This window comes from Pleurodeles waltl, chromosome 1_2 (assembly GCF_031143425.1).
Source record: "Pleurodeles waltl isolate 20211129_DDA chromosome 1_2, aPleWal1.hap1.20221129, whole genome shotgun sequence".
NCBI classification, from domain to species: Eukaryota; Metazoa; Chordata; class Amphibia; order Caudata; family Salamandridae; genus Pleurodeles; species Pleurodeles waltl.
Window position 1 is genome coordinate 737,495,341 of NC_090437.1, and position 288,358 is coordinate 737,783,698.

Genomic DNA, 288,358 nt, shown 5'->3' on the forward strand with positions numbered 1-288,358 from the left:
GCATTGAAGCAGTGGCGTAAAGCATAGTGGTGCAGAGCAGAGTTCAGTGGGGTACAGTGCAGTTGCATGGAGTGGTGTGGGGCAGGGCAGAGTGGCATAGAGTGCAGTGGAGTAGACTGGCAAACAATAGAGTGGCAGAGAGTGCAGTAGGGTAGAGTGGTGCAGTGGCACTGAGTGCAGAGTAGGCTCACATGGCATAGAGTGTAGTCGTAGAGTGGTGCAGACTGGTGTAGTGTAGAGTGATGCAGTGCAGAGTAGAGTATAGTGCTGAAGAGTGCAGTGGCATAGAGTGGAGTGATGCAGATGGCATAGAGTGCAGTGGCGTACAATGCAGTAGGACAGAGTAGAGTGGTGTACAGTACAGTGGTGGAGAGTGCAATGTTGCAGAGTAGAGTGTCAGTGCAGTGGTGCAGAGTGGCACAGAGAGCAGTAGCGCAGAGTAAAGTGGTGCAGAGTAGAGGGCAGTGGTGTACACTGCAGCTAAGAGTGCATTGACATAGAGTGCAGTGGCATGGAGTGGCATGGGGCAGAGTAGAGTGGCATAGAGTGCGGTGGAGTAGAGTGGCATACAATAGAGTGACAGAGTGCAGTAGTGCATAGTGGTGCAGTGGCATAGTGTGCAGAATAGACCTGTGTGACTTAGAGTGCAGTGACGTGGAGTGGTGTAGAGTGGATTGGTGTAGAGTGGTGCAGGGCAGAGTAGAGTATAGTGCTGTAGTGTGCAGTGGCGTAGCATGCAGTAGTACAGAGTAGAGTGGTGTAGAGTGTCAGTGCAGTGGTGTAGAGTGGTGTAGAGTGGTACAGAGAGCAGTGGCGTAGAGTACAGTGTTGTAGAATAAAGGGCAGTGGCATACAGTGCAGTTGTTTAGAGTGCATTGGCATAGAGTGCAGTAGCACAGAGTGCCATCTGGCAGAGTAGAGTGGCATAGAGTGCAGTGGAGTAGAGTGGCATACAATAGAGTGGCAGAGAGTACAGTAGTGTAGAGTGGTGCAGTGGCATAGAGTGCAGAGTAGACTCGAGTGGCATAGGGTGCAGTGGCATAGAGTGGTGCAGATTGGAGTAGTGTAGCGTGGTGCAGAGCAGAGTATAGTGCAGTAAAGGGCAGTGATGTAGAATGGAGTTATGCAGAGTAGAGTGGTATAGAGTGCAGTGGAATACAGTGTATTGGTGCAGAATGCAGTAGTACACAGTAGAGTGGTGTAGAGTATAGGGGTGGCCAGTGCAGTATTGCAGAGTAGAGTGTCAAGAGTGCAGTGGAGTATAGTGCAGTTGTTTAGAGTGCATTGGTGTAGAGTGCATTGGAGTGCAGTGGTTTAGAGTGCAGTGGGGCAGAGAGGCGTAGAGTGCAGTGGCGTAGAATAGATTGTTTCAGAGTACAGTGCAGTGGCATAGAATGCAGTGCTGCAGAGTGCAGTGGCATAAAGTAGATTGTTTCACAGTAGAGTGAAGTGGAGAAGAGTGGAGAGGTGCAGGGTAGAGTGGAGTTGCATTGAATGGCATAGAGTGTCATGGTATAAAATAAAGTTGTGTAGAGTGCTGTGGCACAGGGTAGATTAGAGTGATGTACAGTGTACTGAGGTAAAGTGCATGGGCATAGAGTTGAGTGATGCAGAGTAAAGTACACTAGCATAGAATGTATTAGCATACAGTGTAGTGGTGTACAGTGCAGTCTTGCAGAGTGGCATAGAGTGGAGTTGTGCAGACTAGATTGGTGTTGCTTAGACTGGAGCGGTATAGCGTGCAGAGCACAGTGGTGTCTGAAGGCGTAAAGTGCATTGGCATAAAGTAGAGTGGTACAGAGTGGAGAGGCATAGTGTGAAGTAGCATAGAGTGCAGTGGCGTACAGTGGATAAGAGTGCAGTGTCCCACAATGCAGTGACATGGAGTGGTGTAAAGTGGAATGATGCAGAGTAGGGTGCAGTGGTGTGGAGTGGTGTATAGCAAAATGGAGTGGAGTATGCATGGTGTGGCCACAAACTGCCATTACAGACAACACGTTTTGATTGAAATGACCATTACACTGCACAGACAAACAGTTTTTCAAATTAAACTATAGAGTGCATAATGATGTGTGGAAATTGCATCACCTAATGCAATGATTTGTTTTAATCATATAAAGCTATTTGTTTCCAGCACAGTTCAGAATTAGTAAAAATGTGCTTGATTTGTACTCCTAATTCTGATATGTTCTGAAGTTTATTTAAATGTCATGTGATATAAAAAAAAACTCTCTACTAACCCCAGTATCCAGCAAGAGTGTCACATAAATCCTTTCACTTTAACGTCAGAGAAAGCAAAGTAAACACTAAGGTGGTCATTATGAACATGGCGGTAAACACCGCCCCACCGGCGGTGGTGGGAACTACCGTCAACATGCTGGCGGTCCGGACCGCCAAATAATGAAGCACATGAGAAACAAGCAGTGGTCCATCCACACACCGCCATCTTTGTAGTACCGACGACGACGGAGGAGGCTGCCCACAGGCCGGCGGAAAGGTCCTACCGACCCACCAAATAATGAAACACAAGACCGCCGGCAGTTCCGGGGCGGGAACCACCACCAGGCAAAGCGTGGCGGAAATGAACAATATAAAAGGAAATACTCACCGGAGACACACACAACACGCCAATGCAGACATGGAGAGAGAGTTGGAAATAATGCCAGTGCTGCTCCTTGCCACATACCTCTACGACCGTGACTGCCGACGGTAAGTACCGCAACCTAGTAGACATGGGAAAAAAGGGCACAGTTACACACCCACCCACACTGTAACCCGCTCCCAACCCCTCCCACCATCCCAAGCCATACATACCTGTAGGAAGTTGGCTCTGTATGTGCTATTTCAAAGTAAGGAATAGCATGCACAGAGTCCAAGGGTTCCCCTTAGAGGTAAAATAGTGGTAAAAAGAGATAATACTAATGCTCTATTTTGTGGTAGTGTGGTCGAGCAGTAGGCTTATCCAAGGAGTAGTGTTAAGCATTTGTTGTACATACACATAGACAATAAATGAGGTACACACACTCAGAGACAAATCCAGCCAATAGGTTTTGTTATAGAAAAATATCTTTTCTTAGTTTATTTTAAGAACCACAGGTTCAAATTTAACATGTAATATCTTGTTTGAAAGGTATTGCAGGTAAGTACATTAGGAACTTTAAATCATTTCAATTGCATGTATACTTTTCAAGTTATTCACAAATAGCTATTTCAAAAGTGGACACAGTGCAATTTTCACAGTTCCTGGGGGAGGTAAGTTTTTGTTAGTTTTACCAGGTAAGTAAGACACTTACAGGGTTCAGTTCTTGGTCCAAGGTAGCCCACCGTTGGGGGTTCAGAGCAACCCCAAAGTTACCACACCAGCAGCTCAGGGCCGGTCAGGTGCAGAGTTCAAAGTGGTGCCCAAAACGCATAGGCTATAATGGAGAGAAGGGGGTGCCCCGGTTCCGGTCTGCTTGCAGGTAAGTACCCGCGTCTTCGGAGGGCAGACCAGGGGGGTTTTGTAGGGCACCGGGGGGGACACAAGCCCACACAGAAATTTCACCCTCAGCGGCGCGGGGGCAGCCGGGTGCAGTGTTAGAACAAGCGTCGGGTTCGCAATGTAAGTCAATGAGAGATCAAGGGATCTCTTCAGCGCTGCAGGCAGGCAAGGGGGGGCTTCCTCGGGGAAACCTCCACTTGGGCAAGGGAGAGGGACTCCTGGGGGTCACTTCTGCAGTGAAAGTCCGGTCCTTCAGGTCCTGGGGGCTGCGGGTGCAGGGTCTTTTCCAGGCGTCGGGACTTAGGTTTCAGAGAGTCGCGGTCAGGGGAAGCCTCGGGATTCCCTCTGCAGGCGGCGCTGTGGGGGCTCAGGGGGGACAGGTTTAGGTACTCACAGTCGTAGAGTAGTCCGGGGGTCCTCCCTGAGGTGTTGGTTCTCCACCAGCCGAGTCGGGGTCGCCGGGTGCAGTGTTGCAAGTCTCACGCTTCTTGCGGGGAGTTGCAGGGTTCTTTAAAGCTGCTTCTTGAAACAAAGTTGCAGTCTTTTTGGAGCAGGTCCGCTGTCCTCGGGAGTTTCTTGTCTTTTTTGAAGCAGGGCAGTCCTCAGAGGATTCAGAGGTCGCTGGTCCCTTTGGAAGGCGTCGCTGGAGCAGAGTTCTTTGGAAGGCAGGAGACAGGCCGGTGAGTTTCTGGAGCCAAGGCAGTTGTTGTCTTCTGGTCTTCCTCTGCAGGGGTTTTCAGCTAGGCAATCCTTCTTCTTGTTGTTGCAGGAATCTAATTTTCTAGGGTTCAGGGTAGCCCTTAAATACTAAATTTAAGGGCGTGTTTAGGTCTGGGGGTTAGTAGCCAATGGCTACTAGCCCTGAGGGTGGGTACACCCTCTTTGTGCCTCCTCCCAAGGGGAGGGGGTCACAATCCTAACCCTATTGGGGGAATCCTCCATCTGCAAGATGGAGGATTTCTAAAAGTTAGAGTCACCTCAGCTCAGGACACCTTAGGGGCTGTCCTGACTGGCCAGTGACTCCTCCTTGTTGCTTTCTTTGTTCCCTCCAGCCTTGCCGCCAAAAGTGGGGGCCGTGGCCGGAGGGGGCGGGCAACTCCACTAAGCTGGAGTGCCCTGCTGGGCTGTGACAAAGGGGTGAGCCTTTGAGGCTCACCGCCAGGTGTTACAGCTCCTGCCTGGGGGAGGTGTTAGCATCTCCACCCAGTGCAGGCTTTGTTACTGGCCTCAGAGTGACAAAGGCACTCTCCCCATGGGGCCAGCAACATGTCTCTAGTGTGGCAGGCTGCTGGAACTAGTCAGCCTACACAGACAGTCGGTTAAGTTTCAGGGGGCACCTCTAAGGTGCCCTCTGGGGTGTACTTTGCAATAAAATGTACACTGGCATCAGTGTGCATTTATTGTGCTGAGAAGTTTGATACCAAACTTCCCAGTTTTCAGTGTAGCCATTATGGTGCTGTGGAGTTCGTGTTTGACAAACTCCCAGACCATATACTCTTATGGCTACCCTGCACTTACAATGTCTAAGGTTTTGTTTAGACACTGTAGGGGTACCATGCTCATGCACTGGTGCCCTCACCTATGGTATAGTGCACCCTGCCTTAGGGCTGTAAGGCCTGCTAGAGGGGTGACTGACCTATACTTGCATAGGCAGTGAGAGGCTGGCATGGCACCCTGAGGGGAGTGCCATGTCGACTTACTCGTTTTGTTCTCACTAGCACACACAAGCTGGCAAGCAGTGTGTCTGTGCTTAGTGAGAGGTCTCCAGGGTGGCATAAGACATGCTGCAGCCCTTAGAGACCTTCCTTGGCATCAGGGCCCTTGGTACTAGAAGTACCAGTTACAAGGGACTTATCTGGATGCCAGGGTCTGCCAATTGTGGATACAAAAGTACAGGTTAGGGAAAGAACACTGGTGCTGGGGCCTGGTTAGCAGGCCTCAGCACACTTTCAATTGTAAACATAGCATCAGCAAAGGCAAAAAGTCAGGGGGCAACCATGCCAAGGAGGCATTTCCTTACACAACCCCCCCCCAAACGAAAGAGGATGAGACTAACCTTTCCCAAGAGAGTCTTCATTTTCTAAGTGGAAGAACCTGGAAAGGCCATCTGCATTGGCATTGGCAGTCCCAGGTCTGTGTTCCACTATAAAGTCCATTCCCTGTAGGGAGATGGACCACCTCAACAGTTTAGGATTTTCACCTTTCATTTGCATCAGCCATTTGAGAGGTCTGTGGTCAGTTTGAACTAGGAAGTGAGTCCCAAAGAGGTATGGTCTCAGCTTCTTCAGGGACCAAACCACAGCAAAGGCCTCCCTCTCAATGGCACTCCAACGCTGCTCCCTGGGGAGTAACCTCCTGCTAATGAAAGCAACAGGCTGGTCAAGGCCATCATCATTTGTTTGGGACAAAACTGCCCCTATCCCATGTTCAGAGGCATCTGTCTGCACAATGAACTGCTTAGAATAATCTGGAGCTTTTAGAACTGGTGCTGAGCACATTGCTTGTTTCAGGGTGTCAAAGGCCTGTTGGCATGCCACAGTCCAGTTCACTTTCTTGGGCATTTTCTTGGAGGTGAGTTCAGTGAGGGCTGTCACAATGGATCCATATCCCTTCACAAACCTCCTGTAATACCCAGTCAAGCCAAGGAATGCCCTGACTTGAGTCTGGGTTTTTGGAGCTACCCAGTCCAGAATAGTCTGGATCTTGGGTTGGAGTGGCTGAACTTGGCCTCCACCTACAAGGTGGCCTAAGTAAACCACAGTTCCCTGCCCTATCTGGCATTTGGATGCCTTGATAGAGAGGCCTGCAGATTGCAGAGCCTTCAAAACCTTCTTCAGGTGGACCAGGTGATCCTGCCAGGTGGAGCTAAAGACAGCAATATCATCAAGATAAGCTGTGCTAAAGGACTCCAAGCCAGCAAGGACTTGATTCACCAACCTTTGGAAGGTGGCAGGGGCATTCTTTAAACCAAAGGGCATAACAGTAAACTGATAATGCCCATCAGGTGTGGAGAATGCTGTTTTCTCTTTTGCTCCAGGTGCCATTTTTATTTGCCAGTACCCTGCTGTCAAGTCAAAGGTACTTAAGAATTTGGCAGCACCTAATTTGTCTATGAGCTCATCAGCTCTAGGAATTGGATGAGCATCTGTCTTGGTGACAGAGTTGAGCCCTCTGTAGTCCACACAAAACCTCATCTCTTTATTTCCATCTTTGGTGTGAGGTTTGGGGACTAAGACCACTGGGCTAGCCCAGGGGCTGTCAGAGCGCTCAATTACTCCCAATTCCAGCATCTTGTGGACTTCCACCTTGATGCTTTCCTTAACATGGTCAGACTGTCTAAAAATGTTGTTTTTGACAGGCATGCTGTCTCCTGTGTCCACATCATGGGTACACAGGTGTGTCTGACCAGGGGTTAGGGAGAAGAGTTCAGGAAACTGTTGTAGGACTCTCCTACAATCAGCTTGCTGTTGGCCAGAGAGGGTGTCTGAGTAGATCACTCCATCTACTGAGCCATCTTTTGGGTCTGATGACAGAAGATCAGGGAGAGGTTCACTCTCTGCCTCCTGATCCTCATCTGTTACCATCAACAGATTTACATCAGCCCTGTCATGGAAGAGCTTAAGGCGGTTCACATGGATCACCCTCTTGGGGCTCCTGCTTGTGCCCAGGTCCACCAGGTAGGTGACCTGACTCTTCCTTTCTAGCACTGGGTAAGGGCCGCTCCATTTGTCCTGGAGTGCCCTGGGAGCCACAGGCTCCAGAACCCAGACTTTCTGCCCTGGTTGGAACTCAACCATTGCAGCCTTTTGGTCATACCAAAACTTCTGGAGCGGTTGGCTGGCCTCAAGGTTTTTGCTTGCCTTTTCCATGTACTCTGCCATTCTAGAGCGAAGGCCAAGTACATAGTCCACTATGTCCTGTTTAGGCTCATGAAGAGGTCTCTCCCAGCCTTCTTTAACAAGAGCAAGTGGTCCCCTTACAGGGTGACCAAACAGAAGTTCAAAGGGTGAGAATCCTACTCCCTTCTGTGGCACCTCTCTGTAAGCGAAAAGCAGACATGGCAAGAGGACATCCCATCTCCTTTTGAGCTTTTCTGGGAGCCCTATGATCATGCCTTTTAATGTCTTGTTGAATCTCTCAACTAAGCCATTAGTTTGTGGATGGTATGGTGTAGTGAATTTGTAAGTCACCCCACACTCATTCCACATGTGTTTTAGGTATGCTGACATGAAGTTGGTACCTCTGTCAGACACCACCTCCTTAGGGAAACCCACTCTGGTAAAGATACCAATGAGGGCCTTGGCTACTGCAGGGGCAGTAGTCGACCTAAGGGGAATAGCTTCAGGATACCTAGTAGCATGATCCACTACTACTAGGATGTACATATTTCCTGAGGCTGTGGGAGGTTCTAGTGGACCAACTATGTCCACACCCACTCTTTCAAAGGGGACCCCCACCACTGGAAGTGGAATGAGGGGGGCCTTTGGGTGCCCACCTGTCTTACCACTGGATTGACAGGTGGGGCAGGAGAGGCAAAACTCCTTAACCTTCTGGGACATATTGGGCCAGTAGAAGTGGTTGACTAACCTCTCCCACGTCTTGGTTTGTCCCAAATGCCCAGCAAGGGGAATATCATGGGCTAAGGTCAGAATAAACTCTCTGAACGACTGAGGCACTACCACTCTCCTAGTGGCACCAGGTTTGGGGTCTCTGGCCTCAGTGTACAGGAGTCCATCTTCCCAATAGACCCTATGTGTTCCATTTTTCTTGCCCTTGGACTCTTCAGCAGCTTGCTGCCTAAGGCCTTCAAGAGAGGGACAGGTTTCTTGTCCCTTACACAGCTCTTCCCTTGAGGGTCCCCCTGGGCCTAAGAGCTCAACCTGATAAGGTTCAAGTTCCAAAGGCTCAGTTCCCTCAGAGGGCAGAACTTCTTCCTGAGAAGAGAGGTTCTCTTTTTCTGACTGTGTTGCAGTTGGTTTCCCAACTGACTTTCCTTTTCTCTTGGTAGGCTGGGCCATTTTTCCAGACTCCAGCTCTACTTTTTCACCCTGTGCCTTGCATTGTGCTCTTGTTTTTACACACACCAGTTCAGGGATACCCAGCATGGCTGCATGGGTTTTTAGTTCTACCTCAGCCCATGCTGAGGACTCCAGGTCATTTCCAAGCAGACAGTCTACTGGGATGTTTGAGGAGACCACCACCTGTTTCAGGCCATTGATCCCTCCCCATTCTAAAGTTACCATTGCCATGGGATGTGCTTTAGTCTGATTGTCAGCGTTGGTGACTGTATAAGTTTTTCCAGTCAGGTATTGGCCAGGGGAAACCAGTTTATCTGTCACCATGGTGACACTGGCACCTGTATCCCTCAGGCCCTCTACACTTGTCCCATTAATAAAGAGCTGCTGCCTGTATTTTTGCATGTTAGGCGGCCAGGCAGCTAGTGTGGCTAAATCCACCCCACCCTCAGAGACTAGAGTAGCTTCAGTGTGGACCCTGATTTGCTCTGGGCACACTGTTGATCCCACTTGGAGACTAGCCATTCCAGTGTTACCTGGATTGGAGTTTGGAGTGGAACTTTTCTTGGGACAGGCCTTGTCTCCAGTTTGGTGTCCAGACTGACTACAGTTTCGACACCAGGCCTTTTTGGGATCAAAGTTTTTACCCTTGTACCCAGGATTGTTTTGTGAAGAGGCTCTGGGCCCACCCTCCTGTGCAGGTTTTTGGGGGCCTGTAGAAGACTCTTTACTATTTTTATTTTTGGCTGTCTCACCACCTTTCCCCTGGGGAGGTTTTGTGACCCCTTTCTTTTGGTCACCCCCTGTGGAAGTTTTGGACACCCTTGTCTTGACCCAATGGTCCGCCTTCTTTCCCAATTCTTGGGGAGAAATTGGTCCTAGGTCTACCAGATGCTGATGCAGTTTATCATTGAAACAATTACTTAACAGGTGTTCTTTCACAAATAAATTGTACAGCCCATCATAATTACTTACACCACTGCCTTGAATCCAACCATCTAGTGTTTTTACTGAGTAGTCTACAAAGTCAACCCAGGTCTGGCTCGAGGATTTTTGAGCCCCCCTGAATATAATCCTATACTCCTCAGTGGAGAATCCAAAGCCCTCAATCAGGGTACCCTTCATGAGGTCATAAGATTCTGCATCTTTTCCAGAGAGTGTGAGGAGTCTATCCCTACACTTTCCTGTGAACATTTCCCAAAGGAGAGCACCCCAGTGAGATCTGTTCACTTTTCTGGTTACACAAGCCCTCTCAAAAGCTGTGAACCATTTGGTGATGTCATCACCATCTTCATATTTAGTTACAATCCCTTTAGGGATTTTCAACATGTCAGGAGAATCTCTGACCCTATTTATGTTGCTGCCACCATTGATGGGTCCTAGGCCCATCTCTTGTCTTTCCCTTTCTATGGCTAGGATCTGTCTTTCCAAAGCCAATCTTTTGGCCATCCTGGCTAACTGGATGTCCTCTTCACTGGAGTTATCCTCAGTGATTTCAGAGTTGTTGGTCCCTCCTGTGAGGGAACCAGCATCTCTGACTATTATTTGTGGAGTCAGGGCTTGAGAAGCCCTGCTCTCCCTAAGTAGGACTGGAGGGGGGGAATTTCCCTCCAAGTCACTATCTTCATCCTCTGTGTTGCCATCCTCAGAGGGGTTGGCCTTTTCAAACTCTGCCAAAAGCTCCTGGAGCTGTACTTTGGTAGGTTTGGGGCCCATTGCTATTTTCTTTAGTTTACAGAGTGACCTTAGCTCTCTCATCTGTAGATGGAGGTAAGGTGTGGTGTCGAGTTCCACCACATTCACATCTGTGCTAGACATTTTGCTTCTAAAAGTTGGAATACTTTTTAAGAATCTAAAACTGGTTCTAGAATCTAATTCAAACTTTTACCAAACTTTTAAACTCTAAAAGAATTGCTAAACAGGATCTAACACAAGGCCCTAGCAGGTCTTTTAAAGAATTTAGAAAACTTTTCAAATTGCAAAAATCTATTTCTAATGACAATTTTGGAATTTGTCGTGTGATCAGGTATTGGCTGAGTAGTCCAGCAAATGCAAAGTCTTGTACCCCACCGCTGATCCACCAATGTAGGAAGTTGGCTCTGTATGTGCTATTTCAAAGTAAGGAATAGCATGCACAGAGTCCAAGGGTTCCCCTTAGAGGTAAAATAGTGGTAAAAAGAGATAATACTAATGCTCTATTTTGTGGTAGTGTGGTCGAGCAGTAGGCTTATCCAAGGAGTAGTGTTAAGCATTTGTTGTACATACACATAGACAATAAATGAGGTACACACACTCAGAGACAAATCCAGCCAATAGGTTTTGTTATAGAAAAATATCTTTTCTTAGTTTATTTTAAGAACCACAGGTTCAAATTTAACATGTAATATCTTGTTTGAAAGGTATTGCAGGTAAGTACATTAGGAACTTTAAATCATTTCAATTGCATGTATACTTTTCAAGTTATTCACAAATAGCTATTTCAAAAGTGGACACACTGCAATTTTCACAGTTCCTGGGGGAGGTAAGTTTTTGTTAGTTTTACCAGGTAAGTAAGACACTTACAGGGTTCAGTTCTTGGTCCAAGGTAGCCCACCGTTGGGGGTTCAGAGCAACCCCAAAGTTACCACACCAGCAGCTCAGGGCCGGTCAGGTGCAGAGTTCAAAGTGGTGCCCAAAACGCATAGGCTATAATGGAGAGAAGGGGGTGCCCCGGTTCCGGTCTGCTTGCAGGTAAGTACCCGCGTCTTCGGAGGGCAGACCAGGGGGGTTTTGTAGGGCACCGGGGGGGACACAAGCCCACACAGAAATTTCACCCTCAGCGGCGCGGGGGCAGCCGGGTGCAGTGTTAGAACAAGCGTCGGGTTCGCAATGTAAGTCAATGAGAGATCAAGGGATCTCTTCAGCGCTGCAGGCAGGCAAGGGGGGGCTTCCTCGGGGAAACCTCCACTTGGGCAAGGGAGAGGGACTCCTGGGGGTCACTTCTGCAGTGAAAGTCCGGTCCTTCAGGTCCTGGGGGCTGCGGGTGCAGGGTCTTTTCCAGGCGTCGGGACTTAGGTTTCAGAGAGTCGCGGTCAGGGGAAGCCTCGGGATTCCCTCTGCAGGCGGCGCTGTGGGGGCTCAGGGGGGACAGGTTTTGGTACTCACAGTCGTAGAGTAGTCCGGGGGTTCTCCCTGAGGTGTTGGTTCTCCACCAGCCGAGTCGGGGTCGCCGGGTGCAGTGTTGCAAGTCTCACGCTTCTTGCGGGGAGTTGCAGGGTTCTTTAAAGCTGCTTCTTGAAACAAAGTTGCAGTCTTTTTGGAGCAGGTCCGCTGTCCTCGGGAGTTTCTTGTCTTTTTCGAAGCAGGGCAGTCCTCAGAGGATTCAGAGGTCGCTGGTCCCTTTGGAAGGCGTCGCTGGAGCAGAGTTCTTTGGAAGGCAGGAGACAGGCCGGTGAGTTTCTGGAGCCAAGGCAGTTGTTGTCTTCTGGTCTTCCTCTGCAGGGGTTTTCAGCTAGGCAGTCCTTCTTCTTGTTGTTGCAGGAATCTAATTTTCTAGGGTTCAGGGTAGCCCTTAAATACTAAATTTAAGGGCGTGTTTAGGTCTGGGGGGTTAGTAGCCAATGGCTACTAGCCCTGAGGGTGGGTACACCCTCTTTGTGCCTCCTCCCAAGGGGAGGGGGTCACAATCCTAACCCTATTGGGGGAATCCTCCATCTGCAAGATGGAGGATTTCTAAAAGTTAGAGTCACCTCAGCTCAGGACACCTTAGGGGCTGTCCTGACTGGCCAGTGACTCCTCCTTGTTGCTTTCTTTGTTCCCTCCAGCCTTGCCGCCAAAAGTGGGGGCCGTGGCCGGAGGGGGCGGGCAACTCCACTAAGCTGGAGTGCCCTGCTGGGCTGTGACAAAGGGGTGAGCCTTTGAGGCTCACCGCCAGGTGTTACAGCTCCTGCCTGGGGGAGGTGTTAGCATCTCCACCCAGTGCAGGCTTTGTTACTGGCCTCAGAGTGACAAAGGCACTCTCCCCATGGGGCCAGCAACATGTCTCTAGTGTGGCAGGCTGCTGGAACTAGTCAGCCTACACAGACAGTCGGTTAAGTTTCAGGGGGCACCTCTAAGGTGCCCTCTGGGGTGTACTTTGCAATAAAATGTACACTGGCATCTGTGTGCATTTATTGTGCTGAGAAGTTTGATACCAAACTTCCCAGTTTTCAGTGTAGCCATTATGGTGCTGTGGAGTTCGTGTTTGACAAACTCCCAGACCATATACTCTTATGGCTACCCTGCACTTACAATGTCTAAGGTTTTGTTTAGACACTGTAGGGGTACCATGCTCATGCACTGGTGCCCTCACCTATGGTATAGTGCACCCTGCCTTAGGGCTGTAAGGCCTGCTAGAGGGGTGACTGACCTATACTTGCATAGGCAGTGAGAGGCTGGCATGGCACCCTGAGGGGAGTGCCATGTCGACTTACTCGTTTTGTTCTCACTAGCACACACAAGCTGGCAAGCAGTGTGTCTGTGCTGAGTGAGAGGTCTCCAGGGTGGCATAAGACATGCTGCAGCCCTTAGAGACCTTCCTTGGCATCAGGGCCCTTGGTACTAGAAGTACCAGTTACAAGGGACTTATCTGGATGCCAGGGTCTGCCAATTGTGGATACAAAAGTACAGGTTAGGGAAAGAACACTGGTGCTGGGGCCTGGTTAGCAGGCCTCAGCACACTTTCAATTGTAAACATAGCATCAGCAAAGGCAAAAAGTCAGGGGGGCAACCATGCCAAGGAGGCATTTCCTTACAATACCATAACAAGATGTACTTACCTGACACAAGGCAACAAAGATCTGCACCAAAGTACACACATATGCACACCAAACCCCCACAGTGAAACGCTGAACAACGTCACTATATTGTGCCAACAGCACTACCGGGCACTCAAAGTTTATTTGAACCAAAAAACAGTATTGTCCAAATAAGGCCATTAGCCAGTCCTTGAAGGGCCTATATAGGCTGAACTTGACTCCCACATGTGCAAAGGGTACTCCACTTGAAAGGGGCATCAATGGGGCAGCCAGGCACCTCAGGGAACAGGGGCGGGGGGCGGGGGTGCGGACTTATGTCTGGAAGGGGGGGCTTGGGCTTAGGTTTGGGAGGGGGTTTGGGCTTGCCCTTGGAAGGAGGGGGAGTGGGCTTGGACGGGGGGTGGCAGTGGGACCTGCAGCAACACAGGCCTCCCTGGGGAAGGGGCACAGGAATGGGAAGGGCGGACTGGGGTGGACTTGGACGTAGAAGGAGTGGACTGGGCAAGGAGATGGGCATGTTTAGGGACGAGACAGGGTGGGCCAGTGGGTTTGAATAGGTCAATATGGGAGAGGAAAACCTTCTTAAGGGCAGTTGGGGGGGATTTGGAGGTAGGTCTGGGAGTGGAGGTTGAGGGAATGCTTGTACCAGGTGTAGATGTGCCGGACATGGATGCAGGTGCCTGTAAAGTATGCTGATGTGTGGTGGATGTGTGTGGTGTGGATGTCTGCGAATGTTTGAGTGTTTTGGGAGGAAGGGGGCTGGATACAGTGGGACAAGACAGGCTGCCAGTGTACATGGATGTTGTCTGGATGTCTGCAGGTCTGGTGATTGTGCTGCAAGTGTCTGTCAATGTAGTTGTGTTGAGTGCAGGTGTGGTGTCTGGGGTGCATGTCTAGATGTCAGATGTTGTGGTGACTGCACGAATGGGGCAGCAGCAGTGACTGAGGGTGCAGTGTGTATGGGTGTGCATGGTGAGGTGACAGACAGGGTGGCAGAGGGGGATGACACACTGGGGGAAGTGGATGTTGTTTTGTGTGCTATTGTATGTTGGGTGTGTGCATGCCTGTGGTGGGAAGTGTGGTGCTTGTGTTTGTCTGTGTGCTTCTTGTGTGCTGATGTGTGTGCATGGCTGTCGGCATGTGTTCTTGGGATGGGTGAAGGGAGTGGGGTGCTGGAATGGGTAGAGGTGGTGGGAGGGGGGACGGAAAGACCAGGGACACTGGCTGCCGTCAAAGAGGAGGCCAGAGCCTGAAAAGATCTCTGTAGGCCAGACATGGCACCGTGAATGCCCTCCATGTATACATTGCATTGCTGCATCTAGGATGCTAGCCCATAGATGGCATTCACAATGGTTCTCTGCCCTACCGAGGTGTTTCTCAGGAGGTCAATAGCCTTCTCTGTGAAGGCAGAAGGGCTGACTGGCGCAGGTGATGAGGTGCCTGGGGCGAAGGAGATGCCAACCCTACTGGATGAGCGGGCATGGGCAACTGGGTGGGGAGCAACTGGGAGGGCGGTGATGGCATGGTGGGTGGCATAGAATGGGTGTGCCCAAGAGTGTCCGCCACCACCAGGGAGCTCCCATCGGAGGAGGTATCAGAGTCACTACCTCCAGTGGTAGTTGCCTCCCCCGTGGTACACCCCTCGCCCTCCAACCCACTGATACCCTTGGCGTCCGCTGACTCTGCCTCCTTGGAACCGTGGGCGGCTGCATCCCCACTCGCCGGTGCCACTGCTCCCTCGCCAGATGATGCTGATGTACAAAAAGGACACAAGAGCACAGGGGTGGAGAGACAAAACATGGGAGAACTTTGTCAAAACCTGAATATATGTACATCTCTGGCTCACAAACACTCCCATCCATGTCACACACCTACACGCAGCACCTACAACATCCGTCATGACTGTGCCCCTGACTACTGGCCATTACCCCAGAATACACAACATTACCCACAGGAAACATGGACCTGATAAACTGTGTGGCGTTCACCCATGGGAGACCACGGCCAGCCAATGCACTTACTAGTCAATGAGGCCCTAAAGCATACCAGATGACAGAAAGGGGACCACCCATCGGCCTATTGGGTTCGCCCAAACTTGCCCTCACACCATTACATGGACTTTGAGGGGGCAGGACTGCAGGAACACACCTGTCCAAGTGCCTGGTACTAGACAGCATACATACCACATCACCAACATACATCCATCAAAACAGTATAACATCAGTGTTGGTACTCACCCCCTTGTGGCTGCTGTGCCGGCTTCAGCGCCCATCCAAATCCGGATAGGCCACCGCCAGAATGCGGGCCACTGGGGGGGGTCAGGGTCCAACGGGCACCACTTCCTCGTTGGGAGGCGTTCCCCAGCTGGGCCTCTCCGGTCTTCCTGGCCCAGAGCCTCAGGTCTCCCACCGATTCCTGCTGTGGGTGCTCCACCGGTTGTAGACCTTCAGAGTGCATACCTCCTTGGTGATGGCTTGCCACAGGCCTTTCTTTTGACAGGCACTGACCTGCATGGGACACACAGAGCAAAGAAACAGACGTCAGTATGTGTGCACCAAATACAGATGACATGTCGTTCCCTATGGAACGGCCGTTCTTGAAAGGCATGTTATCAACTCACATACAGTACATGCCAGACAGTCAATGGCTGGGCAGTCACAAATCGAACCCACATGCATACAGGCATCCGCCACATTCACACACATCTAAGGATGACAGATGCCAACTCACCTGCACCTCTGGTCACCCATACAACTTGGCATCAGGAGTCAAGTGTCAAGGGTCTGACGACATGGCATAGGTACTGCGGCGATGTGCTCTGTCACCGTCGGTGGCGATCATGATTGGCCCAGGTTCCCCATTGACAACCATGTCATCCAATGATGGGGTGCACGGCCTTGAAACCACCTTCCTCCATGACAAATAACGCCAGCGGAATGAAGTCACTTCCACTCCCTCATACCTGGATGGCAGGAGGCTGCCATTTTGCTACAACCACGTCACCATGGCCTGGCCAGGGGCCTCATCCGGGCCCTAAAAATCAACCACTGTAGTCGTTTGCTGACATGAGTTTAGGATCCTCACATGCATCCATCTTTCCAATTGTGTCCACAATAGGATGCAATTATAACAGAGTTGACTCAGCACACATATGCCTGATGGTGTACTTCATACTTTGAGTCTGTGTGTGTTACCTACGTGTCGCACTTACATTGATACAGTGACATCATGTGATGCAGGTGTGTGTTTACATTCAATAAGTGTTCTTTCCTCCACCATAGGTACAGACCCATGTGGCAAGGGAGAGCCCCATCTGTTTACAGACCCCTGGTTGATTTGGAAACTATGGAGGAACGTCACATCATTGTCACCTACAGACTCAATAGAGCTACTGTCCATGACCTCTGTGCATTAATGGATCCTATACTGAAACCGGCTAATCGGAATCAGCATCCCATCCATACAACTGTGCAAGTGCTATCTGTAGTCCATTTTTGGGCTACAGGCTTATTTCAGGTGACAGTGGGCATGGGTGCAGGGGTTTCACAGCCAATGTTCAACCTCATCCTGTCAAAATTCCTGGATGCATCTGTCCAACACCTGCAAACATATGACCAGTTTGCCCAAAGGGCTGAACTTCCTGCCATCAAATCTGGATGTTATGCCTTTGCCAACATCCCACATGTGATTGGTGCCATTGATGGAACCCATATAGGTCTCATACCCCCAAGAGTGAATGAACAGGTGTACAGGAATCAAAAGAACTATCACTCTATGAATATACAATTGGTGTGTACTACTGACCAGTACATTTCACATGTCAATGCCAGGTTCCCAGGCTCAGTCCAGGATTCCTTTTTCCGGACAAACAGCAGTGCACCATACTTGATGGGACAACTACAAGGGGACAAAGGGTGGGTCATAGGTGAGTGTGTATGACACTGGATCTGTACATAGCTGACAGCCAGCCAATATGCATGTAAAGTTAGTTTCTGAAGTTCCTGTTTCACTCACTTTTGCAGGTGATTCTGGCTACCCCAACTTGCAATGGCTGCTGACACCTGTGAGGAATCCCAGGACAGATGCCGAGAGGAATTATAATGAGGCCCATGGACATACTAGGAGGGTGACTGAGCGCACTATAGGTCTCCTGAAGGCTAGATTTAGTTGCCTCCATCTCCCGGGGGAATCCCTGTGCTATGTCCCTGACAAGGTGTGTAAGATAGTGGTGGCCCGCTGCAGGCTGCACAACTTGGCTGTGAGGGAAGCTATCCCCCTTCTGGAAGAGGGGGGTGCTGTACAACCAGCCCTGCAACCTCTGGGAGTTGATGAGAGTGATGGTGAAGAAGAAGAGGGTGAAGATCTCAACTCCAGGAACCAGCTGATCCACCTATACGTCCAGTGACTATGAGGTACTGTTCACTGATGCTGATGTCTTCACTGCATTGTTTCAGTCTGACTCATGTAATTGGTAATGTGGTGTATATACGTAGACACTGTTAGCTGATGACTGAAGTGGCATGTGCCAGGGAACCCAATAGTAGGTACAGTGTGACATACTTCAGACACTACAGTGCATTGGATCCCCTCCTGCAATAAAGGTATGATTATGATATTGACTGGCTAATGCATACACACTTACAATTGATATCTCATATTGACGAGGGACATATGATTTGGGTGCATTGTTGTATTTATTAAGTGACAAAATATACATATTTCGTGGAACAGTGATGGGAGTGGGCATATGGTGCATATCCATACCCAGGTACATATGCTCAGCTGTTGGTAGCACTGGGTTTTGTTCCATGTGGCCATTGGTAGATGGTGTGATGGCAGTGGCAAGTCAACAAGGGAGCACAGTGGCCCACAAAGGAGACAGTTCAGGGCAGAGTCACTTCCTAGCAGTGGGCTTGGTCTTGGCTGGTGTTTCAGTGGCATGTCTGAGTCTGAGGGCATGTTTGCGTGACTGGAGCTGGGCTGCAGGGGTAGGGGTGCTGGTTTCCTTGGTGTCCTCTGGCAGTGCCACCTGTCCAGTAGCTGCTGCAGATGTAGATGGCAGGGCAGTGTCCTGGCTAGTGGTAGGGGCTTGCAGGTGGGTGGAGGTCTCAGACTGGCTGTGGCAATGGTGCTGCAGCACCCATGCAATGGTGGTCATGGTGGCATTGAGCTGTTTCCATTTCTCCATGGCCTACTGGTGGTGTGCTATCTGCAGCCTCTGATTCTGCTCCAAGGTGGCCAGGATCTAGCCCATCCAGTCCTGGGTATGGTGGTATGCTCCCAGGATCTCAGATATCACCTCCTGGGCTGCTGCATCTATCCTTTGGCTACCCCCCCCCAAGCCACTGATGCCCTCCCACTGGGCCTAGCCCCCTGTGCATGTGTCCCCTGCACAGGTCTGGCAGTACCACTTGCACAGGGCCCTTCATCATCCTGCCTGTTGGTGGGTGAAGACTGTTGCCTCTGTACACATGGGCCGCCAGTCTGTGGCCGGGGGGCACTGGTATGGGGTCGTTTGGCCAGAGCTGATGATGGTGGCTGGGTAGTAGGGCTGTCAGTGGTATCCTGGGTGGGGCTGCTGGAGGCTGACAGTTCAGGACTGTGTGATGGGTCAGGGTACTCCTCAATTTCCATACATCCCTCCCCACTCTCCTTAGTGGGGCCTCTGTCTCCGTGTGGTGCGCTGGCACTCCTTGGCTTTTCTGTCCGGGTGGCATGTGTGGTGGTGCCTGTGGGGGAGGGGGAATGGACATGTGGGTGTCAGGTACTTTTTTGGCAATTGATGGACAGCTCTGCCCTGTTTTGTGCTTACATTCCCCTGTTGTGGCATGCAAGGTCCATTTGTGTACATATCTTTGCATTTTATGTGGGGGTGGAGGTGCATTGTGGGTGCTGTAGTGCCACTGGGAATCCATGCAGGGGCATGTGACTGTGCCCAGGGTGCAGGATGGAGGTCTGTTTGTGGGATTGTGGGCATGCAGGGTAGTTGGATGTGGGTGTTGTGTAATGGCTGGGGATGGGGTCCTGATGGTAGTGAGTGGGGTGGGGTGATGCATGTATTATAGGTGGGGTGACTGTTAAGGTATTGTAATTGACTTACCCGAGTCCTGTCCTCCAGTGAGTCCAGTGAGGCCCTCTGGGTGCAGGATAGCCAGGACCTTCTCCTTCCAGTTGGTGTAATCGCGGGGTGTAGGTGGGGGACCTCCACCAGTCTTTTGTACGGCGATGTTGTGCCTGGATGCAATTGACCGAACCTTCCTGCGCAGGTCGTTCCATCTCTTCCGGATGTCATCCCTTGTGCATGGATGGTTTCCCACTGCGATGACCTTGTTGACAATCGTCTGCCTTAGCTTCATCTTTCTTGCCGCAGGTGTCTGCTGCACCTGTGCCCCGAATAGTTGTGGCTAGACCCTGAGTATTTCGTCCACCTTGGTTCTTAGCTCCCTAACTGTGAAGCAGGGGTGTTTAGGGGTGCCATGGTGTGTGTTGTGGGTGTATTGGTGAGGGTGCTGCCGTGTGGTTATGTGTGTGGCTTATAAAGGTGTTTGGTGGTTGTATGTTTTTTGGTGGTGTATTTGTGCTTGTGACTTGTGTTTTGTTGTGTTCAATGTATGCGTGTTGTGTTGTCAATCTCAGTTGTGCTATTGGCGTTCCAAAGGATTGTGGGGTGTGTATGTGTATGTTTTATAGTGTTGTGGATGTGTGTTAGGTGTATGGGTTTCAAAGTTGCCAATGTGTGCATTTGTTGTTGGTGGGTCCCATTGCTGGCTGCGGCGGTCCGTACTGCCAATGGTTGTTCGGCATCCACTATCCGCCACGCTGATTTGTGCTTCATTATTTGGTGGGCGGAGGATTTGTCTGCATGGGGGTGGCAGAGTGGGGTGTACTGCCTTTCCGCCGTTGTAGGTCCTGATGGTGGGTGGAGGTTGCAGGATTTTTGGACGTTTGACTTTTTGGCATCATAATTCGGCAGTGTCCTGTCTTCCGCCACTGGCGGTCTTCTGTTCACCGTTGCCACAGCGGTTGGTGGTAATTACTGCCAAGTTCATAATGAGGGCCTAAGTTCCCACCGAAGACAGAGCCTGACATTTGACCTTGTTCTTTGAATGCACAGCAAATATGATGAGATAAGAACACAATTTACAGTCCTCTTTACAGAAAGGAAGCACTCTGAAGGATATTGTAAATAAGGTTTGGGCAAGGGAAGGGACAAACTCAGGCTACATAGCCTAAACCAAATAAAGCCAGCAAACTGAAAGCAATGAAATGTCAATGGCAAGCAAAGGGCTGAATGCATTCCCAAGGAAGCTTTATGAATGTACTTAAAATGACAGCTGTGGAATACTTCCTGGGGAAAGTCCAGTATTTTAGTCCAGTCCATATCAATCAGAGGTATGGCCACATCAATCACCCAGGTAGTATGACGAGAAGACTTGGAGTGGTCTCAATTTTGTAGAAAAGGTCTGTACATCCATTCTATCAGTTTGCCACCAGTCCCTATGGTGTAGAGCTTCCGGCACACCTCATGTAGGGTTAGGGCTAGCTGGTAGGCAGGCATGAAATAGGGCATTTAATGATTGTTTAAGGAGGCTGTAAGTAAGGAGTTGCCTGGGGTGAAGATGGTAGTCTGCCACAAGAGTTTGGAAATTTAGTAGCTTGCCGTTCAGAAACAAATTCCCCAATTTTAAGACACCCGCAGCATGCCAATGATGCAGTTGCTTTGAGCACAGCCGTCCTGTGCAAGTAATAATGCTTAGCAAAGGTAGTGCAGGAGTACCTGGTTTCTTCGTGTCAGTGAGTTTACAGGTTCTAGCAAGGCAAGACAAAGCTGTGCATGATAACCCCGGGTGGTGATCAGTAGAATGGTCAGTATGAAACAATGACCAGTGCAGTAAGCCCTCCTTAAAAGTCTTTACAAATAAACTGCATCTCATGCAGGGGTGTGGGCAGAAACCGAGCGAGCCACCCATTGGACCCATGCTTCTAAGTCGAGAAGGTCTAATCCACCCACAGTCACGGGTAGCTTTAGAGTGGAAAGAGTTACCTGATGGCACCCCAACGACCAAATCAGATGTGTGGCATGTCTGAAGAAGGAAAGCAGGACGAGCAGATGAAGGTTTGCAAAATAATACTATCATCGGGGTAGCACACCATCCTCATTAGTGCCACATGGCCCACTACAGAAAGCAGAAGAGAAGACCAAAAAGCAAACTGGGCTCGGAGGGACCGTGACGCTCTGCCGAGATTTCCATCCGGCAAATCAGTGGGAGAATGGGAGATATTAATCACTAGGTATCGAAAGGTAACTGGTTCCCAGTTCAGTCTGAGGTCTAATTGTACATAAAGGGGAAAACAGTGCCATATGTTAAAGAAACACTAATTACATTTTAAAATGTTTACATTTTGTTTGTGCAATTTACATCCCAAATATTTTGAAGATTCTATGTGTACTTGACACTTAGGGGTAACCCAGATCTCTAGTTTGCCTTTTGCTCAATTTCAAAACTATTTTAAGACATGGCCAAAGCGGGCAATTGCCTTGCACGACCTTGCAAGGGGTCAGGCCCCTGCTCACCCTTCACAAGCACGAACAGCGGACCATTGCATCAGAAGAGTTTGCCAAGGTGGGTGGGTGGGTGCTGCTTGTTCAACCACTTGACAGAGCCTCTTCTGTTTCTCTCCTGTCTACAGAGACAACTCCCTGGATACCCAATACCTTCCGATAGTCTTGGTGGACCCATCTTGTCTGATTTTAGGAACTGTCCCACCGTTTTCTTCTCTTCCTATATTTATCCGGTTCTTAGCAACAACCTCCCATTTGATCTCAATTTCATCCTCCTCTTTTATTAGCTTTGATTGGTGGTCTGGGCTCTCAGTTCTGAGATAAATGTAGAGTCCCAGACATACACTCTAGTGCTGTGAGACAACAGACAAGTTGTGGGTACCTAACACCCTGACATTAGGTGTGAGACTGTCGCCCACAACATCCGTGCTGCCTCATTAAATCGTGTTTAGTTTGAAAGTCCATGCACGATTGGTGTCAGCCATATGTTTTTGTTCAATTTGTTTAAACTAGCACAAGGTTAATTACCTTAATGTTTCCCAAACCATTTGCCTGGGGTTTTTAAATGTTCAGAAACATAATCAAAATGTTGTTGTTACATTCTTTTTAAGAAAGATTGAGTAGATTAGGGTAGGGGTGATAGCCTTGACACACTGGCATTAATTTACTACTGAACAAGGATTTAATGTGACATCTGAATGTAGCATACCAGGAAGCAATCACAAAAAGACCACAGTGAATAAATAGTGCTATGTTAAAAAAAAAAAGAGTAAATAAATGCACTGATAACATAGTGATGCATGGCCTCTCTTGGGAGTGTCTGTAAAACTGACGTTTCTTCTTGAATTTCTGTCCTAAATTTTTGTCCTGAATTTTGCCCCTTTGTCCTGATTTTTTTCACAGTCATGTCCAGAACTTGGCTCAATACCAGGTGGTCACCCTAGCCACCATTGGTTGGCATGTTGGACCATCGCCCCAGCCCCACCAGCCGGACCGTTCCTGAAAACGGTGCACCTACCCAATATACACAAATGTACTAGGACAGAGGTTGAAAACCGATACACCAGTCAACACACTATTTACGGCGAATAATAAACGGAAGCATGCTGCAGCAGGACATGGACACCAATTGGGTAGAGTGAAATGTATTATATTGGTAATCAAACGTATAGTCACCTAGGATTGGTTAGAAAGCCGTTGTCATTGAATTGTTTTTGTGGGCGTCGCCTGTTACTCAATAACCGTGAGATTCAGACACCATATCATTGGTTGCATGATCTCTTATCAATTGTTTATTGGCTGCGGCGATTCTACCGTGGGTTTGATTGGTTGGAACTCTATTGCCGCTCGTTGATTGGTCGAGGTGCAGCTGACACTGCACATGCACCTAACGCACTGTTTGCTGCTACGCGTTTCAATATCTGTCTCCCTGCCAGTGGGCGGGCACCTGCAAAACCGGTGCAGAAATGCTGACTCTTTAGTAAGGGATTGTGAAGAAACCTTCGGCATATAGTGTGCCAGTTGACAAGACGGACGACCAAGTGGCTCTCGCTAATAAGATTTAACGCTGGTAGGTAGATTCATCGGCAAGATAGAGTCAATGTTGGTGGATTCCCTATTTTCTTTTCCGTTCCGCAGTGTTAAAGCCACCCGGTCAGTACCTTCCTCGCAAGCGCGTCATCTCCTGCCCCCCCTCTTTCCCGGTGCATCCTACCTCCGCGACTTCAGGCCCGGTCCCTAGCTCTGTACCAATAGTGTTTCCAGCCCGTGCGCGATTCTCCTGTGAGGGGCCCCTTGGTCACCGGCCGACCTCTACGACTCCGTGCTTAAACGGCCCCTTTTCTCTTCGTTTCAAATAACCACCCTATCCCTCGTTTCAGGCTTGCGTCTTCATCCGGCCCCTACCAGCTGGGTGAGTGCGGCATCCTCATGTCACCTGCGGAAGGGTTTCTGGTCGTGTCCGTAGCCGCCACGGTTGGGGAAAAACTCCCTCAATTGTGATTTTAAAAAGCTGGGCTGGATGGAAGGTCAGAGGTGCATAATCCATTCACAAGACACCCCTAGGCAGTAATGACAGTGTGCCCTGGAGTTTGGCAGGCTGGGAATGGGACGGCCTTATGGATCAGCAGGGTTAGGGTGACATTTGGTGCGACGTTTTTTTCTTCCTTGCCCTGCGGCTCTTCCAGCACTGCATTGCAATGTTAGTGCATTTGAGGTTCCGTGAGCAGGCGCACACTAGGAATAGGTTGTTTCACTCCAATTACCAATATGCGCATAAACGTAGGTTCTCTTGCGCCGGGCCCTGTCTCTTATATACCTTATGTTACTCCTCTTAGCAGACAGAACATGAAGTCTTAAAAAATGCTAGGCTGTATATGTGATGTGACTGTAAATTGTAGATACCCTAAAGCACTATCAGGGCAACTTTCACCTACTAAAGGAAACACACGCTTGTAGGAGGAATTTAATGCCTTTAGACCAGTGATTCTTAAACATTTGAATCTGTGGACCCCAACCTAATCACTACTGGTAACTGGGGACCCTCACTGTGTCATTACTAGAAGCCAGGGACCCCAGCCTAAACACTTTTGATAATTTGAAAAGTAAACAAAAAATACAGAAACAAGCATCTATAAAAATAGACACATGATGTAATATTTTATTTATGGAGTTTTCCTAAATTCAAAGCGACGCATCCCAACTATATTTTGTTTGGTGCACTGCTTCTCCAAATCGCTATTGATTCATTTTCTTAATTCACGGACCTTTCTGAGTAGGCTTCGCGGACCCACAGGGTGTCCCCGCTCCACAGTTTAAAGAACACAGCTCTACAGATTTAAATGCCAGAGATCACACAGGGGGACATGCCAAAGAAAACAGAGGCAGGTCCATATAAGTCAGGTTGAAAACATTTTGGTAGGTCACGTATCACACAACCCAATTTTGAATATGCATTTGCAAGAACTGCAGGTGGGTGCTGGAGTATTTTGTTCCTTAACCACTTGTGACATCTGCAGTTTGATCCACTTTGTTTGAGCAGTGCTGTCATTTCATTGCGAAATCTCTGCTCCTGCCTCCTGGACTCACACACTGTGCCCTCAGTTCTGTACTCATACACTGTCCCTCAGTTTGCAATACTCCCACTGCTCAGAAAATGCCCCCCCAGCCTGCAAACTCTTAAGTGCCAAGTGTCCTCACTGCTCCTACTTATCACGCAATACCACATATGCTCCTTATCTGTTCACAGTATTCTCTCTGCGTCCCTACCCATTCTTCTCTCACCCAGGCCCTCTGGTCGCACATTGGCAGTGTTCCTTTACACTTTAAACGAGTGGAGACCTTTGAAGGCAAATGGGCAGTGATGAAAACCTATGAGACCTCCAGTAACAGTAACAGAGACCAATTGGATGGGAGAGAGGATCAATAACACCACAGAAGTGAGGATTCATCTGAGTTAAACTTTGTAGAAGCGCAGCACGACAGTGGAGACATATTATCCGTTGAGGCCTCTTGGTAACACTAGGAAAACTGATGAAGGGAAAACAAATAACACTGTATGTCCAGGATGAATGATATCCAACAAGAATATGGTATATACAGATGTGAGAGGGGATTGTGGTAAAGAGGGAAATGTCCTTGCAAGAAAAGTTAAGTTGGATTTAAAGAAAACTACTGCTGAAATCAACATTGGAGTTGGTAAAGTGTCCAGTGGAAAGATGATGTTGCTTTAAATCTATCAAACCATTGGGTGTGGGAAATAAAACGTATGAATGCTTTGAAACATTGTGATGGATGAGTATGGGATCTTAGTTATGAATTACATTTTAGGAGACTGAACATGTTGGTAACTGTGAGCTACGTTATGTGCAAGGTTGTGGTAATTGTGATACTAGCAGTTGTGCTTTATGAGACAGAGGAGGGTGTTGAATAATGTGGATTGGCTAGCCAAAGAAGATTGTTGAAGAAAACAGTTCATCTCAAGACTGTGTAATAGCCATATAGTTGTCATGAACAGATAGTTCTTGGTTCTTTATGAGCTGTATTGACTGTGCAGCTGGTACAAGCCAATTATGTGAGAACCACCAGTGAAGGGGCTTTGGCTCCGCCTATATGTTGGGAACCAGGAGTACATATTTTCATTTGGCAGACAAAGTGTATTTCCACAAAAAAATGCTTGCCCTCCACAAAGCTGTGATCACTTTTTTATTTATTCAGATGCCTGAGCATGAATGTTCAGAGGCACACATGTGACATTGTAATTCTATTAGTTCTTTAGATAACTAGATAATTTACAGTCTTTTGTCTATCAGCAACACAGTTAGGAGGAGGGCAGTCATTAACTTACATGAATAACAGCTATAGGCTTAATTGGTGTGTAGGGAAATGTTATGCCTGATGCCATAGGTCTCACCTGTTTATTATGAAAGTTATTACAAGGGCAGTAGAGCTGGAATATTTATTGTGAAAAGCATATGGGAAAGCCAGTAGGCCTCAAACAGTAGATTGTTGTTACAGGCCATAGAAAAGTATTTGGTTACATGTAATGTCAGATTACCAATGTAAAGAAGGGTTGCGGTATTGGTCACCCAGTCTGATAAACCTTGGGAGTAGAATTTCACTGTGATGATTCTTTTTAGACCCTATTGAGAGGGGCCGTATATTGTTTTGCCAACTGTAATTTTGTACATATTGGTCATTGTATACCTAATGGTTGCTAGCTTCTGCACGCTTCTTTGACAGCTTCTACACGCTTCCGTAGGGCAGGTAGTACAGTGTTAATTCATTGGTAAAAACTTTGATATAACCTTTAGGCAAGTATTTTGTTGCAAAGTATCTCGCATATTACTGTAGTAGACAATAGTTTTGGTGCTGGTGAACCACCTGAAAAAACCATGGGGATAGACGATTTGTACTATAGTGACCTTATTAGAATATACTAGTAGGGATTCCAAAGTGTTTTGACAACCTCATTGTGTAAACATTTGTAATTTTACTGTATACCTAATGGTTTCCTTGTGTTGTTCACGGTGACAAGCCAATGCTAAACGTTATAGGTGTAATTGTTTATATTGAAAAGTTACGATAAAGGCAGTAGGGGTGACCTTGATTGTGAAAAGCATATATCAATCAATAGCCCGTGCTTCCCAAACCTTTTAGGCCCACTCTGTAGAAAAAGTGATGTGTGTGTGTGTGTGTTTTTTTTTTTTGTTTGTTAATAACCCAACTAGCATTGTATGGGAGGACACTATAATGTATAGACAGCATATTTTCCTTTGCAATCGTCACTAAATTTGCACAGACATACAGTGTAAGGAAATGCCTCCTTGGCATGGTTACCCCCTGACTTTTTGCCTTTGCTGATGCTATGTTTTGAATTGAAAGTGTGCTGAGGCCTGCTCACCAGTGTTCTTTCCCTAACCTGTACTTTTGATTCCACAATTGGCACACCCTGGCATCCAGGTAAGTCCCTTGTAACTGGTACCCCTGGGGCCCTGATGCCAGGGAAGGTCTCTAAGGGCTGCAGCATATCTTATGCCACCCTGGGGACCCCTCACTCAGCACAGACACACTGCTTACCAGCTTGTGTGTGCTGGTGAGAACAAAACGAGTAAGTCGACATGGCACTCCCCTCAGGGTGCCATGCCAACCTCACACTGCCTATGCAGTATAGATAAGTCACCCCTCTAGTAGGCCTTACAGCCCTAAGGCAGGGTGCACTATACCATAGGTGAGGGCACCAGTACATGAGTACTGTGCCCCTTCAGTGTCTAAGCCAAACCTTAGACATTGTAAGTGCAGGGTAGCCATAAGAGTATATGGTCTAGGAGTGGGTCAAACACGGACTCCACAGCACCATAATGGCTACACTGAAAACTTGGAAGTTTGGTATCAAACTTCTCAGCACAATAAATGCACACTGATGCCAGTGTACATTTTATTGTAAAATACACCCCAGAGGGCACCTTAGAGGTGTCCCCTGAAACCTTAACCGACTATCTGTGTAGGCTGACTAGTTCCAGCAGCCTGCCACAACCGAGACATGTTGCTGGCCCCATGGGGAGAGTGCCTTTGTCACTCTGAGGCCAGTAACAAAGCCTGCACTGGGTGGAGATGCTAACACCTCCCCCAGGCAGGAGCTGTCACACCTGGCGGTGAGCCTCAAAGGCTCACCCCTTTGTGCCAGCACCGCAGGACACTCCAGCTAGTGGAGTTGCCCGCCCCCTCCGGCCACGGCCCCCACTTTTGGCGGCAAGGCCGGAGGAAATAATGAGAATAACAAGGAGGAGTCACTGGCCAGTCAGGACAGCCCCTAAGGTGTCCTGAGCTGAGGTGACTCTAACTTTTAGAAATCCTCCATCTTGCAGATGGAGGATTCCCCAATAGGATTAGGGATGTGACCCCCTCCCCTTGGGAGGAGGCACAACGAGGGTGTACCCACCCTCAGGGCTAGTAGCCATTGGCTACTAACCCCCCAGACCTAAACACGCCCTTAAATTTAGTATTTAAGGGCTTCCCTGAACCTAAGAATTTAGATTCCTGAAACCTACAAGAAGAAGAAGACTGCTGAGCTGAAAAAACCCCTGCAGAGGAAGAACAGAAGACAACAACTGCTTTGGCCCCAGTCCTACCGGCCTGTCTCCTGCCTTCCAAAGAACCCTGCTCCAGCGACGCTTTCCAAAGGACCAGCGACCTCTGAATCCTCAGAGGACTGCCCTGCTTCAAGCAAAACAAGGAACTCCAGAGGACAGCGGCCCTGCTCCAAAAGAACTGCAACTTTGTTTCAAGGAGCAGACTTAAAGACCCCTGCAACTCCCCGCAAGAAGCGTGAGACTTGCAACACTGCACCCGGCGACCCCGACTCGACTGGTGGAGAACCAACACCTCAGGGAGGACCCTCCGGCGACTCCGAGTCCGTGAGTAACCAAAGCTGTCCCCCCTGAGCCCCCACAGCGACGCCTGCAGAGGGAATCCCGAGGCTCCCCCTGACCGCGACTGCCTGAAACTCCATTTCCCGACGGTTGGAAAAGACCCTGCACCCGCAGCCCCCAGCACCTAAAGGAACGGAACTCCTGTGCAGGAGTGACCCCCAGGAGGCCCTCTCCCTTGCCCAGGTGGTGGCTACCCCGAGGCCCCCCCTTGCCTGCCTGCACCGCTGAAGAGACCCCTTGGTCTCCCATTGATTTACATTGCGAACCCGACGCTTGTTTGCACACTGCACCCGGCCGCCCCAGTGCTGCTGAGGGTGTACTTTTTGTGTGAGCTTGTGTGTCCCCCCCGGTGCCCTATAAAACCCCCCTGGTCTGCCCTACGAAGATGCGGGTACTTACCTGCTGGCAGACTGGAACCGGGGCACCCCCTTCTCTCCATTGAAGCCTATGCATTTTGGGCACCACTTTGAACTCTGCACCTGACCGGCCCTGAGCTGCTGGTGTGGTGACTTTGGGGTTGCTCTGAACCCCCAACGGTGGGCTACCTTGGACCCCAATCTTAACCCCGTAGGTGGTTTACTTACCTGCAAAAACTAACATTACTTTACCTCCCCCAGGAACTGTGAAAATTGCACTGTGTCCACTTTTAAAACAGCTTATTGTGTTTTATGTGAAAAGTATACATGCTGATGTAATGATTCAAAGTTCCTAAAGTACTTACCTGCAATACCTTTCTAATGAGATATTACATGTAGAAATTGAACCTGTGGTTCTTAAAATAAACTAAGAAAATATATTTTTCTATAACAAAACCTATTGGCTGGATTTGTCTCTGAGTGTGTGTTCCTCATTTATTGCCTGTGTGTATGTACAACAAATGCTTAACACTACTCCTTTGATAAGCCTACTGCTCGACCACACTACCACAAAATAGATCATTAGTATTATCTCTTTTTGCCACTATCTTACCTCTAAGGGGAACCCTTGGACTCTGTGCATACTATTCCTTACTTTGAAATAGTGCATACAGAGCCAACTTCCTACATACAGTTTTACTGATAAAACCATATTGCTCATAAGTGATAATGTGTGGAAATCGGGTTTCAGTGAATATTTATCAGTTGTGCATCACCAAGTGAAGTGTCTCGATATGTTTTGATTCTTTTACAATCTTTGTTTCCAACACACTTCATAATTACAAAAAAGTGCTTCATCTTTGTTTCCCCAACTGCTGAATGTGTACAATTCATTTACAGGTATTTACATTATGTTGTGTTATATATAAAAAAAAGACAGCCTACGGCTTTAGCTTTCACACTCTATGTACCCGTCAAGATTGTCACATAATTCACTTTTTTTCTGTGACCACAAAGTGAGAAGGATTTGTAAACACCACTCCTCATGTTAAAAAAACATAAGCAGCAATTTGTCGGAAGACATAGATTGATTTAAATTTGTCCTCAGGACAGCAAATGTGACAAGATAAACACAGAATTTAAATCCATCTTTATTTATTGCATGAACTGTCATGACCCACCAGAAATTGGCTTGCGACCCACTATACTAGGCAATTTTAGAATTATATACCTGATGGTTTAATTATGGGAAAGCTTATGATTTGTAAAGGATGTTTCATTTGGTTATGGTGATAAACCATCAATAACAGCTACAGGCCTTTGGGACCACTCTGTTCAGCCATTGGGCTTTCTGATTGTCACTAACACTTTGCTTTCATCCATGACAGTGAACTGCATAGGGTAATGGTTTAGTCAGCATCAGTCATTGGTTCTTTTTTCTATGATTGATATCATTTACTTACCAGAGCTGTGCATCCACTGAAAATGAAGGGACATCAATATAAGGTTGGTGGGCCATTCATTTAGTTTAGAATTGTCTCCTTTTTATAGTTCACCTTTCTTTTCTTTGCTTGCTATCTTTATATTTTAATTTTTAAGAGGATACTACGGCACTTCAGGTAGTGCTAATGGGTTGCTTGCTGCTGTTTTAATTTGCAGTGTACCTTGTTAAATGTGGCACTTCCACTCAGAGCCAGGCGATCATTATGGAATGCAGTCACCAATAGTGTATACTTATTTTACTATTCTATGAAGGACAAAATGTTGATTCTAAATGTGTCAGCCAGGTTTGAACTTTAATTTAATTATAGACCATTTACACTACTTTTGGAAGATAGACATCATTTTGTTAGTGCAAACATATGCCCATCGTGTTTGGAAGGCAGCGTGTTTTTTTGGTACATGTGTTCTTTTAGTTTATTTTTCATATGTCGTTTGAGTGTATTTTTGGAGTGTCAATGGATTGATGAATTGCTTACTAAGTGCAAATATAAGTTTTTGTTAAAAAGGGTGAGTTGTGATCAGTATGCTAGTTCACTATATTGTGTTCCTCTTGAGCTATGTACAGAATGGGCACTTGTAAAAGTTCCGAGTTGAAGTTTGTTTTCTGGCAATGTTCTGTTTGTATTGTTTATTCTGTGTTTGTTGTGCTTGTCCATTAAGTGAGCTTCCTGACATCTTGGGAATTTGTTTCTTTTAATTTCACATTGTTCCTTCTAGTTCTGGCCTAGAGGTGTCTTGGCAGCCTCAAGGTTCCCCCCCCCCCCCCCCCCAAAAAAAAAAAATATATATGTACACAAAAGGCCTTTGATCCATTGGTCTCTTCGAGTGTCATTCAGATTTAGCTTCTGCTCACCACACTACAGAATGTCGCTATGGGTCAGTCCACTTCAGTCATTGGCTCTCTTCCCTGTGAGTGCTGCCATTTAGTTTGTACACATATCGACATCCTTCTAGAAAATAATCCACAAAGTAGTTCCCTTCAGTGCCAGGGCTGCTGGGCCAGTCTCTGACTTGATTTCTGATTTCATCATTTTTAAGGTCAAGCCAGCTTGTTCGATGTCTGTTGGGGCGCATATTGTAGTTTACGAAGAACATAGAGGGGCTTGGAGCCTGTCCTTTGCTTACCATTGGTTGGCTCTCCTGTAACACTCATTTACCTGCTTCTTATTGTGTCTCAGCTTGTTATTCTTGTAGGTGTCCCTCCAATAGAGCACAGCCATCACTTTGATTGGCTGGCATATCTGCTTCTACCGCTCAGGCCTCTCAAAATCATTAAAATGTTGCTAGGCCTGCAGGTCGAGTAACTTGAATAATCTACTCAACCTAACTGTAATGTTCTTGACCCGTAAACTGGTCTCAAATTGTGTGATCTTAGGCAAATATTTTATTTTCCAGTGTCACCTCTTCCTTCATTCTTATGAGTGCACCTTCAAGTATGCGAGTTCAGCATTTCCATCGTACAAAAAACCCTCCTTTGTTTGATTAAATAGACTAGACCTTTGCTCCATGTATAATTAGAATCTAGCCCACATATGGGATACACCTGGTCCATGACTTGCCTCTTAGTTTTTACATAGCCATAAGGGCAGGAGTGTGTGTATATGTGTATGTATGTATATATTTATATATAATTAAAGCATGATGTGGTAGCTGACTCATTTACACACAATACATTTCCAAGAAATGTCCAAAAACCTTCCCACTAACTTGCAGCTTTACTGATAAAACTTTACAGCATACTAAAAATCTGTGTAAATTGGGTTTCCGAAAATATATTTACCATTTGCACATCACCAGGTAGAGTGTTCTAATTTCTTTTCGTCCTATGAAATTATTTTTGTCATCACACAAAAGTGCAAAAATGAGCTTTCACAATTACTGAAATACATTTTAAAATGTTTGTACAGTTGACTTAGTTATTTAAATGTTTTGTGTTAGGAAACACCTGATAAACCCCACAGCCTTCCATTTCACTCACTTTGTACAGCAGGTCAGACAGTTCTCCTTACAAAATCCTGGAACTCTTCAGTCAGGAGGAAAAATAATTGTTAGAAGACAAACTGACTTTATCTCTGTCTCTGAATACAGAGTAAATGTGACAGGATAAGATTTTAAAGGTAATAGAGTGATAAAGAAATAGAATGAATTTATAAAAAAGGGAAAGAAGCAGCTAGAGCTAAAAAAAAAACAGCCATAAGTGGCGGAAAATGAGTAGAGGGAGGAAAGAAGACGGGAACGGCATTAGGAAAAAGGCAAAAGAACTGTGAAAGGAAGGAGGGAACAAAATACAACGAAACAAGGAACTAAGTAAAGATGCAATAGAGAAAGGAAAGAAGCAATGGACAAAGGAAGGAAAGAAAATGGGTACTGAAGGAAGAATGGAAAACGGTAAGAAAGGAAGCTAGGCAATGAGTAATAGATAACGACGGGAATAATGGAAGGGAATTATGAAAAGGGTAAGAAAGAGAGCGACAGAGAAGCTGAGCAAACAGTGCAGTGGACATGAAACTGGGGAGATGATGCAATAGAATAAGAAAGAGACTGTATAGAAAGGTGCCTGTGAATGCCGTGCTCGTGCCGCTGCCAAGACAATGAAAGGAATATTTTCAGAGCGATGGGTTACATGACGCTTGAGAAGGTGGTCCTTACATCACAAGGCCACATACTTCTTCGTAGCTGGAGAGAAATGAAATGTCTTGGCGGCTTAAGCCGCATACAGAGCGGTGGGGTTCTGGGAGTGCCAGCAGAGGATCTCTTCCGTTAGCAAAGCTTCCTGGAGAAGCTGCACTTAGGAAGTCATGGAGCTGCTAGCTGAAGATCATGCCATGACACCTCCCCTCCTCCGCCAGAGGTGGCAACAGCTAGAACAAGCAACAACGTGGGAGAGGTGTAAGGGATGGGCAGACACGAAAAGAAAAATGAGGGCAGGTGGAGGTGCTGGGTGACGGCAGTGCAAGCTGATTCAAAACGCCATGAGCGCGAAGGAGAGACACAAAAGAAAAAAAGTAGTTCGCTCACGGTAAAGCATATTAGCACTCGTGCAGTAATCCATGTAACAGGGTCAGTCTGCAAGGTGGGCGTTGTTAAAAGCCCACAGTACTTAGAACAGGTCAGAAGCGCTTGTACGCTCGACCTAAGAAGCGTTTTTACATGTCCTTATAATAAGAACTACAAATTGTTGTTTTTGATGTATACAGGCTAGTAGCACCAATGGCAAGTATAGGGTTACATGCTGACAACTCAGCTATGTTAACTGGATGGGGGTTCTAAAGTTGGAACTTCAGTGTATCAAAAGAATCATTACAGTAAACCATACTTACTTCCCAAGTCTTATTTAATGTAACTTTTAAGTAAATGGCAGCATTAGAAAGTTGCCACTGTTTTGCCCAAGTTTTTCAATGACCGTTTACGGTAGCTGGCCACAAGACAGCCTTCTGCCCTCTTGGGTATGAGTGAGATTCAGAAAGGAACACGTCCTGCCAGTGGAAGAGGATATCTCTTCCTGGCAGGAAGGTTAAGTGGGGTGTGAGCTCAAAAGAAAAGCTTCGAAGGGGAAGCTGCCTTTGGAGGGCAAACAAAGGACATGTGCAAGAGGGGCTGCTCTTTTGTTCTGGTGGACAGGACCGTGTCGGGGCCAGAGGGTGGAAACAGTTGCCAAACCACTTTTCCTGTGGGCATGTGGTCTTTAGGTAGCCACACCTCTATAGTGGTATACTGAGCTCCACCCACCGAGAAAGGGGTTCTGCAGCTTGAGACTAAAGAGAATATTGACAGGAAGTTACCAGACGAGAGGGGACCTGTGTGAGAGAGTCCTCTTTTTGCATGGTTAGCACTCTACGTTTTGCCTGAGAAATGGTGTGGTTTCAAACTGTAAGTGCCCTGGGCCCCTGCTGAACAGGTTCCCAGGGCCAGATCTCTTTCCCCAAAACTGTACTATGTTTGGTACTTCAGCCCCCCTTGTAAATAGTACCTCTGGGATGTAGGGCCTGGGTACTGAAGATGGTCCCCCTCGGAGCAGAGGCACCAATTGTGCAACTCTGAGAGACCCCCACACCAGCTCATGCAGACTGCCAATGCAAGTGCATGACCTGGTGCATTTAAAAGTTACAAACTCGACATGGCACTCACCAAGAGTCCCTCGTCCATGACCACTGCATGCACTATATGTTAGTTGCCCCTCTTGCAGGCCTTATAGCCCTAAAGCAGGGTGCACTATAATGCATGTGAGGGTATATGGTTGCATGCGCAAATATGTCCCTACAATGTCTTTATAAAACCTAAAAGCATAGTAAGTGTACAGGGGAGCCATAGCAAGCACATGTGCAGGACAGTGGTCATTACGAGTTTCCCAGCTACATGGTGGTTACTCTGATTCCTGGGTTGTTTGGTTTCAAGCAACTCAGAAAAATAAATCCTCACTGGCACCAGTGCTGGATTTATTATCCTGTGTACTCTGGGGCTGCCGTAGAGGTGCCCCTGCAAAACATACACCACCCTGGTATGGTTGCTGGCCAAACTAGTCTGCCACCACCAGACACGATTCTGGATCCCTGGGGTGAGAGCTCCTGCTTTCTGGGACCAGGAGACAGTCTTTCCTGGGCGGAGGTGTCACACCTCCTTCCCCAAGAATGTGCCCTGCTCTGCCAGGCAGCATCAAAGGCCATATCGCCTTTGAAGCTCTGTTCCGGCCATTTGCTAGCAGCAGATAGCCATCCTCTGTCCCATACCCCACTTTTGGTGGGAGGAACGACAGGAAAATACAAGAAGGAATGGGGGGAGTGACCACCCTTAGCCTGCATCACCCCTCACGTGTGGCAGACGAGGTGACCACTCCATTTCATTTTCCTTCATCTTGGATGTCAGGAAAAAAGTGAACCAAGGCTAAGGATGTGACCCCTTTCCACAGTAAGTGGTTACATAGTGGGTGAAGCCACCCAAAGGTAAGTGACCTATTGGCCACTACCAGACGCTCCCTCTGACTCCCACTAAATACAGTATTTAGTGGTCATTCCTAGACCCGCAGATCAGATTCAATGGACACAAGAAGGCCAGTGACAAAGAGCCAAGGCCCATGAACAGAAGTCCTGCTGCTAGCAGAAAAAGGTGCCAGGCACTGCCTGCTGCACCCAGGACTCAACAGTTGCCCGTGAGGGGTCGACTGGACACCGTATGGACTCTAAGAAACCCCAGAGGACCTCCAACTTTCTAAAAAGTGCCAAGAATCTCCCTCCAGAGTAAAGGCACCACTCCCTGCACCTGGCAGACCAGAAACTGTGAAGTCTACTTTGCTGACCAGTGCATTAGACCAAGGAGCCGGTGCAGATTTCACCCATCGGACCTGGAGGACAAACCCTGCCAGTGTGGCAAGTTTGGTGGCACTGCGACTTCTGGTGGCTGACATGCCATAGCCCTGGGTACTGGACACCCAGAACAGAAGTCCCCTCCGTGGACCAGAAGCAAGCTCCAGTAGAGGGACATAAGGACACCCAAGAACCACCCCTCAGAGTGGCCCTGCTGACCAGCAATCCACCCTCAAAATGACCTGCACCTGGCTCCAAAGGTTTCTTAATGCATGACCCTTGGCTGACCTATCTGCTCTGCGCCTGGCCTCCCTAGCCCCTGCCTAGGAGAAACAGCTGTGCTCTAGGGGTCCCTAACCCCTTGCGACCTCGACCCTCCAAGGGGACCCACTGGACTTACCTCTAAGTCCCCCTGTGCAGTGTGTTTCCAAGTGGTCCCCTTCCCTGTGGCGCATCAGCTCCAAGACTTTCAGCCGCTGTTCCCGCCGTAACTGGGAGGCTATCAAACTTCTCCAGCTGGCCCTCAGGGCATCTCAACGACCTCGAACTGGAAACAAAAGGTGACACTTGTGAGAGCATTGCCTGATTTTTATATGCAATTTTAAAGTTTTCCCCCATTGATTCCTATGGTGCGTATTTACACACAGAAGCAGGACATTTTCTTAAATTTAAAAAATCATAACTTAAAAACTACTTACCTGATTTTGTTGATCTTGGGCTTAAATGTTTTAAAATCTGAAATATTTTTGTTAATTTTTCTCGTTATTATTCAGAGTGTGTGTGCACATTTATTGATACTGTGAGTATAACAAATGCTTAGCACGTCTCCTGGATTAGCCTAACTGCTTGACCAAGCTACCCCAAAATAGAGCATATATATAATATATAGAGAGCCAGCCTCCTGCAACCTGATAACCCATTGGCTAGTAGCTACTGCATTCAGAGGGCATGTTCCGGACATAAAAGTGCCAATCCTGGCACCTAGACCTTGGATCATATCTGCACTGGAGAAAAGTCTGAGGAAGGACTCCTCTGCTTGTTTCCTTGACTCGGCAAAGAGAGTCTGCTAGAAAGACTGTACTGCACCTGCTAATCCTTGGGCTGGCAAAGAGAGGATTGTGTCTGTGGTGCCCTACTCGAGGAAGGATTGTCTGCAAGCCCAAGTCAGAAGAAACTTTATTCAACTGAAAACCAGCCATGAAAGCTCCAGCCATATAAAAGACAGGATAACACTTCATATGGAAATGCATACAAGGAAAAAAGGGGAAAAAAGCTCAAATCTTCATCCATACTCTAAAAGGCTCCCATTGCATATTTAATAATCTAGTGCAGGCAAGTTGCTGAGCCATAGCTCTTCTTTGTGGCTAAAGAACTTCGAATAAAATTACTCACTGCATATCAAGAATTTTCAAGAACGTTTTTGTGATGGAACCTTCCGGAATCTGCAGGAATCCACAAAATTCCTACCACCCAGCATTGTCTCATCTATACCGATAAAAATTCTGCTGCACTTGTCAGCCTAAAAATGTTTTTTTTTTTTTTCTAACTGCCCTTTTGAACCTGCTTTGGTTCCCCCTCAATTTAAACATGTTTTTGGCTCTTTCTTGTAACAGGCACTTGGCCCACCTACACAAGTGATGTATGATTTTTACCGGGAGAATGAGGGGAACGTTGGGTGGTAGGAAATTTGTCCTGGCGCAGTGATCCCACACAGAAATGTGGGGATAAATGTGATTGTTTAGCTAAATTTGAGGTTTGCTGAGTATTCTGGGTAAGAAAACATTGGGGGATCCACGCAAGTCAGTCACCTCCCAATACTCCCTCGGGTGTCTAGTTTTCAGAATTGTCTGAGTTTGGTAGGTTTCCCTAGATGGCTGCTGAGCCCAGGTCCAAAAGCGCAGTTGTCCCCCGCAAAATTAGACAGTTTTGTATTTGATAATTTTGATGTGTCCAGATAGTGTTTTTTCCTTTTGCGGGCACCAGGCCTACCCACACAAGTGTGGTACCATTTTTATCGGGAGACTTGGGGGAACACTGGTTGGAAGGAAATTTATGGCTCCAGTCAGATTCCAGAACTTTCTGTCACCGAAATGAGAGAAAAAAGGATTCTGGGTAATAGGGTAACAAAACCTCGTGAGAGCCCCACAAGTCACCCCATCATGGATTCCCCCTAGGTGTCTACCTTTCAAAAATGCGCAGGTTTGATAGGTTTCCCCAGGTGCCGGCTGTGCTAGAGGCCAAAATCTACAGCTAGGCACTTTAAAAAAACACATCAGATTTCAATGTAAAAATGTGATGTGTCATGTTGTGTTTCCTGTCGCAGGCTTTAGGCCTACCCATGCAAGTGTGAGGTACCATTTTTATCGGGAGACTTGGGGGAACACACAATAGCAAAACAAGCGTTATTGCCCCTCGTCTTTCTCTAAATTTTTTCCTTCCAAATGTAAGACAGTATGAAAAAAAATGTTATGTCTATTTGAACAATGCCCTGTAATTCACATGCTAGCATGGGCACCCCGGAATTCAGAGATGTGCAAATAACCACTGCATCTCAACACCTTATCTTGTGCCCATTTTGGAAATACAAAGGTTTTCTTGATACCTATTTTTCACTCTTCATATTTCAGCAAATGAATTGCTGTATACCAGGTATAGAATGAAAACCCAATGCAAGGTGCAGCTCATTTATTGGCTCTGGGTACCTAGGGTTCTTGATGAACCTACAAGCCCTATATATCCCCGCAACCAGAAGAGTCCAGCAGACATAACGGTATATTGCTTGAAAAAATCGGACATTGCAGGAAAAAGTTAGAGAGTAAAATGTGGAGAAAAATTGCTGTTTTTATTTTTTTACCTCAATTTCAACATTTTTTTTATTTCAGCTGTTTATTTTCTGTAGGAACCCCTTGTACGATCTACACAAATTACCCCTTGCTGAATTCAGAATTTTGTCTACTTTTCAGAAATGTTTCGCTTTCTGGGGTCCGGCATTGGTTTCACACCCATTTCTGTCACTGAGTGGAAAGAGGCTGAAAGCACTCAAAAATAGTAAAAATGGGGTATGTCCAAGTAAAATGCCAAAATTGAGTTGAAAAATTGGGTTTTCTGATTCAAGTCTGCCTGTTCCTGAAAGCTGGTGATTTTAGCACCACAAACCCTTTGTTGATGATATTTTCAGGGGGAAAAAAACACAAGCCTTCTTCTGCAGCCCCTTTTTCCCATTTTTTTTTTTTTATTTTTTTTATTTTTTTTAAACAATGTGTTCGCTGTATTTTGGCTAATTTATTGGTTTCTTTCAGGGGAACCCACAAAGTCTGGGTACCTCTAGAATCCCTAGGATGTTGGGGGAAAAAAAGGCTGCAAATTTGATGTCCGTAGTTTATGTGGACAAAAAGTTATGAGGGCCTAAGCTCAAACTGCCCCAAACAGCCAAAAAAAGGCTTGCCACCTGAGGGGGAAAAGGCATGGCAGAGAAGGGGTTAACAAAACAACTTAATTGACCTCTTGGCTTGGCTACGCACAACCACTCCACACAATTTCCATTGCTGAAGGTTAGTACATCATATTCCCATTGTTGAGGTGTAGGCATGAGGGGCATCGCGATAGATAAGTTAGTTAGGAGCAACCAACAGTCTCAGTTATGTGTCTAGAGTCCCTCTCAATCGGTAATGTTATCATTGGAGTTGTGTATTCAATTAGACTCCAGGTCAGATAGAACAGTAGCCCAGTAACTGGCGATGGGCTATTTTCTCAGTCCTAGTGTGTCTTCTCTGTGTAAGTCTGCGCTTTTGGCTTGTGTCCAGTTAAGCATTGAGTGTTGTGAAGCTGTGAAACAGTGGGGGGTTCAGAAGATTTCGTTCTCCCTGTGATGAGACAGTTGGCCACTATAACTCCAAGCCTAAGAAACGGAAGGGCACCATGTGCTTCTTGTGTCTACTGTGCAACCTCGGGAGACAGACATACTTCCCTCTTGTGCAAATACCGACGCTCTGTGCATGCAGCCGGCTGGAGGTGACACTTGTCCAGTAGTTATGCAGCCTGGGGCAGATCCACAACATATTCAGTAAGTCAGAATCTACTACAGCACGTCATGGGCAGGCTGCATCTACTGTGATAAAACCGGTTCACATTAGCAGGAGTAAGATAAACTATGTATTATTTAGAGCTGGATGAGCTTAAACCGGGCATTGCGCAGCACATGTTTTGGGCCTGCAAGTAAAGATGCCTATATCGATGTTAAGTCAACTTTCCTGCATTGCTGTAAAGGGAGGAACTGTGGAACAGTGTGGGAGCATAGTGAATCAGCAAACCACTGTATGAGGTGTCTACCCCTACCCATTACATGTGAATATTGAATAGTGAGGAGCATGGATTTTTCAGCAGTCAGATTTCCCCAGTGGTTCCATAGGGTGGCGAGCAAGGAATTGTGAAGTTAAAATTGACCTAATGGTAGGCCGCCCTCCTCCATCAGCATCTCCGATGTCGCCAAGATACCATCTCTATCCAAATCTCCCAAATCACCTGCAGTGTGCTATGTAGTCAATTCAGCTGTAGTTAGAGGCCCACTAGACCTGGGAGTTCCCAACAGGGCCGACCCCGGCACATAAGGGAGCACATGCTTAGTAATGCAAAGGCATCTACGATAAAAAATGTTTTTGCTACCCCTAGCAACAGGGAATCATGCGCTCACTTGCAAGGGTGAAATCGGTGGAGAATGGCTGACATTCTCCAACAAGAAGAATTTGTGACTATGTCAGACAGTTGGAAGCCCGCCAGCCACCTAGCAATCCACTGCACTTGGGAAGCAAGGTAATATTGTTTGAAATGCAGAGCTGACAGTCTTCCCCCACCCCATCTGTGGGCAAACAGATTTTCGCCAACTCCACCCTGCATCACAATTTGTTCCAAATAAATTCAAAAATCTGTTCATCAAGCGCCCAAAAGAACGCAGCTAGAATGTAAATAGGAATGCTAGAAAAGAAATACAAAAGGCAGGGCAAGACCACCATTTTGAGCAATGCCACTCTCCCCGCTACTGCCAACTGCAGCGTGTGCCAGAAAGCCACCTGAGATCATAGTGACATTAATGTGCATGTGATATTGCGATGAAAAAGTTCAGTCAGAGTGGTATACCCGCACCGCTAGATACCTAAATGTGTGGGGGCTGCCAGGCCAAGTGTGCTCCTTTGAGTGTGAATCCTGGGTTGGGGACATCAGGGAGAAAGGGAAATAGGCACGATTTTGCCCAATTAACCCTCAGCCCTGTAACTATTTCAGGCTGTTATTTGTGTCGATGGCCAAGATGTCTGCACTTTGTTGGCCAGTGTTGACAGGCCTACTGATCTTGTCATTGGTAGTGGTTTTTAAGATTGGCACGTGTGAAGGTGAAAACTGATGTTTAGTTTGATTCCTCATGGTCTGCTTGTAATGTGGCTTTTCTGTTTTAATAATGTCTTGATGGATTTTTTGTCTGAGGATGGTTGAATGTTTGTCAAGGTATTGTCAACATTGATCCACTGTTGACAGAGATGTTTTAAGGCATGGGCAAAATGGTCTGTGGCCCAGGGTCCCCGCCTTTCGGGCAGAGTCTTGCCCTGATGACCTTGAATACTTCTCAAACCTGTTGTGTTAAATACTGTTTTCCTTTAATTTTGTGAAATGTTGTGTTTGTTACATGCACTATCCCTAAAAAAATTGTTTCTTTTAGATCAAAACAGGACGTCACTAATGAGAAATGGTATGGTGTCACAGAGATTATTTTCATTAATATTAGTGAGCAGCTGCTGTTACAATATTGAAAACGCACATCATTATCCCTGAATATTAGATGTACACACATTTAGTATTTGGTCAAGTGTGCCTGTGCACTGTCAGTGACCTTGCCAAAGAGGGCATGAAAGAACTGAATTTGGATCATAAATTCAAAACTTTTCTGAACATGGGCCCCCAAAATATTAAGCTTTATTTTAAAAATTCTGTGGGATTGATTGTGATTTTAGTGAATTGTGCATGTAACTGGAGACCCTACCAATGCAGGCTGATTCAAGTCTTCTGTATATGCGCCCTGTAGTTTACTTATTTTTTAAAATCAGTACATAGGTGCACGGTTAAGGAGTTAAAAACTGTGCAAGACAATATTCCGCTTCTTCCAATGAACTTAAAAAAAAAGCTATGAATGTATCTACATAGCCTGCTTATGGTGAGAAAAGTCTTACATATGAAAGTGTTTCTATTTGCTATGTCTACAGGAAGAATGGTCTTAACAATGTCTTAGAAACTCGTACAGTAACTTGAAACCTTTAGTTCTGCATTCATACTGGATTGCTTTTGCTTGTTTCAAAGTTCCACATGTATAAAGTGTACAGACAAATGCTGCTGGCATGTGGATTTAGAATGGTGTTGAATAACACCTCGAATAATGCTACTTGTTGAACAAACATAGATCTGTAGAATTAATTTCATTACCAGTTTAGACAATGGTAAGCTAGTAACTTGGCCTATTGGCCATCTTTAAAAAAACTGTAATTTTTCAGCTGCAACAGATTGAGTGTTCCCTTTTCACAATCTAATGGATGTTTGCCCTGTTAAAATGTTCCTACTGGTTTATTGTCCCAAAGAATGCTTGAAGAGAAAGAGATCCGGGAACACCATTGACAGCATGCTAAAAATCATATGACCTCCACTTTCAATGTAGGCTTTTTATGATTTGGCAGCTTGATTGACCTTTTCTGCTTGTGCTTCCTCAAAGGGATGTATTGTGGTTTTATGAACTGGAAATTATTTTGTATCTTGGTCTACTCATTTCATGGATTGTAACTTTTTTACATGTTTGTTTTCATTTGTACTTTATGATTAAATAATTTGGTATATTCATTTTTACTTTCATCAGTTTTTTCATTTTTGTGCTGGTCACATTTGGTACTGTGTTGGAAATGTTTGTTACCAGTTTACTAAAGGTTTGTGTCAAAAGGCACTCAAGTTTTTGCACACTGATTTCTTTGCCATCTGAACTTCATTTTGTACTGTGGCATATTGTTACTCATTTCTAGAACAAAATGTCCATTTCTTAGCATATACAGAATGATCGAAGTCTCAAAGTGGATGAAAGCCAGCTGTCTCAAGCTAAACACAGACAATACAGAAGTAGTGATCTTTGTCAAAAACACCTTGGCGTGAGACTCCAACTAGAGGCTGGTGAAATGCACACCCAGCACTCGCACCAGGAACCTCTGCATCCTCATGGACAGCAAACTAGACATGACCCCACAAGTCAGTACTACCACCACATTCTGTTTCCACACCTTGAAGAGGCTGAGGAAGATCTTCAGATGGCTCCCACGCCTCACCAGTAAAAGGATTACTCGCACCCTAGTCACCAGCATGTTTGTCTAGGAGAATACCCTCCACACCAAGATTACCAAGCAATTCACCAGAAGACTACAAAGCATCCTGAACTCTCTCTGCAGACAGACTCATCCTTCACCTCCCACACAAAACTCATGTCAAACCACAACTCTGGTAGCTCCACTGACTCCAGATACATAAATGTAGCCATTTAAAACCCCTCACATACATTCAAGGTACTAGGCAACTTAGGCCCCAATTACCTGAACAGTCACATCTCCTTTTCAACCTCCACTCTTTATTACTCATGCTTGCACACATCCCATGCATACACATGACCAAAGGACGAGGAAGGGCGTTCTGTTACATCACTCCTAAAGCATGGAACAACCTCCTATTATACATCAGAGCCTCCTCCTCTCTTATTTAATTCTGCAAGAACCTGAAGACCTGTCTTTTTAATTATCCATCCCACACAACTGCTCAGCCAGGATACCCTTGTGGGTGATAGTGCGTTTTATTAATACACATAATGTAACAGAAGTGTTTCTTCTCAGTGCATCAGATTATATCACCCATGAAGTTAGAGCATGGTGGCAGGCAGAAACCACCTGCATGAAAAGCTTGTTTTCGGCTAGAGGGTCCAAGAAAATATCGAGCTGAGTCCGGAGAAAGGCACGCCTCGTGGCCCAGGCCGCCGCCCAAGCCGCTCCGCGACCCCGATCATGTTTCGGGGCCGGCCGCTTCTCGCTCCCTGGGAGCAGTGTCGAGCGCGGCTCAGCCTCTGCCGGGCGGCCACCAGCCCACGCCAGCACCCGCTGGGCCAGGCGACGGTTTTCCGGGCCAGGGCGGCGGAGCTCAGACGGGCACGTCCTAGCACGCCGCCATCTTGGACACGCCCCCACATCCCCTTGTAAATACATTTAATGGAGGAACACCATTGTTTTATGCAGTTGATCAAACCTGGTGGCTGTTTTTCTGTCGGATTTCTGTACTCGCTGTATCAGTAAACCTGATTGAATGTTTAAGAAAAGTTGTAAGGGTGCTGTAAGCCCTCCGTGTTCAAAATCTTTCTGCTTGATTAAACCAAATTCTGTTTAGTTTGCCTCCATATCTTGTTCCATATCCTGAAAGCATTAACCTGTTGAGTGTTATGGACAAGATGGTCTCATCTGCTGCTCAGTACTAAATTGTGCGGAGGAATGGACCATCTTGTCTGTGCACCCACTGCAGAGAATCACTCTAGTGTGTGTGCCAAAGTGATTCCCTCTTACCATTTTCTGTACTGGCTGATGGGGAAGACTATTTTTTTTGTGACAGTTATTGTTAGAAATGGAGTCTCTAGTTGGCATTTGGTTTACACCCTGTCCAAATAGGGACCCTCACTCTAGTCAGGGTAAGGGAGATACCCAGCTCAGAAAACCCCTACTCACCCCTTGGTAGCTTGGCACGCGCAGTCAGGCTTATCTCAGAAGCAATGTATAAAGCCTTTGCACATAACCTACAGTAATAGAGTGAAAACACTACTACAAAAGGACACCACACCAGTTTTAGAAAAATAGCCAATATTTATTTGTGTAAAAAAACCAAATCCAACATACAGTAATAAAGATATGAATTACTTAAAAATACAGTTCCTTGTAGTCGATAGCGCCATCTAGGGCTATGACAGCGTCATGAACAACAAATCCAACAGTTCAGGCCGACTGCTGGGTCTCGGGCGCGCTGCGGTGTCAGGAAGACCCGCAAGCAGTACTTTGGAAATGTAGGGTGTTGTGATCCTTGCAGTGAGATCTGGAGTGTGGCTTTGCTGGTGTCCGTTCCGGAGGTGGGTGCAGGGGTTGTCGAGCCCTTGAAGTCACTTGCGTTGCAGATCAAATTTCGGGCTGATGAAGTCAGGAGCGCTGGCATTGATGGCTGCGGTGCAAAGTGGGACGATGCAATGTGCGGCGCCCACAGGTGGCTGTGCAGGCAGTGGCTCGGTGCATCGTCTGTGGAGTGTGAGACCAGGACTGCGGTGTGAAGTGCAACGGTGCAACGTACAGTGTCTCCTGGTCGCAGTGCAGGCAGTGGCATTATCGTTGCTGAAGCGCTGTTGTCAGTAGGCCCAAAGCGGCAGTACGATGCTGGGCGGGCTCCATGCAGCGCCCATGGGTCGCGGTGCAGACGGGGGCGTCTATTAATGATGCTGGAGTCGAAGGCGTCAGTGGGCTGGGGTTGTGGTGCTTTGTGTGCCTCACGAGCGGTGTCCTCAGGCCACGGTGCAGGCAGTGGCGTCTGTGTCAGCGCAGGGCGTCTTCGTTGGGGATACCAAGTCTGCAGTGTGAGTGAGGTGATGGAGACTGCGGGGCCCACAGGTCATGGTGCAAGCAGTGGCACAGTGACGGTGTCGGATGGTGGCATCAGTGAGACCAGGGTTGTGATGTGAAGCTGGGCAGGCAACAGCGTTGTTGACTGCGTGCTGGTGATTTTTCTTCTGTTCAGCACAAAACACACAGTTCTCGGTGCTGTAGGCAGATGCACCTGAAGTCTTAGATATCCCAGAGACTTCCAACAGGAAGCAAGCTCTACTTCAAGCCCTTGTAGAAACTTTACAAGCAGGGCAAAAGGTGACAAGTTCCTAAACTCAGTATCTTGTATACATTCTAGAAATGCATAGGTTTCCTTCTTACCTATTTTTCATTGTTTATAATTTACTATATAAATTGCTGTATAGTCCCTGCACAATGAAAAATCATTGTGCGGTGCAGCTCAGTTGTTTGGCTCTGGATATAGTATGTTTTTGGGGAATCGAGAAACCCCTTATACCGCCATGACCAGAAGGGTCAGTTAGACGTAACAGCATATTGCATATGTAAATCAGCCATTGTGACAAGAAGTTACACATGCAAATGTTGTCACATACTTTCTCTATTCGTTTTCACTATTTTTATTTCAACAGTTTCTTTGGGAAAACTGTGAGGGATCTACACAAATTGTAAATGGGCTGAAACCTCAAAAAATAGGAAAATGGACTACCTCTTAGAATTTTTTTATACACCTGTACTTGATATGCTTTCTTGAGCAGCACTTTCCACCCCTTTTTTCACAAAAAAAAATATTTTCTGAGTCCCCTCCAGGGGACTCCACAAACCCTAACTAAGCACCTTAGAATCTCCAGTATGTTGGAAAAAAAAAATACCTGCAAATTTGGCTGGGATACCATATGTGTTGTAAAAAGTTATGAAGGCCTAAGTATGACATACCCCAAATTCCATAAAAGGGTTTAGCATTCTAAGTGGAAAAGGCTTAGCAGCCAAGTGCTTAAGTATATGCTCCCTGCGATGTTTGAGCAGTAGGTCTTGAATTTAATTTAATAGAAAGCCATGCTCATTAACACCAATATTTAAAAATACCAAGAACAACAACATTTATGCAAGTGACGCCATCATATCAAAGAAATCTGCAGCTCACATTTACCAGTTGATTTGTGCTTTCGTCTGTCCATGGTCGATAAAATAAGCGATGAGTTCTGCAGCCTCAGCCCTTATTTAAAAGCGCTAAGAATCAATTCGGTTTGAGAAGACTCCTAGAAATGAGCCAATATAAAGATTTTGCCTTATTCTAGCTTTTCGGGCATACTTTGACCAAAATCGCATAGCTGCCAGCACAAAAGAAACGTAAAACCGTTTGTGTCGCAAATTTTTATTTTAATTTGGATGAAATAAAATGAGTTTACCTAAAGGAATGCTACAATCTAAGGCTAGTTGTGGTGTTTGTACCAAATATATAAAGCCAGCGTGTGTGTAAACGGAATGCTGCATGAATTAAACCTTGACTCGCAAACAGATAACACCAACAAAATCCCTTTTTGAAGTGCAAGGGAGGTGAAAATAAATTTAATGTAAGGCAGGTCATCCTAGGCTTTTTCTCCTCTCTCAATAGAACTGTAAGAATCGTGACGGGGTTGGCAAACTGGATCAGTTAAGCTAGTGTACTTTAAAATCGGCCATGACAGCCATTATCCCTTCTGCAAGAAATCAGTCAGAAAGTGAATTACTTCTGTCTTGAAAGAATAATAGGCAGTCTGTTGTTCAACAAAGATTTAATTTTTGTAAATTTAACATTATCCTTACTACACGCAAAAAATGTTACTGACTCTATGAGAATCTCTATTAGTACCTATCCCTAAGCCTCACTGTGACCCAACTGACGCAGCTTCTTAAGGCCCCATTGCAACTTTAGGACAGATTATAAAATCATATGTAAGATAATGTCCGCTCGTTACTCCCAGATCATGCCAGAAACTGATCCACCCAGACCAAAAGGGGTTTATCCTCGGGTGCAGCACCTCCCTCAACCTTAGATGACTTTTCCATGTTGAAGATCAGGTGTGGGAACTTTATCCATAAACAGCTTTCCTGATGTTGGATCTAGAGAAGGCATTCAACACCGTGGACTGGACTTACTTCTTTTCCATACTTGCATGAATGAGCAAAGGTGACCGTCTATTGGCCTAAACTAGATTCTTGTACAAGAACTCAACCTCCAGAGTCAGAATGGGATGTCTCATAGCAAAAGCTTTTCCAATGGAACGTGACACACGTCTGGGGTGTACTCTCTCACACACTCTTTTCACACTGGCCATGAAACCACTGGCTATTACTCTCTGCTGAGATGGTACTCACTGGGGTATCCCCCTCGGGCACATGAAACCCTCCCAATGATAAGTTAGTTGGAAGGTTAATTGGGGTAAATCCTCTACCCATTACATTATAACTTGCCCCCTTTAAATGTTTAAATAGATGATGTTTCTCTTACTTGGCAGAACTTGCAGTACATTACTATCCTTATGTATCACACTCTAGAAGACCCCTCTGACTGCAATTTACACCCCGTTCTGACATTTACATTTTTAGTATCTTTCTGGACCAAATTACCCCTGGCCACCACGGGAAGAATTGCATTATCAAAATGGTAATCTTGCCCCGCCTCTTTTACTACTTTGCTAATATCCCAGTGATTCCACCGAGTAACTTACTTTGAGATCTTGATTCCTTACTTACTGAACTTATTTGGAGGAGCAGATGCCGTTGAGTTGCACTGCGGACACTGCAGTTGCCTACGACAGTGGTTCCCAACCTTTTGACTTCTGTGGACCCCCACTTTATCATTACTGGATTCTGGGAATACCTTCCTCCTGGACCCCCACCCCAACCCACTACTGAGTCATTACTGAAACCTGGGGACCTAATTTGTTAATATTATTTAATATTCTAAGCAGCTGCGGACCCCCTGAGGAGGCTTCATGGACCCCCAGGGGTACCCGGACCACAGGTTGGGAGCCACTGGCCTATGGGAGAAGGAGAACTGAGTAATTTCTGGCAGCCCAACTTCAATGGGTGACTAGATGGATTGTCCACTGGAATGTAGGCAAAACCTACCACCATTGCTGCCCCCCCCACAAGCTGGAATCACTTCTCCCTTGGAAGACACCTGACCAACCTCTTTCGCTCCAAGTCTTTGTTGCCTCCAAATGCATAAACAGCTCCTGTGCTCACACATCAAGTCCTTCTCTATGTTCCAGGGTTGCCCTTGGTAGGACTTCCAAAATACCCAGGCCCTTTTTCTTCCCTGGCATTGCGAAGCTGGCACAACTGCTCTATTACTGCAATCAGAGATATTTTCTCAGAAGGATATCTTCTTGCATTTGTGCAGCACCAGGAAGACTGTGAGCTCCCAGCAGGCAGTTTCTCACTTACCGCCAACTCCACAACACATGTCTCCAGTTATGGCGAACCTGAGATGCAGAACCCCCAGCACATTCAGTAATCCATACTGACCTTACCATAGATGAGTGACACCGATTTAGCACTATACAAAGCTCTCTGAGCCCACACAGGCATTTTCTTGTCCTCCCTACACACCAAATGGGAAGATGATATTGGGAGGGTATTCCATGACAAGGAATAAATGCAGACATTTGCCTTTCCACACAAGGTGTCAGGGAACTCAAGATTTAAAAACGCACAGTTTCATATCTTGCAGTGGTTCCCAACCTGTTGTCCAGGGACCCATGGGGATCTGCGAAGCCTCCAAAGGGTGGGGTCTGCGAATGCCCAGGAAATAAATAAATAATAACAGATTAATATAGTTTATATAAAGTGGCTAAATGTACAATTAAAAAATTGTAAAACATACTGTAAATGTTTAGGAAGTTGAAACTGGAGGCTTAAAATTAAAATAGTATCCTCAGATTGATTCATCAGAGCAGTTTAGGTTCATGAAACTGAATATAGTATGGATGATGTGTGGCTTCAGTTAAATTTAGAAAAGCTCCAACCTTCCTATTAAATTTATTTTTTTAATTTCTATTCACAAATGATAGTGTTATCATTTGTGTATGTGTTTGCTGAATGTTTGTTTCTGTATTTTTTGTGTATTGTTTTTACATTTCAAATCAACAATTATAGGCTGGGGTCCCAGGCTTCCAATCATGACTCTGTGGGTGGTACCTGGATCCCAATAATGATTCAGTTGGGGGTCTCTGAGTTCCAGTGATGATAAAGTGGGGGTCCGCAGAAGTGAAAAGGTTGGAAACCACTGCCTTACCTCACATGCAACACCACTTGCATTTAACAGCAGTGAACCTGACATGCCCCAGATGTCAGTCGAACACCTCGGACCTATGACATATGTTATGGTCTTGCCCGACCCTTCACGATTACTGATGAGGCATACATACCATCCTGCAGGAGGTCACCAAACTCAGATTTAACTTCCTTGGAAGCCTGCGCCCCTCGGCATTTTTAAACGCAGGCAACAGCTTGTCATTCGCTCACTCTTTGCATGTCTGGCACTCTTATCAGCTGAAAGAACTCGCTATACACTGAAGGACCCACAGTTCCCATCACTGAAGACATGGGAGAGCTTGGTGAAGAAGTGTGGAATTGCAAGGGCACTGCTCTTGATTATGAGGAAGCCTGTCTCCTCTGTAGACTCCCCATCTCTCCTGAATCGGACACCTTAATGTTGCAGATTATTCATCTCACACTCCAAATGACCTCCCCCCCCACCCCCCCCATACTCTCCAGTTCCGATGTCCACTGCCTGACCCTCTGTTAATTACACTCCTTCACACTCTGCCTGGCTCTCCTGCAAGTGAGAAGTTATTATACCCCTTCACCTGTGTATTTTTATTTTTTTAAGCAACTCATCGACTTCCCACTAACGTTCAACTTTACCATATTGTACGTTAGACATGCTCCCCTGCCTGTGGTGCTGATTTTTCTTCAGTCACCCCCTTCCCCCCCAACCCTTTGCGTCATTTATTAGCTCTCCAGCCCTACCCATTATGTCCCCACTGTCGTAGTTTTCCCCACATTGTAATTGTTTCCTTGTTATTCCATTGGGGAGACCCAGCCAGCCATTTATTTTATGTGCAAATGTTACTACTGTTTATACTACTTTTTATTTTCTCATACGTTTTGCCATACAATGCTGTGTTTCTCTATATGTTATGAAACACCCCCCATAAATATAATCTTTAATAAGAGACATTTTTAAATTCATGATATGTGGGGGTGGGGGGGGAGTGACCTCTGACGAATCTTCATTCAAATAATTTTGCTCCAAATGTTGTCTTTTATGCGCCACACAGGTCAATGGTTGTATGATCTCTATATGCTTATCAGAATGGCGATGTTCAGTATAGTGAGTGAAGGGGAATAAAATAGGTGTCAATTAATCTATGGGTTTTGTGCCTGAATCCAAGTACTATCAAGTACCTTTTGGTGAAGGTAGTGGCATCAGTAATGTCAAATTAGTGATATTCTAAATACCCATTCATGAAAGCATGGTAATGGGCTGTGTATCGCTAAACACCACTCCCGACATGAGGTTTCATCAATACCTTGGCCTTTTTCAGTCTTTACCTTTTTCTGGACGGGAATATATGGCTTTCAATTGAAAGGCACGGTTTAGTAAGCACCCTGAGCTCTTCTGAATCAACTAAGTCAAATACGGGTGGAGGCCCCTTAACGTATAGTAAAGATCATTGGAATATACCAATGAGACATACTGACCACTGACAAATAACTTGTAAGCTCCACCTTCTTCTTAAGGTCTTTCTTATTTCCTGACAAATTTGGGAATTGCTTTACATAGCGACTGGCTTTTCCACAATAGAAGCAGAGATTGACTTTACACCACCTTTCTTTTCCTCTGCAGTCAGTACTTTGTTTTTACCCCCTTAATGGCATGGTTTCTTCAACAGTAGGAGATGTGGTTTCAACAATTTCAGACGGAGTTGAATAACACATATGAGATGATCACCTCCACTGCCTTTCTGTTCACTAGCTATTGTGATATTTTTAATGTTGTGATTGTAACTGATCTATTCATGACCAAAGATAAAGCATTTTTCAATTCTTCTTTAAAACGTTTTTTGTTTTTTTTGTTTTAACAAACACAGCAGCCCCAGCTTCATCACTTCTAGCAGTTTTGGCACTTAAATGTTGAAAATGATTAATAAATGAAACCAATTGCTCATTTTCTTGTTTTAATGTAAGGAGACCCATATGTGAGGCATGAATACTCTGTCTTTTTCCAAAGATAGCTTTGGAATGGGCAAGGAAATGGTTTCAGTTTAGACACCCACGAACCCTGGTTTGACATAATGGGCATAGCCCAGGTGGCAGCGTTCTCTGTAAAATGGATAAAAAAAAGGTCACCTTGATAGTGTATGTTGAAAAGTGCTTTGGTCCTGATAAAAAGTCTAATTGAAATGGAGCTAGACCTGACAAAATCAACATAAGGTCCCTTGTGAACTTGTCCAATTGGAGCCAAGACATTGGGCATGCACATGGGGATTCCTATCACCAGTGTTAGATTCATTTAGAGAACTTGTTTATCATGTCCTGCTTATTAGTGTCACAGCTACGTGAGGAGCTACATCTATCGTGAGCAGGAGTTTTTGACTAATTCTGGTAGGCAAAATGCACTCTCCTGGAGGACTGTTTAAATTGGCTTGAATGTTAGGAATCGTCTGAGCCGCGACATGATGGTAATCTGCTCAATCCATGGTGGAAAGGCAATATATACGCCTGGTGATCTGTCATGAATGGCAAGTAGGTTCTATAAAACAAAAATGGGCCCCTCCCAAAATTCCCACTTGTCCTATTGCTCCAGTGAAACATAAAAGACCGATCTCAGTTGTGAACTAAGCAAAAATAGGGCTAGGAGGAGACACTAGATACGGATAAGCACAGGATAACTGCTAAGGACCGTCAAGGAACAATTGCTCTGCACCCTTTGAAAAAAGAAACCAACAGATATATTCAGCATGAAAATATTACTTTCACAATATGTTGGTTATAAAGCATTCTGTAAGGAGCTCACATTTCTTTTGTGTTATGCTTCGTATTGTGGTGCAAGGAAGGGTGGCGGGTAACTTATCCAGTGTGTAAAGGTCATTCCGCAAGTAAGTCTACCTGTGCAGATATTCAAATTAAGTATCAATGAAAGATAAGGGAATCAAAAAAGAACAACAAAACATAAGTGTTGGTACAGAAAAGCCTGGTGACAAACTAATCTGCAGCAAAGGATGTGAAATACTGTTGAATGTTGCCTTGATGACCTGAATTAGCATAGGAGGTAGGTTGTACTGCCACTTCTCCATGGGTTGTGGAAATCCCGCTTATGAAACCTGGAAGTGATTTGCTGTAAGCCTAACCCTAGCTATGGGGATAACCTCCAACTATCTCTTTTGCATAGCTCACCACCTGACCTCTCTGGACTGTAATAGATGGTGAAAACCCTCTAGTGAACTAGTTGTGCATGAACAGTTCCTCTTTTGTCAAATTTCATGCGTACCTGTGTTCTTACAAAAACAGAATTGCAGTGTCAGATCATGCAAATATGTGGGACGTTAATACAGTAATATGTAGTCAAAATAATATCTTACACTGATTATATATTTTTTTCATCAGTAACATTATGTTCAAAGTTGCTGGAAGTTGTGCATGTGCTTACATGTTTAACAACTTAAAACCTTTGGAGATGGCTAGCTTTGACGTTGCTCATATATAAACACTTGGTAGAAGATCTCTCTCAGAAGATTTTTAGCTGAGACAGCAAGATCTTCTACCACTTTATCTTCTACCACTTACTAAACTCTATTTGATAATATCGCCAATTATTTTAAAGGAAAAAACTCCTAACATGCAGATGATAATATCCTTTATAGGACTGTAACTCCTCCCCAAACCCCCCAATGTTCCGGACTGTACTTTTGCTGGCAAAGTCTGCTGTGGCCACTTTTCACTTTTCAGCAGCATATCCCTCTTCAGCAATCAGAAATATATATATATATATATATATGTGTGTATATATATATATATATATATTATTTCTTCAACAGATGGACTGATAGCCATCTGACGGCTGCACCGATCCCATCACGTATCTCCCAAGTGTCGAAGTCAATTGAGTCCAAAGCGCTCGTATTTAGTTCATAAATTTATTTAGCTTATACAGGTAATTCAGAGTCCCGAATGAGATGTCTGTCAACGCGTTTCGGCAAAACGCCTTCTACTGGACATATATATTTTATTTTTCTTCATTTATTTTTCTTCATTCTCAAGCTCAGACCCAACCGATACATTTCCGGTGTACAGATATTGGATTTACCTAACGATTATATAATTATATTGGTACTCTCTAACCATTATTATTGGGTAGTTCTGTACAAAATGGTACAAATCTGCATTATCCTTCCCCATCTAGGCCATGGATTTGGGACTTCATTTGAATAATCTTCTTGGTGCCTGGTATGTTTGATGCCTGTAATTAAACTTTATCCATTTAAAGCTGATGTTCCCTGTGAGAATTCTCAAAACTGACTCCTATTCGTCAGTGAAATCTCAGCTTTTTCCTATTTGAATTTGAGGTGGTTTAAACCAGGAGTTGCCAGCCTTTTATATAATATAAGAGCTACTTATGTTCAATGAAAGTGTTCCTAAGCTACTGATATGAGTGTTGTAATCACAACAAAATCCGGTATGATTATATAAGTGGCCACATTTGTCAAGATTTTTTACAGTAGTGATCACCTAAGTGCGTCAGGCAGGGCTGTCCGAAGTATATAAAAAAAAGTTAAAGACAACTTTAACAATTAGAAATGTATTTACTTGGGTCCTGCATACGTGCCATCACTGGAATTTCAACTATTTGTTTCTACAGTCATCAGCTTATGATATCTGAAAATACACATATTTTTGTCTTGGGCATACTCTTTTCAATTTTGATATGCATCTGTTAATTCAACAAAAACAAAAGCTAATTTAGTCGGCTGGACTTTCCATTCTTAAATAACACAGAAGCAAAATTATCAGCTGGAATATTGCATGTTTGCATAATGTTTTTGTGTTAGAAATGGGGCCTGTGGTTGGCAGTCAGTCTGTGCTCTGCCTGAGCAGGGACCCTGACTCTAGTCAGGATAAAGGAGTTACACTACAAAGACAACCCATGCTCACCCCCTTGGTAGCTTGGCACATGCAGTCAGGCTTCTCTCAAAGGCATTGTGTAAAGTATGTGTTCCAACCCACACAGTAATACAGTGAAAACACCACCAAAGTGATACAACACCAGTTTAGAAAAATAGCCAATATTTCTCTAAATCAAACAAGACCAAAACAACAAAAATCCAACATAAACAAGCAAAGTTATGAAAGAGTCTTAATCCATAGAAAACAATGGATGCCTTGTTTTTACACAAAGTACCTAGTTTGTGTAAAAAAAAAAAAAAAAAAAAAATGAAAAAAATTAATAAATAAATTTAAAAAATAGAGCCGCACGGGCGATGCGCTGATTCCTTACTCGCCAGTGACGCTGTGGATAGTTTCTCTCTCCCGAAGAAGATCAGTGCATTGATTTCCGGACGGGCAGTGAGGCCTGCCTTCTGCAGAGCCTTCAACACTTCACAGAGGTGTTGCAGGTGTTCCTCCCAGCTGGAGCTGAACACTGCAATGTCAGCCAGGTAGGCTGCGGTGAAATCCTCTAGCCCAGCCAACACATGGTTGACCAACCTCTGAAAGGTGTCAGGGATATATTTCATTCCAAAGAGTGTAAGGCCAGAAGTTAAGTCAAAGATGCTGAGAAATCTGGCAACTCCCAGCCGATCTATGAGCTCATCAGCTCTAGGGATGGTGTGAGCTTCAGTCTTAGTGACGGCGTTGAGTCTCTGGTAGTCTACACAGAACCGCAGTTCTGCACCGGAGGGAGCAGCCTTTGGGATCAAGACTTCTGGGCTGGCAACATCTTGGAAACCACATCCTTGATGCTGTACCTGACCTTGTCGGTCACCCTTGGAACCTTGTGTTTCACAGGTGGACTGTCCCCAGTGTCCACATCATGGGTACACAGATCAGTGACCCAGGGGTCAAAGAAAACAAGGAGGCAAAATGTCCCAGCAACTGGTGACAGTCCCTCTGTTGCTCTGGGGTCAGTGTTGGGGAGAGGTTCACATCCTCTACAGACCCATTTTTTTCCTGAGCGGACAGGAGGTCAGGAAGAGGCTCACTCTCCTCCTCCACCCCATCAGCTGTGGCCAAGAGCATAGTTAATTCAGACCTCTCAAAGTGAGATTTGAGGCGGTTCCCTTGCAGGACCCTCAAAGGGTTCATGGGAGTCTACAAGTTCACCAGATAGGTGACATCACTCTTGCGCGCCACCACCTCAAAAGGCCTAGTCCACTTGTTTTGGAGAGCGCGAGGCTCCACTGGGGCCGTGACCCACACTTTCTGGCCACGCTGAAACACGACCAGAGTGGCATTCTGGGCGGGCACACCAGCATTTCATTTCCTCCTGGCTTAATTCTAGGTTCTCCTGAGCGAGTTTCCTGAAGGTGGCATTCTGGTTTCTAAAGGCCAATACGTAGCTAAACACATCCTGAGGGGAGGCTTACTGGAGATCTTTTCCAAGCCCTCCTTCACCAGACGGGGAGGTCCCCTCACAGGATGGCCATACAGCAGCTCAAAGGAGTTAAAACCAAGTCCCTTCCGTGGTACGGCCCTGTAAGCAAAGAGAAGACATGGCAAGAGGATGTCCCACTTATTACTCAGGGGGTCTGATAGACCCATAATCATGCAGTTTGGGGTACAGTTAAATCTCCCAACCAAACCGTTTCCTTGGAGGTGGTAAGGTGTGGTGAACTTGTAGGTTACCACTCACTTGTTCCACCGAGACTTTATATATTTAGATATGAAGTTTGTACCCCTGTCAGATACCACCTCCTTGGGGAACCCCATGTGGGTAAAACCCCCCATCAATGCCCTGCCTACCACATGGGCTGTAATTGACCTTAGAGGGATGGCTGCTGGGTCCAGGTGGCAAGGTCCACCAAGACCAGGATAAACCTGTTGCCCATGGCTGTCTTAGGATCCAGAGGCCCCATAATGTCAATGCCCACTCGCTCAAAGGGTGTGCTGATAAAAGGGAAAGGTTGGAAGGGAGCCTTGCACTTCCCCACATTCTTGCCACTTGCCTGACAAGTTTGGCAAGACCCGCAATGTGCGTCAAAGTGCCTGCACATTTGGGGCCAGTAAAAGGGGGTGACAAGCCTCTCAAAGGTCTTGTCCTGCCCCAAATGCCCTCCTAAAGGCGCATCATGAGCCAGACCCAGTAGGAAGGCTCTGAAGCATTGGTGTACCACCAGCACAGATGCTGCCCCAGGCTCAGCAACCTTAGGCTTAGGCTCACAACAGGAGGCAATCCTCCCAATAGATCCAGTGTGATCCAGACTCCTTGCCAGTTGCCTAATCTAAATCGTACAGGACCAAAACAACAAGAATCCAACATACACAAGCACAGTTATGAATTTTCAAAGTAAAAAGAGTCTTAATAGAAATCAGTGGATGGCTTGTTTTCACACAAAGTACCTGATTTGCATAAAAAATCAAGAGTTACAGGTGAGCGTGCTTTGGAAAAGTTAGCGATGCGTCGATTCCTTACTCGCAGGTGAGGCTGCATGTCATTTCTTCTCTGGTCGGGTAGGTGATGCGTCTGTTTTCTCTCCTGCAGAAAAGTGGTATGTTGATTTTCGGACAGGCAACCTTGGGTCTGCGTAGGTTCTGTGGTTTTGACGCCCAGCGAGGATGCGTGCGAAATTCCATCTCACGTTGGTGAAGAGCCGTGCAGCGTGGGTCATGCATTGATTTTTGGCAGCCGCACACGGATCGTGCGCTGATTTCCCAGCCACAATACAGTTGGTGCGTTGATTTTTTTTTTTTTCTTTTCTTAATTCCCCCCACCCACCCCCACTGCATCCAGGTTTTTTTTTTTTTTTTTAAACTTTTTTATTTTTTATTTTCTCCTGCACGGATTCTGCGCATGAATTTTAGTCTTGGTTCCACCAGCTTCTCCTTTCAAGGGTCAAATGACTGGATTAGGCACCACTTGGCGGGGTGGAGTCTCAGCCAGGGAGTCTAGGTGCTGTCAGAGGAAGTATTTGATGGCCCAGAGACTTCAGAACAGCGGGCAAGCTCAGTCCAAGCCCTTGGAGATACTTCACAAGCAGTAAAACACAATCCAGTCTTTGTCCTCTCAAAGGCTAGAAGCAGCAAATGCAGGCCAGTCCAGCAAAGCACACTCACAGGCAAAGTGGCAGTACTCCTCCATCTCTTTAGCTCTTCTCCTTGGCAGAGGTTCCTCTTGATACAGAAGTAAAGTAAAAGTCTGGGGCTTTGGGTCTACTACTTTTACGCCTTTCTGCCTTTTGAAGTAGGCAAACTTGAAAGGAAAGTCTCTGTTGTTCACAAGATCCTGCCTTGCACAGGCCTAGCCCCAGACACACACCAGGGGGTTGGAGGCTACATTATGTGAGGACAGACACATCCCTTTCATGTCTAAGTGTCTGCTCCTCCCTCCCCACTTTAGCCCAGGAGACTCATCAGGATATGCAGTCTACACACCTGCTCCATTTATCTCACTGTCTAGAGGGAATTCACAAACAGCCCAATTATCAGTCTGAACCAGACGTGGATTTCTCAAGCAGGCAGAGGCACAGAATGGTTAAGCAAGAAAATGCCCAATTTCTAAAAGTGGCATTTTCAAACTGGCAATCTAAACCCCAACTTTACCAAAAGGTGAATTTTTAAACTGCAAGTTCAGAGACGCCAAACTCTAAATCTCCCGATGTGAAACTGCACTTAAAAGATATTTAAAGGCTGTCCCCATGATACCCGATGTGAGAGATAGGCCTTGGAATAGTGAAAAATGACTTTGGCAGTATTTCACTATCAGGCCATGTAAAACACGTAAGTATATATCCTACCTTTTAAAATACACCGCACCCTGCCAATGGGGCTACCTAAAGCCTACCTTAAGGGTGACTTACATGTACAAAAAGGGAAGGTTTGGGCCTGGCAAGTGGGTAGACCTGCCAGGTTGAATTGCCAGTGCAAAGCTGCACACACGGACACTGCAATGGCAAGTCTGAGACATGTTTACCGAGCTACTTATGTGGGTGTAACGATCAGTGCTGCAAACCCACTATTAGCATTTGATTTACAGGCTCTGGGCACCTCTGGTGCACTTTACTAGGAAGTGTTAAATCAAAAATGGCAATCATGGAAAAGCCAATTACACATAAAGTTTAGGCAGAGAGCTCTTGCACCTTATCACTAGTCAGCAGTGGTAAAGTGGCCAGAGTATCAAAAACAAAGGCCAGCACAAAGTCGAAACATAGGAAGCAGAGGCAAAAAGACAGGGGAGACTACGCCAAGGATGCCAGGTCTAACTGTTGGACTCCCTGTAGGAAAGTACCATCTTGCCTGGCATGTTACCCCCATATTTCACTGTATATATGTTGTTTTAGTTGTATGTGTCACTGGGACCCTGCTAGCCAGGGCCCCAGTGCTCATAAGTGTGCCCTGTATGCGTTACCTGTGTTATGACTAACTGTCTCACTGAGGCTCTGCTATCCAGAACCTCCGTGGTTATGCTCTCTCATTTCTTTCCAAATTGTCACTAACAGGCTAGTGACCAATTGCACCAATTTACATTGGAATACTGGAACACCCTTATAATTCCCTAGTATATGGTACTGAGGTACCCAGGGTATTGGGGTTCCAGGAGATCCCTATGGGCTGCAGCATTTCTTGTGCCACCCATAAGGAGATCTGACAATTCTTAGACAGGCCTGCCAGTGCAGCCTGAGTGAAATAACGTCCACGTTATTTCACAGCCATTTACCACTGCACTTAAGTAACTTATAAGTCACCTATATGTCTAACCTTTACCTGGTAAAGGTTGGGTGCTAAGTTACTTAGTGTGTGGGCACCCTGGCACTAGCCAAGGTGCTCCCACATTGTTCAGGGCAAATTCTCCGGACTTTGTGTGTGCGGGGACACCATTACACGCGTGCACTATACATATGTCACAACATATGTATAGCGTCACAATGCTAACTCCGAACATGGCCATGTAACATGTCTAAGATCATGGAATTGTCACCCCAATGCCATTCTGGCATTGGGGAGACAATTCCATGATCCCCTGAGTCTCTAGCTCAGACCCGGGTACTGCCAAACTACCTTTCCCGGGGTTTCACTGCAGCTGCTGCTGCTGCCAACCCCTCAGACAGGTTTCTGCCCTCCTGGGGTCCAGCCAGGCCTGGCCCAGGAAGGCAGAACAAAGGACTTCCTCAGAGAGAGGGTGTTACACCCTCTCCCTTTGGAAAAAGGTGTCAGGGCTGGGGAGGAGTAGCCTCCCCCAGCCTCTGGAAATGCTTTGATGGGCACAGATGGTGCCCATCTCTGCATAAGCCAGTCTGAACCGGTTCAGGTATCCCTCAGCCCTGCTCTGGCGCGAAACTGGACTAAGGAAAGGGGAGTGACCACTCCCCTGACCTACACCTCCCCTGGGAGGTGCCCAGAGCTCCTCCAGTGTGCTCCAGACCTCTGCCATCTTGGAAACAGAGGTGCTGCTGGCATACTGGACTGCTCTGAGTGGCCAGGGCCAGCAGGTGACGTCAGAGACTCCTTCTGATAGGCTAGCAACACCTGAAGGAGCCTATCCTCTCTCCTAAGTAGCCAAACCTCCTTTTCTGGCTATTTAGGGTCTCTGCTTTGGGGAATTCCTTAGATAACGAATGCAAGAGCTCATCAGAGTTCCTCTGCATTTCTCTCTTCACCTTCTGCCAAGGAATCGACTGCTGACCGCGCTGGAAGCCTGCAAAACTGCAACAAAGTAGCAAAGACGACTACTGCGACCTTGTAACGCTGATCCTGCCGCCTTCTCGACTGTTTTCCTGGTGGTGCATGCTGTGGGGGTAGTCTGCCTCCTCTCTGTACTAGAAGCTCCGAAGAAATCTCCCGTGGGTCGACGGAATCTTCCCCCTGCAACCACAGGCACCAAAGAACTGCATCACCGGTCCTCTGGGTCTCCTCTCAGCACGACGAGCGAGGTCCCTTGAACTCAGCAACTCTGTCCAAGTGACTCCCATAGTCCATTGACTCTTCAGTCCAAGTTTGGTGGAGGTAAGTCCTTGCCTCCCCACGCTAGACTGCATTGCTGGGAACCGCGTGTTTTGCAGCTACTCCGGCTCCTGTGCACTCTTCCAGGATTTCCTTTGTGCACAGCCAAGCCCGGGTCCCCGGCACTCTAACCTGCAGTGCACGACCTCCTGAGTTGTCCTCCGGCGTCGTGGGACCCTCCTTTGTGACTTCGGGTGAGCTCCGGTTCACTCCACTTCGTAGTGCCTGTTTCGGCACTTCTGCGGGTGCTGCTTGATTCTGAGAGGGCTCCTTGTCTTGCTGGGCGCCCCCTCTGTCCCCTCACGCAATTGGCGACATCCTGGTCCCTCCTGGGCCACAGCAGCATCCAAAAACCCTAACCGCGACCCTTGCAGATAGCAAGGCTTGTTTGCGGTCTTTCTGCACGAAAACACCTCTGCACAACTCTTCACGACGTGGGACATCCATCCTCCAAAGGGGAAGTTTCTAGCCCTTGTCGTTCTTGCAGAATCCACAGCTTCTACCATCCGGTGGCAGCTTCTTTGCACCCACAGCTGGCATTTCCTGGGCATCTGCCCACTCCCGACTTGATCGTGACTTTTGGACTTAGTCCCCTTGTTCCACAGGTACTCTCGTCTGGAAATCCATTGTTGTTGCATTGCTGGTGTTGGTCTTTCCTGCAGAATTCCCCTATCACGACTTCTGTGCTCTTTGGGGAACTTAGGTGCACTTTGCATCCACTTTTCAGGGTCTTGGGGTGGGCTATTTTTCTAACCCTCACTGTTTCCTTACAGTCCCAGCGACCCTCTACAAGGTATCCTAGGTTTGGGGTCCATTCGTGGTTCGCATTCCACTTCTAGAGTATATGGTTTGTGTTGCCCCTATCCCTATGTGCCCCCATTGCATTCTATTGTGACTATACATTGTTTGCACTGTTTTCTATTGCTATTACTGCATATTTTGGTATTGTGTACATATATCTTGTGTATATTTGCTATCCTCATACTGAGGGTACTCACTGAGATACTTTGGCATATTGTCATAAAAAGAAAGTACCTTTATTTTTAGTATAACTGTGTATTGTGTTTTCTTATGATATTGTGCATATGACACTAGTGGTACTGTAGGAGCTTCACTCGTCTCCTAGTTCAGCCTAAGCTGCTCTGCTAAGCTACCTTTTCTATCAGCCTAAGCTGCTAGACACCCCTCTACACTAATAAGGGATACCTGGGCCTGGTGCAAGGTGGAAGTACCCCTTGGTACTCACTACCAGCCAGTCCAGCCTCCTGCACTCCCTCACAAAGTGCTGTTGTCATATAAATCGCCCTTTGAGTTCACAATGGAACATCAGTAGTTGTGTAGAAATTCAGCTCCCCCTCCTCCCTATGATCCATTGTCAACGTCCATGCCCCTGCTCCCTCATTACAGCCCTGGGTGCCTGTTGTTTTGCCACTAACCTTACCGCCTGCCCTGAACATTTAGCTTGCTTCCCCATCCACCTCCTCCCTCTACTCTCTATTGTCTGAGTCCATGCACCAGCCACCTCCCTCCTGCCCTGCCTGGTCTGATGTGCTGCCACTGCCCTCCATTTAGCTTGATGACCCTGCTCACTCTGCCTGCCCTCCGTTGCCCAATACTATGCCGCATTATTGCCCTCCTGCTTAGCTTCTGTGTGAGCTACCCTCATTTCCCCTTCCCTCTCTGTGTGCATGCCCCTGGTCCCTCCTTTTTGCCCACCATGTTCCAAGGACTTGCTCCTGCCCATCTCATCTACTCAGTATTCTGTTGATCTGCCACTGCTCCTCCTGCCTAGCATGGTCAGATGGTTGCCATCGGTCCCTGTCCCCTCCACCCTGCCTGTCCGAGTTCCATGGTTCTATTCCCTCCCTCCTGTCCTCCATGGTCCACTTTGCTGCCATTTGCTTCTGCCCGTCATGCTCTGGGATACTGCAACTGCTCCTCCTGCCTGCCCTGCAAGGTCTGTTGTGAAGTCCCTTCCCTTGCCCTCCTTTTTCTGTGTCCAGCCCCTACTCCTCCCTTCTGTCCTCAAGCTCCTTTTTGCATGCCCCTTCCTCTTGCCCACCATGGCTGTTGTGCTGCCACTAACCCTCCCACTTGCTATGCACGGTCATCTGTGCTGCCACAGCCCCTCCTCGCACCTGCCCAGTGTTGTCAGCTTGCTGCCCCTCACCCCCTCCTACCATCCCTCCGTTTTCTGTGTGAATGCCATTATACTCTCACTTTTGCCCTCCATGATGTGTTGTGCTTCCAGTGCCCATCCTTCCTGCCCTTCATATGTCGACTTAATGCACCTCCTCTGCCCCTTGCCCTCAATTTATCATATGTAGACTCCTCCCCTCCCTCCTGTCTTGTCTGGTCTGTTGTTGTGCCCCTGTCCCTCCCTCCTGCCTTTCATGGTCTGTTATGCTGCAACTGTCCCTCCTGTCTGTCCAGTATGGTCAGTTTGTTACCCTGGCCTCTTTCCCCACCGCTCTCTGTTGTCCATGTGCATGGCCCTATCTCCTCCCTATAGTTTTCCATGGTTTGTTGTGCCACACTGCCATCCCACTTGCCCTTTGTGGTGTATGGTGCTGCTGCAACCCCTGACACCTGCCTCTTTAGGTCAGTTTGGTGCACCTGTGGGCATCCATCCTGCCTCTGTTATGAGTCCATGCCCCTACCACATTCCTCCTGCCCTCCTTGATCCAATGTACCATTCTTGCCAACATTTGGAACTTGGTAAGAGGGAGAGTTTGAAAAAAACAAAACCTGGGGAATCGATTTTCTGTGTTGATTGCATGGAAATGAGGAGATTTTAGGCAGGAGATGGATAAAATACAGCCCTTTTGGGCTTTAAAACATGGGCATCTCCTGCCTTAATCGGGTGTGTTGGCATGTATGGTTGTACTACCACTGCCTCTTCCTTCTGCCCTCAGTGATCTGTTATATTGCCACAGCCTCTCGTCTGTTCTGCATGGTTGGTTTATTGTCCCTGCCCCCCTTTCCTGTGCCCTCAATGGCCCGTTGTACTTCCACTGTGACTCCCCCCTGCTCAGCGTGGTCAGCTGGTCCCCTCTGCACCTTCCCTCTTGCTCTGTTATCCAAGCCTGTGCCTCTGACATTTGCCTCTCCACAGTATTCTAATACACAACTAGATTGCTAACATTCTGTATTTATTACAAAAGTGTGGCATGGTTGATGTCATCTTGGTGTTTTCAAAACTGTAATACCGACAGTATTTCCTTTGGAAACTATACAATTCTGGTTAGTGCTCTAAAAATTAAAACAAGGACATATTTTCTGAGTTCTCAACTGACAACAAAGGACTTCTAAATTGCTTAGTTTCTTTGTTTTTTCTCTCCAATTGATCACATGATTATATGTTACACTTATGAGAGAGGATGTGGCATTACAACCAGATTTGCAGAATTTGCAACTAGTGAACCAGGGTTGAGTTTCGGCGTCTGCTCGAAATCCTGTCATTCTGGGCAAATCCCTTAATCTCCCGTGCCTAAAACTAAAATGAATGTGTCCTTGTGTAATGTAACTGACGCTCATGCAAAGCACTTCAGTACCTAGGGGTCAAGTGTGTGCTATTTAAAACTGCAAAAAAAAGTGTTTTGCACACTTCTGTCATTGGGCTATACTTGGGCTATACTTGGGCTATACTTGGGCTACATTTGGGAGGTATTTGTGCTCCATTTGGGCACTTCTTGCTCTGATGGCCATCTTGGGAGACTTATTTGCTATGATGCTCCCTAATTTCCTAGTTTCTTCAGTATCTTCAATACAAACTGTTTTCAGTTTTCCACTTCGATTCTATCAAGATGTCTTTCAGATGTGCCAGACTTGGCATAAATTCAGAATGTTAGAACTCTAGTTGCTCATTAGAACACTGTAATAAAGCTGTTGATTAACAGGGTGTTAACTAGCAGTTCATCTTTCAGTCTGCATGTCGGAATGTTTTGATTTAATCGAACAGAAAGATATTTGAGAACTCACTGAAAAAGTGTTATAATTTTCCTTTCTACGGCACTAACCATAGTTTCTATAACATTAACTGCCTCATTTTGTTCCTTTCTAAATTAAATGTTTTACGTTTTACCAGTTTGATTCAGTCAAGATGGCTTCAGATGTGCCACACTTGTGTCATAAGTAAGACTGTTAGTGCTCTAGTTGTTCTTTAGAAAACTCTGGAAGGCTGCAGTAGAACACCAGGGAATCGACTAACAGGCTGCTTCTTTTGGAAGGACATGTTTTACTGAGAATGTTAGACTTTATTCTCATATGGTTGAGAGTGTGTCAATTTACAGAAAACATGCTCTCAGTTTAGCTTCTGGAGCATCTTCTATAATCTCCGTGGGAAAATCATGAGACAACTGTTCTCTCTTAAACATGATTCATGAAATCTCAGCTTTTTTCACTGGGTAACATCACCTCCGGACACGCCACAATGTCTAAAATTAGTATGGTTCAGCAACAAATGATTTATATTCTAGCTAAAATCTGTTATCGCCCTTTCTACGTTCTCCTTTTTTATGCCCCCAAAACCTACCATTTACTACGGTGCATCTCTATGGGGGCCATGCCTCAGTCCTGTAAGTGCTGCCACAGCATGTTGTCCATTTTGTGGCCAGACAATAAAGTGGTCTATTTGGACTCCCCATTTATGCCCTTTGGGGCCTGAGTGTGCTCCCCCTGCCCACTTGCATATTTGTTTAATTAATTTTCAGAATACAGTGACCAAGTCACTGAGTCTTCTAATGGGTGTCACAAAACATTATTCAGGTTGTCACAAACCAATCAGGATTGACTAGTCTCCTTTTAAATTGGCCAGTCAGAGCATATCTAACCACCACCTGTACGGATATCTTTATTTCTTTTTCCTTCAATATCTCAAACACAACTGAACGAATTTATGCCAAAAAGCACAATTTGACTACCTGACAAATTTGGTGTTATTCAGTTCAGCGTTTCGGGCTGTAGTCCTGTCTGAAGACCCTTTGGGGAAAATGCATTTTGGGACCCCTTTTTTCTCGATCTCCGCTTGATGAATCACTGAAGTGAGTGACAAACTAGTTTTGAATATTTTGTGAAGATTCGTCAAATGGCGCCAAAGTTATGGGGAAAATAAGAAACTATTTTCCTATGGAAACTAGTTCCTAACTATGACTACCTACTAACGACTGCCAGTAAATTTATATAAATATATTTACTGAAAAAAAACCAAAGGTTAAAGTAATGTGGTTAGGTGCAATGTTCAGTAACAAGGTACCATTTTAAACTCTTAAAAACACTGAAATTCACCTGTTAAAGTTAGTTATCTCCAGTAACTATAGCTCGCGTCCCCGCCATTGGACAGTTTTCTCATGAATAATTTCTCTACAAATATTACACCGATTATCAATGATGTGATAGAAGATGTCATGAGTGATTTAATATGTGAGGTAATTAGCAGTGCATAGCAAGGGCGTGAGTTATAGTTAACCTTAGAGCAAAAGTTATAGTTACTTGAGATAACTAGAACAGGTGAATTTCTGTGATTTTTGGAATTTAAAAGCGTTCTCTTGTGACTGAACTTTTCACCTAGCTATAATGTTACTTTAACGATTGTTTTTTTTTCAGTGAATATCTGGTTTTCTTTTAATGTAAAGTAATATTTAATTACACTACGTAAATCCACTCACCCCTCCCCCCCCCCTACCGCTCACGGTGGCATCCAATCAGATCTCAGTTTAAGATCAGTTGGTATCCATGGAGCCATTGCAACCTTAGATATACAAAGTTTTTGAGCTTTTTCACCAAAACACAAAAAGCACTCTTTCTGGACCCAGATCTAGCTTGCTACTAAATGTAATATCAAGTTTTGTGACAGAACCCTTTTGGCTCCAAATGGACTCCATAGCAGTTCGCTAGAATAGAATGTAATTAATGCTTGGTTTAGAACATTGCTTCCCAACCTGTGGTCCAGGGACCCCTGGGGGTCCATGAAGCCTCCTGAGGGGGTCCGCAACTGCTTCGAAAATTAAGTAACATTAACAGATTAATAAAGTGTATTTAAATTTAGTGGCTGAATGTACAATTGAACATTTTAAAATGTACTGTAAATGTCAAGGAATTTGTAATTGGAGGCTAAAAATTAAATTAGTATCCTCAAATTGATTTGTGAGAGCAGTATAGGTGCATCAAACAGAATATAGTATGAATGATGTGTGGCTTCAATTAAATTTAGAAAAGCCCCAACCTTCCTAGTCAATTTAAATGTTTATTTTTATTATTTAATTTGTTTGCAAATTGAATAAAATGTGTTATCATTTGCGTATTTGTTTAATGAATGCTTGTTTCTGTATTTGTGTGTATTGTTTTACTGTTCAAATCATTGACAATGTATAGGCCAGGGTCACCGGCTACCAGTGACAACTCAGTGGAGGGGTCCCCGGATTTCTATAATCATTCAGTGGGGGTCCCCGGGTTCCCGTAATGATAAAGTGGAGGTCCACAGATGTCAAAAGGTTGGGAACTGCTTGTTTAGAATGTTGGGAGTTCACAGGCAGAGGAATAAAGATGTGTGATTTACAGCTCTGTGTGTTGCTTACTCATTGGTGAGTACCCAGGCTGGAAAATATGCTACATAGTGTAAATCCGTTCAGCGGTTTAAGCTGTATTCACTCCGAAACTTTACATGCGCTTACTATGTAAAAAAGAGGACTTTTTTTAAAGCTTCGTGGAGATTAGTCAAACAGCACCAAAGTTATTAGCAAGACACAAAATGCATTTCCCATGGAAACGTGATCCTAACTATACCTACGCAGTGGTGACCGCCACTGGCTGATATGGATATCTATATGTGTGTGCGTCACTGAAAAAAATCAAAGGTTACAGGAATGTTATAGTTGGGAAACAGAATTGGGGAAAAAACATAGAAATTCTCTTAAAAAACAAAAGGTTACCGGGACGTTTTAGTTAGGCTCACGTTTTAATCATACAAAACCATTGAAATTCACCTGTTATAGTTAGTTATCTCAAGTAACTAAAACTCGTGCCCTGAGGTAATTATAACTCATGCCCCTGCCATGCACAGTTTGCAAAAATGTTACTGCAAATATTACATTGATATTATTAATGATGTTATCAAAGGTGTCATCAGTGTCATGTGTGGGGTAAAGAGCAGTGCATGTCGAGGGTGCAAGTTATAATTACCTTAGGGCACGATTTATAGTTACTTGAGATAACTCTAACAATGACCGGTGAATGTCTATGGTTTTGTACGCTTAAAATGTGAACCTAACTATAACGTCACTTTAACCCTTGGTTTTTTTAAAGTGAATTTCTAGTTTTTTTAAAATTACGTCTCCCTAACCTTTGTGTTTTTTTTTTTTTAAAATTTTTATTTTTATTTTTTAACATAGTAATTTTCATTACTATAAGTTAATCCAACCACCCCCTGCACATGGCCTTTGGCCGTGTACGTGGGCGGTCGGCTGCAAAGCCTGCAGCCAACCCCACTAACCACCCAACCTCAGACCTGTGCACAAGTTATGGCCATGCTCTGCAGGAGTTGGCTGCAGGTCCCCATTGCCACCCTTTCCTGGCTGATTTCCGCCCCGGGTACCCAGTGCCCGGGGCCAGGCCTTATTAAAAAAAAAAACTAAAAAAAAAAACACATTGTGAGGGGGCCACGCGGCCCCCATACCCCTGGTCTATTTTTGTCCCCGTACCATGGTCAATTTCGGCCCCGGGGACCCTATGCCCCGCAGGGCCCAGCCATGACAACTGGGTGTCCCTCCAAGGTACCCAGTCACCAGCCTGCTCCCTGCCTCCTGCAGGAGCCAGCATTGCTGTTGCAGAGAGGGAGCTGCAAACAGCGAGCGGAGTGTTTGTTCTGACTTATGGCAGCTGTCAAAGCTGCCGCCAAGACAGAGCAAACAGCTATATCCCGCGAGTGGGCACCACAGGACATAGCAGGAGCCGGACCCTCGGGGTGGTGGTCCCCAGAGCCATGTATGGCCCCCTCTTTAACTAGGAATTTGCCGGGTGTCTGCAATGGGCCACCTTCCTTCTTCTATTTTAGCCCCAGGGAGGTGGTGGTCACCGGGGCTTGGGCTGTGCTTCACACCCTCCCCCACCCCTACATCTAATTAAAGTCAAGCCCCAGGGAGGTGGAGGTCCCCGGGACAGGTATATGCCCTGCAGGGGGGCCACCTTCACCCCCCCTCCTTATATTTTCAATGCCCCGGGACCTGCCCACCCAGTTTTTTTTTTTGCAAAACGTGTTCTGTTTTTGCTCCCCTCTAATAAAGGAATAAAGGTTACCGTGTGCACACAGAGTGCAGTCCTTATTGTTATTTGGAGAGGGATTGTGAATTTAATTGAGGCGTCTTGACATGCACCCAGTCTGGTGCAGCCAGGCATAGCCATAATGTAAAGTGAAGGATATATATGAGGATATATATATATGTGTGTGTGTGTGTGTGTGTGTGTATACAAATACACACACACTTCTCTCAGTGACACGATCTGTCAGATGTATCATACACTTACCTAGGACTAAGAAATCGCCTTGAAAAGGAAAGCTGTGCAGCTCAGTGACACGTTTTGGCCCCAGTGACTTGCTCACTGGTCCAAGTGCAACACATCTCCATTAATTTGCATACTAACAGTGGAAAGAGATTGTTCTTCAAAATGGTTGCCATATTCAAAGGTTACCACGCTGTCCTATGTGAATGGCAAAATATCAGTGAAGCTACAATTTGAGTTGATGCTATTGGAACTCTTACAGCATATAGGACACCGCTCCTCGCAAATACTTTTTTTGTGCGTTTCCTCTGCTTTCTCCAAATAATTGCTGCCACTCTCCATTTGTCCCTTCAAACATTGTCTGTCTCTCTAATGCAATTCTTTATGATTCTTGTGCAGTACTATGTTTTTTCTCTTTACAGATTCTCTTTTGTTGTCCTGTTTTAAGTGTGCTGACACCCAATTCTCCTTCCCCTTTCTGTTCCAAACACATCTTAAAACAAAATGCTTAGGCTGGCTCTGTCTGCATTGCCATTTTAGCGGTGCCTGCCTTACCTCGGCCATTGAAAAAACATTGTACTTAGAGTCGAGTTTCTGGGAGCAGCAGTTTTGGTGGTTTGTTACGCAGTTAGCATGCACAGAAAGCACTCCGTAATTGATAAGGAAGTATAGAACAGTGGTTCCCAACCTGTGGTACGGGGAGCCCTGGGGGTCTGCAACTGCTCAGAACATTAAATACCAAAAGATCAGGTCCCCAGCTTTCAGTAATTAGTCAGTGGGGGCTCCCCGGATTCCAATAATGATTCAGTGAGGGGTAATGGGTCCCAGTAATGATAGTGGGGGTCCACAGAAGTCAAAAAGTTGGAAACCACTGATTTGGAATGTTGTTTTACTGGTTGCCTGTTTAGCTGTATAGTGACACAAGTCTCTAATTACTTTTAATACATTTGCTTTCTTAGTATACCTGTAGTAGGGAAATAATTTTACATTATATACTACTGTGTAAACAGTACAGCACGAAGTCTTGCTTCAATTGAAGGTACTCAGTAGCATGCAGCATTTTATGGTTCTTGGTTAACTAACATGGTGTAGAGTACCTTCCCTATAAATTGAATGTCTTGTAAAGTTCCATGTCAATGGAGTCTTGGGTATTTTTTTTCTCAGAGTTACAGAAACAGACTTTCTCTTCAACACATCCAACAAATTGAAGTCCATAATTAGAGGAGCTTCACTTATGATTGATCAGGATTATAATTTCATCCGAAATATTTTTATTCTGCTGCACCATCTGCAGAGGTGGCCTGTATTAAAAATCATTGTGAAACACATGTGATTTAACCTTTGACAAGGATAACACAGGGACATTCCAGCTTTCAATGCCCTTATGTTCTTTCTGATGTAATGAACTATCCCATTCTTTTTAGTATCCATCCAAAGTAGATTTTCCTAATAAAATAATACCTTCTTTACGTCGCTCACAGTATGTTGTCTCAGTAACCGCCGCACTAGCCAAGTTCTCTTGCTGCAACAAAGCCTCTGTGAAGCTACGTTTTTAATGCCCTGACATCTAATAATAGACTAGTGTTTGATGATGATCGCTGCTGCCTGCTTGAATCTAATGTTTTCAGTTCAGATTTCCAGCCTATTTTTTTTCAATTTTCCTAGCAGGGTCATTATTATTACTTAGGTTATGCTTACTTAAATTACCTAAGTGTTGGATAATGAGCTGTGTTCTTTAATGTTCTACACATGTAGCCTTAGCACCTTCAATAGAATAAGTTCCAGAAGAAAATGTAGATTAACAACACCTCTGATTTTATCTTTATTTCTAATTGTAGAATTTCCCGAATTTGAAAAGTAAAGATGAAGCTCCTACTGGCAACTTTCCTGTTTCTTTTATTCTGCTGGATTGAAGAAGCACATTCAAAAGAAAAGTCTTCAAAAAAAGGAAAAGGGAAGAAGAAGCAGTATCTATGTCCATCGTATGTATTATCTAACATTTGTTTGTCGGAAATGTTTCGGTTTGCATTTGCAGCTTTTTCTATTTCATGTTATCTTTTTTTATTTTTTAGAAAACCGTGATTTTTGCTTTATCCGCATTTTGCTTTGAACTGCCCTTTTAATCAGACCCTCCAGATTTTGCAATTTCATGATTTAAAAAAAAAAGGAAATTGGGAACATGGCACATTCTTGCAAAAGCCCCTGCAAAATCCAAAATAAAAACACATCTTTGTAAAACTCTTTTTATTGACTTTGCTCTGCTGCACTGGGTTGGTAAAAGGCAGGTGGCTAGGAGAAATGTTTTCATTTTCTCTCTTGCTATGCATGGTATGTAACAGCTCAACAAGTGTGCCGACCCCTCTCCCGGCCAACCTAGATGTTCAGGATATCCAAAATTAGAGAAATCTCCTCCAGATAAATGTAAAGGGCGATCATTTATGTGGTCAGTGATTATAGTGGCCCTTGTAAACCTGTTTTGGACACCCATGCATATCTGCATGACATTGGAGCAATGAGAAAGCCTGATAGCCTTAAAGGGTAAAATTATCACATACCAGAAAATGGTCCCATCCCTGTCACATTTTGTAGCCCTCTGGTGCCTCCTCCCTGCACTGCTCTCCTGCTCCGAGCAAAGTGATATACACGAAGCTGTATGAAGCTGTTAAGTAGCTCCTCTCTCCACCTTAAAATAAAATGGCAGACTATTTATCACGCAGAATGTTTTTTAGGCTGGGAAGAGACATGCCAGGATAATTAAATTGAAATTTGCACCCTTTCTGCCGTCAGACATCCCTCTTTAAAGCCCGGTCTTGCTACGTAATGCTTGTTGCGCAATAGTATGGGTTGCTTGTGTTCTGGTTAATGGCGAGTACCTGGCCTTGGTCTGACTGGACTGCTCCCATTGGAGCAGGTCCGTACTGATTTGCACATGACTGGGTCAAGATTAAGGTGGCATGGTGTACAAAATAGTGATGGACTGGGATGCGGCCCCAAGTGATAACCAGTAGCTAGAATTAATTCCAGCATTCTAGCCATCCTTTTTTTGTATGCTTTTAGGAAAATGGATAGGTGCAGAAAGGAAAATAAGATCATAAAGGTGGCAAATTATCCTTCATACGTAGAACAACTGTTGCAGAGCAGAAAGCTATTGTTCATTAATGGAACACAGGTTACCATTTTATGTTAGTCGTTTTCAGCTGTACAAGCTCTTTTTACCATTAATATAGAAAAGTTAAGGCCCATAATAATTTTGATATAATGCTGATAATCTAAATCAAGAATAAGCAGTGGGATAGAACTGGTTTATTAACTCTTTGAATGTGGGATTTACAGTAGTATGCTTGTTATTGACTCGTCTTCTCTCACATTTTGTATCTGTGTTTCTCATCCCTCCTGGATCCAGAACAGTTTACTTTTTAGCTTTTAGCAATAACTTGCTTACAGTTCTAGGTAGCATCATTGAAGCTGCAACTCGGGCTTTCTCTATTCCAATGGATATGATGTAGTTGGTTCAGAAATGCACAACCCCCTCATAACATCAGTCATTTTCCATTCCCTTTAGGTGTGAGGCTTTACAATGTTCTCCATGCATTTTAGCATTTGGATCCACCATTTCCTTTTTCTGGAAGATTATTTTCTGGCAGAGTCTTTAGTAAATCTTTGGATATGACGTCAAAGGCTGTGGTGCCTCCGGAGCTACTGTAGTGGAGGTGGTTGCACCAGCCATTTCAGCTGTGACTTCAGCCTTGACAAGTGAAGAGCCGGCTGAGTTGAAGAGATGCTGCAGCAGAAAGGGTGGTAAGATGCCACCAGCTGAGCTGGCAGACATATTTAACAGTGCTTGGTTTGGTGATGTTTGTGCCAGCCAGTAGTGACTCGAGGATGTCTCTTTGCAGACTATTAACTAGTGTTACAAAAATTAGTCAATTTTGAGGATCCCTCCTCCACTGATTTCAATGACAACATGGCAAAAGAGCCAAGAGGAGGATGATGGTGAGGATGATTGCCTGTTGTTTCTTTAGAAATGTTGCATGAGTCTTTATTTGGAACAGCAAAATGCTAGCTGGCTTTGATAAGTTCCATGAACATATGGCTAAGAAACTTGGGGGCCAATTAAAGACTGCAGGGGCCCATCAATGCGAGGGACTAAAACACTCAGTTACCCTAATGGTGGAGTACCCTTCCTCAGAATCTAGTGATGTTTGCTGGCCCAGCAAAAATCTCATACCACTGTCACAGTTTCTGCCAGTGTATTATAAGTTTGACAGATGGCTCTGTCAACATGAGGGAATCTGTGAAATGTTTAACCTGTGTGTTTTTTTTTTTTTTTTTCCAAAACCAGAATCCCAAAGGAGTTTTTTGAAAAGTTAAAGAAAAAAAAAAAAAGACTCTCGCTCCCATCCCCGCCCCTCCAACCCCACCACACCCTGTGAACCTGTGAAGTCTAAGTCAATGACATGCTAAAGTTTCACTAGACTTTACATGAGACAGGCAGAGCTTCAGTTTGATGGAGAGGTACTCTGTCTCTGTTGTGACAGAGAACCCTCTCAACCAAAAGCTACATTAGGCCTGAAGTTGTTCTCAAAACTACAAGGTCACCAGAGAGAGTTAGCAACTGGATCCCACCTGAGAATGTTTTCAGCAGTTAGTAGATGCCAGTGATAAATTAAAATGTCTGGATTCTAAAAAAACGAATTTGACAAACAGTCACCCTCCAGTCTAGGTGGTATGCTTCCTCATCAGGGTTTTCATGTTTGCACAACAGGCTTTTAGAGGAGTGAATAATATCTCTCTGAATGGTAATACGTTCTTAAATGTGGGTGGGTGGTTTCCACAGAGAATGAAGCGAGGGAATCAGTGCAAGTTAAGAATCCTGAACGTAAGATGCCCAAATCAGTAGTTTATTCAAGTTTCCCTGTTTGGATATTAAAAACGACAAAGGTTTTGGGATACTGGATATAATTATTAGGCCTCTGTGCCTATGATGAACATGTTTCAGAGCATTTAGAGACTGCAACTGGGGTCCAAGGCTTTCTTACGGATCATGATCGCGCTTGTGCACAGTGCTCTCCTATTCATCCCTTCACACACATCAACTGTCTGTGCCTAATGCACAGAACACTGACTGGGGTAGCACAGCTACTTTTTATTTCCCTGTAAAACATATGACACACAGACATAAGAGAAACAAATCTGCTTTTCCTGAGTTCACTTCACTTGTAGGTCTAGTCTAGTCTAGTCTTGAGGATTTATAAAGTGCATGGCTTCCCCTAAGGCTTCCCAGCACTATGAAACATCAGGTCACATGAACTACCTAGATATCACTATTCGAAGAGAAACATTTTGAACATTTTTCTGAATTTGAATTTTGAGTCGGCCCTCCTAATTTGCAGTGGAAGAGAATTCCTTAGCTTAGAAACTATATAGGAATAAGAAAGAATGCCTGCTCTAGCTTTCATGATACTTGGCACAGTTAGTAAGTGCAGACTAACTGAGCACAGCAGTCTTAGTGGGAGGTAGGGTGTCTATAATCTCTGGATACTTTTAGATCTTTTGTTATGTACAGCTCTGTGCACCAGGTAGAGTGCTGTGAAGTCTATCATTTCTTGCCCTGGAAGCCAGATCAAGAATGCCCTGGCTGCAGTTACTGATTGAAATTTATGCATTTTCCGCAACGCTCAAACTGAAGCATTTTCTATATTCTGCAGTCTATTTATGACTGCCTTGACACTGCCTAGGTATATGGAGTTCCCGTAATGCAGCCAGGAGATAATTAAGCCTTCCACCACCACAGTCCGTGTTGAGTCCGGTAAACACCCCAGCAATTTCTCAGAGGCCGTAGGAGGATGAAGCAAGTGGCTGCCAGTTTCTTAACTTGTGTTCCATGGGAAGCTTACAGTCAATCTAGATGCCAAGACTTTTCATCTAATCCTTAGGAGTGGGTTGGCTACCCAGGCAGGTGGGCCAGTTCAGTTCCATCCACATGTAGGGATTATTTCCTTCTACCTGCACCTCTGTTTTTCTCCGTTTCATTTGAAAAGCTGGTGGCCATCCAGTCAATTACATGTTTCAGGCGTTTGTCTAGGAGTGTAGAGGTACTTTCGGTTTGATGTGAAAGATTGATGATATTGACCATACGTATTTATGATCTCAGCAACTGGGCGAACATATATGTTGAATAATGTTGCGCTGAGAGAGGAGCCTTGCAGTACTCTGCACTACAGAGAATAGATATGTTGGAAATTAGGTATTTTGTTGGCAGTGGTTGCCACCCTGTCCAAGTAGGGACCATCACTCTAGTCCGGGTAAGGGAGTAACACAGCTAAGATAACCTGGTGAAAACACCACAAACATACTCTACACAAATTTAGAAAAATAGCCAATATTTATCTGAGTAAAACGACCAAAACTCTAACACACACCAGTAGATAAGAATTTTCAAAGATTAAATCTTAGTAAAGCGCTTAGAAACACAGTAGCTCCTCCTAGGGCTATCACAGCGTCTTGGCGGAGTCGTTCCCAACAATTTGGTGCCACTCATGAGGAAACTAGGGACGGTCATAGAGTCGCATGGACCCCAGGTACAGTACCTTGGAAAATGACGAGGAGACAAAGACAGTGCACAGTCGGGGAGTTGAGGCGTCGCTGGAGCCGGTGTGGCTTTTGTTCCTTACTGTTACCTGGGAGGTGAGGCATTGGCTCCATACTGCTAGGAAGCAGAGGTGAGCCACCGGTCCCGTACAGTTTCAGGGGAGGTGGCGCGGCGTCGGTTCTTTTTGACAAGGCTGGGTCGATGTATCCAGCAGGTCAAGATGAGAGGCATCAACTTTGCGGTGTTGCGATCGCACCATGGCGCCACAGGTGCTGCGGTGGAGTCTGGCTCAGGTGTCACGGATGTCGGTTACACAGCATTCAGGACTCGTGCTGTGGCGGAACTTGGAAAGCGCTGCAGCGGTGTCGGCCTGTGTTGCCGGTTGGGGTCATTTCACTCAGCGGGAACTACTGCTCCGGCACAGGCAGCGGCGCGGAGTTGGACAGTGGTGCTGGTTCTGAAGTTTCTCTGTAGTCAATGTGCTTGGCTTCTTCTTGGTTGCACCAGAACTCAATCCCATCCGCTCATGAACTGGATTTGGCACCATTTGGCAAGTCAGAACTCTCGGCAAGAGAGCCCAGGTGCTGGCAGATATAGTTTTTAATGTCTCTGAGACTTCTTAACAGGAGGCAAGCTCAGTCCAAGCCCTTGGAGAACCTTTGGAAGCAGGATGTAGAAAGAAAAGTCCAGTCCTTTCACTCAGTCCCAGGACAGAAGTAGCAAGTAGCAAGCAGCAGGCCAGCCAAGCAAATCAACAGGCAGAGTGTCAGTCCCTCCTATAGCATCCATCTCTTCTTCCTGGCAGAATGTCGGTCCAGAAAGATTCTAACTTTGTGGGATCAGAGGTCTGTTCCGTATACCCATTTTTGTCTTTGGGAGTATGCACATTTCAAGGAGAAGTCTTTGTAGCGCACAAGACCCTGCCTTTCCTGCCCTGGCCCCTGGCACACCCCAGGAGATTGAAGACTTCTTTTGTGTAAGGACAGACACAACCATATTCAGGTTCAAGTGTTGGCTCCTCCCACCACTCTAGATCAGGAAGACCCATCTGGGTATGCAGGGCACACCTCAGCTCCCTTTGTGTGACTGTCTAGAGTAAATTCTCAAACAGCCCAACTGTCATCATGACCCAGACATGTGTTCCAAAGACAGGCAGAGGCACAGTGGTTGAGCTAGAAAATGCCCACTTTCAGAAAGTAGCATTTTCAAACCTGCAATTTAAAAGCAAACCTCACCAAAATGTGTATTTTTAAATTGTGAGTTCATAGACCACAAACTCCACATCTCTGTCTGCTCCCAATGGGAAATTACATTTGAAAGATATTTCAAGGCAATCCCCATGTTATCCTATGGGAGAGATAGGCCTTACGGTAGTGAACAACGAAGTTAGCGGTATTTCACTATTGGGACATAAAAAACACACCAGTAAATGTCCTACCTTTTGAATATGCTGCATCCTGCCCATGCGGATGCCGTGGGCCTACTTTAGGGATGACTTAAATGTAGTAAAAGGGAAGGTTTGGGCCTGGCAAGTAGGTGCACTTGCCATGTCGAAATGGCAGTTTAAAGTTGCACATGCAGACAATGCAATTGCAGGCCTGAGACATGTTTGCAGGGCTACTCATGTGGGTGCCGCAATCAGTGCTGCAGGCCCACTAGTAGCATTTCATTTACAGGCCCTGGGCACACCTGATGCACTATACTAGGGATTTACTAGTTAATCAGTTATGCCAACCATGGATAAACCAATCACCAATACATTCGAGACAGAGAGCATATGCACTTTAGCCCTGCTTAGCAGTGGTAAAGTACTCAGAGCCCTAAAGCCAAGGGGATAACCCTGCAAAAAGGGCCAGGTCCAACAAGACATCAGACTGTTTGTCATCTTAAGTCTTGAATAGTTCTGATTTGAAGAAAAGAGGAAAGCCACTCAAGGGCTGTTCCTGGATATCTCTATTTCTGCCAACCTTTTGATCAGTATAGAATGTGATACGATATCGAAGGCAGCATTTAGGTCCAACAGGTTCAAGGCTGCACTCCTCCTTTCCATGATAGCCCTAAGTTCTTCCATGGCTGCTAGATGATCTGTTTCCGTGCTGTTCCCTGCTCTAATTGCAGTTTGGGAAGGGTGTAAGATTCCATTTTCCTCGAGATATCGAGAGAAATATTTGTTAACATGTTTTTCCAGTATTACAATCTATCCTGGCAAAGAGGAAATCGGACAATAGTTTTCACATACTAGCGCGTCTACTTGTACTTTTTTTTTTTTTTTTTATAATAGCCTTACATACAGCGTGTTTGCACCTCGCAGGCTCCATGACATAGTTTAAAGAGTGATTACAAATGTTTGTTAAAATTGAGATAATGGGTGCCCCCTGCCCTTAAGCACGACGTCGTTTGGTGCAGGGTTCATACATGACCCTGATTTAAAGAATGCTAAAATCTCCTGAGTGTCATCCAAAGTCAACTCTTCCCAGTGTCTGGTGGATGTTAATTTTTTCTAAGAACAATTTTGCCAGTGCATTAATCGTGCCTCCGAAGATTGGGGACCTGCTTTATTTTTTTTATAGTTTTCATTAAGCTGCTCACAATAATATATCGTTCTTTTGAGGAATTAGGAGCATTGTCAATTTTAGAAGCAAAATGGTTGACTCTAGCATCCCTTTAGAATAATGGTATTTTCTTACTGCTACCTTGTGTTTTTGCTAGTCTCTTTGTAGCTTTTCTTCCATGCTCTTTACAAGAGCTTAGCCTCCTTTTTTTTTTTTTTTGGTTAGTTGCGGAAGATCTGTGGTAAACCATGCAGCTTTTCCTCCAGGACATGATGCCTTTTGTTCTTATAGAGGCAGTACTGAGTTCAAGGTATTCTGTACCCATTTCTCAAAGCTATTATACCTGTTTGCCGAGTCACCTTCAATTTCAGGAATAGAATCGCTGAGCAGGTTTTCCCAGTCATTAGTGTTAACCTTGGACCAATTCCTTCCTATCCTGATTTTATTGAGTTCAATAACTGGGGGATAACACCTGGTCAGATGGAAGGGTATTAATTTATGATCTGACCATGTAACCTCTGTGGGATCTGATGTGACTAAATCCAGTGAGTTGGGGAAGATAGGGCCAAATAAATGCCTTAGATTATGGATGGGGGCATGTACCTCTACTGTGAGTTGAATGGCTACTAAGTCAGTTATGACTTTTTAAATAATTTCTCACCTGTTATTATCAAAATTGAGGTTGAAGTCACTTCGCACTGAGAAATCTGCTGTTCGTAGATTTTGATCTGCAACAGCATCTGGAAGGGCCTGTATAAACGGAGTGGTTGAGCCGGATGGTTGGTATATACGTAGCCCTGAAAAAGTAAAGGTTGGGGAAAGTTCCATAGAGAAGAGCAGGCATTCACCTCCCAATAGTGCTAAGGGTTAGAATTTCCCTTGAATCTCCTCTTCATAAATAATCGCTATACCTCCTCCTCCTTTATTTTTTTTTATTTTTATTTTTTTTCCTCCTTCTCTTTCCTGCCTGGCAGTAGTATAGCCTTTGGGAAGAGTAATTACTACACCAGGTGTGAGATCCTCCTGCAACCATATTTTGGTGTGGAACAAGGCTTCTGGTTTCTCCTCCTCAAGGAAGGTAAACCGGTCTAAGCTGTGCTTCGGTAATCACCTGCAGTTTAGCAAATATCACTGCCAAAATAGGCTTGTGGTATTGGAGTTTTGTTTTCTAGTTCTGTCTGAATGATAGATCAAAACACATCACAAGCCTAGATACCTCTTACACATTAGGAAGTCTATGAATACAGTGGTAGCATGATGAAACGTTCACTGGTTTCTCTGAGGAGTGTAAACAGGTTTGCTGGACATACCATTTGATGATAAGATATTGGCTGATAAGAAAGTTGATTCTTTGCATTTGCTTTAAAGGAAGATCAATTGCACAATATTTGAAATTGCAGTCTCTGGCACAGCACAAACAGTGACGAACATATTGTGGCTATTCTGGATCGCTGTATTCATTACTAAGGCAGACCTCCCCTCACAAACACTTGTAATTTTGTCAATGTCAAGGAAATGGTTACTCCTGAAGAAAATGGTCTCCAAGGAAACCTACTCCGGAAGAAAACAGTCATTGCAGAAGCAACCAGTAGATGAAATTCACTTTAATTGAATCATCAACGTTCACCACTTCCTAGTGGGGGAGAGGGAGTATCTTTTATGGACAGATAGATAATTTTGCAATGGTGGATCCTGCAGATGATATGAGGTAGTTAAAAGTATTTCCTTTTTCAAGGACTTGCCGCTTTTAATTGTCCCCATCAACAACCATCTTATTGAAAAGGCTCTCTAGCTCTGGCCAAACAAGCAATTGAGATGTCGATCTCTGCAAGAAGGGACATGGTTGTTTTGTGTCGCATTTCCTTGTTCTCAAGACATTAGTAGTATATATTGGAGCTAATAATTCTGAACAGTTGTTTTTTGAAAAGGAGAAGTTTAAGACGGTCACCTTTTTGAAGATGTTGCAGGTTTTGAGTCCATCGATCTGCATGGTATCCCCTGGGCTATAGGACCCTTATTCCCACAAACATATTACTAAAAAGCTGAAAATATGTCTGTTTTGCAGTATGGTGCAAGCATTTTCAATTTCCAGGTAACCTTCAGTGTGCGAGAAGTAATGTCTGGACCAACTCTGAGATGTAGAATCTTGAATTTCAATTTCAGATTTTCTGCCAAAGCTCAGCAGTCATCATAGATACCCTCTCTCACCGTTTGCAATATATGGACTCCGTGTTGGACACAAAATTAGGGAGGTAGTATCTGACAGTTGAAGTCTATTTTGATGTCTCGGTGAGACATCACTTAGCGGTGAGACTTCTAGCATATCAGACCCTCACTTATTTAGACTGCCATTATCAGGCTTTAAAAGTTCATGCGGCACATGCCAGCAGAGCTTTAGTTTCCAAATGAATACCCCTCTAGGTGTTATGTGTGCTTTGTAGAGGTCTTCTTGATTTAGCTCCCCAGTAGTTGTGTACTAAATTATACACCAGGTGGCCCAGAAATATTTACGTATTCTTGATAAGTTATTGTTACAAATTCCCAAATATAAGGGCACGCTCAGTCTCTGTTTATGGTTCAAGTTTATAGATGTTACTTCTACGTTAGTAGTTAACTTTTGGGAAATAATTAAAGCCTTGTTGATTAGGCTAATTAGATAATAAGACCAGTGCCAAAATACCCCTTTGGTTGTTGTTTGCTTAAAAATTACAGTTGGTTATGAAAAAAACTGTAGATATATATGTACAGGAGAACTTTTCTGTCCTAACAAGAGCATTTCAGTGTTTTTCATAAGCCACTGACAGGGTAATTTTGAGTACTCAATTACTGACGATCTTTTGTTTTAAACCTGAGTTAGTCTCACTCTCTATGACAGTTGGAAAACGGGATCATGCCCCTTCACAGGTACCCCATTCATCTCTTCTGGAGCTGAATTCAGTGTTATCCTTTATCTTTTGCAGCCACTGATGATCACTGTGATCTGCATTCCAGTCCATTCTTTTGTTCATTGTGCCACTCCAGAGATCAATCATCTGCAGATTGTTCTTGCAGGTGGAATGGTAGGAAGGTGGCTCAAAATGGAGACAAAAGTGCTGGAAGATACTACAAAAATAGTGATTGAAAGTGATGGATCAGAGGTAAAAGAGAGTAAGTGAGGTTTTTGCAGGTGCTAAACTAGTGTTGGTGTAAATTATGTTTGTGCTGGAGCAAAAGCTTTCACCGTCAATGTCGCCCTTGTCAGCCTACCTAACGAAGATTAGCATCAGCATGTGAGTCTTCATGCGAAAACAATTTGGAAAAACATTAATTTGGAAAAAATCTAAATGAGAAAAGACTTTAAAACAGTGCAGTTGGTACCTAGAAGAAACAGCACAAAGTAATTCAGTCGCATTATTATAGCTACCTATCGAGACAGTCTTTGTCTCCAGGTCATCAGTCATCAGCAAAGTATCAGGCTCACAGAGGATAAGCCCAATTATCAGCACTTCGGACAGCGTCTCCTGATGTCATCAACTTTCTCCTCACAGCTCTGATTTTTCTCCTCTTGTCATGACTTTTGTATTAGGGTCCCTCAGTCCTTCCCACTAATTGCTAATTGGTCAACCTTATCAGAAGTTATGACTCTAACCTATAGTTTTTGTTTACTGCATCTACACGTTTACTTAGGATTCAAGTTCAATTAGTTTGATTGGTTCTTCTGTTGATGAGAACGTCATCCGGCTCTTCAGGTAACTAAATTGTTGCACAATTGTTTTAGTCAGAGCTTCCATTGTTCAAGTCCTGGGGAAGTGCGTTTAGCCTACACTTCACATAATGGTATCACATTGTCTTCATCGTCTCCTGTCTGCTGGTACATTGCAGAATGTGCTAGCAGAGCCATCTCAACTCTGCACAGTTCAAGGTCCTTCTTCCGAGTTCCAGTCCTCGCAAGCCTTGTCGCGTCTTCATGTTAGAGCAGGCAAGGCCCAGTGAAACCAGGCCTTTAATTTGGCTAAGTTAAGAATGCAAATTAACACAAAACATGGGTTATACATCCAAGTATGACATAGTAATACATTTTACATGAACATTTTCATTATTTAGTATCTTGTTAATACACATGGTGACCACTTCCCGTGGGCACATTTTGCTTACACACTTTATTTTCAGATATTAGTTTCTTTATCGAATTTTCACATTAATAAACGCAGGCAAATCATTAGAAATTTCTTATATTCGCATATCTGCTCCATCAGTCCCTCCTCTGATGACTAAATATGTCATCACACCTTTCCTTGTCAACATTTCATAGATTGGTTTCGGATATATTTTGATTTCTTCTCCTTGTATTTTTTGCCACATTTTAAATGCATCCTATAATCCTAGTATGATAATAATCACAATTAGTATTCCTTGGACAATTTTCCATAGTATCCCACCCCAAATTTGACTAAACCAATTTCCCACAGAAACAAATCAATTAACATCCTTTTTCCAAACTCCTGGCTCTTTTAATTCTTTCAAATCCTTACTTGCATTAGTTAAATTAGTAAGTAAATCTTTTATCTTTCTCGTTCTCAGGAATATACGAACAACAGTGCAGTGGATTAATCATTTTACAGACTCCTCCGTCCTTCGCTAATATATCTAAAGCAAGCCTATTCATTCTGAAGCGTCATAGCTCTATCCGCAGCTAATTCAGTGTTTAGCAAAAGTATTGCTCCTGTGAAATTTGTTAGCATATTATCCACAATAGTAGACCATTTTCGTATCTTGTTTGCATTTAATATAACTCCTACAGAATGAATTATTTCCCCCAAAATATCCCCTACGATTGCAGAGGCTGTTTCTCTCTTTTGTCGCATTTGGTGTAATTAAGACACTTTGGGTATCTTCTTTAAATCATCTATCTGATAGATCTTGGGGAAGACTATTCCCAAATAACATGTCCCATACCATCCTCTAGGAAGACTATATTAGGCATTAAGCCCACAAATATAATACATTCCAGGAATCAAAGGGTCTGCACCATTCAGCATAAAAGTCCACTTACTCTGAAATAAAAATACATGCCTACATTCACTCGTTCCCACAAACAAAGTGTCAGTGCATGATTTTGTCCTATATATACCAAGCTTCCCTACATGTAATGCATCTAACCCTAATCTCCCATGTGTTTTAAAAGCAGTGTAAGCATAATCATTTTTGTAAGTTCTTTTCTCTAACCCTTTTTCCAGTTTCTCTTTTAGTGCCTTTCTTCTATCGTCAGTATGCCCTATAAAGCTGTTCTCTATTGGGGTTAATAAGCAGGTTAAATTGTTACGATGCGCATAAGCCGTGCCAAAAGTCAGAGTTGGCTCAAAGAATCCTCTAACTAATACTATATCATGGTCCTTAGCTATCTTACTCAAATATCTAATAATCGGAACAAAGGAAAACACTAAATCATGATTCAAGTAAAAATATTGTATATACTCTTGATTGTAGAATCGGGTTAGTAGCAAACTACAAGTTATGCCACAAGGCAAGCTATGATATGTAACCCTTTCTTCCACAGAGGAAGGGATTTGCGTGCACACAAGACAATTCTTTGCATCCATTGTCTCCACATACTCACTCAACAACCGATAGAAAACGTTAGAAGACAGCTCTCCTCTTGCATTAGTGTAATCATTCAAATATTGTTCATCTAGCTTAAACCTCTCTAAAGCTGTTAGTGTGGTAGTCTCAGATACGGATGTAATATCAACTTCCTTCATCACATGAATAGACATTCCCACAATAATTATTATAAGCAATATTCAACACACAATTGCCATTCCCACACTCAAATATCTACAATACCTAATGTTTTTACTGCTATTATCGAATCCAGCCATGATCTGTAAATAATCAGAAAGTAGAAATAACTCTTAAGTAAGGTGCAACAAGAAAAATCTAAAATATATTTCTTTTTCACAGTTCAGATTCATACGCAAGAACCCTTTTTCCTCCTTTGTCAAATCGGTTAGCAGCTGGTCACATTCAGATTCGCAAATGTCATATCAGGTTATTAGTGTCTCTTCCAGTTAATATTCAACAGTTTTCTCAATTGCTCTTTTGCTTAGCTCAACAACTCAGTCTATTGATTTTCTTCAGGTTGCATTAAAGTACTGACTCAGAACTTCTCTGTCAAAGCAACGGACATGAACTTTTGCTAATCACTTGTCGTGGCATATGCCCACTCAGGACCTGCGTATCTTCGACTTGCTACTCTTTCTTTTCAACTTCCGTTCTCCTGCTAACTCTCCTTCACTTAGTTCGTCTTTTCTTGTAGTGTCTATTTCTTCCTCTATTGTCTCATTTATAACTAAGTCTTTCTTCTTGCCTCTTTGAGATTCAGGCCAGTCGTCTCCCTTTCTTGTGCCTTCTGTTAATAATCTTTTTAAGATCGGACTTTTCTCTTTTCCTTTATCTGTAGTGCCATCTCTTGATGGACCTGCAACGGGTTCAGGAGGAGTCAGATCACTTTGACTTTGATCCGCCTCAACTCATTCCCCCTCAGGTTCTGGCACTTGGTCTCCTTGTGCTTTATTACTATCTGCTTCTGGGAGAACCTCCCCTGTGCTTGGTTCTCCAGTCACCTTCGTTGGATTAAGTTCTTGCTCTGCTCCCTGAGCTTCTGCACCTTCGTCCCTCACTGGTGTAATCGATCCGGTCTTCCACCAGCTCAGAATCCACTTCAAGTTCAGCCTGCTCCGGCTCTGGTTCAGGAAGAACCACTTGCTTTGCTGCTGTTAGTGCTCCCAACAACACTTCTTCATGGTCCTGGGGACTCACCACTCTCTTGGCATGGCTTGCATGTATCCAGTTAGGCAAACCCGCACATTTCACAGCTATTGTAGTTGACAACACCATTTGGTATGGACCTTTCCAACGTGACTCTAGGCAAGTCTTTCGCACATGCTTTTTGATCACGACCCAGTCTCTGGCTCTCAGGTTGTGACCTGGGTCATGGATGGGTGACAGGGTAACAACTTGTACCTACTGAGAAAAAGATCGAACCCCATCAGCCAGACCTTTGCAGTAGTCCAACACCATATCATCTGTAATGTTGACATGAGCATTCGCTGGTATTGCTGGCAACCTCATTGCTCTACCCATGAGAATCTCATGTGGAGAGAGTCCTGTCTTTCTGTCAGGTATATTTTGCTTTGACATCAACACTAAAGGCAATGCATCTGGCCATTTTAGATTTGTTGCAGCACACATTTTGGCAGTTCTTGACTTCAAGGTACCATTAATTTGCTCTACAAGTCCTGATGCTTCTGGACGATAGCTGCAGTGAAGCTTCTGCTCAATGCTCAGTGCTGCACATAAGAGTTTAATCACTTTGTTTTTGAAGTGCTTTGCCCTATCTGATTCTAAAGAGATCAGAAATCTGAACCGAGGTATTAACTCTCTGTGCAATAGTTTTGCAACTGTGAGACTATCATTTCTACGTGTGGGGTATGCTTCAATCCAGTAACTAAACACACACACAGTCACCAACACGTACTTCAGTCGACCACATGCAGGCATCTCAATGAAATCCAATTGCATTCTGCTGAATGGTCCTCCTGCTCTTCCAATGTGTCTCAAATTCACCACCGTCCCTTTTTCCACATTTAGTTGCTGGCAAATCACACATCTGTGACACACTGCTTCTGCTGCTTGCCTGAATTTCGGATTAAACCAATCAACTTTGAACAACCTAACCATGGCATCTATTCCAGTGTGTGCCTGACCATGGTAATATCAGGCCATCTGAGTCAATAGACTATTTGGCAACACCATCTGGCCCTCCTCAGATAACCAGATTTCATCTTACCTTTGTATACATTTTACTTTCGACCACAGCTTTTTCTCTTCCTTGTCTGCATTCTCTTGCAATGTTTTTAACTCTTCTAAAGTGTCAATTATTTTCAAAGCAAAACTTGCACAATTTGCCTCTTCTTCTGGCATTAGTTCCCACTTACCTTTGAACGATATACAGTTCAATGCACAAAACCTTGCGACTTGATCTGCATATCCATTTCCCAAAGAAATATAATCTTGTGTCTTCTGATGTGCACTGCGTTTTACTTCAGCAACTCATTCAGGTAAGTGAATTGCATATAACAACTCTTTTATCCGGTCTCCATTCCTTACTGGTGTTCCAGTTGAGGTCATAAAACCTCTCTGTGAACACAATTAACCAAAATCATGAACAATTCCAAATCCATGTTGACTATCAGTGTAGATTGTGACTCGTAACCTGGTAGAAACATAGCAAGCTCTAGTAAGAGCTATTAGTTCTGCCACTTGAGCAGAACATACTCCTGGAAGCCATGAAGCCTCCAAGGTTCCTGTAACGGTGCATACAGCATATCCTGCTCTCAAGGTGCCAGGCCCATCTCTGAGACATGAACCATCGACAAAGACAATTTGATAATTTTCTTCTAACCGAGTGTCTCTAATGTCAGGCCTTGGTTTTGTGCACAGTTCAGTCACCTCAAGACAATCATGCTCGATATCTTCCTCCTTTTCAATTTCACATGATCACTTGGAAGTAATGTTGCTGAATTCAACACTGCACATCTTTTCAGTGTTACATTTGGAGCTCCCAAGATGCTCATCTCATACCTTGTCAGTCTGGCCCCGTGAAATGTTGTGTTTTCGTCCTTGTCAACAAAATCCCAACAGAATGTGGTACCATTACCGTCGCAGGGTATCCCATGACTACCCCTTCACATTGGGAAAGACTCTGACCAACTGCGGCTACTTCTCGCAGACAACCTGGTAAAGCTGCTGCTACCAGGTCCAAGGTAGCTGAAAAATAAGCTACTGGGCGATAAGCACATCCATGGACCTGTGTCAAAACAGGCAAAGAACAAGCATCACGTTCATGGCAGAACAATGTGAAAGGCTTTGTGTAATCAGGTATTCCCAACGCTGGAGCCCTGCACAAACTCTCTCAATTCAGTGAATGCCTTCATCTGGTCCTCATCTAGAATAATGGGATCTGTAACTCCTTTGTGGGTCAACTGCTGTAGGGGTTTGGCTATCTCAGCAAAATTTGGAATCCACTGTCTACAGTACCCCATCATTCCCAAAAACATGCGTACAACTTTTTGGGAAGTCGGGGGACTTCTCTGCAAAATCATTGTTATCCTTTCTCTGGAGATTATTCTCAACCCTTTCTCAATCTGATGTCCCAAGTATTTGACTGACTTTTGGCAATATTGCAACTTCACAGATGAAACTTTATGTCCAAACTCCCCCAAATGATGCAGTAGGGCAATCGAGTCATGTTTACACTCGTCCCTTGTTTCGGATGCAATTAATAAATTATCAATGTACTGTACAAGAGTCGATTGGCAAGGTAATTCCAACGACTCCAGATTCTTTTTCAAAATCTGATTGAACAGGGATGGTGTACCCTTGTGGAATCCTACACCAGTTATAGACTTTATCTAGGAATTTGAAACTATAAAGAAACTGACTATCCTCATGAAGTGGTATGGAAAAGAAAGCTTGTGACAGATCAACCACTGTGAACCACTCCACATTGCACGGAATCTGAAACAGTATCACTGCTGGATTGGGTACGATCGAGCAGCACTTAACCACCATGTTGTTCACTTTTCGCAAATCTGCACAACTCGTACCTTTCAACATAGCTTTTTCAAACCCATTATCGGTGAATTACATGGTCTACTTAACACTTCCTTCAGAGCTCCTTGTTTAGAAAAGTCTCCAATCATCTGTGCCACATTCATCAGCACATCCTGCATCATGTTATACTAAGGAAGCTTTGGGAATTCAACATTTGGCTTCAAAGTAATTTTGATAGATTCCACTCCTTTAATCAATCCCACTTCCTTTCTTATCAAGTCACAGACTTCCTCTTTCACTGTTCCCTGTAAATCTGCATGCAACTCTTTCATAGTGAACATGGGGAAAACTTCAATCAATGGGCGTTCTTCATAAGCATCATTGAACACCATAGCTGACACCTGCTCCTCTTCATCGTCACTATTTGTTTGGACTTCTATCCCTGCATCTGTACAATTTATAGAGCATGTGGTCTTGCACAACAAATCTCTACCTAGTAAGGACACAGGACTTGAATCCCATACTACGAATTTATGGAGTCCCAAGTAATTTCTGATTCAAATTGCACTGGTTCCGTGATGGGGTTCGTCAATTATCTATTCTCGACTCCCACAACCTGAACTGTCCTGCCTGAAAGAGGCAAATTCAGTACTTCTATGCTCCTCACTGTAGAGTGCGTAGCCCCAGTATCAACTAAGAATGAGACCTTGTGACCCATCACCTTTCCCTCTACAAAAGGCCCTCTATGATCTACTTCTAAGGAAGCAGCAAGAATGCAGGCTCCCTCATCCGAACTGTCTCTCATCCATTCTTCGTTTATTTCATCCTCACTGTGAAATGGGAACTGGTGTACTGTTATTACCATTGTCCTGTCTTTGACCTGTGACCTATTGATTAAGCATAACCTGTTGCTGTTCCATCGGTGCTTGGGGTATTTGCATTTGCTGTCTAGGTACCGTGGAAACCTGCTGCTGTACTGGAGATAATGGAGCAAATTGTGCACGAGGCACCTGCAATTGTTGTATGGGCAAGAAATTCTGTCCCCGATTCCGAGCATTCGGTCTCTCATTTTCGGGATTTTCACAGTTTGAATTGTACAGATATCACCTTGCTGAACCACTTCATCTTGCACCATCAATGGGCACTCCCGCTTCCAGTGTCCCACGTTTCCGCAGAAATGACACAGTAACATCCTTTTCATACCCTGCACATCATTCTGAACAACCACTGTTCCTAAATCTGGACCGCACATCATATCCATTCCGCGCCCTCTGCCCCTTACTTGAGGTTGAAACATGACAGCTCTCTGTTGCGGCGGCATCGGCTGCACTAAAGCTCTTGCGCTCCTGTTTGGGCTGCCTTAATCTGCATCACCATTGCTTTTTCTTTCAATTTCTTTTGTTTCAATTCAATCTCCTCACTACAGTATTTAGCTTATTGCAATACCTCATCAATCAGTTTTTCCTGCCAGCAAATCAAATGACTCTTAATCATCTGTCCTACTTCTGGTCTCAACCTTTCAACAAATCTGAAAAATGCAACATGTCCTTTGGTTCGATTGCTTCCTTGCCTCTGTACTCCTTGAAAGCTTTCAACAGCCTCTCATAGTAAGTATGTAATGACTATTTAGACTCCTGGACTGTTCTATCAATTTGCTGCCAATCAATGTTTTTGGGAGAGATTCTAGTCTTCAAAAACTCAATCACCTTATAATAATTCTTAATTACCTCGGGTGATGGTGCACCTGTAACCTTGTCTCTCTCTGATTCACTCGTTGGCCAGTCTACTGCCCTCTTACACTCGACCCATAGGTTAGCTGGAACAACTATCTCCAATAGTGTGTTCAAGTCTTCCCACAAACATTGAGAAAGTTTCACAAATCTCTGTCTGTTGATACCATTCAACTGGCTTCTCCCTCAACTTGGGATAATCATTCGTAAAAGACAGTATGTCACTCCTGTGCCATGGGACATGAACAAATTTACCCCCTGGGATTTCCCTCATCGGAAGCATTTTAACTGACTCTCCTTTGTCAACTCCTTCCGCCCTTTCCTGGGAATCTCGTTTTCGTTTCTCTTTTTTCTTTGTCCATCTGCCTTCCCATTTTTCTAATGCTCCCCAGATCTGTGCACTCTGCAGCAAATCTCTCAAGTGTGCCTTCATCCCAGCTGATCTCATGTGTTCAAAATCTTTTGCCTCAAAGTCTAATCTGTAACTTTGTCTCAGATGTTTCGTCATTTTAAGATCAATGTCGTGTTTCTCTGCTAATTCCGCCAGCTTCTGATGTATTTTCCCCACTTCTTTTGTAATCCTTGGGCATAAATAACTCAGCTCTTCCTCTGTAAAGGATTCTAACCGATTCAGCCCCATTGTTCCTTCAACTAACTCGTTTGCTTCTATGTTTAATCTCACTTGGTTTCACCTTTTAATACGTTCTGAGAAGTATTTAGACTATCCAGCCAATTATTCAACTGTTGAGCTGTTAACCCTTTGCAATGAAATGCTATTTGCATTCAGGGCTGGTAACTGCTGTGCCACTGTGCCCGAAACTTGCGGTGTCAGAAGTCACAGACTCTGACTTGCGTTTGAGACATTTACCGCATTTGGTAACGCGGCAAGAGGACTAAAACCCATAGAAGATCTAGGTTCATTGAAAGCCTGTCCTGTGGACGATGTCAACTGTGCCGAATCTCCCGCTCCCCTTCTCACAAGACTCTGTGACGTAATTCTGCTCTCCTGTCTCTGTTTGCTTCTGTGCATATAAGGGTACAGCTGGACCAACAGTAATTGGTAGCGATATTGCATCTGGGGCTGTTCTAGCACCTGCACCCTGTGTGTGAGTGGCACTCCCATTGCCTGATTCATAACTCGTGTGAAATCAGCCGGTGTTCCTGTCAGTGGTGTATATTTTGACAAACCCTGCGCTTGGGCTGAGGGTAGCATCATTGGTGTCGGGTCTGTCTGAATCAACATTGGCTTTGGAAGCGTCTGCTCCCTCAGCACCATAATATTTGAAACAGTCTCAAGAACTGGTACATCTGGATAAATTCTATGTACTGAAGGTGGATGCATCTGTACCTGAGCTGCAATACTAGCTCCTGCAATAGGTGTACTCTGTACTACCCTTGGCAGTTGTCCGCCTTCTGCCTGTCCAGCTCCCCCAGCTCCCTTTGATTGCACAGGAGTAGCTGGATGGGCCGTAGCATTAGTACCCGGACCCCCTGCATAGGTTGTCAAAGGTGGAGGTCTGTCTCTTAACTGTGTAATGAGATCCTCGACATCTGAGTCATCATCATCTACATAGAACTTTTTCCTTTTCTTCTTTCCCCCACTCTCTTCTTCCTTAGCATTGTTCCCTTTTTCTGACTCATCTCCCTCTGTGATTGCTGGGAACATTTTAATCTCTTGCATTGTCACCATCCTCCATCTCTTTTGCTCCCAATCCCATCTAGCTTCCGCTAATGACTTTTCCACTTTCTTCACCCTTCTATTAAATTTCAGTTCCTGCTGCTGTCTGGCTACTAACTCCCAGACTGCTAAAGCATTGAACTGTGCTGGTCTCGGTAATGGCTTCATATCATACAGTGATAATAGCAATTGATCCAAAATTCTCAAATTAAACGTTTTGTGTTCCGGAAACGCTAAAGTCCCTTGATTCTTCGTCAATTTACTCCATTGCTTTAACCAAAGACACAGTGCTACACCTCACTCTGCCATCACAAAATAAGCTGGAGAATCCTCTGGGGGCGGGGGGGTCCGCTCACCCACTGATGCCTTAATATAAGTATCGCCCCTCATTGCACTCTTAAATGCCTTGAAAAATGTATTTTGCCTTTTCTTGTTTACAGTTGATTCAATAAATGAAATGACTTGCTCCTGAGATTCCCTTCGCCCGCATACTCGACCAATTGCCTCTCACGGACGGCTGTCAATCCGGTCACGGCTCTTCTTACCAACCAACCTATCCCAGTGCGGCACACACTGACGTCACACTAACACACAGCGGCTGACAAAGTCTTGCGGCTTGTCCCGCCCAACTCGATTCACTCAACTAATGCAATTTTATTGTGAGCGCCTTTACCAACAATAACTAAAACAACCTTCTGGTTTACTACAGGAAGGGACATAATCGCTTCAGGGACCTTACGGATTTTCACTAATGGCTCTTTTGGCTCTTCAAGCTAATCCTCTTCCTCAGTCCCCCACATTCGCAAGCAAAATTCGACCAGCAAATTTTACTCTCAACTGATCAATGGGTCTGTCCTGATGCACATAGGACTAGCCAAATCTCAGTCGAAACTTCTTTTACTCCACTAAAAAACACACACATGCACACCCCCCCCCCCTGATCAACCTATTAAACCAGACAGATTACAATATATAACCATATGTCTCCTACACTTGTCAATATACTCCGGAGTCTTAGACCACGCAGGGTCCATACATCACCAACAACCACGTGGACCATTTTTTAGCACAAAGCACCACACATATGAAGTTCGACTTCCCTACTCTCACACTCCTACTAAGCTAAATTAGAGTACGCAGACTCCCTACTTTACCTCACATACATCACAATTCACCTGCGATTTGCTTAAGCCTTGTGCAAGCGCAGCCTACCACTTTCATACACTGTAAAAATACTCCGAGAACATACCCAACCTTACCAATGGGATCCGGGATCTAGGAAAGTCATTTCTGGGTTTAAGGGGACAGCATCCTTACTACAATTGCCATTATAAAAAATAAAAAAAAATTCAAACCTCATAAAATACAAACAAGTAAACATAAGTTAAACTACGACCATAACCAATATTCACCACATAACTAGTTCCCCAAGGAAACTAACCATCAAACTGCTAGCGCGCCTGATCCTTAGTAAGTAAATTTACAAGGGGACGTGTATAGGTCGATGAACCTTTTGGATCGCATGGAGTATCCTAGCTATGGGGTAGACTACTGAACCATCAACAACACTAAAATCTAAATCAAACATTAATGAAACCTTATCTAATAAGAAATACCATCACGCTCAAGAAGGTTAATTGTTTTTATTCCCTCTTGGTTATAATTCTAATCAGAAACCTTATTCGCCTTTATCATTAATCAAGCTTTATTAATCATCAGAGAAATGTTATTCATCCAAGAATCACCAAATCAAAGCAACATTAAACTAATACTTTCTCAGCACATTATATAATAATGCAGCAAAGCAATTTTCGTCAGTCAATTGTCACAGTCAGTGTCGCCCTTGTCAGCCTACCTAACCAAGATTAGCATCAGCATGTGGGTCTTCATGCGAAAACAATTAGAAAAACATTAATTTGGAAAAAATCTATCTAAATGAGAAAATACTTTAAAACAACGCAGTTGGTACTTAGACGAAAACGCACACATTAATTTGGTTGCATTATTATAGCTACCTATCCAAGATGGGTCAGCAAAGAGTCAGTCTTCGTCTCCAGGTCATCAGTCATCAGCAAAGTATCAGTCTCACAGAGGGTAAGCCCAATAATAAGCACTTCGGACAGCGTCTCCTGACGTCATCAACTTTCTCCTCACAGCTCTGATTTTTCTCCTCTTGTCATGACTTTTTATTAGGGTCCCTCAGTCCATCCCACTAATTGCTAATTGGTCAACCTTATCAGAAGTTATGACTCTAACATATAGTTTTTGTTTACTGCATCTACACGTTTACTTAGGATTCAAGTTCCATTAGTTTGATTGATTCTTCTGTTGATGAGAACGTCATCTGGCTCTTCAGGTAACAAAATTGTTGCACACAGTTTTTTAGTCAGAGCTTCCATTGTTCAAGTCCTGGGAAAGTGCGTTTAGCCTACACTACACATAATTGTATCAAATTGTTTCATCTCCTGGTACATTGCAGAATGTGCTTGCAGAGCCATCTGAACTCTGCACAGTTCAAGGTACTTCTCTCTAGTTCCAGTCCTCGCAAGCCTTGTCGCGTCTTCACGTTAGAGCAGGCAAGGTCCAATGAAACCAGGCCTTTGCGAATTAACACAAAACATAGGTTATACATCCAAGTATGACATATTAACACATTTTACATGAATATTTTCATTATTTAGCATCTTGTTAATACACATGGTGACCACTCCCCGTAGGCACATTTTGCTTACACACGTTATTTTCAGATAATATTTCTTTATCAAATGTTCTCATTAATAAACACACGCAAGTCATTAGAAATTTCTTATATTAGCATATCTGCTCCATCACTGACAAAGAGGGACACTCATCTGTGATGGGGCTAAGGCTGGTTCTGGTGACCAGAAAAGATGCGTTGGGTAGGAGAGCAGGGATGTAGTGTGAAGTTGAAGTGGGAGAAAAAAAAAGATTTCGGCAACAGAAATATGGGGCGGTAACGTCAAAAACAATTACATTTTTGGAGGAAATTCCCCAGAGTGAGTAAGAGCGAGGAGTGTGTAGGATTGGGAGGAGACGAGAGTCCGGCAGAGAGGATAAGAAGTCTGCCTATCTTAGAGTGCGGTTGATAAGACCGTTAAGCACCAAGCTATAGTGAGGTATGTTAATTTAAAATATGTAGACTGTCTGTCACAGAAAATTAACTGTCAGGGCATTAGAAAATTACTAATGGGAGCATGGATCATCTCAGCGATCAGTACAACTGGTCTATATTGCTTATATAGTGGTCAGTCATCATCTACATTGTGATATATTTTGAAGAGGAGGATATTCATCTCTTCCCAAAAACGAAATAGTGGGAAGGTGGAGTAAGAGTTCTGGATTCTTGGGGGCGCAGCTATAGGTTTGGCCAACGGTTTTATTGACGTTACATGAAATTTCCAATTGCTGTTCATCCTTGCTGAGTCGTGATTTAATGGCTTATGAGATTCGAAGATCACCTGCCAGTAATTGTGGGGTTTTAGTTTACTTTGTATGTAGGTGGCTTTTTAAAATGTGAAGAGCAATGAGGGGGTTGCTGGCGCTGTTAGGTTGAGTCTAGAATATTGTGGTTAAGTTGCTGTGAAGATTAAATTAGATTTCCTTTTGCAGGTTGAATTGATTTCAAAGTTGCAAGTTGGATTTCAGGAGACGTGTCAGGAGTGCTTCCATAATACGGCATATAAAAGATTGGTGCCCATAAAATAAGTTGTAAATCGAATTCTGCATATGGTTGCTTGATTTTCTGCAGTAATCATTTTGATCATTTTCGGTTTTTAGTGTGCAAGTCTCAAATTAATTTGCTGTTCCCCTGGGGAAAACTGATTTTTCACTATTACGCTACTCCTTATGGCTTTCTTTCAGAAAGTTCACCATGTTAAATCCATCCCTACTGGGCTTGGCACGGGGTTACACCGAATGAGGCCCATTGCTACTGTATTTGACAATCATTTACCATGTCTAAAGCAACACAGCTGCTTCGCAGATGGAGTAACAACTGCTGACGAATAAAATGCCTGTGAAGACCAGTTAACAGCAACATAGGGAAGCCCCTCCCGCAATAGGGCATTCAATTTAGTTTTGTTAATTACATAAACTCTAGCACACAGCTAAAGCTGCGTTTCGTTTCAGCCTAAAAGCTGGTGAAAAACCAATGCAGACACATTTTAAATTCGAAATTTGAACAGACGGTGATAACATTTTTCCACAAGCTTAAAATCTTTTTACTTAATAGGTTATCACCCTAATTTTAACAGTGTCTGGAATCCATCTGTTCCTGGACGAGTGCCATTGTTGTGCCCCAGATACCGCTTGCTCTTTTAGCAGGCCGAGAAGACCTAGCCATGTCCACGTTTAAAACTAATCATACAAGCCCTCCGAGAATTATCTGTCACTTTAATTATGTTCCACACTACTGCATCTAGGGACAGTTGTTTTTCTCCAGAAAAATACTTGAATGATTCGGGCCTTGGTGAGTATCCTAGGACAGTGGTTCCCAACCTTTGGTCCGGTGAACACTGGGGCCAAGAAGCCTCCTCAGGGGTTCCTCGACGGCTTTGAAAATTATTGAATAATATTAGCAGATTAATAAAGTGTAAATAAATAGTGTCTAAATACACAACTGAAAATGTTAAAATGTAGAGTAAATGTCAAGTAATTTGAAATTGAAGTCTAAACATTAAATTAGTATCCTCAAATTGATTTCTGGGAGCAGTGCAGGTGCATCAAACAGAATATAGTATGGGCGATGTGTGGCTTCAATTGAATTTAGAAAAGCTCCGACCTTCATATTAAAATAAAACATGTTACTGTTTTATTTATATATGTTGGCAAATTATATAAAATGTATGTGTTTGATAGAATGCTTGTTTATGTATTTTTGTGTATTGTTTTGCGGTTGTTAGACATTTCATCCTTGGCGTGGTCTCCCTTAACTTTTTGCCTCTGTTCCCCAGGTTGTTGATGTGTGCTGGACTCAGATTTGACTGTTTTTGTTACTCTGGGCACTTTACCAGTGCTAACCAGTGCTAAAGTGCAAGTGCTCCTTTATAAAATGTGTATGTAATTGGCTTATCCATGATTGGCATATTTAATTTACTAGTAAGTCCCTAATAAAGTACATTAGAGGTGCCAGGGCCTGTAAATCAAATGCTACTAGTGGGCCTGTAGCACTGGTTGTGCCACCCACATAAGTAGCTCTGTAATCATGTCTCAGACCTGCCATTGCAGTGTCTGTGTGTGCAGTTTTAACTGTAAATTCGACTTGGCAAGTGTACCCACTTGCCAGGCCTAAACCTTCCCCTTTCTTACATGTCAGCCACTACTAAGGGAGGCCCTAGGTAGCCCCAAGGGCAGGGTGCAGTGAATTGTTAAGGTAGGACATATAGTAATGTGTTTTATATGTCCTGACAGTGAAATATTGCTAAACTTGTTTTTCACTGTTGCAAGGCCTGTCCCTCTCATAGGTTAACATGGGGGCTACCTTTAAATCTGATTAAAGTGTAGATTCCCTTTGGGAGCGGAAGGACATGGAGTTTGGGGTTTCTGAGCTCACAATTTAAAAATACATCTTTTAGTAAAGTTGATTTTGCGATTGTGTGTTTGAAAATGCCACTTTTAGAAAGTGAGCATTTTCTTGTTTATACCATTTCTGTGACTCTGCCTGTTTGTGGATTCCCTGTCTGGGTCAGTTTGACAGTTGGGCTGGTTGCACCTCACACTAGACAGTGACACAAAGGGAGCTGGGGTGCAGCCTGCATATCCTGATGAGCCAGCTGTGATAGGAGGGAGGGGAGGAGTAGTCACTCACACCTGAAAGGGCTGTACCTGCACTCTCACAATGCAGTCCCCAACCTCCTGGTGAGTGTCTGGGGCCTGGCCTGGGCAAGGCAGGATTTCACATTCAAAATAGACTTTACTTTGAAGTAGGCCTACTTCAAAGGAGAAATTGGGTATAAGAAGGGCACCCAAAACCATAGACTTTGGAACACTTCTGGAAACAAGAGGACCCTCTGCCTGGAGAACGGCTGAAGAGCTGAGCAAGAAGAGCTGCCCAGCCTGTGACTGTGCTTTGTGGAGCTATCCTGCAGTTGCTGCTTCTGCCAGAGTAAGAGGGCAAAGACTGGACTTTGTGTGCCTTCCATCTTGAGAAGAACTCTCCAAGGGCTTGATTTAGAGCTTGCCTCCTGTTGTTTGAAGTCTCGGGGACAGCAAAGTCTTCTCTCTTCAGCACCTGGAGTCTCTTGAGAGACTCATACTCTGCCCTGTGATGCCCATCCAGTTCCTGGGACCCTGAAAGGAGAAGCTGGCAGCCTAAAGAAAAGGAAATCCACGCACAGAGCACCTTGCGGGGAAAAGATTGACGCAACTCCGATCTGCTGCTGAAGAAACGACTCTCCGCGGCTGAAAATCGACGCTCATTGAAGAATCGACGCACGGAGCAGGAGAAATGACGGGCAGCATCGCTGACGGAGGCTGGGAGATTCCAACCCTCACTGCGTGCTTCTCGGATCATCTTGCGGCTGGATTTCCAACGCAAGTACCGCTGGGCGCGTAAATACAATGCAAGGCCTGCCCGGACCCGAGAGTGCTGACCAGATCGATGCATCGCTCTCCTGCGGAGAGAAGGAATGACGCGCCTTGACCCGACGAAAGGAGAAACGACGCAAGGTCCCGCTCGTGAGTGGAATCGACGCATCGCAAGCCCTTTTGACGCACACTCGCCCGTGCAGGGTTATTTTTGATGCACCCAAGGTACATTTTTCATGCTAACAGTGTTAGTGTGTGTTTGTGGATTTTTGTTGTTTTGGTATTGTTTTGTTTAGATAAATATTCTTTTTCTAAACCTACGTTGTCATTTTGTTCTGTTTTCATTAAGTTACTGTGTGTGTTGGTACAAATACTTTACACCTAGCACTCTGAAGTCAAGCTACCAAGAGGGTAAGCAGGGGTTAGCTGAGGGTGATTCTCTTTTACTCTGATTAGAGTGAGGGTCCTTACCTGAACAGGGGGTAACCTGACTGTCAACCAAAGACCCCATTTCTAACAGCGGTACAAATCATGGACAATGTTTAGGCCGGAGTTCCCGGCTAGGCTACTAGTTGATGACTCAGTAGGGGGGGTCTCTTGGTTCTACTAATGATAAAGTGGGGGTCCACAAAAGTCAAAAGGTTGGGAACCACTGCCCCAGGAAACTGTGGAAACGGTGGTCAGTCCTCTCAGAAGCCTTCACCACAATCTGCTGGTGAAACCAGGTTGCATTGAATAAAGAAAGACAATCTTGTGCTTAATGTTGGACAAAATGATTTCAAAGACCTGTCCTGTTTTAACCTGGTGTTATTTTGGCGTTTCCTCCTAGCTTAACTGGTGGTCATACAGCCTGAACACATGGCCGACCCCAGCGGAGCCAGTATAGAATAGTTACTCCAGCTGTCTTTTTGGGTAGCACACACAATAAAGATCTGTTTTTCCCTCCTAAAATCTAACCCCTGTTTCCGTGGTATTATGCACGAGTAACTACTCTAGTGTGGTCTACTATGGGATTACTCATTTTTTGGAGAAAAATAAACTTTCCCAGAATACTTCTAACGTTAGCTCTGAGTACACACTTCCACTGTTCAAAGGCAATTCTACTGGGTGCCCTTATGAAGGCACACCGAGTTAGAAGTCATCAATAGTTATTAGTCCCAGTGCTTTAAATGGGCCGGTACTGTTAACAGCATTTTTTTTTTTTTTGTGCGAGGGGGAGTACCTACACTTCTCAAGAAAAATGTAATACTTTTCATTGGAGAGTACCAACACTTCTCAGAAACAACGCAGGTACTCTGATACAGAGTACCTGCAATTCGACTTTTCCATCTCAAGCACTGATTAGTCCTATCCTGACAGGCCACCTTTACTTCGTACGAAACTTTGCTTCTGTTAACAGCCTTCCCAACGTCTCTACTTCACGCTTTTTCCTACATGGCATTTTGTCTGTGGGACACTCACAATTTACAAGCTCTTCTTTTCCTTTTATCTAAAAACTTGCATCTTTCTGTTATGTCTCAGCTCATTCACTAGACATCTCTGCAGTAGCCTATTCCCTGGTGTGTTATCCCACCATAAAACGTAACTAGCCACTAATCAGTGGGAAGGTAGCCTTATATTATTTATTAGGGATTATTTTATTAAAATTGTTTAAAGAGTCCTCTACTTACTTGTTAATAGTAAATGTATGTAATAAGTTTTTAGTTTATTATTCTCAGTGAATTCCCTTCGAAGCAACAGCGTTGCTTTCATTAAATGGTTTAGGTTTTTTTTCTGTCACATCATAATGCAAGCAAAATCTTTTTTTATTTAATTCTTGAGTTTGCTTGCATTGTTTTAATAGTTGTTTACTCTGTAGGCCTGTGACTTGTGTTTATTGTCATGAGCAATATACCCTTTCCTTTTAAGAGAAAATCACTAAAACCTTCAGTGCCATAAGCTCGTCACACAAGTTATTCTGTTTTTTTTCTTACAGACAACAGTCGGCAGAGGATCTTGCAAGAGTGCCTGTTAATTCTACGAGCAATATCCTGAATAAATTGTTGCTGACTTACGACCCGAGAATACGGCCTAATTTCAAAGGTTGGTGATGATAGAGTACAGTTTACGTACCCAGTGTTTATTTTTTCAGAGGTCGCAATTGTTTACACAAATCATATTGTATTATTACTAGGAAACCCGAAAATTGTTGCTCTATGCCAACTATGTGGCTACTTGATTTTAGGTTTTCATCGACAATTAAGTATTTCAACTCAGCAGGACGTAGGGAAGAGGTGGGTAAAGCTCCACCATCCATCTTAGAACGTTTTGATTATTTCAGATACCAACTGATTTGAATGAGAAGGTGTCACGCCTGTTATGATCCAACTTGGCAGCTGTGAACATCACCTGTGGAAAAACACCAGATAAAGTACAGTTCCTCATACAATACTTCAAGCTGTTAGGGTTCCTGCAGGTAAGCATGCAGAGAGAAACTTAGTAACATGCACCCATGTTCCTTCAATGAAGTGAGATTTCACCCGGTATTGTAAAACTGTGAAATGGCGTACTAGTTGTTTCGGTCCTTAACGCTGTTAAATAGATCTAGCTTCCCCTCTCTGTTTTTCATAACATGGGGGTTTACCTGACAGTATCCAATCATTCATTCATACATAAATATATGCACGCATACATACATGCGGTAATGGTTGAGCCTTATCTCGACTCCTATACATCTAACTCTGTATAAATCCAACCTCCGACCACCACCCCAACCCCACTCCCGTGTCTAATTTGTCTAAAAATAGTCATCTCTTAGGTTGATTGTTTGTACTGGGGCTGCTTCGAGCTGATGTAGTGCCATTCTGATGAAGGAACTGGCAGTGTATCAGCTGTGCAGCAGTGGGTGACACTGAACTGTGGACTTTTCACTGCACGTTGGAGAAAAACATATTTTTTACCATACGAAAATGTTGGTCAGCGTTTTTGTTAAATGTCATCAACTATAGCTAATTAAACATTTTGGTTGTTTTGCCACTTTATTAATTGAAATAATATTGAAGGTTCTGCTGACTAGGTGAGTTTGTGGAGTTGGGATTATACTTGGGGTACAAAAGAGGACCTTGACTTTTTCAGGTTTTGGCACAGTGAGAACCAATAGAGGCCATATGCTTTCCAATCCTGTTACTACGTTTTTATGGAGTCAGTTTTACTCTTTATTTAGGCTTACAACAAACTTGTTAATACCTCGTATACAAAGGATTCCAGCGCTCTGCCCTCTTTCAGTAAATGCCATACAGTGCAGTGAGATTACCACCTTCCTTGTATGTCAACAATAAAGCAAGAATGTCCGCAACAAGTCAAGGTCACCGTTATGCCGCTGTGGCCTGTGCTTTACCAAGGATGTACTCCACTCTATCTTAGATAGCTTGTGCTAGGATTTAGCAGCACTATAGTTTGGGTAAGCCACCATTATGCAAGTGAGTCCCACAGGATGCCAGAGATGGCTTCTCCATAAAACTAATTCATCCTCTCAAACCTCATTCATACAAACAGATGTAGCATGTTATGCAAGTTTTATTATTCGCTATACACTTCCTCACAAATACACAAGCACACTCCCTAACACATGCATGCATACACAAATGCAGTAAAAAACGTATTTCATTTGGGAATATCCACACAGTAATTTTAATGTAGGGGCATTTATTCAAATGCTGGCCTTGGAGCACAGAAGCCCTGCATTTTAATCATCTTTCTGTTTGAAATTTTAAAGAGAGAGATTCAAATGCGTGTAAAATATAAACGTATGCTCGCTGCTAGACTACACATTGTCTTTGAAATCATTAATCTCTCGATGTACAGTGTTCAGGTCCTGGAGACACAGTCTGTAAATATATGAACCCACAAGGAAGTTTGTTATGGTGTGTCATAAACATTTGCTTAATGCGCTTTCGGCCAATGCTTCAGTTTGCGATGTTATCTCAGCTGAACTATTTTGTTGTCAATACTACAGTCAATATGATATGAATTTAGTAAATGTACAGGTGCAAATAAAATGAGTATGACATAATTGGAAAAACTGCAGTCATTTTAAAAATCTCAAATGCACATCACATGTTTAATGTAAAAGTTTGCTGAATGAATGGGGTAAATTAAAGGTAAGATGTATGAACAAGCAAGGTGACAAAATCGTATGAGTTGCTGCTCAAACAGTGCCTGATACAATTTAAAAAACACTTCATGAAGACCTCATGTTTCTCTTGCGTTCTCCAGCCTGTGTGCATTGTGGTAGGAAAGTGGTATTCAGATACTAAGAGAAAATGCCACTTTTTGCATGGTAAAATTCATTTTTATACTGATCTTCTGTTGCTAGTTTTACTAGCTGGTCACGGCAGCACTGCTGTCCAGTGCTCAGTGGATGTGCTCAGACTAGTAAAATGTATAACTTGTTTAATCTGTGAATGGGTTATTTAATTTTCTATAAAGCCATAGTTTTTGATGTGGAAATACACCCATGGCATGAAAAGTTAAACATCACCTGTGTACTCCAGTACCTATTGTGCCTTCCACTATTGTCACCACGAAAACATGGCTTTAGGCCTGCCATTGTAGCCTGTAGTGCGACCTCTTAAAATAACCCATTTAACAGGTACAGTTCTCCCTTCAAAATATTGCAAAGGCACCCCTGTTGTAAGCCTTGTAGCCCACATGGTAGGCTGCAGGTATTCAAAAGTGGATATGTAGAAAATTAATTTAACCATGCATCTACATTGACAAGGCCCTACAAGCTACTTGCACTATGGCAGGCCAGCTGTCCTATGTAGAGAACCACAGCAAGAATACTGCTGTCTCAGATGAATCAAGCAAAAAAGATTAGTAAACCACTATTTTTAATAGTTAGTAAAAATCCAGTTATTTGGTTGTCAGCATTTTGACAAATCTTAAGGGAAACTAGCTTTTAGGAAGTTACCCTTTACCTGCCTAAACTATCTGAAGGTTAATTTGCATAAGACTCTCAGGTCCTAGCCTGTGCTGAAGACCAGAAATAGGTGTGAAAAAGGTGTCAAATGCACCCAAGGAACAAACAGGCTGACCTGAATGGGTAAAGATGACACAACAGAGCTCCGCAGAATATTCAGAGTGGGGCTTTGGGCATCCAATGGACACCACACACTCAAATCTTGCTTGATGGGTCTTTTGAGTCACAAGTAGCACTTGGAGCACTCTTGAAAGGGAGAGAACAGTATACCAGGACAGTTATTGTCATTGTCTATGCCCTGTCTGTTTGCTGAATGACCCTTCTTTTATCCTACCTAATTTCTGGATCAGGGTTTGTTGTGAGTACAGTGCCTACTTGAAGGTGGACTTTAGTGTTAGATGTGGAAGGACACTAGTGATTTACCTATGGCACTCCCACAAACAACCCCCTGTCCTCTGAGCCCAAGTTTAGTGTGGATGAAGGCTTTGACCCTCTTGGGAATGCCCAGAAAGGGTTGAGTTAGCCCCAGCAATCTTAACCCCATTGGTTAGTGGGCCCTAACAGTCATTCCTACCCACTAGCTCACTCCAGGTATAAATGTAGCATCTACGGACACCCACGTAAGAGCATGTTGAAAATGTCCTAGCACGTGGTATTTTAGGCCTATTTGCAGTAGGGCAAACAGGAACTACTTAAAACGTGAGAAGGTTGGCCTCTGGAACTTTTGCCCTATTGTTTAAGGAGTGCGCAGGAGCCAGCCATCCATACCTGCTAGCTAGTGCCACACATGAATGTGTCACCCCAGCAGAACCATGCTGGGCTTGCAGAAGTATACTGAGCCTGTTGCACTTGCAATCTCTTACCTGTGAGGACCTGAAGAGATGAAACCCCTTTCCACGTGAAATCCAAGGACAGAAAAATCTCCCAGGATCAAAATGCTGATTCTCTGGACTGCTCCAGGAACATAACAAAGCTGAAAACTGCATTCCCCTGTAGGATCTGATTAGTGGCAACAGGACCTGGATTAGACATTGCCCCGTACCTGATCACGTGAAAGTCTCTATATCTGTTCCTCCTAGGAACCTGGGGTCCTTGGATGTGTACTCCTGTGATTTCTTGGGCACCAGAACAAAGTTCGGAAACCTTTTGAAAGTTTTCCTCCAGATCATTTGGGCTTAAAATGTATTTTAAACTTTTTTACTTCCAGACTTTCATTGGTATCAATCAAATTGATGTAGCCAGCCCTTGCTCCATGCTGATTGGCTTCAAATGACACCTAAGTCCTGGTCTATTGCAGTCATTAACTACCATTGCCGTTTTATGGTTTTTGGTGTTTCTTTCACTTAAATTAGTAAAAATTCATATTTCAAGTTCCATTTATTGGATAGTTGTCATTTTGCTTAATAACTTCTTTCTTTTTATAAATTGCAGTGGTATTTTTATTTGGTTAGGCTTTGACTTTTTAACTGTTTTGATACTGGTAAATTTGTTACACGTTTTCTGTTAGTTAAGCCTGTCTGCTCTGTGCCACAGCTACCAGGGATTAAATTTGGGTTAAAATTACTGAAACCTTTGCATGTACCTCACGGAATAGTTACTTTATTACTTGTGATGGACAACCAGCTATCCCAACCAATGAACCTCTTTCTCGCAAATACCAAAACAATACAATAAAACACAAAACAAAGCCTGTCTCTACCCATCCCCTGTAGCCCACCTCCAATCTAGTTACTGGCCGGTTCCTGTTATCCAGTGGAAAGAGTCTGGTTTCTTTAATTTCGTAAATAAGTATGAAAAGCCATCTGCATTTGCATGCTGTAATCCTGCTTATGCTACATGGTGAAATTTAGTCTTTTCAGTGATCGTGAATCATGGTGGAACTTTGCGTTCTACCCCCTTATTGTGAGGTGTTCATGATCTATTTGTACCACAAGCCTCATCCCAGACAAGTATGGAGTGAACCTTCAGAAGACCTACATTATGAGAAGGCATTATATTTTTAACACCAGGCCAGTTATGCTCCCTAGGGAGTAGTTTGCGATTGATGAAGGCCAAAGAATGATCCCTTGATGTTTTCATAGGCTGTGCGAGAATTGCCCCTAATCCTTTTCTGAAGCATCTGCCTGCATAATCAGGGCCTCTGGAATTATGCAGCAGACGAGGCCCAAATTATGCGGCAGGGCTGAGTAAATTGTGCAGCAAGAAAAGGCGAATTATGCAGCACAAGGAGGTACATTTTGTAATAGTATTACTTCATTATTTCAACGTTTTTATTTAACTTGGGAACACTATATAGGTATTGGTTCCACCTCATTACTACCAGTTTATCACCCAAATGTAGCAATAAGCAACAGAAAGGTGACCAGCTTTGCAAAGGGCTTTCCACTGCGCAGCAATAAAGTTCGCTGCATTTTAGTAACTTTTGAACTGTTTGAACTACAAATTTGTGTTGTTGTTAAAATCTGCATATTATGCAGCAGATGATGGATTATATGGCAAATGCGGCAAGTCTATACTTATGCAAACATCACTGTGGCCACATAATTGCATAATTCCAGTGGCTATTTGTATAATGAAGGTGTGACCTTAATCATGGACCATTAACACAAGTGCATTGCATAGTAGGGTCTTCAAGTCACCAAAGGCCTTCTGACACTCTTCATCTTCCTTGGCTATTTCCTAGAGGTCTGGGATGTCACAGATGCAGCTCTGGTCCAGTGGTTTGCCACAAAGTTTTGGTAGCAACCAATAAGACCCTTATCTGGATGTGGGTCATGAGAACCTCCACCCCGGACTTTCGGCTGAAGGAGTTGAATCTTCCCATTTGCTGCCCAAGATAAATGACGGAGGACTGACCAACTGAGTAGTTGGTTGCCTTAACGGTCAGTGGCCCACTGCATCCTCCCCAGCACCCGCTCTGGGAGCTACATTTCGCCTTTATTGGGGTTGCTGATCATAGCAGTATCGTCCACTTAAGTCACACAGAACTCCTCCAAACCTAACTGCACATGGTTGACAAGGTACAGGAAAATTGAAGGAGCATTCTTCAGTTTAAAAGGTATTACTTTAAATTGGTGGAGAACCTCTGGAGTCATCTTCACCTTGGTACCGGCGTCATGCTAGTCTGCCATAAGCCACTGGTCATGCCAAAAGTACCAAAACATTTTGCTGCGCCCACTATGTAGTTGGATTAGGGGATAAAATTGGCATCTGTTTTGGTCACATTATTTAGACAGTGACAGTCCACACAGAACAGCTGATCCTTGCGTGGGCAGCAACATGACTGAGCAGGCCCATGGATCACAGAAGGGCTCAATAACACCCAGGCCCAGCATCTTGTCTGCTTCATTCTTGATGCACTGTTGGATCCAGTCTGACATCCTGTATGTCTTGGTCCTAACATGGGTTTGGATATCCCCTGTATTGTTGTTTTGGGCACAAATGGGCATCAGCCCTCGGGGAAGCAAGAGGAGGTGGTGCTTGCTGTTTAGGATTCCGTTTTGAGGCAAGCTTAACTGCCTACCTGAAACATTGTTCTCATCCTTTTGCAATGGCTAAAGAAGTCAAGGGGAAGAGGAATCCAGTCCGTGACGTTTTGCAAGAATGGATAAGTGTAATCCTTGCATAGACCAGCCTTCACCTGATTGCCATGAAACACCCTATGCATTTCCCCCGTGGCACCAGTGTCAAATAGCCAACATCAGAGACTATCCTGACACCCTTGCAGGGATCACACCACTTGTCCGCTAGAGCCTGGAGACTGATCGGCTTAAGAACTTGAACTTTCTGGCCCTCCTGGTACCTAATCAGTATATCTTTCAGGTTAAAACACTCCTTCCTCAGTTCTTGCCTGGCTTGATGATTAGCCTTCACTTTATTCATGAGATGGGCCATCAGCCTCATGAGGCATGGGACATAGTCCACCACATTGCAGTTAAGGGACTCTGGGTTGCCTTCACACCCCTCCTACTTGACCAACATCAGAGAACCTCAGACAAGTTGTCAAAAAAGAAGTTCAAAGACGCTGAACCCTCCTTCCTGTGTTTTTTGCTGCTGGCAAATAGGCATGGCAACAGGAGAAGTCACCCTCTTGAGGGAATTGTACAGTCTCCATCATGCACTTTAAGGTCTTATTGAAGTCTTCCACCAATCAGTTGACCTGGGAGTAGTACTCTTTGGAGAAGTGGTAGGTCACACCCCCATCTTCCTCCATTGCCTTAATAGAAAAGGAGATGTTATTTATTACTGTGTCTGAAGCTATGGTCTGGGGAAATCCAACCCTGGAAAAGATCCCAAGGAGAGCTGTAGCTACCAACAACACAACACAACAAGCGGACTTTTTCTGCACCTGCCGAGCTGACAAGTGGAACCTGGACTGGACCGATGTTGACCTCTGCCTGCCACCCTGTGAGTCTCTAGATTAATCCACTGAGAGACTGGGGGGGCTTTAGAAGTGAATGCCTGTGGTGGATTAGGACTTAAAGAATTAATGTCACAAAGTAAAATCTTTGACCAGGATGAACCTGGTTGGTGTATCATTGGTGTATCAGTACCGCGCTTCACTACGATCAGTCATATTGCACCTAGGTTCCTGGCTACCGGGAATATTGACTGTCATTGACACTTTGTGGTTCTTGGCACTATGTTTACTTAAAACTTTAAAAATCCATTTCTCCAGTTCCCCTCATGGCATTGTTGACACTTGGTGTCATTTTCTTTATTAAAATGTTTTTATTGTGTTGCATTTAGTCTTTACTACTGTTTTAGTGCTGCATAAATACCTTGCTAATTTCCTCTAGATCTGCCCATCTGCTCTGTGTCATAGCTACCGGTGGTTGAGCTCAGGTAATTTATTGACTTTGAGGGGTTCATCCTGACAAGGATTGAGGTTATTACCGGAGGTTGGTACGTACCCCCTCAGCTAATACCCCAGTTTCTTACAACCAGTATCCTGGGGTACCGGTGCAGTTGGCGTTTAATGACAGAAGTCTGTTGCAGACTCAAACTCTTAAGTTGGTACCACTCTTATTACCAGTAACAGCCATAAAAGTATAATATATCCTGACCCTGACCAGGAAATCCACATCTTTATACTCTCCCATCCTCTGTGCGTCTCGAGGATTCTTTAACTTCATCCAAGTGTGCAAAAGTATTTGCTTTCTTGCTACACTTTTCAACAGATCATTACACTTTGGATGATTTGAAGGGAAGACCAGGCGTCTGCAAGTGATGAGAGTTGTAAGTATATTTGTCTTCTACCGTGGTTTAAGAGGTGGACAAGATTAGGTCAAGGAGGCTGTGTGCAGTGCTCCGAACAAAAAATGGTAAGAGCAGATGTTTACTGTCGTGGAATCCCTGCTTCACATTCCGAGGAACTATTTTTGTATTGCTGAAAATACAGCATGGTTGACACTAGTTTTCTGCAAGTAATTGTTTACTTCACTCGCTGATTATATGAATCTGTCAAAAAGCCTTTTCGATGTTGATTCTTATTCGCCCTTGTTACTCGGTTACGTTCTATATTTCTGTATCACGGGAATACTTACTGCAATCATAAACCTTGATTCTCCTTCATAAAATCTTAATTGATAGTCATTAATGTTAGAATAATTGCTGCATGCACGCGTGAATCCCTTAACGCTTTATTTTATAACTTTAAGTGTGTTAAATGTTCTAGAATTCTTTGATGAGCTTGAGGGCCAAATTGACAGACTTACATAAAGCAACACTGCAGTATTAACACTGATGCTGTTGCCCTGAACACCTAAAGAAAAATACAGCGAAATGCAAATAGATAGGCAGCACCATGAAATTGGTTGAAAATAGTAAACTGTTCCTTCAGAGAGCTAGCTGCTTCACTATCCTAGCATGGCTTGTAATGGGAATTGGCTCAGATATGTTCTTTTTTCTAGCCCATGTGCGAGGATTTGTGAACATTCTTAGGAACTTTTAACTCCATATTTTCTAGGCTGTTTCCCTGATTAATACCACACTAACGTAGGGAAGACACGTGATCCACTCAAGCTTATTGGTGCCTCCCACGTTCTCGGATTCCTGTTTTCAAAATCTCATTCGATGACTTAAACAGTTAGGAGGCATTTCCCCTTGTTTTTTCCAAGTTACGGGTGGATTATTTTCCATTTAAATAATAAATAAATGTGCTTTCGCTTTAAAAAAAAAAAAAAAAACTTCCCGAAGTACGAAGAAAACGGCAAACTATACAAAATTGCGCGGTGTGGTTTGCCTTTCTTTGTCACACTCCACTAAGGAGTGTGAAATGTGTAACGCTCTGTCAAAGAGAACTCTCAAGGACAGGGAAAACCTATGATTCCGAAAGAAACAGGAAGACATCAGTACAAGGAAGAATAAAAACAGGACATGGAGGCCATAGAACGTTTTCATTTTACTGTGTCACAACACTTTTACGTTGTTGATAACCAAACATCTGTCAGTTTCGAAGCACGGATTTGGACTGAAACAAACACCAGTATGGATGAATTCCTCGCATAGACACTCCAGTTGCTTGACTTAAAAACACTTGAGGTCAAGGCTCTCAATGAGGCATTTAGCAGTGCATCATTCCTCTCATATATCAACACCACATAATTCCGATTTACACAGGTGGAAGTCATATTGATATCCATCGACCCACAGATCTTCGCTGTTGGAGTAGGAAAGTTCACCGCCATTGCAGCCTTGGTTCTTTTCTCAGTTTTCAGTTAGGCGTCCTGAGAGCATTTCATGTACTGCTGTGATTATTCCTCCTGAGGATCTCTTTTTGAGTCTAGAGTTTCTATCCTTGACACCCATGCATTTACAGCTCCATCTTCTCCATCTGCTAGTCCTGTTCAACAGTGGTTTCTTGACATGTGGAGTCACCAGATAGACCTAAGTTCTTCTACGTCATATCCTCACAGGAGAGATACACTTGAGTCTGATTGGGATGCATGAATATCTCCTGATACTCCATCTTCTCCACTGAGCTCTCTTAAGTATATTGCCAGTTGATGATAATACAGCTTTTCGTGATGTCCTGGCTAGCTCATTCTCCAAGCTCAAGTTTTCATTTTAGACCCCTCATACGTTTCGTCCTTTAATCATAGAAACCCAGCAACATGGAGTTAATACATGTTTATTCTTGCACTTTGTCCCTGGCTTTGAGGAAATGAACAGGAAAACTTTCTTTTAACTGCTACAGCCAACTTCACAGTGCCAAGGTTGAGGAATAATAGTGGGTTCCAGAAGAAGATCCACTTTTCTTGTGCATGGGCCTGAAGCTCCACTGCAAAGAATGAAGGTTGTTGAAACACTCATTTCGTATTTCTGCTGTAGTGATTTTGAGCTATCAACACAGGACTCTGCCACACTCAAATGATCGAAATTTCACTTCTGTTTAATAACTCGGAGTGCAAACTAATTTTGTATTTATTTATTCATATTGTTTTTTCTGACAGGTCACCCATCCTAGCCCCAACACAAATAGAAATAGTTTTGGCATGACTCTTCAGACAAGGAGGTAGAACTTATGTCCTAATTCTAATGCTGGCTGACAGTCATCATGGGGCTGCTGAGTTTTTTGTTTAAAAACATATATATATTTCAGAAACTATCTCTGAAAGTGTGGGCTTTGCTTATGAAATTTAAAAAATATGAGTGGCTCTGACATGCATAGAATTTCGACCTCTGCGTGCGTGGGCCATTGTAAATTTTGTTTCTCTGCCTGTGTTTGACTTCCTGTGGCTGACCCGGGCAAGATCATATCCATCGGAAAACCTAAACTACGTGCTGCAAGTTCTCCAACGCAATGGCTAGTGTTGACTAAAGCAGATGGACTGCTGCCTCGTAAATTTCCGAGCAGAACAAGCTGAGGCTCTGATGTCCCAAAGTTGGTGGTTCCCCAGTTCCAAATATGAAAATAGAACAGTCGGTTTGGCCCTATTAACTTACAGAGGGGCTTCTGATCCATTACACCCTAAATGAAGCCCTTAGATTATCAACTCTTTCTGATTATCAGTGCTTTTACGCCAGTGTTGGACCTGGCCCTTGTGGCAGGTTCACCCCCTGACCTTTTGCCTAGTTCATCCTATTTGTTTCTGACCTCTCGCTGTTAGCTCTAGGACTCTGAGCACTTTATCACTGCTGACCAGTGCTAAAGTGCAGGTGCTCTCCCATCTAAAGTTGGTATGATTGGCTTATACCTAATTGGTATATTTAATTTCCCTGTACGTCCCTTGTACAGTGGTATCTCTATACCCAGGGCCTGTAAATTAAATACTACTAGGGGACCTGCAGCGCTGCTTGCGCCACCCACTGAAGTAGACTTTCAAACCTGTCTCAGGCTTGCTAGCGCAGGGCCTGTGTGCGCAGTTTTCTGCCACAGGGACCTGGCATCTAAATTTACTTGCCAGGCCCAGAACTCCCCTTTTACTACATATGTCACCCCTAAGGTACACCCTAGCTAGCCCGTTGGGCAGGGTGCCATGCATGTAGAAGGCAAGACATGTGCCAGGTTGCGTGGCCTGTCCTGGTAGTGACAAACAGCCTAACTTGGTGTCTCACTGCTGTGAGTGTTGCCTTCTCATAGGATTGCATTTGGAATGCCCTGCCTTATGTGTAAGGGGTATTATCTGATTTATGAGGGGTAGCATAGACATGTTTGGTATGGTTGTCATGGTGATAATAAATGCTGCTTACTGGTGTAGGTGTATTGTTTATTACTATTACAGAAATGCCACTTCTAGAAAGTGTGCATTTCTCTGTGCTTATGACTCCACGTCTGGGCAGAGTGACAGCTGGGTATTTGTGCATACTTTGCAGACAGCCTGTACACAGGGAGGGTGGAGGTGTCACAGAGGTGCATCTGCATACTGAATAGTCTTCCTGGGCTGAGAGAAGGGAGAGGCGGGGCACACCTACATTTGTAAAGGCTGTGCCCTGGCCTCACACACTAGGGTCGTTTACCCCCCACTGATGTTTGGAGCCTGTGCTGGAGGAGGGAGGGGGCACTCCCAGAACCAGTTGTAACTGGTTGGAACCTCCTCTCCCCACCATTGTAAAACACTGTAAAGACGGAGTATAAGTACAGGGGAATTTTCCCCACAATTTGGAGACTCTTTGAATCATCTTGGAACTGGACACAGAATGCTGGAAGGACTCACCAGGGACCGCCATGGACTGCTGCTGCTGTGCTGACCTGTGACCTGCTTGGTCACTGTAAAGGACTACTACCACTTGCTTGCATTCTTTTTGCGCTGGCCTGTTGTTGGATGATTTCCCCTGTGGGCCTTTTCTCTGAGCTTTGTTCCCCAGGGGGCAGGGTGCTGTGGCACCTGACCCCTGCAACTACGGGAAGCACGAGGAGTGCTTCATTTTGGCTTTATAGAGCCTGGAAGGTGCTTCAATAAAAGCTTGTGTTGTGCTGTGAAGGGCGCTCTATGCCTTTGTCGGTCACCACCGCGACCCGGGCTTAAAATGAGGCCCTAGCGCTAAAAAACATGTATCGCTGTGCCCCGGAGTTTACCGCCATGACCCGGGCTGTATTTTGTGAAGCGCCAGAGTTGCACCACCCTCGTGCCCCCAGGGCACAAAGAAAACCCAAAAGAAGTAACTTGGAGCAAGCGTGCTCCTAGCGGTGCCCCCGGGGCAAGGATCGCTCTGAGGCACCAGGAGGCCCTTACTCGAGCCCAAACACCGCCGACACTCGTGCACCAGACCGGGTGGTGGTCTCACTTTGGATCCCAGGGCTGCTCTGGGAGCAGGACACGGGAGGTGAAGGAGAATCCCTCTACCCTGCGTGAGGAGCGTGATCGCTCCGGAACTCTAAAAGAATTCCCCTGATTTTACCCCCCCCTTGTGAGGGCCGGTTGAGGCCCTGGGCCCCCCAGTGACTGCAGGCCCCAGGAGGGGCCCATCCTTAAAACGGAGGGGGTGTGTGGCGCCCCCTCCCTTTCAAAAAGTAATGGATGACCTTGGGCCCCCCCTCATGAGGGCCGGTGGAGGCCAGGGAGCCCCCCACCCCCGTCTCCCCCAGCAATTGCGGGCCCCAGGAAGGGCCAGTCAGGAGTTCAGAGGGGGTGCGTGCCTCCCCCCTCTAACCCAGAGTTTTTAAGGAGGCCCCACATGGCCCCTTCTTCATTCTTTGGGCACTAGAGGTTCCTTCATCTTACACAGGTACTTCCTAAGGAACAATATATATATAGCCTAAATTCTTCTTAGAGACTTTAGTGATTTTATATGTTGCCTACCTGTGTTATGATGTTTTCATATGCATATGCAAATGTTCCTTTTATGGGCATAACATGCTAATATGTTTTTCTGACTTACCATATGTTTTATAATGTTCCTAATATGGGCGTTTATGATCTTCTTATGACAAGTGCTTTGGTGTAATAACGTGCTTCCTGACTACTACTTATGTCGCAGAATACTGAGTAACCTGTGTGTTATATGCGACTACTGCTAGTTTGCAGAGTAACTAATGTGTAAGGTTCTGACAACTGCTAAGGTAGCAGGATACTACTGATATGTGTTGTTTGGTCTAATTATGTTTTGTGCAATACAGTTTATTTTTACATAGCTCAGTGTTGTGTTTACTTTGTGGTGTACATCTTGCATCACAAGTGTTGTGTCTATTGTGCAAACGCTTTACACATTGCCTCCGGGTTAGACCTGACTGCTCGTGCCAAGCTACCAAGGGGGTGCCCTGACTAGAGTAGGTGGGTTCTGCCTCGCTTAGGTGCATACCCTAGCCAACCAGAAACCCCATTTCTACCAGCCAGCTAGATATTAATTCCGATTGGCTACTTTTCCAAACGGTCGAAAACATGGGCATGCCTATGCATAAGGATGTGGTTTTGCTTTGTATGATAAATTCGGACACTTACTTCAGCGGTTCCCAACCTTTTGACTTCTGTGGACCCACACTTTAGCATCACTGGATCCCGGGGACCCCTCTGAATCATAATTGGTTTTGGCGGGACCTCTCACTGAGCCATTACTAAAAGCTGGGGACCTAATCTGTTAATATCATTTAATTTTCTAAGCTGTCGCTGACCCCCTGAGGATGCTTTGCGGACCCCCAGGAGTCCCCGGATCACAGGGTGGGAACCACTTATTTCCTTCACAAAGCTCTGCATTAAAAGGGGTATTGAAGTAACTTCAGTACCACCAGGAGGTGATTCAGTTGAAAACAAAAACGAGCCTATTCTATCTGGTTACTGCATTTATCTCCTTTCCTTCCACAGATATCATGCCACTTCTCTTAACATAATCAGTGTCCTCTGATGGAGAATTTCCTTTTGTAGAAGCACTTTGGGAATATATACATGTGCAGGCATATTGAGTGTTTAGTACTCTGAGAACTGATTTACAAGCAAGGCTCTTTACCATTGCCTGTACTTCTCTAGTGCCATAGGGCTGTAGTGATGTCAATGTTTCAAGCATTAAAGGCACCTAACATAAACCCTATTTCAGCATTTTTGCTCCCTGCAACAGTTAAACACTTGTCTTTATAAAAAAAATAAAAAAAAAAAAAAAAAATGAAGCATTAACTTAAAACAGTCTCTATCTTGTTGATTTGCGTGTACATCATCACTTTAAACAAACTGGCTCTGTGAGGTAGTAAAACATTACAATAACATTGGATGAGCTAGTTGGCATGTTTATGGTAAAGACCCCTGTTACTTTTTGTGATAGATAAATCCACCTACAGATTCCTCACTTGTTGAATACACCATGTGCCAGCTTGGACCAGTAGAGGGGCCGACTTCAACAAGGCTCTGCACATGGCACTGCGTGATGTCACTGGAGCCATAAGAGGCCCCCAATGGCATACTGACATCAGTTCCCTTTTTACGCACCTTTGAGGTGTTTCAGAGCTCTTCAGCGCTCATCAAGAGATTTCTCTTCATTCAACGTTTGAGAAATCTACAGTTGGGTTCAGGTTTCCTTCAACAATGTCACCGCCTAGAAAGTTCTATTGTTGTGGCATGACCATACAGTATGTCATGCAGCATGTGTTTGTGTGCCAAAGAACTAGCAATGAAAATCCAGAAGGAATATGTATGCTACTTAAAAGCTGTTTACTGTGTGTACGCCTTGATTAAACCAGTGCTTATTCTAACAGAAAAAATTAATAAATCACTCATTTCACATCTTCAGACACATTCTTGTCCCACCTAGCTTGCTTATCGTTAGAAAAAATTGTGAAACTGTGAGTGCGATCATCTACAAAAACAATTGATCATATGCTAGCTTGTTCTTGCTCCTGCATTCTCCTTTGAAAACTGTTAAAATATATAAAATATTACATATTTATTTATTTAAAAAGTCATTTACCAATGTTATTAAAATTATTTCGAAAATAGTTAAACAATAATTGTTATTGAAATTATTTTTTTAAACTTTATATTTATTCAGATTTTTGACTATTTTAAATATTTTAATTAAACATTAATTCCTATGAGACTTTGTAATAAGTCCCTTCCTCCATTACGTTGTATTTGAGGGTGTTGCAGTACCAGTGGTTGGCCATGTGTGGTGCTGGCCTTACTACAAAAGTGTAAGTTATTGCAGAAGTGTTGTTTGTGAATAACGAAAAGTAGTAAACTTACTCAACAGTGTAAACTTACTCAAAAGAGAATTTTGTGAATCTGCCCCTTTACCTTTAACTTTTTATTTCCTTTGGCAGATCCGTTTGGGGCATTTTCATATAAAACGTAACACATCTTAAAGCACGTCCATAGTGGAACTTTAATGCTTGCCCACAGTTAATAACCTCATTCTTGCTAAACAAGGTTACAGTTAAGTCTTGTTTTATAGCAACATGTACAAATTTATAACTGGAGGAAGAGGTTTGGCGCAGTGATTAACAGTGGTTAACTACTGAACTATTCTGTTTAGTAATTTTGAGATATTAACACCTTCAGTCAAAACTGTCATTAATTTGAGTGCAAACATACCTGTAAACCCTGCTGCCACCCTAGGTTTAGTGAGAGACTAAAGCAGCCATTGGAAACCCATTAAATGTATTCAAGCATTTAAATGAATTTTGCCCATCTCTTTTATATTCTAATAAAAGTAAACAATGAGAATGTATTAATGTTCATTTACTCATTCATTTCTTCAGTATTTGTTGTGAAAATGTTTATATAAGTTCACAGCTGAGCATCCTTTCAACTATTTTCCTAACCCATTTCTAACTTTTAGCTAGTCAACAGTGCCCTCCGCTCAAATCAAAGGAAAATATTTGGGGTCCAAAATCTAGTAAAATAAAGGTGACCTAAGCACCTTCATCCTTTGGCCAAACACCTGCCTCCAATGACCCCAGTCTTTGTTTGGATAAGTACAACTCCTTCATCAAATCTGTCACCAGTGACCAGCTTCTTCTTTCTAGGGAAATCCTCCTGGAAGACTATGAACTGCAATAGAGTGTTAAAGAGATATTGTTAGAAGAGCTGAAAGATTATGAAGAATCACCAAAAGCCTTCTGTCACTCACCAAGCTATAACAATACCATTCTCTCCTAATATATCTCTGTCTGTCTACACTCTTGAATTCTAAAGGGAAAAAGAAAAAACTGTTGATGATCATCCAGTTTGAAACTAGTAGCTTTCTTCTGTCTGGCACTGAGGGATCCAAATGTAACACATTTGACAATTTCTTTTCAAACAAATTGTAACAAAAACCTTAGAGTGAAACGTATTGTCTCAAGCTAAATCCGCTCAATCAGGATTAAATATGTTATACTACGTCAGAGGTTCCTCCATTCTGTACGCACCAAGCTCCTTCGGTTTCTTTTCGCACATCTCTGAGCAAAACCTTCTCTCGCCTGTCTTTGCCACAAAGTTCTTTCCCTTATACTGTGCTGATCGATGCTCTCCTACTCCTGCCGAGAAGCATACAGCGGCTGTTGTTCCACATTGACTAGTTCCCCCAAATTTCATAAAGATTTGTATCCATTTTCTTAAAGCTGCACACATTAAACACCTCCCGTAAAAGGAAACATGTATCCTTGTACTATTGAATACTATCCCCACATCTCTGTCCTCCCTTTCTGAACCAGGTTGCCTCCAAGTTAATTAGGAAAGTTATCTCCTTGAGATTTTTCATTCAAGATTTGTGGCTGCTCTAAATTCAGAAGGTGAGGCTCTGATAGTAAATGATGGTATACTCCACGTTCAAGGAAGGATCTCCTGCTTTGTTTCTCCAAGGTAACGTTCAACATGTTTTACCAACATATTTCCAAATATATGCTATGAAAACAGCATGGCAATGGAAGGAACTATTCTTAAATGGTTACAATTCTACCTATCAGATCACTTTCAAATAGTGAAAATAGTTCATACCATTTTTGACTCCACTCCTATAACATACGGTGTCTCACAGTTTCATTCTAGTGCCCACTTTTCCAATCTATATGTTGAGCTATTGTGTGAGCTACCTAGATTGTGGCTTAGCTTTTCATCAATGTGCTAATAACTCCCAAACATCTCTAACTCGACTCTTCTGAATCCACCACTGTCATGAAATCATCCTGGTTCCAAATTCACATCTGGATGGAATTCGAAAGTATAAAATGCAACACCTTAGCGACTGAATTTTTTTCTCTATACCACAACATTGGCTTGAAAACATAAAGAACACAGCATTTCCCACACACTTGCACTTTGAAGGCAACATCAAAGCATGATCCTGTCTACCAGTTTCCACATCGAACATCTAAACAAATGTAATATTAATACTCAGCTCTGGATCTGGGAACTATAATGTGCGGCCATGAAACCATGCTGACGTCCAATTGTATCAGACAGTATAACAGATTCTGTCCTTGTAAGAATCTAAAACCTGTTTGATAATAATCTTTAACTTGGATCATTCAAAAAATGCTTACAATTATCTGTTTGCTTTTTCTAAGATGATGACCTGAAAAGGGAGTAAGAGAATGGGTCGGTAGTTTCTGAATACTGGAGAATCTGCTACACATGTCTTCAAAATTGGGAATATGAGGACTTGTTACAAGCAAGAGTAACACTGGAAGAGGAGAGGGAGAGATTAAGCAAGGAAGTAATGACCGGGCCAATAATGTTTTACCTATAGAGCAGAATATGAGGCAGCAAAAATCAAGGGCAGGAGACCACAAGATTTGATCTCAAGTAGTAATACCTTCATAGTAATACCAAGAATGAAAGACTCAAAAATATTTGTAAACTATTTATGTTTCAGAAATCGTCAAGTAGGCCACTAAGTCAACAGTAATATATTGTAAGGAAGGTGTCTTTTTGTTAATTTGTCGTTAAAAAGACTAGAGAGCATTTTTTGTGAAGGATTTGTACCAGAGACAAACAATTAAGAAAAATATGCAACCTAAGTTTTTTTTAATTATTTTCTTACAACTTTTGATAACCATAAGATAATTAATATTAGAAGTAGTGCTGTAGTATTCTTGCCAGGTTCTCACTAAGGCTTTGCACACAGGCCTTATCTTAACAAGTTCAATATAGAACCGTGGGACGAGAGACCAGGAGCAATTTGAAATAAACCTTTCAAAGGTGGCAATGGAATTAAGAGTAGATTTATCAGTAAATTATCAGGCTGTGTGTGACATTCAGTATCATTGTTGAGCACAAGAAAGGACAGGTATAGTTGTAAGACTTCAGTAATTTGAAAAATACTTTAGTCAAGGTTAGGAGTGGGTGGATTGAGCGACAAATCGAGGCTCAAAAAAGTAGTTTGACAGAAGGTGAATTAAATAAAGGAGCCTAAATCGGGCCGATAAAATGTCCCTCCCATCCCACTAGGTAGACACCATAAGAAAATGATCGGTGGAGAACTTAGATTCAAGGACATATCCTGCTGTGTGGGTAGAGGAGTTACACATTGTAACAGGCCTAAAATGGCTAACCTAAAGCTTTGCTGGCTTCCGATCTACTCCGATCTCAGTCCATATGTTCAATTGTACTAAAATGGGCAAAATCTCAAATATAAGGAGCAACAAAGTCAGTCAAAGCATTGCCAAATGAATCGATGGGGTCTGCAGGAGTGGCAAAGGTCCAAATGCAAAACAAAATCAGAGAAAGGAGCTGGTTGCATTAGAGGCGGGGTGAACATAAGTACACGGGATTCGGCTGAAGGAGAAGGACTAGCGCATGCCATAGACACTAAAAATGTTCCTGTGAATGATTGATTACAAGGGTGCTACCGATTTTATAGCGGTAGTCTTGTTGGACACTGCAACTGCTGCTAAATTATCTCCCCAATTTTCACTCAAGAATAAAATTTCAGTTTTCATAGAGGGAGCTCAACCTTATGAGCAGGATTTGAATAGGGATTGGGTAAGATGCATCGAAGGTGGGAGGATTTCTTATTTGATGGGAGCAACAGAGGAACTACTGGTTCTAGTGGTACAGGTTGCAATGCAGTTAGAGCCAGAAAAGGAAGTAGGATTAGCCAAATTTACCATATCAGTTTGTCTTAATTTGAGTAGTTAAGCCTTGGAAAAGATGAGGCAGGTGGTCACAGGGGGAGGGTCTGTGGCAATGGGCACAGTAAATTGCAGACGGTCTTACCTTAGGCATAGTAGCCTGACATTCCAAAGCCCAGAAGGTGAGAAATGAGTTACCAGGCCAAGTGGTAAAGAAAGTAAATAAGACGGGTGGTTAATAAAAACAAACTGAAACCCAGATGCTCCTGTTGCATTAGGAAAACTAGCTTTCCAATGTGGCTACTGTGAAATTAATACACACTAACATAAAGATGCAAAAAGTTAAGCTAAACAAAGTTAAAATAATAAAAGGACTAAGTTGAAACAGATACATTCATTGTAAAAAAAAAAGGAGAGGCCAGAACTTTTAAAATACAAGGAACCGAAACTGCAAGAGGAGCAGCCAAGTAACCTATTGAGAGATGCTTGCAGCAGTCTGAAATGTCAGTTGTGCAGTAGGGTAGGAATTGCCAAAAGAAATTAAAGAGTGATGGGAAAATTAAAAAAAAACTGGAACTCGGATGCTGCTATTGCAGAAGGAAAGGTACCTTTCCAAAGCCTCTACTAATAGTTGAATACCAAGTAACTGAATGGTTGGGTTGGTTTGGTTATTTTTTCAAACCAAGTTAAAAATAATAAATATGCTGTGTGTTAAGTTAGCGCCTGTAAATAACATGAAAACAGGGAAGCAACAGGGGAAGGGTTCTATTCTATGTGCACCCCGGTTGCTGCTAGTTTACACACTGTTCTGTAAACAGTTTGTTTTTGTACTATTCTGAGGAGTCTGTGCCATGTGAGCTTATGAAGAGATTTCCCAGTTTTCTGTTGTGTATTTCTGAAAACCACTGTCATTCCTAACTTTGAATTAGAACGAAATATTTTTGCAGACTCCAGCTGATGTGGTTCATAATTTGTCATACGCTAGCTCATTATTTTTATGGCTGTGTTTTATACACTCTTTTGAATAATGTATTTATTTGTATTTTCAGGCATTCCTGTAGATGTAGTGGTCAACATTTTCATTAACAGCTTTGGGTCTATACAAGAGACCACTATGGTAAGATTCATTTTTGTATTTCAACTTAACCCAAGCAAACCTTCAGTGATTTGTATATATTTTTTTTAATGTCACAATCCTATTAAGCAACAAATTGTTGTCCATCAAGAATGAAAGTTACTAGTTCATGATCTCACCAACATATCTTGAAAGATTGGTTGCCTTTGCTTACTTTCTGTACTTTCCTTGTTAATTTGAGCCCTGCTTTAGTATATTAACATTACAACCACAAAGAAGAACATGGAGGGGGTCAGTATAAGCAGCCTTTTAAAAGTAGGATGAGTAGGAAGATGTTAAAAGGGCCGGACGGACCGGACATAATGGGTTCAATACATATTTCCTTATCGAAGAGGATAGTGCATAAAAGGAACACTTTGTATACCACCACAAGCATAGGGAAAACCTGGGAAAGAAAACGGGCCCTTCTATCCTCCATCGTTTACCTGCTAACTGATTCCTGATTTTTAGGCCAGGCAGCTCTTGGTGTGGTTTCCTTGTACTTTTTACCTCTGACCTCCTGTTTTTGGACCTCGTGCTGTAAATCCTCTTTGCTGGTTTTGATACTCTGGGCACTTTACCACTGCTGACCTGTGCTAAAGTGCAAGTGCAAGTGCTCTCTGTCTACACGATATTGGTAATTGGGATTCTATAATTGGTACAATTACTTTTCTGGTAAATACCTAGTAATGTGCACTATGTGCCCAGGGCCTGTAAATCAAATGCTACTAGTGGGCTTGCAGCACTGATTGTGCCACCCACATGAGTAGCCCTATAAACACGTCTCAGACCTGTCACTGCAGTGTCCGTGGGTGCAGTTTTGCACTGCCATTTCGACCCACTTGCCAGATCTAAACCTTCCCTTATGCTACATGTAAGTCACCCCTACAATAGGCCTTAGGTAGCCCCATGGGCAGGATGCAGTGCTTTTAAAAGGTAGGACATGTACTGGTGTGTTTTACATGTCCTAATAGTGAAATTATTGCCTCATTTGTTTTTCACTATTCCAAGGCCTAACTCTCCCATAGGCTAACATTTGGCCTGCCTTCAATATCTTTTAAGTGCATTTTCCCATTGAGAGCAGATAGAGATGTGGAGTTTGGGGTCTCTAAACTCACAATTAAAAAATACATCATTTGGTAGAGTTGTTTTTTTAGATTCTGTTTGAAAATGGGCATTTTCTTGCTTAAGTATTCTGTGCTTCTGCCTGTCTGTGGAATCTGACTGATAGTTGGGCTGTTTGTGAATTTCCTTTAGACAGTGACACAAAGGGAGCTGAGGTGTGTCCTGCATATCCTGATGAGTCTCCTGGGCTAGAGTGAGTGGGGAGGGAGGGACTGACACACCTGTGCCTATCCTCACACAATGCAGTCTCCAACCACCTGGTGTGTGTCTGGGGGCAAGTCAGGATCTTGTGAACAAAAGCTACTTCTGGGTCAAGAGGAACCTTTGCCAAGGAGAAGAGCTTGGTGCTTGAGGAGGACCTGCCACTCTGACTTCTGCTTTGCTGTGCTGGCCTGCTGCTGCTTCTGCCTGGAGAGGGAAAGAACTGGACTTTGCTCTCTGAAAACCTGCTTGTGAAGGGTCTCCAAGGGCTTGGACTGGGTTTGCCCCCTGTCCCTGTTCTGAAGTCTCCCGGACATCAGACTTAATCTATCAGCATCTGGGCTCTTTTTCTGAGACCCCTACCCTGCCAACTGGTGCCACACCCAGTCCCTGTGCCCTGGAAAGGAGAAGCTGTTAAACCAAAGGTGCAAGTTCATGTACCAGAGCCGAGCGGCAGAAAAATTGACGCAGCTACTGCACCGCGGCTGAAAACTCAACGCATCACCAGTAATATCGATGCATCGCCAGCTCTGCGAGAATTCATCCCTGCCATGCATCTGGATTTTCCATGCCTTGTCCCTGGGCGTTTAAACCTGCAACAGGACCGACCAGAGACTGCTTGACCAGAAATCAAAGCATCTTTTCCCTGCGAGGAGAGAATCAACACATCGCTTGGCTGGCAGGGAAAGAATTGACACACTACCTCACTTGCAAGTAAGGAATCTACGCATAGCTTGCTTTTCTGACGCACACTTGCCCGTGCAGCTTTATTTTCGACGCATACCGGGTACTATGTGCTTAAACGCATCCATTGATTTCTATTTATTAAAACTCTTTTTACTTCCCATCTTTGCTTGTGTATGTTGTTTTTTTTTTGCCATTTTGGTCTTGTTTGATTGAGAAGAGTATTGCCTATTTTTCTGAACTGGTGTGAAGTCCTTTCTGTGGTGCTTGTACAAATACTTTACACATTGCCTCTGTGAGAAGGTTGACTGCTTGTGCCAAGCTTCCAAGGGGTTGAGAAGGGATTATCTGAGCTGTGTATCTCCCATACCCTGACTAGAGTGAGGGGCCCTGCTTGGACAAAGTGCAAATTGACTGCCAACAAGAGACCCCATTTCTGACGCTGGTAGGAGTTTGTAGCTGCAAGTTCACTCCTTTTGTATATTCCCCAGGCATCATACTGTATCCTGAAACCTTTGCATAGTACTTTTGAGCGCTGGAAAGTGACACCTTGCAGCTCTGCATGAATGCCATTCTGCTCCAGAAATTGTGTTGTGAGGCCTGTATAGATGCCACTCTTTCACGCTGATGTCAGTAGTATATTTCCAAGCCACAAGACACAGATCTGGAGCTTCCTCTTAACTCTGTCACTTATACTGCAATATTCAATACATTTTCCAGTATGCAAGTGATGTTAATTCCTAAAACAACAGCTTTTAAGCACTGTGGGCACTGTTGCAAACACATGTCTGTGCCAGTTCACCACCTGGTGTGTCTGGGATCAAACCATGACTCCAAGACCTGCGGAGACTGTGCACCAAACCCAAACGCCCTTAGAAAACGTGAGGCAAAACCTTGTCACTAAGCATAAGACGTGGTAGCATGGAGACCGATTCAAGTCCAAGATGCGATCCCATAACTGCCTCTGTTCCTGGAGCCGCCAGAGCCACTTTAGAGGCTAGAATTCCTGTGGGCTCCAAATTCTTGGGTAAGCATTAAAAGCATAGGAAGTCGAAGTGGAGTCCTACTCCTTCTCACCGTTCCCTGGCACAGCTGGTGGGTGGTGACAATACTCTTGTTTTCGCTCCTAAAGTTGGCCGACTTATGAGATGATTTTTCTGCTGGTTCTGGCGCAACTTGCATGTATGCGGCCTTCAGCCATGCTGCGCCAGATCAAAGAGTTATCCTTAGCTATGCTCTGGTTCTTATGATCTCTGCCGATTCCCTCTGAAGGGCCTTTGGGCCCCACGGAGCCGAGGTCTTCCTCCAGTATTACTGCTGGCAGGTTCACCCTCCGCACCAGCAGGACCCTTTAAGGCACCTCTGCCTTCATCTACAGTTGTGACAACCCCACCACCCCCTCACCCCCCCCCCCCCCTCCAAAGCAACAAATACCATACCATGCCCTGATATGTTGAGGCTGATCTCAACTTGACCACCTGAACAGGTGGCTTCCATTTTCTTGTGGGCTCCAAATTCTTGGGTAAGCATTAAAAGCATAGGAAGTCGAAGTGGAGTCCTACTCCTTCTCACCGTTCCCTGGCACAGCTGGTGGGTGGTGACAATACTCTTGTTTTCGCTCCTAAAGTTGGCCGACTTATGAGATGATTTTTCTGCTGGTTCTGGCGCAACTTGCATGTATGCGGCCTTCAGCCATGCTGCGCCAGATCAAAGAGTTATCCTTAGCTATGCTCTGGTTCTTATGATCTCTGCCGATTCCCTCTGAAGGGCCTTTGGGCCCCACGGAGCCGAGGTCTTCCTCCAGTATTACTGCTGGCAGGTTCACCCTCCGCACCAGCAGAACCCTTTAAGGCACCTCTGCCTTCATCTACAGTTGTGACAACCCCCCCCCCCCCACCCCCCCTCCAAAGCAACAAATACCATACCATGCCCTGATATGTTGAGGCTGATCTCAACTTGACCACCAGAACAGGTGGCTTCCATTTTCTTTTTTGATGCTGACTCTATGCCAGTGCGACTTTCACTGCTTTCACAACAGACTCTGACCAAAGTATCTGCGTTGGCTTTACCACAAGGCAGACAATATTCTCTACACTGCCTTTTTGGATGCATTATAATAATGATGGTGACCAGGGTGACAAGTTCACTCATCCCTATACATAGGATAATTTGTCTAAGGACTTGGAACACGCCAGTGGGCTGTATACCTCCATGGAAACAGCCCTTTTCTCACCTCCAGGGAAAGCTCTGGAAGAGTTGGCCTTCTATGCCATGGTTATGCATTGGGCAGCAGAAGTTCTTGAGCTTCATCTCCCCACCATGGAGGTAACAGCAAATGTACTGACAAACGTCTTGCAGCCTTCCCATTCAATGAGTTTTTCACACCTAGGAACTTCGGCTAACCCTTCTTCTACCTGTACTCCAGACTGCCATCGGACTACTCCGGGTGACCCGGCTTTTTTGTCCTAGCACCCCTCTCTGCGGAGTTTTGTGGTGCAGGCTTCCACTAGCCAGGCCAAACCCAACCACTCCTCCATTGAATCCAGAAGAGTGAAGAAATTCAGGAAGAGGTTATTCTCCTCAGCCAGTTCGGCCCTCCATTCAGTTACTTCAGCCTGTTTGCTAGGCCACTACATTCATGCCCTTTGGGACTCTGGGCACGGAGAGTAAGGCTCCAGAACTCCGGGGCTTGATTATCTGTCCTCCGATCAGGCTTGCCCCTCCAGTCGGATCAGCTGCTGCAGCAGAAAGGTTGGCTTCTCCACTCCAGCCTCTCCAGTCTCAGCCTTCATGCATTGTTGAGCGACAGCAGTTGAACACCTTCGGAGGTAGTTGTCATCTTGGCTGCCAGGCAACCTCAACAAAAACTTTGTATGCTTCCCTTTGATACAGATTTGTGGTTTGGGGCAGCACTTGACTCCCGCCAAGCCAACCTGTGACATATTTTATTATTTGTTCTGTCTCTTGCCTGGCAAGGCATTGCCCTGTGCACACTTAAGTGCTATATTTTAGCCATCCTAGCATTCATAGGTTGCTTGATCGGCCCTCTTCATTTAAATCACCTGTTGTAACATGTTTTTAAAAGAGGCTGCAGTATGTTTCTCCTTCCCCTTTTATGATGCCCCAGTGGGGCCTCAAACTCGTCCCTACTTATCTGATATGTACAGTATTTGACCTGCTCCACAGTGGTCTCATATGGCTCCTTACAATCAAAACAGTGGTCTTTGTCAACATGGGTTCGGTGTGCAAGTGAGCTCCAGACTTTATGTTCATCCACAATACACTTCCTTCCCTGACAAGCTGGTTTTACATGCTAGGGCATCTTTTCTTCTGAAGTTGTGACACCATTCCACGTTGGCCAAATCATCATCCTGCCAGCGTTATGCTCCATCTCCCTCCTCTATGAAGGAGGATAGGCTCCGTTGCTTGGATCCTAAGAGAGCACTCGCCATTTACACCAATCTCACAAAGACCACCGAGTGGACAATCTGCTCTTTGTGGGGTTAGCTGGTGCCAACAAAAAGGTAAGGCTGTGCAGAAGCGTACCATCTCTTGCTGGACTGTTCTCTGCATTAAAATCTGCTATGCACTGGTGAAAAAGCACACTCCAGAAAAGCTATGTGTTATTCCACTGGAGCCAAAAATGCTAGCATGGTGTTAGCAAGTAGAATCCTTGTCCTAGACATAAATGCCAACTGTAAAGACGGCATGGTGATGACTAGAATTCTTGAATTGATCTCAGCCACTGGCAATCACTCTGGCCCCCATGCCACCCCAGTTTGGACCCAGCCATATGCAAATCAGTCTTGACCCTACTCTCCATGGAAACTGTCCAGCCTGAACTGCCAGGCCAAGTCCTCCCTGGACCAGAAGCAAGCATCCGGTGTCAGGGTATCACCCCCCTCTTCAGCTAGGCTAGCTTGAATCCAGCGGCACAGTTAGTCCAGGACCCATGTATGGGCATATCGGACGCACTTAGGGTGGCAAATGTAAAAACAACAAGGTGGTCAATAGAATGCTTGAATTAATCTCAGCCACTGACAATCGCTTGGGCCGCATCTCTCCATCATTTTTTTGCCCACTATGCCATCCCAGTTTAGACCAAGCCATATGCAAATCAGTCTTGACCCTGCTCCCTATGAGAACAGTCAACCTGGCTCTGCATCCACAGAAGGGTGGGTAGTGGCTCCTGTCCCCACTAGACACTCCATTGTGGACTGGATTATGTCCCCTTCTTTTGCAGGTCCTCTTCTACCGGAATCCACCTTTGGTTCCTCTTTGTCTGGCCCTGTTCTTGTGCAATCCCTTTTCCATGTCTTCCTGTTAGTCCTTGGGAAAAGCAGGTACTTACCTCCGCTCTCCTGGTCGCTGGGGGTCACTCTGGTACTCACCTCTTGGGGTTCCTAGTTCCTCCAGCTCCCCTCTAACAACTCCACGTTCTTGGGAGGGGGGGGACTTCATCTCTCATTCCACTTTCTTAGTATATGGTTTGGCCATTCCCAAGGGCCTTACTATTTTTTAGGGGCCTTACTATTTTTACTAAGTATTGCCAATGCTTGTTGTTTGTATGCTATTTACTGATTGCTAGTGTGTGTGTGTGTATATATGTATGTATATGTATATGTATGTATATGTATGTATATATATATATATATATGTATATGTATATATATATATATATATATATATATATATATATATATATATATATATATATATATATATACTCAAAATAAGGGAGGGATCAGGAGGAATTATGGTCCAGTGTATATCCTCCTTGTGGAAAGAGACTCTCCAGGAACCACGGACCGGGGTAGGTTTCCGCCTGGCCAGAGCAGCTCCGAAAAACGTCAATTAGCGCTGGACCATTGGTCTGTGTATTCGTAGGATGCTCGTCTTCAATTTTAGGACGGGTACGAGTTAGGAATTATTGGTTCCATATTCATGTAAGTGATTGTTACTCCCCCTAGCTATTTGCTGGCCTAGAGTAACTTGTATACCTTGTTTGAAAATATATGTGGCCCTTATTATTCAGGAGATACACATAGTCACATAAGGTCCTGATGAAGCATCACTGGATCCGTTTGGACCACCAGGATGCGAAACATGTTGACCCATGAGAGGGTAGACTTTGGAGAATCCCCAGACTCCTCTCTTTGATATTTTCTTCGCTATAAGAGTGATTGATCTTAATTTCTTTATTCACTCTTTTGACTTTATTTTTTAACCTTGGCCCTGACCGTCCATCTGGTCTAATAAAATCTACTGTCTCAGTGGCGGTTTTGAGAGTCAATTTTAAACCACATTCTCTTCTGATCTCCGTTGACACTTCAGTCACCTTTGGGGTCACGGCACCACCATATCAAAAGATCTCCGGCAAAGAGCCCCCCCACCAGGGGTGGTGCCCGTCAGACATTGCAGCGCCGGTCTGACGAGGAGCAGTGCCTATGATGAAGCATGACACCCCATGGGTGTGTGAGGCCTCTTGCTCCTAGAATTTAGGACCCCGGTCACTATTTTCTGTTTTGCATGGTTGGAACAGTGTATCACTTATTTTCGATATATATATATATATATATATATATATATATATAGTGTGTACTTACCTCCAGGTGGGGGAACTGCTTATAAGTATTCTAGTGTTTTGTTTCAATAATAAAGTACCGTCATTTTTGTAACACTATGTGGTTCTTTCATGTGTGATAAGATTCTGGTTGACTATAGTGGTATTGCATAAGCTTCGCATGTCTTCTAGATGAGTCTTGACTGCTCATCCACAGCTACCTCTAGAGAGCCCTAGCTTCCTAGACACTGCCTACACTTCACTAATAGGGGATCCCTGGACCGGGTATAAGGTGGTAACTCCATAGGTGCTCACCACACAATAGATCTGTTTCCTACAGTACCCATAGACACAATCTGAACAACAGCAACATGGGGTTCTCCTCACACATTTGTGAAACATTACTGTGTGGAAATCTAAATGAACAAGGAAGTGCAAGTGGGCCAAAGAGTACTGCAACACCTGTTTGCAAATCCTTCCTCATTTCATACCATTTATCCCAAAGAAGGGGATACTACATAATCTAATGCACATCATGTGAATCCAGAAAAGGATTCATGCTGCTTAACGAAATGGTTACTTAGCAGTAGATTTAAAGCCTGAAGAGTTTTCTGGATTCACATGTGACCTACTCACCTCTCCAGAAATGGAATACAATGCAATCAGGGTGGAAGGGAATATAATAAAACAACAAACATTAAACTCCAAGCCAGAAAAAAGATTCAAAAGATGGGTATTATGTACTGGAACATCCAGGATGTTGTCTGACATCATACAGGGGATGGATATAGCACTAAATGGTTGTCGACCAAACAAAACAAGGAAAGAAAAGATAATTCAGGGGCCAACCACTAGATGGTGGAATAATGCACAGCATGTGAATCCAGAAAACTATTCAGGCTGCAAAACTAGTGCTACTGGTAAGCAACCATTTTTCTCCACTTCCTCCAGGCTTAAATAAAGTATGTACCACCAAGTCATGAAACAGCCCACAATATCTATATTCGATCCTGAGACAACTGGGTGCTGGATATCATTTTGATGGACAATTCAGAGGAGTTATTTCACAGACGACGTTCCAAGATGCGTAAAAAGGAACTCCACCAACATCTGCAAACAATGTAGGAGCATATTATAAAGTTGCATTTTATAAAATGACATAGCTTATATTTACTCTTGTTCCAACAAGGTTGTTGCAGTTTGATTTTTGCAAAGACAAAGTGGCCATATGGATCAGGCCATGTTTGAAAGCAAGGCCACTCCACAAGTCTTGTATTCAAACGCTTATCTGAAATAGTTCAATAGAAGTTGATTATCAGCTGCTTCTGAAGTCTTTCCTCAATTTTTCATATTCAGCTGTGGATATGTGTGTCTCTTTTGCAAATGCTATGTTGGCAGACTTGTATGTCAAATAGTGTTGGCAATATGATATTGACATTTAGTGACAGTATGTTTAGTGGGCTTGGACATACTGAAATAGTAACCATACTGTGTACAGAGCGTGAAGCAGTAAAGCTTATTGAAGCCACAATTATTTAAAGGTACTGATGCTGCTTCCGCATTAAGTCCTGTGTAAGCCAGACAAGGGTCTTTAGCTTCACTTTCACATTGCACACTTAAATCCAGATCCTTTCCTGCCTGCCGTGCTGTGAGAGCGGTGTGGGTTCTACTCTCGACCTTCCTTAACCTTGTGTGATTCAAGCGATCTCCCATGAGTAGTTAGGGAGCATTATTTTCAATACATAATCATAATTGAACCACTGCTAATGTTACTGTTCTATATTTTTTTTGTTTGTATAATTTTTTATGACATAAAGCCTTTTTTGGAATGTGGATCATTAGGTGTGTGGCCTGCACAAGTAAAGGGTCTGCACTCGACCACTACTGAGAACGAAACACCCCCATTGTAGCGCTTGACTCTCATAGGGTAGCGTTGCAGAGCAGCTCAAGGCCTTACTCAAGGTGTGGGCTAAAAATCCCCATTCATGAGCACAGAAGAATAGCCCCCCCAGTCTGTGTCTTTTGCTTTTTATAAAGTAAAAGTTCATTTATTACACACGCTCTACTCCATATTATGCAAAATTTTACAAAAGTACACAAGTTGATGGAATTACTTTTGGATGACATTGCGTAATCATTCTGGTCCCCCTCTGAGGGAGACATAAAATCCAGCATCCCACATGGCAAAACATTTACTTGTATCCCAATGCAATATATGAAGGTGACTTGGCGTGAGAGTACTTAAATCTTGCAATAAAGTGCATCTACTTTGATAAGGGGTGGCTGTCAGTCTCATTACTCAATTAAGCATGAACAAGAACATTTACAGGCATGGTGGCATAGTTTGTGCTGTCAGGATTGGTTTCAGATTACTCTTGGTAACCGTCCGTAACACCTTCCTGCACCCATAGAGGGTGCTTTGTCATATTCTCAGGCCGTACTAGGAGTCTCCCTACTGGAACCACATATTTTAGATTACCTTTAGCATAGCATCCTATTGTTTCCACTAAGGCTGTAAAACTACTAGCCATTACAGCCTTACACCCCTAGATGATGTAGTTCCACAAGCAAAGAACAACAGTTCCAACCACCTTGTGCTTCACAGTGCTTTGTAATCCTTGGGGAGTTAAAATTATTTTGTCCTACCCAACCTAGGGTGGCGATACAAATTTTTCACTGGGGGAGGCTGTGCTGCTCCTGTAGCTCCTCCTGTCCATGAGCACTTTGTTGATTGTGGTCCCATTTTCCTGGGGCCACCACAGGCTGGCGAGGAGCCAAAACCAATCCTGGTGCCCTGCAAGGCATTGTGGAGCTGGATGCATAGGAAATGAGCAGCTCTCCCGCGGCCCCAGGGAGAGACGCAATGCTACCAGAGTTGGAGTGCTGCTTTGGAGGTGCCTGGTCCCACCCGGATACCCCCTCACCAGGTATGTCTTCCCTCGTTGGGGAGTGGCACAGGGAGCCAACCCCTAGCCACTCCCGTCGGCGCCTTGCATGGCCAGCACCTCCAGGTGGTGCCACGGAAGCCGGCCTGCCATTTGGTCTGCCCACTCACGCGGGCAGATGTGTGCGTCCGCCTGGGGGAGTGCAGCGGCACTCCTCCTCCTCTCCTGCATCACCAGGGCCCCTGAATGGGGTCTGGGGCCCCTCCTCTCTTTCCAGGGAGCGCAACAATGCTACCTGCCTTCCACCACTTCACTGAGCCCCAGGATAGGGTCTGGGCCCCCTCTGGCAGCTTCATGGGGGGTGGCAATGGCACCCCCGACTTCATCTTCTGTGTGGACCCCGGGAAGGGGTCTGGGGCCCCTTTTGGTATTTTCACGGGGAGCACGACAGCGCCGCCTGGCTTTACTTTGGGAATGGCCCTGCATATATGTGCTGGGAGCGCACCTGTAATCTCCAGGTTTGCTTCTCTTTGGGGGCCGGGATGGGGTCCCAGGGCCCTTGGCTATTCTTCACCGGGGTGTGACGGCACCCCCAGCTTTACTTCGTTTGGGGGCAGCCCCCGGGCCCTTGCCTACCCCGGGGGCACAGACCAGAGACCCCTCGCTCGGAAATATGTCAAAGGTCGCAGACCTTCTCCTTGGGATATCTCTGGCCCCCAAGGGCCGATTTTGACAATCTTGGTGTTGTTCCCCTCCTAGTGGTGAACCCTTGCCACCAGGAGCACTTTTGTTAGGCTCCTGGCCTAGAAGATCCCCAGCCCCAAATTGTAGGGAGCCAGGCCCACTGACTCCCTGTGCCAGCCTTTCATCTGGGTGCCTTCCTGGTGTTCTGGGCAGTGAGCTCTCCTTGCACCAGCCCAGTCTTTGCCTCAACTGGCACTTGAGGGGAAAGGGTGGTGGTAAGGGTGCCAGCTTCCCTCGCCCTGGCATGCGACACGCTGGGTCTGAAGTAATTCAGGAGCAGACTCCCTGCCCCAGTGGGCAGTCAGGGGGTTGTCCTTTCCAGTTGTCCATGAAGCCCTCTTCAGTCCCAGTGTCCTGCAGTGAAGCCCAGCCAAGAGAGCCCTCCCCTGTGCAGGACCTTCTAAGTGGGGGCGGAAGTGTCCGGCAGGACTGCAGCTCTGGCAAATCCAGATGTGCCACATCACTTTCTTGCCCCTGTCCCCTCCTTCCTGCACAGTCTTCTGGGATAGCTCAAAATGGTGTTGTCCAGGAGTTAGTGCCATATCTGCTCTTATAATCTCAGACCCTCCTCCCTGATGTTTCTTCCAGGGCCTCTCCGCCAATTTCCTTGCACGGACTGACCGCTAGCTGATTGATGTAAGGCACTATGCAGGCAGCTGAATGGAGCAGTAATTGACCCTAATCCTGAGCTGAGCCAGAGAAAAACGATATTCCTAGATGGTCCATAAGTTGAGCAACTATGACTTCGTAACCTGCTGCATTATTCTTTTCATACAGGTTACAGTGCACATTGGTGTGACTCTGGTCTGCGTGGACCCTAGGGTACTGGAGTTGCACCCTTTGCCATCCCACCCCATTGACATTGAATGGAGTGTCCCTACAGTGAAAATACAGTGAGCACACTGACTATCCCTCACATGTATACACCCATCTCATGAGGCCTACTGTAGGCCACTACCCACTCTGCATAGTCCCCTCAGTGCCACGCTACCTAAGTGCAGTTCATGGACTGCGCACACCAGGAATCCTCTCTACCCAGCCCTCAAACATGTGCACATGTGATTATGTGTAACCGGCCCGGGGCCTCCTGCTCTTGCTATTCCACTGCATCATTTCCTTAGCAAGGCGGCACCAGCGGTAAACACGTGCAGTCCTTTTTACCATGAGTTTACTGTGCATGAGTGCCCAACTCTGAGGCTCCCTCAAGTAAAAGGTCAAAATCCAGGTGATCAAACAGCAAAAAATCAGGGCGGACCAGATAGTCAGAACCTTCCTCTCACAGCCCTTAAGATATGATCGCTGTAATAAATAAGAGTAACATCTTTGAGTCCAAGGGCCAGAAGTAGAGCTACAGAATGCTCATCTAGGGCTGGATGTCTGTTTTAGACCCCTTCATCAGGAAGGGAAGACGCTGATTTGAAAAACAGGCAGTGTGGACCAGGATGGTGTGATTGATATTTATCTACGGTGATCTATGACCAGTGAGCAATCAAGAGATGCCTTATGTCAGAGGCAAGATGCTGGACTTGCCATATGGCTTTGATAAGGTTCTTGTACCTTTCAGCTGTTGCCTGTACATTTTTCAGGAGATAGTAAGAAATGGTAACGGTGACGACAGTTAAGACGTAATGCCAGTGGGATATTATACAGGAAACTGGACATGAACTCCTAAGTCTAATATGGAAAGCAAATAATAATTATCTCTGCCCTATTGATGAATCAAAGCAGTGCTATAAGATTATAGGTTTTAGGATGGGAGAATAAGTGTCTGGCGTGACTTTGCTAAAGCTCATCTGGTAAAGACTATCGTAGTGTAGTATGCAGCTCATAAACTTTGGGGAGTTGGGTTAGATCCCTTACATGCCAGCAGCTAGACAGAAAGGGATTTTGTTAGGTTGGTATTTGCATCTGAAAATGTGATTAAGATGGGTAAGAGACAATTCACAGCACAAAGAAAGGTAGAGTATGGAGGAGATTAATGCATGGTATCACACCACTAATAGTCCAGGGGCAACATGACTTGTCTCTGTTGCTAGAGCCAGAATCCTGTTCCAGAGGTTTCTTGTAGGTCATTTGGAGATTATTGCTCAAGTCAACGGCTTAGTCAAACTTTTGATCCCCAGCCATCTTTTTGTTTAGGACCCCAGAACACATCCCTTTATGAGGGTGCAGTGGATTCTAAAACATGGCATTTTGTCTGTAGAGTATCCAATCCCTGAAAAATGCAGGATTCAACTTTAATCATCAATTGTGTAATGTTAGGAAATGCCCAGTGACTGTCCTGGTTTGAGTGTTCAACAGTTATGTACCCTAGGTCCAGTCCCTCTGAGATGAAATGCTCTCTTCCTGGCCATTCCATGTTTGGTGCAGTATATCCACTAGTGTCATCTATGGTGTTTTCTATTTTGATGCTGAGGAGGTAAGGGGCCAGTAGCAGAGCATGACCACGTAATTTGTGTAGTGTTCGCCCCTCTGGGTGGTTTGGACAGTGAAAGCCTAGATTGTCAACGGTTGAAGGTATTTCTTAGTAGCATGCAGCAGAGGTTTATTACTGGGGGACATATGGGGAGGCAAATGCAAGTTTGTCTAAAGTTTATCTCTGCTGCAAGGGCAAATCAGTAACGACTCAGAACTGCAATGGCAACACTGTCACTCTCCAGAGTTAACTTGTGTGATCTGGCCCAGTAGTGCTGCAATTTATGAGATAAATCACAACAGAACATTTTCAAAGCCGGTGACTGTTTCACAGTAAAGGTGATGTGCATCCTATGCATTATTGGCAAAACATGTCACCAGTATCCTATCAGATGGCAACTGGATTGTGCCCAGGTTTCACGATTGGTATGTTGTTTCAAAATTGCAACTACATCAGACGAATAGGGCTGACAGGAAAAATCGGCATTGCATCAGGAAGGTGCTGCTCAGTCACTCTAGGAAGTGAGGCATGTTTCTATTGGGTTTCAAAGCTACACCCAACAAGGATTGACTCATTGATATTGTTTTTGTGAGTTTCAAGTCTGTGGTGTGCATTTCTTCTGTGAAGGCAAACCCATAGAATTATCATTCTACCAGTGAAGCGTACAGCATTTGTGCCACATGCAGGCATGTTTTCCACTCACGTTGCTGTATTACCTACGTAAACAACATGGTATGGAGCAGATCGTGTAGGTCTGGAATATAAAACAACCACCTAAAGCAGCTTCAGTTTCTTAGCTGGTCTGAGCCTCTTGTTGTGACAGCCTTCCAGGGCACTCTGTCAGAACTCATTCACAAAGAAGCAACTAAGTAAACAGCTGAAAGTCCTCTCCACAAGACATGTGGTTGAGCTACTGGCTTTCTTCCTCAAGTTTCTTAAAGTCACATTTATAAGTAGTTGAATCCTTGTTTTCATACCCAAAGTGCAACTTCTGTGTATTAAAACTATTTTTCTCAAATTCTTTTTTAGGCCTTTTTGGAACTGAAGAGTTTGATATGCTCTGCATGTCAAAATATGCCTGCAAATCCACCCAGACAAAACTGAAAATTCTAAGCAGTTGAATTAACACTTTGTTCCATTTAGCAAAGTCATCAAGGGACAGTGCATCATAGGCCCTTGCAAAAGGGATATTGACATGCCTTGCTCTAAGTCACTTAAAGGTTTATCACACCATTGCAGGGCGAGTAAGAGCCCTCTACAACATAGGCATGACATTCACTGTTTATTGCATCTCATTCATGGACATAACTAAAGCAACAATGTGCAGAACATCGCTGTGTTTTATGACCCACTATTGTTTAGTTGTCATGTTGAGACAAGAGCCCTTGGACAGGTTTTGCCAGATATATTGCCCGAATAAGGTGTCTCACTCATTTCTGTCATACATTTTTTGTTTGGACAGTGCTACTTTGTGAGTCTCAATTTAAGCACGTTTATCCATGAAGGATCCTATACTGGGGAATAAAAAGTTAGTTATCTTTAACTACAGTTGTCCACTATTGGTATATTTCATGGTTTTGCAGTTAGCTCTCCCTTCTCCCCTTATTAAGAGATTCTTCTTTGAGTATACTTGGTTAGCTATGAAAATCTGTCTGACTCATGGCATACTAAACACAGTCTATACCTTTAACTATGCCCAGGAGTCTTTGGTCTTAGGGTCTGGCCTTAGGCTAGGCCCAGTGCTCGGCGACCCAAACCCCCATTCCCCACTACCATAACTAATGGCTACTTTTTCCAATTGTCTGCTGAGCAAAGCCTTTAAACAGACCTTGCACTTGTTTCCCCTCCTCATAAGCTTTGATTTCACTCTTTCTGCATCAATGACATTGAGAACGTTTAGAGGAACATGGCTGTTTTTTTCCATCTAAGGTCTGAAGAAGGATTCAACTAAATGAAGACTATTGTTCCACAGGCTCCATCTATTTCCATTTCCGAAAAATGGTTTACTACTCTGACAATCAACAGATACGTTAGTTGCCAATTTCAGTGTTAGTGATGTTGTTAGAAATGGGGTCTCTGGTTGCAGTCAGTTTGCACTCTGTCCAAGTAGGGACCCTCACTATAGTCAGGGTAAGGGAGATATTCAGCTCAGATAACCCCCGCTCAACCCCACTTTTTTGTTTGGCACATGCAGTCAGGCTTGTCTCAGAGGCAATGTGTTAGTATTTGTATAATCACACAGCAACACAGTGAAAACCCCACAAAATAACTCTACACCAGCTTAGAAAAATAGCCAATGTTTATCTGAGTAAAACAAGACCAAAACGGCAAAAACCCAACATAAACAAGCAAAGTTATGAATTTTTAAAGATTAAACTTGAATATAGTGCCTAGCAACACAAATGCTTCAATTTAGAGTTGTTGCGACGTCGTGACGGAGTCATTCCCAACGGTCACGTAGTCACACTGACCCCCAAGCACAATACCTTTGGTAACGAAGAAACAAGCCAGTGCACGTAGTCAGGGAGGAGAGGCCGTGCTGGATTCGGTGCTAAGCGTCAGTCCCTTACGATCCGGCGGGGTCAAGACGCGTTGGGCTACCTTACTGGGGTCCCGGTCATGCCACGGGGCTGCTGGCACCACAGCGGAGTCAGATGTCATAAACGTCGGTGACACAGCACTTCGGAACCCATGGAGTCTCAGAACTTCGGCGAAGCTGTGGCAGCGTCTGGCCTGTGGTGTCGGTCGGGGTCGTCGAACTCACGCAGGGACCACATTTTCGGGTTGCAGGCAGCAGCACGGAGTCATACAGTGGCTCCGGTTCTGGAGTCATTTTGTCAACCTCTCTTCTTGTTATCTCACCAGAACTCACTTCCAATTGCCCAGGAACTAGATTGGCACCACTTGGCAAGTCAGGGTCCTCAGGAAGAGTACCTAGGTGCAGGTAGGTGAAGACTTTAATGTCCCTGAGACTTCTTAACATGAGGCAAGCTCAGTTCAAGCCCTTGGAGAAACTTCACAAGCAGGATTTCAGAAAGCAAAGTCCAGTCCTTTCCCTCTTAAGGCAGAAGTAGCAGCAGCAGGCCAGCACAGCAAAGCAACAGGCAGAGTGGCAGGTTCCCCTCAAGCATCAAGCTTGTCTCCTTGGCAGAGCTTCCTCTTGATCCAGAAGTAATCTAAAAGCCTTGGTGTTAGAAATGGGGTCTCTGGTTGGCAGAGGTATACACACTTGTCAAAGTAGGGACCACAATCCTAGTCAGGGTATGTCACACACAACCCAAATTATTCTGTGCCCACCCTCTGGCAGCTTCGCACTGAGCAGTCGGGCTTAACTTAGAAGGCAGTGTGTAAAGTAGTTGTGCAATAAATCATGCAATAACACAGTGAAAACACCACAAAAATACACCACACAGCTTTAGAAAAATATAAAATATTTATCTGAATAAATTAAGGTCAATACGCTCAAGAGTTGATAGTCACAAGTTGAAATACACTTTGATAATAATAAGAGTCTAAAGTTCCTAAAAGCAACAATTGTCTCTTGCAAGCACAAAGTACCTGGTACGCGTCAAAATTACACGCATGAAGACCACAGAGGAGGAGATGTGAGGAAAAAGGTAGGTGTGCATCGGATTTCCGGGCACACACAGATGATGCGTGGAATCTTTTCCATGCGACAAGGGCTTTGTCTCGAATTCCAGCATGCAGGCTTGAATCCTCTTTGTAGTGCGGGGTCTTTTGACGCCCAGGGACGATGCGTGGAAATCCTGGGCGTGCTGAATGAAGTCACAGGTGGGATATACGTTAACAGTTTCTGTTGCATGGCAGGTGCTGCGCCGATTCCTCCTGCAGTAAGTCTGGCTGCGTAGTTCTGGCTCGGGGATGTGTCAATCCAGTGGGCTGTGCGTCAAAGTTCTGGTTGCAACGCTGGCGTTGCATCGATCTCCATTCGAGGAGCTGGGCTGCGTCTCTCTGGCTCAGCGATGAGGTGATTCTTTCATCACTAGGCAGGCTGTACGTTGATTCCAGCAGGCTGTGCTACGATTTTCTCAGCACAAGGAGTTCCTTTGCAGAGGTGAAGTCTTTTTGGCCCTGAGACTTCAGGAAACCGGAGGCAAGCTTAATCCAAGCCCTTGGAGAGCATGTCTCAGAAGAGCCAGAGGCCAGCAAGGCAGCAGTCCTTCACAGCAAAGCAGTCCAGGTGAGTCCTTTGGGTAGCCAGGCAGCTCCTCTTGGCAGGTTGCAGGATCTGGTTCAGAGTGTCTGTTCCAGGAAGTGTCTAAGTTGGTAGGGTCGGGGACCCAGTTTATATACCCAAAAGTGCCTTTGAAGTGGGGGAGACTTCAAAGAGTGGTTTTGAAATGCACAAGGCCCTCTTTCAGTACAACATTGTCTGCCAGGGTCCCAGTAGGAGGTTTGGCAGTGCATTGTGTGAGGGCAGGCCTTTGAAATGTGTCAGGCCCTCCACCCTTCCAGTCCAGGAAGACCCATTCAGTATGCAGATGTGTGCAGGTGTGACTGAGCATCCTGTGTTTGTGGTTGTCTGGGTGAAGTGCACAAGGCAGCTGTCAACCAGCCCAGACATGGATTGGAGACGGGCTGTAAGGTACAGAAGGATTTTAAATGCAGAGAAATGCTCACTTTCTAAAAGTGGCTTTGCTAAAATAGTAATGTAAAATCCATCCTCACCAGTCGGCAGGATTTTATATTACTTTTCTGGCCATACTAAATATGACCTGTCTACCCCTTTCTGATCAGATCCTACCACTCGAACAGTATGAGGGTAGCCCTAATGTAAGCCTATCAAAGGAGCTTGCCTCACAGCAGTGGAAAATGAATTTAGGAGTTTTCCACTTCCAGGACATATAGAACACATATGTTCATGTCCTGCCTTTTACTTACGTAGCACCCTGACTTATGGGTTACCTAACCCCTACCTTAGGGTTGACTTATATGTACAAAAAAGGGAGTTTAAAGCTATGCAGGAAACTTTAAATGGCAAGTCGAATTGACAGTGAAACTGCACACACAGGCCTTGCACTGGCAGGCCTGAGACATGGTTCAGGGGCTACTTATGTGGGTGGCACAATCAGTGCTGCAGGCCGACTAGTAGCATTTAATTTATAGGCCCTGGGCACATGCAGTGCACTTTACTAGGGACGTACAAGTAAATTAAATATGCAAATTGGGTATGAGCCAATGTCTCCATGTTTTAAGGGCGAGAGCATATGCACTTTAGCACTGGTTAGCAGTGGTAAAGTGTGCAGAGTCCTAAAAACAGCAAAAATGAGATCAGAAAAAGAGAAGGAGGAAGGCAAAAGGTTTGGGGGTGACCCTGCAGACAGGCCATTTCCAACACCGGGGTTATGGGTCCACTACTTACACTCAGTTCTGCTTTTGAAGCAGGCCAACTTCTGTTGTTCACAAGATCCTGCCTTGTCTAGGCCTGGCCCTAGACACACTCCAGGGTGTTGAAGACTGCATTGTGTGAGGACAGGCATAGCCCTTTTAGGTGTAAGTGCCAGCTCCTCCCTCCCCACTCTAGCACAGGAGACTTATCAGGATATGCAGGCTGCACTCCAGCTCCCTTTGTGTCACTGTCTAGAGGGAATTCACTGCAGCCCAACTGTCAGTGTGACCCAGATGTGGAATATATAAGCAGACAGAGGCACAAAATGGTTCAGCAAAAAAAATGCCCACTTTCTAAAGGTTTTTCAGACAGACAATCTAAAAACCAACTTTACCAAAAGATGTATTTTTAAATTGTGATTTCGGAGGCACGTAACTCCAGATCTCTGTCTGATACCAATGGAAAACTGCACTTAAAAGATATTGAAAGGCAGTCCCCATGTTAACTAATGAGAGAGATAAGCCTTGGAATAGTGAAAACCCAATTTGGCAGTACTTCATTATCAGGACATGTAAAACACACCAGTACATGTCCTACCTTTTTAAATACACTGCATCCTGCCCATGGGGCTACCTAGGGGTGACATACATGCAGTAAAAGGGAAGGTTTGGGCCTGGCAAGTGGGTGCACTTGTCAGGTCTAATTGGCAGCCAACAACTGCACACACAGACCCTGCAGTGGCAGGTCTGAGACATGTTTACAGGATTTTTCATGTGGGTGGCACAATCGGTGCTGCAGGCCCACTAGTAGCATTGGATTTACAGGCCCTGGGCACCTCTCGTGCCAAAATGAATTGCAGCACAGGGTCCAAAAACAGGAGGTCACAAGCAAACATTACAGGGAAACTACAGTAAGAGCAGCCAGGTCAGTTATTTGTGATTTAATGTCTGACGTGAAAAGAACATAGCTCACCTAAACTGGCAAAATTCAGTTCAAGACAGTATGGATCCCATATAAAACAGTTTTTGTGATGTTAGTCACAGTATATCTGGGTAGTTCTGAAATATGAATTATCAATAACCATTTAGTAAAAATGGTGGTGAGCAGTAGACCTCACTCTTGGAAATAGCCTTGCTAATTTACTCATGACTACTAATCTGTGTCCTTTTGCTTTGGACAAGAAAATACTGTTTTTCACCTGTCCATACGGGTTACAAGATGGAAATGAATATATAAATTTGACAGCAATTCATTCCTAGAGATAATGTAACATTTATGGAGTGTGGGTTCAAAGACTGATCTATACTTTTTGCTTTAAAGTGTTTAATTTTTCCAGACTATAATTTAAGAGCACATATTGTTTAGAGTCAAGTTTTCATACCTAGCATATGGAACAATTGCAGTCTCACATTAAACAAGCATTTACAATGCAAACGGTCTTGCGTTTGCTTGAGCTCGAGCAGTGAGCATTGTAAACTTCTAACCGGACTTTTCTTGCCACATAAATTGAAAATGAAAATAAAACAGTTTCACATAACTAACTAGACTTTTCTTGCCATATAAACTGAAAAGTAAAAGTTTCACATAAGCAAGCTGACTGCCGCCATCAGTGCAAAGTAGACACACAAACGGAAATAACAGTTCACTCGTAGTAAAACCTATCGGCAAAAGTGCAATTATCTACGTAACCGGCAGAAGTGCAATTAACTATGTAACAGGGTCGATGTCATGCAAAGCGCTCGACATTTGCAAGCGAGATCATGCTGCGAAAAAAGAGAACAAGTAGTCCACAAACCGGACAGAAAACAGCGAGCCTCCTATGTTTTCAGTACTTGGTTGCTGCGCTCGAGGAGGGCTAACCACTGGAAAAGGCATGACATATGCATGCCTTCCACTAATGAAAGCAAGCAGACTTTAAAAGGCAAGCCTACGAACCAATGAAAGACACTGATGTGACATGGGCGTGGTTTGAAGCCCAAAGAGATATAACAACACAGAATGGAGCACTTTGCGCTCGCCCGTAAAACAACAGTAAACCTCCATGAGACCCTAACATGCTATCAATTTTAAGATCGTCTTCCACGCTCACAGTACTCTCTACGAGCACCTAGCTGAAGGCTCAGTTGTATGCACCCCCTGCAGTTCCAGGAGACGATGTTCGGTAGCATGGAAGAGCTTTTAGCTGGCTGTAGAGAGGACAAACAGCCCTTTTTTGGTATTTTGCTATCCTGGTCCTTGTGACCACCTTTAAAGTAGCCCCTTGATGTGACTTTCTTTCTCTCTCCCTGCCCCTCTACCCTGTTGTCTTTTCCCCTTCTCCCCACCCCTCCTGTGCCCTAGGCGTGAATCCCTATGACTACACATATCTTCCACTACTGTACAGGAATGAGGTTAGACAACATTTTCTCTAACTGTTACCTAATATACAGCGGGGACACCCAATTCGTATCCCTGGTTTAGGTCATTTACTATTGTTTGTTGATGTTTGTATTGTTTGAATACATTCTGACACTCATTGATTGCGTTATTATAAAAAGGTGCTACTCAGACAAGGAGACTGTACCCAGGCACTCGCTGCCTTGTTTATTGATCATCAATATGTATTGTCTGTACATCTCTTGACTGATTGTATATCCCGATGCTAATAAAAATATCTCTAAAAACGTTTTCATAGCACAGTGTAAACTGATTATAAATGCCTTTTTTCCAGTTACATAAGCAGTATAAAATTCTACAATAAAATGGTTTCTACTAGCTAATCCTGTTTAATACCAGACGCTTCAGAGCACTGTAGCTTGTGTTCATTATGCTTCCCAAGTTACTGATAAAGAATTGCTAAGATAGAACTGAAGTCCTAATTTAAAATTAAAATGTGTTTTTTTATAAATGCACTAACTCAAATTTACAATACTCTTTCAGGATTATCGAGTTAACATCTTCCTGAGACAGAGGTGGAATGATCCAAGACTTAAACTTCCTAATGATTTTAGAGGCTCGGATTCACTGACAGTTGATCCTTCAATGTTCAAATGCTTGTGGAAACCAGACTTGTTTTTTGCAAATGAAAAGAGTGCAAATTTTCATGACGTGACCCAGGAAAATATCCTCTTGTTCATTTTCCGTGATGGTGATGTGTTAGTCAGTATGAGGTATTGCTTTTATTCTGATTATTGTAGTTATGAAGGTTTTTTTTTTTTTTTTTTTTTTTTTTTGTACATGGCTTATTCATTTGTGCAATAATTTTGTTTTTCAGGTTATCAATCACCCTGTCATGTCCACTGGATTTGACATTGTTTCCTATGGATACACAGCGTTGCAAAATGCAACTGGAGAGCTGTAAGTAAATGTCTACACCAGTTGTAGTTACACCTCTATCAGAGACACATATTTTAAGCCCTCTTGGTTCAGTGAATTTGACATTATGCAATAATTCCAAGATTATTGTGAGAAATATTATTGCAAGGAAAATACATCCACATTACTTTTCAGTACTTTATCAAGTTTAGTCACCCCGGAGTACTGTCCAAATGGGAGACGCGAGAAAGTAGGTTTTCATTGTAAGCACTCTTTATGTTGCTTTAATAATTTTATGAAACATTGTGGCTAGTCCTTTAAACATTACATTGGTCAAAAACTGAGTTGATTGCCCAGCCTGTTTTTTTGCCCTTCAGCGGCCTGATATATAACTTATTGGTATGTTTTCCAGCTCCCAGAGAGGATGTTCCAGCTCTCTGTAGTCAAGAAATGGTTTCTTATCTGTAGTCCTGATTCTGCATCGTATTAAACTTTGTTACAGTATTAACCCTGTTGCTGCTAGGCCATTTAGCCCCAGTGCTAAGCCATTTTTTGGCCCAACCACACGAGTGGCGCAGCATTTTCATCGGCGGAAGTGGGACAGTGCTGGGTGTTAGGAACTTTGAGGATTCCTATGAATTCTGGAAGTTTCCATCCCAGAAATATAAGTATAATGTGTGATTCCAGGCAGAGTTTGAGGTTTGCAGGGCATTCTGGGTAAGCCACCCTCGTGGGATTCACACAAGGCACACACCACCCTGAAATCCCCTGGTTGACGACTAAATATGTCTGTGGTTGGTGGGTTTCCATGGGTGGCAGCCAAGCATGACCCCAAATCCTCCGCGTAACATTTTAGGACCTTTGGTGTCAAGGTCTCTTGGTCCAACTGCTCAAGTGAAGTACCATTTTTATCAGGAGACCTGGGGGAATGCTGTGTGGTAGGAAATGTATGGCTCCCTGCAGATTCCACAAGTTGTCCTAATAGAAATGTGAGGAAAATGTGTGTTTTCAGTCAAGGTTTGAGGTTTGCTAGGCATTGTGGGATGCATGTGAAGCACACCACCCTGGACTCCCCCAGGTGTCTAGTTTTCAGAACTGCCTGGGTCTGGTAGGTTATTTCCAGGTAGCAGCTTAGCCAAGCCCAAAGTGCAACCATTCACCATTGCAAGTGGGATGATACTGTGAGTTTACCAAACTCTCCATACCCATTTGTTAAAACAACACCCAAAAGAATTTAATGTGCTCTTACTAGCCATTGGTATGGGATGCTCTAGTCCGCAGTGGAGCAGAAAGACTGTTGAGGTTTTAAGGGTGAGCGTGGAAAAATACATGCCATGCCCATGGTGGGCAGTCCCTATCCCTGTATTAAAACAAAAAATCCCTGGCTTCTAGTGGGCTTTGTGTCAACCCACCACTTTCCTCATAGCAGGTGGGGGTAATTAACCCTAAACTGCCTCCCTAGGGAGTGGCAGAAACACTTGTTATCCATTTTTATTGGGTGAGGGCATGGCCATGCCCGTGTGGTACAATTATAAAAAAAAATTAAAAAAAAGGAAAAGTAATCCCTAGTGTCTAGTGGGTGGATCCCTGCTCAGGGATAGCCCTCCTGCAGTGATCTCCTAGCATGGTACCATTGGAAAAGGGAGATTCTCGGTGCATGGGGGGCTGAGATATGCCCCTGAGCCACCGGTGCAGTAAAATGTGCTGATCGGCTCATTTCACTTTCATTGTAATGATGTCAGCCTGCCATGCGTGCCAATCGTCATTACACTGGGGGAATAAATGATTCTGGGGAAGCTCTTCCCCTGGCTTCCAAAGCTGAAATAAAAAAGGGGACAATCTCCCTGAAGTTTACATCCTCCGCACCAAAAGAGTTAACACTTAATTCCCCACTTGTGTCATGGACCCGGAACACTTAATCTTCGGTGTCTGTCCATAGAATTATGTATAACGTGTGCCTTTTTACATATGTCCATATGGTGGGCAGCAGTCTTTAAAATCCTATTCAAATCTAGATATAAACCGATGTATTCTGAAAGAAAGCTATTTTAAAACTACATTGCATCATATAAAATGTAAAAAAACAAAACCTATCTATCAGTGAGTCAGAAGTGGAGCATAATAGGCTTACATTGTAAAGTTGTGAAATTAGACTGCTGTCTGCGTCTCCAGGATCTCCCACTACCCATGGTGCATTTCACTTAAGTCAGTCCTTTTTATGGTGAGATATTGGAGAAAAGACACCTTGACGATGTAGTTATTGGAGTTTCACTTGTCCAGGACAACCCATCCTGAAAGACAGTGGGTCATTTATGACTCCACTGAAGACAATGCTGAATCAGAACTGGAAGGAAGGAACAATTTTTTCTGCATTGTTGGATCTTCATGCATAGCGATAAACCTTTGATCATAGAAACGAGCTAGGAGTAAACTTCTTAATGTAGCTCTTGAGCATATGAAACAGAATATAGGAAAACCAGAGTCTGACTGCTAATGGTCCAAACAGATTTTTTAAAGTAGTTTGACCTACTGTAGTGTTAGCTTACATGTGTGAATCTACACAGTAGTTCCTTATGATTGTATGCAATAATCTCCAAGTGGCTGCTTTGAAGACATCTGCTAATGAAGCATTTCTGATAGACCTCTAACCTCCGATTGCTCACCTTTTAATTATTCCCCAGATGTCAGACTGGCTCTGGAAACTGTTCCAACAGCACCTCTGTGTGCTGGTAGGTGGTTTCGTGTGGCTAAGCACTGACACAGTCCCTTTCCAGAAATGACTTGTGGAGCCAATATAGGACCCCCTCTCATGCACTGGCATCAGTTCCTTTCTGCATCGCCAAACGTAGATCTCAAGCTACCTTGTGTTTCTTTGAGACCCCATTTACCTCACCAAAATCACAATGTACAAGGAAAATGTTACCTTCCTAGATAATTGGCTTTAAACCCTGTAAGGACAAGCAAATGTCTGTGACAGATCCCTTATTGGTGCCAGAGGTCGAATCACAATGCCTAAGGCCTGCAGTGACTGCATTTAGGGTCGGGGATACCATAAGCGACAGAGAGACACAACTCTGTTTCTACCAGAATACTCCTTGACTAGACCGGTCCAAGTCCAAGGGTTGGTCTTGGCCCTGTTCCTAGCCCAGAGGCACCAGGAGTAGATCCCCAAGGCAGTTATCATTATGCTCCAAATCTTAGGGAAAGAAAAAAAACACAAAGAATCCAAGCGGGACTAGCCCCTTTTCTGCCACTCTTTTACACATGTTTGTCCGCGATGGAGGTTTTATATTTTTTATGGAAGTCAAAATCCTTCAGTGAGTCAAGGCAGCAGGGTGTCTAAGGGCAGTGCTCCATATTGTTGTATAGGGGCTTGGATGAGATAAAGGTGAAGCCAATGCTTCTGCCAGGAAAGTTCTGAAATTCATATGTCGCGCCCAGGGAAGTCCTCTGCCCGACCCCATACTTTTGGCACCTTCACCTTGTCAACATTTTTACCTTTGGACTTCAGCTCTTTTTTGGAGCTCAACATCCTCCAGCTGTGCCAGGCTTCAGCCTGTCTGATGTGAGGCTGGATGCCTTCTCAATGAGGTTCTGCTGAAATGAATTTGCTGCTGTGGAGAAGTTCTGAGTGGGAGAAAGCCATTTCGTCAGCCCAGCAGCAACACACTTTGGCAGATCGGCTTGGCAGGTATGTCCCAGTCTTCAGGTCCAAAATGTTTAAGTTCCACGTTTTCAGGGATGTTAGGAAAAGTCCAGTTAGACACAGCAGGAGTTCCAGGCCCCAAGAAACAACACTTGGGGATTGAAAATCACTCCAGCAGAGGCCTACTAGTCAGCTGGGCACTTCAGGAGGAAGCCTCATGCAGCTTGTTGTGGCCATGTGGCTTACACAGGGAGTCAGCCAATTGACCCTTGGAGTCCACTTCTTTGTCTCGAGCACAAGTGGAAGTAGATCCAACCCTTCACGTCTCCTCCCTGGTCTCAAACAGCAGGTGCATTTTTTTCCTCTTTTCTTGCACAGCTCCAGTGGTGTTCTGAATGAGTGTCTTGGGGTGTCACATTTGTGCCTGCTAACAGTTGTACTGCAGGCCCCTCCCTAACTAATAGGGTAAAAGTTCCCAGGCGTTACCCTACCTTCTTTTGCAGCATGTCCTATGTGCCCTACTGCAAACAATTCTACAGTGCTTGTCTGTCACTAAGTTCAAGATGGAGAAACCCCTCTCCCCTTGTTCAGTGCCTGTGTGCCCACCCAGAGGTGTGGCCAGGGTAATGAGCACTCCTTTCCTCCTTGGTCACCAGTTCTGGGGGGCAACCCCCCCCCCCCCCCCCCCCCCCCCCCCCACACACACACACACACACACATATGGGGTTTGGTGCCTACCTGCCTGACTGGTAGGACAAAAGCAGGGACCTGTAAAAGTGGCATTTGACATCTGCTGTGACAGAGGAGGCCCCTAGGAATTAAATGAAGTTCCTGGGCACTGTCCAACTGGTCTTCCTGCCAGTGAAACAAACTACATCCTGACACCCACACCATTGTCTCTGCCCTGGAAACTGTTTTCAAAACTCATTGGGCCATTCACCAACTGGGTGACAGTTGGCGGCTAATGTAAATTAGCCTCTAGGTGCTTCAGGCAGAGAAAAGGTAACTTTCTAAAGGACCCCATTCCTTAATTATTAACAATCTGACTTCACCGTAAGTTGGGCTTGTAATACGTATTTAAAAAAAAAGTCCTTTCATTTAGTGATTTTTCTATCTGTTCCCTAGCCCTAGATAGCAGACTTAATATTGCTCCCCAGTGTTGCTCTCTGGCCATCTACTCTTACTACAGTGAAAATAGCTTTTGGGGCCTAGTCAATGTATGGACATGTTAACTTTATTTAAATACCAAGCACCGTGTGGGCCACAAGGCCTTCATATGGGTGACCTATTAGTATTTAAAAGGGAGGTTTTAAAACTTCAGCAGCCAGGCTACAGTGATAGTCTGGCCACACTAACAAATGGTAAAGTAGTGCTGTAGTCCATTGGCAACATTTAACTTTCCATGCCATGGGTGTACGCTTATAGGAAAGGTAAATATGACAATTAGGATGTGGCCATTTTCAACATGTTTTAGGGATCAGAACACATGAACTGGGCCTGGTTAGTAGTTGCACAGTGCAGTGAAAAAAAACAGCAGCATCATTCCACAAAAATTGGGGTGACCACACAAAAGAGGTACTTTTCACAGCGGTAGACCCACTTTGTGTAGTTCTAAGGCTGCCTTTGTCTTGCCACATTAAGGGCACTTCACAAATAGTAAAGACATTTTGACTGGAAAAAATGCTGGAAAATCAAAACAGACTCACTCAGTGATGGTAGATAGAGGTGTCCAATGAAGCTGGAAAAATCACCTTACTGAGAAAAATGTCTTTGAAAAAAAAGAGGTGGGAACACCCTCTGTGTTCTGGCATTTTTCTGGCACGAGCTGGGAAAAAAAGAACTGACTGTTGGGTGGGGCAATTGTCAGTACAATGCATCATGGCAGGGAACTTCCTGAAGACGTTATGAAATACTGGTAGCTGCACTATTCCCTAAATGATCTACTGATTTTGGCTTTTTACATTACAGATGCTACAATGGAATTCTAAAGTAGCCTTTTTTAAGAACAGATCAGATTATATTTAAGAAAAATCTTGCATTGGATATGCTTCTGAAGGGTGTTGCTTATTATATGGACACGTTACCCTGTGCACATATTTCTATGGACAGATATTGAAGATGACGTGTTCCGGGGACCATACACAGGCAGCGGCAAATTACTCTTAACTTTTATTACTAACAATGAAAATCCTACAATGTAAAATGAACCGTTCCGTTGCAGTATGTATATCAAGCATTGTTTTAAACCCACATAAAAAGTTAGGTAAAATAAGTTGTAATTTGTACATCATACTTTTTGTACTAATGCATAGGGCTGAAAAAATGAAGTTGCATCCATTATGTTGTATCCATCTTTTCTTCATTAAAACATGTTTCCCAGTCATTCAACCCCTCTGCAAACATCTTGTGAACTTAATTGTTGTACTTCATCCACACATCTAATGTGTTTATTTATTTTCTGTATACTCTTACACATTACTACTTGTGAATTTTTAGATTTTGTGCTGCTTATTCTTATCCACTCTATTTAGTCCTCTTTTATCAAGCATACACTCTTACAAAATAAGATCTTTCACAAGTATGAAAACTAAACTTGAATTACTGTAACTAACTGTGTCTCATTGGAATGATCGCTGACTGATTTTTCCTGTGCAGTTGGTTATACAACAGATGATTTGCGGTTTATCTGGCAGTCTGGTGACCCTGTTCAGATGGAGAAGATTGCTTTACCTCAGTTTGACATTAAGACTGAGGATATTGAATATGGTAACTGTACCAAGTTCTATAAAGGCACTGGTAAGTATGAAGAAGAACTTAAAGTTAACTGTACTTGAAAAATGACTGTGCTTTATTTAGACTTTAGAGCAAGGTTGTGCTTTTTAACTGCAGATTCCGTACCTTAGAATGTTCTGTAGGCGTCAGACTGGATCTGGAAAATCTGCGTGCCGGGAGGTGGCACAGACTACTCCGCATTGGTTTCATCATTGCCACATGTAACATGTACAATGTCTATACAAGCTCTACCCCAGCGCTCAGACGCCACTTCCTTTCTTTTTACATCAGCAGTTGACGATCTGGAGAGCTACCTTGATCACTTTTTGATCAATGTTTTCTCTTTTCTTTTTTTTTGGTTAACCATTTTTCTCCTATTGTTTCTAGTGTGTTAGGGACATTTCCGCTCCAAAACCTACAGGTTTTCAGCCTAGTGGGGAATGTCACAGACAGATGTCTTTGGTGCTTGGGGTTGGGCCAAGACTCCTAAATCTTTCTCTGACTATCTTTCAATACACCCAAGGGTGATTCAGGAGAGTGCAATGAAGCTCACAAGGCACTGCAACTCAAGACCATGCATTGCCCTGCATCATTCGCCATGGTCTTAAAGTGGGGAGCAGAACCAATTTATCTCCTGCTCCCATTCGCAAAAGTTTAAACTATTGTTTTAACTAAGGTGCTTCAGCCGGGACAAACCAGTGCAGAGCCCCTACTTCCTTTCACGAAGCCCTCACGGATGTACTCCGAGGGCCTGGTCCAAACCCTACAGAGGGGTCCCAGACAACCTGTGCCTGGGGACCTGACATTCCTCACCCAGCACCCCACCCCACAGAGTTTGGTTGTGAAGGCATTAACCCTGATGCTTTTCCCACTGCACCCCTGGATAGGGAGCCAAACAGCTCCTACTTTCAAACTCTGTGGGACTTGGTGGCAGAGATGCTTTATAGTCTGCGGAAGCTTGTGCTACTTTCACACAAACCATGCTCGATGGCTTGGACACAAATTAATGGGCTCCACTGTGTCTCTTAGGGGCCATGATTGGTTGTGGTCAATGGGATTTTCAGGGGATGTTCAGGCGAATCTCATGGACATGCCATTCAATGGCTCTTGCCTGTGTACAAGGCAGATGCAGTGCTGGTGTGCTTTGAGGTGTCATGTCTTGCTCCTTGCAGGTGTCTGCTGCCCTTCGCCAACCAAGTTCATCCTTTAGTCTTGCACACGGCTATAGCAGGGGCTTCAACCCCACCCATTGCAGCAGTACCAGCAAGGCAAGCAGGCTTCCCAGTCTTTTCATAGTCATGGCAGAGGTTCGCAAAAACATTGAGGCAGCATGGACTCCACAGTACCTAGTACTCACCCTTCCCACTGCCACCCTCACCAAAACCTCTTTAGTGCACCCTCTGTGGCACACTGCAATCTGGTATGTGGCACAATCCAGCACTTTTTACCCGAGTGACAGACTGTCACCTCAAACAAGTGGGTGTTACATCTTATTCAGCAGGGTTATACCCTCGCATTCTTCCAAACCCCGTCCTCCCTTGCCACTGTTTGCACAACAGTTGTCTGAGGACCGCCTCTCCTTGTTACACCAGGTGATACAGGCATTTTTTGTCAAAGGAGCTTTTGAGAGGGCTACAGCATAAGTAGGTTGTGGTTGTTGCTTGTGCTACTTTTTAGTGCTGAAATAGGACAAAGACATTCAACCTCTTCCTGAAAAAGACCAGATTCAAAATGCGCACCCTTGCCCTGCCTGCCCTGGAGACTGGATGGTAGTGCAGACCTACAGGATGCTTATTTTCATACCCCTGTCTTTCAGGCCCACAGACGTTACCTGTAGGTCACTGTTCACTTGGAACATTTCTAGTTTGCTGTGCTCCCCTTTGGCGTCACCAGTGCACCTCGGGTGATGGAGGTGGTTGCTGCTCATCTTCGGAAGTTGGGGATCCCAGTCTTCCCCTACCTTGATGACTGGCTTCTGAAGGCGGGCTCACCCCAGACAGTCATCACCCACTGCCAGACTACGGGGAACCTTCTTCATTTGTTAGGGTTCTCTAGCAACATGTTGCAGTCAGTCCGAACTCCTTCTGAAATGCTCCCGTTCATCTGAGCCATTCTGGTCACAGTGAGGTTTCGTGCCTACCCTCCAGAGTGGAGAGCACAGTATTATTTGATCTATGATCCAGATGTTTCAGCATTGGTCCTGTTTTTCAGTGAGACTCACCGTGAGGCTGATGGGCTCCTGCATCCTGCTGGGGAAGCACATGCGGGCTCTGCAGTGGGTTCTGACATCCCAGTGGGTACAGTATCAGGGGAATCTCTCAGATCTTGTCCAGCTTTCAAAGGAGACTGCGAGAGATCTGGAGTGCTGATTACTGAATCATGGTCAGGTTTGTTGCAGACCCCTCTCTTCCCCTCCCAGAGCTGATGGTGGTGACCAATGAATCACTCCTGGGAAGTGGGGTGCCACCAGGGAGAGGTGGCAAATAGGGTACTTTGGTCTCCATCAGAGACCCACCTCCACATCATCCTGTTGAAGATGAGGGTTCTCTGCTTAGCGCTGAAGGCATCCCTGCCCTCCATCGAAGGGAGGCTGTTGAAGGTATCAATGTACAAGCTACCTTCATATGGCACTGCATCAAGCTGGGAAGGGTGGGGTCATGGACCTTGTGCCTAAAGGCCCTTGTGCCTTTGGACGTGGCTGAAACTTCAGGACATCTTCCTGTTCATGCAACACCTGGCGGGATCTCTGAATGCCAAAGCAGACTAAGGCCCTCATTATGATATTGGCGGTAAAGTCCGCCTACCACTGCAGCAACGGCTGCCAAGAGAATGTCGCTCCGGCTACCAGCAGTCTGCCGTATTATGACCACAGCTGGATTTCTGCCAGAAGAATGGCAGAAATCCGACTGTGGCCGTGCCGGCGGATGGCGGTAAGGTGGAGCTGCTGCCACCAGCAGCGCCACGCCAGTAGACACCGCTGGCCGTATTATGACCCATAATACGGCCTGGCGGCGTTCTGCTGGCAGACGCTGCTGGTGGAAGCAGTGCCCTGTCCCGTCTCCTGCCGGAGGACCCCCTGAACACAGGTAAGTGGGTGTTCCGATGGGGGTGAAGGGTGTTGTGGGGGTGTGTGTGTATGTTTGTGCGCGCATGTATGCAGGTGTGTGTTTTGTGTTGAATGCATGTGTGCATGTATGGAGGTGTGTGTATGTTGTGATCTGTGAATGCGTCTGTATGTATGAAAGTGAGTGCGGATGAGTGTGTGAATGGATGTATGCATATGTGGATGCATGTGGGAGTGGGTGTGTGTGTGTGTGTGAAGGGGGGGCGTGAATGTAGGTGAGGTTTGGAGAGGAAGGTGGGTGGGGGAGTATCTGGAGAGGGGGGTGGGGAAGACCTCTGTCAGTGACACGGAACGGATTCCCCATCACTGATAGCGCCTACCGACATGCTTTTTGTGGCAGTGAGGAGGCCACGGAAACCATGGCAGTAGGCGGGGTCATAATCCCGCAGGCGGTACAGTGATGACCTTCGGGCTGGAGATTTGATATCTCCAGCCTGGCGGCTGTTACCGCCGTGGCAGTCGTTGTGGTACAATATCATAATATGGTGGAAGTTCCACCAGCCTGTTGGCAGAAATTTCCACCATATTACTGCCAAGGTCGTAATGAAGGCCTAAATCAGCTGTCAATGCATTGTGGACCATGAATGGCATCTACACTTAGAGGTGATGCAAAGTCTCTTCAGTGAACGGGGAGAACCTTTGCTCAGCTTTTTTTGTCATCACTGATGTCAGTTTTTTTTGCGCATTGCAGTGTCCAAACCGTCTGTTTCTAGGCAATGCATTCCACTTGGAGTGGAATTCTGGACTCCTGTATGCCTTTTTGCTGTTACCACTCCTGCTCCAAGTCCTCAAGAAAGTCAGGACAGACTTGGGTCCAAGTTATACCAGTGGCTCCAAACTGAGCACTGGAGGGGATGGTATTCTCCAGTGCATGAGCATCCGTCCTTCGATCAGGCTGCCTCTTTGAGAGGATCTCTTGTCATAGCAGCAGGGCGGAATCCTGCACCTGAACTTGTGCACGCTCTAACTTCATGTTTGGAAATTGAGCAGTGGCAGCTGATTGTCTCTGATCTTCCTTCCGAAGTTGTGGATGTTACCATGCATCTCTTGACAAAATCTGTGTGTGCCTGTTGTTGGAACAAGTTTGTGGCTTGGAGCAGGACAAGCATGTTGACCCACTTCCTGCTAAACTCTGTTATGTTGTTGTTGGCCCAGCATTGTTTGGCGCTGGGCACTGTCAATTATTTTTCAGCTATCTCTACCTTTCGCTGGTTGCTGCATCAGCCTTCCCTGTTTGTCATCCATTGTGACACACTTCTTGAAAGGTTAGCAGTACATATTTCTGCCTTCCTCCTTCATTATGCCCCAGTGAAACTTGATTTGGGTTTTAACCATGTGATGTGTTCTTACTTTGAACCCATGCAAAGCTCCCCTGTAACTTTTCTGACTCTTAAAATGGTCTTCTTGGTTGATATCACATTGGTCTACAGATAAGTGAGCTTAAGGCCCTCTCTCTTCACCCACCAACTGATTCTTCAAGTGATTGCCTCCCTACCTAAGGTAGTGACTCCCTTGTACCTCAGTTAGATAATCAGCTTTCTGACGTTCTTTACCCCTCTAAGAAGAAGGAGAAACTCCCTTGTTTGGATCCAATGAGCCCTTTTTTAAAATATCGATCGTACCAAGTACCATTGATTGGACGCTCAGCTTTTAATTGGATTTAACGGCGCAAAGAAGGGCAAGCCAGTGTACTGTCCATCGCTTAATGGCTAGTACTCTGCATAAAGACCTGCTACCTTTTTAGTGAAAAATAAGCTGCTGTAAGGCTTAAGGACTCACTCTACCAGAGCCAAAGCTGCGACTACTGGGTTTGCACATGTAGTGCCTGTCCTCAACATCCGTCTGGCAGCTACGTGGTTGTCGCTTCCTACGTTCAAGAAGCACTATTAACTGGACCGTCAGGTCCATTAGGATGGGCATTTTGCCCTCTCTGGCCTTAAGAACGTTTTTGTTTAAGCCAGCTCTCAGGTCCAGAAGAGGAAACGAATCCAGTTTCGCATGTTGTGGTTGGTTCCTAAAGTATTTTAACTTAAATTAAAGCACCTCAAACATACAATGTCCCAAAAGTTACAGTTGTGGCATGGGATTCTAAAAACATTAGTGACATTCTTGGGTTCATCAGTACCACAGGTAAAATGTTGTTGCCTTTGACATCGAAAAATGCATTGGATAAAGTTACTTTGGTGTGCAAACGAAACACACAGTGGTCACAGAAGACCAACACCTAGACAACTCCCACAAAGGTGATTGAGCCCTGGCCAAACATTTCCAAGCTCTCCATGGCGGCGTTGAACCTGAAAGAAAGTCAACATCCCCAGGCATTTGGAATTTTTTGTAGCCCATTGGTAGCAAACAGTTATTGCCGGCAGCAATACTGCACATCTTTGAGTAAACACTTGCTTCTTTGGTTAAACTCCACACTCTTGCCCAAACCTCTGCTTTTGAGAGTTGCATCCTTATCAAAGTCGTTTAAGTAATTCAGTTATAGTTTTGGTGAAAGTGGCTAGGTTGTTGGCACCAAGCATAGGGATGGAATTGTAGCCTTGTGATCATGCTCACCTATAGTCCTCTTGGATTGCTGACTATCTTCATCCGTTCCAGTGAATCGTTTCTTTTTTTTACACTTTGTATGTTCACTTACTAGGTGTACTCGAACAGACAATGTTGCTTGTAGAGTGTCCTTTGGTGTCCCCTCGTCATCTCAGAAAATATCACAACTGCTCTGAGATAGTTTACTCGATTAACTCCATGATGGCTTCATTTAGGACAAGCTTCATCACACCAACACGGTTCCGAATTTATTTGTAAAATCTGGATGCTGCATACCTGCTATTTATAGTGATTAGAAGATCGACGTCATGTGCTTTATAAAAGACAGATTATTATTAGATTTATTGTTAACTGCATCACCTCCTCACAGTCAACTCCAGAATACGAAATCCTGCTGCATTTAGCCAGCATCTCTTTCATCATTCAGCATTTGTGTTATCCACTAAGTGGTGGTCCAGGCATTACGAACGCTGATGTTTGCTGATGTGCCAGGTACAGGCTGTTACTCGCAATACACTTACCACTGTCACAATATGACTCATCCTGCATCTACATGGATCGTTCAAGCAAGTTTCAGTCAAAAGGACAATTCTCAGTTGCGTTTGAGTGCCAGTTGTTCAGAAATCACTTCGCTGCTAATTAGAAAATCACCATCCCAGAAGTTCTCAGCATGATGACCGATCAAATCTGCACTGTCCAGCGCTCGATTGTATGAAATGCAGGATATGTAAAGTTATCTGTGATCGGCCTTATTATGGAGCTGTTTCCAGTTGGCGGTGCTGCAGTCCAGCTTGCCCGTTTGCAGTAGTCCTCTTTAATTGTAGTCTATGTGGTGCCTTTTGCGTCCTCTTTAGGTGTTCATTCTTACCTTCGCACAATTAGGTTAATTACTCTGGTTTTTGTATTCATTAGCTTGGTGACTTTAACGTTTGGTTACCTGCTTTGCAGCTTGCAATAATTAATTTGCTGCATTGGACTTTTGAAGTCTGAAGAACTAATCTTGTTGGATTTGTATTAATACATTTCGTATCACTTACCAGATGGCTATGCTCACCAAAACCAAATGTTTTAAAATGGCAATTAGTCTTTATTGTAAAGTAAAACGGTTTGTTAGACATTTTTAGTCGTTGCAAACAATTATCTTTGCAACGTAACCTTTCTTATGAAATCTGTCCTGGATATGTTTTTTTTTTGCTGCACTCAGTATTCTAGAGACGTTTAAAGCCTTAACATGAGTAATATGTTAGTAAATACTAAATGCTTGTGCAGAGATTGGCCCTGTTGGAATTCATTGTGTAAGCGAGGGTCTGCATTGCGCACATCTGGGTTGACGGATACTTGGTATTTGGTACAAATCTGACATAGGTAGTACTTATAAAGAACTTTGTCTGAGACTTACTTGGACTGGCTGAATGCCTTCGCCGGGAATAACTTCATGTTTTACTTTCCCACCCACCATTTTACACAACTCATTCCATGTAATGAACATTTTTACCTGTTTAAATGCCCAGGCCTTTGATCAGATTCTTTACTTAGTTTTTTTTTGTTTCCTTTATTTAAAGTGACAATTTGTAATCTTAATTTCTTATTGTTGCACGCTCTTAATTAGAAATATCTGGTCAGTAGCCACAAAGTCAGCACCAAATAAACATGTTTTACTCCTTGAAGATTGAGGCGTGCGATCATTGATCTACAGCAGCATGTGGTGTCTGTTTCACTGTGCCACATACAGGTTGAGCAAACGCATATCTGAAAGGTCACAACAAACAGTTCAGAATAGTAATCGCGTCCTTCTGGGAATCGGTAAGACCAGAGGAGTGATATCGATTTAGCTGAATGTCTATCCAAAATAAGTGTTGAATTATCATTTTGTAACCTCAGCTTAATTATTGTTACCACAGATATTGTATTAAATATATGAAATGTTTAGCCTGTTTTGGTAGGTGTTTTTGCCACAAACCAGGAACCATGTAATTAAGAAAACAAATATGTTGGCAATTACTTTATTCTGTGTTTAAAAAAAAAATACTCTTTTCTTGTAAAGGTTACTACACATGCGTGGAAGTCATCTTCACCTTAAGAAGACAGGTTGGATTTTACATGATGGGCGTCTATGCTCCTACTTTGCTCATTGTTGTTCTCTCATGGCTGTCCTTTTGGATCAATCCTGATGCGAGTGCTGCAAGAGTACCACTAGGTAATCTTCTCTAACACTGTTATATTAGTAAGCTTTAAGGTCTCGCCCACTGTTCACTTTTAGCTATATGTTGTTGGAGACCTCTGGTGTATAATAACTTGGAACAGCCTAAAAGGGGAGTATCCTATAACCCATGCCTGCTTAGGATACTATCCAAAACACATTCACAACAGTTAGCAGGCAAGGGACGAATTAAATCCTAATTTCTAAGAACCAATATTAACTCTTGGTTACAGGGGGTAAATTATTTGCCCTTATTTATTTAATCAATTCACAGCAATGCGGCATCAGACTCATTGGAGAGAAATCTGTCTCTATCTCTATACACAAGTCTACATACAAATATTTACATCTGACATATAAAACATAAATACATGTTCATAAAGCATTCTCATATAACAAAAATCATGACAATGATACAAACAAATAATACAAAAAATACAAAAAAGGTGTGCCCGTCTTAAAAGCTTGAACAAATAGTCACTATAACACAATTCACAATGTGATCTAATATCAAATGGTAACCAAGGACCTTACACCCAGCTGAACAATACCTAGATGTTTTTTTGGATAGGTATTGTGTAGTGTTCACCCATTTATGCGTCTCAATACATTATAATTCCAAGCCCTTGATTCCATTAAAGAGATGTCGACGCGTTTCGGCCTAGCACTCAAGGCCTCTTCAGGACTGTCAGGGGGCACTGGCAACACTTTCTTAACGCTATGATTAATATCCAACCTTCCGAATTAATGTCCTCTTCCTTTGTTGGTGCTACTCGATTTTAGGTATATCCAAGGAAATGTTGGGGTTTCTATTATAGCCCACTCTGTCCACGTTCGGAAGCCTCACGGAACGCGTCGGCTGCAGAACGGATTCTTCAATCTTGCAACGAGCCCTGTAACCAAGAGTTAATATTGGTTATTAGAAATTGGGATTGAATTCGTCCCTTGCCTGCTAACTGTTGTGAATGTGTTTTGTATAATAACTTGGAGCAGGTTTTTAGCCAGCCTATTTACCATTGGTTGGCTTTTTCCATCTCATTTGCATGCAGCTCATTCTATGTTTTTCTTCCTCTTTCTTTGTCCGTCCCCTGCATCATTAGTATCCTTTTGATTATTTTACTTGTATCCGTCCACAGCTCCGCATTTGGGACCTATGTTTTTCTTCTAAACTTTGAGCACTCCATAGGAGTGCTTATATCTTGATCTTACCTCTGTATGATCCTTCCTCCATTGCTCTACCTGTCCTGCTCTGTGTTCAATCCATCACTCAGTGGCGTTTACTTTACCCCATCCCTTCCCCCTGCCTACTCCTCTGTTGCTCCCTCTCCATGTCACATTCTTCTTTTATATTTTCTTTGTTGAGGCTCGGCAGGTGCAATGTGCTGTTTTGCCATTACTTTATTAAAAGCAAAAGATAATGTGTGTTTGTTAACTGAAAAAGAAAAGGGACGCTGCAGCATCATGACGCACATGTCCACTTGCGTGGGGAAGCTGAACAGCACTGGCAAAAAGTAATGACAAAGCTAAACGATGAGAAATTTGGCTGTGCCACTGCTCACATTCCTTTGCTAGTTTCATTTTATATTTACTGTTGACAAAGATAATACGCTGCGTGTTGTATTGGAAAACGGAGCAACTATTTCATTTAACTACTTTAAATATTTTAATTTAATTTGACAATGTTTTCGATGGGGTTATTATTTTAAGTACCAACCTCGATTTTTTCTATGAGAGAGTATTACAGTACTTGTGGTTGGCCATGTGCAGTACTGGATTTACTACTTTGTGTATGTGTGTGTTTTTTTTTTTTTTCCGTTTTTTTTTAAGTAGTAATTTACGCCCGGAGTTAATGTGTAAACTTACTCAAAAATGTAACTTACCTTTGTAAATCATCCCCATATGCATGTCTTAAATCGTATAATGATGATTTGTCCTGTTGTTTTTTTGAGTTCTATAAAGATGCCTAAAAAGATTACAAAGATATAGTAACTAAGAATAAACCAATTCTCAGGATTAATAGAGACACACGTTCATTACCTGCATTACTATACGAAATCTTAATACCAGGTAATAGCAGTGGTTCCCAAACCATGACCCTTTGTAAAAGTTAAATGTCTTGATCCAACGTTTCAAAGGTTCAGTGTACCGGAAAGGTTGATAGAATGGCACTCTTTCAGTTTTTCCTTCCTTTATTGATGCAGCCTTGTGGTCGTGCTGGTTTCAAAGATTAGTGGACTGGGGATTCAATCTAACTATAGTATTAAAACTTTGGACATGATTTTCAGAAGACTTTAATTTCACAAAGTCAGTGCAAGGGATATCCAGATGCAAAATCTGACATAGCGCCCAAAGTTGTTTTCTGATTCATAATTATAATTGCAAATCCCATCATGCTATCCCTTTGAATCAATAGGAAATGTGGCAGGCAGATTTCCCTCCTTGTGATTTCAGAATGTATGCAGGTATGTTATGTGACGGTATTTTCAGTTATGAAGCATAAAATGGTTAGGGCTTCCCAGGGCCATTTGCTAAGCATTTCCAAGGTGAAATTAGGCCACATTTGACATCTTACACATGGCGTGTGCACGCTGCAGACATAAGGAGGTGCTGAGTAGCTTAATCAACAACTTTACTGTACCCACGTTAGCTGTCTGAACCTAAATTGAGAACAAGGGATAAAGATGAACATTACAAGGTAAAGACACAGTAAGGTATCAGACCATTAAAAAAAAAAAATGGTTAATCATCCAATCCAGATCAGAATAAACAGCAGCATGTCTACATTTTCGTACGGTGCACACTGCCTTCAGTAAATGAAAGCAGGACAGCAATATATAATTGTTTGCTTCACTGTAATCTGCTAAATAAAAAAGGAAGACATCTTTTAAAAAACAATGCAACATCCACAAAAGAGCACAGGTTTCTAACTTGGCTAAATGTATCAAAGAACTATAAAGGAAAAATAAAGCAAACTAACATTAACACAACTTTTCCACAGTGAATTGTAATATAGATCTCAGATAATGTAGCAAGGTTCGATCGATTTAAACATCAAACAATTTGTCTGCATTTATTCCTATATACTATGGGCCACGAGGTAGCATATATCACTCTGAGAAAACCTTACACATTTTATAATCCCCTTTGTTTTTCACCTGCAGTCCTACCGTGATAGCTGGTCATTTTAGTCTTCATTGTATTAATCGTTCCTTTATTGCGGTTACGACATTTGTAGATATGTTTTTGCCCTAGTTTCTGTTAAACTTTCAATAATCATTTTTAATGGTCAATTACACGTATCATATTTCATATTACAAACTAATTCGATGTTGGTTGAGAAACCATAAGAAAATGTTACCTTCGCATTTCTCAATACTTGTTTTCCCTGATTTAAACAGTTAAATACTTCAGCTGTACATTTGTGATGGTTTCAAAAATCATTTAGAAATTTAATTTACCAACAAAGGCTACTCTTAATGCCAGATATTAGCTATTGAACATTGCTTACAGGTTGGTTTCCTTATTAGTATACTCCTAGGTCTAATCATTTATTTCATATGTTGTGCATATTCATTCATCAGACACTTAAGTTAAACTGTTTTACGTGCCACATTCTTCATCCATATGTTTGATTTCAGTTTTTAAAGTGTGGAACAATCATTATGCCAGAAAACCTTGCCACTACATTGTCCTCATGGATGGAAGACATATCTGACTAAACTCCCTCCTGTTTTCATTACCATTCCTTCATCTTCACGTTGTTAGTCATACCTGCTGCTGGAATGAGCAAATCAAATATGACATCTCAAAATAAGGTTTGTGATCACCTACGTTTGAATAAGTATGTTGTTTCTGTTATCGTTTTAACACAATGTAATTGTCTTCATTTATCTCTGATCATTTCTTTGTTTTTACTCTGGCAAATTTATTTTCATGTCAGTGTTCATTAGAATTGTGCTATTCTGTATTACGAGGTAGAAAGGAAGTCTCAAGCAAGGCTTAATAAATATCCTCATTCAATTTGTGGAATTAATTTATCAAAGTATGTCTAACTGTTTAGTTACAAGCATACTCTAAATTAAACAATTTAAAGTAGTATATGTCTATGTCTGTGGGATCTGTCATTTTCTTCTGGAAAACTAGTAAAATAACTTTATAAACTATCTTTTGCAGTATGGCTTATCCCAGATTCATGTGTTGTGACTGATTCTCCCATTTGATGATTGGATAGTAAAAATATGTTAAAAAATTTGTTTTGGTGATCACTGTAAGATGGGCCATCGTGATTCCTTTATGACTTTGTCGACCCTAAGCTTACAGTTCCTCAATACATTAACACAATTTTCATATTTATATTTTTCTACCATTAAGTTTGTAGGCCTGCATGAGTATGAAATAATGTAAAGTACATGTTTAGTGCCAGGGCCAATTGCGTATCACGATCAACACATAATTAGCCCCGAACATAGAAGGCTGGAAACATGGTGCCCTAGGCACAAAGAAAATAATCTTATCTACAGGAATTCTTAGATCTTACAGAGAAAGTTTGTAGTTAGAATTATTGTTTTACTATTGCTTGGGCTCAAAATGTTCACCGTTTTTATGTAAGAAAAGGACTACATTTAGATTTTTCCCTCGGGTGTGCATCACTGCCTGTAGAATGACAAGCTTCTGGTATGCCATCTGTGTTCTGTTGGTTGATATGAAGCTTGCGTGGTTGTCCTGCTGAAAATAATTTTTAAATCCTTGGAGCTGAAATGGTGGGGTTGGTTCATCATGCAGGACAGACTTTGAAACCTAGAACAGTGTGGGTGGGTGAGCACAATGTTTGAGTTAGTGATTTCAAGCTGGACATTGATGACTCGGATGTAGAGTGCTGATTAGTGGTGTTGTGTAGCCATTTTAGTTACAGCTACATGCACGTTATTTTAGCACACTAGGCCTGCCGCTTTGCACTTTAACCTAGATATGTTTTATTCAGCTTCGTTTATTATTTTAACATTAGCCCCTTTTGCGGTCTTGTTTTATTTCTCTCTGTCTAGCTGTTCTTTGCACAGGCCAGCAATGTGTTCTTAAACAAGACATTTCTTTCACTCTGTGCTTCTCTCAAGGCTGCAGTAAGATCGGTTGCCGGTAAACATGGTAACGTTTTGGTCTCTGGTAGTCATAGAAACATACACATCCTTACGTGGGGACATTTTCTCAGAACATCAGCTGTTTTATTATAAAACACTTCTCTGTCCAATACGCATTAGAGGGAGATTCCAGTCAGATGACCAGGAATGTGTGTTGATTGCCGAATGCTTCGCTACAGCGGCTTATGCAGACTTCAGGCCTTTGCTCAGGTATGGGGAATGATGTCTTCCCAGGGGAACCTGAAGGGCAGAGCTAGAGCTTAACATGCTGTACTGTAATGTAGCCTAGGTAGGAATTAGTCTATTGATCTAGTGACAATATGGTAGCGTTATTTCTATGCTTCACTCTCCTTGTCACAATTTTAATTCTGTCATGCTTTATCGTCGTGGATATTGCAGTACATGCTTTATTATCTACGATGCAGTTGCTTCATGAAAACTTTATTGTAACATAATGCCTCTGCTTGCCCTTGTATATGTGAGACTAATGTAACTGAGAGAAACGGATGCAATGTGAGTGAACACGATTTCCCTGAGGAGTCAATTGTGTCATGTGCTCGGCTGCCCAATCATCCCTGCTCTTGGGTGGAGATGAGGCACTGCTAGTTAGCCAAAGCAAAACCTGAATTAGGCTGACAGGTGTCACCTGTTGTGGGTTAGACTCAGTCTCCCACACCACAGGCGATTCTGCAGCTCAAATCCAGTTGTCTCATTAGAATAATGAGGCTACGCGACATGTCGCCGTCAGCGTTTTGTCAGGCTCTAATTTTCGGGTCCTCCTAAGTATCTCTGTCTTGCTACATACAAAGACACCTCAGTACTATATACAGAGAAGTCTGTGGTATTGAGGATTTCATCCTCCGCTAAGTAGGGAGTACCTAACTAATGCTGTAGGTTGTTGAAGCTTGAACTCTAAAAGGATAATCCCCATTTGGTGTGCTCATATCTGAACAAATTTACCATTCATTATGGCAAATCCACAACAGGTAGCAATTGCAGTCAATACGCAACCACCCATTACTTCACATTTATTGGCACATGGCCTAACGGCCCAGGGGGTCCAATCACATTAGATGTTCATGCTCACCTGGCCTATAGAACAGAACTTTTTTATTCTTGGGTCACATTTCCAGAAGTTGATGGGAACACTAATACATTTCATCACTATTCACCTGTAAACGTACCTGCACTATACAGAGCATATGCATATCAGAAATACCTCTATCTTATCAACAACATAATAATTGGCTTGATTGTCCCACACAATTTTACACATTGGGTTAGGTCCCCTAAGTAATGATGGTCCTACCTGGCCTTTATTGGCCACTTATACACCTCTCCCTGCAGCAGAGAAACTAACGGTAGCTGAAGTCCGCTGCTTATATGCTGAGCTGACAGCAATATACAGACGATTAGTACAGTTTGTAATGCAAACGTTAAAAACAAACGCAGCACGTGCAGCTCCGGAGCAAATACATGCAGTAGCACCAGGCATTAACCTTGCAACTGTACATTCGATCATTGGTGAAGTACCAGCTAAACGAGAAGAAATTCCGTTTTGGTTAGCTCAAAAAATAAACGCACTGGAAGCAGTAGTTACCCATACGGGACCTCAGGATAAACACAGAATATTAACATTGTGCTTGCCGTTTGGGATGGTTCCCATGGTAGATAATTGTAATACATGGGGCAAGGTGTTTGCCACGCTCAATACTACTGCGCATTGTACACCGACAATTTACCGGAAGCATTGAAACAAATTCAAGATGAATACGGGCTGCCCCAGCCCTGGACTTGGGGATGCAATTAATGGGCAACTTTGCCATGGTATCCTCAATTACATTAAATAACCTTAAAGGGGAAGCGGTCGCACTAGTGGTGCGCATGTGGCTCCGGGACGTTCCTCTCCAGGATCAAGAACGTGAGCTGCCAAAGATTATTGCGGAGACCTACTCTAGCATTGGTCGAGATAGTCTGGGGGCAGACCAACAAAACCATAGTTTCAAGCTAAATCTAATAAAGATTCTACCAAGCAAGCTCCTAAGGGTACAAAGAAACACTGGGATAAAAAAAAACAAATACCTAAAAAAGAAAGGGGAGAATATCCACAAACGGAAACCCCATAGAATACATATAATCTCAGAAATAGAGATAATATAAAAACGCCTGACAAATATCAATATACTGATACACGCCAATCTCGTCCCTTTCAGGACTCATCGGAAAAGCCCAGTGAGAGAGGTGGGCGGTCAGAGCGAAGAACGTGAGTATGTGAAACCGAGACAGGAATCACAATGCTCCACATACTTTTCTGTTAAAAAAAGAAGAGAAATTTCCCCAACAAAAAACACAATTCAAAAAGAAAAAGGTGGCAGCAGTTGCAGTTCGACATGCCACTCAAGAAGATGGCTCTCTTGAAGAAGTGGGCACTAGCGCTATTAGACAGCACGGCAGAGGTCACAATAGTTTGCCAGAATCTTCTAGAGCATCTGGAGGTGAAAGCAACTGATGACTTCCTACAAGTAGAAACTGCGGACATGTGTGTCTCCACGCCTGATGGGGTGTACAAAGTAACACTACAGTTACAAGGAGACAGAGCACACAATAGACTCAATCGTTTGGGACCGTGTCATAAACATATATTATATTCTACTGGTCGAAAAGAATTGGCCACCTGAATTTGTCCATACATGCCCATATGGGGAAGATGTTATTAAACCTTCTTTCTCGCCCCTTGTTCCCGAAGAGCTCGCAGAATCCTACGCCATCGATTGGGCATTGGTGCAGGCACCCGTACCGCAACCACGTAGGATGGGATCAACATTCCCCCTATCATGTAATCCCTATTAAAAATCAACCACAGCCACAACCCTAGTATCCAATAAAGCATGATGCAAAAGCACCTGTGAGGGAAATCCTCACACAACTAGAGTACCAGGGCGTAATCAGACCCTGTTTCTCACCAATGAATAATCCAATATTCCCAGTAGCTAAACCAGACCATTTGTACGGAATAGACTTAGACTACAGACATTTAAACAGTCATACACACACATATACTATACAAAACTCACACAGCACTCATGAACAGCATAGTGCGCAAAAAATACAAAACAAGGTGGACATTTCCAATGGTTTCTTCTGCCAAAATATAGCGCCTGAGAGTAGAGACTTAACAAGTTTCAGTGCACTAGACTCCCAGAACAAATTCTGCTGTTTACTCCAGGGGTAGGAGAACAGTCCAGGACTGTTTGCGGCTTGTGTGACTTCAATACTTCACGATGTGACTTCAATACTTCACGATATTGACCCTGAAGCATTGTCCTATGTAGGTGGTATCTATATCACGGATGATAAATTGCTGCAGCATTTAAGACTGGTAGCCCGCGTTGTTGTGGGATTTGACAAATTCGGCTACAAATTCAATTTAAAAAAAACAAAAATAGCCTTCCTTAGCGTCCTGTTTCTGGGATATGAGCTATTGAGTGAAGGAAAGAGCCTAGCGCCACAATTCTTGGAAAAATGTGCACAATTACAACCTCCAAATACAATAAAAAAAAACTCCAATCCCTATTGGGTTTCCTGAATTTTGGCTGAACTTACATTCCTGATTATACGTCACGCATAAAACATTTATTTGACTTAATACGTCCTGATTTTTCAAATAAATTTAGGACAGTCGAACACACAAGCATTCTCAGAGCTTTGCAAACAGACATGCTTGCAGCACAACACCTACACACAAGGGACAACAAAACACATTTGGTCATCAGAGTAATTGCTGGTGCTATTGATTTCACCTATGTAACTTTCAGCGAGGTTGAGACGGTCCCGATTGCATACAAATCACATTTGTACTCAGCAGCAGAACAACGCTTTGCTCCCACTGAGAAAACTCACTGCTGTTCAGATGGCAGTCATTAAAGAAAGACCTCTAGCCCAAGGCAAACACAATATTGTTGTCTCTCCAATCCCAGCCCTTGAGCCTGTTACCAAAGCCAGCGTTCCAAACACTGAAGCATTACATCCACGTTGGATTCAATGGGCAACATCTTTGACAGCCACTGATGTAGACTACTTTTTTGACCCAAAATTACAAACTCAAGAATTTTTGCAATATTAACTAGAATGCCCAGTTCCAGCAAATACACTGCCTATTGATCAGTATCAAAGAGTCGTGTATATTGATGGCTCAGTGCAACCTGCAATTGGCACAAAACATCAATACTCCACTACTTGCGCAGTCGTAAGCGGCTATATGGAGGATAATACATTTTTTCCCCAGCATATGTTCACGCAAACCCTAGGGGATTGCACTGCACAATTAGCAGAGCTAAAGGCTATTGTGATGGCACTGGAACATACACTGGTTGTTTGTAATTCATACTTCTGTGAGTTGTCCTTCAATGAATACCTGCATTACTGGTGCCAGAATGGGTTCAGAGATTCGAAAGGTAACACCATTAAACAGACTTCTGTGGGGGAAAGTAGCAGATCTGAAAGAAACGCTACCAAACGTCCATGTTGTACATGCACTTGGACACCAGCGCATTGGAATTCACATTGCTGTAAATACATTGGCTGATGAAGCCGCGAAATCAGCAGTAGAAACGGCTACTGTTGCTGTAGTAACCTGCTCAGGAACAAAACCAAACGATGACATATGAGCTGCTGTGAAAGCTATGGCTAAAGGCACGCATTATCCAAAAGTATTTCCTCCTAATAGTCCTACCGAATGGGAGGCTTCCTAGATGCCAAAGTAAAGATACCAGGCGTGGGTGTTTGAGTTATTCCCAACAAAGAAATAAGATCAGAGTTAAATAAAGCAGCGCATGAGGGGGTAGCATCTGCCAATGCTGGTGTGGCGGCTGCAATATAATTGTTGCAAGCACGTTATTGGTGGCCAGGTCTATACAAGCAGTATGTCCTTTGTTGTGACATCTGGCAACAAATTAAAGGTTCCACTGTCAAACGCCCACCACAGACACCCCTCCTAATTTCCAACAAACCATTGCAATGTGTGTGCTTGGACCATTGTGATCCCCTAACACAGGATAGTGCATACAAATATATTTTAGTCTCTGTCGACTCCTGCTTCAGATTTCTATGGGTGTGGCCACAATGCTCGGCTGTTATTAAAGATTTGTCCGTCTTTATTGTACATATGCAGTTGCGGCTTTCCCCTTGGACCAGGGCCCTGATTTCGCCTCAAGGGCATTCAGGGACGCCATGGCTTCATTAGGGTTCCGACTCCATTACTCGTCTCCATTTCATCCTGCGGGAAATTGTGTTGTGGAACGACAAAACCGTGATTTAAAGCAGTCCTTAGCAGCCGGAGTCTTAGGTATGTGTCGTTGTTGGCTGTATGGAGTCCAGAGAGTACTTAACAATCTGCCTAGAAGGAAGGGAAAAGAGCTCTGAACCTATTTCTTATTGCTAATCCACATTCAGGCAAAGAAAGTAAGAATTAAGAGATGGTAGAGTACCTATGTCTGCCTATGTGGGAAATTGCTAGTTCATCTTCATTTTAAGATGCTGCGGACATTATTGGTGGAAAGAACAAGAAGCAGTCTCATAGTGCTTTGCAGGTGAACATAAGAAAGTGGTCCAAAGAGTAAAGACCATAGTCAGTATATGCTTAAAATTGACACTTGATGCAACAAACAGGGAATGCAGCCAGTTCAGCGCAGTGTCTGCCGTTAGACACTGTGGTCGGTTGAGGCCTCAAACCTGTCCTGTTGTACATTCACAAGTAATAAATGCTCTATTGGAGGAAGCGCATATAATAAGACACCCAGTTGATGGGAAGTTATAGCTAATGAAGGATAATGCGCAAACGGCAGGGGCAATGTGGGGTTTGCAAAATAGAGGCTCCCATCATCGCAGTCCCACAAGTAAAAGAAATCAACATGAGAGGCTAACTCGTTCACAGCAAGGGTATGGTCCGGCACAGTCATAATACAGTTGGCATCTGTCCTTCCTTTTGTAGCTACAAAATCAGAATCTATAAAGGCCCTTTTGTGGCATGGATAGAGACTAAAAGATAAACTGTACATTCCCCTGACTGCCCGCCTGTTTAGAGATGTCTGACATTCTTTCAAATGTCCTAGGTCAAACAGTGACTCATGGGCCTTAACGTTATCAAAATACATATTGCTTATATTTTATAACCAAATCTCCAAACAAGAAAGCAGAGCATTCAATATGGATCACACTGAAGAATTGATTCAGTCAGAGGTGAGCAAAAGAGGATACTCTGTATTTTACTAATACTCAAAAAGAACATAATTTTAAGAGACATATTGCACCAAGGTCCATTGAAAACCCTGATGATCATGATCAAGCTGATACTCAAATATTGCAACAGATGTCTCTCTGACTGCACAGTCTTAAAGGACAGCTAGTTTGCTATGTTTGGTACTATGGTGGGTGGGTATTGGGTCATTTCTGATGGATATTTTTAACCAAAGTTTCCCCACCTTGAAATTCTCCCAGAGGAGTCACAGTGGATCTGGAAACTTTTGCATGTCAGAAGGTGGTGGCATCGGACTCCATCCCACCTCCATACTTGAAGCCGCAAAGCCGCATATCTAATGGAGACTTATAGCTGCAGATTCCTTACCTTAGAATACTCCCTGTGCATCAGACTGGATCTGGAAATTTTTGGTGAGCACTATCCCTGCGTGTCAATGTCCACACTAAAAAGTGATGATCGCAGTACCTATATAGGCGCCACCCCAGCCTGCTGACGGTTCTTTTCTTTCTGCAGTAGTCAGCACAGATTCGGAGAAAAGATTCCCCTAGTCAGTTTTTGACTGACCTTTTATTGAGCATTTATTGAAGATTTTTTTAGACTGGGGGCCTGATTCAGAGTTTAGCGTATGGTGTTACTCTGTCACAGACATGATGGGTATCCCGTCCGATGTATTACAATTCCATTATATCCTGTGGACATTGTAATACGGCGGACGGGATATCTGCCACGTTTGTGACGGAGTAGCCTATCCACCAAAGTCTAAATCAGGCCACTTGTCTCCTGATGTGCAGAATGTCCACCAAAAAGGCAGGTTTTAAGCAATGTGGTGCCTGTCATCAACACATATGTGACATACCTGCATTTGGTGTGTCCCTGGTGTCTTGATCGAGACCACAAACTCAAGACATACAAGGGCTGCTGCACAGTGCACCCGAAGGCACTGAGGGAGTGCTTTCTCAAGGTCCTTTCCCCCGACAGCAATTGACTCTGCAATGCTCCAGTTCTCAGTCATGAGGGAGGTACCAAGATTGTTCATGAAGTCGTACCCAGCGATTGTCATCCAAGTTATCGGGTACATTCCACAGAAAGAAAAAGAGGAGGTCCTCGCCTTAACTGTGCTAATCATTTGACAAGACGCTGAGCTGTCGGCACTCGAGGCCTAGCCCTGTGTTGGAGCCTACACCTGGGCCATTTCTGCGCATCCCTGAATTTCTGGGAACCACAGCGACCCCTGGTCATCTTAAGGAATTTTATGAGGCCATGCACCTCAATTTTGGGCAGCCCGGCCCCTTTGGACAGCCCTATAGCCCCACAAGTCTGGGAGGGCCCCCTACTGGTCTGTCCCCAGAAAGTTCGCCCTTGGCGTCAGTTGAGCCCCAAGGATCTGTTAGATCTGAAGCAGCGCGGTTGAGTGACCTCAACCTTCCCCTCTCCTCCAGTGCTGACGCTCTGGACACCACCAACTCACAGTGGTGTCGCCTCCCCCCATTATCATTCGCGAGCTGAACGAGCCGGGGCAGACTCCCCATATCTGAGTCAGTGCCTTATTAATCTGACAGACCTGAATTGGGTGATGATTGGGACGTATCTGCGGACCCTTGTGGATGTGAAACTTTAGAAGGACAGTTTGTATGAGGACTGGTGGGTGCCAGTGGACTGGATACCTCCCCAGACACTGGCCTGGGGTCTCCCACCATGGTGGATACAGGCAAGGGTTCCTCGTTGGCTGGGATGGTGTGAAGGCCAGCTGATGTACTGGACCTTAAGCTACCTTCAGTGGCAGTTCAGACAAACGTCTTGATAGAGGTGCTTCAACTGCATCTTTACACACTCATCCACCACATTTAACAAATTCTGGTCCCCCAGACCATGTGGGACAGGTAGCCAGCAGTTTAGCCAGTCCACCCTCCTACCTCCAAACAGCACCCCTCACCCCCAGGCAGCCTCAGCCTCCAAGCCCCTTTACTTTGCCCTCCGACCACCATTGGAATGCAGTAGGAGGGTCCGGATCCAACATCACCTGTACCACAATAACATCCAGCCCTTAGGTTTGCAGCTGGTCCAAAGGGGCTAATCCTTCCCATTTGTGACCACCCCCCACACCCAAGACATCTGCTTATGAAAAGCTGACGCAGGACCACCTCTTCATGGCCTGTCAGGAAGTTGCAGCTCTCTTGGCCAAGGGAGCTATTGAGAAAGAGACAGCATCAGAAGTAGGTCATGGTTGCTATTCCTGCTACCTTCTGGTGCCCAAAAAAGACACGCCTTTGTCCTTATCTAGATCTGCGCCTTCTCAGTCTCTACTTGAAAAAGGAGAAATTCAAGATTGTCGTGCAGGTCCTGTCGGACCTGGACCCAGGAAACTTGATCGTATCGCTGGACTTGCAGGAAGCATATTTTTACATCCCTGACCTGTGTGCCCACAGGCATTACCTGCACTTCATAGCTAGCTAAGAGCACTTGCAGTTCCTGTGCTCCCCTTCAGCCTTATTAGAACCCCTTGGGTATTCACTCCTTGGTTGGGGCGGCCATCTGGAAGAGGTGGAGATCAGAGGACTCTGGTCCCTGGCAGAATCTTGACACCACATCAATCTACTAGAACTTCAAGCGATCCAATTGGCAATGAAAGCCTCTCTTTCTTCAGTCAGGGGAAATCTGGTGCAGGTGTTCACTAACAACACCACCGCTATGTGGTATTGCAACAAACAAGGCAGTCTGGGGTCGTGGACCTTTTGTCAAGAAGCTTTGCATCCCTGGCCTAAGCTGGAACACCAGAGCGTATCATTAGCGGTTCAACACCTGGCGGGTTATCTGAACCCCAGAGAACACAAACTCAGGCGTCGATGCCTAGTGGATCACTAGTGGCGTCTCCATCCAGAGGTGGCTCAAGGTCTCGTCCAAGAGCAGGGAGAGCCCTAGTTAGTTCGCCTCCATTGAGAATGAGTAATATCAGGAGGTTTGCATGCTGGAGTTTTCAATGCTTCTGTTGCTCAGTCGCTTTTTATCTTGAGTGGTGCTCCGGCCTCCTGTTTCCGTTTCCTCTAATACCACTCCTGCCCAGAGTTCTCAAGATCAGGAATGACCAGACCCAAGTCGTTCTTGTGGCTCCAGATTGGGCACAGACAGTCCGGCATTTCGAGTTTTTGAGCATGGGCCCTCTCAGGCTGCTGCTTCCAGAGGAAATTCTGTTGCAGCAGTAGGGAAGGGTTCTGCACCCAAACCTGAAATCTCTTTGCTTCCATGTGTGAGGATTGAACAGCGACAATTGATAATTTTTTAACTTTGCCCCTCCAATATTATCTTATCAGCAAGATGTCACTCCTACGTATACGCCTGTCATTGGAGCAAGTTTGTGACAAGGGGTAAAGAAAACCACAACCCTCTGACTGCCCCGATTTTCCAGGTTCTTTTGTTTATTCTTACCTTAGTCCTCACACATCCCAATGGATGTCATGCTTCATCATCGGGAATGCTGCTCGTCAGACTGGCACTGCAATGTCTGACGGGCTCTCCAGAAGGGGGCTCTTTGCCGGAGTTCTTTAATAGTAACTGCCATAATTGACTATGTTGTGGACAATGCCTATCTGCAGACACTAAACAATCAGGAGAGGAAAAAACTAAAATTGGCTCTAAACCTCAATTCACATCACCAGTTTATTCAGCTAGTATGAGGTGTAGGCCAAGTTTAAAAACAAGTTGAAAGTGAAGTGTGAGTGGTCATGCTCGGTCACTTTCAGAAAAAATTAGAGGTCTGAAAATATCATAGAACCTCTAATCAAGCGTCAATACGTTTCACGTCTAGTGGTCCAGCCGGATCCATTGACGCTTCATCAGGACCTAGGACTGATGCTGTTGCTATCTAGAGCAGTAATCATAAGTCAAATACCACATCAACATACAGCCCAAGCAGTCTGCAAAGCAATTGAAGAACAATTTACTCCGATGTTCATTGATTAGTACTTTGACTGGTCTAGTGGTCAAACCAATATAACATAGACCACAGGGACAAGTGATCATATAAATACACTACCACCGGCAAGACCTCTGATTTGTGCTAAGTGGACAAAATACAAACTTATAGTGCTTCCCTTTGGGGTTAAGTCCACTCCAACGGTCATTACAAAGTGGCTACCAGTGGTAGCTATCCATTTAAGTATTGGGGGCATCCAAATTTTCCCCTGCCTTAACGATTATCTGATCAAGAGCGCAGGCAAGCAACAATGCCTAGCCCACACCCAAGCTGGGAATCTCCCTGCTTCACAGTTCATCACAGATGTCACCAGATCCCACTTATGATTTCCCCCCCAGGTTCAGCATTTTCTGGACTAAGGAGGTGAGCTTTCAGTGAGATGAACATAAATGTTTCAGTATTTTATCTCCTTTTAGGGTTTGTGTTCATGCCATGTATGTTTTTGAATTGCTCTCACTGCAAGCTAAGATGGTGTAGGCTTGAACATTTTTTGCATACTCATAAAAGGAAGAAATTGTTGGTTAGAGTTTTTGATTGGAGTGCACTATCTTTGGAATAGAAAGAAAGTCCAACAGGGAATGATAATGAGGAAGCATGTCAATTTATGGTTGGGGTGTTGCATTTGCTGTGCTTTTTACTGCGTTTGCTTTATCAATGATTTAACATTTATATTTCTTTCTTTTTTCTGGTTGGGTCTGTGTAATGGTTAACTTCTATGAGACGGTTGGTGGACATGATATTGATGTGTTCTGTGATTTTACTGCTGTGGTATGTGTTGATCAAGTCGAAAGTAACAAGAGTATGTCCCTATTACTGTAGTAGCCTTCTTTGGTCTTGTTGATGTGTTCAGTGCATAGTTTATTCAGTGCTTTCTAGAGCATGAGAGATGAGGAGTAAGCTGGGTCTTGGTAATGAAAAGTATTTCTGGATTGAGTAGTTCTGGTAAGTACAATAACAGTGCCATGCCTTACAAAAGAACGAACATTGATTATCAACAGGTGTGATATTTTGTCTAGAGAAGCGTGTGTGTGTGTGTGTGTGTGTGTGTGTGTGTGTGTGTGTGTGTGTGTGTGTGTGTGTGTGTGTGTGTGTGTGTGTGTGTGTGTGTGTGTGTGTGTGTGTGTGTGTGTGTGTGTGTGTGTGTGTGTGTGGCGTGGGGTTTTGGATATGGAAGATGTTGCAGGTGTTGGCAGTACATGAATGTTGAATGCAGGTGAAATATCTGGTTGTGTTTCTGATGTTGGAGGGAGTATAATCGGAAGGGGAGATCAAGCACATTAAGGTGTGAGTTTCTAAGCTGAACATGGGTTCTACCTTTTAACCCTAACAAATTCCCAAAAATTGACATCATGACTGACCAGTAAAAGAGGTGAATGCAGTGGGAGGTTTGCGTTGTGTACTGATTGGTGGGGCGGATCATGCCAATCTATCCTTATGCTCTCGCTCTTGATGGGTGCTCTAAGGAAGTTATGAATTAATAACAGAAGTAAATCAGTGAATCTACATCCTAGGGCTGTTGCATGCATTTTGTGCTCCATGTCCTGGCTTATTTTTCAAGCATTGGATTCCTTACTAGGAGTTCAATATGACAATATTGGACAGTATCATAAAGCAAATGAAATGGTCTATCATGTCTTTAATTGTTATTGACATTTGTTTTCCTAATTGTAATTTTTATCACTTCTTTAGGTATCTTCTCAGTTCTGAGTTTGGCGTCTGAATGTACTACTCTTGCTGCAGAACTTCCAAAAGTATCATATGTGAAGGCCTTGGACGTTTGGTTGATTGCTTGTCTTTTGTTTGGGTTTGCATCTCTGGTTGAGTATGCTGTTGTTCAAGTGCTGTTGAACAGCCCTAAGCGAGTGGAGGCTGAAAAGGCCAGGATAGCCAAAGCCGAACAAGCAGAAGGGAAAGGAGCCAATGCAGCTAAAAAGAATACTGTAAATGGGACAGGAACACCAGTCCATATTAGCACATTGCAGGTGAGCAGACCACATTTATTAGTTACATTAAGCCTGGCAAATAACTCTGATGTACCTCTCCCAAGCAATACCCAAAATCATATATTGTTATCGTGTTAGAAAGATATGTACTGGTGCTAGAGAATATGTCTCCCACAATAAAATAAAACAGTTCTCCACAATGGAATCTAAACTGACGTTTGTAAATAATAAATAGCTTTTTTGTTGTGTTGGACCTGGAAACACTTTTATAAAAACTCCTCGGCTTCATGGAGTTCTAAACCTCATTGCTTCTCACATCACCAGAATCCTCAGTAACCACTTCACCATCAGAGCAGATCTTTGGCTTTAAAGGTAGGCCAACCTCTATCTGCCTCGCAACTAAATGACTTCTCTGCTCTGCCATAAAGGTTACCCACTAGCTAGCACTTGTAATACATTGCAAATAGTGTTAAAAAAGCTACTACAGGAGGTTTACCCAGTACATCAAACAGTTGAACAGCAAAGGAAACCATTCTTACGTTAGAACACAGGCATTCACTCCACCTACTTTTTGGTGCACAGGAGAAACCCATTCTGGACTGAAGAATAGCCAACAGATTGATGAAGAAAAATGGGTAGCAGCACGGCCATTTTCCCCCAACTTCAATTAGTTAAATAGACCCACAAAACGCATCTTTCCGTACCTGATTTGTTTAGAAGCAGTTGTAATGCTCATGTTAACCCTGAACAGTTAATGTTTCAGTTTGGTACTCCTGGCATTTGTCCCAGACTTTCTTCTGAGAGCTCGCATAATGCTTTACCTTGGAAGAAGAGTTCTTCTTCAAGGTGTCTTGGGATAGACTTTGATAATTTGTAAATTTAAAAGACCAGCACATGTGAGAGCATGGAGAACTTCTATAGGAGGTGGCAGCATATTTGTATACACTTTAACCTATTTATTTATCATTTTAAACATATTAGGTCACACTTATAAAAAAGGTCACTAGAGTAAACCTAGGGAAGTAAGACTGGATTTCCTGAACTATTTTAAAGGGTGAGGAATAAAAGAAAGCTATGTGAATGGAGCCAGATTGGCATTCGTTTCTAATAACTGGTTATGTACCCAAAGGTACAATGAAGCTCAAGAGAGGACATTCCTACCTAAATGCTCACGACAAGAAGAGTGCTCATAACTTTTTTTAGGATTGTACGCTAATGGGATTACACACTCAACATTGGGGCTTCACTCTTAAAAACAACATAACCTTCTGAGATACAGGTTGGGATACATATTTTCATATTTAGCCTACATTGTACCATCAAAAGCGTACATATTTTTGTAGACAACATCACCACTTTCTGTGATGTCTTGGGGGAAGTGTGCAGGCAAGCTCAGCGTAACCTTGGCAAACTTAGCAGACAAGCAAAGCGTCCCCATGGTAGCATCTCACACCTAATTCTTCCATAATTAAGACCCATGAATCTATAATTCAAACCAGACTTCTGCCATTAACTTTAGGAATTTTTAAGTGGTTCAAGGACACATTTCTTGCACCTGCAGCCACCAAGGCAGCTATATTTGTTTCTGGTGAAGAAATACAAACCACCATCACAGAATCCGCAATTCTGGAAGCGAAGTACTTATCAAGACTCTGGCCCTCATTATGACATTGGCGGTAAATCCCACTTACTGCCATGCTGACTGCCGCCAACATACCGCCGCCATGGCAGATATCCGTTAACCATATCATGACACACACACACACCAGTCCGTCACTATTCAGCCACAAACACAAGTCTGCCACACCAAAGGTCAGTGACAAACTGGCGGTATCCAAACCCACACCGCTACGCCAACCGAACAACTCCCATCACATTATGACCCACGACTCACTGCGGCGGACATCAACGGCGGTAAACCATTGGCAGTACAGACCACCGCGATCAAAATACACACACACATTCAAAACACCACCACATTGGACAATTTGAATTACACACACCTGACACCCATACACACACCACACCCACACAACTATAAAACACACACCTACATTACCCACAACCCTTTACCATTACAAACCACTGGCACCAGACAGACACCACGACTACAGACAGAACCAGAGCCACACACCACCTACACCTATACACCACCCACGCACCCCACATCACACACTCCAACACATCACCCTAAACACCCTCACCTACTCACCTCACACAACAACCATAGCACCACAAAGACACCCCCAATTCACAGAGGAGGAGCTCATGGTTATGGTGGAGTAAATCATCAGGGTAGAGCCACAGCTATTTGGAGCAAAGGTGCAGCAGATATCCATTGCTAGGAAGATGGAGCTATGGTGGAGAATCGTGGACAGGGTCAACGCCATGGGACAGCATCCAAGAACAAGGGACGACATCAGGAAGAGGTGGAACGACCTACAGGTGAAGGTGCGTTCCATTGCAGCAAGACACCAACTCGCTATACAGACGACTGGCGGTGGACCCCCATTTCCTCCCCCATAATTAACAACTTGGGAGGAGCAAGTCTTGGCAATCATGCATCCCGAGGGCCTGGCCGGAGTAGCGGGAGGACTGGATTCTGGTAAGTCAACTTTATACTACTACTACCCCCTACCTGCATGCCATCACATACCCTCGCTTCCATCACTCCACCGCCTCCCACACACCCCACCATCACATCCCACCCATCCCAATGGCAAGCCCTGCATGCACCCCCAATGCATGGACAACACTAAAAGCCCTGCATGGACATGTATCACCAAAGCATGCACCTTAGAGAGAATCACCTAGCCCACCATATGCCAGCTTACACAAGTGAAAGCTGCCAGGGCAACTACCCAAGACAATCAGGGACCTGGGGTCAGTGGCAGTGGGCACATCGTTCAAGGGACACAGGCCACCAGGGACACTGGGAGGACTGCTGTGCGGCAGGGGGATGACAGGCCAGGGGAAACCAACTCTCCAGGAGGCACTCGCCGAGATCCTGGGAACCTACCAACATTCCCAGGATACACTGGGCCAGGTCTTGGACACTGTGCAGGAGAACAGGCGGCTGCAGGAGGGACAGTACCAGGGGATCAGGGAGGACTTGCAGGCCATCAACACCACCCTGGTCTCCATTGCAAGGGTGCTGGCAGACATGGCCAATATTATGAGGGAGGCAGTCTCACAACAGTGGGCCTGTGCCACTAGACAGATATCAGAACTCCCTTCACCTCCGCTGCCGCTAGTGGACAGGAGGTCCCGCCACAGGACCAACAGGCCAGCAGCACCCCTCCCCCTGTAGAAGAACCACCCTGCAAACATTCCCTGCGTTCCAGGCAGAAGCCAGAGACTATTGCAAAGACCCCTGCCAGGAAATGACTCTCCTGATTGTCACCCTTGTGTCCACTCTGTCACCCTGACCACCTTGAACTGCCACTGCTCCCCTTCCTATGTCCCCTTGGACAATGCACCTGTGATACAAATAGACTGGATCAATACCCTGGACTTTCCTCCATCATCACCCCAGCCCATTGCCCTTGCACGTCGTCTTCTTTGCACCTTTATATACACCTCTGGAAAAAATACAAGTATGGAGTATGTAAGATTTTGTTTAACCAGGTACAAACATTGCAATTCAACTGTCCATAATGTTCACATAGGAAAGACCTGTAGTGTCCTGAAGTGATCACACCAGGAGCGATAGTGGGGCACCAACATCTGCAAAATGAATTGCCAAAGGGTACAGTGAGTGGGCACAGAAGTGGGAAATAGCATGCCAGTGCCAAAGATAATACAAATAATGACAATGAAATGTGAAGTAACACTGTCTTACCTGTGTGTCATTGGAAATATTGTATTATCACTGCTGTTCTGTTGTCCTCATCCTCTGCCTCCTCATCCTCACTGTCCACAGGGTCCACTGCTGCCACATTGCCATCTACAGCCTCCTGCATAAAAGGCACATGGTGTCTCAAGGCAAGGTTGTGCAACATGCAACATGCAACATGCAGCATGCCACGATTTTCTGGCAGACCTTCTTGGGTGAGTAGCACAGGGATCCACCTGTTAGATGGAGGCACTGAAACCTGGCCTTCAGGAGGCCAAAGGTTCGTTCGATTATCATTCTTGTTCGCCCATGTGCCTCATTGTAATGTTCTACGGTCCTTGTCCTGGCATTCCTCACAGGGGTCAGCAGCCATGATAGTTTTGCGTAACCAATCGCCTGCAAATATCGAGGGACAACCTCAGGCCACACACTATCCCATATGGTCCACACCATACCCATACACCAACATCTACTGGGTGGGAACCAGGGCTCACCTATTAGCACACCTGGTGCCTCTTTAGTTGGGCCATCACATTTGGGATGCTGCTATTCCTCAGGATAAAGGCATCATGCACAGACCCAGGATACTTAGCATTGACATGGGAGATGTACCGGTCCACCAAGCACACCATCTGTACATTCATGGAGTGAAAACTCTTAAGATTTCTGTACACCTGTTCATTTTGCCAGGGGGGAGGGGGGGGAGGAGGGGGGACAAATGCAATATGAGTTCCATCAATCGCCCCAATTATATTGGGGATATGTCCCATTGCATAGAAGTCAGCTTCCACTGTGGCCAAATCCTCCACTTGGGGGGAAACAATGTAGCTGCACATGTGTTTAATGAGGGCAGACAACACTCTTGTCAGCACTATTTAAAACATTGGATGTGACATTCCTGCTGCCAAGCCTACAGTCACTTGGAAAGAACCTGTTGCCCAGAAATGGAGCACAGATAGGACTTGCAAAAAAGGGGTGGGGGGGGTCCCAGTGGGGTGACGGATAGCAGATATCAGGTCAGGCTCCAGTTGGGCACACAGCTCTGTTATTGTGGCCCTTTCAAATCTATAGGTGGGGATAATGTGCCTGTCGTCCATTGTTGCCAAGTCCACCAGGGGTCTGTATACGGGGGTGTCTCCATCTCCTATTCATCTGAAGCGGTTGCATTCTAAGGGACAAGAGTGAAGAGCCAGCCACAAACTGAACATTGGAGACACAACAATACAATGCATGATGTTAACTAGTAATGGGTAATTGTGATTTGTCCTGTATGTCCAATTTTTAACTGTGACCAGTTATTATCCAGGGCCTCTCTCCCTCCCCCCCCGATGGGTACGATGCATGTAGCATGAATGAATGCATGGAGTGGTGTGTATGAAGGCCTCGTGTAGGGGGGGGTTGGATGGATGTCCCCTGGGCGGCGTACATTTTGTGTGCTGGGCCATGTGTGTGTAAATGGTGAGGGAAACGGGTATGGTGGGCCATAAGTGTAGCAGCTAACAAACGTAAATACACTGTTCCAACAAGACCACAGGGCAATCCTAATGCTAGAGCAAATGCCCTCACACATCCAATTGGATGTCATGCGTCATGATTGGGCCTGCTCCTCGTCAGACCGGCGCTGCAATGTCTGGTGGGCACCCCATACAGGGGGCTCTTTGCCGGAGATCTTTTCACAATATTTCTGTGCAGTGGTAAGAGATATAGAAAACAGTGCCAACCTAACAGCACACAAAGGATAGGACACCCACCAACCCCAGCCTCCACAGGATCAAGATCACAGGGCACGATGCCCCCTTCAGAACCAGTGGGTAAGCCACCCACTTGAGAGACTGTGGCCTTGCACTCCCCAGGACCAAGCAGTGGGCAAGTCACCCACTTGAGAGACAGTGGTCTTGCACTCACCAGGATCAAGCACAGGGCATGTTGCCCCCTCCAGAACCAGTGGTCTTGTTCCATCTGCCGGCTGAGGTGCCCCCGTTCCCCTGTCCCCGTGAGGTGCCTGTCTATTTTCCAACTGATGCTCCTGCAGTGTTCTCTCAGTGTTGTTGCAGGTGACAAGTGGGGCATTGGACTTTGGCCTGGCCCACGCACAACGAGAACTGGGCAGTGTCCATTGAACTGTACATTTGTATATATCCTTTGCAAAGCATTTTCGTTTTTCTACTGCGTTGATCTTATTACACTCACTGTCTCACATTCCTGTTGTCCTTGCATTATTCCTCAGGGGTACGGGGTAAATATGTTTTATTACTGCAGCTGGTTGTGTTTTTGGGGGTGTGTTTGTTGCGTGTGTGTGTGTCACTCTTTTTCCTCGCCCACTCCCCTGTGTGCTAGGCGGCTGTACTCATCGTGGTAGTCTTCGCGTCATCTGTGTTCATGGTGGAGCAGGACGTAGAAGATAATTGGAAATATCTGCAGCTCGGGCTCCATGGCGGCGTGGTGTTCCCTGTGTCTCCTAAGGTGAGTCCTTTCCCTTCTGAGATCTGTTTTTGACAGGCTTTTGATGTAGTTGGTACCGCCCCAGAAAAGGTGGTGGTTTCCCAGGTCTTACTATGGTGGGCAGGAACATTGACTTCCGCCTGGCTGTAGACTGCACCCGCCGTGGTGGCTGTTGTTTCCGCCATAGTGCTCGGTGTGGTGAAGTGGCTGTCTGAGTTCTCACCGCCATAGTCATAATTTGGCGGTTCTTACCGCCAGCCTGTTGGCAGTATTACTGGCACTTTTTCACCGACCACCAGGGTTGTAATGAGGGCCTCTGTCATTATAGTGTTTGTATGTAAAATGTTCTGATCTCCCATTGACATCACTTCTTCCTGTCAAGTAGTACATGAAGTTGAGTCTGTAGAGGATGTGAAATATGTGAATCATTGGCCAAATTCATGAATGTTACTGGTGCTACTATTTTCCATGGCCTCTATAATGTATCACTGTGTGGAACCATTGCAAGGTTTACAGATGACTGGCTAAAGAATATGCAGCTGGATCACTTTTTGAACGTTTTTGATGAAGGCCTCCTAGGGCTGATCTATGTGAGATGTGGTGGAGCAGCTCCATTGGATTTGACTGTTAGAGGCTATTCCTGCCACCAAGAACTTCGAAGACGTTCATGCCTGCAGTTAACTTGTCGCAAGCTACATCGTCAGCAAAAAATATTGAAACCTTTCCCTATTGGAAATTTCCTTTTTGTTCTTATGCCAGTGATGAAATTAACTATTTAAAGACTGAAGCATTGATGTTGGGAGAAATCACCTTGATTTAAAGAAATATATTTCATAGTCTTCATTGTTGATCTCGGGAAAAGGAGCTATCATAACCGGGTTCTCGCCTCCTAGTGGCAGAAGCACCATCTTCAGCAAATAAAAGCTTTCAGTTAACAGAATATTGTTCAGAATGACTATACATATGATTTAAGCCTCACCCCCCTGCAGTTCAACCCAAAAAGAGTCCTTTTACCTCCAGGACCATCATTGAAGAGAAAACTGGTTTCTCAACAATTATGCAGTATAAAGATTTTTCTAAACAGAAATGCAAGGGGTATTTAATCTCAGTGATTTCTAGTGAGAAAGGAAAGGCCAAACCTGTGTTCAGACCCACCCTGGTCCTGAACGCAGCAAACAAACTTGCCATGTCAGATTGTTTTTATCTGGCTAACCCTTCGCCTGATTTGCTCCTAACTCAGTTAGTGAAACTGGATGTATTCATTTGATTGCAGGATACATTTCTTGATATGCCAATAGCAGTAAAGCCCAGCAAATGTTTGTAATTCCGTATCAGAAAGGATTGGCACGGTAGGAAACAAGGTTGTTTAGCTACTGGGAAAGAGGCTCCAGTCTTGGTGTAGGCTGTGACTGAAGTGCTGCTATGCCAAACTATTTTTGGCTTCTAATGGATAAACTGGTTTCTTTGAGGACTAAATGACAACTTGGCACACACACACACACAATATGGTCTTCAATTGTAACATCACCAAAGATCTTTACAGGTTAGATATAAATGATTTAAATTCTCAAACTAACACATTTTGTAAAAAATAATATATTGTTATTTTTAAACAAAAACACGAAGAAAGGCAATCTGTTGTTGAGATCAGGAGTTACAAAAAGCTACAGTTCCTTATTATAGAATGGGAAATCACATTTCAGTATTAGTGAATTGCTGAACTAGACCCTATACACACACTGCAACTGGCCAATGAAGGAGCACAGTAGGAAAGAAGTTAGACGTTTACTCCTCTTAAAGTTAACTGGAAATCCTGCCTAACATGTTGGTACTCTAGTTCAAACAATTAGGTTACGTCAGACACTCCTTTTGGAATGAATGAACTGCAAGTTATTGGGAAATATAAGTCCAGTACCAAACTTCTGTTAAGTAGTTTATTCTCTATAGCAAACTGTGGGTCACAAGCCACTGGTGAGTCATGAGCTGATTTTGGTGGGTTGTGAAAACCCCAACAAAAAATAAAGATGCATTTAAATTCTGTATTTATGTTGTAACATTTGCTGCACTTCCGACAGAGGTCTAATATCAGGCTACATCTACCAACGGATTGCTGCTTATGTTTTTTAATAAGGAGTTTGGTGTTTACAAACTCTTCCCACTTGGCAGTTATAGAAAGAAAGAAAAGTAAAGTGAATTATGTGACAGTTGTGGTGGAGTACCGGGAATGTGAAAGGAGAGACTGTAGGGTATTATTGTTTTGTAGGTTTATTTCCCCACCAGTCAGTGCAGATCTGAAAAGAGCCACGCCAGTCTATTTGGACCAACTTTGACTATTGTTGAGGCTTTTTTTCGAGATTGCATCTCGTGGTGTGCTAGGGATGTCTCATAAGATGCCTACAGGCTTCAAACCATGTGGTACCTCTCACAGGCAGGTGTCTGTGACAGACAGTCCATCTGGTCTCTCACTGGTCTGTGCCTCTGGTGCTGAGGATGCGGTCCCTCAAGATCCTTGTTGCTGGATGACCCAGTGACGCATTCGATACTTTTCACAGAGGAGGTCCCAGGTCCTCTTGCAGAGCTGCTCCCAATAAAGATCATCGGGCAAGCCCATAAGAAAAAGAAGTCCAGGACGTCAAACACTCTTCGACCTCTCCGTGCCGGTCCAAGTCATCGGACCTGGCGCTGGAGCATTAACACTCTAGGCCTCGCTCAGTGGAAGAGCATTTGCTAAGGTTGGATCCGCGCCTATAAGTTTCCCAGTGCCAGGGTGACTCCAGCCCAACTCAGAGGTTTGTGAAGCAGTGCACCTCATATTTGGGTGGCCTTGCCCCTCTGGACTGCCTTTGGCCCTGAAGGGTCTGAGAGGGGCCTCTTCTGGTACTGAGCTGCCTGGTTTGCCCTCCACGCCAGTGTGGCCGCTTCGATCCAGTGTTTGATATGGAGCAGTGCTGCCGTCGACTTTCCCCAGTGCCTGCTACAGTGGGTCGTTCACGGCGCTGCCAACACCCTGCAGCAGCACTGACCTCATAGTTATATCTGACACAAAGCCATATGGTAATCGTCCGACAGCAACTCCGGTGCCGAACAGTACCATGCCTTTCCAAATCAGAGCAAGTGCCTTTTTCCTTTGACAGGCCTGGAGAGGGTGAAGATTGGAAGGGGTCAGAGGAGCCTTAAGGTTACCAGCATTCCCCCTGCTGATACAGAGGACAACTGGTACGAGGAACCATCAGATGCCATTGGTTTGGACACCTCACCAGACCTAGCCTGGTCTCTCCCTCATACCGTGTCCATGGAGGAGGGTGCCTCATTCACAGTGATGCTGTGAGGGGCAGCCGAGGTCCTGGAACTTCAGCTGCCTTCAGTGGCTGTCAGGAGAAACATCTTGTCAGACGTGCTTCAGCCGGCAGTTGCCTGTTCTGAACCTTTACTCCCTCTCAGTTAAGCCTCACAGCTGTCCGCCTTGGCACCTGGTCCAGCCCTGCACAGACTCCTGTGCACAGAACAATTGCTCACTGCATTGCTTCGCTCCCAGGGACCCCAGTTTCCTCACCCAGCACCCCACCCCAGAGAGCTTGATGGTCCAAACTTTAATTTCTAGGCAGGGCCAGACTGGGAACCCAAAGTAGTCCTGGTAAATGTTATCAGATTAGCCCCCATAGGTTGCATAGGAAACACTCCAGTGGGGCTTGTGGGGTTCTCCCCTCTCCAGAAAATTTGGGAAACATGGCAAAAACTGTGCATTCTGCAAAATGTTTCTCATTATATATTAAATTATAGTAGTTTTTCAAGCATAGTAAATGATGACCTTGCAGTGGACCAGGAAACAGCAATCTTTATTGGTGTTCTTCAATGATTCTCTCACAATCACCCCCTAATAGTGCATTTCACCACTCCATAGCACCTCTGACATGTCATTAATTTGGTTTATAGCACCTCTCTTACCCGCCCAGGGTGTTGACCACTTAACGTCTCACACACATACAGAGACAATTAATCCTACGTGTGTAAATCAAAGTATATACCACGTTGACAATGGGGACTGCAAGGTGAAAGATTCAAATATCTTCCTTACTGGTAGGCATTTTGTAAGAATGCTTGGTCTGGGGAAGCATAAACTCAGGATTCAGAGCATTACACAGTGGTTAGGGTTGCCTTTACTATCAACAATTTATTTCTACCCAAACAAACACTTTTAGCAAAATTTGAATAATCAAAGACTGGGGGAAAAGCTTAACTTTCAAACCTGTACCACGCAGTCTGCATGCAGCTCGATGGCAGTTGACTGGCTGCTGTGCTAGATTATTATCGTTATTCATGAAGTGCACAGTAACAAAAGGAGCAGCGATCTGCATAGTACACGTCCTTTGCAGCAGGCATATTAATCCCCTGCGCCATCTTAGATGAGTCAAAATTGCCATTAGACAAAAACCTGATTACACTCAAGCAGATACAACCACCAGAGTTTTCTTGGCACTTTTAGTGTTGCCTAAAAACTGTTGGGTACACAAGGAACTCTGCAGTGCTTTCCAAACTGCAGCACTGCTACAAAACTAGCCCCAGTAACAATAGCGCCCCTCCTGGGGAAACACCAGATGCCCTTTAATAAATTGGAACTACATAGAGATCTACGAGCCGCCTTTAGGAAAATTAGATTACAAAAGTTTTTTCAAGAACGGGAATATAATAAAGATATAATATCTCAGGCTTAAAACCAAAGGCTACATTTACTCCCTCATTAGCCCAAGTGGGCAAAGAAGTGGAATTATTTGAGAATATGGTGGAATTAGATATTGAAAGAATTCTTAAGGATACCCTGTACTCTAATTATAATTTAAAGAAAGATCAGAGTGATGCCCTTGAATCCCTTCAAAAGGATTGTAATATTACTATAAAGCCTGCAGACAAAGGGGGCGGAATTGTGATTCTTGACACCACTGATTATGAAAGACGGGTAGAAGTATTGTTATTAGTTGAAGAACATTACCAGAAAGTCCCTATAGGAAGGTTGGAAATGTTAAAGAAAGAAACTGGGAGGATCGTAGATGAAGGATTAATGTCCGGTGCAATTTTTAAAGGAGAGGGTTGTTTCTTAAAGAATAACAAACTGATGATTCGAGCTTTCTATGGACTTCCAAAGATCCATAAAGACCTAACGGATCCTCCACTTAGACCAATTGTTTCATGTACTGGATCCCTACTGGAACCTTTTAGCAAATATGCTGATAGTTTTTTAAAACCACTAGTGAGGAAGTTAAGATCATATATCAGGTATTTAGCTGATATTATAACCAAGGTTGAGGGGGTGCCCTTCAACAAACACAGACAATTTTTGGTTACACTAGATATAGAGGCCCTCTATACCAATATTCTGCAGGACAACGCCATTAAAGTGATTGAGGATTGTTTAGAGTCCATTGATTTAAGGGGTGCGGATAGGAGCTTTATTGTAAAATGTGTCACTTTAGTTTTGAAGAATAATTTATTCTTATTTAAAAATGATTTGTAACTACAGATGAAAGGTACGAGCATGGGAGCAACGTGCATCAAGCTTGGCCTGTCTTTATGTTGGGGATTTTGAGAATAAACATATCTATAATGAACTAGCCCCGTTTTTTGAGAATGTCTCCTCATGGTATCGATTTATTGACAATATCTTTTTTATATGGAGTGGCCCAAAGGAAGAGTTGGGGGACTTCCTGGACTGGTTAAATCTAGGGGATAGTAATTTGAGATTTAAAGCACATATAAGTGACAGAGTGGTAGATTTTTTAGATATCTCCATTACGGAAGATAGGGGACATTTAGCGGTAGAATTATTTACCAAACCCACAGATACGAATACTCTACTTCACTATTCAAGCTTTCATCCAAAAACACAGAAGAGAGTATCCCGTTTGGGCAGTTAAGGCTAAGAAGGAATTGCACATCAATGGAAGACTTTTATAAACATTCTGATATATTGAAACAAAAATTGAGAAATAGAGGTTACCCCCAGAAGTTAATTAGCCACTCATTTATAGAGCGAGGTTCTACAATAGGGTCAGCATGTTGGAAGATAAATGCAAAAGGGATAAGGTAGAGAAAATTGTTTTTGTAAGTCAGTTTAGTGGCCTGAGTAATAAAATAAAAAATATAATAAATAGAAACTGGCACATTTTAAATAGTGAGGTAAGAAGTAGGATGGAAAAACCACTATATGCTTTCCGAAGAAATATGAATTTGAAAAATAAACTAGTTCATACCTACAGGGATGAACGCCCGTCTAGACAACTGGATCTGTTAGGTAGAGAAGGGAAAGGAAACTATAAATGTGGCAATTGTAGTTGCTGCGATTTATGTATTGAAGCCAAATCCATTGAATATGAGAACTTCAGGGTAACCCCAACCACTATGAACAACTGTCGGAGTAAAAATGTGGTATACCTTATCTTGTGCCCCTGTAATTTGGGTTATGTAGGCGAGACAGGGAGAGAACTAAGGACAAGAATGACAGAATATAGATCGGCTATAAGAACAGGGAAAATCAATGCTCCGCTTGTAGAACACTTTGGGGCACTAGGGCATACTGACAAGGATATACGTTGGTTCATTCTAGATGAGATACTCCCGAGAAGAAGAGGAGGAAATTCTGAGAAGTTTAGGAAGAATAGAGAACTATGGTATATTGTTAAATTGGATACTGTGAAGAAAGGGTTAAACAGTAAGGATGCGACTGCGACCTGAATAGGTATCTCCCATTAAGAAATTGATATAGGTATCTAAATATATAGTCATGAGGAAACGAAGATGATATATATTTGACCAAGAATAGAGAGATAACCGGAGAGCTATGGATGTGAGAGGGAATTCTGGAGCCCATAGGTTTTGGAATCCGGGATGCTCTTTGATATAATTTCTAAAGGGATCTTTGGAATATTGAGGATCAGTGAGATGGCGCCTATCTAGATACGTGACGTAGTAATATTGTATATCAAAAATGGAAACATCGATGTAATATACTATACAATGTGTTTCCCGATAGATCGAGGAAACCTAAGATGGCGTCTATGTATAGACGCGGTGGTGCAATTAATATGCTGTAGCATGAATGAGATTTCAGAGGATGTCACTTAGATAAGGTGTTAGTGCCTGTCTTAGTATGTGACATGAGAATTCTGTATATTTAAAATGAAAATATCGTGCACAATACACAATGGTTTTCCCAATAGAACGAGGAAACCTAAGATGGCGTCGAGTTAGAGACGCTATGGTACTAAAAATACGTTGCAGCTTGAATGGAATGTCGCGTCGACAGTAACGTCAATACATCCAGACAGGCTAGGAAATCGCGTCGGGAACAGTTTGTATATAAGGTGGGCTAAAAGATAGACCTGCGGCCACGATTTATTGTTGATTGGGCCACGGAGGAGGGAACCACCATCCGATATAAGCAGAGTCGGGTAAGCCCAATCTGGGCAATCTGTAGTGCGTTGTAGTATTGGGTAGATCGGGGATAATTATCTCTACCTCCGTATGTCTAAATTTCAGACCGGAGTCAGTAAATAAACCGATGAATATCCGATTTGGGGAATAACGGATGTTGAACAAACCCCAGACGGATAAGGGTAAACGGGGATCAAAACATGGGGATTATAAATGCACTTTATAAACCTTTTTATACAAAATACTCTGGGTTAAGTAAATAGAAAATATACAGAAATAACAGGACCCCCAATAATGGCACCCTGAAAAGTGTCCACTAGGGGTTGTCTTTTCATTGCACGTATAAATGAAGTCATCAAAGGCAACATAGATAGCAACTGATTGGACTGATAAGGGTGTTGTTCCTAAGGTATAGCTGAATGACAGCTGAAAAGACTGTGAAAAGGAAACCTCCTTGGAGTAGAAATAATTGATAAACTGGACCGGGTGAGAAATGCTTTTTATGTGTAATCTGGGATATAAAAGGTTTACACTATGTGCTACGAGTACACAAGGAACTCTGCAGTGCTTTTCAAACTGCAGCACTGCTACAAAACTAGCCCCCAGTAACAATAGTGCCCCTCCTGGGGAAACACCAGATACCCTGTATGGCCAATTAAGTCTGGTTTCTAGGAGCAATCCTGGCACATTCTCTACAATTCCGCCGGATAGTGAATTTATAAGGCTTGATACCTTTGGTAAGAGGATTTTCTCTTCTGTTAGCCTTGCACCGTGGTCTGTGAACACTAGATGCCTTTTTTTGCCAATACCAGCATACTATGTGGGATTCAGTTGCGCAAGTGCTGCCCATGGTCTCGGGGAAGGCCTGAGCCATACTGTCTCAAGCAACTGCTGATGGGCAAGATGCAGCAAAGTTCACTATCACATGTGGGCTTTAGATGACCGACTCGCTGAGCAGAGCAATTTATTGTCAGTGGCATTGAGACACTTTGCCTGGATGAGAGCCACTGGCTTCTTTGGGGATGTCCAAGCCTTGCTCTTGGACATGCCTTTTGATGGTTCTTGCCTTTTTGGAGATGAGGCAGACTCAGCACTGGAGACAATAAAGATAGCAGCCCTATGGCCGGGTCCCTAGGCCTATCCAATGTTCCTCACCTACCAACAATGCTCCTTTCACCCCTTTCTGGCTGTGGTAGAGGCTACCAACCGTGCCTTTTACTGCCCAGCCACCAAAGCCAACATGGTTCCCAGCCCTTTAATGGCTGTGGACGCAGTTCCTACAGATCACGTGGGACCACCAGCCAAAGGGCAGGTCAGGTCACCACTCCCCCGGCAGCTGCAACCTCTAAACCCATTTACTTTTTTCTCTTACCAATATGGGCACCCAGTGGGTGTCCGGATCCGCCATTGCCTGCCCCACTGGAAGTTGATAACATGTGACAAGTGGGTGTTGTAGATCATCCAGAAGGTCTACTCCATCTATTTCCTGGAAACCCCTCCCCCATGTCACCCAATTACGATCTGCAGACGGAGGAACATCTCCTTGCTTTGTTAGGAAGTGTTGGCTCTTTTGGCCAAAGGAACCATCAAGATGGTTCCAGCATCTGGTGTTGGTTGTGGTTGTTATTCCTGCTACTCCATGGTGCCCAGAAGGACAGAGGCCTTTGTGCTATCCTAGACTTGCAACTTCTCAACTTGTTCCTGAAAAAGGAAAAGTTCAAATTGCTCACCTTTGCTCAGCCATTGACGTCTACCGGATCACAAATGGCGTCTTCACCCGGAGGTGGTACAAGGTCAATTTCAAGAGTGGGGAGAGGCTTGGTTAGATCTGCCACTGATGAGAACGTGCAATCTCAGCAGTTTCACGCACTGGAGTATCTAAAGCAGTTCTCGCTTGGATATGGTTTTTGTATTGAGTGGAACTCTGGCTTCCTGTACAACTTTCTGCTGATAACCCTCCTTACCAGAGTTCTTAAGAAGATGAGGAACATCCATGCCCAAGTCATTCTTCTGGCTCCCGAATAGGCACAGAGAATTTGGTATCCCGAGTTTCTTAGCATGAGCATCAGTCCTCTGATCAGCCTGCCCCTTTAAGAAGATATTCTGTCACAGCAGCAGGACAGGATTCTGCACCCAGATCGGCATACCCTCTGCCTTCATGCCTGAAATGTGTGTGGCGATAGTTGACCACTTTTGACTGCTCTCCCAAAGTCTGTGATGTTATTCTAGCAACTAGGCATCCCTCCACCAAGATGGTATATGCATGCCATTGGGACAAGTTTGTGCGGTGGTACCCTCCCCCCCCACTGTTATCCTTAGTAGGTCCTTCTATTTGTATTTTCTTTGGCCCATTAGAACTCTGCTATGGGCACTGTTAAAGGTTATCTGTTTGCCATTTTGCTTTCTTGCGGTTGCCAGGCCAACCTTCCTTTTTCAAGTCCTGTGTTGTGACTAGGTTTGTGAAAGGACTGCAATGTGTCCCCTTCCCCTAGCTATTCAATGTGCCCAAGTATGGAATCTTAACCAGGCCCTTACCTTCCTCACATACCCTTTGTTTGAGCTGCTACATAATTGCCCGCTTTATTTGCAGACTGTCAAGATGGCCCTTCCAGTGGCCATAGTATTGACCAGGAGGTTCAGCAAACTGCGAGATCTCTCTGTACACCCCCTTTATACAACCTTTTATCAAGACAAGCTAGTTCTTAAGGCCCATGTCTCCTTTGCCCAAAGGTTGTCATACCCTTTCAGACCGAAATATCCTCTTGCCTACTTTCTTTGCTCTACCTCACCTTTCCAGAGAAGAGGAGAGACTCCACTGTCTGGACCCAGAAAGAATGCTGGTCTGCATTATTCGCACAAGAGAGTTCTGGGTCTACAATCGAGTCTTTTTTTAGGATATATGGGTCTAAGAAAGGGATGTCAATGCAGAAATTAACCATTTTACAATTGATAGTGCTCGGCATAAAGATTGGCTTTGTATTGGCCAAGGGCCTGCATGCTCTTTCTACCAGAGCAAAGGCTGCAACCACCTGTCCTGGACATCTACCCTGCAGCATGTGGACATTCTCCATCCAGATGCCATGCTGGAGAGATGACCCATTACCAATTTGCAGACCTGGTATAAGCCAACCTTGCCCTCAGAGGCACCCCTCTGGTGGACCTCTTCTCCACTTAGAAGAATGTACATTGAGCATTGTTCCGCACCCTCCAGTTTCTGTTGCCTGGTGCTCTAAGGGAAGTAGTCCGTCTGAGCTTGGGCTTTCCCCCAGCGTGACATATTCCCTTACATTTCTCTACTTTCTTGCATCATGACAGAGTTGCTTCAAGATCGGGCACAGATGATTCTGATTGCTCAGGACTGGCAGGGTAGGGTTTGGTATGCGGACTTACTATGCCTGTCACTGTTTCATCCTTTTCTACCTCTACTCTGGATATACTTCTGCTCGCAGTTGGAGAGGCAGATTCTGCATCCTTTGGTCAATCCTCCTCCTTCATGCCTGTAAATTGAGAAATGCAGTGCAAGTTCTTTCCAGCCTTCCAGGTACGGACAGTGATGGTGAATGACATTCTGTCAGCATGTATTCTATAAAAAAAAAAATCTGTCTGTTCTGATCGTGAGACTTGTTTGTATCTTGAAAGAATATTGCTTCCACTGAGGCACATCTGTCAGTTACTTTGTGCTGTGCACTTTATTTAGCCTGGCCAGTGTTAACCTTGTAAACAACAATAGTAAGATGTGAACAAGAAAATCTTTCAGTATACTATTTTTGGGACCTGTTTAAAATCTCATGCATATAACCTCTATTCATAAAGACATATACAGAATGCAAGCAACCAAATACAATAGAAAAAGGTTTTTGACAACCAGATGAACAAAAAAGGACTCTTTACTAACAACAGCCGATGAAAAACACAAAACGAGTGACAATAAAATAATCACATGAGTAAAGTAGAGGATAGTAAATGTTCCACTTCTGAAGCAGGCTCCATTTAAGCCCATGCATAATGGCCCATTGCCATTACTTTGGCTTGATGTATGAGCTTCAGACATTGAGCCAGTCCCACAATCATGTGTTTCTTATCAGGTAAACTGAAACACACAGTCACTACATTAACCTGTTTTTAAGCCTCCCAGTAGTTTGGCACAAAAGCAGTCATGATTAACTTAGAGGCAATGTGTAAAGTATTTATGCAGCAGTTAAACAGTAATAAAGTGAAAACACCACAGAAGAAAACCCCTTCACTATTAAGTAGACATTTGAAGGTCCTAAGTTAGGCAAGACAGCCAGCAGGGTAATAATGAAATCTTAGTTGCTGAAATCTCTTAAGTGAACTCACAACTTTCGTAATATTGTCTCTCTAGATGCTAGCAAGAGAAGAATTTCACGTGGTTGTGTTCTGTATGTTCTCAGCCTCTGTATGGACATAGAAAAATAGACAGCTGATGCCATGGATGCTAATGTTAGCAAACCCAGTCCTGCTCTACTCAGCAGCAAATCCAACCGTGCTGCAAAGTAGTGCTACCTGTCGCCAGTGATTCAACATTCCTGGATAAAAACATTTGGAGCCAGTCTGGCACTCACTTATAAGGCATCTGCTGAAGCTGTTGTATCACTCAGAAGAAATTTTACTATATGTATGCAACGTGTTCTGTACTGCTATTGTAAGAAAATGAGTTTGAGACCTTGTGATTCTAGTAACTTTATTAATTTTCTCAATCTGCGTGTCTGCCGGCAATTTGACAACCTTCATCTGGATGTTCTGGTCCTTAAATTGTGTACATCAGTATGGATTTTGTTAGCTTGTAAATACAAAACGTTTAGGGCCATATGTACAGAGCATTTTTACTGTCACAAACAGCCCGATTTCCAAAATCGGGCTGTTGGCGACTGCAAAAATGCATTTCCAATTGTACAAACACCAACACAGTGTTTCTCCAGTATCGCAGTTTGAGTGTAGAGGTGGCTTTTTGAAAAGGGTGTGTTTAGGGTGTCACTTACAAATAGCGATTTCCAGTGTTATATATCAAGTTTTTTCGGCCGAAATGCAGTCACAAAACCGTGACCACCAACTCAGCTCAACCAACTCATGGTACCCCATCCCCTTTGTTAATGTAGGAAAAACATTTTTAAGAGCTGGCAGTGGTCTTAGAGATCACTGCCCATTCTTAAAAAAATAAAAAAATAAATCAAGGTTTCATTGTTTTATTTTTAAACACATTCCGTTTTCCTTTAAGAAAAATGGGCTGCATTTAAAAAAGAAAAAAAAGGATTACTTTATTTAAAAGCAGTCACAGACATGGCAGTCTGCTAACCTCAGCCGGCAACCATCCCTGTCATGACAGCATTCCTAATGGGTCCCAGATTGTGACCTACCTCATTAATAGTCATGAGGTAGGTTGATTTGCAGTCCTCTAGATTTGCAAATATGAAACGAAATGTTTCATATGTAAGAAATATCGACTGTTCTTTCTCTTTGTACATCTGGCCCTTATTTTTTGCTCAAAATGTTAAATAAAGACGATTTGTGGGTAAAAATAGACACCACTAAATGTGGTCGGACCACTTGACATGGTTGCCTGTGCACATTTACAGACTGAAATCGCTGCATGGTGCAATTTATTGCAGTGGTCAGTAGAGGCACGGCAGTGGGTTCATGCTGACAACTTTCTGCTAAAAAGGGAAACATTGCTTCCTTCGTGGAACTTTGGACCTTAGTCTGCTTCAATGCTTTTAACACATAAGAGAATAATTTACAGTTTGTAGCTCGTTAATGTCAACTACCTTCTTCGCGCAGCACATTTAGAAGTGTCATTTCACATGTGCAGCAATGGAGATTTTATCCATAGGATTTTAGGTACGCGTTCGTCATACCTTTTAACCCAGGTCATCCAAGCTGATAGAGATTTGTGTGAGGTAAACAATCGTGCTTTTGATACCTACAGTACCACTCTGTCCTTAGATGCTCATTTGTATGACATTGGCTGTTAGTAATCAACTGTGCAGTCTTCTTAGGGCTAAATGGCTTATCTTGTAAGGACAAATTGATTGAATTGTGTTCGGGCAACCCTTTGCATTTGGCCTTGTGACAAGATTTCTGTAGAAATCAACATGCATTACTTATTTCTTTGCCAGTATTACAGCGAACTGAGTAGAATTTACATTAATTCTTATTTTGAGTGCCCAAAATGATAAACTGTGCTCACATGTCTTTGTTTTCTACATTTCCTCTGAGGACAAATTCATTGTTTTTCAACTTAGTTTATTTCTGCTTCCAAGCAATGACACACGTGGAGGCATTCCCCTTTTTAGCACTGTTTTGCAGCTTTAAAGTATCACAGATGAATATAACTTTAGTATCATTTTCATGGGTATGACCTTCATGATGAAATGTTAGTATTTTGGACTAATGTACCTACCCCCTTCAGTACATTTATAAGTATATTGCACGGCACTGTATCGTTCTGTAACTATAAGGAAGAACGAGGAAGCAGGGCTAGTGCCTTTTTGGTCCTAGAACTCCAAGGCAACTTCCAGTTGCCACGTTCTACCCATATAATATTTAGGCTTTTGTATCCAAGGGCCCATTATGTTGCAGCAAGACTCTTCTGTCTTCACCCCAGAAAACACATGAAGCCAGCTTTGGCAATCCTTTCTCTAACTACCAGTACTTGGGCAATTGATGGTCATCTCCTACAGAGCCTTCCATGAAAAGGGACTGCTATTCTTAGATAAAATATAAGCAATACAGACAAAACAGGACCATGCTTTCTAGTTTTGAACCTTGGATCATCATACTGTCCCACAATAAGAAACCCATAGGTATATTGCATTCTTTGTCAAAGTGGCCAAAATCTGAAGTTCCTTAACAGCTAAAATATGAAGCATTGGGGAACACATACAGTTCAGAAGAGGGGTGAAAACCTTGTTGTTCAGGGGAGAAGTTTGTCAGCAGTTGAGTACGGAATAAAGCGGAGTATCAGCAACCCACATATCAACACAAGCACGACCCAGAGTTATGTGTCAGAACCAAATGGTAAACCACATAGAGAAGACTGATAATACTCAAATGATGATGTGTCTAATCACACACCATGTCCATATAACAGATGGAATATGGTAAGCAAGGATACGTGTAATCTACATCACTGTACCAGATATTAGAAGGAATTGCTTGTTACTTTAAATCCAAGTCCAGCCCGGAGAGATAAAGGTTTTAAATCTTCGTGCCTACCTATAGTGCAGTAATGTTATAAAAGTATGTCTGCTGCCGACCCAGATACAAGATTACTTGCTCATGGATGCCTATCCACTTCTGGTTCAGAATAACACTTCAGCACTGAGTACTGATTCCAATATTACATACGTTATTTATAAGCATTGGTACTGGAATGACAGATCCGAGACCCTAGCAAATATAGTAGCCTTTCTCTAAAAAGGTAAACCATCTGAAGAAATTCATGCTGATGGAAATGCCTATTTTAAAATTCTGGCAACTCAGTTAGCCACAGCCCTAGGCCTGGTGTATCCTAACATCAGCATGGGTTTAGACCCTGATGTGATACTGCTGAACATATCAGCACGGCTATTCATTTATTTGATTTTATTAAATTATGGACATTATTCTTTTAGACTCTGAAAAGGTGTTTGATTGGGCTTCTAGACTCCACCCTTTGACAATAATGCAAGAGAAGGTTTGGCATGCAGTACATTAAATTATAGAGGGCTATGCTGCAATCCACAAGATAGGATTATTATCAATGAGAGTGTATCTCAGTCCTTTAAGGTTACTAGAAAAACAGGCCAAGGATGCCTGATATCTCGGTTATTCTTTGGCATATATTTGGAACCTTATTTAACACATTTTTGATAATCTCGATATTGTAAATGTTCAAATCAACAGACATATGTTGAAAGTGTCTGCTTATGCTGCTGATGTGGCTATATAAAACTACTAAGGTAAACAGAGCGATGGGTGCTATTTGAGTATGAGGCTTTCCAGTTTGGTCAGGTTTTGAGGCATTAACTCATCTCTACTAAAACACATACTGTTGAATCATAGTGGTACACTACATGGTGAGATGGTTGTCAGCAAAGCAGCATATTTAGGCATGAAGATTAATTATGAGAATTTATGTGGGCAATCCCTTGTAATAATGAACAATTGGCCTAGGTTACTCATTAGTCTGATTTGTTTGGTAAAGGTGGCGATTTCCTTTTTTGTTCAATTCCATTGCTAATTCCCAATAACTTTTTTAAAGGAATTGGACTCTTTAATCAGTAGTTCTATATAGGGGCTATAAGAAGAGCAGACGGGCAATTGGATTCCTTAAACTAGCTATTGAAAAAGGGGTTTGCCTCTACCTTATTTCCTCTTTTACTATCAGGTGTTTATAGGGCCAGAAAAATATCATCACTGGCATCATCTTCTGTGTAGGCTAAATTCCCCTCCGAATATAATTTCTGTCTGGTTAATAAAATCAGTGGAAGCTTTATCAGTATTATGGATCCTAACTTGAGAGTTTAATTTAAGATTGTGGCATCAGCTATCTACATTTGGAAGTCTTGCATGAAGCTGCTAGGTCTTATCCCAGTCACGTTATATAGCACAATATGGAATAATAAAGCTCTCCCTGAAAGCTTTGAAGACCATTACTATAAAAATTGGGCAGCTAGGGGATTAAGTTTATAGGCAACTTGTACAATAATGGCATTTATTTTTATTTGTACCATGAGTTACTAAATAAGTATTGATTTGCATTATTTAAGACACACTGAACAATGGTCTAGAAGCTCTTGCTTAGTGCTGGAGCAATAACTTGGATAGCTTAGCCACTAAAGATATTTTAAGGTCTATTAATCAGTTATACATTCTGGGTTTCTACAGTAAGTCAATAAGATATTGGAGGTTGAATGATCACGTAAACCACTTAGAGATACGCTTAAATTGGTTTTATGAGTATAAAATATAGCAATTTAATGTTTAATTGAGAAGCTGAATTTTTCTACTAGGTTTTAAATGTAGCTTCATTTAGGTTGTCTAGATATGTGCCTTCAGGTTGATTTTCTCAAACTAATTAAAAAATATCTCTTGCTGGGTTTCATCTTACTTTTCTTTTATATAAAAACAAGACCCAGATCTGAACAATCAGGTTGCTATATGAGCTACTTCGAAGAAAATAAAACCATAACAAACCAGTACACAATCTGCATATCCCATTACAATTGTGCTCAGAATTTGAGTGCAGTAAAACAGTACAGCTCTTTTGGATGGAAGTGGTCACCCATGCAAGAACAGGCTCATCATTCTTTGTACTTTTTGACATACAGTCGCTCTTTCTGAATATTATCCCCGAGTCTGCTGAATCTCGTTGCCTTTTTCTCTTGGAGAGATCCTGAACAGGTTGGTTTTTCCAAAACAAACTAAAAAAAGCGGAATTTTCCCCATGTGGCCAACAGCCCTTGGAAAGATCCTTAGGAGCTAGCCTGCTCAGGCGCCAGCTGGACTGGTGTAGTCCTCATCTGTTAGTGCCAAGAGGCCTACAGGCATAAAAGTGCTTCATAGGTTATTTAACATAACATAATGTTATGTTAACTAAAATAAAGGACTCTACAAGAAGGTGAATATATTTTTGAATGTGCCTGAGTCATATCAAGCCCCTGTGAGCTCTTAAATATAATAATCTTGATGGTTAACAGTTAATGGCATTATTTCTGCAATGCATTTAGGTTTCATAAATTCTGCTATGTTAATCTAAACTGAGCTGTGTTTACTTATGCCTCATTGTATGTAAAACAGCTAGTTCCATTGTGTGACATATGGTAATTTAATTTTATTTCCAAAATGTGAAATTATTTTGAAGATAGTTTTGACAAAGTTATAGAATTCAGATTAGACTAATACCTTAGAAGTTCTCTACCCAAACATTATTGTTTTAAGCTTCTTTTGAAATTAACGTTTTACCATAAGTTTTTTGTTTTCCATTTCTCTTGTGTCTTATTCCTACTTTTGACCTCTCTCAGGTGGCTGAAAATAGATGTAAAAAGGTTTGCACTTCCAAATCTGACCTGAGAACAAATGACTTCAGCATTGTTGGGAGCTTACCACGTGATTTTGAGTTGTCCAACTATGACTGTTACGGAAAACCCATAGAGGTACTCAATGGATTGGGGAAATCCCAAGCAAAGAATGGCAAGAAGCCACCTCCTGCCAAGCCAGTTATACCATCAGAAGCCAAGAGGATTGATCTTTATGCCAGAGCTCTCTTTCCGTTCACATTCTTGTTCTTTAATGTTATATATTGGTCTGTATATTTATGATAACTTGGTCTACTTATATAAGTGTAAAATATGGTTTATAAATAAGTGTATACTATTTCATGAACCTGCCTCCCTATGCCCGTCCCCCACAACCCCCCCCCCCCTCCCCCCCCCAAGAAAAATATATCATAATGCCAGTATCTGAAATGTCCTGCATTTTCAAAGCAATATATTGCGTTGTAGATGCTTTGGGATTGTTATGAATTATGGCATTTTTATTTTGAATGATAGCATGCCACTGCAAAGTAACTGTGCTCTAGCCGACTGGTGTTGTATATAAATGTACAGCGAACATCCTGCTAAAGGAATATATGATGCATCAGGCAACCATGTAATTATTAAGCCCAGAAGTCTCTCCTCCTTATTTTAATATGCAAAGATTGGCATTGTTTCTGCAGCAAAACTCATGTGCACGCTGAGTATCATTAAGGTTCAATATCCTTTGAATACACATGTGTTACTTAAAAGCTCTTTCCTTTTAGGGAACGAAACACTTTGTCCTTGTATTAACTTGGTGGCACCATTGCTGAACGATCTGCCTTGTACAGTATTCATATTATTTTAACTTTGTAGGTGGCGACAATATATCACCAGATAATGTTTGTGAAAAATAAATATCGGAAAATAAACTACTTTTTTGTAAAAACAAGCTATACAGTACCCGAATAAAGAGTGTTAAGGTCTGTACATTTACAAGTACTTTTGTCACAATAAAGGGAACTTTGTGCTACTTGCTATCAGCTAACCCATGAAGGAAAAGGAAAGACAAGGCTGCTAGTGCTTTGCTATTTATGTCCTTTGTATTCACAAAGGTGCCAGGAATAATGACATTGTCTAGAGAGACTTTTAAACATATCTTATTTGAACCATCCAGCACAGGTTATGCATTGATATTCATGGCATGATAACCCTGACGTGCTCTGAAAAGACAAATGTGTCCCCAGTTCATCTATAAGTATTAGAAGCAAATTCACAATCCGCATGATAATCCACATTTGAAGTAAATGAGCTGCTGTAACAATGACGAAGGTGGAAAAATGTATCAGTTACGAAACCAATAGCAAGCAAGAAGCCATGTGTAATGTTGATTAAATGATGATAGTTTCCTTGTAAATCGCAGTTGAATAGTAGTTATACAGTACAATTTATTGCAATGGAATTATTTCACGTGCTGTAGGCTCTGTTGGTGATTCATTGTAAACCACAATAGTATTAACAGTTGAAATTGTTCAGATCACAGTGCAGATTCATCAGTGGAAGTAGACACTTATAATGCTGCATAAAGAGCAGGCTCCTCTGTCCCCATAAGAGACATAAGGCTTCTCAGCTGTACTCTTCTTAGGATGGCTTTTGCAGAGTAGGGGAAGTATATGCTAATCTACTCCTTATGCATTTTGTTGTCTGCATGGGTCTGCTGAACAGAATTGGCCACATAGTGCTTTTTTAATGTGATTGATTAACTCCTTCTTGTTTTTACTTGAGCCAGGCAATGGCAATAGAGTTACTGCTTCAGCACCTCCTACCACAAGACTGGAATGGGTAGATTGTAGGCTGGCCCAAATACTTTTTTTCGGGCAGCCTACTTTGTGCTAGCTGTCCCACTTTGTGGAGCCACTCGTCAGCAGCTTTAGAAATCTGATCTTCAGTGGTGGCAGAGTCACGATGTTTCACATTACATAGTTTCGTTCCAGTTTCTTCAAATTCTGCTATAAATTGAAGTAAAACAGTGGGTCGGTTGTTTTGGACTGCCACCTTTCCAGGGACATCAAGGTGCATGCATTGATACTCCAGGCAGCATCTTCTAAGCAGTATGACCATATACTACGCCTCTAGACATATTATTTAATGATTTCAGAACACCATACAGCTTATGTAGCCAGCTGAATCCTGTAGTCAATACCCTACCACTCAAAGCTTGTTAAAAAAAATAGAATTGGTGCATTCTACGGTCCCATTACTTTCTGGGCAAAAAGGATGAGAATATAGCAGTCATACTCCCAAAGCAGATGTAGTGTCCCTCAATGCCTTAGCGACAAACGTAGGACTGCTGTCTGAATGAAAGGTATGAACTACTCCCATTGCTACTAGGCACTACAATTCTTTTTTGACTACTTGAGCAGTGGCAGTGTTTTGTGTCCAGGTTCAAAGGAATCTTGAACAGGAGTCGAAAACAATCCATATATATATTAATACCAGTTTACACTCTGGATTTGCCCAACATGGTTGAGATAAATTACTCCAAAGAAATTGTCAAGGATCGTAAAGGAGGTCTGTGCCGGCCTTGCAATATTAGTGCAATATTAGTGTTTCTCACCCCCCCCCCCCCCCCCCAGATGTCCGATTGGATCCGGAGAGCTGTTGACGTTAGGTGGTGTTGATTGGCTCCAAGTCCGAAGGCAGCATCTTCCGCACCGGATAGGACGTCACAGGTCCTATATAGGCACTACCCTGAAGCACTGACGTTGCTTCTTTTCTTTCCGCATCAGCTAGTGCTGATCCGAAGAGAGCTACCCCTTAGTCATTTTTTGACTAGCTTTGTTTTTTTCTTTTTGTTGAAGTTTTTTTTTTTAGTTTTCAACTGCTGGTGTGTTGAGGATGTCACCGAAGAAGTCCAGGTTTAAGCCCTGTGGTTCCTGTCATTGGGCAATGTCCGTGCCAGATCCGCACCTCATGTGTCTTTGGTGTCTGGATCATACCACAACCCGAAGTCTTGCTCCGAGTGTCAGTCCATGCATCCAGAGGCTTTGGGGAGCGATATCTGAAGCTGATGGTGGCCTGCGCGCAACTCCAAAAGGTTGAGATCCTAGTCGAGAGGAAGGTCTCTGGATTGGTCACGGAGTCCATCATCGTTATCCCACTCCAAGTCCTCAGGGCAAGTGGGTACGTCGAGCCGCAGAAGAAAAACAAGAAGATGAAGTGTTCCTTGATTTCTACTTGTGTTGAGGTTGTAGGCCTCTCTGCAGAACCTGTGCCTGGTCCGACTCTGTGCGTCCGAGTTTCCAGGAGCTGATTGACCCCTGCCCAACTCAAGGAGCTTTGAGGCCTTGTGCCTCATTTTTGGGCAGTCCAACACTGCTGGAGCGCCTTTGGGCCCCACGGAGTCAGAAGGGGCCCCTTCAGGTTCCACATCGGCAGCTTTCGTGCCAGGAGACACCCATTGATCCAGTCCTGGATATCGATTGACATTGGTCGTACCACCTAGACCTTCCCCAATGCTAGTGTTGAAGCTCCAGGCATCGCTCCTGCTCACAGGCGGTGCCATCTCCATTCTCATTGCGGACTCCAACACAGAGCTGGATGGGTGTTGTATGACACCAACTCTGACTCCAGCAAGAGCCTTGCCTCCTATGGTAGATCCTGAGCACCTTCCTTATGGGCTAGTTTACGGTGAGGACTGGGAGGGGTCGCTGGACCTTTAATATACCAGCTCCAATACCCTATGGTCTTGTGTACAGTCTTGGGTAAGGCCAACAGAGAGCTTGGTTATCCAAGCCTGTACCTCCCAGGGCGCGTTTTCTTCCAGAAAGGAATCCAAAAGGTTGGACACACTTGGCCCGAAGATTTTTTTTCTTCCACTGAATATTTTTTCCTTCCACCATCCTAGCATTGTGGTCAATGAACACCACATGCCTTTTGGGCCATTACTCCCAGATGCTGTGGGATACAGTTGCACAAGTGCTGCCACAGGTCCCAGAGTAGACCCGTGCTGTACTCTCAAGCGGTTGCAAATGGGAGCGATTCAGCAAAGTTCACCATCTGTTGCAGACCGGACACGACTGACTCACTAGGCAGAGCGGTTTTGTCAACAGTGGCCCAAAGGTGCCAGGCCTGGCTGAGGACATCTGGTTTTAAGGCGTAGTCCAGGCTACCTTGATGGACATGCCCTTTAATTGCACCTGTCTCCTTGGAGACAAGGCAGACTCTGCTGGAGCGCTTCAAAGATTCTTGTGCTACAGCCAGGTCCTGGGGCCTTGCAGAGGCCCCTCATCCACCTCAGCCTGTCTTTCACTCCTTTCGTGGCTACGGAAGAGGTCTTTCACCACATCCACTCCCGTCCAGCTACTGTGCCGCACATGCTGCCCAGCCTCTGCATGGCCGAGGGTGTGGGATCCACAAACCTTATGAATCAGGGAGCCTGCGGTCTGGCCAGCCTGCCACCCTGCTCTCTGCAACAGCCACCATGCCTTCCTGGTCTGACTCACCAACAAGGGCCAGTTGAAGGCAGGATCCACCATCACGTGCTCGGTTGGCAACCCATCACGTCAGGTGGGTTTTGCAGATAGTCTGAAAGAGCTACTCTCTCCACCTCGAAACTACCCCTCCATCCATGCCACCATTGTATGATCGGATGACGGAGGGTCACTTAGTCCTTCTCCGCGAGAAAAGTATGGCTTTCTTGGCCAAGGAAGCCATAGAGAGGGTTCCCGTGCTAGAAGTATGTAGTGGTTGCTATTCTTGCTACTTTCTGGTATCCAAAAAAAAGGGCCTCTGCCCTATCCTAGACCTTCAACCCCTTAATCTCTTCCTCAAGAAGTAGAAGTTCAAAATACTCTGGCTCAGGCTTTTTTATTCTGCCCTGGACCCAGGAGACTGGATTGTAGCGTTGAATGTGCAGGACAATTAGTTCCATATTCCTGTCCATATATATGGGTCTTGCCTGCCCACTGACGTTACTTGTGATTAACGGTAGGACACTAGTACTTTCACTTCTCTGTGTTCCCCTTTGCTGTACCAGCGCCCCTCAGGTGTTCACCAAGGGGATGGCGGTGGTTGCAGCTCATCTACGCTGATCAAGAGTTTGTCTTCCCCTATCTCGACGACTGGCAGTCTTCCATCTCCAGACGACAGTGGACCCCCTGCATTTGGGTTCCCTATAAACATGCTGAAGTCACACCTTACTCCCTTTCATTAGAGCTGTTCTAGACACTGCAGTTTCGGGCTTATCCGGCCGAGCAGCAAGCCAGGATATTCAGGCTATGATACTGCTATTTCAGCTTCTATCCTTGATTTTCTTGAGAATGACAGAGGCTGCTGGGCCTCATGGCCTCCTGCATCCTGCCAGTGACACATGACAGATGGCATATGCGGGCTCTGCAGTGGGACATGAATTTCCAGTGGGTGCAGTATCAGGGGAATCTCGCCAGCAAGTTCCACATCCCTGAGGGAACTGGAAGATCTGCAATGGTGGTGAACAAACCGCGATGGGTGCGAGGCAGGTCCCTCTTCCTTCCTCAAACAGATCTTACAGTAGTGACAGATGCATCACTCCTGGAATGGCAGGGCTATCTGGGAGAGGTTGCTATCAGAGGCATCTGGTCTCTGGCGGAGTCCAGAGCCCACATCAGTCTGTTGGAGCTCCATGTGATCCACCTAGCACTGAAAGCATTTCTTCCCTCTATATTATAGATGGCGGGGCACCAATGGAATTCAAGGAGGTGTAAAATCATAGAGGCATGGTACAATTCAGTCTTTATTTACTTCAAGCAGTGGACCCAAAACCCCAGACTTTAAATTTTCTTCAAGATCACTTCTGGATTCAAGAGGAACCAGGGAGAAGTGCTGCCCCTACCTGTGACTGCTTTGCCAGGTGATCCTGCAGTTGCTGCTTCTGCCTGTGAAACGAGACAACGACTTGAGTTTGTGGTATGTCCCTGCTTGAGAAGAAGGGCTTGAACGGAGCTTGCCTCCTGTTTTGAAGTCTCAGGGCCATCAAAGACTTCCTCTGCCAGCACCTGGATTCTCTGATGAGAGTCCTGCCCTGCAAAGTGATGCCCCATCCAGTCCCTGGGCCCTTGAAAGATAACGTTGGTAGAACAAGGACTGACATCCACACACACCACCGTGCAGGGACATTTTTGAAGCACCATCAACACGGCTAATAAACCATGTGGCACCCGCTTTGCAGCTATAAATGACGTTCTACTTGCATTGCAGCTGGAGAAACTACACAACACCCGCTTGCGGCTGCTGATAATGGTGTAAGCCTCACGTAGTGTGATTTTCTAACACCGTGTGACCTGATTGCTCACGCATCGTCCCTAGGCATCAAAGTCATGAAACTGTGCGGACCTCTGGTGCCCTGTCCAGAAATCGATGCATTGCTCTCTTGCGAGGGAGAAAAATGATGCATCACCTACCTGACCAGAGAAGAAACGACGCATGGCCTTACTTGCGAATAAGGAATCAACACATTGATGACTTTTCCAGTGTATGCTCTCCCGTGCGGCTTATTTTTGATGCAAACCAGGTACTTTGTGTAAAATCCACGTTTCCATTGATTTCTATGGAGTAAGACTCTTATTCTTTCGAAAATTCATATCTTGACTTTTGTATGTTGGATTTTTGTTGATTTGGTTTAGATAAATACAACACGTGTTGGCTACTTCACTGCTAGATTTGTGGATCACTACAAAATTGCAATAGGAAGCTGATGAAATTCTATTTGTGCAGAAGTCTGATCTCTCTAAGATCTGAATGAATGTAACTTGTTGATTAGTTAGAACACAGCACCAATTATGAAGGAAACAGGAATTTGATTTCAAAATGTTTCTCATGATTGGTTGTATCATGAATTGTTCATTTATGATTTTAAAATAACGGAATATAGAAATATTATGAATTTTTACATTTGGGGAACATTTATTATAACGAAATAATATAGAAATATTCAACTAGATATTGCTTTTTTGTGGTGGATTTTGTTCTACATATTTTACTCATTTATTGAACTTTACTCCCCACGTCCCTTTTTGAAACGCATAAAAATTTTGTTAGCAGGGTAAACTGACTTTTGTGGTTTAAAGTATAGGGCTAATGCTCCGTTTATCAATTTCTTGTGTATAATCATGGAGACGTTGCTTTTTGCATCGTATCATGTATACACTGAATGGCAGGAACATTTATTTCTACAGCGCAATGTTACATGTTTGGGTTTTGCAGGAGCCCTAGCCTACACTAACACTTTCATGGGGAAATTTGAATTTGACTCTGTAATGAACGACCAGCAATGGCAGCAACATCTGGTGTTATGCAAAAGTTTTATTGATATCTTGATTCGGAAGGTAGACCCAGAAATATTAACAGAATACATTGCTATTATGAATGCTAGGATTGACCACATCACGTTTACTCATCGGATTCATAAATAAGAGATACCCCTTTTGGATGTAATGATTAAACTCACTGCAGCAGACATCCAGCCTAAAATCTACGCCAAACCCACAAAAAGAAACACCAGCCTTCATTTTCAGAGTTTTCACCCACCTTCATTAAAGAATCATTTAACCTATTCATCAGATTGAAAAGAATCGTATCAGAACCACTAGATTTTGCAAATACTCAGGAAATATTAAAAAATAAATTCAATCAGAGGATACCCAGGATCTATATTGTCGCAAGCAGCAAAAAGGGTGCAAGCACGAGATTTTGTTGAAGACGGCTAATCAACAACAAATGAATTGCATGGTGTTTATTTCTAAATTTTCTACTAAATCACATGTGATCAAGCATATAATCACGAGAAGATGGAAACATCTTCAGAATGAACCAGACTTGCCCTTTACTTAGAAAACACCTTATTTGCATACAGCCGATCATAAAACATCAAGGAAATGGTATCTGTGGGAACACAGAGAAGATAATTTAATTATTGAGGCACTTTGAAATGTTGGAATTGCGAACATTGTGATAATTAGCCACACTATGGTGATCCGTCCTACACAGGGACACAACATTTATTTGAAACATTCAGGAGACTGCAACACCAAGCACGTAGTACATGGCTTAAAGTGCCCTTGCGTTAAAGTGTATGTAGGAAAAGCAGAATGTAAAAATCCGGATAAGTGAATACAAAAGTAATATACACAATAGATCCAAAACATTCAGGGGGTCATTCTGACCCTGGCGGCCGGTGGCCGCCAGGGCCACCGACCACGGGAGCACCGCCAACAGGCTGGCGGTGCTCCCCCGAGCATTCTGACCGAGGCGGTTCAGCCGCGGTCAGAAGCGGCAAGCCGGCGGGCTCCCGCCGACTTACCGCTGCTCGGGGGAATCCTTCATGGCGGCGGAGCGCGCTCCGCCGCCATGAGGATTCTGACCCCCCCTACCGCCATCCTGTTCATGGCGGGAAAGCCGCCATGAACAGGATGGCGGTAGGGGGGGTCGCGGGGCCACTGCCGTGCCCATGCCGATGGCATGGGCACGGCAGGGGCCCCCGTAAGAGGGCCCCGCAAAGTATTTCAGTGTCTGCCTTGCAGACACTGAAATACGCGACGGGTGCCACTGCACCCGTCGCACCTTCCCACTCCGCCGGCTCGATTACGAGCCGGCATCCTCGTGGGAAGGGAGTTTTTCCCTGGGCTGGCGGGCGGTCTTTTGGAGACCGCCCGCCAGCCCAGGGAAAAACTCATAATACCCTCTGCGGTCTTCTGACCGCGGAGCGGTATAATGGGGGCGGAATTCTGGCGGGCGGCCTCCGCCGCCCGCCAGAATCAGAATCACCCCCTCAGTGTTGCCACGCTCTGGATGAAGGCTGGACATAACATCACCCAAATGATGTTTCACATTGAAGAAGTACTCCCATGGGTGACTGGAATGGATAATTCTTTTTGATGCATTCTTAGCATCATGTATTTTTTTTTTTTTTTTTTTTTTTACAGTGGTCTGAAATTATAATCGTGATCATCCTTGGTCTCGTCAGTTTAAATTTTGAGTTTAATATAGCAGTATTTATGTTCTACAGCATGTTAATAACGTACATGAGATAATGCAGAGCATAGTTGCTTCAAGATGGAGCTTGAACTGTCCTTTCCTGTTAGTCTGTTTTTATGGGTGAGCGCAAAGCGCTCCGTCCATAAAGTAATTTCTTTTTGGGCTTCAAACCACACCCAGGTCACGTCAGTCTCTTTTATTGGTTCCTGGGCTTGCTCTTTAAAATCTGCCTGCTTTTATTTGTGAAAGGCATGCATAAGTCATGGCTTTTCCCATTGTTTAGCCCTCCTACACAGCACCGGAAAACTACTAGAAACATACAAGGCTTGATGTCTTGAGCCTGATTTCTGGACTACTTTTATCTGTTAATTTTCCCTGCAGCGCGATCGTGCTGGGGTTTACATAGCGCGATCGCGCTCCGTTTTTTCATTTTCAATATTCGCGAAAATCAGTTGCGCTGTCTCTTTTTTTTTTTTCTTTTAATTTGTGTGCCAAGAAAAGTTAGGTTAGGAGTTTACAGCGCAAATAGCTCCAACTCGAACAAATGCGAGCCCCGTTGCATTGAAAATGCTTTTTTTATGTGTGCATGCACCAAGGTGAAGGGTGGAGCCACCGGCAGCATGGTTTAAACAGTGTTCACAGAATGTTCGGCTTAGTGGTGGAAGACTCTGACACATATTAATGAATTGACAATTACTCGACCACTTACGTTTTTTTTAACTAGTTGCATGTTGGCTGCTTGAAACGCATCATGTGATTTTTTTTATATATATATATATATATATATATATATATATATATATATATATGTTCGATGGCATGTGTAGCTGCAGATACACATTCTGTGCACATCCCGCCATCTGGTGTTGGGCTCGGAGTGTTACAAGTTGTTTTTCTTCGAAGAAGTCTTTTCGAGTCACGAGACCGAGGGACTCCTCCCATTTCGACTCCATTGCGCATGGGCGTCGACTCCATCTTAGATTGTTTTTTTTCCGCCATCGGGTTCGGACGTGTTCCTTTTCGCTCCGTGTTTCGGGTCGGAAAGTTAGTTAGAATCTCGGAAAAAACGTCGGTATTGTTTGCGTTCGGTATCGGGTTAGTTACAACAGATCGACACCGAATTTTGAAGAGCTTCGGGGTTTTTTCGAACCCCCGTCGGGGCCTGGTTGGCCCGGCCACGTGTGACTTCAAGGCTGATGGAACGGACCCCATTCCGCTTCTGTTCAAAATGCCATAACAAGTATCCGTATACGGATCAGCATCTGGTCTGTAACTTGTGCTTGTCCCCAGAGCACAAGGAAGATACTTGTGAGGCCTGTCGAGCGTTTCGGTCCAGAAAGACGTTAAGAGACGGAAGAGCCAGAAGACTGCAGATGGCGTTGACGCCGACAGGACAAGAGCGTTTCGAGGAGGAAGAGGAAGCTTTCTGTATCCAAGAGTCCGACTCGGAAGAGCTCGAGGCCGAAGAAATGCCGAAAACCGCGAGTAAGACGTCGAAACATAAGACTCACGAGAAGTCAACAAAAGCCCAGGGGACGCCACCGCCAACAAGCCATGGCTTTACCCAAAAAATAGGTGACTGATCCAAGGCACCGAAAAAGGGCACGCTGGTGTCAAAGTCATCCGACTCCGGTCGAGATACCGCCACACAGCAATCTCGGACCCGAGACATCGGCTCAGAGAAATTTCGGCACCGAAACACCACCACGCCGAAAATTACAAAGGTTTCTTCGGAGCCTAAAAAGACATCCGAAAAAGTTTCGGTTCCGAAACATCCAGCCTCGGAGCCGAAAACAGGTTCCTATACAGAGGAACAAGGGTTGTCCTCCCAAATGCAAAAACATAGATTCGGAGAGGAACTTCAAGCAGTAGAGCCAGACTATACTCAAAGGAGGCTCTACATTCAACAAGACACAGGGAAGATAACCACTCTTCCCCCAGTTAAAATAAAAAGAAAACTTGCCTTTCAAGAAAAGGACAAGGAGCCACAGGCAAAGGTGGCAAGGAAAACAACTCAACCACCGTCTCCACCACCATCAGTGCACACATCACCAGTAGCAACACCTCCACTGATGCACTCCCTGACTCATACTACCATGAGTCAAGATGATCCCGATGCATGGGACCTTTACGATGCTCTAGTATCGGACAACAGCCCAGACTCGTACCCTGCCAGGCCGTCCCCACCTGAGGACAGTACATCTTACACACAGGTGATTGCAAGGGCAGCTGCTTTCCATAACGTCACCTTGCATTCCGAACCAATTGAGGATGACTTTTTGTTTAACACGCTATCCTCCACTCATAGCCAATACCAAAGACTACCTATGCTCCCAGGAATGCTAAAACATTCAAAACAAATCTTTCAGGATCCTGTTAAAGGCCGAGCCATAACTCCAATATTGGAGAAAAAGTACAAGCCACCGCCAACAGATCCAGTTTATATTACAACGCAGTTAACACCAGACTCAGTAGTTGTCGGGGCAGCTCGTAAGAGAGCAAACTCTCATACCTCGGGGGACGCACCACCTCCAGACAAAGAGAGTCGCAAATTTGATCCTGCGGGCAAAAGGGTTGCAGCACAAGCAGCAAACCAATGGCGCATTGCCAATTCACAAGCACTTTTGGCAAGATATGATGGAGCTCACTGGGATGAGATGCAACATTTGATAGAACACTTACCCAAGGAGTTCCAAAAAAGAGCACAACAAGTGGTGGAAGAAGGACAAAGTATCTCTAATAATCAGATACGGTCTTCAATGGATGCAGCAGATACGGCTGCAAGGACAGTAAATACTGCAATAACAATAAGAAGGCACGCATGGCTGCGCACGTCAGGTTTCAAGCCGGAAATTCAACAAGCCGTGCTAAATATACCATTTAATGAACAGCTGTTGTTTGGGCCGGAAGTCGACACTGCTATTGATAAACTCAAGAAAGACACTGATACAGCAAAAGCCATGGGCGCACTCTACTCCCCGCAGAGCAGAGGCACTTTTCGCAAAACACCTTTTAGGGGACGGTTTCGAGGACAACCTACAGAAACCACAACATCACAAACAAGGCCCACTTACCAAAGCCAATATCAGCGGGGTAGTTTTCGGGGCAACATAGAGGGGGACCATTCCAAAAAAATAGAGGAAAATTCCAAAGCCCCAAAAGTCCTCAAAATAAGCAGTGACTTACAAGTCACACATGCCCATCACATAACACCTGTGGGGGGAAGACTAAGCCAATTTTACAAACATTGGGAGGAGATAACAACAGATACTTGGGTACTAGCAATTATCCAGCATGGTTATTGCATAGAATTTCTCGAATTCCCTCCAACAGTCCCACCGAAAACACACAGTATGTCAAAACAACATATAAATCTTCTAGGATTAGAAGTTCAAGCATTGCTCAAAAAAGAGGCAATAGAATTAGTACCAAAACAAGAACTAAACACAGGAGTTTACTCACTGTACTTTCTGATACCCAAAAAAGACAAAACTCTAAGACCTATACTAGATCTCAGAATATTAAATACATACATCAAATCAGACCACTTTCACTTGGTTACATTACAAGAAGTAATCCCACTGCTCAAACAACAAGACTACATGACAACACTGGATCTAAAGGATGCATATTTCCATATACCAATACATCCTTCACACAGAAAGTACCTAAGGTTTGTATTCCAAGGGATACATTACCAATTCAAAGTGTTGCCATTCGGAATAACAACTGCGCCAAGAGTTTTTACAAAATGTCTAGCAGTAGTAGCTGCACATATCAGAAGGCAGCAAATACATGTGTTCCCGTACCTAGACGATTGGTTAATCAAGACCAACACGCAAATACAGTGTTCACAACACACAAATTATGTCATAGAAACCCTACACAAACTAGGTTTCTCAATCAATTACTCAAAGTCACACCTTCTGCCGTGTCAAACAGCAATACCTAGGAGCAACAATCAACACAGTAAAAGGAATTGCCACTCCAAGTCCACAAAGAGTCCAAACATTTCACAATGTAATACAAGCCATGTATCCAAACCAAAAGATACAGGTCAAATTAGTAATGAAACTCCTAGGCATGATGTCCTCATCCTCCCAAACGCAAGGTTGCACATGCGGCCCTTACAACAGTGCCTAGCATCACAGTGGTCACAGGCACAGGGTCAACTTCTAGATCTGGTGTTGATAGACTGCCAAACATACATCTCGCTTCAATGGTGGAACAGTTTAAATTTAAACCAAGGGCGGCCTTTTCAAGACCCAGTGCCACAATACGTAATAACCACCGATGCATCCATGACAGGGTGGGGAGCACACCTCAATCAGCACAGCATCCAAGGACAATGGGACATTCAGCAAAGACAGTTTCATATAAACCACTTAGAACTGCTAGCGGTGTTTCTAGCGCTGAAAGCATTTCAACCCATAATAACCCACAAATACACTCTTGTCAAGACAGACAACATGACAACAATGTATTACCTAAACAAACAGGGAGGAACACACTCGACACAGTTGCGTCTCCTGGCACGAAAAATATGGCATTGGGCGATTCACAACCACATTCGCCTAATAGCACAATTTATTCCAGGGATTCAGAATCAGTTAGCAGACAATCTCTCTCGGGATCACCAACAGATCCACGAATGGGAAATTCACCCCAAATACTGAACACTTACTTCAGAATGTGGGGAATGCCACAAATAGATCTATTTGCAACAAAAGAAAACTCAAAATGCCAAAACTTCGCATCCAGGTACCCACAACATCAGTCTCAGGGCAATGCACTATGGATGAACTGGTCAGGGATATTTGCGTACGCTTTTCCCCCTCTCCCACTTCTTCCATATCTAGTAAACAAGTTGAGTCAAAACAAACTCATACTAATAGCACCAACATGGGCAAGGCAACCTTGGTACACAACACTACTAGACCTTTCAGTAGTACCTCATGTCAAACTGCCAAACAGACCAGATCTGTTAACACAACACAAACAACAGATCAGACATCCAAATCCAGCATCGCTGATTCTAGCAATTTGGCTCCTGAAATCCTAGAATTCGGGCACTTAGACCTCACACAGGAATGTATGGAGGTCATAAAACAAGCTAGAAAACCTACCACTAGACACTGCTATGCAAATAATTGGAAAAGATTTGTTTATTACTGCCATAATAATCAAATTCAACCTTTACACGCATCTGCAAAAGATATAGTAGGATACTTACTACATTTGCAAAAATCTAAACTAGCTTTCTCTTCCATTAAAATACATCTTACGGCAATTTCAGCTTACCTGCAAACTACGCACTCAACTTCATTATTTAGGATTCCAGTCATAAAAGCATTTATGGAAGGCCTAAAGAGAATTATACCACCAAGAACACCACCAGTTCCTTCATGGAACCTCAACATTGTCTTAACACGACTCATGGGTCCACCTTTTGAGCCCATGCACTCTTGTGAAATGCAATACTTAACGTGGAAAGTTGCATTTTTAATTGCCATCACATCTATAAGAAGAGTGAGTGAAATTCAAGTATTTACCATTCAAGAACCATTTATTCAAATACACAAAAATAAAGTTGTTCTATGGACAAATCCTAAATTTTTACCAAAAGTAATCTCACTGTTCCACTTGAATCAACCGGTAGAATTACCAGTGTTCTTCCCACAGCCAGATTCTGTAGCTGAAAGAGCACTACATACATTAGACATCAAAAGAGCACTAATGTACTACATTGAAAGAACAAAACTAATTCGAAAGACAAAACAACTATTTATCGCCTTTCAAAAACCTCATACAGGAAATCCAATTTCAAAACAAGGCATTGCTAGATGGATAGTTAAGTGCATTCAAACCTGCTATCTTAAAGCTAAAAGAGAACTACCTATTACACCAAAGGCACACTCAACCAGAAAGAAAGGTGCTACCATGGCCTTTCTAGGAAATATTCCAATGAATGAAATATGTAAGGCAGCAACATGGTCTACGCCTCATACATTTACCAAGCATTACTGTGTAGATGTGTTAACTGTACAACAGGCAACAGTAGGTCAAGCTGTACTAAGAACATTATTTCAAACTACTTCAACTCCTACAGGCTGAACCACCGCTTTTGGGGAGATAACTGCTTACTAGTCTATGCACAGCATGTGTATCTGCAGCTACACATGCCATCGAACGGAAAATGTCACTTACCCGGTGTACATCTGTTCGTGGCATTAGTCGCTGCAGATTCACATGTGCCCACCCGCCTCCCCGGGAGCCTGTAGCTGTTTAGAAGTAGATCTTAAACATTTGTACATTTGTAAATATATTACTTTAAACTTCATTATGTACATACGCATTCACTCCATTGCATGGGCACTATTACTAGCATACACAACTCCTACCTCACCCTCTGCGGGGAAAACAATCTAAGATGGAGTCGAAATGGGAGGAGTCCCTCGGTCTCGTGACTTGAAAAGACTTCTTCGAAGAAAAACAACTTGTAACACTCCGAGCCCAACACCAGATGGCGGGATGTGCACAGCATGTGAATCTGCAGCGACTAATGCCACGAACAGATGTACACTGGGTAAGTGACATTATATATATATATATATATATATATTAATATTTTTTTTCATACATTTTTTCAGAAAACATGCTTGCACTGAATGGACAACGGGTTCAGTTAATTACAATGTAGCGTTTTCACTCAGAGTTAAGTTTTGGTGTTATTTTTGTAATAGCATGTATTGCATAGCACAATAGCATGTAAAGATGATGGCGAATCCCATCAAATTTATAGGATTTTCCTATGTTTGGGCGGTGTGCAAGGACACTGCTATTGTATTTAGTGAAAATACGGTTCCAACATTCACTGTGTTGAGTCACTTCAGCATTATTTAGTTTAAAGCATGCATGAACACTATAATACTCTGTGCATGTGTCACGGTCCTTTTTCAGCAGTGAGCGTTGTCTTGGGTACGCATGATGCTTGTTGTTTACTGACGCAGGAATTAAGATTCATTGTTGTTTTGATAATCGTCAATTCACTTCCAGCAGCAGCTGCATGTTTCACAGTGGTGAATACACTTGGTAATTGTATTTAGTTGTTCCGATCAGAGGCATTTTGACGTTACAGAGAATTATTTTAACTTGTTTTCAGTCGCCCCTGAAGAAGGGTTAGCAACCCAAAATGAATTGGGTATTCGTGATCGTGCTAATGGAGTAAAGTGATATACTCAAGTAGAATCATTTTTTGATGTAAAAAGCACAAGGACATTGTAGGAAGTTGGCTCTGTATGTGCTATTTCAAAGTAAGGAATATCATGCACAGAGTCCAAGGGTTCCCCTTAGAGGTAAGATAGTGGCAAAAAGAGATAATACTAATGCTCTATTTTGTGGTAGTGTGGTCGAGCAGTAGGCTTATCAAAGGAGTAGTGTTAAGCATTTGTTGTACATACACACAGGCAATAAATGAGGAACACACACTCGGAGACAAATCCAGCCAATAGGTTTTGTTATAGAAAAATATCTTTTCTTAGTTTATTTTAAGAACCACAGGTTCAAATTGTACATGTAATATCTCATTTGAAAGGTATTGCAGGTAAGTACTTTAGGAACTTTGAATAATCACAGTAGCATATATACTTTTTACATAAAACACAATAAGCTGTTTTAAAAGTGGACACAGTGCAATTTTCACAGTTCCTGGGGGAGGTAAAGTAATGTTAGTTTTAGCAGGTAAGTAAACCACCTACGGGGTTAAGATTGGGGTCCAAGGTAGCCCACCGTTGGGGGTTCAGAGCAACCCCAAAGTCACCACACCAGCAGCTCAGGGCTGGTCAGGTGCAGAGTTCAAAGTGGTGCCCAAAATGCATAGGCTTCAATGGAGAGAAGGGGGTGCCCCGGTTCCAGTCTGCCAGCAGGTAAGTACCTGCGTCTTCGTAGGGCAGACCTGGGGGGGTTTTGTAGGGCACAGGGGGGGACACACAAGCTCACACAAAAAGTACACCCTCAGCAGCACTGGGGCGGCCGGGTGCAGTGTGCAAACAAGCGTCGGGTTCGCAATGTAAATCAATGGGAGACCAAGGGGTCTCTTCAGCGGTGCAGGCAGGCAAGGGGGGGGCTTCTCGGGGTAGCCACCACCTGGGCAAGGGAGAGGGCCTCCTGGGGGTCACTCCTGCACTGAAGTTCCGATCCTTCAGGTGCTGGGGGCTGCGGGTGCAGGGTCTTTTCCAGCCGTCGGGATTTTAGAGTCAGGCAGTCGCGGTCAGGGGGAGCCTCGGGATTCCCTCTGCAGGCGTCGCTGTGGTGGCTCAGGGGGGACAACTTTGGTTACTCACAGTCTCGGAGTCGCCGGAGGGTCCTCCCTGAGGTGTTGTTTCTCCACCAGTCGAGTCGGGGTCGCCGGGTGCAGTGTTGCAAGTCTCACGCTTCTTTCGGGGATTGCAGGGGTCTTTAAATCTGCTCCTCTGTAACAAAGTTGCAGTCTTTTTGGAGCAGGTCCGCTGTCCTCGGGAGTTTCTTGTTCCTCTTGAAGCAGGGCAGTCCTCTGAGGATTCAGAGGTCGCTGGTCCTTGAGAAAGCGTCGCTGGAGCAGGTTTCTTTAGAAGGCAGGAGACAGGCCGGTAGGACTGGGGCCAAAGCAGTTGGTGTCTTCTTTCTTCTTCTGCAGGGGTTTTCAGCTCAGCAATCTTCTTCTTCGGTAAGTTGCAGGAATCTAAATTCTTAGGTTCAGGGAAGCCCTTAAATACTAAATTTAAGGGCGTGTTTAGGTCTGGGGGGTTAGTAGCCTATGGCTACTAGCCCTGAGGGTGGGTACACCCTCTTTGTGCCTCCTCCCAAGGGGAGGGGGTCACATTCCTATCCCTATTGGGGGAATCCTCCTTCTACAAGATGGAGGATTTCTAAAAGTTAGGGTCACTTCAGCTCAGGACACCTTAGGGGCTGTCCTGACTGGCCAGCGACTCCTCCTTGTTATTCTCATTATCTCCTCCGGCTTTGCCGCCAAAAGTGGGGCCGTGGCCGGAGGGGGCGGGCAACTCCACTAGCTGGAGTGCCCTGCGGTGCTGGAACAAAGGGGGTAAGCCTTTGAGGCTCACCGCCAGGTGTTACAGCTCCTGCCTGGGGGAGGTGATAGCATCTCCACCCAGTGCAGGCTTTGTTACAGGCCACAGAGTGACAAAGGCACTCTCCCCATGTGGCCAGCAACATGTCTCGAGTGTGGCAGGCTGCTAGAACCAGTCAGCCTACACGGGTAGTTGGATTAGGTTTCAGGGGGCACCTCTAAGGTGCCCTCTGGGGTGTATTTTACAATAAAATGTACACTGGCATCAGTGTGCATTCATTGTGCTGAGAAGTTTGATACCAAACTTCCCAGTTTTCAGTGTAGCCATTATGGTGCTGTGGAGTCCGTGTTTGACAGACTCCCAGACCATATACTCTTATGGCTACCCTGCACTTACAATGTCTAAGGTTTGGCTTAGACACTGTAGGGGCACAGTGCTCATGCACTGGTGCCCTCACCTATGGTATAGTGCACCCTGCCTTAGGGCTGTAAGGCCTACTAGAGGGGTGACTTATCTATACTGCATAGGCAGTGTGAGGTTGGCATGGCACCCTGAGGGGAGTGCCATGTCGACTTACTCGTTTTGTTCTCACCAGCACACACAAGCTGGCAAGCAGTGTGTCTGTGCTGAGTGAGGGGTCCCTAGGGTGGCATAAGATATGCTGCAGCCCTTAGAGACCTTCCCTGGCATCAGGGCCCTTGGTACCAGGGGTACCAGCTACAAGGGACTTATCTGGATGCCAGGGTGTGCCAATTGTGGAATCAAAAGTACAGGTTAGGGAAAGAACACTGGTGGGGAAAGAACACTGGTGCTGGGGCCTGGTTAGCAGCTCACCCTCAGCACACTTTCAATTCAAAACATAGCATCAGCAAAGGCAAAAAGTCAGGGGGTAACCATGCCAAGGAGGCATTTCCTTACAGACATTTTCAGTTACTTTGGAAAAAATCTTTGTGGAAATGAACTTCATGAACATGATAAAAGAAATTCATAAATCACAGAGAATGGAACTTGTATTGTGAATGTATAAAACAAAGTGGAGATCTTATAGATCCCTTAAAGTTGTGGCTGGCCTACGTGAGTCCTTCAGTACCAGTTAAGGCAATCCATGAGCTTACCTACTTTTTGCGCACCCACACATCCTTCTAAGGAAGAGATGAGACTCCACAACCTGAAACCCAAAAGGGTGTTTGTGTTCTACCTTGATCCTACAAAAGAGTTCCAGGTCGATGATCAGCTCTTTGTTGGTTATGTGGGTGCAAAGAATGGCCAGGCAGTGCAGAGGCAAACCACCTCCAGATGGGTCGTACTCTGCATTAAGATCTGCTATGCACTGTCCAAAAGGCATAGGGTTTATGTGCTTATTCTGTTCAGGTACAGCTGTGAGTACTACGTTCGCACGCAGAGGTCCAATCCTTGATATTTGTCAGGCGGCAATGTGTAGAAATTTGTACACATTTATCACTACTGCCTTGACAGTCAGGTCTGTAGGGATGGATACTTTGCTTGTTTGATCCTCCGGGACTTTCTAGTATGATCTTGTTTTGCAGACCTACCTCCGAGGATGGTATTTCTTGGGTATCTATTCAAAGGTAACAAATCTGCAAATAGATGTCTCTATCAGATGAACAAGCTACTTACCTTTGGTAACACCTTATCTGGTAGAGACATATTCCAGTTTCAGATTCTTTTTCCAGCCCACCCTCCCTCCCTGCTCTGCAAACTGATTTCTAGGGACAGGGACTTCCCCTTAAGAGCCTTTATTTTGATGTACCAGTAGTAAGTGTTCTTTCTGGCTCTGCGCTTCTGGTATGGAAAGCCGTGAAAGAAACGGACGTCCATGCACTGGGGTGGCACCTATATAGGACCTGCAAAGTCATATCCGGAGCAGATGACATAGACAACTGACATGAAACCGATCAACGCCACTCAAGAGCACACAGAGGTGCTGATCAGAAAATTATCTGGATCCAACCTGGGGGAAAATCTAAGGTAAGGTATCTGCAACTAGAATATGTCTCTATCAGATAAGGCATTATTGAAGGTAAGTACTTGTTCATTAGGAATAGTCTATCTACAACTCCAGATACGGAAACCATGGGTACGTTATTTTCACTGAAAGTGCAGGAGTATTTAGAAGGAATGCTATGAAAGGCTTTTCTCCATTCAGTGTTGCTTGGATTGGTAGCAAAATGCTTGTATAGATCTTTCTCCGAGAGGGGTAACAGTATTAGCCTAAACAATATGCACTGCTGTTTTCACAGCCAAATCTGTGGCACAGTTCCCTTAAAGTGGATTCCTTCACAGTTGTGGGCCATGGTGTGCTATCCATGGGCCAAATAAACTTATCTTGTAAGAGAATGACCTTTCCTCAGAGTTGGTTACTCTTTATTGACTTAGATTTTGTATCCCTGAATCTGTTTAGGTGCCAGTGCAGTAAATCTATTTATAGCCTTTGGCACAAAATGCTGAATTCAACACAATAACTGTAGAAGCAAACACCTGCTTTCTTTTGGGCAAGGAACTGGACTTGTATTCCTGAGAGTTGTGCGGTGGAATCACTTAACATTTTAGTGTGAGTGCATAGCAGCTTGAGGACTGCCCCTTCAAAAATTCCCTGCCCTGCAGCACAAGCCACTGAATATTTTTGTTTAGTGCCAACTCCAGGTTGTGCATAGCTGTCTGTGTAGAATATAGTATTGTACTGATATATGAATAGAACATTCAGTTTGCAGAATATTTTGTGTATATTGCGAATATTCTTGTATGTGAAGTGTAGTGTCATACTCAAATTTTATGTTGATAAAATATAAAGAAGAGGCCCACTGCATCCAACACAGGTATCTGTACTTCAGTGAGTATTTTCTCTGTAGTTGTGAAACACTCTTCAGAAGAAGAGTACAGATGTGCTCTGTATGTGATAGGGGTCTGGCTCAATATAAACTACATATGTGTAGCTTCAGATACTAGCAATAACTATGTTTGTTTTATTATTTGGAGCAAAATAGCAGTGTGTTCTTTTGCCCAATATTTTTCAGAAAACATGAGTTGTTAAGTCACTTGTTCAACATAATGTGGCAAGTAATCTATGCCAAAGCTGAGAAATCCAATTCAGGTTTCTAATTGTTTCACTGTTTGGAGTTTGTAAAATAGCACATGACTGTAAGAAGTCAGGTGCCAAAATGTTACACTCACTGGATAATTAATATCCAAGAAAAATCATATTAACAAAAGTGCAATGTTTGGTCTTTTACAGTTAACTTTGCAGCCGCATTGAGCTAGCAAGGTCTTTGTCCTTCCCACACTAGCCAGGTGTTAACTCAGGTTGTTATTCGTTATATATGTCATGTCTTCTTTAAATTTCTTCTATTTTTATAGACCATTGCCAATCTCGTTCAGGAGTATTGACCACCACTGAAGGAAAAAGGCTTAGATACTGGAATTCAGGCGCTATATTTTTAATGAAAAATCCATTGGATTTATCCAAAATAGTTTTATGATTATTTTTTCCCTTACTCTCTTGATCATCAGTCCAGTACTATGTGTACTTGTATGTGTATTTAAGTTTCTAAAATCTAATGATATGTTGTATTCTGCTTCAAGACCAGGAAAAGAAGGGTATATTTTGTGGAACTGCAATATCCCTTGATTTGTAGCTGATCTACACTAGCTTTTATAACGCGCTTAGCCTCTGGCTTCAAAGCATAGTAAGCCTGCAAATGAGCCCCTTGCCTTAATGGAATCACATGAAGAACAGAACTCTTTGTGGTATACCACTTGACTTTTGTGCAGTGCAGGAGCCTGTTTCAAAACCCACTTGCATGCATTATGTCCCCTGAGTTCTTTGCATACCAAGGAAGAAAATAATGGCATTATTACTGCTGCCCCATGAGGTGCTTCCTTAATGAAAGTCGGACGCCACTCATCTTCTACAGTAATGAGGCCAGACTGTGGCTTTTGTTTGGTGTAGAGTATCCCCTTTTATTCTGTGTATTTGCATCATGATCCCTACCTGGAGAGTTTCCTTGTCCATCAGTGTCTCAAACTTTGTTTTCTTCAGTTGGATTCACCAGCAGTTGCTCCTTCCTCCTACACTAACCTCAGTTTCACATGCTGATTCTATTTTCTGCTTGATGGACTTGTCTTTTCTGCAGTTATCAGTCCATCCACTGCTTTGTGATCGTCTGCTGTCCCCAAGTGTCCTCTGAAGAACAACTGTCAGTATACTGCTGATGTTATGGCTTTTTTTTTTTTTAATCCATGTCCCTCACATTATATTCCCCCCCCCACCCCCCCCACTCCTAGACTCCTGTTTCTTGGGATACCCAGTCCTCAGGTTTTGCTTTACTTTCTGCTTTTTAGTCTCTGGCACAGGTTTATTACGGCCCACATAGATGTATATCTCTGAAATTATTTTAGGTAGCTCCCTTTCTTAATTCTCACTGAAAATGCAACCGCTGCTGGAGATGCAGCAATTCTGGCAGCATGCCAAGTTTATTACTTGGTACTACTGAGGAGACTTCCTTGAAAATGCCGATCAGTGTTATTCCTAAATCCAGAGCAGGTGCAGATTAATGCTCATTCTGTACTTGTTTGAACACATCTGGTGACACCAGCAAGGATAGTGTGCTGTACACAGTGGTGTAAAATACTGTTTCCCAAGTGTTACAGTCCTCTGCTGGTGGTACTGTTCCTAGAAGAAGATGCATGGTCAGAATCCCATGCCTGTCCTGGGATGTTGTATGAGAATGGACTTCTTCCAACTGGTTGGTCTTGTGAGCTATCCAGAATGGGGTTTTGTATCTTTTTGTGGGCACTTTGCCCATGATAACATTAATAGTCTGTGGACTGATTGCCTGAATTGCAATGTGGACATGTGGTGCTGGTCCAGAACCAGTTGCTCCTGGAATAGTCATTTGTAGGACACACTGTTGATGTCTCCTATAAACAGACACTACCTAAGTCAATAGCGGTTACTTTTGGAAGTGTCAGATTTGCTGTGTCAGAATATGTGGAATACTGAGAAAATACAGATCAGGTCACCCCATCATTACTTAACGGACCCATTCTAACATTCCATACTACTAATTGTGTACTACATGTGGTAGTTGGCCACAAAACCATGCTGGCACATTGGAGTTTAGAAGGCTCGTTTCTTGACAGCAGAGGCAGCATGGGCCCACTCCCCATCCACCAGAACTCACCACAATACTGCCAGGAAGGAAAACACGGAAGTGATGGGATAAGATCAAGAAGGAGACTGAACCAAATAATTAACAGAAATAATTAACTAGAGCACATAAAGAGACAATTTTCAAGTTTCCCCCTGTTGGAAAAGGGATGAGAGGGTGTTGGGCCTTCTTCTGTAGATGGGATCCCTCTATTCCTCCTTTATATCTCTGATCAATTCCAAGAATCAGTCTCCTACCTGCTAGGGTCTTTTTTCCCGGAGCTCGAGAGGTACCTTATGTGGCCTTCTTGTCTTCCTGTGCCACAGGAAGGAGACCTCCAATAGCAGAGAAACAGGGAGCTTATTTGGTTCCACACGCTAATGTTAAATTCCTTACTGGGGACATTAAGGCCCTCATTCTGACCTTGGCGGTCGGCGGAGAGGCGGCGGTCGGACCGCGAACAGACCGGCGGTATTAAAAATGGCATTCTGACCCTGGCGGGAACCGCCAACACAGCCCGCCAACTTAACACTCCGACCGCCACAGCGGTACAAACAAACAGCGCGGCGGTTCCCGCCAACAGCCCGGCGGCAGACAAAGTACCGCCCACCCTATTACGACCCACCAATCTGCCACCTTTTCCGGGGCGGGAGCACCGCCGATAAGAACACGGCGGAAACAGACTACGAACGGGAAAACGCTCACCTCTACGCACTCCATGCGAGATTCCGGCAGTATGGAGCCAGAGTTACAGGTCATCCCCGCACTCCTATTCCTCCTCATATACCAGGAGCACGCCCGGCGGCGCGGAAGACATCGGTGAGTACTGCACCTACGACACAGGGGAGGGAAAAGATTACCGGCACACACCCACCCACCCACACCCACTACAACACACACATCAATGCATTCCCACAGATCACTGTCACAACCCACAAACCACCCCCCTCCGAAATAATGCAAAGACCAAAAGAAGAGATCATAAACGGGCAGATATATTGAAATATGTACGCCATTAATCCCAAAAAATAAATAAACTATGTACAAAATGTATACAGCTACTAAATGTAGTCCAACCACTGTCCGTGGATCACAGGGGTCCTGTGCAAAGGGGCAAGGCCCAGTCCCACGACAAGAACTCCACGGAGAGAACACTGCAGGGGCATCAGAAAGAAAATAGGACAGGCACCTCAGGGGGAAGGGAAGGGGGGGCACCTCAGCCACTTGAGTACACGACGCCAGATCCACGAGGGGACTCCATGACCACTGGGCCATCCTGGGGAGAGCAAAGCCACAGTCCATACAGTCCATACAGTGGGTGGCCTGCCCACTGGGCCATCCTGGGGAGAGCAAAGCCACAGTCCAAACAGTCCATACAGTGGGTGGCCTGCCCACTGGGCCATCCTGGGGAGAGCAAAGCCACAGTCCATACAGTGGGTGGCCTGCCCACTGGGCCATCCTGGGGAGAGCAAAGCCACAGTCCATACAGTCCATACAGTGGGTGGCCTGCCCACTGGGCCATCCTGGGGAGAGCAAAGCCACAGTCCATACAGTCCATACAGTGGGTGGCCTGCCCACTGGGCCATCCTGGGGAGAGCAAAGCCACAGTCCATACAGTCCATACAGTGGGTGGCCTGCCCACTGGGCCATCCTGGGGAGAGCAAAGGCACAGTCCAAACCGTCCATACAGTGGGTGGCCTGCCCACTGGGCCATCCTGGGGAGAGCAAAGCCACAGTCCATACAGTGGGTGGCCTGCCCACTGGGCCATCCTGGGGAGAGCAAAGCCACAGTCCATACAGTCCATACAGTGGGTGGCCTGCCCACTGGGCCATCCTGGGGAGAGCAAAGCCACAGTCCATACAGTGGGTGGCCTGCCCACTGGGCCATCCTGGGGAGAGCAAAGCCACAGTCCATACAGTCCCTAACAGACCCCACTGCCACTGGAGGAGGCAAGTTGGCCAGAGGACATCCTGCAGCCCTGCCCGAGATAGATCCTGCCCTGGCACGTCTGCCAAAGGGCCAGCGGTTCTTGCCCTGTAGGGCCCAGTTCTGCGGTTCTTGAGACGGCGGGGCCCAGTTCAGCGGTTCTTGAGACGGCGGGGCCCAGTTCAGCGGTTCTTGCCTTGAAGGGCCCAGTTCAGCGGTTCTTGAGACGGCGGGGCCCAGTTCAGCGGTTCTTGCCTTGAAGGGCCCAGTTCAGCGGTTCTTGCCTTGAAGGGCCCAGTTCAGCGGTTCTTGAGACGGCGGGGCCCAGTTCAGCGGTTCTTGCCTTGAAGGGCCCAGTTCAGCGGTTCTTGCCTTGAAGGGCCCAGTTCAGCGGTTCTTGAGACGGCGGGGCCCAGTTCAGCGGTTCTTGCCTTGAAGGGCCCAGTTCAGCGGTTCTTGAGACGGCGGGGCCCAGTTCAGCGGTTCTTGCCTTGAAGGGCCCAGTTCAGCGGTTCTTGCCTTGAAGGGCCCAGTTCAGCGGTTCTTGCCTTGAAGGGCCCAGTTCAGCGGTTCTTGCCTTGAAGGGCCCAGTTCAGCGGTTCTTGAGACGGCGGGGCCCAGTTCAGCGGTTCTTGCCTTGAAGGGCCCAGTTCAGCAGTTCTTGAGACGGCGGGGCCCAGTTCAGCGGTTCTTGCCTTGAAGGGCCCAGTTCAGCGGTTCTTGCCTTGAAGGGCCCAGTTCAGCGGTTCTTGCCTTGAAGGGCCCAGTTCAGCGGTTCTTGCCTTGAAGGGCCCAGTTCAGCGGTTCTTGAGACGGCGGGGCCCAGTTCAGCGGTTCTTGCCTTGAAGGGCCCAGTTCAGCGGTACTTGAGACGGCGGACGGTCTATGGCCAACTGCTAAATGCCTGGTGGTGCCCTCCTGGGCAGCGGGGATGGTGCTCCTTCACTGCCCACCTGGGCTGTGGGTGGTGGGGCCCTCCTGGCCAGCTGGGCTGGGTCCTCCCTGGGCAGCGGCTATGGGGCTGGTGGGCTCTCCCGGGGCAGCTGTGCCGGTTCCTCCCGGGGCAGCGGCTATGGGGGTTGTGGGCTCCTCCTGGGCAGCAGGCCTGCTGCCAGACCTCTCCAACTTGCTGCCCTTGCCCTCCTTAGTCGTCGGCCTGTGGCCCTTTCCTCCCTTTGGAGCTGTGGCTGGTGACTGTCTCTGGGTGGTGTCCGGGGGGGATGTAGAAGGCGGGCTCCTGCGGCGCCCCTTCCGCCTTCTGCTCCTCTTCCCAGGGGGTGGGCTGGCTGTCCCCTTGCTGCTGGGCGAAGATCCAGACATGCGGGCTGGCGGGCTCCAATACCCCTGCACCCTTGTCAAGGGGGCTGCAGGGCTGGTGGTGGCTGAGGTGCTCTTCTTACCCCGACGAGAAGGAGGGGGGGGCTCAGGGTCAGGAAAGAAGTTAGTAGTGGCGAGGAAGAGCTTCTTGGGACAATGGAGAGTGGTAGGTACAGTGGGAATGGGAGTGGAGGGAGAGGATGTGGTTGTAGGTGAGTCACGTTTGCTGTCTTTGGGTGCAGGTGCAGGAGGGATAGGCTGTCGTGAGGTGGATGGCTGTTGGGTGGGTGGGTGGCTGCGTTTGTGTGGTGTGGAAGAGGGGGTGACAGACACAGTGGGAGAGGACACAGGGGACGTGTAAATGGCAGTGGGGGTGGTGACTGCACGTGTGCGGACTGGAGTGGAGGGTGTGCTGGTGATGGAAACACTGGCTGATGGTGAGGTGAATGGAGGTGTGAGTGTAGACGTCACAGGGAGGGAGGAGGGAGACGAGGAGGTGGGGGTCACAGAGGTGGTAGTGACTGTTGGCATGTCTGCATCGGAATGTTGCGTGTGTGAATGTCTGCGTGATCTGTGGTGCTTATGTTTGGATGAGCTTCTCTTGGGTGTTGAGGTGTGTGCAGGCTGGTCTGATGGTGTGGGTGGGACAGGCAGAGGAACAGGAGACTGGGAGGAGGGAGTTAGTAGAGGCAGGCAGGAGACAGGGACAATGGCTGCCGTCAGTGCTGAGGCCAGAGCCTGGAACGATCGCTGATGGGCAGCCTGACCCGAATGAATGCCCTCCAGGTACGCATTGCTGCGATGAACCTCCCTCTCCACCCCCTGGATGGCATTCAAAAGGGTAGTCTGCCCAACAATGAGCGTTCGGAGGAGGTCAATGACCTCCTCACTGAGGGCAGCGGGGGTAACAGGGGCAGGGCCTGAGGTGCCTGGGGCGAAGGAGATGCCCGGCTTCCTGGCAGAGCGGGCACGGGCCGAACGCTGAGGGGCTGCTGGGAGGGCGGAGATGGTGCGCTGGGTGGCGGCTGTACCTGTAATGGCGGGGGGCACGGATGGTGCCACCCCCGCAAGGGAGCCCCCTTCCGAGGACGTGTCCGTGTCGCTGCAGGGTCCAGTCGTCCCCGTCGTGGAGCTCCCCTCGCCCTCCGTCTCACTGGTCCAGTCTGACTCTGTGGCATGGCCCTCCTGGGCCATGTGAGATGCAGCTCCCTCCTGCCCCGATGCCACTTCTCCTCCGCCTGATGATGCTGATGCATACAAGCACAGAAAGACAAACAAAAAGGGGGGGGGAGAGAGAAATAAAGGGATATTGATTACATGGATCTCCGGTACAGTTAGCGGACATGACAGACACAGATGCCCCCTGCACTAAGTTGCGCACTTGGGGTCCGCTACGCATTCCGTGGAACATGCCCTACACGCCTAGAGTTGACAACTGCACCCATGGATGACACGGCCCAGGGATGGCTGTACTGACACACTACTGAGGGTGGTGGCTGGGGACACAGGGGCTTACGGGGGTGCCCAGCCTACAGATATCGCCCTGGCCTAGGGGGACCCACAGCCCTCCTCCCCCACCCAGACACCTCCACTGCGCAACAACAGAGTAGATAATGCTTGGACTCACCCCCTTGTGTCTGCTGTGCTGCCCTCACGCGCCCATCCAAATCAGGGTAGGCCACCGCCAGGATCCGGAACATCAGGGGGCTCAGTTGACGGCAGGCACCCCGCCTACGTTGGGAGGCCATCCCCAGCAGAGACTCGGCGGTCTTCTTGGTCCCGCAGCGGATGTCCTCCCACCTCTTGCGGCAGTGGGTGCCCCGTCGATGGTGGACCCCCAGGGCCCGGACTTCCTTGGCGATGGCACGCCAAATCCCGATCTTCTCATGGGCGCGGACCTATGTGACACGTACAGGGAGGGAGAAATACCACGTTCAAGTTACTCAGCATTTTCCTTTCCAGTGGCCCAACGCCCCCCATCCCCGCCAGGCCCCCCGCCATGCCCAACATGCCCCCCATCCCCGCCAGGCCCCCCGCCAGGCCCAACATGCCCCCCATCCCCGCCAGGCCCCTCGCCAGGCCCCCCGCCATGCCCAACATGCCCCCCATCCCCGCCAGGCCCAACATGCCCCCCATCCCCGCCAGGCCCCCCGCCAGGCCCAACATGCCCCCCATCCCCGCCAGGCCCCCCGCCAGGCCCCCCGCCATGCCCAACATGCCCCCCATCCCCGCCAGGCCCCCCGCCAGGCCCAACATGCCCCCCATCCCCGCCAGGCCCCCCGCCAGGCCCCCCGCCATGCCCAACATGCCCCCCATCCCCGCCAGGCCCCCCGCCAGGCCCAACATGCCCCCCATCCCCGCCAGGCCCCCAAGCCAGCCAGTGGCCCCAAATCCAGATAGAATTAAACTCACTTGTTGGTCTGGAGGACCGTAGAGTAGCGCATACTGGGGGAGGACCCCATCCACAAGTTTCTCCAACTCCTCTCCAGTGAAGGCAGGGGCCCTTTCCCCAGTCGCAGCAGCCATTGTCCCTTCCAGACCGAGGTCACAGCAACACTTGCAGTATAGGTCCTCTCCTGTGAAAGTTCAAGTCACAAGTGGATAAGTAGATAGAAAATGGCGGTCACGTCCGCGGCGGTGCGTACCGCGGCGGTGCGTCCCGCCACCGCCGGCGCCCTTCGCCATTGGCTCCTGAAACCCATAGGCTTCAATGTTAACCAATGCGGCTTCGCGCCGCGGTCTTCGCCCGCCGCGGTGTGCCACGCCAGCGCATTGACCTCACATCCCATTGTCACACTTCACAGGTCAGGCAGCCGCCATTTCCAGGGCCCACATGGCTCAATTTCAACTGCGTCACACAGGCCTAGGCCTTGCATAGCCACTCAGACACGCCATTCACTGCATAGAGAATCGTATACTGTGCTAGCTGTGAGTACGTACCTGTGGGTTGCCTGACTGTGTGCTCCATGTTGTCCTTCCTATGCACCGTCCGCTGGGTTGGGCGAGGAGACGGATGAATCCTCCCGTGTACCGACCGCTGGTGGACCTGTCGACAATGGAAGAACGCCACATTATCCTGACCTACCGTCTTAACCGTGCCACTATCCATGAACTGTGTGCCCGGCTGGAGCCCGACCTGATGTCCCCCATCCGCCAACCCACAGGGATTTCCCCTCTGGTGCAGGTCATGTCAGTACTCCATTTCTTGGCAAGTGGGTCATTTCAGACAACCGTGGGAATTGCTTCTGGGATGTCTCAGCCCATGTTTTCAAAGGTGTTATCCAGAGTGTTGTCTGCCCTGATGAAATCCGTGAGGAACTACATCATTTTCCCTGAAGTGGGCGAACTGGCTACAGTGAAGGGTGATTTCTACGCCCTTGGACATATTCCCAACGTAATTGGTGCCATTGATGGGACCCATGTGGCTTTGGTTCCCCCAAGAGACAGGGAGCAGGTGTACAGGAACAGAAAAAGTTACCATTCAATGAACATCCAGGTGGTGTGTTTGGCTGACCAGTACATCTCGCATGTAAATGCCAAATTCCCAGGGTCAGTGCATGACGCCTACATCCTGAGGAATAGCAGCATCCCTTACGTGATGGAACAGCTACAGAGACACCGTGTATGGCTAGTGGGGGACTCTGGGTACCCCAACCTGTCGTGGCTACTGACTCCAGTAAGGAATCCCCGGACCAGGGCAGAGGAACGGTACAATGAGGCCCATGGGCGTACTAGGAGGGTGATCGAACGCACCTTTGGCCTCCTAAAGGCCAGGTTTCGCTGCCTGCATATGACCGGTGGATCCCTAATGTACTCACCTAAGAAGGTGTGTCACATCATCGTGGCCTGCTGCATGCTTCACAACCTGGCTTTGCGCCGCCAGGTGCCTTTCCTGCAGGAGGATGGTCGAGACGGTGGTGTTGTGGCAGCGGTGGAACCTGAGGAGAGTGACGAGGAGGAAGACGACGGGGCTGAAACAGACAACAGGGACAGAATCATTGAACAGTACTTCCAATAGGACACAGGTAACATTTCAAAGATAATTTAGTAAATGTTAACTACTCTGCAGCATCTCTGCTGCCTGTCTATTTGCCCCAGTGTATGATGACTGAGTTTTGGCTTTTCCCTCCCTATTTCAGATCTGGGGTCCCCACTACGAGTCCTGTGCTTCGTTTCCCCATGGACTACAGCTTTGTGGCAGCTGTTTGTTGATTTCACCATGTACAAGGACATATTTGCACTGTCATGTCAATTACAATCTATTGAAATCACAGCCAGACTCCTGATATTTTGGTGCAAAATAGGTGTTTATTGAAGTGCTCAAAATGGGATGGGTGGTTTCAAGTGGGTGGGGGCTATGGTGAAGGAATGTCCATGGCAGAGTCCAGAGTAACAGTCACACAGGTGCATTGTCCAGAGGCCTGTGGAGAGATGGAGCATGGGCAGTTCGAGGATGGACAGGGTGACAATGTGGGACAGTGGGATGACATCAGGTGGTATCCATTGCTGGCGGGGGTCTTGACATCCTACTCTGTCTTGCGAGATCTCAGGGCCCTCTTGCGGGGTGGTTCTTCTCCTGCAGGAGGTGGGGGTCTGGTGGGCTGCTGCTGTGCGGGGGCCTCCTGTCCACTAGCGCCGGCGGAGGTGGATGGCTGTTCTTGGTCCCGGCCAGTGGCAGGGGCCCTTGGGTGTTGTTCAGTGTCCGCCCTGCTGTTTACGAGGTCCTGCAGCAGCCCTACCATGGTAACCAGGGTGGTGTTGATGGCTCAGATGTCCTCCCTGTACCCCCGATAGTGTTCCTCCTGCAGCACCTGGATCTCCTGGAACCGGGCCAGTACCGTCGCCATCGTCTCCTGGGAGCGGTTGTATGCTCCCATGATGGTGGTGAGGACCTCGTGGAGAGTGGGTTCCCTGGGCCTCTCCTCCCCCCCCTGTCGCACAGCTGCCCGCCGAGTTGCCCTGTTTCCCTGGGCCTCTGCCCCCTGGCCGGTGTGCCCACTACCACTGCCCCCAGGTCCCTGTTGTTGTTGGGGTGGTGGGTTATCCTGGGTGCCCTGTAGTGGTAGACACACCGCAGATTGACGCGCCCTGGAGACAGAGGCATGGGCCCGCTGGGTGGGAGCTGTGCTGGTGTTCCCAGAGGGGTTAGGGTCTATAGTGGCCTGTGCCTGTGTGAGGGGAACCGACTGTCCAGAGGTCCCCGATGGTCCGGGCTGGTCATCGGTGTCCAGATCGACAGAGCTGCTGTCATCGCTGACGGCCTCTTGGGTGGGGGGTGTGGATAATTCTGGCCCCTCCGCCGCGGTGTGTTGACGGTCGGGTCCTGCAGGGGTATAGAGGTATGGTTATAGTTTCAATGTGTGGCATATGGGTGTATCTGTGGGTTCTCGTGTCCCCAAGTGCTGGCATTCGTGTGTGGGGGCTTTGGTGAGGGTGGCTTGTGGGGGGGATGTGTATATGCATTGGGCATGCTTTGGTGATGGGTGTCCATGCTTAGTGGACGCATGCAGGCCTAGGTTTTGGGATGTGTGGGTTGTGATGGTGAGACATTGGCGGGGAATAGGTGTGCTGGGGGTGGGGGTGAGGATGGTGTTGGGGGTGAGGATGGTGGTGGGGGTGAGGATGGTGGTGGGGGTGAGGGTGGGGGTGAGGATGGGGTTCGAGGATGGGGGTGAGGGTTGGGGTCTGATTTGGCATGCAGGTGGGGGGGAAGCAGTATTGAAGCTTCAACTTACCAGTATCCATTCCTCCGCCGACTCCTGCGAGGCCGTCAGGATGCAGGATGTTCAAGACTTCCTCCTCCCATGATGTGAATTGTGGGGGTTGAGGTGGGGGTCCTCCGCCAGTCTTCTGCACGGCGATGTTGTGCCTGGATACCATGGAACGCACCTTCCCCCGTAGGTCGTTCCATCGCTTCCTGATGTCTTCCCGATTTCTGGGGTGCTGTCCCACTGCGTTCACCCTGTCGACAATCCTCTGCCATAGCTCCGTCCTCCGGGCAATGCTGGTGTATTGTATCTGTGTGCCGAACAGCTGGGGCTCTACACGAACGATTTCCTCCACCATAACCCTGAGTTCTTCGTCTGTGAAGCGGGGTTGTCTTTGGGGTGCCATGGGGTGGTGTGTATGATGTGTGGGGTGGAGTATGTGTATTTAAGTGAGTTGAGTGTGGTGGTGTGTGTTGTTTTGTGTGTGGATAGTGTGTGGGTGATGGTGTTGAGTGGCTGTGGCTGTTATGTTTTGGATGCTGGTGTCTCGCTCTTGCCTTCTTTACGAATTTGTAAGCGTAGGGGTTTGTGGGTGATGTGGGTGGGTGTTTTATATTGTTTTGTGTGTGTGGGAGTGGTGTGTGTATGTGTATCAGGTGTGTGGGATTCAAATCGTCCAATGTGGGTGAGTTTTGTTCGTTTGTGTGTATTCTGACCGCGCCGGTGTGTCCCGCCAATGGAATACCGCGTTTGAATGACCGCCGCGTGGATTCGTGGGTCGTAATGGGATGGGCGTATTTCTGTTGGCGTGGCGGTGGAGGTTTGGTCACCTCCACCTTTCCGCCGACCGCTGGTCTGGCGGTCTGTTGTGGCGGTCGGATTTTCGGAGGTTTGCCTTCTGCGGGTCAGAATGACCGTGGCGGGTTTCCGCGACCGCGGCGGGATTATGGAGGATTTCTGACCGGCGGTAGGCGCCTTTTACCGCCGAGGTCAGAATGACCACCTAAATATCAAAGTCCCTCCTGGAGGAGGAGAGGATTGGGGCCTGCCCAACACTGGTACTTCCTCTGTGCCGCAGCTTCTGAGACATCAGTGTGTTATGTTGCCTTCTAAGCAATGTAGACTCTACTCCACTTTCCTAGTCTCAAGATGTACGTTAGCAGCATGCACACTGGATTTTGGCCACAGAAGGACTCGCATCTGAAGTCACTAAAGTAAACCCTAAAGTTATTTTCATAATTCTAACGTTACATAACTGTGTCCCTTTTTGGGGCACCCAGGTACCTACTTAATAAAATGCACATTTAGCACCCACGTTTGTACATGCACTTTATCATGGCACACTGCAAGGTAAACTACTGAGACTCGATACCCATTCCCTCAGATGGCTATTTCTCCGGTATGGATGTTAATGAGATCAGACTACTAATATTGTAAACCTCATCCCAAAAAATATAACAAATGCTACATAATTCTGTCACTACCATAGAGCATATAGTTTTACATAAGTATCATGTTTTTGGATTCATTGCTCAGTGTACTGATACTCCGAGATGGGACCTCTAGAGGGAGATTAGTGAACTCTTCTCTCTGTTAGGATGCAGTTGCAGAACCCTTCCGTCTTTGCATGGGTTTAAAATGTGCGTTCCTTTGATTTCCAATGCGACACATCGAGAATCTGATGGAAGCCATATTTGTAGCAGGCAGGTTAAAATGACTGCTGAGATTTGAGTCTCATGGGAGTGGCCAAGTCTCACAGAACTTCACAGAGTTTATGCTGGTTCCTACTTTGCTAATGTGGGCCCGGCTGGGGTCTCCATCTGCCTTTGGATGGCATTTAAGTGTTTAAGACGCACATGGTTATAAAACAACCCAAGAGCCATCAAGGCTTCATTAGGGGAAAAACACAGACCCTGACTTAGGAGGTAAGCCTGCCACATGAAGAGCCACAAGAGGCGGCCAGCTTTCATCATGGGAGCCAGGCTAGCCACGCCCTCTACAGTGGTCATGTTAGTTGAACTCCCTAAAGTGTGCAAGATTCTTACACATGACAAGGGGTTCTTGATATCCTGTCCCAATAAAAGCAAACATAATCAGCTGGTGCTGTGGCATGTATATATGTCAAAGCTCTCCCAGTACTGGCATCTACAGGATAAAACCCTCGAGAAGCATATTTTAAAATGATATCCAGCACATGCATTAACAACAAACATTACTTCACTATACATGTTAGGGACATCCATAGCAATAAGGTGTGGTGGACCTATTAAAATAGGCACCTGTGCCATTTTCAACAAACAGATCTGAAAACATGAGATTCAAACTGAAAACGAAATATGAATAACCTTTAAATCAAGCCTGACAAACGTACAGCAAATAGAAAATACCTGACTAAGCTGCAGTAGGTATCCTATATCACAATCTGCTCACTGTAGTACTTGATTTCTAGAGTGTGTAATACAAAACTACTCCAAGATTTATGTAAGTCAAGCCCTACAGCTGGGCACCAAATAATATGCTCTCTACATTTTTCCAGAGAGAAAGAAGTTTGTTTTCTAGACCCCCTATCCTAAGGACTTAATAAGTGTTCCAACCCTGTTTTGCGTCAATTCCACAACACACTGAATAATATTTGATCAACATGTGTTCCAGGTAATGATTAATCACATGAGATGTTACAAGGACTATCAGTGGAACCCCAAATCCTCCTTAATTAAGGAATAAATATCACCAGCACTAAAACATGAATGATACATCTTAAATATTTATTTTAAAATCCTAGTCTACTGCACATGATAATGAATTGTAACTACAAGAAAGATAAATAGTTTGGCAAAAACAACAGTAACCAAAAGAGTGAATAATAAATATCACTAGAGCCTGATTGCTTGCATTACTCTTTTTTGAGCTTCTGAAATGGTTCACAACTACTTACCTGAACATTGGGGTTCCATGTTCAATAATAAACCAAGGTCTGCTGTTCCCATCTCATGCGACAGGATGCACGGATAAGTCAGAGAGCAAAGGCTACGTGTCTCCTTTCCTGGAACTTTCAATAGGAACAAGAGATATGATTCTGTACTTCCTGTTTAAGATTCGCCTCGCATGCAGGCTCTGCTCTTCCCTTCACCTAGTTTGCTCGAATTTTATAACATATTCTCATTGTTAAAAACTCTTAGCAGAGAAAATTAACAGAAATTGGCCTGATGTCCTTTCAGTTATTTTCATTCACCAAGAGTTTCTTTTGAATATAAAAAAAATATGTGATTGTTATCATTCTAGAAACTTTCAACAACAAGCTAATGTTAAATGAAGCAGCCACCACTTTAAATTAAATGCTGTGAATATATTCACATAAACTTGATTATCACATTGCAAAATACAACAATAGACGTGGCGTGCATTATATGAGTATGTATTCAGCATTCTAACTAACTGAGTAGCACATGAAGCTCAAGTAGGGAAAAGGCAAAAAAAAAAAAAAAAAACACATTGGTCAAAACAGTAGGGCATTGGAGTAATTTGTACCATTAAACAAGAAGAAAAGAAACAACTGCCTCTGCGTTCTAGTTTAAGTATACTTAAGTATTACAGTAATTTGAAACATACCAGGGGCACTAATATTGATAATGTAGCAGCTACAGTGACACCAGAACAGGGGATGTCTTGGGCCTTCTGCACCACCCCTGTTAAAGCTGATTGTTAGACCTGACCGCCTTAGGCTGGTCACTCCCAACTTTTTGCCTGCCTCACTCCACTTTTTTGACACTGTTTTTGCTGGTTTTAGGACTGCGCCCTTTTCCACTGCTAACCAGTGCTGATGTGCATATGCTCTCTCCTTTAAAACATGGTGACATTGGCTCATACCCAATTGGCATATTTGATTTACTTGTAAGTCCCTAGTAAAGTGCACTGCATGTGCCCAGGGCCTGCAAATTAAATGCTGCTAGTGGGCCTGCAGCACTGATTGTGCCACCCACATAAGTAGCACGTTAACCATGTATCAGGCCTGCCATTACAAGGCCCGTGTGTGCAGTTTCACTGCCACTTCAACTTGGCATTTAAAAGTACTTGCCAAACCTTGAATCCCCCTTTTTTCTACTTATGTCATCCCTAAGGAAGGCCAAAGGTAACCCATAGGGAATGATGCTGTGTAGGTAAAATGCAGGACATCTACCTTTGTGTTTTATATGTTCTGGTAGTGGAAAACTCCTAAATTCATTTTCCACTGCTGTGAGGCCTGCTCCTTTCATAGGCCATCATTAGGGCTACCCGCATATATTGTTTGAGAGGTAGACACATTGCCAAGCTGGAATGATGCAGCCCGACTTCCTGTGAGAGGAATCGACGCAGAGCCAGTCATGTGGCAGAAACTCTGCCGCATCACCCACCAGATCGACGCAACAGCTGTAACTTCCTCCCACATGCCCAGGATTTTCACGCATCGTCCCTGAGCATCAAAAGACCCCACATCGCAAACAGGATTGAAGCCTGTTTGCCGGAATTCGATACAAAGCCCTTGCCGTGTGGCAAAGAATCGAAGCATCATCTATGTGCGCCCGTAAATCTGACGCACACCTACCTTTTTCCATGCATCTCCTCCTCTGGGGTCTTCTTGCATGTAATTGTGACGCAAACCAGGTACTTTGTGCTTGCAAAAGACAATTATTGCTTTTAAGAACTAAAGACTTATCATTACAAAGTGATATTTCAACTTGTGATTATCAAATCTTAATTGTTTTGACCATAATTTAATCAGATACATATCTTATATTTTTCTAAACCTGTGTGACATATTTTTGTGGTGTTCTCACTGTGTTATTGCATGAGATATTGCACAAATACTTTACATATTGCCTTCTAAGTTAAGCCTGACTCCTCAGTGCCAAGCTACCAGAGGGTGGGCACAGGATAATCTGGATTGTGTGTGACTTACCCTGACTAGGATTGTGGTCCCACTTGCCTGGCCCAAACCTTCCTTTTTATTACATATATGTTGCCCCTAAGGTAGGCTCTGGTTAGCACCAAGGAGAGGGTGCAGTGTATTAAAATATTTGGACATATATATTTTTTTGTTGAATATTTCCAGGTAGTGAAAAACTGCTACATTCATTTTTCACTACTGCAAGACCTATCTCTCCCATAGGCTAACATCAGGGGTTTCCATGAAGCTTTCTTTAAGTGTAACCTTCAGTTGGGAAAAGATGACAATAAGGAGTTTGGTGTCTTTGGACTTACAAGTCAGATTATAAATTGTAAGTCTGAAAATGCCACTTTTAAAAGGTTGCATTTTCCTACTTTAACCAGTGTCTGAATTCATGTCTGGAGTGGATGATAGCTGAGCTTTGTTCATTCCTTACAGACAGTCACACCGAAAGGGAGATGGGGTGTGACATTTGTATCCTGATGGCCCATCACCAGGCTGATGGGTCTCATGGGTTTAGTTGGAGGAGGAACTGACACACCTGAATAGGGCTGTGCCTCTCCTCACAGAAAGGGCTGCATAACCCTCTGTAGAGTGTCCGGAGCCAGAGAAGGAAGGGCAAGGACCTTGTGATCTTCAAAGGCCTCTTTGAAGTCTCCCCTACTTCAAAAGCACATTTTTGTACTGGACCCCAAACCACACCAAATCAGAACTCTACTGGAACAAAGGTTATTCTGCCAGGAAGAAGGACTGCTGTGCTGCCAGAAGAGACTGCCACTCTGCAACTGCATTGCAGTGTTGGCCTACTGCTTCATGTGTGTTGTGCTGTAGGAAGTACTGCCACTTTGCTACTTGCTTTGCTGTGTTGGCCTGCTGCTTCTTGACTGCATTGAGAATGATTGGACTTCTCTGCATCCTTGAACCCAAGATTCTCCATGAGCTTGTTGGCTTGCCCTCTGTTCTCCACTGTCTCAGGGACATCAAATACTGCTTACAACTCTTCTGGTGCTGCTGGACTCTGCCATCCATGAGTACTAGCCTTGCATGAGGTCCACCCCACTCCAGTCCTGGGCCTCAGAAGTGGGTTCGGCAGCTGATGTATGTGAAAATTGATGCAGAGGCTGCTTGATGACAGCAGGTTCACAGCCTGGGCAGCTCGACAATGCATTGCATTCCCTTCAGTGGTGCACCCCAAAGCAGTGACCCGACTGCATGGAAAATAGTGGTGCATCAAGTTGATGCTTTGCTCCATCAAAGGTACTGTTTCAGCAGAGCCACAGATATTCGGATCACAGGTTCAGCAGACGTCCATTGCAAGGAAGAGGGAGCTATGGCGGAGAGTCGTGGACAGGGTCAACGCTGTGAGACAGCACCCCAGAACAAGGGATGAAATCAGGAAGAGGTGGAATGACCTACGGGGGAAGGTGCGTTCCGTAGTTGCAAGACACCAGATAGCTGTACAGAGGACTGGCGGTGGACCCCCACCTCATCCCCAACAACTATCAGCATGGGAGGAGCAAGTCTTGGCGACCATGCATCCTGAGGACCTGGCAGGAGTAGCAGGAGGACTGGACTCTGGCAAATCAAATCTTTACTACTTTCTCTCCCCCTACTTTCATGCCATCACAAACTCCTACCCCTACCCTCACCCCCATCAGTCCACCACCTCACATATACCCCACCATCGCAACCCACCCATCACAATACCAAGCCCTGCATGCAATAACAATGCATGGACCCCCATCACAGACCTGCATGGACACCCACCACAGCATGCACACTAGTGACAATCACTTAGCCAAGCCAATCAAAACTCACAGAAGCCAAAGTTGCTTTGCTAATAACAACCGTAGAGGGAAACATCCATGCACATATCCATGCACAAGATGGCACACGCAGATACAATAACACTGCATTTACATCCCCACAGGACCCCCACTCAACGTCACTGGAGAGGAGGTGCCAGCCACATCCAGCCCCCCCTCCCCCGAAGAGGCCTACAGTGATGACAGCAGCTCTGGACACCTGGATCACGACGACCAACCTGGCCCATCAGGGACCTCTGGACAGTCGGTGACCCAAGCACAGTCCCAACCCACCACAGAGCCTCCACCTTAGGAAACACCACCACAGCAACCACCCAGCGGGCCCATTCCTCTGTCTCCAGAACACATCAATCAGCAGTGTGTCCACCACTACAGGGACCCCAGGCAACCCCACAAACCCAAGAAAATCAGGGACCTGGGGTCAGTGGCAGAGGGCACACGGTTCAGGGGACAGAGGCACAGGACAACAGGGAAGCTGGGAGGACTGCTGAGCAACAGGGGGAGGACAGGCCCAGGGAACCGACTCTCCACGAGGCACTCACCAACATCCTGGGAGCATACCACCATTCCCAGGAGACCATGGGCCAGATACTGGCCAAGTTGCAGGAGACCCAGCGGCTGCAGGAGGGACAGTACCGGGGGATCTGGGAGGACCTGAGAGACATCCACACCACCCTGGTCACCATTGCAGGGGTGCTGGCAGACATGGCCAACACCATGAGGAAGGCAGTGACACACCAACGGGCACCTGACACTAGCCACACCGAAAAACAGCCCTCCACCTACGCTAGTGGACAGGAGGCCCCGCCACAGGACCAACAAGCCACCAGCACCCCACCCCCTGCAGAAGGAGAACCACCCCACAAATGGTCCCTGCGATCCAGGCAGAAGCCAGAGAACATTGCCAAGACCCCCGCCAGGAAATGAGATCCTCCTGATTGTCACCCTTCTGTCCCACTCTGTCACCCTGTCCACCTTGAACTGCCATTGCTCCCCTTCCTATGCCCCCTTGGACAATGCACCTGCGATACAAATAGACTGGACTCTACCCTGGACTTTCCTCCATCAGCAACCCAGTCCATTGCAACACCCACTCCACTTATTAGCACCAAACTATACACCCTTGGAACAAAATCAAAGATGGATTCTGTCAATTGTTTGACAAATGTCTTAGTTTCAAAAACTGTAAACATTACAATTCAAATGCACTGTAATATTTACATAGGTATAACCTGTAGTGGGCAGCAGTAAACACACCAGGAGCCAGAGTGGGGCACAGAGATCTGAAAATAGAGAAGCCAAAGGGTACAGTAAGTGGCCATAGAAATAGGGAATTCAGTCTGCTATGTTCAAAGTCAAACACAAAACTCCAATGGAAGGTGAAGTTACAGTGTCTTACCTGTGTGTCACTGGAAGTACTGTTGAATTTGTGTAGTTCTGTTGTCCACATCTTCTTCCTCTGCCTCCTCTTCGTCACTGTCCACTGGCTGCACTGCTGCCACACGACCATCCCCAGGCTCATCCTCCTGCAGAAAAGGCACCTGGCATCTCAAGGCCAGGTTGTGCATCATGCAACGATGATCTGGCACACCTTCTTGGGTGAGTAGTACAGGGATCCAGCTGTCAGATGGAGGCACCGGAATCTGGCCTTCAGGAGGCCAAAGGTTCGCTCAATTATCCTCCTTGTTCGCCCATGTGCCTCATTGCAACCTTCCTCTGCCCTTGTCCTGGCATTCCTCACTGGGGTCAGTAGCCATGAGAGGTTGGGGTAACCAGAGCCACCTGCAAATATCAAGGGATACCTGTTAGCCACACACTCACCCTTAGGGCCAAACCCACACCCATATACCTACATCAACTGGGTGGGGACCATGGGCTCACCTATTAGCCACACCCGGTGTCTATGCAGTTGAGACACCACATATGGGACGCTGCTATGCCTCAGTATAAAGCCATCATGCACAGAGCCAGGATACTTTGCATTGACATGGAAGATGTACTGGACTGCCAAACACACCATCTGCACATTCAGAGAGTGAAAGCTTTTTCTATTTCTGAACACTTGTTCATTTCTCAGAGGGGGTGAGAAATGCCATGTGTACCATCAATGGCACAAATGATGTTGGGGATATGTCCCAGTGCATAGAAGTCAGCCTTCACTGTGGTCAAATCCTCCACCGGTGGGAATACGATGTAGCTGCACGTGTGTTTCAGCAGGGCAGACAACCCTCTGGTCGGCACGTTTGAGAACATAGACTGTGACATCCCTGATGCCATGGCCATTGTCGCTTGGAAGGAACCACTTGCCAGGAAAAGGAGCAGTGACAGGACCTGCAGTAGAGGGGGATACCAGTGGGGTGGCAGATAGCTGAGATCAGGTCTGGATCCACTTGGGCACACAGTTCTTGGATTGTGGCCCTATCAAGTCTGTAGGTCAGGATAATGTGCCTGTCCTCCATTGTCGCCAGGTCCACCAGGGTTCTGTACACTGGGGATGTCTCCATCTCCTATTCATCCTCAGTGGTTGAAATCCAGGGTGAAAAAACGGTGAGCAGAAGGTCATATACACACATATTCCAACATTAATATGCAATTTTTTCTTTACAGAAACAGTATGTGAAGTCTTAAGTCAGTTGATGTGCCAGTGTCTGCTGTGACGCAGTTAGGTGCCATGGCCTGTGCCCTCCTACCATGGCCTGTGCCCTCCTGAAATGACGGCTGCCTGAACTGTGAGGAGGGACAAGTGGAAATTAGGTAATTCCGCTGGCGTTGTGCGCCGCTGGCGTTGTGTGCCGTTGCGGTCGGCGACTGCTGCACAACACCGCATTGGTTATTATTGGGCTCTATGGGTTCCAGGAGCCAATGGCGATGTGTGCCGGCGGTGACGGTACGCACCGCTGCGAATGTGCAGCCATTTCCTATCTGTTCACTTACTTGCTACCTGACCTTCAAGAGGAGAGGACCTACACTGCAAGTGCTGCTGTGACCTGTGTCTGGAAGCCACAATGTCTCCAGTGTCTGGGGAAAGGGCCCCTGCCTTCACTTCGGAGGAGCTGGAGAGACTGGTGGATGGGATCATCCCCCAGTACACTTTACTCTATGGTACTCCGGACAAACAGGTGAGTACACTGTGAGCATGATGCGTGGGCTATGAATGTATGGATTGCTGTGTGTGTAAGCCTCATGAAGGGGGTGGTCTGAGGGGTCCTGGGCAGAGTGCTGCATGTATGGTGGGCAATGTATGTGCTTAAGGGGGCGGAGGGATATGTTGGGACATGAGTATAACAATCCGGACGGTATGACTAATACCTTTTGTACTGTTTTTTTTCCTGCAGGTCAGTGCCCATCAGAAAAAGGGTATTTGGCGTGCCTTCGCCAAGGAGGTGCGGACCCTGGGGGTCTTTGACAGGCATGGCACCCACTCCAGTAAACAGTTGGAGGACCTGCGCCGCTGGGCAAGGAAGACGGCGGAGGCCCAGGTGGGGCTGGCCTCCCAACGAGGAAGGGGTGCCCGTCATACCCTGACCCCCCTGATGTTCCGCATCCTGGCGGTGGCCTATCTGGAGTTGGATGGGCACTTGAAGGCATCACAGCAGCCACAAGGGGGTGAGTGCAGATTCAGAATCATGACTTTGCGCGTGTTAATGTGTTACCTGGGTTGGGGATGTGGGCTGTGGGTGCCCCTAGGCCAGGGGAACATGGCAGGGTATGGTCAATGATGGGCAAGCTCAGATGCACTCCAACCCCAATAATGTTAGTGGGCATCTATTACTGGGCAGGGTCCTGTGGATTTCAGGTGTGCAGCTAATGGCGTTAGGCAATGTACCCCATAGGCTGGTGACTAGCATTGTAACTGGTAGTGCATGGCCTAGTGCATAAGGCTATTCCCTGTGAGTTGTATACGCCAAAGTAGTGTTGTTGCTGGCATTGACCAAGTGTATCCTCTGTCTCTCCCCCCCTTTTTGTTTTGTCACCCAGTCCTTGGGTGCATAAGCATCATCTGGCGAAGGAGCAGAGGCACCGGCGATGGAGGGAGCTGCATCCCACAAGGGCCTGGAGGCCGAATCTACCGACGGCGAGGGCACCAGTGGGACGGAGGGTGAGGGGAGCACCACAATGGAGACAGGAGGAGACACTACTGACAGATACACCTTCTCCGATGGCACCTCCCTGGCGGTGGCGGACACCTCTGTGGCCACCCCAACTACAGGTACATCCGCCACCCCCTGTACCAGCACCGCCCTCCCAGCAGCCCCTCAGCGAGTTTCCCCTGCCCGCTCACCCAGGAGGGTGAGCATCTCCTTCGCCCCAGACACCTCAGGCCCTGCCCCAGTCAGCCCTGCAGCCCTCCGTGAGGAGGCTATTGACCTCCTGAGATCCCTCTCTGTTAGACAGTCAACCATACTGAATGCCATCCAGGGTGTACCGGGCATTTGCAACAAACAAATGCATACCTGGAGGGCATTCACTCCGGCGTGGCAGCCCAACAGAGAGCATTCCAGGCTCTGGCCAACGCACTGATGTCAGCCATTGTCCCTGTCTCCAGCCTCCCCTCTCCAACTCCCTCTACCCAGTCCCAATCCCCTCAACCCCAGCCTATTCAAAGCACACCTTCAGACCAGCAATCACCCAAATCAACACACAGAAGTGGCTCAGGTAAACACTGGCATCACACGCCATCTCACAAGCACTCACACAAGCACCATCCACATGCAGGCACACCAACATCCACTGCCTCCACTGTGTGCCCCTCCTCCTTCTCATCCACCTCCCTCCCAGTAGCGTCTCCACTCACACCTGCATGCACTACGTCCTCATCCACTACCTCCATCACCAGCACGCCTATTAATACCTGCCCCCCACTGGCAGTCACCACCCCCACATCCATGCACACGTCCCGTGTCCTCTCCCACTGTGTCTGTGACCCCTCCTCCTAAAGTACACAAACGCAAGCACTCAGACACCTAACAGCCATTCACCTCACAACAGCATCCAGCCCATGCGCCTGCACCCAAACACAACAGACTGACAACTACTCCCTCTTCCTCCACACCCAAACCATCACCCTCTTCCCACCCCAGTGTCCCTAAGAAGCTTTTCCTTTGACCTATTCCCTACCCCTCCCCCGTCCTTCACCTCGGGCCAGAGTGGCCAGAACCCAGCCCAGCACCTCAGCCACCCAGTCCACGGCCACTGTGGTTTCTACAGCAACTGCAGGTGTGAGAGGCTCCTAGGAGTCACCCGTCAGCCCAGCCAGTGTGCCCAGCCCCACCTGCCAAGGCCAAGAAGGGTCTGCCACCTAGCAAGGGCAAGAAGGGGACACCAGCCAGCAAGGGCAAGAAAAAAGACACCAGCTGGCAGAAGCAAGATGCACCACCATCTGCCAAGGGCAGGAAGGGGCACACAACACCAGCCATGGCACTTCAGACGTCCGAGGCTGCAGGTGATGGCCTGGAGGCTACCACCACCACTGGCAGCACCGCCACCTGCACCGCAGTCAGCACTGCCACCTCCACCGCGTCACCACCGCTGCATACACCTCTGCCAGCAGCACCACTGCCAGCAGCAGCAGCCCCAGTGGGCAGCTGTCCGAGGCTGCAGCTGAAGGCCTGGAGGCTACCACCATCACTGGCAGCACCGCCACCTACAGCGCAACTTGCATCCACTGAGCAGCCGTCACCGCCGGCGAGCAGTGTGTAGTGGTGACTACATGGGCTGCAGTGCGTCCTGGCCCCTGCAACACCTGTTGGTGTGACACACAGGTGAGAGACTGTGACCTTGCCCCATCCAGGACAAAGCACACTAGGCACAAGGCCCCCTCCAGAACCAGTGGAAGAAGGCATCCGCTCAGCCCCTCCTTAGCAGGATGAAGCACACTGGGCACAAGGCCCCTTCCAGAACCAGTGGAAGAATGCATCCACTCAGCCCCTCCTTGGCAGGATGAAGCACACTGGGCACAAGGCCACCTCCAGAACCAGTGGAAGAAGGCATCCACTTGAGAGACTGTGGCTTTGCACTCCCCAGGACCAAGCAGTGGGCAAACCACCCACTAGAGAGACTGTGGCAATGCACTTCCCGGGACCAAGCAGTGGGCAAACCACCCACTAGAGAGACTGTGGCTTTGCATTCCCCAGGTCCAAGCAGTGGGCAAACCACCCACTAGAGAGACTGTGGCTTTGCACTCCCCAGGACCAAGCAGTGGGCAAACCACCCACTAGAGAGACTGTGGCAATGCACTCCCCGGGACCAAGCAGTGGGCAAACCACCCACTAGAGAGACTAGAGCCCCTCCAGGCCAGTGGTGTTGTACCATCTTCTGGCTGAGGTGCCCCCCCATTCCCCATCCCCCTGAGGTGCCTGTGTGTTTTCGACCTGATGCCCCTGCAGTGTTCTCTCCGTATTGAGGCAGGAGTCAAGTGTGGCCTTGGCCTATGTGTTTTGGCCCAGTGGGCCACGGACATTTTGGAGTGGGCATTGTCCCTCCTTTTGTATATATTGTACAAACTGTTTGTTGCTTTAAGAAAATATTTTTCCATATTTATAATATTACACTCAATTTAATCCATTCCTTTTGTCCTTGCGTTACTCCAGAGGGTTATGGGGTGTATATGTAATTTTGTTGCATCTGTTTGTGTGTATGGTGTTGGGGTGGGGGTGTTGCGTGTGTGTCACTCTCTTTTTCCTCCCCCCCTCCCTTGTGTGCTAGGTGCAGTACTCTCCGTGGTCGTCTTTGCCGGCGTTCATGCTCCTGGTGTATGAGAAGGTACACCAGCATTGGGAAAAAGTGCAGCTCGGGCTCCATTGCATTGTGGTTCTTCCTTGAGTGTCGAGAGGTGAGTTGTTTCCCTTCAGAGTACTGTTACCACCGTGCTTTTGATGGCATTGGTACCGCCACGGAAGAGCTGGGAGATAGGTGTGTTGTAATGCAGTGGGCAGACCATTGTCTTCCGCCTGGCTGTTGGCGGTTACCGCTGCGGTGTTTGTTGCTACTGCCGTGGCAGTCGGTGTGTTAAAGTGGCTGTTTGTGTTGGCGGTTTCCGCTGTGGTCATGATTCCAAATTTTTTACCGCCCGCCTGTTGGCGTTGTTACAGCTGCTTTATCACCGACCGCCAATGAATGTAGTGAGGGCCTTAATCTTGAAAAAGTCATATGCCAACTCTTTCTTGATGGAGTTTTGTCATTCTGGTCTTGTTTTCCTCAGATAAATGTTCTCTATTTTTCTAAAGTGGTATGGAGTCTTTTGGTGGCGTCTTTCACTGTGTTACTGTAAATTAAGTGTTGCACACATTCTTTACACATTGCTTCTTAAATTAAGCCTGCCTAATCTGTGCCAAGCTACCAGAGGGTGAGCACAGGTTAATTCAGAGTGTGTATTAGACTTACCCTGACTAGGACTGTGGTACTAGAGACCCAATTTCTAACATCGGTGGCAGCGGTAAGATAGGACTTGTGTCAATGCAATACCTTGTAGTAATTCATTGTTCACTGCAACTCTATAGTAAGACCATTACAATGTTTAAATTATCCTGTTTTTCTCAAAGTTTTATTTTTTCTGAATTTAACTCCTGCTTATCTTTAACAACTTAGGACTCTGTTTTGTTGTTGCACCTGTAGTACCTTGACAGGAGCGGGGGATGATAATGGATGTCCACCGCCTACTATCCTGCAATCAGGAGGAGCTGAAGGGTTCTGCAAGAAAAGGGGTGCGGAAAAGAGATCCACCAAGCAGGATCTTCTGCTAGTCCCATGTCTAATTATGAGGAACCATGCTGCAAGCAGCACCAACAGAGAACTCTGGGGAGGACTCTGAGGAGGAGGACCCCTTTGCGTTTCTAGACAATGCTGAGCCCTGGTACAATCTTGAGGATCCCAGACTACAGGCCCGAGGGCAGTGACCCTGAGAAAGAAGAACATAAAAATGGCTGGGCAAAGGAATCCAGAGGTGGGAGCGGTGCCCACAGAGAGGAGGGGTACCCTACTAGTTTCTATGCTGGGAGCAGTGTCTCCTTCCAAACCCTGTCCCCTGAAGAACTCAAGGACATACAGGCTAAGAGAGAGACATGAACCTGCAGCATGCTCAACTGGCTGCAGAGGAGAGAAGTGCTAAGGCTGACCAATCACTAGTTGAGGAGAGGATGGCTGAGGCTGAAAGGGCCTTAATAAGAGAAAAGCTTGCTTTGAGGAGAAATAAATGGCCCATAAGCATAGTTTGAAGGGTTTCGACTTACAAGCACAGCAAGTAGAGTCCAGCGGTGGCAGAAAAATGATTGTGTCCAGTGTTAAAAATATAGTCCACATACCCAGAGACTGGGAGCCTCATTTACAATAACTGCTTTGTGGCAGCGATGTGTCAAAAAACCTTGTGCTGCTGGAAAAACGTTGATGATAACCATGGATGTGTCATATTTACAATACGGCACTCCATGGCATTGGGTCCAAGAACGCGTCAGAAATCCTGACACATCTGAGGGAAGGATGCTGTAATGTGTCAACTCAAAAACTGACACATTGCTGAAGTTAGTGCCAGAACTGATGCAACTTCAGAAATGGGTCAAAAACCTGAGGAGATTCGGAAAGTTCAGATTGACGCATAGAGGGTAATGTGTGAGCCCCAATGTAAAAGACTGTAAAATGGTGGACTATCACCTTCTACACTTATACATTGGTCCTGTATGTAGTGGGTAATTTATGAAGTATGGCCATGTCTCACATTACAATGGCCATAGTCTACTGATGTGTACATACCAACATTAGTTTGTGTGACATAGTGAGTGACTGTATAATGTAAGTGAATACAAGTATGTGCCGGAATGTGAAGTGGCACCACATGTATTACCTTCCTTATGCGTGTACTCAGCTGTTGTGCTTTGCAATACGGAGACCTGGAGATGGGGACCCCTTCCTCCATGAAGAAGTGTCAATTGTGGCCTGTCCCTTACAAAAAGTACACAATGTCACATAGACTTGCTGCAGTGGAAGATGGATTAGTAAATGCCATGGTCCTAGGTTGGTCAAGGGGTCCTACAACATGAGCTTCACATGTGTAGACCTACTACAACTAGAGGGAATGTGAAAAACAGGTATCTTCCAGGGTGTGAAGTGACGTCAGATGGCCAGATTCCTGTTTTAAAGTAACTGCATCTGTCCCTAACCCTGGGTTTTGGAGGCATAGGAATGGTGACATATTGCAGGATATATTTGAGGCATCTTGAAGAAAGCGTCAGAAGAGGAAACTGTTGGACATATCACTGCATCACTTTTAAGTGACTTTTCTCGATGGAATGTCCACTCTGCATACATTAAAATCAGAGTGACACAGTCAGATCCCTGCTGGGTGTTTCTTTTGACACAGGGCCAGGGAAAGTGACACATTTATCCAAATGTGTCATACTGTTAATACGGAGCTAGCACAGTGCCACCACTGTGTCAAAAATATTACGCAACATCAGTGCAAGCTCCTTGTAAATAAGCACCTGGGTACCTAGCTTCAAGGAGGGATGTGAAATAAACCAGTGGTTCCAAGCATATGAGGTAGCTGTAGAAGTGCACAGGGTACCTGAGGAGGATCCCTTGTGTCCCTTGACTGATTCCCTCGGTGATGGACCACATTGAGAGAAGAGGTTGTGACATGCGTTCTTCTTGGTTGCATTTGACACAATACACATATTGTAAAATTTAGTGTGTGTGCAATAAGCAAAATGATCTCCTTTCAGAACACGTTAACATGAGGACTGTGATATCCAATTTTTGCACTTGTGCAGAAGTTACTGGCTGGGGCACTTACAACAGAAAAATAACGACTGCCAGCTGGGTAGCAGGAACGAGGCCGAAGATTGAGTTCCTTTCAAAGTGATGGAATTCTGAGGCGACTTGCTATATCCTTTTTACTTAAGTCAGATGGTATTTCATTACTTATAATCCAGGACCCAACATTAGCCTTTCCACAAAAAGCATCAAGTTAGAGATTGGATGTTATGTAATGTTAAGTCACTTTCAAAATAGCTACAAATAAGGTGATAAGATGCAACAAGATGACTTCTTTCCTGTAATAAGTGATACCCTCCAAAAATAAATAAGTTGCCGTCAACATTTTCTTTCTACTATTACCTGTTAAATTCAGGTGGCGGAGATAGCTGAGCTCAAAGATTGGGGTGGGGTCCCGCCGGCTTCCGGCTGGATTATTAATTCTCCACTATCCTTCGAGCAGAGGTGGTTTATGCAGCTAGTAACCAGAGTTTAAATTGTCTCATTCCTTGTTGCACACCTACAGTAACATCAGCCACACCTCTTGAACTGGATGCCCTGGGGCTGAGTCCCCATGAGGCAGAAGCCATGCCAGTGCAAGTTGGTGCCACAGCCCTCTGAAAGGCTGGTGCCCCCCACCAGCCCAAAGTGGTAAAAGAAGTACCTGGTCCCTTCTAAGTGTCATGATGGAGGAGCATGAGAGATGCCTGCCATAATGTGTGGCTGACCCTCCTTTTGCAGATGGCAATCTAGGTGAAGAATAGACTACAGTGGAGATGGGTAGTGGGAAGAGGCTCACATTGTGATGGAGACTGACTCTTACTGAGGCTTGGGGACCGGGTAATTGCCTGGTGGAAGTATGGATGGTGTATTCACCTAGTTCCCACGCTGCTGGGGTGACAATCGCACCTGTTTCCAACCAGTCAGACATCCTACCTAAATCAACAAAAGCCCACATAAACAGTCCAACTTGTCAGATTCAGGTTCTGCCATTTGGCTCTGTTCGCGTTTGCTGCCCTCGTGCACTGCACACAAAGTTACTCACCCCTGCATATGGCCATATGGTGCACTGTGTTGTCCTAGCCTGCCAGTGATGCTGTGGCAATCCCTCTTGAAGGCTGCCTTAAGAGCAGTCCCTTTGATGCCTAGATATAGCACCGAACTGTTTCAGAGTGCAAGTATGCCAGAGCTGCTTTTGATGGTAGGCTTTACGTATGTGTGTGGTCTGTCGGTTTGCACCCTAGATCACTTCGAGGGGCAAGTGAATACCCAGATTGTGGGGGCAACCAGATTTGTGAAAGGTGGATAAGTCTTTGGCCCCCCTCTTGAGACATTACTGACCCCTTTGTCAACACTGGCAGTGAAATTGTGAAATCACTATTTGGTCCCCTGGTGGCCCTAAAGCTCAGGAGTTTGGGTAAAACAGATAGGTCACAACATAAGCTTTAATTCTAGAAAGTCAGTCGGAGGCCAAGATGGAATGTCCGCTTTGGACTGGGCTGCAGACTCACCGGCAGCTGAGACTGGGGAAGAGGATATTCATTCTATACTACATGACATGTAACATATGCCTTATCATATCGACTGTATATCGCAATGATTAGATAAACATACCTTCAAACTCTTTATTGTACAGCGACATATATCGGCCATGAACAGTAAAGACACCCAAGCCAAAATGGAAAAGGAGCTAGTGATTACACACTCCAAAAATGAATTTCTGCAGGCCTGGTCATGATGCAACAATATTTAATAGTGGGGGTGCCTGAAACTGTCAACACAAAAAAACATTGGCAAATTGATGGGTTCTTGCTAATGGATCTACATGGCAGGGACACATTCTCTGAGCTGTTTGTAGTTAAAGGAGCGCACTGTTATCTGACCCTGAGACCGGTCCCACATGCTCAGCCGAGAATCATTATTCCCAGATAACTTAACAATGGAGACCGTGATGCTGCACTTAGAATGGTACGAGAGAAGTGGGACCTGCACGTCCCCTGAGCCTGTGTCTTTGTGTATCCCGACTTCACGGTGTCTGTACAGGAGGCCACAGAATCCTTTCTGCTAATTAAGAAAGAAGTGCAATCCATGCCCGGCTCCGGTTTACGTTGGTTGACAGACCTCATACATTCACTGACTTGCAAGAGGCAATGAAGGCGCGAAAAGGCTATAAAGCAAGCTGACAAGAACAGTGCAGAGGGCAAAAGGCCAAATGCTATACTAGACGACAATGACTGAACTAAAAGGGGTGATGATGTCCCTCTTTTGGGCTCATACTGTGAATGCAAGTGTGAACGGCAGATCTATTATTTGAAAATAGCATTTTGGTAAGTGTTGTCATGTGCTCTTTAGATAGGCATCCAGAGGTAAATATCTGTTCTTACCTTCATTTTGAGTGCATGGTGTTACATACAGGCTTGGTGTGTTGATGTGGCCGAGATGGCCTGTAACTCTTGGGGACCAGTGGATATGAGCACTGGTGGACAGGGTGAGGTAGCATCTGAACCAAAGCCATTGTGAATTTTGCTGCACTGATGGGCAGTAACCTCACCTAATAAATTATATGTGGCCGCCGTTGCAACTTAGCAGTGAGGTGTGGGCTTGTCCTGCTCTACCCTAAGCATGCTTGGCCTTTTCAGCTTATTCCATTGGGGAAAAAAAGATGTGGGGGGTGTGGGGTGGAAATAGTTACTGCAAGTTAGGGTCTGCAGTGTGTGAGGAGATCGAGGGGAACAAAATGTACACACAGGCAGGATTATGACATTACCATTATTGATACTGAGATACATGCAGATTTTAGAAACATACAGCAGTAGGTATATTGATAAACACTTGTTAGACCATGGTGGCAAGAAGAAATAGGTTTAAACTAAGGGTCCTCAGATGATTGGATGATCCCTGAAAACGACATATTATATCTGGCTATCAAAAGTGATAATAGATGTTGTCCTCATTCAAGAGACACCTCACATCACAATCTGCGTATGACATTCCGGACAAAATTACAGGGTGTGAGATGCAACATCCTTCAATTCCCATGCCAGGGAAGTGCTGCTCTGGGTCATGAAGGGCAACAGTATGTGTGTCATGGTAATTATCTCAGACACAAGTGGCAGGTGTGTGGTGGTGGTTGGTTTCTTAGAGGACAAATAGATGGTGATGGACAATATTTTTGACCCTAACTATGTTAATCCACAATTTTGCTTTAATGGTGGTGTGTTAACATAGGATGGAGATTTTATTTGCATCTTGAACTCGAAAGTAGCTCCACAAAAAGCAATCTGCTGTTGCTAGGGACATAAATTGTATCTTTGAACTGGAACAGTTAATAGATATATGGAGTAACAGAAACCGCAGGAGAGCTGAATTTACATTTAACTCTGTGGTTCATGGTATGTTCTTCTGTATAGATTTCATACTTATGTTCAGGATATCGTCTCCTGCATTCACCTTCTATGTGTACACTCTGACCATTCACAAGTTCTGGTAGAGATTGATATTCTTGACAGATACCCTACATGCTTTTCATGAGGATTTCCCTCTGAGGCACTGTTGGAACTATATTTAGATTTGAGATTGCTGCTGCTATCAGTGGATATTTTGATCATAATATGGGATTAGTTGATTACTTTGAAATGGTATGAGAGTCCTTCAAAGTGAATGTATATCCATGGTGTTATCATAGCTAAATATGCTGGGGTTTTAATTTCATTATAGCAAAGTCTTTTGCAAAGACCACCGCGGCCGCCAGGAGACTGCCAGTTCTGGCGGTCTTCCGACTGCCACCGGAAATCCGCACCATCAGCGGTCGGATATCCAGTGGCATTCATCATGGCGGTCAGTGGTAATTCTGTGTGACAGTTGTTAGCACACCAAAGCCTTGATAAGTAAACTTACAAGGAGACACGTCTAGGTCCACGAACCTTTGGACCACATTTGGGGACTTCCCAGTACGAAATGTCTTTTTGGCATCACAAATCAATAGATCAATAGCCCAATCAATATTCTTAGTGACTAATCAACAAGCTAATCAATAACATTTAATAAGAATCAATAAGTTAAGCACACACCATGACCTTTCAGTCACAAATAACCACAACAAATTAGTTAAGTGTTAGGATATTTATTTCCCTATTTGGTTACAATCTAATATAATCTCGGTTAATCTCATTAGCAATGAACCTCATTAGAACTCTTCTAATTAGCAATTTAGAATACAATTAATCAAAGCATAGAGAATATTCATTCAGTAATTTGGCACATCATTATTATGAAGCAAGTTATCAAAGTCTCGGTAATACATGGTTCAACAAAGCATGAACTCAGTCATTTGTCTATTTGCACAAGATATCTGTGAACGCCTTAACTAACCTCAAATTAGCATGTTGGGCTTCATGCAAAACATTTTAGAAACACAAATTTGGAAAACATCTGTACTATGGCCTCTATCAAAATAGCAGTTGGTACCTAGAAAGAAAAGGCAAACAGACAATTACAATTTGCATCAGATAGTTACCAATCCAACAGATCAGCAAACAGCATCAGTCTTCGTCCTCAGGACATCAGTCGATTCACCATCAGCAGAGATAGGACTGGGCAAAGTCTCAATATAGCATATCTAAGGAATAGGATCTTCCCTCATATGGAGGAGAAGTAAGTATCAAGCAAAGAATGGGTAGAGGATGGTTTAGAATATCAGGACAAAGCAAAGGAGTGGAAAGTCTCTGTTAGGGAGTGGAGTTTCTCCTCTGAGCCCCGTTTCTCGTTGGGTCACTCTGTTAAATCAAAACTACCTAGTTAGCCCATAACTCCCTATTGGATAATAATTGGTGCATCATTATCTCTGTCCAATAATTCGTCACACGTCTGCCAGAATTTTCCACAAACCACAGTTCTCATGTCGCGGATTGGTCCATGTTATTGACGTCTTCATCGGTTGGAATGTCAGGTAGGAAAAGTTACAGTTTACGCTCCAGTCAGTGTCTCCATTGTTTTCTCTTACTACAGCTAACCTTGCATCTGTTACAAATTACACTGTTGCATTTAACAAGAACGTCGCCTTGAGCAAGCCGGTTCTCATGACAAAGAATTTACTACGGCTACACACATAACTTCTGGAAAAGTACAGCTTCATGACCTTCAGGAAAACAGCACATTGCACATTAGAAAAATACAGTTTAATATAAGATCAAGCAGCTAGGCCCAGACCCTCGCTAAGCTAAGGCCTATCAATTAATAAGCAACTTTTTACTACATAACTCTAATTATGATATGCTAATTCAAATTAAAAACATTTTTGCATAACAATTCAGAATTAACACACTTCATTAGTTTTCGTATACATTGCTAGCCGCTCCCCATGGGCACATTTCAAAAGCGTGCATTATTTTTCTATGTTAACACATTTTCTATGCAGCTTCATCACACAATATATTAATATTGCTTTTTAAAAAACACACTCCAACATAGTCTTCTGGTGCCGTGACAGTGCTGGGGGTGGGAGCGCTGGGTCCTGTCCTCTAATGGAGGTGCACCTTGTCGACAAGGTAAGTGCCATCCACAACGGGGGGATGGGGAGGTGTCAATAGGTGTGTGTGAGTGTGTTTGTGTGTGTGTCATGAATGGGGAGGGGAGGGGGAGTGTCTGTGCGTGCGTGTCGCTGTGTGTAAATGTGGCGATGGTGGTTCGTGTGTGTATGCATATGGACGGGGGTGGGATGTGTGTGCATGAGTAAATGTGTAAGGGTTAAGGGGGTGTGAGTGAGTGCATGCAGGTACATGTATCTATGCATGTAGTTTAAGGGAGGGGGTGGGGGATGGTGCGTATGCGTGTGATGTGTATCAACTCTAATTTAAGTGTACTGTAATATTGTAAACCTGTAAATCAAATTTATAGGTAAATCGGTTGTGGCTGGAGCACATGGAGAAAGAAAACAGCCCAGCAGGACTCTTGCACAATTATGGTGTCTTAGGTGGTCTTTGGGTATGTGACTTAAGTCATCTGATGATCTCCCAATATGTGATTCCTAATCGCTAGCTGAAAAAATTAAATATTACTATGAGGAGTTTACTCCTTGTGTGTGTCATCCCCAGTACCAGAAATAGGGTGCTATCTTGGAAAATTAACTATATCCTGGTTTGAAAATAGGGAGGGAAACGCTGCTGACCAGACAAGATTAAACATCTCATCGAAAATGTGCCAAACTGCCATGCCATTGTCATGGGTTGTCTCATCACCATTAAGAATATCTTGAGGAAGCGACCCCTCATCATGATACTATTTGAAGAGCTGGGGGGAAAAGGCCAGGTTCAGCTCATGGTGCGAACAGACTTGTTAGTTGTTGTACTTAAGCCTGACTGTGCTGTAGTTATCTGCTTCTGGTACTTGGCCACCCCCGTTACTAATTTTGGATGCCAAAATTATTGCAAGATTATTTCTAACCAGATTACCACATCAATTTGATCTTTCTGAGCAACCTAGTTTTGTCTCTGGAAGGTCAACTGCACATAACTTTAAGACCTTGTTCTTCATTGTATCACAATTAGACCCTAAAGTAAACCTGTGGCGGTATTCCTATATGCAAAGAAGGCCTTTGAATCCATTACCTCAATGCTAGAATTTGAGTGAACGCCTGTGTTACTGACGCGGTGAATATAATTAGGGGAGTGCAACAAGGCCGCCCGCCCTCGCTGCTCTTTTACTCCATCATAGCGGATTCTTTGCCTGTGCTCTCAGAGAGTGTCACACGCTGAGTATACGGAGATTCTGAGGTTACAAGCCGGTTCCGTCAGCTTATGCTGGTGAACCTCTGCGTTTCAACCACAGCAATTCAAATAAGAAGCTATCCTGAAGAATTAGCTAAATCCTGGTTTCAAAACGCGTAAAGGGAAACACTGCTCGCTCTTTTAACACCAGAAGAGATTAAACATGTCTTCAAGAATATGCCAAAAATGCTGTACCAATGGCATGGATGTCTCGGCATCGAATTTATAAAGAATGGCTCGAGAAGCAGGTAGTGGAAAGAGGCCGACTTCCACTCATGACACGAGACGCCTTGGTAGTTGGCGCCCTTAGATCTCTTTGTCTGATACCGGCCGCTCATTATCAAATACTGATACCAACATTCTTGCGAGACTATTGCTAACCTAATCACCCCATTTATCTCTCGTTTGGTCCTCCCTGAGCAGTCCGGTTTTGTCCCTAGAAAGTCTACTGCACATAACCATTGGGCCTTTTTCTGCACTTTGTAGCAATCAGGTACGAAGTTAAATATCTGTCAGAATTCAAAGACACCGAGAATGCCTTTGACTTCTATCATTCGGAATTCATGTTCGCAGCTCTCGCCAAGATTTCAACCAGGGAAGCGTTTCTCAGACGGGTGCATCTCCTATTCTCACCCCATTCTAGAATTCAAGTCAACAGCTTTATTCTGAAACAGTTAAATAAGCAGGGGGTCTGTCTAGGCCTCCCGCTTTTGCTTTCTCTTTACGCCTTCCTAGCTGAACCTTTGCTGTGCTTTCTGACAGCGGCAAGCACCGATAGGCGGAGATTCCTAAGGCCACAAGCTGGTTCTATTAGTTTAAGCTAGCTTTCACTGATTATTCGAGAAATCATGAGATTTTGCGTAATGTTGGAATTAAAATATAAACTGTGACATATCCCTTATTTTCCCACTGACTGAGTAGGGCGACCACCTGGCATTGAGGCAAATTCTAGACAGGACTGTAAAAAATTCAGGACAAAGGGTCAAAATTCAGGACAAAGGGTCAAAATCAAGACAAAAATTCAAGAACAAACGTCAGTTTTACAGACACACGCAAGAGAGGCCATGCCTCACTATGTTGTCAGTGCATTTATGTACTCTTTTTTAACATAGCACAATTTATTCACTTTGGACCTTTTGTGATTGCCTCCTGGTGTGCTACATTCAGGTGTCACATTACGTCCTTGTTCAGTAGTAAATTAATGCCCTTCACGGCAAGGCCATCACCACTACCCAAATCTACCCGATCTTTCCTGAAGAGAAAGTAACAGCAAAATTTTGATTATGTTAATGAACATTTCAAAACCCCTGGCAAACAGTTTGGGAAACATTAAGGTAATTAACCTTATGCTAGTTTAAATAAATTGAACAAAAACATCTGGCTTACCCCAACCGCCCATGGACTTTCAACCTAATTTTTTTTAAAGAGGCAGGGCAGATGGTGTGGGTGACAGTCTCACACCTAATGACAGGATGTGATGTACCCATAACTTGTCTGTAGTCTTACTGCACTAGAGTGTATGTTTGGGACTCTACATTTGTCTCAGAAATGGGAGCCCGGACTACCAATCAAAGATAATTAAAGAGTAGGATGAAATTGAGATAAAATGGGAGATCCATGGCAAGTAATTCAAAGGGTTGTTGCTAACAACTGGATAAATAAAGAAGAGAAGAACAAGGTGGGACAATTCCTAAAATCAGACAAGATAGGTCCACCAAGACTATTTGAGGTATTGGGTACCTGGGGAGTTGTCTGCACACAGGAGCGAAACAGAAGGGGCACTGTCAAGTGGTTGAACAATCAACACCCATCCACCTTGGCAAACTCTTCTGGTGCAATGGTTCGCTGTTAGTGCTTGTGAAGGGTGAGCAGGGGCCAGACCCCTTGCAAGGTTGTGCAAGGCAATTGCCCGCTTAGTCCATGTCTTTATATGGTTTTGAAATTGAGCAAAAGCCAAACTAGAGATCTGGGTTATCCCTAAGTGTCAAGTATACATAGAATCTTCAAAATATTTGGGATGTAAATTGCACAAACAAAATTTACAAATTTTAAAATTTAATTAGTGTTTCTTTAACATATGGCACTGTTTTCGCCTTCATACACAATTAGATCTCAGATTGAACTGGGAACCAGTTACCTTTTGATACCTAGTGATTAATATCTACCATTCTTACACTGATTTCCAGGATGAAAATCTCGGCAGAGCGAACGGTCCCTCCAAGCCCAGTTTGCTTTTTGGTTTTCTCTTCTGCTTTCTGTAGAGGCCATGTGGCACTAGCGAAGATGGTGAGCTACCCAAATGATAGTATTATTTTGCAAGCCTTCCCCTGCTCGTCCTTCATTCCTTCTTCAGACAGGCCACACATCTGATTTGGTCGCTGCGGCGCCATCGGGAGCTCTTTCCACTCTAAAGCTAACTGTGACTGCGGGTGGATTAGGGGCCAGATGTAGCAAAAATAAAAATTGCGACTCGCATTTTGCGAGTTGATGCGACTCGCAAAATGCGAGTCGCAATATGTAATGCCAGAAAAGAAACCGATCCGATTTTGCGACTCGCAGCCGGACTTGCAACGCAGTGTGCGAGTCCGCAGATTGCGAGATCGCTTTTTGCTAGTGTGCAAAAAACGAACTCCCAATTAGCGAGTAGGTGTCGCAAATTGCGATTTCCTTGAAAATTGCTTGCAGGTGCAGCAGAACACTCCAGAAACCACACCAGAACACTCTGGAAACACTTCCTGGCACATGATGATGACATCACAGCCAGGAAGTTTAGAAATACACCTGGGAGGAGGGAGGACCACACCCTTTTATAACTGCCAGTCTTCACACAGAACAAACAGCAGCTGCCATGGAGGGAACCCCAAGAAAGAGGAAGCTCACATTTTCTGAGAGGGAGCTGGAGGTGCTGACAGAGGAATGCTGTCAGCACCATGATGAGCTTTTTGGGAGAGCAGCCCTCAATGTCCCTGAGGCCACAAAAAAACTACTCTGGCAGGACATACAGGATAAAATCAATTCCCTGGGTGTGAGCTACAGGACAATCGAGGACATTAAGAAGAGGTGGTATGACCTCCGCTCCCGGGCCAAGGAGAGGGTGGCAGAAAGGCTCCGGGAGATGAGAGGCACAGGAGGGGGACCATCATCTGTGCCACCACCCACACCCCTGGAAGAAACGGTGGAAGGAACATTGGACCAGGAGGCAGTGTGAGGATTTGGGGACCTGGACACCTCAGAGCCCGGCACATCAACCGGTGAGTACCATGTGATAAGCCTGTACCCCTATCAATGCCATACCCCCACCCACCATGTGCACAGGTGCATGCACAACCAAAATAGCTCAATTTCAGGGTAGAAATTGCCAGAATGATGCATTATGGGAAATGTAGTCAAATAGGCAGTTCATAGGCAAATGTTTATTAGGATGTGTGCAATAGATAGTAGACACTGACAGTCTGTTCCCCATGTCCCACAGGTCTCCAGCAAGACACCCCCAACACCCCAAGCACCTAGGCCCAGGAGGACACCCCAGGACCCGCCAGCACCCCCACCTGCACGGTCAGCAGCATCCCTGCAGTAGCAACACCTGCTGCAACAATCACGCCAGAAGCTGCCCCAGCAACAGGCAGGGAGGACACAGGTGGGAGCACAGGGCAGCCACCGCTGCGCAGGCGTCGCAGGACAAGACCATCTGGGCTGCAGTCTGCATCCGGGATACTTCCTCCAACCACCAGTGAGGCACATCTGCTGCGAGGTCAGCGCCTGCAGAACAGGATTTTGGGCAGGATCAGTGGTGTGCTGCACCGCTTTGTGCGAAACAACCATGCAAGCATGCAGCACCTCAACAGACGCATGGACATGATGTGCCAGAACACTGGGGACCTTGCCCTTGCCATTAGGGAACTGGCGGGAGGACTGCTGGCCCAGGCAGAGGCTGGGCGGCGCAGAGATCGGCAGATAATGCACCGACTGGACAGGATGGCCACATCGATCGGCAGGCTCGCCATTAATACAACAGGCCTGTCGAGGAGGACAGCTGGGCTGCAAGTAGAGATGGGCCATTTTGCTGGGGATGTTGCCAGGGGCCTGGGACGTCTCACCCACATAATCGAACTTATGGAGACACGGGAAATGTCGAGGGCCACAGGGGAAACACCCCAAGACAGTGAGGAGGGCTCAACAGTGAGCAGTGTCTCTGCCACTGACAGCAGGGTGCTCAGGAGTGGTAGGCAGAGCACCACGGACGCAGCAGGGACCAGCCAGGCTGGCAGGAGGGGCAGGAGATCATAGATAACACCCAGGACCATTAAATGTGGCACATGGCGTTAATGTGCCACATGACTGGTTGGCATTTTCCTGCCCATGGACAATTTCGACTTGTATATAGTTTCTTAATTACAGTAATAAAACAGTTATTTTTGTTCCACTTAACAAATGGAGTTTTTGGTCAATAGGTGAGTATGGTGGGAGTTGACACGTACCGTCCAAAATATTGTGTAGCAATGTGGTCCCGTCTCAGTCTGCCTTGATTAGCTATACTCCTATCCCCATGATGGCGATGTGGTTGTTCTTGCTCTTCATCATCTGGATCTGGGTCTGCAGGGGTGAGAGGTAGCCCACGTCGGGTGGCTATATTGTGGAGGATGGCGCATGCAACCACAATTTTGAATGCGGTAATGGGGGTGTATTGGAGGGCGCCTCCACTGCGGTGGAGGCATCTGAATCTTGCCTTCAGGAGTCCGAAGGTGCGCTCTATCAGGTTCCTGGTCCTCTTATGCGCACTGTTGTATTGCCTCTCTGATTCAGTGCTGGGTGTTAAAAACTGAGTCATGATCCAAGGCCTGAGAGCATAGGCACTGTCACCTGTTGGGCACAAAAGTACACTGTTAGGAAGTCCAGATAGTCGTGCACAGTGACCTGTGTGTATGTCTGCAAGTGTCTGTAGCTCTACCTAGGAGGTAACCGTCTCCGAATTCCCCACGTTCCAGGCGTTGATGTATCCCACTATGCCTAAACATGTATGAGTCATGGGTACTGCCTGGAAACTTAGCTACGATGTCCGTGATGACATAATGGGCATCACAAACAACCTGTATGTTGAGTGAGTGGGTAAACTTTCTGTTGCGGAAAATGTGTTCCAGATTTGCAGGGGGGCATATTTGAATGTGTGTCCCATCTACACACCCTATGACATGGGGAAAGTGGGCAATCCTGTAAAAGTCCAGCTTGGTGCTGTTCATTTCTGCCTCATTCCTTGGTAAGTATATGAAGTGAGACATGTGCGTGACTAAGGCATCTAGGAAGGCCCTGAGGAACCTTGACACTGCACTTTGGGATACCCCACCTGCCACAGCAATGACCCCCTGATAGCTCCCTGAGGCCAAGAGGTGCAGTGAGCATAGTACTTGCACATGCGTAGGAATGGCGCAGCCACGCAGAGTCTGGTGTTCTAGCTGTGGTTTGAGTAAATCTATTAATTCTAGAATGGCTGCGCTGCTAAGGCGGTATTTGTCATAGATCTCCTCTTCAGTTTGCTGAAAAAGAGTCTGCCTGGTTCTATATATCTTCTCCTGTCTGTGGCCCCTCCTCCTCCTCTGCTGGGCTGCGTAGACTCTCCTCCTCACTGCTATCAGGTATATCTCCGCCATCTTGAGTAACCCAGGTGGCTTCTGGGTCCCCTTTTATACTTTGGTAATGGTTACCACCTGCTCTGAGTTAGTGGTAAATGGGACATGCAAACTGGGCTTTTTGCGACTAGTCGCTATTTGCGAGTTGCAATTGCATAAGGTTTGCGACTCGCAAATTGCGACTTGCTATTTGCGGGTCGCTAAATGGGGTCGCAACGGATGCGACTCGCAAACGCGTCCCATCGCTTTTTGCGAGTCCGAAATGGGCTTTTTGCATCCCATTTCCGATTTTGCACTGTCGCAAATTGCGATTCTGCCCGTTTGCGAGTCGCAAACCTTTGCTACATCTGGCCCTTGATCTTCTGGACTTAGAGTGCTTTTATTCAGCTGCAGATGTCTAATGGGTGGCTCACTGGCTTTCTGCCCACCTCCCTGCATGAGATGGGGTTTTCCAGTAAAGACTTTTAAGGAAGGCTTAATGCACTGCTCATCGTTTCCTACTGACCATTCTATCGATCACCATCCGGGGTTATCATGCATGGCTTTCTCTTGCCTTGCCAGAACCTGTAAACTCACTGCACTACCTTTGCTAAGCCTTCCCACTCGCACAGAATGGCTGTGCTAAGAGCAACTCCATTAGTGGCATGTTGCAGGTGTCTTAAAATTGGGGACTTTGTTTCTGAACAGTGAGCTACTAAATTTCCAAACCCTTGTGGCAGACTACCATCTTCCCCTGGTCAACTCCTTACTTACAACCACCTTAAATAATCATTAAATGCCCTATTTCATGTCTGCTACCTAGCACTAACCCTACAAGAGGTGTGCCAGAAGCTCTGTACCATATGAAATGGTGGCAAACTGATAGAATGGGTGTACAGACCTATCCTGCAACATGGAAACCACTCAGGTCTTCTTGTCATACTACCTGGGTAATTGATGTAGCCAAACCTCGGCAAGATATGGACTAAAATACTGGACTTTCCCCACAAAGTATCCCACAGCTGTCACTTTAAGTAAATTCATAGTGCTTCCTTGTGAATGCATTCTGCCCGTTGCTTGCCATTGTCCTTGTGGTTTGTAACTCACACTTTGTTGCTTTCAATTTGCTGGCTTTATTTGTTTTAGGCTATCCAGCTTGAATTCGTCCCTTCCCTTGCCAAAACCTTATTTACAGTATCCTGCCGAGTGCCCATTTTCTGTAAACAGGCCTGTAAATCTTGTTCTTATCTTATCATATTTGCTGTGACTGCAAAGAACAAAGTCAAATGTCAGGCTCTGTCTTTGGTGGGAACTTAGTGTGTACTTTCCTTTCTCTGACTTCAAAGTGAGAGGATTTATGCAACAATCTTGCTGGATACTGGGGTTAGGAAAGAGTTTTTTCTATCTACATCATTCTAATCTACTCTGCACCTCTGCACTCTATGCCACGGCACTCTACACTACTTTACTCTATGCCATCACACTCTATGCCACTTTATGCAACTCCACTCTAACCTGCACTTCTCCACTCTAAGCCACCTCACTCTACTGTGAAATAATCTACTTTATGCCACTACACTCTGTGCCACTGCATTCTATGCCACTGCACTCTACCCTGCACCTCTCCACTCTATGCAACTGCACTCTACTCTGAAACAATCTATTCTACGCCACTGTACTCTATACCACTCTGACCATTGCACTCTAGTTCAATGCACTCTACACCACTACAAGCTGACATTCTGCAACACTGCTCTGGCCGCCACTATACTCTACACCACTCTGCCCTGTACTACTGCATTTTGCACCAATATACTCTATTCCACTGCATTCTATGCCACTCTACTCTGCCCACTCTATGCAACTGCACTCTACACCAGTGCACTCTAAACAACTGCACTGCCCTTTACTCTGCACCACTGTACTCTATGCCACTGTACTCTATGCCACTGTTCTCTGCACCACTCTACACCACTGCACTGACACTCTACTCTGCAACTCTGCACTCTACACCACTCTACTCTATGTCACTGCACTCTAGGCACTATACTCTACACCACTCTACAATACTCCACTCTGCACCACTCTTCACCACTACACTCTATGCCACATGAGTCTACTCTGCACTCTATGACACTGCACCACTCTGCATTACTGCACTCTCTGCTACTCTATTGTATGCCACTCTACTCCACTGCACTCTAAGTAACTCTACCCCATGCCACTCTATGCCACTGCACTCTGCGCCAATGCACTCTATACAACTGCACGGTACGCCACTGCCCTCTACTCTGTACCACTGTACTCTACGCCACTGCTCTGTGCCACTCTACATCACTGCACTGACACTCTACTCTGCAGTGTTGCACTCTCCACCACCATACTATACACCAATGTACTATGTACTACTGCATTCTATGCCACTGCACTCTATGCCACTCTACTCTGCATCACTCCACTCTACAGCACTTTGCCCTACTCTGCACCACTCTACACTACACCACTGCACTCCCTGCAATGTGAGTCTACTCTGCAATCTATGCCACTGCACCACTCTACACTACTGCTCTCTCTGCTACTCTATTCTGTCCCATGCCACTCCATGCCACTGCACTCTAAACCACTGCACTCTACGCTAACGCACTCTAAACAACTGCACTGTACCCTACTGCACTGTACTTTGCACCACAGGGCTCTACGCCACTGCTCCTATGCTACTCTACTCCACTCCACACCATTATGCCACTAGCTTTAAGCCATGCTGAACAGCAGCTACTCTAGTGTATAACATGGCTAATGGCTAAAACACATTAGCAAAGCCAATAACTCTTTCGTAGGTGAGACCTATTGGCTTTGCCAATGTTTGTTAGTACTATGAGGTACCGAGGTACCTGAAAGAACTGTGAAAAATAAAATTACATCATAATAAAGGCTGCTACAAAATGCGCAAATACATTTTGGTTAAATAAAAAAAAAGTGCTTCTCAAATACATATTTGAATAATATACAGTTTATACCTAGTGATAAACATTTTTATAACACTCCATTAAAACCACACACTCCACAGCTCACCTTGGAACACCATTACAATACCTCTCTGAAAGAAATATCTTTGCCACCAGAAAACTTCAAGTGACTCCTTTTAGTAAAGTCAATGCAGGTTTTCAAGCCCCTTTGTATTTTCAGATTTACCAGTTGCCCACATTTGCATGTCTTTAGGGAAGGAGACCCTCTGGCAAGAAGGCCTTTTCTTATCTGTCTGCCCTCCCTCCCTCAGAGCACAGGAGACCCCCTGCCTTCCAGCCCAGCTGGGGAAACTCCTCTGCCCCTAATTTTGCCCTGCCTCCGTTGCCCTTTAGGTGAAAGGGTAAAATTACGGACAAATGCCGTCCGTTAAAGCTTTCATCACGGACAACGGACAGCAGGGCGAAATTACGGACAGTCCGTGAAATTTACGGACGGGTGGTCACCCTATGACTGAGTCTGTATCACAATGCACTCTTGAGTATCGCCTGCAAAGGACGATTGAACCTGAAGGCATCAGGTTACCATTGCAGGTCTACCTAGCACATTTCTGGTGTCACCATTGCAGCTCTACCTAGTTCAGTGCTCTTGTGACAGTGATGACATTGAGGGCACTACTGGTTACTTAGCTAACTGCAGGTAGAACTCTGACACTATATGGTTATAGGATCGTGGGTTCACGTACATCATGATACTGTGGTCATTTGAAGTGAGCAGAAATATTAATGTATGTTACATGGCTTTGTCAAATTCTAATGTCATTAATTTTCTGTATCATTTATGGTGTCACTGCAGACCTCTCACCTTGGGAGTGCCCCCAAGCGCCAGACTGGGCCCAGGGAATTTTCGATAGCAATTCAGTTGCACATTGATAGATGACATTGTGCAGCTCTGCGTTGGATTAGTTCCGCCCCAGATGTGACATTGGGATCATTATATGTGTGCCATCTCTATGTGCTGACCTCAGTTCTTTTCTTTCCAAGCCTTCTGACGCGGATCTGAAGCTCCATCAAATCCTGTGAGCTTGACAGAATTATGCTCCCTCAATTTTCATCAGTGGGCAAGAGACATGTCTCCATGTAAAAATACCGGGTTCAAACTGTGCAGGGACTGGCATCATCCGATTTAGGTGCTAGACACCCACGATGTCTGTATCTGGTGTCTTGGCTCTAAGCACGACTCTCTGTCATGTGATTGCTGGTGGGCGAAGATGAATCACAAGGCCACAAAGCTAAACTTGCTGGTGTAGAACTTCAAAGGAAGTTGAAGAAGACCTGGTCCCTGTCGAAGTCCAGGGCACAGAAGCTCTTTTTTTCCTGAAGCCAATCTTATGACCAATTGTCATTGAAGTTAGAATGCTCTGTACAGCCAAACAAAACTAAAAAGACAAGAAGTAGAAACACTTCTCCCTTGTTCTGCCACCCCACCATTCAGAGTTGTGCCATGCCCCTGGTTCCTCCAGGCCGCTGAGTCGTTCTTCAAGTCCAGAATCGATTCTGACATTGCTTCCTCTACGCTCTGACTTCCCAAGGCCATTGGCGATGCCACAAAAGCTACATAGCCTGAAGAATGTCTGTGGACCAGACATTTGGACCCATCCAGACCCCTCTAGAGTGTCTTTGGTGCCTAAGGATCAGAGGTGAGCTCCATTTGGATTACTGCTCCCCACGCCGCACGGCTCCTCCTGGGTGCCCATTTCTCACTCCCGCTGCTGCCGAGGGTTCGCCACCCCTGGTGACTGTTGGTTGTACTGCTAATCTTTTTTCCCAAATTGTCTTGTAACTTGTTCTTTATATTTTGGCATTCTGCTTTTGCTTTTGTCTCTCTGCTAGGCGCTCCCTTTTGCGCCGCTGGCCTCTGTTCCCCCCACCAACAACTTCCCTCCGCTCCCCTGCGGCCCGCCCCCTTTTACCTTCTATCTCCCGTGCCCTCGCCCATTGGCCGCCCCGCTCCTAGCTGCTCCTCCCTCCCACTTCACCTCTTATGGAGGTCGCCGCGCGGAAGTGCCGCTGGCGCGCCAAAGGCAAGCCCGTCTGCACCCGTCCATGCCTGGACCGCGCCCAGCGCCAGGACCCCTGGACCCCGCACCGCCGGCAACGCCAGACTGCCCTACGACTCCAGCACCCTCCACGCACTCAACACTGGACGAGACCACCCCTGCTACTGGGCCACCCCGAAGTGCACCCAAGGGCCCTTCGCCTGCCGGAACTGCAGATTCACCAGCATCCAGCCCACCAAACCACCAACCATAGAATGCAACCACCTCCACTGCATCCTCCTCTACACCCGCTCTGCTCATAAGCATGCCATCGTACTTCGGGACCTCCTAGACACAACCACCCCGACGTCGCCTTCCTGACGGAGACCTGGCTGAATGCCACCTCAGCACCAGACATCGCCATAGCCGTCCCACAGGGCTACAAGATCTCCCGCAGAGACCGCACCAACTGAGTGGGAGGGGGAATCGCCATCATCCACAAGGACACCCTCCGAGTCTCCACCAACACCAACGACACCCTCACCACCGGCGAGCACATGCACTTCCAGATCCACACCAACCCCAACACCACCCTCAGAGGAACACTCGTCTACAGACCACCCGGACCACGACCACAATTCAGCGACACCATCGCCGACCTCGTCAGCACCCACGCCCTCGCCTCCACAAGACTACATCCTCCTCGGGGACCTGAACTTCCACCTCGAGAACAACAACGACGCCAACTCCACCGCCCTGGTCGACAACCTTGCCAACCTCGGACTCAAACAGCTCATGACAACACCCACCCACGCCGCTGGACACACGCTGGACCCCATATTCTCCACCAGCCCCCAGGTGTCCTTCAGCCACACCACCAAACCCCACTGGACCGACCACAGATGCGTCCACTTCACCTTCAGGAAACCCACCACACACCACCGCACTCAACAGCTACCACGCCGCTGCTGGGGCAAGATCACCAAAGACCAACTGACTACCACCCTCGCCCTGAGACCACCTGCCGACCCCACCGACCCAGACCCACCGCGACTCACCTCAAACAGTGGATCAACAACTGTGCCGACACACACCCCTCTCAAGACCTCCACAACCAACCACACCAACAAGAAAGCCGCCTGGTTCACCGAAGACCTCCGGATCTCCAAGCGCACCTGTCGGAAACTGGAGAAGAAATGGCTCCATGACCGAACACCAGACAGCCACACAGCCCACAAGAGCACCACCCGCAGACACCACCAACTCATCAGGACCGCCAAGAGGACCGCCTTCAAGGACCGCTTAGACAACAACGCACACAACACCAAAGAGCTCTTCAGCATTGTGAAAGAACTCTCCAACCCCAGCTCCAACACCAATGACATCCCACCATCACAAGACCTGTGCGACTCCCTGGCCACCTTCTTTCACCACAAGATCACCGACATCCACGACAGCTTCAACTCCGACAACCCCGCACCCACCACCGAGACCACCTCCCATGCGACCACCACCCGCACCAGCCGCCTGACCGCCTTGTCCTACGTCAGCGATGAAGACACCATCAAAACCATGAACTCTATCCACTCCGGATCCTCATCTGACCCCTGCCCTCACCACGTCTTCAACAAAGCCAGCACAACCATCACGCCCCACATCCGGAAAACAATCAACAGTTCCTTTGAGACAGCAACCTTCCCGGAAAGCTGGAAGCACGCCAAGGTCAACGCCCTTCTGAAGAAGGCCAAGGCGGACCCCAAAGACCTCAAGAACTTCCGGCCCATCTCCCTGCTCCCATTCCCGGCAAAAGTGACAGAGAAGATTGTCAACAAACAGCTAACCCGCTACCTCGAAGACAACAACATCCTGGACCCTTCCCAATCTGGCTTTTGCAGCAACCACAGCACCGAGACCGCCCTCATCGCCGCCACTGACGACATCAGGATCCTGATGGACAAAGGAGAAACAGCCGCCCTCATCCTCCTGGACCTATCAGCAGCCTTTGACACAGTCTGCCACCGCACCCTATGAGCATGCCTCCATGACGCCGGAATTCAAGACAAGGCCCTGGCCTGGACCACATCCTTCCTCTTCGGCAGAACCCAGAGTGTCTGCCTCCCACCCTTCCGCTCAAAAACCACCAATATCATCTGCGGCATCCCACAGGGATCCTCCCTCAACCCGATGCTCTTCAATATCTACATGGCACCGCTCGCCCATGTCGCACGACAACATAACCTCAACATCATCTCCTACGCCGACGACACCCAACTGATCATATGCCTCACCGAAGACCCTCACACGGCCAAAGCCAACCTCCACAGAGGAATGAGGGCCGTAGCCGACTGGATGAAGGACAGCAGACTGAAGCTGAACTCAGACAAAATGGAGGTCCTTATTCTCAGACCCACCCCATCAGCATGGGACGACTCTTGGTGGCCCACATCGCTAGACACAGCCCCGGAACCCACGGACCATGCTCGCAACCTGGGGGTCATCCTCGACTCCACCCTCTCCATGACCAGGCAAGTCAACGCCGTCTCTGCGTCCTGCTTCAACACCCTGCGGATGCTCCGCAGGATCTTCAAATGGATTCCCCCTGACATGAGGAAAACCGTCACCCAGGCCCTCATCACCAACAGACTTGACTACGGGAACACCCTCTACTCAGGAACCACAACCAAGCTCCTGAGATGACTACAACGAATCCAGAATGCCTCGGCACGACTAATCCTCGAAGTCTCCTGACGCAGCCACATCACACCCCACCTAAGAGGCCTGCACTGGCTCCCCGTCAACAAGAGGATCACCTTCAAACTCCTCACCCACGCACACAAAGCACTACACAACACAGGACCTAAATACCTCAACAACCGACTCAGCTTCCACACCCCCACCCGAAGCCTCCGCTCAGCCAACCTCGCCCTCGCCACAATTCCCCGTATCCGGAAAACCACCACTGGCGGCAGATCCTTCTCCTACCTCACCGCCAAGACCTGGAACACTCTCCCTACCAACTTACGACCGACTCAGGACCTGCTGGCCTTCAGAAGACATCTCAAGACCTGGCTCTTCGATCAGTAGCGGCCTCCCCCCCCCAGCACCTTGAGACCCTCACGGGTATGTAGCGTGCTTTAGAAGTACTGTGATTGATTGAGTGATTGACTGCTTGAGGATCTATCCCCGATGCTGACTGTACCACTCGACCTGACGCCTGTCCTCTCGTTTGAGATCTGCTTGCTGACTCCAGCCCGATGTATCAGCGGATGGCACCTTCAGCATTTGCAACCAATGCCTACAGTCCAAGCCTCAATGCTGGAAGCATAGACAATAGTGTTGGTGGAGTCTGAGACTCATATTCATATACCAGAACTTCTCTTAAAATTTGCATGATGCCAGTGGCCTGGATACTTGACCAGACATTGGCCTTCCCTCCTCTAATCCAGCCATGGCATCCTCCTTCTTCGCAACTGTGATCAGAAGAGTGGCAGAAGTTTCCGAACGCACCTTATCCACAGCAGAGCTTAACCCGTTCTGTGCCGAGGATGTAGTGGTTACGTCCTTCGGCACAGTGCTGCTGTGCCGAGGACGTAACCACTACGTCCTCGGCACACAGCCCAGAGGGAAGTCTGTGTGCTTCCCCCCACCCCTCCAAAGTCAGGGATGGAAGGGGAAGCCCTTCCCCTTACACCCCCGAACCCCCCACCCTCCCCCATAATGACGTCAGCGCGCGATCGCGCGCTGATTTCATTATAGGGTTCTCGCCGCACAGGAAGCCATTCGCTTCCTGTGCGGTGAGAAAGGAAGAGGTGAGTTTCTCTTCCCGGTGGGTGGGGAGTTTTGCAGAAAGAGGCACCGGGGGAAAGGAAAGGCTTTTGCTTTCCCCCGGTGTCTCTTTGAGCATTCCTGCTGCCCGATCGCATTGTGATCGGGCAGCAGGAATGCCCACTAGACACCAGGGATTTTTTTTTTTTTGTATTTCTTTCATGTTTTTGTCTTGCGGGGAGCGGCCCCTTGGGCAAGGGTTGCTCCCCTTTTGGGGGGCAACTTGGCCTACTATTTTAGGCGGATCTGCCCCCAACGGGGGCAGAAACCCCTGCATCACCAGGGATGTCGTTTTATTTGTGTATTTATGTGGGGGGGGTGCCCCCTTGGGCAAGGGGCGTCCCCCCAAGGGGGTATAGAACTGTTGGCCTTTTCTGCCCCCCTTGGGGGCAGATCGGCCTATTTGTTTTAGGTCCATCTGCCCCCACGGGGGGCAGAAGACACTTAGGCACCAGGGATTGTGTGTGTAGTGGATGGGGGGGCAGCCCCTTGGGCAAGGGTCGCTCCCCTTTGGGGGGCATGTCTTTTAGGGCCATTTGGGGGCAGATCAGCTTATTATTTTTAGGCTGATCTTCCCCAAGGGGGGCAGAAACCACTAGAACGCCAGGGATATTTTTTTTATGTGTTTATTTTTGTGGGAGGGCGTCCCCTTGGGCACGGGGCGCCCCCCAAGGGGGGCATTGACCTGTTGGCCATTTCTGCCCCCCCTGGTGGCAGATGGGCCTATTATTTTTAGGCCCACCTGCCCCCAAGGGGGGGCAGAAGCCACTTTGACACCAGGGATAGTGTGTGTGTGTGTGTGTGTGTGTGTGTGTTAGTGGATGGGGGGGCCTTGGGCAAGGGTCGCCCCCCACTTTGGGGGCACATGTACCAAGGCCATTTCTGCACCCCTTGGAGACAGATCAGCCTATTATTTTTAGGCTGATCTGCCCCCAAGGGGGGCAGAAACCACTAGAACGCCAGGGATTTTTCAAATTTGTTTATTTTTGTGGAGGGCGTCCCCTTGGGCACGGGGCACCCCCCCAAGGGGGGCATTGACCTGTTGGCCATTTCTGCCCCACCTGGGGGCAGATGGGCCTATTTTTTTAGGCCCACCTGCCCCCAAGGGGGGCAGAAGCCACTTAAACACCAGGGATAGTGTGTGTGTGTGTGTGTTAGTGGATGGGGGGGCCTTGGGCAAGGGTCGCCCCCCCACTTTGGGGGCACATGTACCGAGGCCATTTCTGCACCCCTTGGAGACAGATTAGCCTATTATTTTTAGGCTGATCTGCCCCCAAGGGGGGCAGAAACCACTAGAACGCCAGGGATTTTTTTGATTTGTTTATTTTTGTGGGGGGGGCGTCCCCTTGGGCACGGGGCGCCCCCCCAGGGGGGCATTGACCTGTTGGCCATTTCTGCCCCCCCCGGGGCAGATGGGCCTATTTTTTTAGGTCCACCTGCCCCCAAGGGGGGCAGAAGCCACTTAGACACCAGGGATAGTGTGTGTGTGTGTTAGTGGATGAGGGGGGCCTTGGGCAAGGGTCACCCCTCACTTTGGGGGCACATGTACAGAGGCCATTTCTGCACCCCTTGGAGACAGATCAGCCTATTATTTTTAAGCTGATCTGCCCCCAAGGGGGGCAGAAGCCACTTAGGCACGAGGGATAGTGTTGTGTGTGTTTTTTTGTTTTTTTTGTTTGGGGGCTGTCCCCTTTGGCAAGGGTCGCTCCCCATGGGGACACACTACTAAAGGTATTTTCTGGCCTCCTTGGGGCAGACAGGCCTATTTTGTTAGTAGGCCCATCCGCCCCTATGGCAGAATCCACTTAGGCACCAATTTCTAAATGTTTGATGGTGGGGTGTTTGTCAACTGATGAAGTATTTGCATTTGTGATAAAAAATGTTTTCCTCCTTTTTGTTCTAGTTCAAAGCTATTGCTTTATTTGCTGTGGCTCCTTGCGGTTTTGGCGGTGGTTGACCTGCAGTTTGCACAGTTGCATGTTTTAGGTAAGTAAAAACAATTTACTCCAAAGGAGGATTGTTGCCATGCATGAATGACATGTTTGTAGGGGGTGTACTAAATGCAGGATTGTGTGTGAAATTGTCCTTAGATTTGTGCAAAATGATATTTGTTTTGTCTTATTTTTAATTTGCCTTTCTTTCTTTCTTTCTTTTTAGTGGAATATCATTGGTGATTGCTGTGTCTGTGCAGAGTAGTTGCTGGTGAATCAAGCTTTTTCAGGCAAGTGAGCGGTATAGTTTTTGAGTTTATAACTCTTACTAACAAAGCTACACTTTGTTACTTGTCTTACACAGTGCTGGTTCTTGGTGGTGAATTTGACCAGTTAATTTTAGTAGGAGAGATCATGGCTAGCCGCAGGATGACCGCTCAGCAGGTGGTTGGTATGCTTTTTGAGTCATTGTCTGATCATGATTATGAGACGGACTCTGCATCTGAGGCAGAGGAGGAAGTGAGAGATTCTGGCAGTGATGTTTCTGTTGGAGGGGAATCTTCTGATGATGAAGCCACACTCAGTGCAGATGAAGGGCCTGTTTTAGAGGAGGACACTGATGTGCCATTAGTGCAGCAACCTGGGGCTGAAAGGTTTCCCGTTATAAGACCTGATGTCTGGGTTGCCCCAAACATGGAGCAGCCAGAGTTGCCTGCCTTTACTGGTCTCCCGGGGTGTAACGCCAATAGAGAGAACTTTTTGCCTATCAATTTCTTTGAGTTATTCATGGATGATGTGTTTTTCGAAGAGATTGTTGAGCAGACTAATTTGTATGCGGAGCAGCATTTGAGGGACAACGCTGCTAGACTTAGGCCACACTCTAGAGCTGCCCAGTGGATTCCCACAAATTTGGAGGAGAAAAAAAAGTTTTGGGCTTTGACTTTTTTGATGGGGTTGATAAGGAAGCCGTCACTGGCTTCTTATTGGTCTACTAGTCCCTTGATGGCAACAGCTATATTTCCTGCGACCATGAGTTGTAATCAGTATTTGCTTCTTCTTAGGATGCTGCATTTTGTTGACAATGCATTAGCCTTGCCACGAGATCACCCAGATTCTGACCGTCTTTTTAAGATTAGGCCTGTCCTTGATCATTTTGTAGATCGGTTTTCGGAGGTCTATGTTCCAGGCAAAGAGATAAGTGTGGACGAGTCTTTGGTCCTCTTCAAGGGTCGTTTGGTTTTTAGGCAGTATATTCCTAGCAAAAGGGCACACTATGGAATTAAATTGTATATGCTGTCTGAAAGTAGTACAGGATATGTGTATAGTTTCCGTGTCTACACTGGTAGGGATTCCAATATTGACCCCCCTTGTTGTCCTCTCACTTTTGGAGTTACTGAGAACATTGTGTGGGATCTTGGTAGACGACTGTTCAACAAAGGTCACCATTTGTACACTGGAGTGCAGTTGTTCAAGGAATTGTTTAGAGTGGATACTGTTGCATGTGGCACAATCCGTTCTAACCGGAAAGGCTATCCAAGGGAGCTTGTCTGTAAAAAACTTGAGAGGGGACAGTGCTGTGCCTTGCGGAATGATGAGCTGCTAGCTTTGACATTTTCAGACAAGAGGGATGTCTACATGCTAAGTACCATCCATGATGAGAGTACTTCCCCCGTGACTGTTTGGGGCCAGGTTACTGAAGTGCGCAAACCTGTGTGCATTTTAGATTATAATAAGCACATGGGAGGTGTAGATAGAGTAGATCAGAGGTTGGAACCTTATACTGCTATTCGTAAGTCTTACATTTGGTATAAGAAGTTAGCAATTCACCTCTTCCACTTAGCAACCTTCAATGCTTTTATTGTGTTTAGGGATAGGTCTCCAGAGTCAAAGATAACATTTGTGAAATTTCAGGAGTCAGTGATAGGGAGCCTTATTGTGGTGGAACAGGCCAGAGTTCCTAGAGAAGCAGTGGTGGAGGATGTGGCTAGATTGAAAGATCGCCACTTTGCTGAGCACATTCCTCCCACACCCAAAAAAGACTTTCCAGCTAAGAAATGTAGAGTGTGTTTTCGAAGAGGTATCCGGAGGGAGACTCAAATGTACTGCCCAGATTGTCCTTCAAAGCCTGGGCTGTGTGTGGGTGGTTGTTTTAAGAATTACCACACCCAGAAGAATTTCTGGGAACAACCATGAGTGTAAACTCATGTCTGTTTTGTATTTTCATGTGTTCAGTTTCATGGTTAGCATTTCTGTCATGTACTTAGTTAGAGCTTTTGTGTTTGTAGTTTTGTAATTCTTTCTACATAGTTAGGGGTTCCTCTGTTTAAAAAAATAAATAAAATGATGCCATTGTGTGTGGAGTGGGGCTTGGCTGAGAGTGTACATATTGACTTGCTGTTGGCTACTGCAACACACTGCCAGCCGAACACCAGTCCACACACTCCCATCAGCTGGACTGATTGTTGTATCAGGCATGTGGGCGTATGAAAGTGATGGGCCCTTGAGTGGCGCTGTCTGTCGATGTGAGTGTTGTAATGTGCTGGGCCCGTGGCTGGCGGTGTGAATGGTCTTGTGCGTGTCATGTATGAAAGTTGTGTGAATGGACTGTAAAGCGGTTGGTGCCTTGTCGCGGTTTTACAGCTCACGAGCTGTGAGTCATTGGTTCAGTTTTTTGCCTTTCAGTTATTAACAGTGCATTTCATTTTTGTGAAAGCTCTTGTTAATAAAATTTGATCCACTGAACCATCACTCACCCTCGTGCCAAATCCAACCAGTATGTGTGGTAAAAATGACAAAACCTGCTCTGCTGTAATCAGGCGTCGCAGCACACCTGTGACACGCAAGGTGCCTCAGGTGGGACCCCGATGATGAAGCTTCCCACCAACTTGGTTGGTGGGTGAGGGGTCTTTTTCACATAACCTAAGTGCGTTTCTTTTCACAATTTTAGTGTTTGGCACATCACGGACGTATGTGGACACATCAAAACGATATATTACAAAACTACCTGTGTTTGGGGGGGAGGGGGCACTTATGTTTTTGGTCCTGGGTGCGGCCTTCATCTAGGGAAACCTACCAAACCCAGACATTTTTAAAAACTAGACACCCCAAGGAGTCCAGGGAGGTGTGGCTTGCGTGGATCCCCCAACATTTTCTTACCCAGACTCCTCTGTAAACCTCAAAATTTGCTTAAAAAAGCATATTTTCCTGACTTTTCTTCGTAGGATCACTGCTCCAGCACAAAATTCCTACTCCCCAGTGTTCCCCTCAGTCTCCCAATTAAAATGACACCTCACTTATGTGGGTCCCCAAAGCAGAGTCAGTCTAAAGATGTATAAGAGAATATGTCCTTATAAACTCGCTGTGCTATCCCCTCTATCTCTACAAGTTTTGGGCCTTATTCTGTTGCAGGCACCTGGCCCACCCACACAAGTGAGGTATAATTTTTACCGGGAGACTTGGGGGAACGCGGGGTGGAAGGAAATTTGTCCCTCCTCTCAGATTCCAGAACTTTCTGTCACCGAAATGTGAGGAAAACGTGTTTCTTTAGCCAAATTTTGAGGCAAAGGATTCTGGGTAACAGAACCTGGTCAGAGCCCCACAAGTCACCCCATCTTGGATTCCCCTAGGTCTCTAGTTTTCAAAAATGCACAGGTTTGGTAGGTTTCCCTAGGTGCCGGCTGAGCTAGAGGCCAAAATCTACAGGTAGGCACTTTGCAAAAAACAGCTCTGTTTTCTGTGATGTGTCCACGTTGTGTTTTGGGGCATATCCTGTTGTGGGCGCTAGGCCTACCCACACAAGTGAGGTACCATTTTTATCGGGAGACTTGGGGGAACGCTGCGTGGAAGGAAAGTTGTGGCTCCTCTCAGATTCCAGAACTTTCTGTCACTGAAATATGAGGAAAATATGTTTTTTTAGCCAAATTTTGAGGTTTGCAAAGGATTCTGGGTAACAGAACCTGGCCAGAGCCCCACAAGTCACCCCATCTTGGATTCCCCTAGGTCTCTAGTTTTAAAAAATGCACAGGTTTGGTAGGTTTCCCTAGGTGCCGGCTGAGCTAGAGGCCAAAATCTACAGGTAGGCACTTTGCAAAAAACAGCTCTGTTTTCTGTGATGTGTCCACGTTGTGTTTTGGGACATATCCTGTCGTGGGCGCTAGGCCTACCCACACAAGTGAGGTACCATTTTTATCAGGAGACTTGGGGGAACGCTGGGTGGAAGGAAATTTGTGGCTCCTCTCCGATTCCAGAACTTTCTGTCACCGAAATGTGAGGAAAATATGTTTTTTTTAGCCAAATTTTGAGGTTTGCAAAGGATTCTGGGTAACAGAACCTGGTCAGAGCCCCACAAGTCACCCCATCTTGGATTCCCCTAGGTCTCTAGTTTTCAAAAATGCACAGGTTTGGTAGGTTTCCTTAGGTGCCGGCTGATCTAGAGGCCAAAATCTACAGGTAGGCACTTTGCAAAAAACAGCTCTGTTTTCTGTCAAAAAATGGGATGTGCCCACTTTGTGTTTTGGACCATTTCCTGTCGCGGGCGCTAGGACTACCCACACAAGTGAGGTATCATTTTTATCGGGAGACTTGGGGGAACGCTGTGTAGAAGGAAATTTGTGGCTCCTCTCAGATTCCAGAACTTACTGTCACCGAAATGTGAGGAAAATGTGTCTTTTTAGCCAAATTTTGAGGTTTGCAAAGGATTCTGGGTAACAGAACCTGGTCAGAGCCCCACAAGTCACCCCATCTTGGATTCCCCTAGGTCTCTAGTTTTAAAAAATGCACAGGTATGGTAGGTTTCCCTAGGTGCCGGCTCAGCTAGAGGCCAAAATCTACAGGTAGGCACTTTGCAAAAAACAGCTCTGTTTTCTGTGATGTGTCCATGTTGTGTTTTGGGGCATATCCTGTCGCGGGCGCTAGGCCTACCCACACAAGTGAGGTATCATTTGTATCGGGAGACTTGGGGGAACGCTGGGTGGAAGGAAATTTGTGGCTCCTCTCAGATTCCAGAACTTTCTGTCACCGAAATATGAGGAAAAAGTGTTTTTTTGGCCAAATTTTGAGGTTTGCAAAGGATTCTGGGTAACAGAACCCGGTCAGAGCCCCACAAGTCACCCCATCTTGGATTCCCCTAGGTCTCTAGTATTAAAAAATGCACAGGTTTGGTAGGTTTCCCTAGGTGCCGGCTGAGCTAGAGGCCAAAAGCTACAGGTAGGCACTTTGCAAAAAACAGTTCTGTTTTCTGTGATGTGTCCACGTTGTGTTTTGGGGCATATCCTGTCCCGGGCGCTTGGTCTACCCACACAAGTGAGGTATCATTTTTATCGGGAGACTTGGGGGAACATAGAATAGCAAAACAAGTGTTATTGCCCCTTGTCTTTCTCTAGATTTTTCCCTTCCAAATGTAAGACAGTGTGTAAAAAAGACGTCTATTTGAGAAATGCCCTGTAATTCACATGCTAGTATGGGCACCCCAGAATTCAGAGATGTGCAAATAACCACTGCTTCTCAACACCTTATCTTGTGCCCATTTTGGAAATACAAAGGTTTTCTTGATGGCTATTTTTTACTCTTTATATTTCAGCAAATTAATTGCTGTATACCCGGTATAGAATGAAAACCAACTGCAGGGTGCAGGTCATTTATTGGCTCTGGGTACCTAGAGTTGTTGATGAACCTACAAGTCCTATATATCTCCGCAACCAGAAGAGTCCAGCAGACGTAACGGTATATTGCTTTCGAAAATCTGACATTGCAGGAAAAAGTTACAGCGTAAAACGTAGAGAAGAATTGATGTTTTTTTTCACCTCAATTTCAATATTTTTCTTTTTCAGTTGTTATTTTCTGTAGGAAACCCTTGTAGGATCTACACAAATTACCCCTTGCTGAATTCAATATTTTGTCTACTTTTCAGAAATGTTGCGGTTTCTGGGATCCAGCGTTGGTTTCATGCCCATTTCTGTCACTGACTGGAAGGAGGCTGAAAGCACAAAAAATCGTAAAAATGGGGTATGTCCCAGTAAAATGCCAAAATTGTGTTGAAAAATTGGGTTTTCTGATTCAAGTCTGCCTGTTCCTGAAAGCTGGGAAGCTGGTGATTTTAGCACCGCAAACCCTTTGTTGATGCCCTTTTCAGGGAAAAAACCACAAGCCTTCTTCTGCAGACCCTTTTTCCGATTTTTTTGAAAAAAACGAAATTTTCACTGTATTTTGGCAAATTTCTTGGCCTCCTTCTGGGGAACCCACAAAGTCTGGGTACCTCTAGAATCCCTAGGATGTTGGAAAAAAAGGATGCAAATTTGGCGTGGGTAGCTTATGTGAACAAAAAGTTATGAGGGCCTAAGCGCGAACTGCTCCAAATAGCCAAAAAAGGCTCGGCACAGGAGGGGGAAAAGGCCTGGCAGCGAAGGGGTTAAAACAAATATCCTGACTAAGGTCCTTACTCCAGGATAGACTAGTCAAGAACCTCTTTTCCCCTTTAATGAGGCTCTTTATGTTGTGCTGATGGACACCTGGGCAAATCTGGGATCTTGCCCCTCAGTTAGCAGGCAGGTAGCGAGATGACATAGGTCTTCTCGGGGGATCTTCCTTCTGCAACATCCCACTTCAGAAGGGGGATATTCTTTTTTAGAAGTTTAAGAGTTGGTAGTGATCCCTTGGACAATTTAGGGGGAATACCATAAAGGATCCCTTTCAAATTGCGATTTGGTATCCATTTCTAAGCCCATTTGGTGATGTCGTAACCCTTTACCAAATTGCTAAATGGATTTTGTGAACACTCAAATGCCCTTTTGCTATCTTTTGCGTGTCACTGGGTTATCAACCGCAAAACGGCTTAATACATCAGGGCACTGGTGTCAGTGACAGTGATGACATTGAGGGCACTACTGGTTACATAGCTAACTGCAGGTAGTACTCTGACTCTATATGGTTACAGGATCGTGGGTTCACATACATCATGATCCTGTGGTCATTTGAAGTGAGCAGAAATATTAATGTATGTTACATAACTTTGTCAATTTCTAATGTCATGAATTTTCTGTATCACGTATCGTGTCACTGCAGACCTCTCACCTTTGGAGTGCCCCCAGGCGCCAGACTGGGCCCAGGGAATTTTCGATAGCAGTTCAGTTGCACATTGATAGATGACATTGTGCAGCTCTGCGTTGGATTAGTTCCGCCCCAGATGTGACATTGGGATCATTATATGTATGCCATCTCTATGTGCTGACCTCAGTTCTTTTCTTTCCAAGCCTTCTGACGCGGATCTGAAGCTCCATCAAATCCTGTGAGCTTGACAGAAATATATTCCCTCACTTTTCACTAGTGGGCAAGAGACATGTCTCCATGTAAAAATACCGGGTTGAAACTGTGCAGGGACTGGCATCAGCAGATTTAGGTGCTAGACACCCACGATGTCTGTATCTGATGTCTTGGCTCTAAGCACAACTCTGTGTCATGTGATTGCAGGTGGGCGAAGATGAAACACAAGGCCAGCCATGACCACAAAGCTAAACTTGCTGGTTTAGAACTTCAAAGAAAGTTGAAGAAGACCTGGTCCCTGTCGAAGTCCAGGGCACAGAAGCTCTTTTATTCCTGAAGCCAATCTTATGACCAATTGTCATTGAAGTTAGAATGCTCTGTACAGCCAAACAAAACTAAAAAGACAAGAAGTAGAAACACTTCTCCCTTGTGTTGCCAACCCCACCATTCAGAGTCGTGCCATGCCCCAGGTTCCTCCAGGCCGCTGAGTCATTCTTCAAGTCCAGAATCGATTCTGACATTGCTTCCTCTACGCTCTGACTTCACAAGGCCATTGGCAATGCCACAAAAGCTAGATAGCCTGAAGAATGTCTGTGGACCAGATATTTCGACCCATCCAGACCCCTCTAGAGTGTCTTTGGCTCCTAAGGATCAGAGGTGGGCTCCATTTGGATTACTGCTTGAGGATCTATCCCCAATGCTGACTGTACCACTTGACCTCGACCTGAAGCCTGTCCTCTCCTTGAGATCTGCTTGCTGACTCCGGCCCCGGCATATCAGCCGATGGCACCTTCGACATTGCAACCAATGCCTACAGTCCAAGCCTCAATGCTGGAAGCATAGATGATAGTGTTGTTGGAGTCTGAGACTCATATTCATATACAAGAACTTCTCTTAAAATTTGCATGATGCCAGTGGCCTGGATACTTGACCAGACATTGGCCTTCCCTCCCCTAATCCAGCCATTGAAAAAGAGAAATCCTCCTTCTTCGCAACTGTGATCAGAAGAGTGGCAGAAGTATCTGAAAGCACCTTATCCACAGCAGAGCTCAAAACAAATATCCTGACTAAGGTCCTTACTCCAGGATAGACTAGTCAAGAACCTCTTCTCCCCTTTAATGAGGCTCTTTATGATGCGATGATGGACACCTGGGCAAATCCGGGATCTTGCCCCTCAGTTAGCAGGCAGGTAGCGAGATGACATAGGTCTTCTGGGGGGATCTTCCTTCTGCAATATCCCACTCCAGAAGGGGGATATTCTTTTTTAGACGTTTAAGAGTTGGTAATGATCCCTTGGACAATTTGGGGGGAATACCATAAAGACATCCCTTTCAAATTGCGATTTTGTATCCATTTCTGAGCCCATTTGGTGATTTGGTAACCCTTTACCAAATTGCAAAATGGATTTTGTGAATACCCAAATGCCCTTTTGCTATCTTTTGCGTTGCTGGGTTAGCAACCGCAAAACGGCTTAATACATCAGGGCACTGATGTCATCGACTGAAATTAGCTGGGTTACCTCCCTCGGGATTAATAAGGAAGACAAATTGATTTTAGAATTTATAAATAAATATTTGCAGCAGAAGCACGTAGCTCTGACACAGGGCAGAGCTTGGTGAAAAATGACTCCTATGCCATTCCAAATATCTAAGGTTCAAAATGATAATTTAACTTGATGCAATCATTACTTTAATATGAGAAGTTTAAAAAAACGAAAACACGTTGTGCAAGGCAGCCTGGGAGGATCTAGCCCAAGCTTATGATTTGAGAGAGAGTGCTCTCTTTTGGCCTTGTTTTAACAAACATGCGGGCCGGCACTGTGCCACCATATTTCTCAGCAGTGGGTGGACCTTTTCAAGTGTATGTATGCATGTTTCTGTATCTGTAAGTGTATCTATAATGATCAGTCTATTGAGGGTGAGGTGTGTCAGCCTGCCCTGGTGTTGGGGAGAGCCGAATTGTTTGTTTACATTTTAGGAAGTTTGTCAGGGTGTACAGGCCCTCTCTTGGAATAAAGCCCCAGGCCTGGATGGTATACTTTCTGACCTATTCCGGGATATATTGATATGTGGGGCCAGTTCTTACTCTGGTTTTAAATGCTGCGGTCAGGAAAGGCACACCACCCTCGTGGTCCTCGGCTACTATTGTGCTGATTTTTGAGAAGGGGACAGTAACAACCCACAGTGCTATCATCCAATATCGCTTTTAGATGCTGTGGTAAAAATTCTAGGGAGAATATTGTTAAACAGGCTTGTGCTATGGGCAGAGGAAAATAACATACTCTCTGAGGTCCAGTATAGCTTTCAGCTGGGCAGGTCGACCGTCGATGAATGTCTATATTTATATTTAATAATAAATAAATATACTGTCGCCCAGCATGGCTCACTTCATCTCACGTCTGCATTTGATAGGGTAAACCGCAGCACGCTTTGGTACTTGCTCCTTAAGATGGGGGCAGACCCGCAAATCGTTCTTCTACTTTTGAACCTACATGCTAGTACTTCGCCTGCAGTGAGGTATTCCCTGGAGGCGGCTCTTAGAGGTGGCTTTGGCACTGGCAGGGGTGTACATCAGGGTTGCGTATTAGCTTCTCTGCTATTCACGCTTTATATTACTGGGTTAGAACGAGCTCTTATATAGGCAATCAGTGCAGGTGTGAGATTGCTGCCAGTCTTATTATATGCAGACAATGCGGTATTTATGACCCGCACGGTGGTGAGACTGCAGTCTTTGCTGGAACCATTTGCCTCCTATATGGACAGTTTGGACTTGTCAGTCAACTTTTTCAAATCATATATATTGGTAGTGGGCCCTCGATCAACTTCCTCAAAAACGTTTAGCATGGGGGATCATATTCTGTCCAAGGTTCAGGCATTCCCTTATTCGGGAATATTAGTTAATGTCAATATGAGCTGAAATTTCTTAGTGGAGGGCAAGACTAATGATTTGGTGAAGACCACTGGGGCAGTAGCCAGCTTTGCAGAGAGGTTGGGTTCATAGCAACCGGCCTCTTTAATTAAGCTCTTCCAGTCAAAGTGCGCCTCTAAAGTGCTATATGATAGAGAAGTATGGGGTTACAGATGGGTGGATAGAAAATCCAAACTGCAGAAAATATGTTTTTAACTTGAATTCTTAGGGTCCAACATAGCACCCCGGCGTTTTCTATACCTGAGGAGTTAGGTCGCAGATTTATTTGTAACCTGATAGCTCTCAGGCCTTTGCTCTGTTGGGTCAAGATATGGACCGGGGATAATCTCAAACTTAACAGACTGATTTTGTTGGACTGTCTATCTCTTGGTCTTATGCATAAAATCCCTTGGATAGCGTATGTGAAGGAAACCTTGACTACCCTAGGGAGGGCAGAAATGTTTTATAACTATCATTCGTTGTGCCCACCTGAGAAGAGAAGGTTAACAGAATTGTTTCTTGAATATGCTGCTATGCAACGTGATCAGGCAGAACTTAGAAAACCCAAGGTGTGGGCCATATTATGTTAAAAACTGGTCAGGATATAGAGCCATACCTATCCTTGCTATCAAATGCTAGGGATAGGTTTGGGGTTGCTCGTTTTAGATTTAATATGCTGCATTACCTTTTCGCCTCTCCTAGTGGCTGGTCTAGCCTAGGCTCTTTAGGGCCTTGTGGGTGTGACAGTGTGCCTCCACAGGATACCCTTCATTTTGTATGACTGTAAATATATTAGCATTCCCAGGAAGCACTTTCTTTTACCTATTTTAAAAGTTCTAGGTTTTGTGCAAGTTCGCCCTTTGCTAATGTACCTCCAGCTTTTGCCAGATGTATCGTCTTGTCTGCTGTTTTACGTTTTTTGCTAGCTGCGATAAGATCAAGGTCCTCTAGGTTGGATTATTTTGTTGTTCCAGCATTTTATATGATATATGATATATGATATTTGATGTCTGTTTTTATATTGTTGTTTCTTAGATAATGTTTATATGAGGATGCATTTTATGACTTTTTGTGCTTTATAATTGTACTCACAATCGAATAAAGATGTGTTGATGCTACTTTGAGAGGTATACTTTTCCAGATATCAATAGGCTAAAATGTCTTTTCCTCTATAGAATAAAAAAAAAAACTAATGCCATTGCAGACGTAAAAACAAGCAATGGGAAAATGGTTCATAGGCGAGTGGTAATGCCAAAAATACAAGAATGTTTGAATTATTGGCATGGCAAAAAGAACTACAAGTGATGCCAGATAAAATGAAGAGCTGTGGGGCCAGAAATATGAAGTTTGTGTAACTATCTAATAATTTTTCTGAAACAATTGTGTCATCATGTATGGCTAAAAGTAATTCCGAGTGCAGCTACTGAATTAATTATGCAATGTTGCTTTTTGCCGCTGCTCATGAGACATCACTAGAGTCATATGCCATGATTTTTTTATTTCACTTATGAAAAGCACCTGAAAATATTACTCCCACAAGGCCAGGATCAATTTGGAGGAGGTCTACAGAAAGACCTTGTTGACCCGTGCTCACTGATTACACTACAGTTCAACCGGATAGATTATTTGTGTCTTGAATATGTTTATTATTTTCTGCTACTATTAAATACTAAACCAGGAAAAAATAGTGGTTGTCTATTATAATTAATACATCTGGTACAACATGTAACTTTTTATTTTTTACAAAACTATTCAGTGCAACATCTAAGTGGAACATCAAATTTAGGCATCAAGATATGTGGGTGTGGAAGAGTGAATGTTAAAATGTATAAGGTGGCTGACACATTACATGCATTTTAGAGGAGTGATGCATCAACTATTGCAAGATCATTTTACAGCCATAAGTATTTATCAGGAGACATTAAAGTTGCTTTTGCCTTCTTTGATCATAGTGGCGTAATATATTCATCCAGATGGGTGAGCAAAAAATCTTGAGATAAAAATGACTTGTGTTAGCGCGTCACACCTTAATTGCTGGGAACTCCTGTCACTGTTTACTGCACATCTATGATAGGCTCATAAGGAGACAAACCATCAGTCTCTTACCACAACTGTTAACACCCTATATCGGATGTCTATGGCATGCTCTTAAAGAGACTAATCATCAGTCTGCTACCACAACTGTTAGCGCGTCAGACCTTAATTAGTAAACTTACAAGAAGACGCGTATAGGTTGATGAACCTTTTTACTCATATTAAGAAGTTTTTATCATAGCTCCAGTACATGAATCGATAATCAATACACAATCATTAATCATTAGTAATCAGCAAATCAATTATCAACTAAGTCACTAAATGTCACGCACCATGACCTTTCAGCCATGAATAACCGCACCTTTAGTAAAAGCTTAGTATGTTTATTTCCCTAATAATATTAACAATGCTTAAGTCATGTAGATTAATCTCAATATCAAATGAAACACATACAAAAACAGCACTGGTTGTCCAAAGCAACGAAAAACATGCAGTCTATTCAAAACTTGAATCACGATACATTCTAGAGCTACAGTGCAAATCAATAGCAGAATCAGTTGTGACAATTATAACATACATAGAATCCAGCAATATAACTCGTCAATCATTCTCTGTAATTCATCCATCAATTGTGAGGGCCCTTAACTAACGTCAGATTAGCATCAGCAGGTTGGGCTTCATGCAAAACAATTTGGAACACAAATTTAAGGAAACATCTAGCTATGGATCTCTCAAAACAGCGCAGTTGATACCTAGAAAGAAAAGGCATAAAATGCATAAAAGTCACTTATCATCATATCTACCTATCCACGGTATAGGTCAGCAAAGCAGAATAAGTCTTTGTCCTCAGGTCATCAGTCGATCAGCAAACCATCAGGCTCTCAGTTAGAGAGTATAAGCCCAGTGACAGAATGAATCTTGAATCTCTCCAAAGTCTCCCCTTCTAAAATCGAAATAGGTCTCTCTCCTAAAGTATATCTCCTCTAGTCCCAAAATCTGGTCTCTGAATAACTCTCCTCTGTCACGTTGTTATATCAAAGTCACCTAAACTATCCCCTAATTCCCTATTGGTCAGTAAATCGTACGTTTATACTTTATCCAATAATATTTCTATACCAAATCTATGAATTCTAATATTTCACTCTTCTCATGAAGTTGATTGGTTCACTTTACGATGTTCTCATCATCTGGCTCATCAGGTAACAATATTGTTGCATCTTCAGCTCCAGTCATTGTCTTCGTTGTCCTCGTCCTGGGAAAGTACATCTTGCACACATTACACAGAAGTTGCTACACTAGCGGGAACATCAACCCCTGTCAGTCGATTTGTCGGGACAGTCCTGGTTCCCTTTCAGCTGTCCCAGCAGATTTCGGGGAATTTAGCTCATGTCCTAGTTTTTAGAGAGGCTCATCTGAAAATGGTGGGATGTGATTTTTTGTGTTTAACAAATTAGTGATAGTTATCAGATGTTATGAGAAAGCAATTTAATTAACAGGCACTATACTGGCTTTAATAAGTTTAATTTTATAATGTTCTTAGTGCCTCTGCTGTAATTCTATGCTGATGAACGCTGTCATCCTGTGCTCTCGCTTGAAGTAACATTGTAGACTTTCTTCTATTTTTGTGAAATGTCCCGTTTTTTGGCTCTAAAATTCTGGTCACCCTAATAACGACTAGAAGGCAGCATGACATGTAGAAGTATGTAAACCTGCTCAAATCCTGATCATTTACATGGTGATTTTGCTCCCATGTTCCTTTATGCTGGTTTATGTACAGACTCAAGGGCTGTTACCCTCACCATTTTGTGAGGTGATGCCAACTCGAATAGTAATTCAAAGCAATTGGGTTGCACCATTAAATATGCACTCTCCTCTAAAGCAAAAAGTCTGTTCGGTTAATAAATGACACTGCAGCCCTGACTTAAAATTTTCAGTATTTTGTTGCGTCAATGATATCGACTTTGAAATTGCTCATATTATAACATTTCATTTCAATGTCATACGCAGTGTGTTAGACCTGGCATCCTTGGCATGCTCTCCCCTAACGTTTTATTTCTACTTCCCAGTTTGTTGCTGTGTGCTGGACTCTGTTTTTGTTACTCTGGGCACTTCACTACTGCTGACCAGTGCTAAAGTGCAAGTGCTCCCTATGTGAAATTGTATGTGTAGTTGGCATTTCCATAATTGGCATGTTTGGTTTACTAGTAAGTCCCTAGTAAAGTGCACTAGAGGTGCCCAGGGCCTGTAAATCAAATGCTACTAGTGTGCCTGCAGCACTGATGTGCCACCCACATGAGTAGCCCTGTAAACATGGCTCTGGACCTGCCACTGAAGTGTCTGTGTGTGCAGTTTCGAACTGCCAATTCGACTTGGCAAGTGTACCCACTTGCCAAGCCCAACTCTTCCCTTTTTATACATGTAAGGCACCCCTAAGGTAGGCCCTAGGTAGCCCCATGGACAGGGTGCAGTGTATGTTAAAGGTGGGACATGTACTGATGTGTTTTACATGTCCTAACAGTGAAATACTGCCAAATTAGGTTTTCACTGTTGCAAGGCCTATCCTTCTCATAGATTAACATGGGGGCTGCCTTTAAATATCATTAAATAGCAGAAAGAAATATGGAGTTTGGGGTCTCTGAACTCACAATGTAAAATACACCTTGTTGTGAAGTTGGTTTTTAGATTGTTAGTATGGATATGTCACTTTTAGAAAGTAGGCATTTTTTTGCTAAAACCATTCTCTCACTCTGCCTCTTTGTGGATTCCTTGTCTGGGTCAGACTGACAGTTGGGCTGTTTGTGCATCTCAACTAGACAGTGACACAAAGGGTGCTGGGGTGTAACCTGCATATCCTGATTGGCCATCTGGGCTAGGCTGGAGGGATGAGTGGTCACTTACACCTGAAAGGGCTGTGCCTGCCCTCACACAAAGCAGTCTTCAGCCCCCTAGTGTGCGTCTGGATCCAGACCTGGGCAAGGCAGGATCCTGTAAACAGCAGAGACTTTTCTTTGAAGTTGGGTGACTTCAAAGGCAGAAAGGGGTATAAGTATTGGACCCAAAACCCCAGATATTCAGATCACTTCAAGGATTCAAGAGGAACCTCTGCGAGGAGAAGAGCTGAAGGAGACGTGCTGCCCCTGTCTGTGACTGTGCTTTGTTGGGCTATCCTGCAGTTGCTGCTTGTGCCTGAGAAACGGGACAATGACTGGACTTTGTGGTATGTTCCTGCTTAAGAGGTATCTCCAAGGGTTTGGACTGAGCTTGCCCCCATTCTGAAGTCTCAAGGCCATTAAAGACTTCCTCTGCCAGCACCTGGACTGTCTGCTGAGACTCCTGCCCTCCCAAGTGGTACCCTATCCCGTCCCTGGGCCCTTGAAAGGAAAAGCTGGTGGAAAACCAAGTAGAGAACCAAGTGCACCAACTTCGGACAGCCCCGGACTGATGCCACTGCCAGATTCCGTGACTCCGCCTACAGCTGAAGCCGTGGTCCTTGCTGGAGTGTGATGACCCTGCAAGCCCAATGCTCCAGCAGCCCTGCCGATTTCTGCAACTCTGTGAGTCCCAAAGTGCTGTGTCACCAACGTCCGTGACACCCAACTTCGCTGCATAACAGTGTGACCGCCGGATATCGACTCCGCCGGAAGTGTTCAGATCCAGCGCTTCGCACAGACTCCACTTTACCTCCACTGCTCCGCAGCAAGGACCTGATGCCTCTTTGCAATGCCTCCGCTCCTTCACCCGCAGCACCGAAACTGGCACTGCACCGGATCCAGCAATGCCTTGATCCTTGTCTCTGTGCACCAGCTTGTTTCCTTATTTTCAAAAGGTACTTTACCTGGGGGTCCGTTTCACTCCGTGACTGGTGCCATTAGCGTTGGATTGTTGGGAACGACTCTGTTACAATGGTGTGATATAACCAATTCAAATCATTTGTGTTTCTAAGCGCCATATTGAAGTTTAATCTTTTAAAAATGCCTAACTTTGCTTCTGTATGTTGGATTTTTGTCATTTTGGTCTTGTGTTGCTCAGATCAATGTTGGCTATTTTACAAAGCTAGAGTTGAGACATTTTGTAATGTTTTCACTATATTACAGTGTGTGTGGGTACAAATACTTTACACATTGCCTCTGGGTTAAGCCTTTTTGCTCGTGCCACGCTACCAAGGGGGTGAGCGGAGGTTAACTGGGTGTGTTTCTCCTTTGCCCTGACTAGAATGAGTGTCCTTGCTTGGACAGGGGGCAACCTGACTGCCAACCAAAGTCCTCAATGCTAACGGGGTGCGATGTTGGTTCTTTAAAATCCCATTTACTATTGACTTCTCCTTATTCTGCTTGCATTTCGAGATAAAGAACGTGCTAATGACACTCCTATGTATATAAAATCCATAATGTTCACACGTGTCCTTCGGGCAGTGCAAAACATTGGTGATAAGTTGATGGCGTGGAAAAACAGTTGAGGCCCCGTCTTAAAAAAAACCTAAAGAAATGGGCTTGGTGAGCACTTTTATCTAGACACACTCAAAGATGTGAACTTGACTACACTGGTAACTTATTTAGTGTGTGTAAACTCTCCAAAGGACCTGTGTTTGCTGTAGCTCTATTTTAATATCACACTGGCATGACTAGACACATGCTATTTAATACCAGTTGTGGTTGTGTTTTCGCTTTCCCCTTCAAAAATAACCTTCAATGCGACTGAATGTTGAAATATTCCTGTTCCATTTGACTTGTCTGTGTTTGCCTGCATGTACAGCATATATTTCACAAACCAAATAGCAACATTTTAGCTGGAATGAATGATGTTTGTTTTTGTAGGTCAGAAGGAGGCTTCCATTCACTCTTCTTCTTCTTAGAAGTTCTTGCAGTGCCATGCTGTTTCTTGTCACTACTTATTTCTAAAGCATTTCTTATAATTTTCTACAGAAGCAATGACATTTTACTTGCTTGACAATCGGTGTCTCTAAACTATTGTTCATACCCAATCCTTTAGTCAGTATGTTTTCATGTAATAGTAATGTTTTTTCTAAAATGTACCTCTTGACTACAAGGAAGTAATTTGTCAAGAACAATTGTGCCACGCTGCTATAGACGTAGACGTGTGGCCTGTGATTGTCTCATGTGATATATGCTGAATTATATGGACATGCGCACAGCTATTTTATTTTTATTTTGTAACAGGCGAAAAACCTCGGTTAGCAACAGCATAAGGCAAAGTTTTCTATCAGAGAGCTTGATGTGTTGGTATAATCATCCTTTCCTTTGAGCAAGACTTTTTCACTCCAAATGATATTGCGGCCCAGTTTCCACAAAGAAAACTATGTGGGATAAGGTGGCGACTAAAGTGAATGTGGTGGGAGCTCGATAACGAAATCCAAAGGACTATAGAAAGGATTTTGACCCCCATGTCTATGTAGGAGCGATAACTGACTACCATGGACATCTAGAGCATGAACACCTGGGAGGACTGGAGGTATGTGTTATCACTGTTTCGATAGTTTTACCCATGATGTACATACAGTCACTCAAGTGTTGTACATTTACTTACTAATAATCCAAATTGATGCTGCCACTGTTGATTTAGCCTAAATACAATTGAGCCAATCGGCCAACAACTCCTCAGGACACCAATCAGAAAGGATTTATTCTTTAGCCAGTGTATCAGGGCATTGCCTGTGACATTGAAGCAACCCTAACTGAGGATAAGTATGCAGAAGCAGTGTCAGATAATGAGGCAACGCTCCATAAGTACACAAAGTTTAAATAAGGGACGCTGTGCCAATTGATTTGGCATTTCACTTCACATACCAAACCGTGTACTGCTGTCTACCGAACAGGTAACCAAGCCTATGTTTTATTCCATATGTGTGTATATTGTCGCTGCATTAAGTAAAATTTAAGCTGATGAGGGCTTTGTAAATACCAACTCTTCATCTGTAGATCAGATGTATGTATCAAATGCACCTCTAACCTGGCACACATGTAGTCGTATGCCCGAACACAGCTCAGATGCTAGTACAAATGGAGAAAGTAATTACGTGTTTTTATCCATCACATCTTTTAACATTTTTTGGTATTCTTCAAAAGTATTAGGCTAATCGCAGAAATGTACTTGTACTTTATTCTAATTGTTTAACTTCCTTTTCCTGATCATTGCGCTGTGATTTTTTTCTCAATATGTTCTTGAGAAGTCTATTTTCTAACAAAAGCATATGTTCATTAAAACATGTCTAAATCATGCATTTTGCCTATATTTACAGAAGTCACAAATTCAGTTTTCTTGTGCAGTATTAGGTTCAACAAAGTAA

General features: G+C 45.1%; 1 protein-coding gene across 5 annotated transcripts; it reads left to right on the top strand.

Annotated features, from left to right (window-relative positions):
* Positions 1-23,213: 23,213 nt before the first annotated feature.
* On the top strand, positions 23,214-199,027 carry GLRB (glycine receptor beta). 5 transcript variants are annotated; one of them, XR_011205449.1, is made up of 10 exons: positions 23,214-23,404; positions 71,114-71,257; positions 99,943-100,049; positions 120,397-120,464; positions 142,349-142,578; positions 142,683-142,765; positions 149,025-149,165; positions 156,860-157,012; positions 160,654-160,830; positions 174,066-174,198. XR_011205449.1 is itself a non-coding variant. In XM_069243183.1 (10 exons), exons 2-10 carry the CDS (start codon positions 71,139-71,141, stop codon positions 198,338-198,340), a joined length of 1,491 nt encoding a protein of 496 aa, XP_069099284.1. In that variant the 5' UTR covers positions 23,214-23,404; positions 71,114-71,138; the 3' UTR covers positions 198,341-199,027. The 5 variants fall into 5 exon arrangements, 4 of the variants coding, with proteins under 4 accessions (XP_069099284.1, XP_069099308.1, XP_069099290.1 ...); XM_069243183.1 differs by lacking the exon at positions 160,654-160,830 and adding an exon at positions 198,044-199,027 and having other exon boundaries at positions 174,066-174,358; XM_069243189.1 differs by lacking the exons at positions 23,214-23,404; positions 160,654-160,830 and adding exons at positions 23,542-23,746; positions 198,044-199,027 and having other exon boundaries at positions 174,066-174,358.
* Positions 199,028-288,358: the final 89,331 nt, after the last annotated feature.

What these genes read in the sequence shown, in the direction of transcription:
- GLRB (XM_069243183.1), top strand. Translation starts at nt 71,139, where the DNA reads ATGAAGCTCCTACTGGCAACTTTCCTGTTTCTTTTATTCTGCTGGATT. An exon ending in GATGTGTTAGTCAGTATGAG is followed by an intron (nt 142,579 to 142,682) that starts GTATTGCTTTTA and finishes TTTGTTTTTCAG; the next exon opens with GTTATCAATCACCCTGTCAT. An exon ending in TCCATATTAGCACATTGCAG is followed by an intron (nt 174,359 to 198,043) that starts GTGAGCAGACCA and finishes GACCTCTCTCAG; the next exon opens with GTGGCTGAAAATAGATGTAA.